Source organism: Rhinatrema bivittatum, chromosome 1, assembly GCF_901001135.1.
Source record: "Rhinatrema bivittatum chromosome 1, aRhiBiv1.1, whole genome shotgun sequence".
NCBI lineage: Eukaryota > Metazoa > Chordata > Amphibia > Gymnophiona > Rhinatrematidae > Rhinatrema > Rhinatrema bivittatum.
The window spans coordinates 144,880,932-145,139,330 of NC_042615.1; the positions used below are offsets into that span (position 1 = coordinate 144,880,932).

At 43.3% G+C, this 258,399-nt stretch overlaps 1 protein-coding gene across 2 annotated transcripts; it reads right to left on the bottom strand.

Annotated features, from left to right (window-relative positions):
* Positions 1-93,511: 93,511 nt before the first annotated feature.
* On the bottom strand, positions 93,512-217,314 carry SLAIN2 (SLAIN motif family member 2). Of its 2 annotated transcripts, XM_029588078.1 has the most exons (9): positions 216,770-217,314; positions 197,379-197,527; positions 166,635-166,802; positions 165,510-165,671; positions 164,191-164,550; positions 144,220-144,357; positions 117,980-118,057; positions 97,265-97,556; positions 93,512-96,751 (listed from the first exon to the last, which is right to left on the bottom strand). In XM_029588078.1, the coding sequence occupies exons 1-9, from the start codon at positions 217,171-217,173 to the stop codon at positions 96,685-96,687; spliced, it is 1,818 nt and encodes a 605-aa protein (XP_029443938.1). In that variant the 5' UTR covers positions 217,174-217,314; the 3' UTR covers positions 93,512-96,684. The 2 variants fall into 2 exon arrangements, with proteins under 2 accessions (XP_029443938.1, XP_029443949.1); XM_029588089.1 differs by lacking the exon at positions 117,980-118,057 and having other exon boundaries at positions 216,770-217,313.
* Positions 217,315-258,399: the final 41,085 nt, after the last annotated feature.

Here is a 258,399-nt window from a genome sequence, read left to right on the forward strand (position 1 = left end):
TAATCACTCAAGGGGAGACAGTGTAATTAAATAAACAGATTCCCCAGATATACTAAGGAGTTGTCTGATGACACAAGATGACACATACTTCTTAATACATCTAGCCCATAGGATTGAAACCCTCTCCTAGATAACACCACAGGGTTTCACAGCCTGGATAACACCACAGGGTTTCACAGACTTTGGGTTGCTTTCTCGGCATCTGAAGGGTGAGGGCTAGGGATTGGGAATATTTTACTAGTCAATAGCCTCCATGGTAAAATATTGGATAGTAATGATGACTCACTTGGACATCTAAGGCAACCAGAAATGCACTGTAATTTGAATTCACATGGTCCAGGTAGGTGTAAGTATGAAGTGTTTCCAGCACACAAAAACAGGACAGGCCAGACTAAAATGAATGTGTTGTCTCTTTTGTGCAAATCATGTGACTTCTGTACCATGCCCCTCATATTTCACAGGTGACAGACTGGCGCCAGACTGTTTGGGGGGTTTTTTTTTCATCAAGTGCATAGAAATTTACAGGACAGTGAAATAAGAGGCATTTTGCAATAATATGATGTGGAATTTGTAGGGGCACCACATACACAAGCAGGCATGATAGACAAGCTCATCCGAAACATAGTTTTTCCAATGTGTCCATAGCCTGTATGAAGGTGATTAAGGCAGAGTCAGGAGAGGTTAACAAGTTCACAGGCCCTTGAAGAGGGTTTTGGAGTCATGCCTCTCACTCTCCAATCCTCAGTGTCCCATCATTATTCTTGCCATAGGTGTATGGCCAGGCATCAGAAGAAAGATTGTCCACTATAAAGGTGCAGACCCTTGACCAAGGGGCATTGAGACATTAAGCGCAGTCTGCCTAGAGCCTATGTATGTCAACTAATGTAAAATAATGATCAGTTTTTTTGCATAGTGCGTTACATTAAGCAAAATATAATGGTAGTACCTCTAATAAACAAATCTTAATGACCTCTCAAGACCATCATACTAGGCACTATCAGTTCTGTCAGTCTTCAACTTGCCTTATATATAATTATATAGTCATAACATAGTCTATTTTCTTTAATCAAGTAATGCAATTAAAAAAATAAAGCACTTATCTCTTCCAGCAGTGTGTGGCAGAATATGGCAGTCCATATTCTGCTTCTTCTCAGTTAGAATTCCCCAGTGTCATTTTGTGCTATTTCTTTCATTCCATTTCACAAATTATGTTGTTTATTTTGTTTTGTCATTTATTTTGTTTCCAATAAAGTCTATGGGGGAAGCAATGCATCTTATTTTGCATTCATAACATTGGGGTATTCCATCCACGTTTTTTTGAAACTTGCAGGTGGGCATCAACAGCAGAGGCAACAGCACCAAAGGCACTGCAAGAGGGGGAAAACAGCACAAAAGTGACTTGCCCATCCCAAGGCAAAACAAAGGGGCAAAACAGCATGAACCATGGCACTGTGAGAGAGACAAAGCAGCATAAACTACTAGAGATGTGAATCGTGTGATCGATCGTCTTAACGATCGATTTTGGCTGGGGGGGGAGGGAATCGGATCGTCGCGGTTTTGTTTTTTTTAAAATCATGTAAATCGGGGGAGGGCGGGAAAACCGGCACACTAAAACAACCCTAAAACCCACCCCGACCCTTTAAAATAAATCCCCCACCCTCCCGAACCCCCCCAAAATGTCTTAAATTACCTGGGGTCCAGTGGGGGGGGGGGGGGGGGGTTCCCGGTGTGATCTTCCACTCTCGGGCCATGGGTGCGTTAATAGAAATGGCGCCGGCGCTACCTTTGCCCTGTCATATTGGACGATATTTTAAATCGTCAAAAAAACGATTCACATCCCTATAAACTACATCATGAACATCCCAAGCATAGATGGTTGGTGGCAGTGAGTTCCATTAGGTTGGGATTGCAGCTCCAAAGGTCCTTTTTCTGGTGCTTATGAGGCATAGTTCCTTGAGTGCTGGGACAGCTAATCAGATCTGTGATAGTGAACGCAAAGAGCAGGAAGGCGTATAAGGGATGAAATGACATCTGAAGTAGAGTGGTGTTGCCAGTGAGGGCTTTGTACAATAGAGTTAGGATTTTAAATGTGATCTGGAATGGGGAATGATGAATGATGGATGAAATGATCAAATTTATAGATGACAAAATTATCTAGAGTAGTTAAATCACAAGTGGATAGTGATAAATTGCAGGAGGACCTTGCGCGACTGGAAGATTGGACATTCAATGGCAGATGAAATTTTATGTGGATATGTGAAACCTCCTTCCTCTATGCCGTCTGCTGTCTGACCTTGGTCTTCCGCATTTTATATATGCAGACAACATTCAGATTCTCATCCCTATCACTGACACTTTGCCTAATGCTATCAAGACCTGGAAATCAGCCCTCCTCGCCATCAACGCTCTGCTCACCGATAACTTCCTTGCCCTTAACACTGCAAAAACCAAGCTACTAGCCATTTCCCCCAATACGATCACCGTCAATCCTCCCTCAATCAATTCCCCTGCTCCCCCCAATACCATTTCCCCCAACGCCACCACCATTAAGCCTTCTACTACCAACCCCCCCCCCCACCCCCACCCCATTACCTTCTCTTCACATGTCCGCAGCCTTGGTGTCATCTTAGACAATCAATTTAATCTAAAAAAATTCATAAACACAACCCTAAAAGATGGCTTTTTCAAACTACATACATTAAAAAAACTCAAACCCCTACTTCACCTCCATGATTTTCGCACTATACTACAAGCCATCATTCTGACTAAAATCGATTACTGCAACGCCATACTCCTTGGTCTCCCAAAAAGCACAATCCAACCCTTACAAATTCTCCAAAATGCGGCTGTCTGTATCCTCACGAATGTACATAAAAATGAACATATCACCCCTGTACTCAAACATTTACACAGGTTACCTATAACATTCCGGATACAATATAAAACTCTCACTTTAATTAATAAATCCCTCCATAACAATGACATGCAATGGTTTAAGGAACACCTCTTCTTCCACGAAACTGGCAGACCCACCAGAAAACAGCATGCAGCAACCTTACTCACCCCCTCTCATAAGTTGACAAAACTGAAATCCACCGCAAACCGTGCCCTCACCACTGCTGGCCCTTCCCTATGGAATAACATGCCTCACACACTGCGACAGGAACCATACTATAAGAAATTTAAACAGAACCTCAAAACATGGCTCTTCAAGCAAGCCTTCACTCGAGCCATCCCTCCCCCCCCCCCCCCCCCCGTTTCCACCCTTCTCCCCCCCTCTAGTTAACCCCTCTCCTCCCTTCGCCGGGCCCTAGACACCTCTTTCCGCCCACCTCGTTTGCCCCCTCCCCGTCACTCTCTCAGCTACGGTCAGCATGTACTTAACTTTTATATATAATTATATCCTTCATCACTGAGAAATTTGCCTTTAGAGAGTTTAATTACTCAGTTACTAAGCTAAATGTATATGTATGTACATATTTTGCCATTTTTGACGCGCTGCTACACATTATACATAATACTTAATCCTCTCATATTAATCACTTTTTCCTTGCTATAGTCTCTATATTATCCCTTTATCTGATGTTATTGTTGTCACTATTGTATCATTTTATTAATCCGCTATATGAAGTTATTGTTTCAAAATGTTATATGTAAAGCCTGTTGCTGAATTTACCGTTTCGCTGTAAACCGATTAGATGTTCCAAACGATGATCGGTAAATAAAAAACCACAAATAAATATGTGTAAGGTGATGTATATAGGGAAAAATGAGCCATGCTGTAGTTACATGATATTAGGTTTCATGTTAGGAAAAAGATCTAGGCATCATAATAGAAAGTACATTGAAATTGTCAGCTCAGTGTGCTGCGGCAGACAAAAAAAGCAAACAGAATGTTAGGAATTATTAGGAAGGGAATGGTGAATAAAACGGAGAGTGTCATAATGCCTCTGTATCCCATCATGGTGAGAACAGGTGAATGTGAATCGGTTGTTTACTCTTTCAGATAATGGAAGGACTAGGGGGCACTCCATTAAGCACAGTTAAAATAAATTCAGAAAAAATGATTTTTAACTCGACTCACAAATAAGCTCTTGAATTTGTTGCCAGAGGATGTAGTTAAGGCAGTTAGCTTAGCTGGGTTTAAAAAAAGGTTCCTGTAGGAGATATCCATAAACTGTTATTAATTGTATTCAGTTACCAGCAGTCAGTCCACAGGCAAAATAAATGAGAGTAAGCAGAAAGAAAAATATCCAAACTTTTAAAGATAAATAGAGTAAACTAAAGGTATATTATTCCCATCCTAGTCATAAACGATCAATTTATTATGGAGGGGCTGATCTTGTTTACCTTGATTCATTTGTAAATATTGTTTGAGAAGGGTGAGAGTACGTTTTTATTACACTAATTGTTCTGAAACTTTCAAAGTTTAAGCTGGCATTAGTAGCAAAGGAGGAGAAATGACGGCTTATCAAAGAGGTGGAGTAAAATGTGGGAGCTGCAGCTCTTATCTCTGAAAGCTGGCTCTGCTGTGCCCATGCCTGCTAACAGAGCGATAGGTAATACTCTACTCATGTGTGAATCTCACTTCCAGGCACTGGTTCTTTTCACATGGAAACAGAGGAGGCAGATGTTACAGACATAGGTGCCAGCTTGAGCCCCCCCCCCCCCAAATAAGTGAGAGGGTCCGAGGGCCTTGGCCTGGAGGTCACACAGCCCAGCTCCACAGTGGTGGCCTGGGCAGAGCTTGAGCTGAGAGAGAACCACAGATGGCACATAAATGTATCCCAGGGTCGCCACCTCATGAAAATACTTTCTTACTGACAGTCTTCCAGATTTTGACTGCCACATAGTTTGCTGCCACTATTTTGTGCATACCTGGACTTAGTATGGGAACGGGAATTTGGATTTTCAGATCGCCCTTTCCAAGTAAGGCTCCTAGCCTTTTAATTCAGGAACAATAATTCCCTTCCCTAAAGAGCTTTCTTAGATTCTCATAGGTACCTGGGCAACAGGAGACAAAGGGGCTGATTCATGAAGCTGCAGTAAGTTTTTAATATGAAAAACCCACATTATTTCATCACATATCATTTTTTTCTTTGATGGGGGCTATTCGCTAATAACACGGGGGGTCTATATTCAACCACTGGCCAATTAGGAAAGTTAGCTGGATACTATGCAGCTGCTCTCCAGCTGTGCTAACGCTATTCAGCTATCTTAGCTGGATAACATTGAAAATTGGGATTATCCGGCTGATTTAGCCAGATAATGACTCTCTACCCTAAAACATCACTGCCCCATCCCTGACATAACTGGATAAGATTTTATCCAGATAACAAGTGAGCTGACTGTGTCAGGTACAATCAGACTGGTGGGATTTTTAAATCCTGGCATTTGTCCATCTGCCGGCCAAATTTAGCCACACGGATGAGCCAAATATGGACCTCATAGGTCTTCTGCATTAAAAACTTACTGCAGCTTTGTCATTCAGCCCCAGAGTGACTTGCCCAAGATCACGAGGAGTGTTAATGGGAGAAGCAGAATTCAAACCCTGGTGTGCAGTCCATTGCTGTAACCACTAGATTACTGCCTTATTAGACGGAGCTTCATTCCTTCATGTACGCAGTCATTATCTTCCATTGCCCGAGTACTACAGCCTCACAGAGCCTGAGACACACCCTCCTGTTATGTCACTGTTGGGGTTTTTTTGTTACTGATTCTCAGCAAATTTACCGATAGTTGGCAACCCTGAGGTGCCGATGCAATAAAGTGCGCCCAGCCCAGCGCACAGGTTTACGCGTGGTTGGACACGCATTTTGCACATGCTAGACTAGCACCCAATGCGCTAAGGAGATTAGCGCGTCCAAAACACGCGCCCAAACAAACGCACAGCCGATGGCACTCATCGCACGTAAACTCCATGTAGATGAGGGGATTAGCTGTTACCTTCCGAAGCAGAAAATCGCTGCGAGCCCAACTCACACTTTTTTGACACGGCAAATATAACTCCAGCCCTGGAGCTGGCATTACGTCAATCCGCGAGTCAAGGGCTCATGACAAATTAAAAAATACGGACCTCTGTGGCTCCTCCTACTTAGTATAGTTGTGATACTTAAATCTACTGCTTGCAGTGTTTAAGAATAAAAGTTGGATGTAAGAAAAAAATTATGGATGCACAATAAATGCTCTGCAGACCGATTTCGCTCCTTCCTATTGTGCGTGTATATTGTGTGTGTGTATATAGTGTGTGTGTGTGTGTGTGTGTGTGTGCATATTGTGTGTGTGTGTGTGTATATAGTGTGTGTGTGTGTATTGGGCGAAATCGACCTGAAGCAGGATAAAACAAACGCTCGTATCGAGCAGCCATTGTATTTTAGTGCGAGGGACACACAATTCTTCCCTAGTGCGAGCTTTTTAATGCAGCAGCTCATTTAAATATTGCGTCGGGTGCCCAGGAGAAGTGCCTGGGCACACGTTAGGAAAACGAGTGCTGGATATGAGCACCCGTTTTAACGCACATCTTATTGCCTAGGGCCTGTGAGTGTATGATTGGAGGAGGTTAGGGCAAATTAGAGCAGGGGGAAGTGGGAGGTTACACAGCACCAACAGTGTCTGGGGCAGCAGACCTCCACGCCCCCCCCCCCCCCCCCCAGTAATAGTAAGTACCAGGTGTGCATTGGTAGCGGTGGTGGGAGGGATAAGTAAGCAAGCGTTTGAAAGCGCTGAGTATGCCCAGTGGGGAGTGGAGTCCTGGGCAGAGCTGTACCGTGAAGCAGTGCTGGTTGTTTCTCCCGGCTCTGGAGGACAGAACATCATGCTTGCTACTGAACTTGATACTACAGCCCCTTTTTCTGGAGCGCAAGGATGTGCAAGAAAGAAAAATCAATCAACAACCCTTGAAATTACCCGAGGACCCAGGAGAAGGCCAGAGAGACATCCCACGCTCCCTTGAGATGCCCAGAGATGGCAAGGGAGCAGAGCTGAGAGAGAGCACCTGCCAGCTCACTTCAGATGGCCCCCAGCCAGGTCTCAGCTCCATTCTCCGGGTAGCAAATTCTTCTTTATAGTGAGGTGAATGCAACCGGAAGACAACAAGGAAATAAAAAAGAGAGGAGCCACGGGCTGGCAAGGGTAAGAAAAGCCCCGGGTTACCTGACGGCTGGGTATCACTTGCTGAAGTTTTACTGCCGTCGGGGTAGCACTAACTCTTTCCTGCTCCCTCTGGAACTCGAAAAGGGGTCTAGACTGTAGGATGGCGGGGTTTCTTCTGAGTTTGGTGACCTCCCTTCCAGTGCTATGGTGCTAATCTGCTGTCTGGAGACAGAATTAGTTAATGAGGGACGGTGCTGTTGAAAGACATAACACAGGGCAGTGGGAGGGTTCTATGGTAGCAAATCGTGTAGGAAGCAGATAACATGGACACAGGCGATCAGCAGAAACGTTTACTTTATAAAACAGTATGGTAGTACAGAAGTATTCTGGCAAAAATATAAGTGTCACAGTCTATACATCAGCATGCACATAAGAAAATAACAGCATAAAACCAAAATTATTGCTAGCAACACACTTATGAACAAAACAATAAAGAGAGAGAGACAGAGACCAAGAGAGAGAGACTATAATACACTTCCCTACACATTCCCACCCCACCTCTCCAATAAACACTGAGAGACCTATTTCAAACCAAAGTTTATTCTTTCAACATAACACAACACAACTATGCCCCCGGAATTACGCCAAGAGCACTGTACCAAAATATAACCCCCCCCCCCTTAAAACATGGCTGTTTAAACAGGCCTACAATTAACTTCTCCCATTCGTCCCTTTCAAGAACCCCCTTCTCCCCTTCCCCCCTTTTATTTTTCGTATTGAACACCTTCCCCCTCCCTCTATTCCAAAAGTCTACCTCTAGTTATAGTTCAAGCTTGTTTCTAATCTCACTACCTAGATCCTCCTAACCCTTTGGCTTCCTCTAATATTCCCAACTTGTTACTTTGACCCCCTGTATAATTTCATTTTCTTATCTTTTTGTTTAACCCTGTTGAGTTGTAAACTGATGTGATATGCATATGAATGTTGGTATATAAAAGTTATTAATAAACAAATAAATAAATAAATAAATGTTAACATTAATCTTTAGAACCATCAGACTGTAGAATATATAGGCCACAGCTTTTATTTAATTTAAATAAACTGGGGACTTCTGGTGATGCAGTGAGCAGAGCAGAGGTGTTCTGCAGGGACTCCGGGTGCCACCTCCCACTTTGAGTCATCAAAACATGAATTTTTCAGTTGCATACGATTGAAAGCCTTAAAATACGGACAAAGGGACTTCACTCAGTCATAGCAATAGACGCCAAGTTATCGGATTTCGCCAAGTGCTTTACTAATATAGAAGTGGGACTGCATGACACAGAAGTTAAAGTGCAAATTCTAGAAAAACAAATGGCAGGCCTTGAATGTGTGGTCCAAGCGGCACAAGTATAAATCAACGATTTAGAAAACCGGAGCCACCAAAATAATTTAAAGGTGTTGGGTATAACGGAAAATATACACGAATCTAAGTTGGACTTATTGTATACCTGGCTGTCGAAGGAACTCAATCTGGAAGGTACTTTCCTGGCAATCTGATTTGAAACGGCACACCGGGTTCGTGCCCGGGGAGATTTGTTCGATAAATCACTCCCTATAATGATGAAGGTGCTGGACTTTGCAGATAAGCAAAAAATTTTAACTTCCTATTGAGCGCTAAAGGAGTTAAAACACAATGGTTCTCGTGTTTTGATCTTTAATGATTATTCTGCAAAAGTGGCAGTGAAAAGGCGCGACATGGCACCATTTTGCAGCTATCTGATCAAGAAGAAAGTGAGTTTTACTTTGTCTTTTCCCGCCATACTGCAGTTTCCCTGGCTAGGCCACCAACAAAAATATAATTCTGCCGACGCCACAAAGAAATTTCTCGATGCAAAAGACACAATGTGGTCTGAAAACTGAAATCGACAAACTCTCAAGGAGAGAGTCCGATATATAATGTGAGGAACAAACAAAGGTTAGAAGCCAAGATCTTTTCCAAAACTTTATTGTAGTGGAGACGTATAAATTCTTACTGCCCGATTCTGGCCGAGTTTCGCCGTTAATAAAATGGCTGCCTCAGGGGCTAAGAATAAATAAAACACAAATAAATATGAACAGACAATAAATAAACATAAATAACATTGATATCAAATAAAAACAATGAGTGAAAATTAAAAACAAACTAAGTAAAAGTTAAAATCAAAGAATGAATAAAACTAAAATATACAACAGGATTCTTACTCTAATGGTGACAATGAACTAAAAAGTTAATAATGAAAACCATATGAGAAATCACAATTCTTTTCTTTTGTAGAAAATCTTACTAAAATTGAAAACAAAATGCATGAATGAAGCAATATTTGGTCACAAATTTCATATTCCAATAATAACAGTGAATTGAAATGTTGAAAATTGGAGAGGTGAAATGCATAAAATGATAATACCCTTCTTTTGTAAAAAATCTCTTTCATAAGAAAATTTACGAAATGTTTACAGTCTGCCCTTCTTTAGAATAAATTAACTAAGAAATTCATTAAAAAAAACTTATAATAAACAACTTCCAAACAAATGAAAAAAGAAAAATGGGAAAATTGAAAAAATAAAAGAAAAAATTAAAAGGGAAAAAGGAAAAGAAGGGAAAAAGGGGGGAAAAAAGAGATTTTTACCTCAATTTAATTAGATGGACCTGGAGTAAAACATTCAAAATCTCGTGTCACACTTTTGTGTGATCCGCTGTATTAATCCTAAAAAGGTGTATGTAGGATCATTACACTTTGTGCTCTCATTATTTAAAAATTAATGTATTAATATATTTATGCAAAATTGTACTAACCTTATTCTTTAAGAAATTCTTAATCTTGTTAGTACAATGTATTCATTGGAATACCAACTCGAACATCGAATTGATTCCTTACTGCAATTATTTGTACTGTGTTGATAAAATAAATACTATAAAAAATTATCCTGTAAAACATGTATGTATTTCTGCTTATATTTAATGTAATAATATTGTTATCACAAAGTGCTAGACGGATATGGACAATATTTGCTGTTTACATCTGCCAGCGATTTCATAATTGTCCCAACATTGTCCTTGAAATGATTGTAACCAGTTGTACTATAATCCCTTTATGTTGTGACACTACCTTCTTCGTACTAACAAGATTAAGAATGCTGGATTAGGTTAGGGTTAGGGGCCACTTTGACATGTCAAAGTGGCCCCTAACCCCCTACACTCTTACCTAATCCCCACCTTTTCCTCTCCCCAATAAGTACCGGGACATCTGTTGTTCCAAATCCAAAGTTTATTCATTCCAATACATTAATTCTAATCTTGAAAAGAAACCAAAAACAGTGGAACATATGGGCCACAGCTTTAAATAAAGCAAAGTATTTCCTAACCAAAAACCTTAACACCAATGCTAATGCAGCACTCACCGCAGAGTAGACTTTTCTTTTGTTATCAATATTTTCTTTCATCATTATTTATTTATTATTTACTGTATATCCACCTCTTTGCCCCTCATCGAGCCGCACCGCGCAAGATGTTCGGGGAATGGGGGAGCTGGGGAGCTGTTCCATTCCCTTTATCATTTTGGTCCGACATCTTTATTTAATAAACAAAATGAACACGACCATGTAATTAATGTGGAAAATATATCTGAAACTAATATTCGTACTGTTTCCCAAAAATCCTGTATCACTTTCCATTCCCAAAATACATGGATCACAGAGGCAGGTTGCTGGTTACATTTCCCACATGTATCAGAGGCGATTAATCCCATTTGATGTGCTCTTTGTGGGGAACATATTACTCTATGGAAAAGTCTACATTGCATTTCCCGCAAGTTCATATTGTTAGTGATTTTAGGGATAGACATGTAACATTCCTTTAACATCTGTGTATCTAAATCCTCATGCACATCCCCGTGCCACTTTGATACCAAACGGTCAAAGATCGTATAACTAGTGACATTTTGACAATATTTATATAGCAAAGACATTGTACTTTGCTTGCCCTGGAATAACTTTAACAATAATAGGTATGGGGGTTTTTCCAGTGGATATGTAGTTCCTTTCAGGAGTCGAGTCACAAATGCTCATAGTTGAGCATATCCCAGAAAATGTATACTTTTTGGACCCCAAGTTCCTTGCAGCTTAGCAAGAGCTTGTAGTCTCCCAGTCTCTGGATCCAAAAAGTCCCCAAGAACTCCCGGAATTAAAGTAGTAGAAAAGCCATGGGAGAAGAGCTCCTGGAATTTTATCTTTGGGTTACTTCTGATTGGGTATTGCATTGACACCTGTGTGGGTAACTGTAAACGATTCCGGATCTCCACCCAGGTACGTCTCAGAACAAAGACTAATTGTGCTTTAATTCCTAAATTAGTTAACTCTTTCTGGGACAAATGCATTTGCGACCTGGGATCAACCAGGTCGCAAATGGCAGTTATCAATGCATAATCAGTATATTTGAGGTACCATATAGCCAATCTCTCAAGAGATGTAGGTTTGCTGCCCAAGTATACCTTCTGAAATCTGGTAAATTTAAGCCACCCCTCTCTTAGGGGCCATCAGGACCACATATGCGATCCTCGCCTTTTTCCCTTTCCAAAGAAAAATCATAATGCTGCGTTGCAGCCGCTTGAGATCCTTACTGAGTAATCCCATGGGGAGCATGGTTAACAAGTAAAGCACTTTATCACCATTTTTATAACTGCTATCCTGCCTTGTAAGGAGAGAGGAAAATTCTTCCAAGCCGCCAACTGGTTTTGAATCTTATCTAATAGAGGATACACATTAATAGAGTACCACATGTGAGTGTCTCTATGGATTTTAACACCGAGATATGTAATCATGTCTCCAGCCCATTTACCCTGGAAGCCCACCCAACTATTTTCTAAACCGCCCCCAATATCCAAGGCTTTGGTCTTATCTAGATTTAGTTTAAATCCCAACACTACCTGGTATGTGGAGAATATCTGGAGCGCTATAGGGAAAAATATTCTAGCCTTGGACAGTAGTAATAATAAATCATCCACGAAGAGGAGGGTTTTATATTTCTGAACCCCGACAGGGATGCCCTCTATCCCAGGGTGTGTCTGTAAGAGGGTAGCCAAGGGTTCCACTGATAGTATAAAGAGTAACGGAGACAGAGGGCACCCCTGCCTAGTCCCTCAGTGTAAGGGGAATTCGTCTGACAGAGTGCCATTTACCAGGATTCTAGCAGTAGGATTAGTATAAAGCGTGGTAATGTAATAATAGATTTTACCCTGCAATCCAAATTTAAAGAGAACTGCCCTCAAGAAGGACCAAGCCACCCTATCAAATGCTTTTTCTGTGTCACATGCGACCAGAAGAGGCTCCCAGACAGATTTGGAATGACAGCACTCTAAAGCACAAAGAACTTTATGCAGGTTTACCGTCGATCTCCTTCCAGCCACGAATCCCACCTGATCTCCTGCTATTATTCCTGGCATGATACCCTTTAACCTATTGGCCAAAATCTTAGCATAAATTTTGATGTCCACGTTTAACAAAGATATGGGCCTGTAAGAGCCAGTAAGAAGGGTATCCCGCCCAGGTTTCGGGAGTACAACAATAGTTGCAGCCTTCAAAGAGACAGGCATTTCCCCGGTGATACACATGGCCTCGTACATCCTGCGTAAGGCATCTGGAACTTCCCTGCTCAGAATTTTATAATAGAGTGAGTCGAACCCATCAGGCCCCAGTGCTTTCATTGCCGGGAGTGTTTGTATGGCCTCTGTGACCTCCTCTATCATTATTCCATTATTGCCTTGTTTAATTTAAGACGTTGCTCATCAGTGATAACAGGGTACTGGACCTGATCTAAAAATTCAGCTATACTCTCCGGGGTCACTTCCTCCGAAGAGTATAATTCTGTATAATATTGTGAAAATACACATGCAATGTCCTCCGATGCTGTTTGAACTATCCCTTTGGAGTCTTTAATGGCCGCTATAAATTTATGAGGCTCCTGGCTTTTAAGAAGCCTGGCCAACATTCGGCCCGATTTATTCGCCTGATGAAACATGCAAAATTTATATTGTTTGAGAGACTGCGCTGCTCTGCTATGGAGTAAATTGTTAAGGGCCATTTGCGTGGCTTTGAATTGTTCTAAAATTGGTTCGGTCGGGCTGCCAGTAAGCTGTCTCTTAAGATCCCTCAAATATTTCTGGAGGTCAACTAGCCTTCTGTTCATTGTCTTCCGTTTATAGCTCAAATAGTTTATTATGTCTCCCCTCAAAACTGCTTTTGCAGTTTCCCAAAACAAGATCGGTTGTTCCACATGTTGCCTATTATGCTGTACATATTCCAACCATTTTTTCTGTAAATAGTCTGGGAAGTCAGGGTCAGAATGAAGAAAGACCTGCAGCCACCATTGCTTCCCCCTTGTCTCTTGTGTGGTCTCCATGTAAGCTAAGACTGGACAATGGTCAGAAATAAGTAAGTCTTTAATGGAAGCTTTCACAAAAGAAGGGAGCAGGTGTTCTGAGATCAACAGATAATCAATCCGTGACCAAGAAGAGTGGGCACAGGCCAAGTGGGTATATTCTCAATTCCCTGGGTTTAATGACCTCCATAAATCTAGCATTGTCAATTGTTTACAGAGAAATGGTGGGCCTTTGTTGTCACTCATGGGTGTCCTCCCTTATAAGGGTGTCTATCAAGTCCCGGGTCCACAATACAATTCATGTCCCGTCCCGTCCCCCGTCCCCCGTCCCCACCCATAATAATCAGGTGTTGGTCCAATAGAGAGATCTGTGTTACCATGTCAACAAAAAGGCATGATCATATTTATTAGGTGCTTCTACTGAGACCAAAATCAGCTCTATCCCCATGAGTTTCCCCAGCAAAATTAGAAAGCATCCTTTTGGGTCAGCTATCTGACTTCGCAGTTAAAAGTCCAAAGACTTATGAATGAGAATAGCAACGCCGCAGCTCTTAGAAGTTCCTGCAGCTATGATCGCACCAGTTCAAGCACTTTTAGGTAAGGCAATTAAGGGGATATCTGTAGAAGATAACAGACTAGCACATCATATTCTAACTGCCACCCGCTGTGAAATAGCAAAAGTGTGGAAGTACTCTAGTGCACCAACACAAGTACTTATACAACAGAGGGTGTAAAATTATATTTATTATCCAAGATAACAGCTTACAAACATAAATGTATACTTAAATTTGAGAAGACATGGCAGGTATATCAAGCATGGAAGACTCAGCAGAATGCTTGTACACAAGTTGCCTAGGACGACCGGTGTGGTCAGCATTAATATGACATGCTCTTTGTAGCATTGGGAAGTGGAATCGGAACACCTCTATCTCCATTGCTTCTTCTTTGCTACTCTTCATATATGAGAACCTTACATGAGTACCTGAGGGGGGAGGGGTTGGGGAGGGATTGGGAGGGGGGGGATGTAAAAGTTTGTTTTCTTAACAGTGAACCCAAATACAAGATAGATATATTTGTTTTTAGGGGAGGCGTTGCTGTCTAAGTTGAACAGGTTTTGATATTACAGTATTTATCTGATGTTTAGACCATTTCCTCCTTGTATAAGGTTCAATGTATATTTTGTTATGTTCAAAAAAATAATAAATTTTAAATTAAAAAAAAAGAAGTTCCTGCAGCAGAAAACACCTGCCCTATTCCCCTCTTCTTAAGCTTAGCGGCTTCCAATTGAGAGAGATGAGTCTCTTGCAAAAAGATCACTTTAGCGTTTAACCGATTCAATCTGGACAATATTTTTTTTCCCCTCTTTATAGGTGTTCCGAGGCCCGATACATTCCAGGTAGTTACGTTCCAAGCCATGATATTAAGATTCCTTTTGTATGTTGGCCAAGCACTACTATTAATGTCCGCCACAACCCAGGCCTCCCCTGTGTTAATGGCCTCAATTTTGGTTTTCACAGATTGAATCGGAATACATTCTGGTAAAATATTGTTAAGACATACGCTCTATCGTATACGATTCCTTTCGTTGACATCGCTTACCCGGTGAATCTACCCCCCTCTCCCCTTCCCCCTACAGTATCTAACTTCCCTGACAAACATAATACCCCCTTAGACACATTAAATGTCCCTGTGAGTCATGTGAGACCGATGTGTTCGGTCGTCTCTCTGCTGAAAAAGAAAGTAAAGAAATAAACACCAGTAAAAATTATTAAACATCCTGCTCCAAAACTTCAATCTTAACATCTCCAAATTCAAGATGAAAGAGAAGAGCACACATAAGAAAGTTCACTCAGGCAGATATCTCCTGGGGACGTAAATGTCTCCTTTACACCCTTGCCAGGTATTCCAAGATAGAATGAATATGCTATATATGAAATCAAGGTTACAAGAACCGAGCAAACCAAAGTGTTCCCGTTACATTTGGTAGTGAAAACGACAACTTGCTTCCAGCTCTACCCACGAGGCTGAACAAACTCATGGCTTCAGCCATTTTGTTCTGGCGTTATTTACGGGATTGTAGATACAAACTCATGAGCTGATGAGACGCCTCAAAGGTTGTCGGAGAGCCTTGATACCATATTTTCAACTTCGCAGGATAAAGTAACAAGAAGCAAATCCTCTTCGTGACCAACTGTGAGCATATTGGAGTAAAGGCTTTGTGTAATCCAGAAACCCGTGCGGAGAAATCCTGGAAAATTAATATTTTCTTGTTGTCGTATTTAAAGTCTCACTTATGGTAGTTCTGAATTATGGCTACTTTATGCGCATAATTCAGCAGTCTAGTGATGACTACCCTCGGTCGTGAGGAATCGCCTTTCCGCAACCTTGGCCCCAGACGGTGAACACGCTCCACCAAGCCTTTGGTCTGGGCCTGTAATTCCGGGATCTGTGTTCCAAGCCATGCTTCCAAAGTGCTCACAGTCAGCCTCCACTATGCTTTTGGGAAAGCCGATGAACCGCAAATTGTTCCTCCTGGCACAGTTTTCCAATTAATCTATTTTGTCTTCCTGGGCTTTTGTTGATTTTTCTAAATCCAGCACTCTTCTTTCCAAGGTTCCTACATCGTCTTCTAGAAGAGTGGTGTGCCCTTCTACTCGATCCACCCGGTTTTCAATTTCGAGCAGGGAGGAATGAACCTCGGCAATCTGTTCCGAACTTTGATGCAGACGGTCATCCAGAGTAATTATGATCGCCTGAGATATTTTGTCTTCCAGGGACTCTTCTCCAGGCTGATCTCCTGTTCCTGGTGATCTTGGCGCCATTTTGGAATCGGGTTGTTTCACCTTCTCCTTTTCCTTTCTTTGTATTTTCTGCCATAATCGTCTTTTGCGTGCAGGTCACTTTCTTAGGAATGTTGGGCAAATCTCCTTTGGTAATTAGTGAGGTTAATGTCCAAAATTAGTTTCGCCCAGTTGCAATTGTAGGAGAGATGACCAGAGCTTGGTCTGTGTGTGTCCAGCCAAGCTCACCACATCACGTGACTCCCCTTCCTTGTGTTTTAAAATGGACCCTCCCTCGTTGGTCTCAGTTTGTACTCCTCCTCTGATCAAATTGGACATGCCTGTCATGGTATTGCCTGTCATGGTATTGCTTCGCATCTTCCTTTCTTTCTATCTGTTTTTGGATCATCACAGCCACACCTCTATCTGGTCTTCCCCCAAATGCTAGCGCTGGGCCATGGGTTTTAAACCTAGTTTCGGGTACCTCACTAACTCTAAATGCCCCAAAGAACATGATTAGGAATGTAGCCCCAAATAGCCCAGCCTCGTAGCTATTTCATGCTACCCCAAGCAGGGCTTCCATCCTTTTCCCCAAGATGCTGGTTATGGGGCCTCCTCCAGTCCTTAGTTATCCCGGAGTGCTTCTTCCACCCTTTCATAATTTCTTTCTTTCTTTTTTATAATGCCTTAATGGGGCATTGTTTTTTTCGTCCCATGCCCTCAATGGCACCACTTTGACCCCCTGATCTTTTACGCATTTTTTGAAAAACACTTAAGACTTGGTTTTTAATCAAGCCTTTACCTAATTTACCTGTTGCATTGAATATCCAGCTTTTGTTAATGTTTTTGTTTTTTTAATATTGCTGTTACTGAAGTCCTTTTTAGTCTTGCACTGTTATAAAACGTTTGCCTGCCTATGTATGGATTTTATCATTGTACTTATTTTATAATGAAGTTATGTATCTTATTGTATTTTAATTATGTATTTTATTGTAAACCACTTTGATTTTGCTTTGAAAAGTGGTATCATAATGTATGAGATTAACTTGAAGTGTCTTAACTGTACTTAGATATGATTGTTCACCACTAGCACATCTCGTTCAGCTAGCGCTGGTCCATGAGCTGTGTTCCTGGTTTCTGGCATTGCCTCACTAACCTTAAATACCCCAAACATCCAGATCACTCCTACCATGATCTGAATAAATGTATTTTATATAATATTTCCCCCATCTCAAGGCTCCCCCCAGGGCCACTTCATCATAACCTGTGTAAACAATTGTTAAAATGTCTCTTCTGATGATAAGGTCAATGGCTATACGGATGCTAGGTCATTGCCACCTATGTCTCTCCTGTGGATCCTGTTGTTTCTGTTTTAAAAGAATAAATGTGAAAGTCAGTAAAGTTATCATCAATGTTCACTGTTTATGGACAGCTGGTTTTAGTCACTTGTAACACCAGCCCCTTATTTCATAATCTGACCATTTGCCAATGCCCCCTCCCCCCACTTGCCAGTAATTCTGTCCAATTTTATTTATTTATTTATTTAATTTATTTTCTTTATTTATTTTTAAGACTGGGTATGAAAAACAATCTGGACCCTTATAGTCTTCCCCCCCCCCCCCAATACCTTTGCTTTCTGCTGTTTCAAAGGGAAAGTATGGACAAGTTATTGAAACTTCTCCCAACTTTTCTGGGATGGGCAACATAGTTCAGTGGCTAACACCATGATCAAAGTAGATTGATCCTCCCTTGGGTGGTATTGCAAACCTATGTGTAGTCAAGTAATTGAATTTTCTCCTAGACCTTCTAGTAGCCCTTCCATAAACTTTCTGCTTTACTGAGTGTTATTACTCCCAGAAATCAGACCCCATTACCATGCTGGGATCCTCATGGCTCACCCCTCTGCCTCAGATGTCAGTAACCTGCAATAAGACAAGTGTTATGCTCAGGCTTGTGGACCCTTGGGCCGATGAGAGGATGGTATACCTTGCGGAGGATCCGTAGGTTCTCTCGTCAGGTGGCAAGGCAGAACAGAAGAGGAGCGCAGTTGACCCTTGGCTCTGGAGGCGGAGACTGCAGGCAGATGAAGAGGCTAGAAGAGGAGCTGTGTCTTCATCCCTGGAAGTCTGTGGTCCCCCCAGGAGGAGCCCGTAGGGACCCAGACCGCTGGGACTTAGGTGGACCCCGAGGAGTCACGGTATCAGTGCAAGGGCTGACTGGAGCTTCACCCTGGAAGTCCGCGGTCCCCCCAGGAGGAGCCTGTAGGGACCCGGACCGCTGGGACTTACGTGGGCCCTTGGAGACGGAGTCCAGGAGGGTCCAAGATCAGGTGCCAGAGAGTCGTTGCTTACCAGTCCGAGGTCACACACCGAGGGATCACCACTTGCCAGTCCGAGGTCACACCAGAGAATCACCGCTTGCCAATCCGAGTCGCACACCAGAGAATCACCGTAAGCCAATCCAAAGTCAGGAACTGAGGAGACCAAGACGAAACAGGAACCGGGATCCGAAGCAGAAGAACTCACCGAGGCAAGCAGACTAGACAGCGCTGGAGGACGTTGGCAAGTCAGGGAATGAGCAGAGGAAGCTTCCTTTATACTTCCCCTGCTCAGGCTGATAAAGGACAGGTGAGGCTTGTTAAAGGGATCAGGTCCCTTTAAATCTCTGAAGGGGGCGCGGCCTCGCGCCTAAGGATGGTGGTGGCCATCTTGAATTTCCTCTGCGGAGGAAAGGCTGCAGGAACGGCGCGGGGACAGAGCAGAGACGGCTCACCACCCGGCGGTCAGGCTGGGGACCCGCGCCGGGGCAACGCGCACCCGGTCATGGGTTTCCCCCGAGGCTGCCGCGGTGGGTTGCCGCTGCTGATGAGGTAGGGGACCGTGGTCATGGCCTGCCACGGCCGCGGGACACAACAACAAGTGGAAATGTCTCAGCACATGACATTTTGCTGTAAGATGCAATTATTCTAAAACATGTCAATCCATGTCTCATAGCAGAAGTAGTAGCATGCTGTAATGCGGGGAAGGACATTTTTATACCTTGGTTTATCTCACAATTAGGATACAGCTTATTATTAAATAAAGTGACAAAAGGCTGTTGACTTGAGTTCAGCAACACTTCTGATTACCTGTGCCAGACTTTCAAAAATGCTGCTTTATTAGCCAATTTGGAGCCAATTTGGAGCCTCCAACTCTGAACATGACTGATTATACCCATGCTGGCTGATTATGGAAACTAAGTAGGAATGCATGGTTTATACACATATGTATGCATTTGCACAGGATGCTCCCACCTCTCTCTTTATGTTTACTTAGTACCAATAGATAAGCTGAAATATATTGTATAAAATATACTATTGTATAAAGAATACTCTTAGCAGTAAAGAGAATAAGAATCGGATGATGGAAAAAAGCTCTTTATTAAAATATTTTAATATTTATTAAAATATTTATTTAATATTTAATAATTATTATTTATTAAAATATTTATTAAAATATTTAATATTTATTAAAATATTTTAATAAAGGGCTTTTTTCCATCATCCGATTCTTATTCTCTTTACTGCTACACAGCCAACTGGATCGGCTTCCGCTTTGCTTCTTAAAGAATACTCTTATCCACTATTGGCAATTCTTCCAGCAATCTTGAGAGGCTTCCTTACCCAAGGAATAAAGGCTCCACATAGTAATATTCTTCCAGCAGAGGAAGGGGGATACCCCCCCCCCCCCCCACACTGCAAATCTGCCTGAACTCCAGTTTTGCATAGTCTTTAACTTTTAACTTTATATTCAGAATGTGTCCCAATTCTTTGCCTGAATAATGATTAACTATCGGGATAACATTATTGCTTGCCTACAATAGGTTAAAAGCAGAATTTAATTAGCTAATCAGAATGGATTGATCTCCCCCAAAAGTTGTAAAATATCAACTGTTGCTTTGCATTAAACTTTACAAGCCAACTGGTTTTTCCCTATTGCATGAAAATTTGTTCCCAAGCTTTTATCATTGTCTCCTCCTGTGTCTCCAGCAAATATTAGCACACCCTCAATAGATTGTTCGCTGGATTGTGGGCCTCCTGGCTCCAGTTTTATTACCTCATGAGTAGTTCAGTGGTTTACAGACACCATTGTCTGACCCCCTAGCCACGATAAACTCAATGGCTTCCTCTTATTTACATGTCCATGACATGTCTTGCTCAAATGATCTTGAATTTCATCTATACCTTTTACCTTGCAACTGTTTTCTGACTTTTGCATTCATACAGCATGTCCCAATGCAATTTCCAAGTTGGTTTTGCAAAATCTAGTAAAGTTGGGAATATTCTGCCCCACAGAATTACTCTGGTCTCATTGTATGACAAAAAGACATTTCCAGTCTCCTGTGTTAGACCTAATGCATATTGTGTGGTTCCCCAACTTTAACATTCCTGCACATCACAAAACTGAGAATTGCTTATTTTCAACCTTTTCTTTTGTCTCATGCACATTCATTGTGGATATCCTGAAAATCTCACTGGCTGGGGGTACCCTAGGAAAGGCTTGGGAACCCCTGAATCTATTATCTCAGAAGTGGCCAACTCCGGTCCTTGCGAGCCACAAACAGTCCAGATTTTCAGGATATCCACAATGTATATCAATGAGAGAGATTTGAATGCTGAAAATCTGGACTGTTTGTGGCTCTCGAGGACCAGAGAACTGGAGTTGGTCATCCCTGTATAATCTCATTGAAAGACTGTTGGTATTATAAATTAAATCAGTCTACTCCAGAACATTTTAGAACTATACACAATTTCTTACATTGCCTTTTAAGTTATAATTTAACCTCAAAGTAAGTAACCTTCTCCACAAATTTAACCAAATTTAATTGAACTATTATTTTCTTGTACTCTATGCTCTTGCCATTTAAGTTAACTCTTACTGAGTCTCCGTAGTATGTAAATTTATCTCATGCATATTCATTGTGGATATCCTGAAAACCCAACTGGCTGTGAGGTCCCCAGGATAGGTCTGGGAATATTTGCCTTGAAGAATACAACATGTAGGCAAGCTTAGTAAAAAATTAAGTATTTATGATTTCATCCTAGCTTTCAAAAAAACAACTCAAAACATGGCTATTCAGAAAAGTCTTCCCGCCAGACAATTAGCCCCCTCCCTGACTTCAACACATACTCTAAAATGAAGCCTTCCCGTGAGATACTCAGCTCCCGCCCCGCTCTCAACACTAACCCCTAATTAAATCTTTCTCCCACCCACCCCCCTACTGGTGCAACCCCTTCCACGCTCACATACCCCTTGATGTAACCCCCCCCCCAGCTTCCCTCTTTTTGTCCCTCCCCACCCCTACCCCCCACCACCCTCCAGAATCCCCCCAGCTAATCCCCGAAGCCCCTACCTAATTCCTCAGCCAATCCTACCTTCCCAAGCAATGTTGTAATTTCATACTAGAAATGCTTCTCTCCAGCCCTAATATAAATTACCTCGTTACAATATAAAAAGTTATAATTTTACAAACTACCTCATTACAATGTGATATCTTATTATATTAATATATTATAAATGTTATTATAAATGTTACCACATTAATATATGATAAATGTTACAATATATATTCATCTCTTTAGATCTTAGACAAGTTACCACGTTACAATGTAAAATAATAGGCAGACCTTGCCCTATTCTCTTAAGTTATATGTAAACCGATGTGATTTCTCGATTGAATGTCGGTATACAAAAGCAAATAAATAAATAAATAAATTCTATATGCAGCATATAATGTTAGCTAGTTATATATGTCTATACACACATACATATACCTACAACCTCTCTCTCCCTTCACCCTCCCCTAACTACAAATCCCAGATTCTTCGAGCAACCCCTTCTAGTGAGTGTGCTACTGGTCAGATCCTTTTGTTACTGCTGGGGAGCCCATCCATTAGCATGCCTATGTATATCTAAAACAGCTTCTTATGCAATGCACTATCACTACTAGCAAAGGCAGATTATCTGCTTTACTGCTCCTGACTGGTTGCCAATGTCCATTCCACATGCTGCCACAGTTCACTACTAATACCTGCACATCTTTACTTCTAAATTAAACAAATTTATATAATTAATTTTGTTCATAACACTTAGCTGTTAATATGGCTCTCTCAGCATTTTTCTCTCACCTTCTCTTCCCAGCCCATGTGTGTGTATATTTGTGTGTGCACACACACCATACTCAAGTTTTCTGTTCCTGCAGTCCATCTGATCTCTGGGCCAATGGGAGCTCTCTACGCTGCCTTATTTATATCACAACACTCCTCACCTGTCTGTATCTCTGTCTAGTCCTTCGCTGCTCTGTGTCTGTCTACATCTCTCTCAAGTCATTCACCGTTCCTCTTTCATCTGCATCTCTTTCTGGTCCCTCGCTGTCCTGAGCCACTCCTTCTGATCTCTCTCTCTCTCTCTCTCCTCCAGTCCCTCGCTGTCCTATGCCACTCCTTCTGATCTCTCTCTCTCTCTCTCCTCCGGTCCCTCGTTGTTCTGTGCCACTCCTTCTGATCTCTCTCTCTCCTCCAGTCCCTCGTTGTCCTATGCCACTCCTTCTGATCTCTCTCTCTCTCTCTCTCTCTCTTCTGGTCCCTCATTGTTCTGTGCCACTCCTTCTGATCTCTCTCTCTCTCTCCTCCAGTCCCTCGCTGTCCTGTGCCACTCCTTCTGATCTCTCTCTCTCTCCTCCAGTCCCTCGCTGTCCTGTGCCACTCAAAATTCTTTTCACTCAACGCACAATAAAGCTCTGGAATTTGTTGCCAGAGGATGTGGTTAATGGAGTTAGTGTAGCTGGGTTCAAAAAAGGTTTGGATAAATTCTTGGTGGAGAAGTCCATTAACTGCTAATAATCAAGTTTACTTAGGGAATAGCCACTGCTAATCATTGCATCAGTAACATGGGATCTTCTTAGTGTTTGGGTAATTGCCAGGTTCTTGTGGCCTGGTTTGGGCACTGTTGGAAACAGGATGCTGGGCTTGATGGACTCTTGGTCTGACCCAGCATGGCAATTTCTTATTTATTTATTTAAAGTCTCTTCTATACCGATGTCCGTTCGCACATCGCATCGGTTCACAAAAAACAAGAACTTTTGGGCAGAGCCCTTACATATAACAGAAAAATACAATTAACTTTGGGTGGAGCCCTTACATTTAACCGAGAGATACACTAAACAGGGGGAGTGTATAAAAACTGACTAGGCAGCGTAATATCAATACATCGATAAATAGGTACAGATTATGTTCTTATTTTCTTAGTATGGAATAAATGCATGTAGAGACCCCCCTGGGATCTCCAGTGGATGGCCCTAGTTAGAGGGGAGTACCGTTGTCTTCACAGCACCCCCCTTTGGGGTTGCTGGAATGGTGAACTCCTATCTGCTTAATGGCAGAGTGGGATATCTGTGTGTATTTTCAGCAGGCAATCTAAGGACAAGAAGTGATTTTTTTTCTTCCCCTATTCCTGGTGTACTGGGTCTCACAGCCTACAGTCCCACAATAGGAAGGAGACAGAATACCTTTTCATTCCATAACCTAGCCAGTGAGAGTGCCTCAGGTGTTCTGTAGAGGATTTTACACATTTATCCAGAGCTCATGCCACTTTTTCTCACATAGATTATTTTCTCATCTCTAGTGATCCCCTCCCCCAAGTGACAGATACTGGCATTGGCAATATTAAAATTTCTGACCATGCACCCATCTGGCTAATGCTGAGTGGTTTAGGGGTAAGGCCATGCGCCTCGACCTGGAAATTTCCATACTATTTGGCCACTGATTCAGCTTTTCAGACTTATCTTCAGCATTGGTGGGCAGAGTATGAAGCTAACAATGGCAAGCACTTTGAATCAGAACCCATTCTTTCTTGGTATAGGGCTAAAGCCATATTAAGGGGAGATATAATTTCCTATCTGACATGGCATAGGAAGTCTATTGATAAGCAGATTTTAACTTTGGAATCTACCTTGGCAAAGTGAAAGAATTCTCTCCTTGCTCACAACTCTGCTGCTAACCAGGAAGCCTTCTATTCCACACAAGCTGCATTAAATACATCAAAGAGCACAGAAAAGCATTCTCTATTATAAATTTAAACTTTATCAACAGTCCTAAATCCCCCTACCTTTAGCTCGCTTGATTCAGGGAGAAAGAGGACCCAAATGAGTAACACATTTAAAATCCCAACGTGGGCTTCAAATACGATCCACCAAAGAAATATTACAAGAATTTGCAGTTTTATGCCCATTTATATTCCTCGGGGACTTCTGACCCAGCTAAATGCCAAGCCTTTTTGTCCAAATTGGGTTTAAAATCTTTTGAAGAGGCTCACAACGGCTAAATGGACCCATTAGCGTGGACGAAATATGGGTAGGAATCCAATCAGCAAAGCCGCTGAAGGCCCCGGGCCTGGATGACTTTACGGCTGAATTTTTCAAGATCTTAGTGGATAAGATCCCTACATTATTGAGCAAAATGTTTGCCACATTAGTGGAGTGTGAGGACTTTCCAGCTAATGAAAATAAGGCTATAATAATGGTACTGTCCAAGCCAGGCAAAGACCCCACCTCAGTTAAATCATACCGCCCAATATCATTGCTTAACTTTGATCAGAAACTGTTAGCTAAGATATTGGCGGATAGGCTGTCATTAATTCTGCCCGCGTATATTGGTCTTGGGCAAATGGGATTTGTCTGAGGGAGGTATGCTATGATTAATGTTCGAAGACTTGTTATCTGCCATTTCTATCTGTCGTAATAAGCAACTGCCATTTATGGTAGTTAGTTTTGACATTGAAAAAACTTTCGACAGAGTGGAATGGCAATATCTTTTTAATGTGTTAAACCATATGAAGCTTGGGGGTTTTTTTCTTAAATGGGATACAATTGTTGTACACCAACCTGGTGGCAGCTATCACAGCAAATGGGGAACTATCGGCCCAGTTTGTGGTTCATAGAAGGACACATCAGGGAAGTCCTCTCTCCCCACTATTATTCTTGCTAACCATAGAGCCCTTATTGGTAGCATTACAGCAGTCGGACGAAATTGAAGGTTTTGCTATAGGTTCTTCTATATTTAAATATGCTGCCTTTGCTGATAACTTATTGATGTTTTTTCGGAATCCCATATTCTCTCTTTCTAATTTATTGCATTTGTTCCAAGTCTTCGGGGAATTTTCTGGTCACAAGTTAAATAAAGACAAGTCTGAAGCTTTGGTATACCCCGATACACTCTGTGATTATTGGGGGGGTACATTCCCACTCCATTGGGCACGGGGATCTTTTCGCTATTTGGGGGTCCTCATATCACTGAATTTAGATTGCCTATATACCCTTAGGGGCAGATTTTACAACCTACGTCCGATTTTATAGCATGCTCGCGCTGCCGCACGCATGTTATAAAATCCAGGGTCAGCATGTGCAAGGGTGTGCACAATTGTGCAACATGAGCGCGCCGAGCCATGCAGCCTGCCTCTGTTCCCTCCGAGGCCACTCTGAAATCGGAGCGGCCTCGGAGGGAACTTTCCTACTGCCTCCCCCCACCTTTCCCTCCCTTCCCCTATCTAACCCACCCCCAGCCTTACCTAAATCCCCCCTACCTTTATTGAGACTTTTCACCTGCCTGTGGGCAGGCGTAACTTGCACGCGCCGGCCAGCTGCCGGCGCGTGGTCCCTCGGCATGGCGGCTGTTTTGGAGTCCTTGGCCCCGCCCCCGGAATGCCCCTGGTCCAGCGCCCCGCCCTTGCCCATGGAACGCCCCTTTTTTGAAGCCCCGGGACATATGAGCGTCCCGGGGCTTGTGCGCGCCGCCAAACCTATGCAAGATAGGCTCAGCGCGTGCAGGGGCAGGTTGGGGCAGCTTTTCAGGGGTTACGTGCATATGTTACGTGAGTAACCCTTTGAAAATCTGCCCCTTAATGTGTCTCCCTTACTCAACACTACGACTGGCTAATTGACTCTTTGGCAAAACTTACTAATATCCTTGGGGCGAGGATAAATCTCTTCAAGATGGTCTTATTCCCTAAATGGTTATATGTTCTCCAAACCTTGCCACTTCTCTTGCTGAGAAAAGATATTTAAACTTTGGTTAAACTGTTTTCCTGGTTTTTATGGAGTAATAAAAAACCCAGAATAGCATTATCTCGAATGAAGAGGCCCGGGGAGCAAGGGGACTGGATCTTCCTGATATAAGAGAATATAAATTGGCATGCCTTCTGCATATTATGGTTGTATGGGGGAATCTTGTTTTACGCATTGAGAAAGTGATGAAGCAGTTATGCAGAATTTGGACCCACGTTATGCCTCTACTTGTAATCTCCCATCTGGCCTGGCTCGTCATCCATTGCTTTCTCCTTTTCGGAGAACATGGAAGATAGTGATGAAGAAATGAATGCTTTCAGCTTCCTGCTCACCCCTAATACCTATTAAAGGGAATTTAGAATTTCCAACTGAATCTACCTCTAAAGGTTTCTTTATATTGGTCCACCCAAGGTATCACTCAACTCCACCATGTCAGGTGGAAGGCACTATCTTGCATTTTTTCCTGTTACAAACATGATTCGGCTTGCATGACTCCGATATTTTTAGCTATATTCAATTGCGTCATTTTTCCGCTTGCTGAATCCCATGGATTTAAACTATAATGTCATGTCTAAACTAGATGAGTTCTTCCAAAGTGAGCACAGGAAGTTGTCTCTTTCACAAATACATAAGACATGGCAGAAATTGGAGATTATGGGTTGGGCTACTGTTCTCTTGGCTAGGTGGAATTCAGACAGAAGGTTACAATTAACAACCCAATCCTTAATTTTTAATTTTATGCAAATAAAACAGGTATTCTCCAACAGTTATCTGAGGGAAATGCAGTTTAAATTTATACATAGAGCATTTTAATCTCAAGAACTTGCTTCCCGGGCACAACTCTCGTCTACTGAGCTCTGCTTAAAGTGTAATTTGGAAAGGGGCTCTCTTTTTCATGTCTTTGGGCCTGCCCTATGGTTCTCCAGTTTTGGCAATGGGTTATTTCATATCTTAACACTCTATTGGACAATTCTATCCCCTTAATGCCTGAACTTGTACTTTTTACTTTAGACCTCTCTACACATATATTAGAAAAAAGGGGGAGGAATTGCTAACTATGAAATTTTTGCTCCAAGGCAAATGCTCCATATTATTGGTGTGGAGAGATCACAGCCCTCCATCTTACTGGCAATAGAGAAATGTGATTCACCATATGTTATGAATGCAATCCCTAGCAGCCAATATGTCTTTTACTCTCAAGGTTAAATTCTTACGGACCTGGGAGACTTCCCTAACCAGCCTTGCTAGCAGAGCTCGGAGTTTAATTTTGAACACTTTACCGTGACCTTACTACTGTGAACATCTCTTTGTCTATGTTGGGGGGTGGAGGTGGGAAGATAGGCTGAGCTCAGTTATTTTGGGTGGCGATCGGGCGTACCAGAAATAGACACCCGGCCTGCAGAATGTTATCCCTTGTTATTTTTGTCTAACTCAGCACTGTGGGGGGGGGGGGGGGGGGGAAGGGTGGCAGCTTGGGGTTTTAAATGTATTCTTTGATAATATGACTTTGTCTGTATTATGCTTGTCTTGTTAATAAAGATATTTAACATAAAATGAATTCTAGAAAGTGTTTTTTTCAGCCAGTGAATAATTAAACAATGGTATTTGCTGCCAGAGAATGTGGCCAAGGCTAGAAATATAGCTGAGTTTAAGAAAGGTTTGGGTAAGTTTCTAGAGGACAGGTCCATTAACCATCATATAGCCAGAGCTTTAGGTGTCTCCACCTTCCACTTCTGGGAGTGAACAGTATGGAATAAGTTTTCCTGTGGGCTCAACAGACAATTGGTCTGAACTAGCAAGGCACCTCTTACGTTCTTAAGGTTCACTGAAGACCGGGTGGATAGCAGCAGTCTTAAAGGCAGAAGAAAAGATGGCTGTAGTGAGAGGAGAATTAATGGTGCACACGATGAAGGTGCTGAAGGAGCTCATGAAAACTGCAGCTGGGAGAAGGCCAAGAGACAGGCCATGGTGAGTTTGAACTGGAGGATACAATCTGAAATTAGGCATCAGAAGAAACAGAGAATGAGACCAACTTTTAAAAATGATTGTGGGGTACTAAACACAAATTAGGCCTCCTGGGTCACTGTGAAAGAGTTTGCTGAATATTAGGGGCGCTTGCGCACCCACAGAACTGGTACCTATAGAGGTGAGAACAGTATTTTAGGTAGAAGGGTTGATTACTGGGAGAGAGGAATCTGCAAACGAAGTGTGATTCATAAAGGAGGCAATACAAGAATGGATATCATTTATTTTTGAATAAAGAAGCTGGCAAATCAGTGTAAAAGAAGGAAGCAGGTTATAATGGAGAAAGGTGGAGCTGAGAATGATGAAGAGGCGGTTGGGGTTATTGGAGGATGAAGAACCATTGACAACTGATAACTTTTTTGATGCATTTTTCTGCAACCTTATAAGGAGAAAAGAAAAAAAGGCAGGGATTTTTATAATGCAATACCTATCAAGCAATGAACACACCCAAAGTCTAACAGATTCTCTTTTTATCATTTTTCATTTTTATGTGGCAGGATATTATAATGCAGGTCCCTGCCCCCATGAGTGTGCATTTGTGTGAGGCTTGGGCAGTGCATGAATAATGAGTGCTAGCACTGAGAGGAGAGGATCACCTTGCTGGTGGCTGAAAAGAATCAGTAAGTACTGCTTGGGGAAATTTTTAGAAATTAAAAGTTTTGGGAGAAGTAAACTTATTGGGGTATATTATTTAGTGTGTTTGTGTGTCTGTATTAAATAGCTAGTCAGAGGGCAGGCAAAAACCAGGATTTTGTGTGTTTGGTTTTCCCTCCATCCCACCCCTCTCCTTTAATTTATAGGCAGGTGACACTTTTACACTAAAAGAAAAATAAAATTAATCAGCCTTTCAACTCATATTCAGAAATTCCCCACACCTTATCAAGAGTTTAATCATTCCCTGAACAAATTTAAGATGATGGTAGCAGTCCAGCAGCAAGAGAGAGGCCTCCCAGTCTTTTGCATCGAGTGTTACATGTATGATTTATTACCCGCCAGTAAGAAGTTGTACGTGTGCACCCGATGCAAAGAGCTCCTGCCTTTCAGAGAATGAGTCCAATCTCTGAAGACTAGAGTGGCAGACCTGGAGGAGCTGAGGTAGACAGAGAGGTATATAGATGAGACCTTCAGGGACATAGTAGCCAAGTCCCAACTCCAGTCTGGTAGCCCTGATGCTACCTTGGAGGAGGAAGGTCTCATGATCGGACAGCATCAACCTGGTGCAGCAGGAAATGATCCTGTAGCAAGGACCTGCTCTCCAGGTGGTACATTATCCTCTTACGCTGAGGATGTGCCTCCCAGGAAGAGAAGGGTTAGGTCGGCAGTCATAGTTGGTGATTCGATTATTAGGAATGTAGACAGCTGGGTTGCTGGTGGGCGTGAGGATCACCTGGTAACATGCTTAACTGGTGCGAAGGTGGCGGACCTCACGCGTCACCTAGAAAGGATTTTAGACAGTGCTGGGGAGTAGATGGCTGTCGTGGTACATGTGGGCACCAAAGATATAGGAAAATGTGGGAAGGAGGTTCTTGAAGCCACATGTAGGCTCCTAGGTAGAAAGCTGAAATCCAGATCTCCAGGGTAGCATTCTCCGAAATGTTTCCTGTTCTACATGCAGGTCCCCAGAGGCAGGCAGAGCTCTGGAGTCTCAATGCATGGATGAGAAGATGGTGCAAGGAAGAGGGATTCAATTTTGTAAGGAACTGGAAAACCTTTTGGGGAAAGGGGAGTCTTTTCTGAAGGGATGGACTCCAACTTCACCAGGGTGGAAACAGGCTGCTGGCGCTAACCTTTAAAAAGGAGATAGAGCAGCTTTTAAACTAGAGCAAAGGGGAAAGCCGACAGTCACTCAGCAGTGCATGGTTCGGAGAGAGGTATCTTCAAAGGATACTAATGATGCATTAGAATTAGGGCATCTCAACAGTGAGGTTCCAATAATAAGAAAAGTAGTCCCAAGTGCCTGTAACTAAAAACTCACCTAAGCTAAAAAATTCTAACTTATCCCTTTCAATTAAAATGCAGAATGTTAATACAAAAAAAACCACACTTTGAAATGTTTGTATGCTAATGCCAGAAGTCTAAGAAGTAAGATGGGAGAATTAGAGTGTAAAGCAGTGAATAATGACATAGAATTAATTGGCATCTCAGAGACATGATGGGATAGTGCTAAACCAGGGTACAAATTATATCGCAATGACAGAGAGGAGCATCTTGGTGGCAGGGTGGCGCTTTATGCCTGGGATGGCATAGAGTCCAACAGGATGAAGATCCTGCATGAGACTAAATGCACAATCAAATCTTTATGGTTAGAAATTCCTTGTGTGTTGGGGATGAGAATAGTGATAGGAGTATACTACCGTCCACCTGGCCAAAATGGTGAGACAGACAGTGAAATACTAAGAGAAATTAGGGAAGTTAACCAAATTGGTAGTGCAGTAATAATGGGAGATTTCAATTATCCCAGTAGTGACTGATTAAATGTAACATCAGGGCATGCTAGAGAAATAAAGTTCCTAGATGGAATAAATGACAGTTTTATGGAGCAATTGGTTCAGGATCTGAAAAGAGAGGGAGCAATTTTAGATCTAATTCTCAGTGGAGCGTAGGATTTCGTGAGAGTGGTAATGGTGGCGGCAATAGCGATCATTATATGAACAAATTTGAATTAATGACTGGAAGAGGGACAGTAAGTAAATCCATGGCTCTAGCATTACATTTTCAAAAGTAAAATTATGATAAAATAAGAAAAATAGTTAAAAAAAAACCCTGAAAGGTGCAGCTACAAAGGTAAAAAGTGTGCAATAGGCGTGGACATTGTTAAAAAATACCATCTTAAAAGCACAGTCCAGATGTATTCCACACATTAAGAAAGCTGGAAGGAAGGCAAAATGATTACCGGCATGGTTAAAAGGGGAGGTGAAAGAAGCTATTTTAGCCAAAAGATCTTCATTTAAAAATTGGTCGAAGGATCCATCAGAAATAAATAGAATAAAGCATAAACATTGGCAAGTTAAATGTAAAACAATGATAAGTCAGTCTAAGAGAGAATTTGAAAAGAAATTGGCCATAGAGGCAAAAACTCATAATAAAAACTTTTTAAAATATATCCGAGAGAGTTGATTGGACCGTTAGATGATCAACAGGCAAAGGAGCTTTAAGGGAAGATAAGGCCATTGCAGAAAGATTAAACATTCTTTGCTTCGGTGTTTACTGAAAAGGATGTTGGGAGATACCCATTCCAGAGATGGTTTTCAAGGGTAATGATTCAGATGAACTGAACTAAAACACAGTGATCCAGATTGACAAACTGAAGAGCAGTAAATCACCTGGACTAGATGGTATACACCCCAGGGTTCTAAAAGAACTAAAAAATGAAATTTCAGACCTATTTCAATTAATTTGTAACCCATCATTAAAATCATCCATTGTACCTGAAGATTGGAAGATGGCCAATGTCACCCCGATATTTAAAAAAGGCTCCAGGGGTGATCTGGGAAACTATAGACTGGTGAGCCTGACTTCAGTGCTGGGAAAAATCGTGGAAACTGCAATAATGAATAAAATCACAAAACATTTAGATAGACATGATTTGATGGGACACAGCCAGCATGGATTTACCCAAGAGAAGTCTTGCCTCACAAATTTCCTACATTTTTTTGAAGGGGTGAATAAATTTGGGGACAAAGGTGAACTTGTAGATGTGGTGTATTTGGATTTTCAGAAGGCGTTCCACAAAGTTCCTCATGAGAGGCTTCTAAGAAAACTAAAAATTTATGGGAGAGGAGGCGATGTCCTTTTGTGGATTGCAAGCTGGTTAAAAGACAGGATACAGAGAATAGGATTAAATGGTCTGTTTTCATAGTGGAAAAAGGTAAACAATGGAGTGCCTCAAGGATCTGTACTTGGACCAGTGCTTGTTAATCTAACTAGATAAACGAAGCTTGACCGACGTGCCGCAAATGCGCAGTAGAGAGCAGCTCTACTGCGCATGTGCGGGCGAGCACGTCAGTCTTAGGCAGCGTCAAAAAAAACAAACCAACATGGCGGCGGTAGCGGCAGCGGGCGGCGGCGGCGGCGGCAGTAGCGGGCGGCGGTAGCGGTAGCGGGCGGCGGTAGCAGCGGCGGCGGCGGCAGTAGCGGCAGCGGGCGGCGGCGGTAGCGGCAGCGGGCGGTAGTGGCAGCGGGCGCGGCGGCAGCGGGCGCGGCGGTAGCGGTAGCGGGCGGCGGCAGTAGCGGGCGCGGCGGTAGCGGTAGCGGGCGGCGGCAGTAGCGGCAGCGGTAGCGGGCGGCGGCAGTAGCGGCAGCGGGCGGTAGCGGGCGGCGGCAGCGGCCAGTAGCGAGGGAGGGACGGACTGAGAGGGAGGGACGGAGAGAGAGAGTGAGTGAGAGGGAGGGACGGAGTGAGAGGGAGGGACGGAGTGGGAGGGAGGGACTGAGTGAGGGACTGGGAGGGAGGGACTGAGTGAGGGGGAGGGACTGAGTGAGGGGGAGGGACTGGGAGGGAGGGACTGAGTGAGAATAAGGGAGAGGTGAGAGTCAGGGATGTGAGTAAGTGGAAGGGGGAGAGGGAGAATGAGGGAGAGGTAAGAGACAGGGCCGCAGCGGCGAAGACGGGCGGCAGCAGTGAGGGAGGAGAGAGAGAGAGGGAGGGACTGAGTGAGAGGGGAGGAGAGAGTGGGAGTGGGAGTGTGAGAGGGGGAGGGAGGGAGGGAGTGGGACTGAGTGGGGGGGACTGGGACTGAGTGGGGGGGGACTGGGACTGAGTGGGGGGGGACTGAGTTGGGGGGGGACTGAGTGAAGGGGAGTGGGAGGGAGTGGGACTGAGAGGGAGGGAGGGAGTGGGACTGAGAGAGAGGGAGGGAGGGAGAGGGATAGAGGAGGGAGGGAGTGAGTGAGACTGAGTGGGAGGGAGGGACTGAGTGGGAGGAGAGGGAGGGTGGGGAGGAGTGGGTGAGTGTGAGGGAGGGAGGTAGGGGGTGGTGAAGAGTGAGGGGAGAGAGAATGAGGGGGAGGTGAGAGACAGAGGGATGTAGCCCGTTTTAACGGGCTTAACGGCTTGTATATTTATAAATGATCTGGAAAGGGATACAATGATTAATGTGATCAAATTTGCAGATGACTCAAAATTATGAAGAGTAGTTAAATCTCAAGCAGATTGTGATAAATTGCAGGAGGACCTTGCGAAACTGGAAGATTGGACTTCCAAATGGCAGATGAAATTTAACGTGGACAAGTGCAAAGTGATGCATATAGGGAAAAATAACCCTTGGTGTAGTTACACAATGTTAGATTCTATTTTAGGAGCTACCACCCAGGAAAGAGAACTAGGCATCATAGTGTATAATACATTGAGATCATCAGCTCAGTCTGCTGTGGCGATCAACAAAGCAAACAGAATGTTAGGAATGGAAGGGAATGGCAAATAAAACGATGGATGCAATAATGCCTCTGTATTGCTCCATGGTGAGACTGCATCTTGAGTTCTGTGTGCAATTCCGGCTGCCGCATCTAAAAAAAAATATAGTTGCACTGGAGAAATCGCAGAGAATAGGTACCAAAATGATAAGGGGCATGGAACAGCTGCCCTATGAGGAAAGGCTAAGGAAGTTAGGGCTGTTCAGCTTGGAGAAGAGATGATTGAAGGGGAATATGATAGAGGTCTACAGAATCATGAAAGGACTTGAACAGATTCATGTAAATCGGTTATTTACTCTTTCAGATAACAGAAGGACTGGGGGCACTCCATGAAGTTAGCAAGTAGCTCATTTAAAACAAATCAAAGAAAATTCATTTTCACTCTGCGCATAGTTAAGCTCTGGAATTCATCGCCAGAGGATGAGGTTACGACAGTTAGTGTAACTGGGTTTAAAAAAGGTTTGGATAAGTTCCTAGAGGAAAAATCCATAAACTGCTATTAATTAATAAGCAATAGCAGCTTGAGATTTATTTAATGTTTGGGTACTTGCCAGGTACTTGTGACTTGGATTGGCCACTGTTGGAAACAGGATGCTGGGCTTGATGAACCCTTGGTCTGACCCAGTATGGCATATCTTATGTTCTTATGTTCTAATTGCCTAATAAAGTGAGGCACTTACAATCTGTTAGCAGTCTACTGCTACAAGAAAAAAAATAATAATAAAGGAAACCAGAAGAAACTGTCTGCAGGTGCTAAAGACTTGATTCACTGCAGCAGTTTTTTAGAACTATGTGCTACAGGTTAAAACCAAGGATGATAACTTTCAAAGGGGCGCGTGGGCGCACATTGTCGCATGTGCACCTGGGGACACAGTGATAATATAATATGTTTGCATATTATAAAATATAATGGGCGTGTGCACATGCTCGCCCAATTTTAAGTGGATGCGCACCTAGCCACATAAATCTCATTTCTACCGTGGACGTCGGGGTATTTTATAATAGGTGGTTGCGACCAAGACAAGAGGATCAGTGAACACCAGGAGTTCTTTATTTTGCACAAAACATCATAAAAAGCCCGACTCAGGCCGAGTTTCGCTCTTTGAGCTGCTTTAGGGGCTATTATGTGTAATGCCAGTGGTTTGTCTCCATGTAGCAGTTCAGCCTCTTTAGAAATGTTTAAGCAATTGCCTTCAGGACAAACAGTGGGGAATACACCACCACTCGAATGCCGGCACAAGCACTTCAGCGGCACATTCCACTTCAGACAGGATCTCAGCCGAATAAACACCAGCTCTTAGACAGTGCTCTAAAACACCTTAGCATCTCCACTCGAATGCCGGCACAAGCACTTCAACAGCAAAATCCGCTTCAGACAGGATCTCGGCCGAATAAACACCAGCTCTTAGACAGTCAGAGCCGGCCTGAGTCGGGCTTTTTATGATGTTTTGTGCAAAATAAAGAACTCCTGGGGTTCACTGATCCTCTTGTCTTGGTTGTAACTGCTATATTTATTGGATCAGTTTCCGGTTTGCTTTTTGGACCTTCCCTTTTATAATAGGTGTGCATCCATGCCATTGTCAGTTTCACCAGTTTGTCTACTAGTTCACCCAGTTTAGAGCTAGGTCCTCCAAATCCCCCTGGTTTAATAGCCTGCATTTCCCCCATTTCCCCCTGACCCTTTAAACCCGTCAGAAATGGTTACTTTTTAAAATTATTTTTAAAGTTACACCTCCTCCATAGCAGAAATAAAGTTACGCGCCACTGGACCAGAGCGTGCACCCAGGTACGTACGTATTTACGTGTATATCTCTTGGCCCTGCCCAGACCATGCTTACGCTCCGTCCCTTTTTGAATCTCATCGAAATGCATGCATCTCAGATCTCTGAAAATACAGTGAGCGCGTGTAAGCCCGACTTGTGTGCACATCCCCTAATTTAGGTGCGCACCAGGCTTTTAAAATGCACCTGCAAGGAACCAGAAGCCTGCCCTCTCCCTTCCTGAGATTGAGCTACCCAGGAGGTCCCATGTCTTGAGTCAGCAAACGGGAGCTCAACAGAGATCCAGGAAGCAGAGCCCAGCCAATGGGGAGTTAGGAAAAAAGGCCCCTTGTGCTTGTTTATCCCCCATGGTTCTGACGTGCTGTTGGCCAGAGACAAGGGCTGCACAGAGGTTGAAGGAAGGAACTGGGGCTCCTGTAAAAGAGGAAATAAAGGAAGGAAGAATCCAGAGAGAGAGAGAAGGTCCTTGTGCTGGGGAAAGGAGTTGAGCTGGCGAGAGGCTCCGCCTTGTTTTTCCTCTCACAGCTGCCAGGAGACAAGAGACTACCAGGGTGTGCACAGAGGAGGAGGAGTTTCCATCCGGGGAGTCTGCGTTCTTTGTTTACAGGACATTGTTTGAGCTAAGAAGTCAATCTCTTCTCTGAAGCAGGGGCTGAGAGCACAGAGGGTTTCCCTTTATGATTTTCCCTGCGCCCCTGCAATGTGATAGGTACACAGCCTTCAGACTTGTTACACTGTGCAACCTTTCTGAACCACCATAGGAGTACTGCTGTGTGTTACAGATGGAGTGGAGTCCACCCCTGGATCTCTAGCATCTGCTATTAGGGCTGTGGTCATCTTGTTTCAATCTCTTCTAAGAAATTGTACAGCGGGTGCATTTTCCCAGGGAGTGCATCATCTATCAGCCCACCGCAGCATTTTGTGGATCGTGTTTCTTCAACTGCCTACTAACTCAAAATCTGGGCACCAACATTGTTTTATTTAATCTTCTTTTCTTTTTTTTTTTTTGGTGTGTCTACCCCGAGAGGACTGGGGACCGTTGTGGAACAGAGTGGAACAAATAGTTAGTGCACCGGTGCTGAAGTTACCTCGGGGTTCTGATAAATCTCAGGTTCTTTATTTCTTATAGCAGTCTAAGCAGGCCATTTGGTGTGTTGGTTTATTCCAAAGTGTTCCTTCCATTTCTAACCTTGTTCTTACTGCTTTACAGAAACTAAGATCTTTATATTGTGTGGCCGGACCCTCCAGTCTGCCATTAAAGTCCCTAGGTTTCAGTTTAGATATTTCAATACTATCAATAAGCCATCCATCCCTTCATCAGTCCCTCCCACCTGGAGGGCTGTGGTTGGATGACTCAGTCCTATATAACCCTGCCATTTTGTCCTCAGGGTGTGGCTTGTGGTGAATTCGGGTCAGACACAGAGTGGTACAGATGTCTGGTTTCTCCCTCCTGGTGAGGCCTCCCTGCCTCAGCAGGCCTTTACTTTTTGAAGAGGGCCTCCACTGTGCACTCCCTGCCAGACAGTCTCATTGTTATGAGTTACAGTAAGAGAGACGTTTTGCCGGAACCCTCTTTGGGACCCCTGTTCCATTCTGAAGACCAGTTCCTGAATGAAGGCAAGCCCTTGTGGCAGGCTTGGCAGCATGAGATGCTTGATGGCATGAAGACATCTATTTTAAGAAGGAGCGGTGTTTAAACCTTGCTCCTTTGGGGAAGGTCATCCTCGCTGGCTGGACACAGAGGACAGGGGCTGAGGGTCAGTGAGCCCATTCATTCCCTGAATGCGGCAAGTACCTGTGACAGTAAAACACCAGTCAAGGAAGATTTTGGATTAAGGAAGTACTTTATCTTTTGTTGTGAGATTTTTAACCCCTTCTCACTGAGATCCAGGCTGGTTTAGCAGGTTCTTGATCCTTAAGACTTTTGTCTACACGACGATTCACTATTTAAAACAACTAAGGAGACAAAGTAAGGCCTGGAGATTCCCATCTGGATCTCCACCTGCATGGGACCAGGTCACAGGGCTGGGTGTTCGGGAATGATCCGGAGACTCAGGTAGGACTGTTTTTCAGTATTCGAAGGGACTCCTCCACTAGGATTCCTGGTAGGCTGCTGGGAGAGCTTTTATGCATTTAAAATACCACCATGGGAAGCACTGCCTATATTGCTGAAGTAAAGGACACCTACCCAGGAGAGACACCCCTATCTGTATTACATTCAGATATAACTGCATATAAAATGGACTTTAATTTGAACCTTTCACAAATCAGTAAACTTATAATTTACCCCCCAGTGCCTTGTCCTGCCTAGTTTCTCCCAGCATCTCTCCCCTTGGGATGCTGCAGCTAGCAACACACAGGAAATTACCCTCCACCGTCCGGCCCATAAACGAGAGTTTCCCCCCATAAAAAGAATCCACCTCTGGGACAGAGAGTGCAAGCCATGGGGGAAGTGCTGGCCGGAGCAGCCCTTGAAGTTAACTAAATAAGTTTGTGTACCCTTGGGACTAAACACCCCGCTAAGGGTTACAATTGTTTAATCCGCATATTTTTGTTCTTTTCCTTATTGGTGTTATATATTTTGCCTTTTCTTTGTTGCATTTATTGCTCTAAGTGCCAGATAGTAGTAAAAATGTTTACATGCTAGAGTGTGGTGATTTGTTCTGTGGCAGCCCGCCCCTGGAAGAGGGTGGAATAGAGGCAGTGGATTTAGGGTCACCGGACTTGTTTCCCCAATGTATCCAAAGAAACTGCACCCCCATCCTGCCTCGCTACACTTGGGCAGCTGGGGGTCTTCTGTCGCCGCCCTACCTCCCTCGATCGGTGGCAGGTGTTCCTCACATCACCTGTGGGTGGCGCTACACACCTGTAAATAAGGTAGATATAAGAAAAATTAAATATTCATTAAAAAAATGGAGCGAAAAGACCCAGTCAGTGCAAAAATTTGTAGCGGTTATAAATGACAACCCACATTTATATAATCACCCTGGGTAAACCAATCTTTTATTCAAAATTTACATTTCTCAAAAAAAATCTAAAGAGACCAAAAAATGAGGAAGCCAGATGAATATGATGTGAACTGCACCCAAAAAAAAGGTCCTTTGTTTCGCCAAGGTGTTTGGCTTTCTCAAGGGTAATAAAGTAAAAAAATGTATCCCTTAATAACTCCACCATGTACCACTGAAGAATCAATATCTGAATGTCTTATAACTTATCTGGCTTAGATGTAGTAATAACTTGAGCATGGCTGCTTATCTTCAAACAATTCATTATGTCCCATTAAAGGTAACTGGTTTAGACAGCTTCATCATCATCCTTAGATGAATACAAAACATATTTTCAGACTTCCTTTAAAATTGAGAAACCCTTAGTTCTTATGAAACCCAATACTTAACAGATATTACGTCAACAATACAGAATTTCAAATTCACAAAGCTCTCAGCAGGGCCATCAAGCAGTTGGGGATAAGCAAAAACGTTTATAAAAAAAAGCAATGCATTAAACTCTACCTCCTTATTAAAAAAAACAACCAATCACAGAGTATATTGACACGTCTATCAGCACACGAGTTCATAGAATAGCTTGCCATTGAAAATCATTGCTCTCCGTGCCACCGCAATACTGAAATATTGCCCCCTCTGGGATGGCGCACACTTTGAAGTACCAAAAAAAAACTTTGTCATTAACAGAATGTTGTGCTTGAGTCCAATGAGCAACCAATGGAGCTTGTTCCTTTTTATTTATACGTTCAATAATACGAATCTGGATCTGTCTCTTAGTACGACTGATTGTAAATAAGTTGACTTGGGCAGACAATAGCATACACCACTTGTGTGGTTAAACAGTCAAAGTATGCAGAAAGACGAAATCCTGAACGTAGATTAGGATAAAAAAAAAATAGATATAGTCATAACATGCTGACAAACAGAACAGGAACTGCATTGAAACTGACCCTTTAAACCCATATTCATACAATCACTCTGAAGTAACAGTAATGAAGCAGTAAGGAGATCCTTAAGATTTTTTCCTTTCTTGTAAGCCATAATTGGTTGATTCTTGAAAATAGAATATGTAGGTAGAGTATGCCATAGTTTTTGGGATTTCTTACATTGTTTCTATTCTACTTTCCTCTGCTTTATGTAAAAGAAAAAAAAGAACATTTTGCATACTATGCTTAAAACCTTAAATGATTTGGCTTTATGGATTATATTCATTTCTGTATTCCTTTGGGTTTTATTTATTGTGCTAAGTTTCTCCCATGTTGCGTATATCAAGTAATGCATTTTAAATAAGACCCTAGTGACTTCTTGTATTGCAGGAGATTCTCACCAGCGAGCTTGATCACAGTATCAGAGAAAATAGAGGAAGCATATTTAAGAATGAGATACAACACAGTAAAAGGAAGTGTGAATAATCTAAAAACCAGTGCCTGGCAGCTGTAAAAAAAATGGTTGAAGAAAAACAAACTGAAATTTAATGTAAAAAAATTATGGAGGTGCTCTGGGTGAGAAAGAGAGTGATTTCTGAGCCAGTAATACACATTATTCTGGATAATGCTGCTCTGCCTTTTAGCCATAAGGTCTGCAGTCTGGAAGAAGTCTGGCTGGATTCCAAGTGATGATGGAGTCCCAGATTGTAGCAGCTTCTATGTCTGTGTGTTTGTTCACTTGTGCTTCATAAGGAGATTATGAACATTTCTTAGCAAACAAGATCTGGCAAATTTAATTCAGGCTCTAGTAATTTTGTGGTTAGGCTATTATAATGCTGTGTTCACTAGCCGGTATAAAATGCTGGCCAGGTCACTAGCCAACTGCAATTACAAAGATAGCATCAGTCCAATATTGAAAGAACTATACTGACTTCCAAATCACTTTAGAGCCTATGTAAAAACATTAATTTTGGCTTTCAAAGTCTTAAGTGGGCTAGGACCTGTTTATTTGAAAGACTGTCTTTGTACAGCCTGAGCTGTACTCTGCCCCTCTCTGTTAGTGGGAACCTGGGAGAGAGCACTTTCTACTGCAGCTCACCTGTGAAATATGACGTCTAGGGAAGCATATTTAACAACTGATCATTCCAGATTTAGAAATATTGTGAAGACATGGTTGTTCCGGCAGGCTTTTCATTTATGATATTAGTTTGATCATTTATACTGTTTTTTAAATCTTATCTTTACTGAATAAAATGATCTTTGATGTTTTAATTATTTTATAGTTTCTTAGTTTATATTTTTGCATAGATTAGAGAAACTGTACAAGATTTTATTTACTATTTCAAGAGCCTATTTGAGTATTGTATGCTTTTATGTTATTTATGTTTAGTTTACATTTTTAATTTATCTTATTTGTTGTTCATTGCTCTGAGCATTTCTAATGCAAGAGTGATATATAAAAGTGAAATAAATAAAACATGAGGCTACATTCATCCAGTTCTGGGATATCATAAAATTTACATCTAAAAAATTATTTTTATAAGTTTGTCAAATAAAATTATTCACATCCTATGTTAGAAAATGAGATTCAGAGATCTTGCATACAGTACCTTGGAAATATCATGTAGACTCATCACAAATTTTTTAGACCACCTCTGCTGTGATTCCTTGAATACATTACTAGCTTCATTATAGTATGTGTGACCCTCATTAGAATGAATTTTCAAAGCGGTTTTGCCCGTAAGGAGAGCATGTATGTGTGTGTATGTTATTTCATGACCTTTGAGAGCACACATGTATTTTCAGTTTCGGGTGTATAATTTTACTGAAGTAAAAAAGGAACGGGTTGGGATGTTCCAGGGAGGAGTTTGGAAGTACTCAGAGTGGGTGCTGCTTGTACATAAGCAAACTTATTTGCACACTATTACACCTGCTAATTTATTTATTTATTTATTTCCAGCTTTTATATACCCTACACACAGCAGCGCACAACCACATATCAAAACATACAAATACAATAATAAAAATTAAAAACAACAGTATTTAAAATCAAACAATAAAAATAAGATCAGCGCATCTAAAAATCTTTTCATAGCTAGCAGGAAAAAACAGAATGCTTCCTCTGTCTCTGAGATTATCACCCCTCTGCTGGAAATAAGCAGTCCTTCACCCTCTTTCTAAAGGTCAAATAATTGCTATCAAGTCTAACATCCAATGGAGCAGAGGTCCACAATTCTGGACCCAAGACTGAAATTACTCTTTTTCTACAACCCACAGTTGTAGAATCGCACAAGTGAAATCATACTTGTCTGTTTTCTGCAAATTTTAGGTAGGAGGTCTGGGTGAAGTGATGGGGGCTCAGGGTGAAGGGCTAAATGGTCTCAGTGAACTGGGGCAGACTGGGTGAACTGATGGATGTATCAGCGTACTGGTGATTCCAAGTACTCATGCAAGTATTTAAAAAACGATATATGCACACCCTTTCTAAAATAGCTGACTACAAGTTTAATTCTGTGTGTTTATTAACACAAATGGTAACTTTGAAACAGCCATGTGGGCGCACATGTATGCACAAATGCCGGCTTGCGCCCAGAGATGCGGCTATTTTATAACATACGTGCGTATGATATAAAATCAACTGTACATGCCTACATGTGCATTAGGGATGTGAATCGTATTTCTGATGATTGAAAATATCGTACGATATTTTCAAAGTCATCAGAAATTGGGGGCTTCCCGAAACCGATAGGAAAACCCCATGAAATTGTTCGTGGGGTTCTCTTATCATTTTGGGGGAGGGCGGGAAAAACGGCACACAAAATCAACCTCTAAACCCACCCGACCCTTTAAAACAGCTCCCTTAGCTTCTCCCACCCTCCCGACCCCCCCAAAGCTTTTTGAAATTACCTGGTGGTCCAGTGGGGGTCCCGGGAGCGATCTCCCGCTCTCGGGCCGTCGGCTGCCACTAATCAAAATGATGCCGATGGCCCTTTGCCCTTACCATGTGACAGGGTATCCGTGCCATTGGCAGGCCCCGTCACATGATAGGAGTAATGGACGGCCGGCACCATCTTTAAAGATGGCGCGGGCCATCCAGTGCTCCTACCATGTGACAGGGGCCGGCCAATGGCACGGATACCCTGTCACATGGTAAGGGCAAAGGGCCATCGGCACCATTTTGATTAGTGGCAGCCGACGGCCCGAGAGCGGGAGAGCGCTCCCGGGACCCCCACTGGACCACCAGGTAATTTCAAAAAGTTTTGGGGAGGGGTCGGGAGGGTGGTGGAAGCTAAGGGAGCTGTTTTAAAGGGTCGGGGTGGGTTTTTTGTTTATCGGCTCGGGCGCAGCCAATTAAAAAAAAAAAAACCCGATCAGGCCGCACGAAAAAAAATTCACGATGTGAATCGGAACCAGAATCAGAACCGATTCCGGTTCCGATTCACATCTCTAATGTGCATACAATTTTATATGGACGCATGCATATGTGTGCAAATGCTGGCTCTATTGCATAAGTGGGAGGATTTTATTAGATAAATGTGCCAATACAATTACCAGCTTCCCCAGGCTGATCCCAGTTTGCCCAGGTAAAAGACAGGACTTCCTGACCCCCCCCTAATTAATATACCTCTCTTTTAGCCTTTTATCCCCAATCCTTGAAACTCCACTAACTAGCATAGTTTTTTTTTGTTTCATCACTTACACGCCATCCATGGTAGGGGACCCCGGTGCATGCTTGTGCACGTAAATACTTACACACACCTTTTCTGCCAGCCTGCAATACTCGCATATCTCCTGGCTTTGGCGCGCGTAGGGCTTTTAAAATTTGCCTTACAGTGTCACAATGATTTTGCATGCAAAAGATACACATGTATGTTTATAAAATGGGTTCTATCATAATCTCCCCCTCTCTCCCCCCCTATACCCCCCAAATGATTGTAACATTGTGGGCCTATCAGCCTGAGGAGCTTCCTGATCTATGGACTCTGGACCCCCTCCTAAAGCTCACCCTCCTATGAGTGCCTCTCCTTTCTTCTGCCACTGGTGGGATCAGATCCACCAGCAGTCATGCAGGCCTTTCTCTGCTTCCTCTAGTGGGCCCCTTCCTCACTTCCACTGCCGCCATCCCCCAGGTGGCCTTCCCTGTGCAATTGCCTGATTTGCACACCCAGTAGCACCAGGCCTGCCTTCAGCAATCCTTAAAGGAGGTGCTGATTTGGAATGTTATGATCCCCTCCTCACTCCCTACCCAAAGCTTGGGCTAGGGACATCTAATGGACACCTATGGGATCTCTACACAAGATTAAACTGGAAAAACATGTTCTAATATTGACAAGGGAGCTTGAAAAAACTGAGACCAAATATGCCCAAAACTGTTAATATAGTTTATGCAAGAAGTACCTCAAGAGGAGATAGAGATAAAAGATGAGATTCCTCAACATCATCCCTTTCCTGGATTTGAGGAGATGGTGAATAATTATTTTGTAGAGGCAGAATTACGGATGACACTGAAAAAAAATAATTTGAAAGAATTATTATGCAAGTATTAAGACCTCCTTACATCAGTCTATGACTGTAGCCTGCTGATTTATATGTCATTCAGATGCCTGCAGAAGTAATTTTTGTTAACTTGAAGAAATATACTCTGTTTGAATATTGATAATCTGGGACTGGTGTCTTTGATTTTTGTACTTGCTTGAGGTTTTTGAGCAAAGCTTTTCATTTTCTGTTTGGAACACATCACCTGGGCTATTTTATTTTGGACAGTGATCCTCTAAGAGCCCTACAAGTTTATCCTCTCCTCCTTCCACAGAATCTGCATCTCCGCCCCTATAATGAATGATCAGCAGGGAAGTGTAGCTTCCTTCCAAAGGGGGACTTCAGAAGAGCAGTTTGAAGGGCCATGTTGGGACTCTTTTTCATGTTTCATCTGTAGAAGTCATACAAATTATTCATTTCTCCCAATGAAAACCATCAGGGAGAACTTGGGCCCATTTGCTTTTAGAGTGGATAATTCATCATTAGCCAAAGGACATCCTCCCTTCAGCATTTGTTCGTTCTTTATTTAAAAAGCCCACCATGGACTCAACTGTCATTACTAATTACTGGTCTATTTCTTCATTTTCTTTTTTGTCAAAAGTCATTTTTTGTCAAAAGTCATTTTTTGTCAAAAGTCAAAACTGTTCTGTCTCAGTTATCTGATTTTCTAGAGGAGCTCTTGGTGTTAGATCAACAACAATTTGGTTTCAGAAAGCATTGTAGCACAGAGATACTGCTGTTGTCAAGTATAGTTACTATTCAAAGAGGCTTTGATGTGTGTACTACCTATGGGGCCGATGCAATATGGTGCGCTGAGCCGAGCGCACTCTTAACGTGCAGTTGGGACGCGGGTAGAATAGGCGCACTAATCAATCCCCTAATGGAATAAGGGGATTAGCACATATTCTACACGCATCCAACGCAGAGTGAATCTAATAGCGCTCATCACATGCAAATGCATGTGAATGAAGCTTATAGGCATTCACTCCCGATGCAAAAAGAAAAATGTGCGTCTCGGACGCACATTTAACTGTCATCTATTAACGCCTGCCAGGAGTAGGCGCTAATAGATGTGCACATCAATAAAAGAAGAAAAATAAAAGAAATAAAAGGAAAAAATTTTTTTTACAGTTGGACCCATCACAAAAACCGACGCCGAGTTTAGCGGTATCAGTTTTCGTTACTGGCGGACAGCCACGAAAACCGACGCCGATAAACCCGGCGTCGGTTTTCATGACCGCTAAAAACCTGTTTGTTTCTAATCTGAATTAATGTCCGGAAGATGACTATAATGCGATTCTCAATCTGAACATTTATTTTTATTTTCATGGACTTTGGTAAACTGGAGTTGGCACGGATTACATTTCACGTGCGAGTCTGTATTTTTTGAGGCAGCGTATGCAATTTTTTAAAGGTAGATCAGTTTTTCATGTGCTGCCGAAGATGAAGGAATCTGAAACAGTAGGGAAGCAATGATTGTGTTGTATAAAGGCTCAGTCACCATAACCCCGGTGTTGATTTTCATGACCACTAAAAACCAATGTCGAGTTTATCAGTGTCAGTTTTCCTTAGCGGCGGACAGCCACGAAAACAGACGCTGATAAACTTGGCGTTGGTTTTCAGTGAACTCACAAAAACCAATGCCGGGTTTATCCACGTCGGTTTCCCTTACTGCCGTATGGCGTCACGAAAACCGGCACCGGGTTTATTGGCATTGGTTTTCGTGACCGGTGTACGGCAGTCACGAAAACCGTTTGGGTTCACGTTAGCAAGGACACGACCCCCCTAATTTAAATATTACATGGTGCCCCCATTTCTACGAAACTTTATTGCATTGGCCCATATGTTATGGCCCTGCTAGACATATCAGTAGCCTTCAGCGCCATCCATCATAAGGTGCAGTTGGAGAGGCTTTTGATAATTGGGATAGTTGGGACTCTTGGTTCAGCTCCTACTTGAAAGACTGTAAGAAGCAGGTTAGGACAAATACTAGTACATCACCTTCATAGATAACAGGCATCTCTCAGGGATTCGTCCTACCCACTGTGCTTTTCAGTATTTATTTGACCCCATTATCAGGCTGATACAGAACGGTGTGCTCGGCCGAGCGCACCGTTTAGCCCCTCTTTGTCCACGTGTTTTTGATGTGCTATTATTACCCCTTATACAGTAAGGGGTAATAACGCGTGGAAAATGCGTGGCCAACTCCCCGAAACTAATAGCGCTCATCACATGCAAATGTATGTTGATGAGCCTATTAGTTACTCACCCGAAATACAGAAAGTAAAATGTGCGGTCAAGCAGGTGTTAATTTCAGACGGCACCAGGCAAGTGTACAGAAAAGCATAAAAAACTGCTTTTCTGTACACCCTCCGACTTAATATCATATCGATATTAAGTTGGAGGCCCCAAAAATAAAAAAAACAAAACTTCTTTAAAAAAAAAAAAAATCTGCCCGCGGCCCTCGGGTTGGAAAACGGACGCTCAATTTTGCCTGCGTCCGTTTTCCAAACCCATGGCTGTCAGCGGGTTCCACAACTGATGCTGGTAAAATTAAGCGTCGGTTGTCAGACCCGCTGACAGCTGCTGCCTCCTTATTAGCGCGGGCCCTAATTTAAATACTGAATCGCGTGCCCAGGAGAGGTGCCTGGGTGCACGTCGGGAGAGCGGGCACTCGCCTTGGAGTGCCGGCTCTTTCGCAGAGCTTATTGAATTGGCCTGTATATAAGTTGCTCTGGTCTTTGTTAATCTACAAACTAGGCGGACAACATGCAGTTATTTTTCAAATACTACCTTCATGTGTAACTAGATTTGATTTTCTACATACCTGCCTCTCAGTTATCAAGCAGTGGTTGTGTCATAACAGATTTGTCCTGAATAAAGATAAAACAGAACTTATGATATTAAGTAGATTCCCTCGTGCTGATGCATCTGAGATTTTTTTAATTTGAAGGTCATAAAATATCGATTACACAAGGATAAGCATGTTAGGGGATATTCTAGACCAACAGTTATCAATGCAATCTCAGGTCAAGTCTGCTGTGACCACCTCCTTTAATAAGTGAAGAATGCTATGGCCATTATTAATTCCTGATGATTTTTGCACTGCGTTGCAGATGCTCATTTTTCCAGCCGTGGATGTTGCAATTTTTTATGCCTAGGCCTCCCAGCAAATACTGTGAGACTGTTGCAAACAGTCCAGAATTTAGCAGCCCTCCTGTTCCCTGGGACCCGAATGTATGAGTGCATCATTGCTGTTTTGTGCTCCTTGCATAGGCCCCTGGCTCAATGGTTGTAAGGTGCCTCTTCTTGTGTATAAACTGGTGAACGAGGTACAGGCACCTTGGGTTAACACAATTCTGTGGATTTATAATCTGTCCAGGCTGCTGAGATCTTCTCAGCAAGAGCTTTTAGAGGTTCCCTGAGTCCGACATGCCCACCTCAGTGAAACAAGAGACTGAGCCTTTTCAGTGGCTACCCTGATTGTGTGGCATGCTCTCCCAGCCACGGTTCAAACAATTTCTGACATGCAGGTATTTAAGAAGGTACTGAAAACATTCTTCTTTAGGGACACATTAATTTTAGCAGAATAAGATATGCAATCGTCATCCGAGATCTCATTGTTGTCTTGTTTTGTTTTTTACTTGCTGATGCTTTTTTGTTTATGTTTGTATCCATGTCATTGTAAATGCATTTTTTAATGAAGGTTTTTATTGTTTCCCACCCCGAACCATAAGAAGCATGCAGGTTCTGAATCATTTTAAATAAATAAGAGTAGCTGTATTATCTATAGCCTGTCTGTAAAGGAGCCTTGAGCCACAGGTATACTATGAAGAAATGAAATGTGCAAAGTATGTCTATAAGAGCAAGCAGCCATTACTTCAATAGGGACTAAGTAGGAGGCATCAAAGACCCAATTGTGTCTTAGTACCATCCTCTTTATCATTTTTGTTGCCCTTCTCTAGTTCCACTATATATTTCTTGATATGGGGCACCAAAGCTGCACATAGTTCTCAAAGTGTAGTCACACTATAGATCTATGCAGATGCCCAGGCAAGCATTTAGGCTTCCAGCAAACTGGCCCACTGAGGTATGCCTGATTGCCTGATAAAGCAATCCCCGCTTGCTAAGTAACATATATCAAATCCAACACGTTATCTAATATTAATTCATGGACTAACATGTCTTTCCCATGTAATGAACTAGCCTTAATCGTTAAAACCATATAACTCAGAAAATGTAAGAACCTGGAGCGTGTTGACACAATTTACTTGAGAACCATTTGTAAGACAGTGTGTAGGTTAAAATTCACAGCTGGATGTAAGGGAACGGCTTAGAATAAAATTGCCCAGGATGATATCTCCCTCTTCCCATTATTATCTGGATTTTAAAGTCCTCTAATAATAGGGGATTAGAGGAAGCAAGCATCATCAGTTATAGATCTGCAAACATTACCAGATGGATCCCCAACACAGTCTGCAAGACCAGAAAAGTAAATGGCTTTGGTACTCTCTTCTTGGTTGGTGAACGAGGCAAGCTGCCTAGTAATGCTGGCAGCAGTTTTCAATGTGATCCAAAGTCAGTGGGCGTGGTTATCAGCCACTGATGACAGAAGGGCGGGGCTAAGCAGCCTAAGTGAAGCAGAAAGACAAAAGGGCTGGGCAGCAAGGAAAGCCCCAGAAAGGCACAGACCAGCCTCTTGCAACAGCAAGCAGATCGGGTAAAGTATCTGGAGCTGGCAGCCACTTCTAATGTCATCCAGTGTCAGTGGATGTGGCTAGTGGCCACTGATATAAAGAAAGCGGAGCTATGTAGCCCAAGGAAGGCAGGATTTTCACACTGCTTAGTATCTCCCACTGAGCTACCCACATCCAAGATCTTATTTTTTGCCTCAGGGCTGAGGTTCTGTCAAACCTTTAGATGGGGCCAAATTTAAAAAGGGCCCCTTTATTTCTAAGCAAAAAATTAAATTTGGAAATTCCTTATGCTAATTTATAAGAACATAAGAAATTGCCATGCTGGGTCAGACCAAGGGTCCATCAAGCCCAGCATCCTGTTTCCAACAGAGGCCAAAACTAGGCCACAAGAATCTGGCAATTACCCAAACACTAAGAAGATCCCATGCTACTGATGTAATTTATAGCAGTGGCTATTCCCTAAGTAAACTTGATTAATAGCCATTAATGAACTTCTCCTCCAAGAACTTATCCAAACCTTTTTTGAACACAGCTACACTAACTGCACTAACCACATCCTCTGGCAACAAATTCCAGAGCTTTATTGTGCATTGAGTGAAAAAGAATTTTCTCCGATTAGTCTTAAATGTGCTACTTGCTAACTTCATGGAATGCCCCCTAGTCCTTCTATTATTCGAAAGTGTAAATAACCGAGTCACATCTACTCGTTCAAGACCTCTCATGATGATCTTAAAGACCTCTAACATATCCCCCCTCAGCCGTCTCTTCTCCAAGCTGAACAGCCCTAACCTCTTCAGCCTTTCCTCATAGGGGAGCTGTTCCATCCCCTTTATCATTTTGGTTGCCCTTCTCTGTACCTTCTCCATTACAACTGTTGAATATTCCTTTTTAATGCCATCATTATGAGGTTTCATATGTTTTATGCACCTCGTTTTCCTTTCCTTTGTGATACTAAGAACATAAGAAGTTGCCATACTGCGTCAGACGAAGGGTCCATCAAGCCCAGCATCCTGTTTCCAACCGTGGCCAATCCAGGCTACAAATTTGGCAAGTACCCAAAGACTAAGTAAATCCCATGCTACTGATGCCAGTATTACCAGTGGCTATTCCCTAAGTCAACTTGATTAATAGCAGATAATGAACTTCGCCTCCAAGAACTTATCCAAACCTATTTTAAACACAGCTACACTAACTGCACTAACCACATCCTCTGGCAACAAATTCCAGAATTTAATTGTGCATTGAGTGAAAAAGAATTTTCTCCGATTAGTTTTAAATATGCTGCTTCCTAACTTCATGGAGTGCCCCCTAGTCCTTCTATTATTCGAAAGTGTAAATAACCGAGTCACATCTACTCGTTCTAGATCTCTCATGATTTTAAAGACCTCTATCATATCCCCCCTCAGCCGTCTCTTCTCCAGCTGAACAGCCCTAACCTTTTTAGCCTTTCCTCATAGGGGAGCTGTTCTATTCCCCTTATCATTTTGGTTGCCCTTCTCTGTTCCTTCTCCAGTGCAACTATATCTTTTTTAAGATGTGGCGACAAGAATTGTACAAATTACTCAAGGAACCATACTAGAGGCATTATGACATTTTCCGTTTTATTCACCATTCTCACAGTTTTACACACAGGCACTGGGGATTTACTCCTTTTTTTGCATACTGATGCCCTCTGTGGTCTGATTGACAGGGATGAATCATGTGACCTTGGTTTTTGACATGGTTGTTATTGACATTTAAATTTACTTGTGAATACTTTCTGTTTCCACGTTAATACCTGTGTAGCAAACCTTTTTCAACTTCAATAAACTCTCTTGAAAGCTTATGCCTTTTAAGTTGGTTAATGTATATTTATTTATATTTGACAGGAATAAATTATGTAATACTTTAGTTATACATAGGGATTTGGGACTTACACCTCTTTTGCCTATTGACGCCCCTGATTGAAAGAATTTATCATGTGACTTGGATTTTGGCGCAGTTGTCACTGACATTTAAACAAGCTCTGCACTCATGATTCTTGCATTTGGCAGTCCACAGATCTGCCTAGCTGAACCACTGCTCTTACCACCAGCCCTGAGCCACGGTTGCCAGTTCCCGATACCGCCCCAGATTCTCCAGGCCATGATGTGGCAGGCTGTCACGCTCGGACAGGCCTTATGCAACATGTGATAGAATGCCGCCAATTCCCCACGTGCTGCTTCTAGACACGCACATGCCCAACTTCCTCTGACTTAACGGGCCCACAGTGGGAAATCCCCTGTGGCGACCATAGATGACATCACAGCCTTTGGCCCATAAAAGGGCCTCTCTCCCTGCAATCCACATCTCTGCATTAGGTCCACTACAGCTGGTAGAGTGAGTTGCTCATTGCTCCTGCTTGTGCTCCTGGTCTTTGTGTCTTCAGTTCCTGGTCTTCATGTCTTCAGTTCCTGGTTTCCTTTGTCTTTGTCTCCAATGGATTACAGGGGTTATCCTGACTCCAGAAACACTCTCCACAGATCGACTGGGCCACCCTGTTCACCCACTGGGATCAACAGTGCCGAGACTCGTGGCTGGAGCACATGGAATTTCCGCTCCACTTATCTATGGCTACTACCCTACTGGGCCTTCCTCCTAAGTATGTGGACTTTGAGGACATCTTCTCCAAGAGAAGGGCCGAGACTCTACTGCCCCATCAGTCATACGACTGTGGTATTGAACTCCTCTCTGACTCCAAGCCTCCATGGGGAAGAATCTATCCCTTGTCTCTCCCCCAAGGCCCAAACTATGTCGGACTACATCCAGAAGAACTTTGAGTAGGCCTTCATCCGACCGTCCTCATCCCTGGCATGGGCTGTATTTTTCACTGTGATCAAAAAGGAGAGCTCACTTCAGCCATGTAATGACTATCACAGTTTAAACGCCAAGAAAGACTGTACCCTCTGCCACTATCTCTGAACTTTTGGACTGACTCCAAGGTGCTAGGATTTTCACCAAATTAGACCTCCGGGGAGCCTACAATTTGATTCGGATTAAACCTGGTGACAAATGGAAGACATTATGAGTATCTAGTGATGCCTTTCGGGCTATATAATACACCCGCAGTCTTCAAAAATATGGTTAATGAAATCTTCCGGGATTTACTACTGCATAGTCATATACCTTGATGACATCCTCATTTTCTCTCGGGACCTCAGCACCCATTGTTGGGACATATGTATCATCCCACAATGGCTGCGAGAGAACAATTTGTTTGTGAAACTGGAAAAGTGCCTGTTTGAAAAAGAGAATTTGCCTTTCCTGGGATACATTGTGTTTAGGGAGGGTTTCCATATGGATCCCAAAAAAGTAAAGGATATCCAGGACTGGTCTCATCCAGTAGGACTTCGAGCCCTGCAGAGGTTTTTAGGATTCGCCAACTATTATCTCCAATTCATCCTGAATTACTCTGCAATAGCAAAGGAGCTAACACGAAGTATTGGGCCCATACAAACCATAGTAGCATTCCAAGAACTGAAGAATGCCTTCTTGAAAAAACCCTGCCTCCATCATCTGGACCCCACATGTGCATTCATTCTGGAGGTGGACGCCTCCACCTAGGGAGTAAGGGCTGTACTAAGTCAGCATTCACCTAAGCGTCTTTCAGCCCTGCTAATTCTTCTCAAGGAAGTTTTCTCCGCAGAGTGCAATTATGGCATCGGTGACAGGGAACTCTTAGCCATCAAACTAGCACTTGAAGAATGTTGCCAATTTCTTGAAGGTGCCCAACACAGTATTACTATATATATATGGATCACAAAAATCTCAAACACCTTCACCATGCCCAACAACTAAATGCAAGACAAGCTTACTGGTTCTTGATCTTCACTCTGATTTTGAATTGAGGCTCCTTCCAGCTCTCAAAAACCTGTGAGCAGATGCCCTTTCTCACTCCTTCCAGACAGAGGATGTCTTGGAACCTCCTAAGCATATTATCGACCCAGTCAGAGTCCTGTTGGCCGCCTCCATGACTGACCCTCCAAAGAAGACGGTCATACTTTCCTGTCTATGTGAAAAGGTTATGAAATGGTCCCATGACTCTCATGTCACAGGTCACCCTGGTCAGGCTCGAAACCTTACACTGCTTCAACAATACTATTGGTGGCCTCAAATAAAGCAAGTTGTCAAGGCATATGTGGATTTATGTCCTTCCTGTGCGCAGCAGAAAACTCTGTCTGGCCAACCCTGGAGGCAGTTACAGCCGTTGCCAGCTCCCAGGTCACCGTGGACCCACTTGTCCATTGATTTCATCGTGAACTTCCCCCTCTTAGATGGCACCACAATAATGTGGGTGGTCATAGATCGTTTCGCAAAAATGGCTTACTTTGTACCACTCCTAGGCCTCCCTTCTGTCCCAGACTTAGCAGTGCTATTCAAACTCCATGTGTTCCCTCTGCATGGCCTGCCCAAGCACATCTTATCAGACCAAGGAGTGCAGTTGACCACTCACTTTGCAAGACGTTTGGCATCACTTTGGGTTTCACAACGGCATACCATCCACAAGGAAATGGCCAAAGAGAACAGACGAACCACACACACAAAACATTTCTTTGCGCTTATGTCAATGAGTGCCAAGATAATTGTGCCACTCTCCTGCTCTGGGTGGAGTTCTCACATAATTCCCACAAGATCTTCGCCATTCCAAATAGTTTGTGGGAAACAACCGTTATCACCTCTGCCACTCCTCATGGCAGTGCCTTCTCTTGCAGCCCAGTTATCCACCCAGGAACTCCAAAACCTTTGGACATGCACACATGCCCTTATCCAAAAGGCTGCGGATAAAGCCAAAAGAACTATGGGTGCCCACAGGAGACCCGCTTCCCAATTTAAGGCTGGTGAGAAGGTATGGCTAAGCACACGCCATATTCATTTGAGAGTGCCCTCCATGTGCCTTGCTCCATGTTACATCAGCTCTTTCCCTATACTTCACCAAATAAGACCCGTGACATACCAGCTAAGATTACCTTAAGAACATAAGAACATAAGAAAATGCCATACTGGGTCAGACCAACGGTCCATGAAGCCCAGCATCCTGTTTCCAACAGTGGCCAATCCAGGCCATAAGAACCTGGCAAGTACCCATAAACTAAGTCTATTCCATGTTACCATTGCTAATGGCAGTGGCTATTCTCTAAGTGAACTTAATAGCAGGTAATGGACTTCTCCTCCAAGAACTTATCCAATCCTTTTTTAAACACAGCTATACTAACTGCACTAACCACATCCTCTGGCAACAAATTCCAGAGTTTAATTGTGCGTTGAGTAAAAAAGAACTTTCTCTGATTAGTTTTAAATGTGCCCCAAGCTAACTTCATGGAGTGCCCCCTAGTCTTTCTACTATCCGAAAGAGTAAATAACCGATTCACATCTACCCGTTCTAGACCTCTCATGATTTTAAACACCTCTATCATATCCCCCCTCAGTCGTCTCTTCTCCAAGCTGAAAAGTCCTATCCTCTTTAGTCTTTCCTCAGAGGGGAGCTATTCCATTCCCCTTATCATTTTGGTAGCCCTTCTCTGTACCTTCTCCATCGCAATTATATCTTTTTTGAGATGCGGCGACCAGAATTGTACACAGTATTCAAGGTGCGGTCTCACCATGGAGCGATACAGAGGCATTATGACATTTTCCGTTTTATTCACCATTCCCTTTCTAATAATTCCCAACATTCTGTTTGCTTTTTTGACTGCCGCAGCACACTGAACCTACGATTTCAATGTGTTATCCACTATGACGCCTAGATCTCTTGGGTTGTAGCACCTAATATGGAACCCAACATTGTGTAATTATAGCATGGGTTATTTTTCCCTATATGCATCACCTTGCACTTATCCACATTAAATTTCATCTGCCATTTGGATGTCCAATTTTCCAGTCTCACAAGGTCTTCCTGCAATTTATCACAATCTGCTTGTGATTTAACTACTCTGAACAATTTTGTGTCATCTGCAAATTTGATTATCTCACTCGTCGTATTTCTTTCCAGATCGTTTATAAATATATTGAAAAGTAAGGGTCCCACTACAGATCCCTGAGGCACTCCACTACCCACTCCCTTCCACTGAGAAAATTGTCCATTTAATCCTACTCTCTGTTTCCTGTCTTTTAGCCAGTTTGCAATCCACAAAAGGACATCACCACCTATCCCATGACTTTTTACTTTTCCTAGAAGCCTCTCATGAGGAACTTTGTCAAACGCCTTCTGAAAATCCAAGTATACTATATCTATTGGTTCACCTTTATCCACATGTTTATTAACTCCTTCAAAAAAGTGAAGCAGATTTGTGAGGCAAGACTTGCCCTGGGTAAAGCCATACTGACTTTGTTCCTTTAAACCATGTCTTTCTATATGTTCTGTGATTTTGATGTTTAGAACACTTTCCACTATTTTTCCTGGCACTGAAGTCAGGCTAACCGGTCTGTAGTTTCCCAGATCGCCCCTGGAGCCCTTTTTAAATATTGGGGTTATATTTGCTATCCTCCAGTCTTCAGGTACAATGGATGATTTTACTGATAGGTTACAAATTTTTACTAATAGGTCTGAAATTTCATTTTTTAGTTCCTTCAGAACTCTGGGATGGGTGTATACCATCCGGTCCAGGTGATTTACTACTCTTCAGTTTGTCAATCAGGCCTACCACATCTTCTAGGTTCACCGTGATTTGATTCAGTCCATCTGAATCATTACCCATGAAAACCTTCTCCATTACGGGTACCTCCCCAACATCCTCTTCAGTAAACACCGAAGCAAAGAAATCATTTAATCTTTCCACGATGGCATGCATAATGTCTTCCACGTATCCTTGTTAAAACCACTGGTACTCATGCATCTGGAACTGCAGGAAGTAAGCAGCCTGGATAATGCCATCTATGAAGTACAGGAGATCCTAGATACTCAATGCAAAGGTAAAAATATAGAAGGGATCTGGCTCAGAGGAGAACTCTTGGGAACCCGCTTCCAACATCCTGGATCCCAAACTACTAAGAGATTTCCAAGCTCATTTTCCCAGAGACCAACACCTTCAGGGAGGGTGTTTAAGAGAGGGGGGGGGGGGTGTACTGTTGATTTTGGCAGTCTGTGGGTCTGCCTTGCGCACCGCTGCTGTTATCTCCAGCCCCCAGTCACAGTTGCTGGTTCCCAAAGCTGGCCCATATTCTCCAGACTGCAACACTGTAGGCCACCATGCTTGGACAGGCCTGACATAACATGCGGCAGGATGCCACTGACTCCCCCAGTGCCGCTGCTAGGCACGCGAGAGCCCGACTTCCCCTGATTTAAAAGGCCCGGATCAGGAAATCCCAGGCAGCACCCACAGATGACATCACAGCCTTTGCCCCATAAAAGAGTCTCTCTCCCTGCAATCCACACCTCGGCAATAAGTCCACTACAGCTAGTAGAGTGAGTTGCCGCAGCATTTCTGTGGTTGCTCCTGGTCTTCGTGTCTTCAGTTCCTGGTTTCTTTTGTAACATACATAGTAACATAGTAACATAGTAATGATGGCAGAAAAAGACCAAAATGGTCCATCTAATCTGCCCTGCAAGCTTCCCAATGTAGTAACTGCCACTCCGTGCAGGTTACCCCCATGTTTCCTTTAAGGGTAGTAACTGCTGCTCCGTGCAGGTTACCCCCATGTTTCTCTTAAGGGTAGTAACTGCCGCTCCATGCAGGTTACCCCCATGTTTCTCTTAAGGGTAGTAACTGCCACTCCATGCAGGTTACCTCCATGTTTCCCTTAAGGATAGTAACTGCCGTTCCGAGGCCGGTTTAGCTTTTTTATTTATTCCCATCCTCTAGCCTTTTAGGGATCTACAGTATTTATCCCATGCCCCTTGTCTTTGTCTCCAGTGGTCTTCGTCTTTGTTATGTGGTCAATCTTCAGTTCTTCAGTGTCTTCTGTCTCTTTGCCTGAACTCCACCTGTCACTGACCACTGCTTAATTCTCGACTATGACTGAACTCTGCCTGATTCAGACCTTAGCCTGTAACTTGACCATCTACATGGATCCTCAGCTCAGCGGATGCACCAGCCTAAGACCTGATGGCCCTGGCATCCGAGGGATCAACCTAAGGGGAATGTGGGCTGGCATAGGTGAATCTTCAGTTGGGCCTCTGCCTCATCTAGATCCACCAGCTGATGGTGGAGACCTGCAGGGCTCCACCTTGCAGATTGTGCCAACTCCACCTTGATCCATGGGTCCACGCCTGCAACAATGCTGATACCTGTGTAGTAAAGCAGGTCAAACTTTGGTAAGCTTTCTTGATAATTTACACCTTCTGAGCAGGTCAATGTATAATTATCTGTTTCTGTAAACCTCTAGCCTCACTAATTTCGGGTGCCATGCTACTATTGTTATTTTTCTCTTGTCCTTATTATATTAATTAGTTATAATATCTGTTTCAGTTTTAGGTCCCTCCCAAAGCAGCACAGCAAAACATAATCCATGTTGGGGGGCCCATCAGTGTTGATACTCTGGCACTGTAATAAGCAATTTTTTGCTTCCTTTGTAATAATAAAAGATATCTTCAAAGAATTTTTCAATTTTGGATAAGATATATTTTGCACCACACCTCCGCTGTTTGTTTCAAACAAAAACGAAAACCAAATTAAAAAAAAAAATTTATGACAAATAATTGCACAAATAAGTTAGAACTCACAGTGTGAATGTCTTAAGAGCTCCCGAGAAACAAACCTTTAACATATTATCTTTTCTTCCCTGATCTTTCTAGGCCTGCAGTTCAGTATGAGGTGAAAGATAACAATCACTGTCAAGAAAGATTTAATTTACTAGCTGAAGAAAACACACACCCAGCCAAGCTGTGCTACATGAGGAATGCAAAGCAGCATATGATGCGATGTCTGCTAAGAAAATGCCAAAGGCTACAACAGAGGAAATGAGAGCAATAATTGTATTTTGAATGTATCAGAATTCAGCTGAGACAACATTTCATACAAATTGGGAGACCAGACTTCCATGCTCTACAGAGAGTGGATTCTACGTCATGAATGGTCTTGGCTTTTCCATCAAGCTTTCCCAGAGAGCTAAAAGCAAGAAGAACAAACATCCAGCCTTGTCTTACAGCAATATTGTAATGTTCATATTGCGTCAGTTATATGTTTCAAGTTGTTTTCTAAGTTGATCTTAGTTGTTTCATAATAGATTGTACTTTGATTATTATCCGTTCATTATATTCGATATGTTCCATGTAAACCGCCTCCCCGGCGATAGTTATCTCTGTTAAATGTGAACCGGAGTGATATGTATTGTATACAGGAACTTCCGGTATATAAAAACCAAAAATAAATAAATAAATAAATGCAACTTAAGCTTCTGTTATGTAACCCTACCTCCAGGGTACATAAAATGGTGAGAAGCACTGACCTGAATTTAGTTAGTAGGTTCTAACTTATGGGTCGTGCAGATGATGAAGTGGATCTAGATAGAAACAGCAGGGGTAGCTCACGTTCCCTTCACTGGTCAGAGAGAACACTGCCTCCTACCCTCCATGAATCCTGTCCCCATAACGTCCCCTCGGTGCTGGCACAAATAAACACCCAAAACAGAGTCAGCTCGCTCTCAGGTAAATCCAAATTGTCAACTTTATTTCTGGTTTTGCAGCAAGGCACAATAATATACAGTGATAGAATAGGGTAAGCATTTTATAAATGAATACTGAGAATGCATGGGATACAGCAGTCAGAGTAAACGTTCCCCATAGTATACTCAATGGTACCCCAAAGAGTGAAAGTACCATTTGCTCAGCTTTCACATGAACAGGAATTAGATCTTTTTTTTAATCTCCAAAAAAAGCATTTGACTGGAATATATGGCTTACATTCCTTACTGTTTTATGCACCTAAGTGTTCCCGTGCTTCAGGTACACATCCGTGGAATTTGTTGCCAGAGGATGTGGTTAGTGCAGTTAGTGTAGCTGGGTTTAATAAAGGTTTGGATAAGTTCTTGGAGGAGAAGTCCATTAACTGCTGTTAATCAATTTGACTTAGGGAATGGCCTCTGCTATTACTGGCATCAGTAGCATGGGATCTTCTTGGTGTTTGGGTACTTGCCAGGTACTTGTAACTTGGGTTGGCCACTGTTGGAAATAGGATGCTGAGCTTAATGGACTACTTATGTTCTTATTGTGAAATGATGATGATTTTAGAAGTGAAAACATATTTTTAGTTTTTCATTCTTGGTGTCATGCAAAAAATTTCAGTTACTTAATCTGTGTATGAATCGAATTTTAACAAGATTTTACTTTTTTGTATACAAATGTATATTGAACATATTACTGTAAATGCAGAAAAATGATGGATCTGGCACAAGTTTGAAAACTTGTCAAGGTTGGGGGTAATTTTCTACCAGGTCATCAACCTGAAACTGAAGACTCCACAATCCCACCCTTTCCAGCAACTGGCCAGCTCAGGGCTGCTAGGTGACATAAACTACCTTTGGTGGACCAGTCCCTCTCTGGCTCTTAACCCAAAACAAAAATAAGTGAATTCAAATAAAGAGGCATTTAAATTCCAGTAGGAATGTTTTCCTGAAATAAAGTATTCCACACTTTTTCTCTTTATAATATCAGTGATCTAAATTATTTCAGGATTTGGTTTCCAGCTCCAACTCAGATCTCTGTACTATAAAGTTATGTCTTTAGTGGGGAGGTGATAAGATGGCGGAACAAGCTTAGCCGTGACTCTATCGCTGGGATCTCAAATTTTTCCACTTACTTGCTGTTTTCTTTGGGTTATAACGCCTTCAAAGAGGAAAAGACGAGTGAGAGTCTTTCCCGCTGTAGGCTCTCCCCTTCCTGACCAGTGGTCCATCGTTGAGTTCACGTCTCCCATGCCCTCAGAGGGATGGGCATTGAGCCCCATTGGTGAAGTTGCGGGAGGAGTAGCACCTTCTCCCGAGGAAACAACATTAAGCCCACCAGACAATCGCACACTGCCACTGCCAACCTCACAGCCCCGAGCACGCGTTGATGATTTCATGGCTCAAACCCGCACGGAGGGGACTGTGGCAGGCAGTGCTGCGATAGATGCCGACTTCCTTTCTACCCTGCGTGGAGGTGATGCCGCGGAGGCCCGAATTGCTTTCCAAGATGAACATCTTGCTTCTGCCGTTGACTCTTCCAGGCTTAATCAAGTCATGGGTGAGTCTCCATTTTTGCAGATACATTTTCCTATTACAAAACCAGAGGTGGTAACACTCAGCGCTTTATGGGATTTGTGGTAACCACATCACAGTCTTTTATTTCTCATTTTCAAAATGTTCAGGCTGTTTTTCAGAGACTGGCTTAGTTGTTCAGGATCATCTGCGTATATTTCAAGAACACCTGGAGAAAATTCAAGTTGTTGAAAAGGATATCCACGATGTGAAAGAAGTTAACTCAACTATTATCCATGAGCGAGCTTTACTAACTAAGGCCTGGATTCACCATTCTATCACAGAATGGTGAATCCAGCGAAAACAGGGGGCGGGCCTGTGAATGTCGGCAACCTTCGCACCACTGCGGTGTTTTCGCTGCCGGCTTTCGTACCCAATAGCGTCACCATGAAAGGTGGTACTATTGGGCGCGCTACTGGCGACTATAAGGTTACTAACCTTATCGCCGCCAGCGAAGACATCGCAGAGTCCGCCCCCTCACTGCCCTGACTGCACCCTGACTCTGCCCCTAGCAAGCTATCGCACGCGAAAAGGGACTTTTCGCATGCAATAGAGGCTTATCGCACTTGATAAGCCTTAGAAAATGACCCCCTAAAAGAGTGGAAAATGTTGAAAATCAGTTCCGGCATTTGAATTTGAGATTGATTAACTTTCCTAGAGTTGTTGGAGTCACCTCTATTAACCTTACGAAAATATCTTATTAATATTCTAGGGATTCCATTTGAGCAAATAGGGTTTATTTTTCTCCCCTTTAAGTTGAGATCTGGTCAGCATGGCACATCTCAAATTCCTCTGAATTCTGGGAATCTTATTACTTTTTTGGACTCCTCTGCATGTGAAATTTTGGAAAGATTTACACTTATGGTTTCCTTTATATATGATTAGGATTTAAGTTTTGTTATGAAAAAATATTTTCAACATATGAATATGAATTTCTTGGGGCACCGGATCAAGACTTATCCAGATCTGGCCAGGGTTATGCAGGAAAGGAGGGGATTTCTTGGAAGGCGTCAAGAAGTCCAGGCCTTAGACGTATCCTTCCTCCTTAGGTATCCATGTAAATGTATAGTGAAGCTGAATGCAGATACTGTGTTTCATTCCAGAGCAGCTTTGGTCTGTTTTAGATGGAAGGATTAGGAATGTATCTCCATCTCTCTAAAATTTTGAATTGTTAGAATTGGGTTTATGTTTGTGTTAATGCCTTGGAGGCGTGCCAGAGAAGGGCGACCAAAATGGATTATGAGGAGAGGTTGAAGGACCTAAATATGTATACACTGGAAGAGAGGAGGAGCAAAGGAGATATGATACAGACCTTCATATACTTGAGAGGTTTTAATGATGCACAATCAACAACAAACCTTTTTGTGCTGGAAAGAATCCAATAGAACTAGGGGTCATGAAATGAAACTCCAGGGAAGAGGACTCAGAATTAATATCAGAAAATATTTCTTCACGGAGAGGGAGGTGGATGCCTGAAATGCCTTGCCAGAGGAGGTGGTGAAGCAAAAACTGTGCAAGATTTCAAAAGGGCATGGGATAAACACTTTGGATCCCTAAAGGCAAGGGGGAGGAGAATGAAGTAAGAGGCTTGGGGGTAACTTACTGGTACGACGGATTCTACTCTTAAATAAGCCTTCATACTGTGATGCAACTTCATCATTGCTCGCTGCTTCAATAGCAGGGGGAAAAGAGGAATGGGATTTGTCAACCAACAAGGGTATTGAACTGTACAGTCTGCATAAACAAGCAAGAGGGTAACTTGCTTGATGCGGTGGTTACTTCCCTTAACTAAAAGACCTAATACTACATTTCTGATGCAACTCCAACATTGCTCTCTGCTTCAACGGCAGGGGGTGGTGGTGGAGGAAATTGGACTCAAACATTAACCAACAAGAACCCTGACCTCGGCGGACTGAGTAACTGATAAGTATGGGAAACTGGTAACTATGCGAGCTTGCTGGGGAGACTGAATGGGCCATAAGGTCCTTTTCTGCCATCATTTCTATGTTCACATCCTAATCCACCCCTAAACTCCCAGAATAGCTAAAGTACTTCCCTCAGAATCCTCTTCCTTTTAAACACACTGACATCCATGTGGACATGAGGATTGCAACATTAGGGTTTACTCACAGCTTGGCCTTTTGAGATGTGGCAACCAGAACTGAACACAATACTCGAGGTGCGATTGCATCATGGATCTGCACAGAGGCATTGTTATTTTTCCCCACTTTGTTTTCTGTTCTTTTCTGAATAATTCCTAACCTTCCATTTGCTTTCTTGACTGCTGTCACACACCGAGCTGAAGACTTCAAGATCCTTTTGCTGAGTGGAAGTTCCTAATGCGTATCCAGCATTGTGTACCTAGAGTTAGGGAGAAACTGGGGGATGAATAGGGTTGCTAACTGTCTGGATTTGGACCGGACAGCCCAGTTTTGTGACTTTTTATACATCATTCGGTAATCTCTGGCTGAGCTGTGCTGAAGCATGCAAAGCACGGCCTCTGATTAGCCCACAGGGCTACTGTGGATCAATTTCTGCACTTTCACTGTTATCGCATCTGCTGGCTGGTCAGCCTGCCTAAAGGAGAGAGCTGCTGCCAGTAAGGAGGGACTGCTCTCAGGGAGTTTGAGGGGAAGTGGGGAGGGATAAGGTGCTTCTCAGATCCGTGCTTCCACCTGGAGTTTTCTCTCCCTGGATATGTCAAGGTTGCCAACTGTCCGGTTTTGGAAGGGGAAGGGAGAGACTGAGAAAACTGTATAGACGGTGGGGAAGAGGAAGGTTGGTGAGGCATCAGGACGATGCTGGGCAAAGTCAGGCAGTAAAGCAAGGAATAGGGGAGTATGAACATTGAATAGGGTGTAAAGTAGGAGAACCAATGGCAGCATTCCCCCCCCCCCCCCCACACACACACGCACACCAGTTCTGGTCCTCAAGTTTGGTGGGGTGCCCATGGAAAAGTTGGCCACCCAGATCTGAGTGAGAGGCCATGGTGCACCCAGAACCCATTTTTTTGGGGTGGGGGAAGAGGGAGTCCAAGGTTAACATGGATGGGTTTCAGAAGCTTGCAAGGTACTTAAAAGATCTGAGGATAAGGCCCCTAGAGATTTTGATAATTAAACTGAAAAATCATGAAAGTCCCTACCTTAACCCCACCTCTCCCTCCCTCCCCCAGAAGAATATTTCTGCAAAAACACAGAAAAGGAGTATAACACATCCTGATGGCCTTATAAAATGCACCAACCATGCAGGCAAACCGGCTGATTCTTACAGGGTCAGTGATGTGCTGCCAGTTTCCTATCAGGAGGAGGCTCTCTGCTTGGTGAAGCTCTCCTGGTTTTCACAAATTATCTAAACCTCCACCATTTTCCCCCATATAATAAGAAATAAAATGAGCATAGAACATTCAATATCTTTAATTCTGAAATTTATATTCCAGTCACAGGATTCTTAGCAGACTGAAACCTCTTACTGGATCAGCATAGGAGTTTTCTAAAAATGCTGTACATGAAGTCTTGAAACCAAACAGGTCACTTCTTCAGATATCACATCAGAGACATTATTCACATTTGAAGAGAGAACTGTTGTGCTGGAGGTGGATCCTTGGCCTGGTGCAGGATTGGTACGGCCCTCTGGTCGGACCCAGAGAGCGCCTGCCACCAGGAGGTGGAGCACAGGAGGAGATAGAGGCTAGCTGGAGCTTCGCCAATAGCAACCTGGGGTTTCTGCAGGTTGAGCCTTTGGGTTCCCGGGCTGCCTGGTCTTAAGTGGCCTCACAGGGTCTCCTAGAGAGGAAGCACAGGGAAGTGCCCACCACAAACAAGGGTGCACGGTCAATGTCCAAACAAGCAGGTTCAGAGGTCACAGGAGGCCAGAATAGAGTGTCCAAATGGATAGCGAGGATCAAGGCCAAAGTATCAGTCCAGAATGGTCAGCCGAAGCAGGGGTCAGTACCAGTAGTCAGTCCGGGCGAAGTCAGATGAAGCAAAGGTCAAGTTCCAGGCAGCAGTCAGACGTGGTCAGTAGACAGGCAGAGGTCAGTTCCAGGCAGCGGTCAGACGTGGTCAAGAGCAAGCAGAGGTCAGTACCATGAGATCAGTCCTAAGGGTACTACCAGGGAATGGAGAGACGAAGGAACAGGAGACACTAGAGCAGGCAAACTACACTGGAATGTATGACTCGATTCCCAAGGCAAGGAAGTGGTGTCTGACCACTTCCTTAAATCTTACTGTCAATCAGGGTGCGCTGTGGAGCTGGGAGCCGCCCTTGACCCTTTAAGAGGACAGGCGGTCCGCACACGCGCCTTAGGGGCAGGGCTGGTGCCACAGAGGACACTGAGCCCCACTGTGAGGTCTGGGGAGCGGTGGAAGTCGCAGTGGACGCCACCGCGGGACGCCATGGACGAGCGGAGCTGGCAGCAGCAGCGGGGGAGGATGGCCTGGGACCCGCTGGAGCAGGGACGAGGTGTGGGCCGAGCGTGGACGGGACGCACAACAGGGACCTCTGCAGACTAGTTAGCTCATGCAATATTTTTGGCTAAAAATGAAATTGATCCAATAAAAGTTATCACAACCTGTAGCGAATCCAGTTTACTCCAGGAACATAGGCTACTAGATCAACGCATTATATATTCCATTCAGTAAACTAAAAATAATTTTTTTTTTTAATTTTTGATGTCTGGATGGACTTTTTTTTTTTCTAAAATTGGTTCCAGTCTCTTTTTTTCTGCTGTTGTATCCCCTCCAGCCCTCCTCTCCTTGTCCTCAGGCAAAAGGTAGCACCTTTGGTGGGAGGGGCAATGACAGGAGCAGGGTGGGCGGGGGCTGGATTAGGGAGCAGAATAGTATTTCTGTGCTCTGTTCTGTGTTAAATTGACTCCAGCTTCCCCCATCCCCAGGTGTTCCCTGGCAGGGGAAGTGCTTGGATTTATTTATTTTTATTTATTTATTTAAAATCTTTTAATATACCGATACTCAAGACAAATATCTTATCATACCGGTTTACAGTAAACAGGGGTAACCAGCAATCTAAGAGAAAGTTACATAGAACAGGGTGATGAATTCAGGACAACTAAAAGAGGAAGAATTAGCTTAACATAGCGCTACTATAGAGTAAATAACAATCAACGTATAAGTGACTAGGCGAAGGACCTAGTGGGTACTCAAACAAACAGTTCTTCAAGGGGTTGTGACATCTGTACAATCAACGTTTGGTAGTGACTAGGTGAAGGACCTAGTAGGTACTCAAACAAACAGTTCTTCAAGGGGTTGTGACATCTGTACAATCAACGTATGGTAGTGACTAGGCGAAGGACCTAGTGGGTACTCAAACAAACAGTTCTTCAAGGGGTTGTGACATCTGTACAATCAACGTATGGTAGTGACTAGACGAAGGACCTAGTGGGTACTCAAACAAACAGTTCTTCAAGGGGTTGTGACATCTGTACAATCAACGTATGGTAGTGACTAGACGAAGGACCTAGTGGGTACTCAAACAAACAGTACTTCAAGGGGTTGTGACATCTGTACAATCAACATATGGTAGTGACTAGGCGAAGGACCTAGTGGGTACTCAAACAAACAGTTCTTCAAGGGGTTGTGACATCTGTACAATCAACGTATGGTAGTGACTAGACGAAGGACCTAGTGGGTACTCAAACAAACAGTACTTCAAGGGGTTGTGACATCTGTACAATCAACGTATGGTAGTGACTAGGCGAAGGACCTAGTGGGTACTCAAACAAACAGTTCTTCAAGGGGTTGTGACATCTGTACAATCAACGTATGGTAGTGACTAGACGAAGGACCTAGTGGGTACTCAAACAAACAGTTCTTCAAGGGGTTGTGACATCTGTACAATCAACGTATGGTAGTGACTAGACGAAGGACCTAGTGGGTACTCAAACAAACAGTACTTCAAGGGGTTGTGACATCTGTACAATCAACGTATGGTAGTGACTAGGCAAAGGACCTAGTGGGTACTCAAACAAACAGTACTTCAAGGGGTTGTGACATCTGTACAATCAACGTATGGTAGTGACTAGACGAAGGACCTAGTGGGTACTCAAACAAACAGTACTTCAAGGGGTTGTGATATCTGTACAGGGTGGAGAAAGAACGGAGAAGGTGGTGAGACTAGGAGGAGGGGGTCAAGAAGGACGTGGCAGGGAAAAGACCGAAAGGAGGGGGGAGGGGGAACAGAGGGCTGAGAAGTTAGCGGGGAGGCTTGTAAAATTACAGGTTAGGAGCAGGAGAGCAGTCAGAGTTATGAGAGTCATTCATGGAACAGTGAAGTTCTGACGGAAGATTATGAAAGAAGATTTATGTACGATCACTTATTTGAGGTGTGGCCAGTCAAGGGAAGGCTTGTTTGAAAAGCCAGGTTTTCAGTTTCTTTCTGAAGGTGAAAGGGCATTGTTCCTGGCGAAGCTCTGTTGGTAATGCATTCCATTGAGAAGGTCCGGCCCATGCAATATAGAGCACTCAGCCTAGCGCACAGGTCAATGCATGGTTGGATGCGCATTTTGGACACGCTATGCTAACACCTGATGCAATAAGGGGATTAGCGCATCCAAAACGCTTGTCCAAACTCATGTGTAGCTAATAGGACTCATCACGTGTAAATGCCATGAAGATGAGGCTACTAGCTATTACCTCGATGCAGAAAAATTGCCGTGCGCTCGATGCACCCTTTTTGACACAGGAAATTTAGCGCCTGCCCCGGAGCTGTCGTAAAGTCATGCCACAAGCAAAGAAGCATGAAAAACAAAAAATACTGCTCTCTTTGATTCCTCCTACTTAGTATCGTTGTGATACTTAAAATCTCCTGCTTGTGACAATGAAAATAAAAGGAAACTTGAATTTCTGGGCGCACATTTCTGGGCGCACAATATACATGCTCCAGGGTGATGCTATTGCGAGTTTATATTATGCTGTAAATCGACTGCAGGGTGAGAAACGGACGCTCATATTGAGCACACAGCCACGGCTCCTGGGCGCCCGATGCTTTTGAGCGTTGGGACGCACAATTTCTCCCTAGCGCGTCCTTTTTAGCGCAGAAGCTCATTTAGCTATTGCGTCAGGTGCCCAGGAGACATGGCCGTGCTCGCGTTAAAAAAAAACGGACGCTTACCCAACTGGTATTACTTGTTTGTTATAGCCTACAGATTATAGCCTGCTCACTAGGAGGCAGTGGAGACGAAGTAATAGGTGGCTGAGCATCCAAAAACTGTTGCAAGTGTTCTATCTGAAAAAACATATGTTTGTTCACCTTTCTTAATTTCACAACGACAAGGGTATCGCAGAAAAAAACGAAAATCCCAAAGAACTAATCCTTTGCCTAAGGGCAAGAAATTCCCTCCTTTTTGTCCTAGTAACCGGCGCCAAGTCCGGATACAATTTAACTGCTTGACCATAAAAGGATATTGGAAATTTTTTTAAAGTACCTTTTCGTTAATTTATGAATATCTTGTGATGATATAAACGATCCAATCAAAGTGTTTCTATCTAAGACATCTAAATTTGAATCTTCCAAAAAATTTGTTAGGTTCGCAGGTATAGAAACTGCTGGAGCAGCAGCTTTTTTTGTTAGGAAAAAAACCATGTGTTTACTGAGGGAATATCCTCATCTGAGTATGCTAATGCTTCTCTGAAAAAATCTCTTTAAGGAGATATGAGAAATTTCACCTGCCACCTTGGGAAAACCTAAGATTCTGAGATTTAGATGTCTTATACGATTTTCAATAGTTTCAAGGCGTCCTGAACTAGATAACTGATCTTTAACTCCTATGGCATGTTGGACTCATGTTTTTGCACGTGCCTTACTGCATCGGCCCGTTTAGCTTTGTCTGCTCCAACCTCCTGTTCCCTGCATGATGGTGGGGGAGGGGTGAAGCAACAGGGGGAAAGGTGCTGGATGTTTGACTTGATTAGATTATAAACTTTATTAAGCAGGAACTGTTTCTTATGTATTGTTTGTACAGCACTACATATATCAAGTAGCACTATAGAACTGTTACGTGGCAGTAGTAGTAGTGGATTAGAAGCAGAGTAGTTCTTCTCTAGCTGTTCTAGCCTCACGGCTTCCCCTCCTGTTAGTAGCAAGTCTGAAAGTGGGTGGGTCTGAGGCATAGGTGGAGGGCCCAGGCCCCATGGTGGCTATGCCACAGGTGCAAGGTGCTTGTTTTGTTTTACCCACGAGGGCGGACGAGGAGGATGAGGAAAGGACTCTCAGCAGGGCTTCCTTCTCCTCCCACCTCTGTTTGTCTTTCCTGCACTGGGAAAATTACTCACGCCCCCTTTTCCATCTGCTCCATGTATCTTGGAGGGGCAGGGCATAGTGCCTCAGTTGCTCCTGTTCTCACTACGTACTGCTACTGCTCCCATCACCGCTGGGAGCAGGAGCAGGAGCCCCAGCAACTTACCCTGTGCTTTGGGATAAATTAAATCTCCCTGGGAGAGAAAGAGGGAGCAAGAGTAAAGTCTGTTATTTTCAAAACTAATAACAAAAGCCTGTCCAAGGCTGGGGAAAATACTGTGACATTTAAGAAGTGCATTACTGAGATGTGTGGTAGTAGAGGGCTTGGTAGATGGTAGAACTGGGATTGGACAATTCAGGGAGAGAAAGATAGGGGCAGAGCTGGAGAATACAGCCAGCAAGAGGGGCGGAGTTGATTTTGTATACTAGTGAATCAGGTACAGGGCAATTTTCCACTTTATTAAAGTTAGATTGTGGGGAATGGAGAGGGAAAGAGGCAGTATGGTTCCCTGGCCACAGCACCACTGTTGCTACATCTTCTTCTTCTTCCCTCCTAATCAGTGTCAAAGGGCATTATATTACACCCACAGAAGACGGGGGCACAGAGCTGTGGGACTCCTGCATCTTTTCATACCAAAATAGAAAATACATCTCACGGAAGCAGCGTGAGTTCTGCAAACCCAACCCCTCTTTCACCTCCTCTTCCTATTGAGCAAATAGCGAGACTCATGGAGAGATTGCCCGAGGTTAGCCGGCTCAAGCCTGGGGAGCTGTGGGAGGCTGGTAGCTCTGGATACTAGTGACTGGGTATTAGTAAGCCACCCTGGAATTGAGGGGAGAGTTAGAATGAGTGCCCAGTGTAAGCCACTTCTCTGCAGATACTATTGACTGCTTGATAAGCAGCAGTGGCTACAGACATTTTTGCTTTGGGGAGGGCAGATAATGAATTTCAGAGTGGGCAAGCTCCATTCCCTTTCCCTCAACCAATATAAGTGGTCCAGCCAGACTGGGTGGGTGGCACAAGCTCCCTGCTTATTTTATTTATGTATTTATTTATTTATTTAAAACTTTTATATACTGTTGTTCCATATTCTATCACAACGGTTTACAGAAAGTGTAATTTAAAAAATATGATACAATAAGATATAAAACAAAGGAACAAACATTACAAAAAACTAAAAGTACAATAAAAACATCAAATTAATAGCAACAAACAATGCCTAATAAAAATTTAAATAAAAACAGAGACATCTATAAAAAGTCTAGTATTATAGTTTCAAGCAGTCTCCCCCCCCCCTCATAAATCCAGTAATACTTTAAACTTGGAATGGGTGAGTGCAACATTCTGGAGTTAGACAATATTCATGTTACATTTAAAAATAAAGATCAACTTTTAATCCTTTTTAGTTTTTAAAAATTTGTTAGGAAAACAGCATTGAAAATGAAAATGCAAATTCTATAATCCAAAACAAAAAGAAAGGCTACATGTTGTTGTGAGGGCTGCTGTAATGGAGATGCCATGGACACCACCTCTAGAGTGATGCAGGACAGCAAGGCAGGAACAGGGTGTGGACAGTCCAGTGAGGCCGAGGCATGGAATGAAGAGCAGGCTGGGCTGGAGCTCAGGAATGGAATGCAAGCTGGAATGGAACTCAGGAACAGACCGAAGTTGCATGGAGGTAAGAGTGAACTCAGGAACACTGGAACAGAGTGTGGGTAAGTGTTGAACTGGATTCAGGTAAGTGTGGAACTGGATGCAGGTAAGCATGGAACTGGAATACTGGAACTGCGTGATGGAAAGGGTGGAACTGGAACACAGGAACTGACTGCAGGTAAGCATGGAACTGGAATAGAGACCAGGGCAAGACAGACAAGGACCTCACAGAACATGGAGCATGAAATGCCTGTAGGCAGCATAGGCAATGAAAGCCCCAAGGGGCAAGGCTGTTATAAATCTGCTGCTCGGAGTTAGCAATCTGCTATCGAGTTCCTCCTGTAGAGGGAGGAGTTGGCAGTCTGTTATGGATCTCCTCCTGAAGAGGGAGGAGTTAACAATCTGTTGTCAATCCCTGCTGCTAGGAGTAGCAATCTATAGAAACTGCTCCCCAGGGGGCGGAGTTAGAATCTGTAATAAATCATCCCACCATGGGGAGGCGTTGGCAATCTGTTATACGCCCGCCAGGGAGTTAGCAATCTGTAATGGATCACCCTGCCAAGGGGAAGAGCTAACAATTGTAATACTTCGTAGGCGAAGTTAATGATCTGTGGTGGGTTGGCTTCCCACAGAGTGGCAGTCGTATAATACCGCTCTAGTAGTGTAAGGAATGAACACTTGAGGTAAACTGGTGAATACCTGGGCCAATGGCAGATGACAGCGCCCTCAAGAGGATGTCCTGAGAAGGAACACCGGCTAGGCTGGAGTATGGAGACAAACACAGATAGTTCTTTATTAGACAGGAAGTAGAACCACCAGAGGTGGCAGTAGTGAGCTGATGTGCCCGGCAGGGCTGAAGTCCCTCTGATACTGGAATTGCGGTCTCTGGGTTGCTGAGCTGTAGAGAGAGACTATAGATAGTGAGTAGCCAGGGTATGCTGGATACATAACCAGTAGTAGATGATGCACTCACAATTGTAGATATCTGTAATGGCTTCTATGCAACAGAGAGTCTTCAGGAACAGGAGCCGTAGGCGAGTGCTGGTTCCTATATGCAGTCTGGAATGAGAACTCACAATATCTGTGTATGAGATGGCTTATGGAATAAAAGAGAGTCTTTGGAGGGTTTTAGGAACATAGGCCCTCGTGGAGCGAGTACCGGTTCCTTTCTGCAATCTATAATAGTAATGAACAGATATAGGTATATGATAGCTTCTGATATAGAAGAGAGTTGAGAAAGGATTTAGGAACATGGACCCTCGTGGAGCGAGTACCAGTTCCTATCTGCAATCTATAATAATGACTCACGATCTCCGTACCTGCGATAACGTCTTAGACAGAAGGGAGTCTTTGGAGATTAGGAACATAGGCCCTCGTGGAGTGAGTACCAGTTCCTATCTGTAATAGAACTCACTGTGTCCACGTCTGCGATCGCTTCCAGGTAGTAAGGAGTCTTCTGAGCATTCAGTGACATAGGCCCTCGAGGAGCGAGTACCAGATCCCGTCTTAGCAATCTGAAATCAAGAAGAGAGAGCGGAGCCCCCGAGGAGCGGGTACCCCTAGGTAAGGTGGTGGAGGCAGAGCAGCGGAGGATGAAGCGGGTCGGAATGATCCCCGCAATCAAACCCCTTGCTAACTCAATTCGTAGTTGCAAGCAAAGACCTTTTAAGGTGGAAGCGGTTGACGTCACTACGGGGGGACGCCCCCGAGGTTCGCACCCTTGCCGGTACAAACTCTGGAGCGCGCCCGCGCGCCCTTACGTCATCAGGAACATGGTGGATCCGCAGCGTCAGGCCAGCCCAGGGATTCCAGGAAGAATGGCGAGGAGAAGCCGTGGCAGCATCTGTCCGTCAGACCCGAAGGGACTCACCTCTAAGGTAGAGAGGGTGGAGCGAGGGCGAGAACAGGCACGAACGCAACACTGAGAGAGACCTAGAAACAAGGAAGAGACCTAGAAGTCTCAGGCTAGGCCAGAGGTCAGGAAACAGAGGCCTAGGGTAGGCCACAAGGGCAAGGCAGGTTCAGAAGGCCTGCAGGCCACAGGGCAAGGCAAAAGGCAGAAACAGAAAGCCCAAAGGCCACAGGAAGAAGCTAGGTAGAACTAGAATCAGAAGGCCTGGAGACCACATGGGAACACAAGGAAAGGCCTTGGAACGCTGCAAAGAGAGAGTGGCTAAAGCAGGAAGCCAAGGAGGACTCTATGCCAAAGCACTGAGGGGAAGAACAGACAGGGTTAAGTAGGGCAGGAGTCTGGGTGTGGTGCAGGCAGGAGAGAAGGGCTTGGCAGCTAGGATTGAGAGCTCATGGAGGTCCTCTGATGGCATGGAAGCTGTAGGACAGGTAGAGGCCAAGGACCAAAGGCGTGCTGGAAGGATGGTTCCGAGCAGGGTTCACTGGGTTCCCCTGGTGAAGGGGGAGGGGGGTGGGGGTGGGGGGGGGTTTGCATAGCAGCCGGAACCATAACACATATCTGGCATTTTTGCTCCTGTTTCTTTGTTTTCAGATTGTCTGGGTTTGAGACTTGTATCTATCTCATTTTATTTCTGGACTGAAAATTATCTAATTTCCTGGCACCCTGCGTCCATCAAGCTAGGGTGAGAGAACATAGTAGAAATTTCATCTTTTTGAGACTTTCCTCACTCCAGACTATGTCAAATGTTCAGCAAGGTGCACTGTGCTGTTCGTACGTCTCACTCTACATGCAAAACTGGCCCCTAAACCCTAAACCCCACCAACACCTCACCTCGACCTATTAGGTGGCCCTCCTATAGAGATATAAATACTTCTCTACCATGACAGCCTTGCAGATACTCAGTCAGCCAGTTGGTCTCTCTCTCTCTCATCACATGGTGTGCTAAACTTAGCATGCTGTGTGATAATACTGATATGAAGTGGTAACTCCAGAATTTCCATATACACACACCCCTTTTCCTCATTGTGGGTGTTTTCAATTTGATGAATGATGGGGTTAGATTGTGAACCCTTTAGGGACAGAGAAATAACTACAGTACCTGAATGTAATCTGCTTTGAAATGCTGAAAAGTAGAATATAAATAAATACAATTTCAGGAGAATAACAACACATAGAAGACTGAAATTTGGTACGTAGAGTTAATATAGTCCTGATAAACACAAAAATAGAACCTGCCCCTTGCCAATGCTCATACCAGGGATGGTAGCTTTCAAACCAGTGCATGGGGGCTTTGGTGTGTGTGTGTGGTGGCGTGCACGCAGATATGTGGCCATTTTTTAACTTGCACGCATATTATAAAATAGTCTGACTGTGCTCACATGAGTGCCCAGTTTTAAGTGGGTGCAAGCCTATGAACATAAATCCCACTTTTACTGCATAAATTGGGGAATTTTAAAAGGGGCACATGTCCATGCCACTGCCAGTTTCACCAGATCATCCACCAATTTGCCCAGTTAACAAATAGGTTCTCTAAACCCCCCTGGTTGAATAGCTTACACCCTACAGTTATCCTATACCCTAGAAACTCCTTAGATATGGTTAGTTTTTTATTATTTTAAAACGTATACCTCTTCCCTAGCAAAAGTAAATGTATGCAGCAGGGGATCTGGCCGCGCACTCAGGCATGTAAGTATTTATGCGCACATCTCTTGGCCATGCCCCAAAACGCCCATGTCCTGTCCAGACCATGCCCACACCCTGCCCATATTTTAAAACTTTTGAGATGTGCATGCAGTGGGAGATACACCTGCATCTGGGCGGCTTTTAAGACTCTGTGGGCATGCGCGAACCCAACTTGTATGCGTATCTCCAAATTTTGGCATGCACTGGGCTTTTAAAATATACCTCATAAGTTGTAGCTCTTCCATACCGTTGGCCAGAACTCTGCAAACAGCCTGACAGCTTTGGAGCTGAATGAACAGCGTTATCGAAACATTCCAAGAAGCAATAAAGATATCTGGGAAAATAAAAGCTGCTCAGACATTGAACAATCTTGTACCAAGTTGTGCTGCTTGTAGCAGTAGGGGAGTCAATCAATTAAAGGACACAGCTAATGACATAGTTGTAAGGTGACCACCAGTTGTTTCCCTTAGTAGTAGGTTTCAGTCTCTACAGACCATGAATGCATGAGATTAGGAGGAGTAGAGAATTTTGTCATTCCCCAGTGGGTGTGGTCATTGTATGTGTTTAACAAAACTCAGGAGTTCTCTTGGCTCTGTGTTGTTGTCAGGCCTCTCTTTCTAAGGGAATGGTCTCTCCAAGGGAGAGGGCTGCCTGTCCTATCTCCTGTCCTGAGAAGATGGTTAGGGCCCAAGGTCAGGGTGCCCAGGATTTGAGAGCTTTTGTCTTGGGGGGGGGGGGGGGGGGTCAAAAGTTGATTCTTGAGATATCTTGAAAATCCAAAGAAAGAGGAGAGTTGGGATTGTGCTCCTGCTCTGTCTGAGAGGGATTTCTTCAGTGTATTGGAGAAAAATGATTAATCTTTGTGGAGAGTCAGAGGGAACACTGTCTTGTAGAAGACCTCTAGACCAGCGGTTCTCAACCTGTGGGTTACGACCCCGGCGGGGGTCGAACGACCAAAACACAGGGGTCGCCTGTGTTTTGGTCGTTCGACCAAAACTGATCTGCGGACCGACCCCAACGGCCCGGTCCGCAGACCAGTACCGGGCCGTTGGGGTTTTTTGCCGGTCCGCGGCGCCGCGGCTGCTGCGGGGAGGCGGGGCGAAGCTGGAGACCTGCCTCCTCCAACCCCAAAAGGGAGCGCGTCGCGGTGCTCCTCCTACTTACTTCCTGCCCGCCCTGCTCCGGAAGACAAATGTTGCCGGAGCCACACGGGCAGGAAGGAGGAGGCGCGTCAGCCGCGTGCAGAAGAGGAGCAGCGGGGCCGGGAAGACTAGGGCCGCTGCAGAGCCCATCCTGTGGTAACCCGTAAAGAAGAGGCCCAGAGGTGAGAGAGAGGTGTGTGCGAGTGTGAGAGTGAATTGAGAGACTGTGTGTGTTTGCAGAGACAGCATGTGAGAGCCTCTGTGTGTGTGAAAGAGACAGCATGTGACAGTGAGAGCCTGTGCTTGAGCAAGGCAGCATGTGGGGGTGTGAGAGAGCCTGTGTGTGAGACTCAGACAGCCTGTGCCAGTGAGAGACTGTGTGTATGAATGATTGCATGACAGAAAGAGCATGTGACAGTGAGATCCTGTGTATGTATGTGTGTTTGAGAGAGAAATGCATGTGAGAATGAGAACCTGACTGTGTGTTTGAGGGAAGAAGACAGGTGGAGAGAAAAGAACCAGAACAAAAGGCAATATAAAAGGAAATGGCAAAAAAATAAAGGGAAGCAGATGTAAAAAAAAATAAATTACTTTTTACTGATTGGTACATGTAATCTTTGGGAATGTGCAAGAGTAGCACTTTCTCTATGGCGGATCTCACAATGTACGAGATCAACATGGAGGAAGTGGAAACCCAGGGGGCCTGCACAGAGGAGGCAGGCCCCCTGGGTTGCTGCTATTGGCACTGAATGGGCTTCAGTGCCAATAGCAGCAATCAGCGCCTCCCCAATAGCCACGTGGCAGCAGTGGCAGTAATTACATGTAAAATACATGTTGCGGTGACCCCTCGCCCCACCCCCACCGATGAGGGGTCACCGCAACATGAGGAACTGTATTACGGGGTCACGGCATTAGAAAGGTTGAGAACCACTGCTCTAGACAATCCCGAAGGACCTTGAAAGCTTTTTTCCATTCCTCCTTTTGCAGAAAGAACCTGGAAGTATGAGAGCTGACATGGCCTGGGAATGATCTACTCCATGTACCTCTGCCACCCAGCAAGAGTTGTGACTTGGGCTACATAGTGTTCACAGAAGCACTAAGCACACAGCACATAGATAAGGAAAAGCACACCATGGGTGATTGTCTCACAGCCATATCAACACCAGTCATGAATTAACATTACTTTATAATTATGCATATATCCAATCAGGGCTGGATTTAAAATGGGGGTGAATATAGGCAATGGGGGGGAGGGGTTTCCCAGGGACTCTTCAATAATTAGAGGGGGAAGGGGGAGAGGAGTTTTAATCCCTCCTTTCCTCCAAAGCCATCAGAAATGTGAAGAGTCCAAACTCTCTACATCGACTCTGCCTAAATCCTCTTTCACAACATTCCTTCCCCGCACACTTCAGCTGCTTGTCCTGTAGAGTTCCGCAAGTACTCCCTCCTCTTGCAGGACCCTCCTGTTTTCACGAAAACCCATGCAAAGAGGGGGGAATGGTGCCACAGGCCCCATGGTAAATGTTCTTCCTGGAGTTTTAGCTGCTGCAGGGCTGGCAATGCTCTTCTCTAGAGTACAAGCCTGGATGGAGGCATGGCAGTGGCATGCTGGCGCCTATGAAAATTTGGAGCCAGAGGTAATTGCCTACATTGCCTGTTCCTAAATCGTTGGACTGTACTTAATCAAAGAGATTGAAGCATCGAGTGGCAGCATCTATAAAGAAGCAGTGGAATATTTTATCAATGCATTCAATCTCGGTCATTTTTCCTGTGGTGTCTGTGATATATGCAACCTTACAATGCAAGATCACCCTACATTACAAAATTGTTCACCCGTATCACACAGATGGCACTTCCCAATATGTAATTTAAGTGATACAGTGTACTTGTTCTTTGATTTATGTGAGATGCACCAAATGTTCAATTCGTACTCACCCGATAGAACATAGGAGCTGTGTTAACAGCAGCAAGATGAAGGCTCCTCTAGTTCAACATTGTTTATTATAGGAACATTCTTTTAATCAGTTAAAGTGGACGGTTATTGATTTTATTCAACCACTTAGGAGGAGAGTCGATCATGAAGCTACAGTGAACAAGTAAGAACAAATATTAGATGTACAGACTTCATAACATCGCTCTCAAGGGTCTACATGAAGTAATAGAATGATAATCTCAATTTTGAACAGTGTTTATTGGTATTAGGAGTTTTAATTCACAAGAAAAAAGATTTTACAAGAAAAATTGTTTATTACATCGATAGTACAATAGATACTATGCAAGGAGGTTACTCCAGAGGAAGCATTTATGCTCAGAAACTTGGGTGATTTATATTTGGAATTTATATCCAATCACCAATGAACTGATTGGATAAAAATTCTTCATTTGGATGGGTTGATTCAAATTCTCTCTCAATATCTATGTAATGGAGATCTCTTCTGGTCTGTGTAGGTAATGCCAATAGAAGCAGCAGTTCATTTATGGAGACCCTGAAGAAGAGCTTGCCTTCAAACACTGCTCTGGTGTTGGATTCATAAGAAGTTTGTTTCAGCAGAAGATAAGTAACAAGTTTCACAAAGGGGGACTTTTTATTGCATGATAAAAACAATTTTTAAAAAAGGATCTTTCTTTATAGTTTGTTCAAAGACCGATGATTGCAATCATGCAGATAGCATAGTCATTTAGGGGTAGATTTTCAAAAGTACGCGTGGGTGTACATGTGCGCTCGCTATCTGGCGTGCACACATGCACGCGCATGTTATAAAATTGGGGGTCGGAGCACGTAAAGGAGTGAACACCGACGCCCGTGGGCTTCCCCCGTTCCCCCCTAGCCCTTCTCTAACCCCCCCGCCCCGGACCGCCCCCTTAGTAAAGCCCTGGGACTTAGACGAGTCCCGGGGCTTTACGCGCATCACCAGGCCTTTATAAAATAGGCCTGCGCGCGTAAGCTGATTTACGCGTGTAGAGCTTTTAAAATCAGGCCCTAAGGGGCAGATTTTAAGAAAGTACTCTTTGGGCTTCTGAGCCAGGAGATGTATAAAAATTAGCTTCACAGTATGTGACTAGCTTAGCTTTAGACAGAAAGAACGCTCTGGCTGGAAAATGCCTGAATCCTGGTTGGTTGGCACCCTCTACTGGAGAACTATGAAGAAAGAAAAAAAAGTGAAGTGTGTGAGCACAGATTCTGTTTGCCAACTATAAATCTGCCTATTCCAGTTTCAGAATTGTCTGTATGCAAAAATTCAAACCATCAGGGCTGCATATTTAGCACATTGAGAACAGAATCACACATTTTAATATTTCCATCAAATTCATTTTTTTGTTCTACAGTATGGGTAGTATTTATTGTGTTAGACAAGTTAAACCGAAAAATTGCATGGGATGCAGTTCACATGTTCTCAAAGGTTCTCAAACCGCCCTCCTGCTCCCAGACAGCCTATGATTTAAATGGGTGGAAATAATGACACACAAGAAACTTCACAGTTTTTCACCTTGGAGCTCCCTTTTTCCATAGATTCACATTTTTTGGGATGTTTCTTCTGAATTGACTGGGACGGTGTTGCACTGTCACATACCTCCAGAAGCAAGTGTTGTAAACAAGACTTCACAGGGCACTCAGCACCAATACTGGGGTCTGGGAGTGGGGGAGGAAGGACAAGGGAATAAAATGAATAATAGTGCAGGTAAAAGCACCTCCTCCAACACGAAACACACGGTCATGGTTCCTTGACCTCTGCTGGTTCTCACCATCCTTCTGTCTCCCCCCCACCTTCCATAGCTGCCCACTGCAAACACAGATGATACCAACCACAAACTGAGTGGATAGAAAGGATTAGTTAAATTCGATGTTTTGATGTCTTCAGATTCCATGTATTCAAAACTGGAATTATTCTCATGCATTTGCAAGACAAAAATAATAACCACCTGTATTTTAAAGAAAAAAAAATCTAAGAATTTCCTGATTTCTTAATAAATAATAATTCCAAAAAAGGTTAAGAAGCCAGTGGGATAAAAAGGATCCTCAAGCAGATCCTAGTTATTAGGTCTTTTTTTCCTCTTGATCCCGCAGTTTATTTTCAGCTCAGTTGAAACCAGTGGTGCCGAGAGTCTTCATTCACAACTGCCTAGAGCTTTCCTCCTTATTTTTTTATCCCCAGACAAACTCACACCAGCCATCAGAGTGAGGTCCTCATCAGAGCCCACACACTACATTGAGCAATGGTTGAGACTCACTCCCTCTCCTGGGAGCTGTGAACAATGCCTCCGCAGTTTCTATCTCTGGTCAGTCTGGGGAGCAGAAGCCTGTCCAGGTCTTCCTTTTTTTTTTTTTTTTAAAGGATATTCACAATGAATATTCATTAGATTTATTTGTATATAACCGATGTAAGAACTAGGTTAATTTTCACAATTTTGTTATCCTGAAAACCAGACCTGGTTGAGAGCTCTGAGGACTGAGTTTGGAAACCCTAAGTTAGATTGCTTATTGAAGCATTGTGCTTTCTTAAACAAATAATTTCTAAATATACCTTTGACTACAATATTGTTAATAATAAATTAAAAGATTCAGCGGGATATAAAACAAAAATCCAATAAATATACGGTAAAGAGGAAAGTTTGGGTTGTTGCTTCAGGCACACCTGGAGCGACTTCCTTGAGACAGCAAACAATTGAAGCTTCCTTAGCTCAGACAGGGTTTGATACATCTGGGAACATGTCTTTGGCTGGCAGTGTTAGAGCTGACCGCCACCCTGACTTGTAAACATCTCTTAAGTTCAGGTGCTGCACTAGTTCCTGCCCCTCTGTTTCCTGGGGGATTCTAGAAGAGGTACATCACCGCCTCTGATGTTGTGAAGGAAGCACCAAGTGGAGAGATGGCTGAAGGGTCGATCTTCTCAATTCAGGTGGCCGCAGTGTTGCAAGATTTTGTGGAGAGATTACTTTGTGGAGAGATTACTTTGGAGGAGCTGCAAGAGAATTTGATGTTTCAAGCAGAATTGGGGCGTGTTGGTGTAATGAGTTCTCCTTCAGGAAGGTTTTTGCTGCCTATGGTTTCTGGTTTTGTGAAGCTATCCCCGTTAGAGAAACCCAGTATTGACACTTTTATTTTAAATGAGTGACAACCCTAATAACTACATATATACATAATAAATTACAGGCCATGAGAGGTCTCTGAATTTATATCAGGAAAAACTTGGTGCCTTAGAAAAGTGTACAGATTCAGTTGCTGCAGTTCAGAATGCACTGGCTCCGTCTAACTTGATGATTCTAAAAAGAGTTGAAAACATGGAAAATGCCTCAAGTTATTTAAATCTACCAAAGATTTCTTTATACCATCAGTGGTGGAAGGAGGGACAGAGCCAGTAGAAGCTCAAGATGTTGAACAAATGGCTACTTTAAATGTTATTTATTTTTTGGAAAGGTCTGCTGAAACTGAAGTGATAACTAGAGGAACATTATTAGTTGTTTTTTCTTTTTCTTAAGATTAAGATTCTGTTTTGAAGCTTTTTTTTTTTTTTTTAAGAATAAGTCTGCCCCTTTTTTTTTTTTTTTTTTTTTAAATAGAAAGTTTGGATATTTCCTGATCTTTCAAAGACCACTCAGGTTCACAGAAAGAAATTACTTGCACTGTGCCAAGAAGCTCTAGCTTTTGGTGCCTTATTTGTGATTGGATTTCCTTGTAAATGTTTTTTGCAGTTAAACAATATTAAGAATATTTTTTTAATTTTTGCAATTGCACCTTTTCTTAGATTCCAAGAAATCTTCACAGGGAACCTAATTGTTTTGCCATACTACCTTACCACCTTTTTTATGGAATTCCTGTCTTTCTTTCCCTTTGTTAGATTTCTTTTTTCTTTTCGTGTTCTAGCTTGGAATCTTAATTGGATCTCCTTTTGTGGGCTCTAATGTTAGATGCTATAATTTGGATTATATTGTTACCCTGTTTTATTTTGTAATTTCCTTAGCACTAACTGATTTCTGTCGCAATTTATACTAGTGTTATCTTGAAAATTTAATAAAAATAAAGTTTTAAAAAACATATACTGTAAACATAGAGCATAAGGACTGACAAGTCCAGGTATAAGGACATACATTCCTTATTGCAGAATCCTAGTAGGCCCAGCCTGGCCTGCATTTGTGCAGGTCTCATAGATTTAGCTAGAAATTGTCTTCATACTGTGAACTGTAGTAACCCATAGATAAGGGAAGTTAGAATTATGTTCAAACTAGCTTTAGCAAGTCGAAACTAGAAATATAAAACCAATAGTAATCAAAATAATACAAATAAAAATACATAATTCAAAACAGCTGAAGAAAAGAATAATGTCCAACAATTAAAAACACGCAAAAATGTTCTGAACACCAATAAAATATTTCAAAACAGCAGACACAAACATCCAATAATTTTAACTAAGGATAAAAAAAATCCCCTACTCTCCTTACCTGGGAACTTTTGATTTTCAGGTGCCATGAGATTGTCGTGGATTAGCAGGCAGAGAGGAAGGAGAGCTGCTGTGCATAAACTTTTTCCTCTCTCATATATATCCACATACACTCTCCCATGCTCAAATTCTTTCATACATATAGGCTCTCTCTCACTCACTCACATGCTCAATCTGACACAGACACATATATGCTGTCTCCTACTCTCACATGTTGTCTCAAGCACACACAGTCTTTCCCACTCACATGCTCAGTCACACACACACACAGACTGTCTCTCTCCTCCTGGAAGCACACGTAGGCAAACAGCCTCAGCCTGTCCTCCTCCAGCCCCCGCGGCCAATGGGTCTCTTCCTCTTTCTTGGTGCCATGGAGACTGATGCTGTTCCTCTTTGAAATCCAGGCCTGCTGCTCCTTCTTCTCAATCAGTCCCGGTGCAGGCCCAGACCCCATGCTGCTCTTCTTTTTCCGCCTTAGCCATGTGGCCTCTCTTTGCAATGCAGGTCCACATCACTTCCTCTTTGGGGCCGCGCTGATGAGGAGAAGCTATATGCATCCCCTCCGCTCCCCACTCGCGGGCTTTATGCTGCCACCTTTCTACCTGGGTTTGAAAATGCTGACAGCCAGGATGAAGGAGATTGATTGATGGATTCTGCAGGAACAAAGGAGAGTGAGGGAAGAACAGCTACAGAAGTAGGGGACTGGGATGCACGGTAATAGGTTGTGACAAAGCAATTTGTGCTTTGCGACACACCAGTTGAGAATCATCTGATAGGATGACAGACTGGTGGGACTTTCCTTACATGGATCTGATAGCAGCTTGCTAGAACTCCAAACTGAGATTATTTGGTTGCTAGAAGGAATTCCAATGGAATGAATATGTTAAATTAGAACAAAGGGGAAAGCCAACGGTCACTCAGCAGCGCATGGTTCGGAGGGAGGTATCTTCAAAGGATACTAATGATACATTAGAATTAGGGCATCCCGACAGTAAGGTTCCAATAATAAGAAAAGTAATCCAAGTGCCTGTAACTAAAAACTCACCTGATTCAAAAAATTCTAACTTATCCCTATCAATTAAAAAGCAGAATGAAAATACAAAACATTTCCATGATGAGATGGTCAAGAGGTAATGTCCTCTTTAAAGGGTTAAAGACTCGTGTTCCTATACTCTTCGCATGCCCCTGAGGAAGCTATTAAGCAAAACACTGGCCATGTTGGGCTGTTTAATGATTACATCTAAAGAGTCTACCTTCTAACATAACATTATCTGAGGATGGAGGACTATTTTTAGAAAAATTATAAAAATTGCAAAAAAATATATTTTTGAAGCATTAAAAAATGATGAAGGTGAATGATTAGAAGACCGGTTGGTGTCTTTATTCGAAGTCACACAACGTCAAGCTTGCTGACACCTTCTTAGGCTAAATTTTAAATAATTTTTGGGTTCCACATTGTTTGTTTTGGTTACTGTGGTTAACTGCTGACTCCTTGTGTGTAAGTTAGATTTCAATTACCCCAATATTGACTGGGTAAATGTATCATCGAGACATGCTAGAGAGATAAAGTTCCTGGATGGAATAAATGGAGCAATTGGTTCAGGAACCAATGAGAGAGGGAGCAATTTTAGATCTAATTCTCAGTGCAGCACAGGTGGTAGGGCAGCTTGGCAATAGTGATCATAATATGATGAAATTTGAATTGACTGGAAGGGGGACAGTAAGCAAATCCACGGCTCTCGTTCTAAACTTTCAAAAGGGAAACTTTGATAAAATAAGAAAAATAGATAGAAAAAAAAAAGGAGCAGCTACAAAGGTAAAAAGTGTGCAAGAGGCATAGTCATTATTAAAAAATACCATCCTAGAAGCACAGTCCAGATGTATTCCACACATTAAGAAAGGTGGAAGGAAGGTAAAACGATTACCGGCAATGTTAAAAGGTGAGGTGAAAGAAGCTATTTTAGCCAAAAGATCTTCATTCACAAATTGGAAGAAGGATCCAACAGAAGAAAATAGGATAATGCATAAGCGTTGGCAAGTTAAATGTAAGACATTGATAAGACAGGCTAAGAGAGAATTTGAAAAGAAATTGGCCGTAGAGGCAAAAACTCACAGTAAAAACTTTTAAAAATATATCCGAAGCAGAAAGCCTGTGAAGGAGTCAGTTGAACCATTAGATGATCAAGGGGTTAAAGGGGCACTTAGAAAAGATAAGGTCATCACAGAAAGATTAAATGATTTCTTTGCTTCGGTGTTTACTGAAGAGGATGTTGGGGAGATACCTGTACCGGAGAAGGTTTTCATGGGTAAAGATTCAGAATCAAATCATGGTGAAATTAGAAGATGTGGTAAGCCTGATTGACAAACTGAAAAGTAGTAAATCACCTGGACTGGATGGTATACACCCCAGTGTTCTGAAGGAACTAAAAAATGAAATTTCAGACCTATTAGTAAAATTTTGTAACCTGTCATTAAAATCATCCATTGTACCTGAAGAATGGAGGGTGGCTAATGTAACCCCAATATTTAAAAAGGGCTCTAGGGGTCATCCGGGAAACTACAGACCAGTTAGCCTGACTTCAGTGCCAGGAAAAATAGTGGAAAGTGTTCTAAATATCAAAATCACAGAACATATAGAAAGACATGGTTTTTATGGAACAAAGTCAGCATGGCTTTACCCAAGGCAAGTCTTGCCTCACAAATCTGCTTCACCTTTTGAAGGAGTTAATAAACATGTAGATAAAGGTGAACCGGTAGATGTAGTGTATTTGTATTTTCAGAAGGCATTTGACAAAGTTCCTCTTGAGAGGCTTCTAGGAAAAGTAAAATGTCATGGGATAGATGGCGATGTCCTTTCGTGGATTACAAATTGGCTAAAAGACAGGAAAACAATGTAGGATTAAATGGACAATTTTCTCAGTGGAAGGGAGTGGGTAGTGGAGTGCCTCAGGAATCTGTATTGGGACTCATACATTTCAAAATATTTATAAATGATCTGGAAAGAAATACAAGTGAGGTAATCAAATTTGCAGATGATACAAAATTATTCAGAGTAGTTAAATCACAAGCAGATTGTGATAAATTGCAGGAAGACCTTGCGAGACTGGAAAATTGGGCATCCAAATGGCAGATGAAATTTAATGTGGATAAGTGCAAGGGAAAAATAACCCATGCTATAGTTACACAATGTTAGGTTCCATATTAGGAGCTACCACTAAGGAAAAAGATCTAGGCATCATAGTGGACAACACATTGAAATCGTCGGTTCAGTGTGCTGCGGTAGTCAAAAAAGCAAACAATGCTGGAATTATTAGAAAGGGAATGGTAAATAAAACGGAAAATGTTATAACACCTCTATATCGCTCCATGGTGAGACCGCACCTTGAATACTGTGTACAATTCTGGACACCGCATCTCAAAAAAGATATAGTTGCAATGGAGAAGGTACAGAGAAGGGCGACCAAAATGATAAAGGGGATGGAACAGCTCCCCTATGAGGAAAGACTAAAGGGGTTAGGACTTTTCAGCTTGGAGAAGAGACGGCTGGGGGGTTATGATAGAGGTGTTTAAAATCATGAGAGATCTAGAACGGGTAAATGTGAATCAGTCATTTACTCTTTCAGATTATAGAAGGACTAGGGGGCACTCCATGAAGTTAGCATGTGGCACATTTAAAACTAATCAGAGAAAGTTCTTCTTCACTCATCGCACAATTAAACTCTGGAATTTGTTGCCAGGGAACGTGGTTAGTGCAGTTAGTGTAGCTGTGTTTAAAAAAGGATTGGATAAGTTCTTGGAGGAGAAGCCCATTACCTGCTATTAATTAAGGTGACTTGGAAAATAGCTACTGCTATTACTAGCAACAGTAACATGGGATAGACAGTTTTTGGGAACTTGCCAGGTTCTTATGGCCTGGATTGGCCGCTGATGGAGACAGGATACTGGGCTTGATGGACCCTTGATCTGACCCAGTTTGGCACGTTCTTATGATCCAGCCATGGCCAAAGGAAAATTGGTTATTACCTGCTAATTTTTGTTCCTGTAATACCACAGATCAGTCCAGACAAGTGGGTTTTATTCATCCCTACCAGCAGATGGAGGTAGAGAACAAAACTTTGGGCACTGCCACATATACAAGAGTGCCACCTGCAGTCCCTCAGTATTACCAATACCCAAGCCAAGATAATCAAAAAACTAGAGGACGAATGAGGCTCCCTAAGATGGATACTCTGACCAACCGAATAACCAATTTTGAAAACACTAAACTGAAAAATGTGCTACTTATGTTAACCAATTATGGAATCCCTGCTTTGTAAGCAAAATACAGAAGCAGAGCAAACAGTCTTTCAGTATAGATCCCCAGGGTAGGCCTCTGGACTGATCTGTGGTATTACAGGAACGAAAATTAGCAAGTAAAAACCAATTTTCCTTTCCTGAACATACCCAGATCAGTCCAGAAAAGTGGGATGTACCAATGCCCTTCTCTACCGGGCAGGAACCCGAAAGACCCGCTCGAAGAACACCCTCCCCGAAGGGAGCCGTCTCCGGGGCCCGTACATCCAAACGGTAATGTTTTGTGAAAGTGTGCAGTGAAGACCACACTGCAGCCCTACATATCTCCTGGGGAGATACCAGCTGACACTCAGCCAAAGAAGCCGTCTGAGCTCGAGTCGAGTGGGCCGTAAGCCACAAAGGAACTGTCCAGCTCTTGGAAACATAAGCAGCGGAGAGAGTCTCTTTTAACCAGCGAGACAAAGACGACAGACGCCTTCTCTTCATTTTTTGCTCCCCCAAAAAGGATGAAAAAATCATCAGAGCGATGGAACGAATTGGTGACTTTCAAGTATCACAACAAAACATGTTGCACATCCAAAAAATGGAGAGCCCTTCCCATTGAGGGATCCTGAGCCCAATCCGGAAACCCAGGCAACTCCACCGTCTGGTTCATATGAAACACAGAAACCACCTTAGGAAGAAGGCACCATCTGAAAAGACACCTTATTGGACGAAATCTGGAGAAACTGATAACGGCAAGAAAGTGCCTGCAATTCCGAAATACTCCTAGCCGAGCAAATAGCTACCAAAAAGACCATCTTCAGGGTAAGGATCTTCAAAGATGTCCGACCCAGTGGCTCAAAAGGTTTCTCGCAAAGGGCCTGCAACACCAGATTGAGATTCCATTCTGGACAATAGTTGCACAGAGGTGGACAAAGATGCTTAACTCCATGAAGAAAATGCACTACATCTGGATGGGAAGCCAGGGCCTTCCCCTGTATGCTCCCCCTGAGACAACCTAAGAGCGAAACCTGGACTCACAGAGAACTATGGGCCAACCCTTTGGATGAGCCCAACTGCAAGGAGGACAAAATATGAGAGACGGAAACCCTAAGAAGCTCCAACCCCTGTTGTCCACACCAGGGCTCAAAAACCTTCCAGACTCTGGAATAGACCAAGGAGGTAGAAGGACTCCACGCCTGAAGAATAGTAGCAATCACCAATTCAGAATACCCCTGCACATGCAATCGCCGCTTCTCAAAAGCCAGGCCGTGAGACAGAAGCGATTCTCTCGATCCGAAAATATGGGACCCTGACGAAGCAAGTCCTGCAAGTGGGTCAGATGTAGCAGTCCATCTACCGCCAGATGCAGATCTGCGAACCATGGATGACTAGGCCACTCTGGGGCCACAAGGACTATTGACCCCGGGTGACTCTCTATTCTTGTGAGAACCCTCGCTATGAGAGGCCACGGAGGGAAGACATACAGGAGGATTCCAGTTGGCCATAGGCACACAAGGGCATCAAGCCCCACCGCCCCTGACTCCCTCCAGCGGCTGAAGAACCTCTCTGTCTTGGCATTGAGACTCGCCGCCATGAAATCCAACTGAGGAATCCTCCACAGATCTCAGAGGAGGCCCCAGGCTTCTGGGGACAGCTCCCACTCCCCCGGATCCAACTGTTGACAGCTGAGATAATCCGCCTGGATGTTTGTCTACTCCTGCGACGTGCGAGGCTGCGATCCCTTCAAGATGAAGCTCTGCCCACGCGAACATCAGCTGAGCCTCCTGTGCTACCGTGGGACTCTTGGTTCCCCCCTGGCGGTTGATGTAAGCCACTGTGGTCGAGCTGTCCGAGAAAACTCGCACCATCCGAGCACGGACTAAGGGCAGGAACGTCACTAGAGCTCTGCGCACCACCCGTGTCGCCAGTCGATTGATGGGCCATGCCTGCTCCAACGTCGACCAAAGGCCCTGAGTGGATTTGCCCAGACAGACCGCCCCCCAGCCCGAAGACTGGCATCCGTAGTGACCACCACCCAATTCGGGACCTCGAGGGGCATTCCTTTCTCTAGATTGCTCAGCGACATCCACCAGGCCAGACTGGATCTTGCAGATTCCGACAGAGGCAGGGTCAGAGAGTATTGCTATGACCGAGGGCTCCAGCAGGATAACAACGCTCTCAACAGAGGCCTCAAATGAGAAAACACTCAAGGCACCAGCTCCAATGTGGACGCCATCGATCCCAGGACCTGTAAATAATTCCAGACCTTTGGCAGCGACAGACGAATCAGACGAGCTATTTGTCCCTGAATCTTGTCCACTCTGTCGTCCGTAAGGAACACTCTGCCCTGAGTGTCGAAGCGGGCTCCCAAGTACTCAAGGGACCGAGAGGGCACCAGATGACTCTTCTGCAACTTGATGACCCAGCCCAGCGATTCCAGGAGCGATCTCACTCCTCCTGTGACTTCGTCCTGATCAGCCAGTCGTCCAAATAAGGGTGTACCAAAATTCCCTCCTGTTACAGGCCGCAGCCACTACCACCATCACCTTCGTGAAAGTCCAAGGGGCGGTGGCCAGACCGAAGGGAAGAGCCTGAAACTGGAAATGCTGCCCCAAACCATGAACTTGAGGAACTTCTGGTGTTCCCGTCAAATGGGAATATGAAGATAAGCCTCGGTGAGATCCAGGGACGCCAAGAATTCTCCTTTTTGGACCACTGCAATCACGGTGCGCATGTTTCCATCTGAAATCGTGGCACCTTCAAACTCTGGTTGACATTCTTCAGGTCTAAGATGGGTCGAAAAGTGTCCTCCTTTTTTGGTACCACGAAATAGATGGAGTATCTGCCTTGTCCCTTTTCGGATAACAGTACCGGCACCACCGCTTCCAGACTTAATAACCACCGAAGTGTCTCCTGGACAGCTGCCTGCTTGATTTGGGAAAGACAGTGTGACTCCAAAAGGGTTGACCTTAGAAGATGAGAAAATTCTAAGGCACCCACTGGTCGTAGGTAATCTTGGTCCACTCCCCCTAAAACTAGGCCAGCCTGCCCCCGATCCCCAGGGACGAGGATTGGACCTGCCGGATCTCATTGTGAGGACTTAATACCACCTGCTCTCTGGGTGGATCCACCTCTAGATGGCCTTCCAGACCCTCAAAAGGACTGCTGTCTATGTGAGGATTGTCGCGGTGCCGAAGACCCTGAGGGCCTAGCAGGACGAAATTGCCTCGACTCCCGAAAACGAGGTCGAGAGGAGAAAGGCTTCCAGGTAGACTTCCTATCCTCTGGAAGTCTATTGCCCTTCGTCTCCCCTAAAGACTTAATAAGCCGGTCGAGGTCCTCACCAAACAACAATTTGCCCTGAAAAGGCAGATTATACAGCTGCGATTTTGATGAAAGATCCGCCGACCAATTATGCAGCCACAAGTGACATCTGGCTGCCACCACCGATACCACACCGCGTGCCATGGTTCTTACTAGATCATATAGGGCATCAGCCCCATAGGCAACTCCCGCTTCCAGACGCACCACCTGGAGTGGAGAAAGAGTCCCGGAGGCCGGCTGCTCCTGTGGCTTCTGGATCCAACAGAAGCAGGCCCGCTGCATCAGACTGGCACAGGCTGCCGCCCACAGGCCGAGACCCAGAATCTCAAAGGCTCACTTGAGGTGCACTTCCAGCTTCCGATCCTGAACGTCCCTCAGAGTGGATGCTCCCACAACCAGGATAATGGTCTTCTTTGTGACCGCCGAAACTGTTGCATCCACCTTCGGAACTTTGAGGACATCTAAATGCTCCTGCAACCGTGGATAAAGCTTTGACATGGCTCTGCCGACTCGCAGCCCAGAGTCTGGGGAGTCCCACTCCCGGTTAATGAGCTTCTGGATCTTCTTCGGAGTGGGTAAGGCGCTGGGGGGATCTCCTAAGGCCATCCAGCACTGGATTCACCCCTTCGGCATCCGAGTCCTCCAGAGTGAGCTTGATCCCCAATTCCTCTAACACCTGGGGGATAAGCGGGGATAAGAGACTGATCACTCGCGGATCATCACCCTCAGCCTCTGTACCCTCAAACCCCCTGGTCCGTCCTAGGGTCTCCTGGGTCCTGGGGGGGGGTCCCGCCGGGTCCTCATCCCGATCGCCCAGCGAAGAATGATCCTCATCCTCCTGGGTACTCATCCAAATCTTCCAAATTGGAATCCAAGTGCGCCGGATGACCTTCCTGGGATAGCTTCCGCGACCTCATGGATCCATGAGGAGTAACCTTCACCCATTCAACCGAACCTGCCGGGCTGTCTCCAAAATAGCACTTGCTGGCCTGCCTAGCCAGGAAGGCCTCGTGTAGCAACAACACAAACTCAAGAGAGAACTCCCCTGGGGCTCCCAGTCTCTTGGGACTGCCAGGACCCGAAATATCTGGATTCGCCTTCCTCGGCAGAGCAATGGGGGAGAGAAGCGGCAGGGATCCCCCTATCCTGCTCAGCCTCTGCTGCCATAGCCACTCCCTCCTGGGCACCAAATGCCACCACCGCGGTGCACAAGGCCCTTCGAGGCTTAGCCTGCTTCACCCACGCTCCCTCACCCCCTCCTACACACTCCGCGCAGAGGAGGTCATTAAGGGCGACCACCTGAAGCCCGCAGGCCCAGCAGGCCTCCCCTAGCTGTCAGACATAGGCCTCAAAATCTGCAAATCCCTCGCAGCCGCGGTAACTCGGTCGGACTCGAGAGGGGGAGGGGCGCACCACGCGGCCACAGCTGAAGACAGAAGAGGTTGCACCGCTGCAAGAAAAATCCCGCCAGAGCGAAACCAGCTCCGGCGTGGCGGAAAACTGCGTGATCAACAGCTGTACAGCCCACGTTAAAGGGCGCACCTTACCCCGAACCGGGGCCATCCTCCTCTGCCACCAGCGCCTTAGGCTCCTCTGCACTGCCTCAGCACTTCGGGGACCTCCCCCGACGATCCTGCCGGGCTGGCTGCCTGATAGGCAGCCCAGACTCTAAGTCCAAGCTGCCACTGCAAACAAAACAGGCACTCCCCCTTGCTGAACTTTTTTTTACTTTTTTAAAGGCCCAACACCCCAAAACAGTAACCCCCAAAGATATTAAGGAGGGATACTTTTCTGAGTTCCTGGGCCGGCGGAGGGGCTTCATGTTCCCCTGAGGGAACCAGACCACTGGCTGTAAGGGTTCCCGGGTTTGAACTGCCCAGGGGTTTGCCTGGCTCAACCTGAGGGATGGCCTGTTACAGGAACCTGGCACCTCGGGAAGCAAATTCCTCAAAAAATCCAATCAGTCAGACTGCAGGTTTAGCACCTCTACCATCTACTGGAGGTAGAAAAATACTGAGGGACTGCAGGTGGCACTCTTGTATATGTGGTAGTGCCCAAAGTTTTGTTCTCTACTTCCATCTGCTGGTAGGGATGAATAAAACTCACTTGTCTGGACTGATCTGGGTATGTTCAGGAAACAGTGATTTTCTCTACGTTATTTCTCCTTGGCTTCTCAGAGAGCCTCTTGGGCTTCATGGAAAGTTATTAGTCTTTGTCTAAGGGGAATACATGAGGATTCTCTGTTTCTACACATGGTTATTTTATTTACCAGTGGGACTCAGAAAGGAAGCTTGCTGGTTGGGTTTTTTTCTTGTTTTAAAGTTTTCATTTGTTTCATAGGGGCTGCCATGAAAAGTTTGTGTTATCTGTCTCCATCTGCTGGCAGTGTGGCATAAATCCACCTCATGATCAGTCTAGTAAGATTAAAGGAAAAAAAATTTTTGACAGGTAAGACTTCATTTCTCCAGTACTTTTCAATATTACTTCTTGAAAACCAATAGGGTGGTCATTTGGTTAGAATACCTTTGATAAAAATTTATGGTTGGTTGGAAACAGTAATGTATCAAGGTTCTATTAATACTCAAAGAAGATATATCAGTTTTTCAATGCTCTGAATCCCTCCAAGCTAAGTAGAAATAGCATAATCTGGTTCAAAGTTGGTTTGAATCACCTTTAGGAATTTAGACAATATGCCTTGTTTTACCCTACCAGTTATAATATATATAGACTCTTAACATCATTCCCAAATGCTTGATTTTGCGATAAATGCCTTCTTTTCAAATCATCACTCTGTTCCCTCTGTCATCCACTGGGATCATGTCATCCTAGTAATAATTCTTAATATAAACAGATGCCACTTCACTATCCATCAACTGAACTTCAGGATTGCAAATTATCAGGCAAAGGCCTCCTTTAAATATTGGACCTCTTGAGATTGTGTTGATTATACCATCCCTGTGCGTTTGCCCTGTTGCACAGTACTGCATACACTAAAATGAATCACATTACATGTCAAAAACATTAGAACTGTTTTACTCTGGATTCCAAAACAAATTATCTCCACAATAACCCCTTCAACTTGGACATTTTTAGAGCTTAATGGCTATTTCATTGTTGAGACTAAATGATAGGTGTCTTCTTCAAAAAGACTGTGTTATGTAATCAGAGAAAGCACTTTTTTTTTTTTTTTTTTAAAAGGCATGTGTTTTTCTTAGCTGATTACCATCAATATATTCATTTTAATTTTTTTATTTTTAACTCTACTTCATTGTTTGAGAATTGTTTTATTATAATTGTAATTTTTCTTGTATTCTGCATTGATCAGAAATGTGGATTATAAGAATGCAAAAAGCAATAAAAGAAAAAGTGGTGATCAAGGTGTAATTTTTCCTTTGGGAGATCAATTTGCTGGGGGACCATAATTGACTGGTGAGCTGTACAAATTTTTTCCTTTCTCTGGATCATTAATCATGAAGCCAAGACAGTGACACTGATGTTCACTAGTTTCAAACTTGACTGTAATACAGCTCAGGTACACTTTTCTGGAGCACACAAATAAACCAACTGTAGATTAAACTGATCCTTATTTTTCAACCAAACTTATGGGCCGATTCAGTAAAGTCCGCGGGAGAGCGGGTGAACACCCCTCTCCCGGCGCACGCACAGGCCATTCGCTTGTGTGCGCGATTCAGTATTTAAATTAGGTCCGGCGGTAGAAACGGGCCAAAAGGAGGCGCTAGGGACGCGCTAGTGTCCCTAGTGCCTCCTTTTGCTCGGAGCGGCGGCTGTCAGCGGGTTTGACAGCCGATGCTCAATTTTGCCAGCGTCTGTTCTCGAGCCTGCTGACAGCCATGGGCTCGGAAACCGGACACCGGCAAAATTGAGTGTCCGGTTTTCGACCCGACAGCCGCCGGCCGACTTCCAAATTTTTTTTTTTACACTTTTTTTTACCCTTCGGGACATCCGACTTTATATCGCCATGATATTAAGTCGGAGGGTGCACAGAAAAGCAGTTTTTACTGCTTTTTTGTGCACTTTCCCGGTGCCCGAAGAAATTAGGGCCTACCTTTGGGTAGGCCCTAATTTCTGAAAGTAAAATATGCGGCTTGGCTGCACATTTTACTTACTGAATCGTGTGCGAATACCTAATAGGGCCATCAACATGCATTTGCATGTTGATGGCCCTATTAGGCATGAATAAGGGGTAAGGGAAAACGCGCGTCCAATGGTAGGTTAACTGTGCGCTCCGTTGGAGTGCACTGTACTGTATCGGCCCGTAAGTAATTTGAATTGCAGCCTATTTTAGAATCAATAAAACAGAATTCAGTGCAGTATTGCATTTTGGAATCTGTGTGAAAGTATTGGGTTCAGAATAACTGTAGCTTAATGTTATGTTGAGCTACTTGTTGGAACTACATTTAACCCTGGGAAAATGTTTCTTCTATAAAAGAATTACAATTTGAATATCACAGTAGGCTATTTATTTCTTGATGAGACCACCACACTACAGGTTTGTATGCATAAGAGGTCTGATGTAAAGGACCATGGATATTGTGAAAAAAACCCTGGTATTTTTCAATAGAAATAAAATGAATACGTGCATGGGGGTTTCAAAATAAGACATTAGTTGACAAAAGAAATATAACATGGGTCTCGATCTATATCCAATGCAACAAGATTGAATTAGAAAAGACCATTAATAGTGCTATGGTTGATAAATTGGCCTCTGATAGTTTCATAAAAGTAATAACCATCCTTAATTTTATATATGGAATTGCAGGTTCTGGAAGTTTAGCAAACTGTGTCGCAAACAAAAAAAAAAAAAAAGAATTGGACAGATCTGATTTCCCTCTCAAATAAATGTTTAATAGAAAAATGACCCAGAAAATCTTAAGTGTTAAGAATAGTTCTGTATTTTTACAATTGCTTTACAGTTTTATTAACACACTTACAAAAAAATAACATTCACACATCGAGAAAATTAAATAACTTTGGACGCAGAACTCTAAACTTTCTGCTTTTACTTACATATAAATGACCGTTTTAGAGTTGGCACAAAAATAATCCACATTCAAAAAATCCCCTTTTCTAATTTATCAAACATAAGTTAAGTAAATCATAGGCACTAGTTTCTTATCAGTATTTCCAGACTTTCACAAAACAATCTCATGAAGCAGAGGTTTTTTTTTTTTCTCATGTAGAAAACGGATGATGCAAAAGGTTTGGGCTGGGAAAAAAACCCACAAACCACCCATGTAGTAAAGTAACATGCAGCAGTTTTTCAAAAGTATATTTCAACTGTTAAATATCTCTGATAGCATACCTGCAAGTAAAAGGAGGCTTATGTAGCTAAAGAACTTAAGCACAATATAACATGGTCTTGAGGATATGTAATAACTAAAAGAAGACAAAAATAAATACAATTCTTTAACTCCCCACTCTTCACTGTTTATATTTTAATATTTTCAAGTAAGCTGAATACATTGTGCACATGAAATTTCTAAAAATGTAACCAAATTCAATTTTTCAAGTATGCATTTACATATGCATATACACATATGTACATACAATACTCTTGAAACTGTATGTACGTGTGTATGTATGTATATATATATATATATATATATATGGATGTATGTCTACATAGATATACACACATACCCTTCTATTTTAATTTTCATTGGAGACCATCATATTTCCACAGTTCATTTATTTGTTTTAACAGATTTTGGGTGCTTAATTTAGTTAAAGGCTTCCAACTCTGTAAGAAAACCACCAGAAAATACATGAATAATGTCCTATGAGAGATCTGCCTTTGTCAGCACACCGATTTAGTAGTGTGCCATGGTTTAATACTGGAAGAGTGCACCAATTCCTGCTGAACAACAGTAATCTGTAAGGACAAGCACACAAGCAACCTCAAGTTCACAACCCAAGTGGAAGATCTGCATTCTGCTGCATATTGTGTGACCTGGAGTCCAAGACTCTTACTGTTTCACTATTCCAGTGCAAATAAATGTGACATAGCTTTTTATCCAGCAGCATACCAACATTAGCTAAAATCAGATGAGGCTGCAAATTCAAAATGCTCTGAATAACAAGGACTAATTAAGCAGGATCTCCTCCATCTTATCAATGCTTTAGCCCCCTTGCGACCAAATCTAGTGCTTGAGAAACGTCAACAAGTCTGGTGTTTTTGGGGGTAACCAAGAAATCACTAGGGCAAACATCTCTCAAATATTTCGCATGGATACCCTGAAAAACAAACCTGTTGGAGGCTTTCCAGGAGTGGATTTACAAACTACCATTCTAGTGCAAAGCCCAAGAGGCTAAAGGTTTACAGCAGATCTTCAAGGATCAACCAGCTAGTCTGGATATTCACAGGAATATTCATGAAACACATCTGCATGACCTCCCCATGCACAATGCTAGTGAATGCAAAAATATTCCATATGTATGCGTTGTGGATATCCTAAAATCCAATTAGTCAGGTTGGGTAAACTCTGTACTAAGTAACAGCAAACGTTTAGTGTTCTTAAAAAGCCAAAGAAATACCCTGGTCACACATGGAGTATCTTTTTTTATATGTATTTTACCAATTAGCGCAGGACATATACATGCACAAGAGCTGTGTGGAAATATTTCACAACACACGTTCCTTATAGGTCCAGCCTGGTTTCATTACAATATCATGGATTTCTCTGGTTTTCCAAGAAAGATTCTCTAGCTAGGACTAAAAAAAAAAAAAAAAAAAAAAAAAGAGCCTGTTTTTCAGCTTAAAACACTCGTTTCGTCAGCAGAGGATAAGATAAAGCAAAATAAATGCAGATACATAATACAACTTTCTGGGAGCTATGAGAGGACTTTTTTTTTTTTAAACATCTGTAAACTTGTGTGGAACATTTCAGAGTGCTATGAACAATGTAAAATATGTAAAGCAAACTACACTGCTGAAACAGTGAAAGGGGCAAACTAGCTCCAGGAAAAATAAAGTAATATTTACAATTTAAATAATCCAATTTAAAATAAATGGGCTTGATTACAAACAGGATACAGAAACCTATTGACCAAACCATGAAATAATACCTAAATGAATGTCATTTGGTATCACAAGTAAAACACCTGCTCCATATTATTTATGACACGTGCATAGTTTTTTCTCCTTTGCTGGAAAAAAATAATTATATTGTTTCTTTTCAAGTCAGAAGTACTGCAGTAAACACACACGCGCACACACACAATACTCATTACCCTTTCCATCCCCAAGAAAGGATTATGTGCCAAGAACTTGGTTATGATATCAAAAGTTGTCCTTCCTGAGCCAGGAATTCATACGTTTAGAAAGATTGTACAACCAATGTAAGCCCTTTGGCAATCGATAGAACAGATAAGCACATACAATTGATATGTCATGGCAACATAAAAAATGCACTCTTACACAATCTGAATTTTCAGCTGTCAGTTGCTTCCAAATCTTTAATTCCATACAGTTAACAGTGCCATTCTGTAAAGAAGTCTCACATCTCCAGAACGAGTAGCATAGTATTTCCCCTCCCCCCCCAAAATGGTACCATGTAAAACGCCATTCCCAACATCATCTGCAATAGCTATGACTGCCTAAAATAATCCAAACATCAATGCTGAATGAGAAAACTTCCATTCCAGAAATGGTTCATTAACTGTGACCTGATCAAAGGTGGTGTTTGGACAGTCTGTGTTTGCCTGATGGTCATGGTTTTTCAAAACTGGTGTTTTTTTTTCTTTGGCATTCATTAAGTTTATTTTACTCAAACACTTGTAACTCTGTCATAAATGTTAAATTGGACTTAATTTCTGCTAAGCAGAAACTCTCCCCAAAGTGACTATGAATCCGTGAAGTGTGACTGTAAATACAAAATTTCTGATGTTGAATGTCATTAAAGTGCTGTTTTATCATCTCTGTCAATTTGTGCTGGGATTCTTCCAGACCCCAAAAATGTTAGGTGAAGAGTCTGCACGGCTTTCTCTTTCGCCCAGGCGAGGGGATGTCCATCAAACAGTGAAGCTCAGTGTGTTTACTGTCTGCAGGTCAGTAGCAGCCATCTTTCCAGCTCTCATCTTTCATGGTACCATGCGTTTTGGGACCCACCAGTGATCTGAAACATAAAATTTGCTTTAGTATAATTTTCATTCAAAGTGATTACCACACTAGAACCAAATGCTTTTTTAACCTCTGCATAACAGAATATACTGTATTGTTGCATGTTGATTAACAAATATATTTTTTTCTATTATTGAAGAAAAGATGATTTGAAAACTAACTAAATATTTTATCGTCACGGTACTGAGTCCATATTTTAGATCCCTAAAAGACAGGCTTTAAAACTGAATGACCCTCAAGGTTCCTGATTACTTATTCCAGGGATCTATTAGGGCCCAGAAATCTAAAGCAGTCACAAGCACTCAGTTTGGTTTTGGCTATCAACATAGGAAATGAATATGAGAAGCAGTGCAGTATGTCTTTCTCAAAGCAATAAAAATCAACATGCTTATATGAACCTGATCGTCATATAAATATTAATACATTCAAGAAAAATCATATAGTTTATTTTCCAAAGTATACTGGATTTTGATTAGATATAGAAAAATGCAGTTCGTTCTAAACATACCTGCGAACAGGCTGTGCAATTTTGCTACGAGGCACTGGTATGCCCCCACCAGAAGGGGCACTTGGTCTTGGTAAACCACTCCTCATTCCTGTCCCTGCGGGTCTATTGGCAGGATTTGGTGAACTTACAGTCTGAGCTGTTGATAGTCCTGAGGAAGGACTGGTTTGAGCTGCCTGTGTTGCTTCTTGACCACCAGCAGAGTTTGAGCCATGATTAGTGAAAGCTTTCACTGGCTGCCGAAGTGCAAGAGGGGATGGTGCTGCAGGAGACCGGAATTTACTTGGAGAAGGTACTAGAAAAAGAAACAAAAAAAAATAGGAATTACTTTAAAGAGCACTAAAACAATATGTTGATGAACAAATATTTTGATGGCGAGATTTTGAGTTGGTCAATGGATTGGCATAAAAGCCAAAAAGCTTTTCATCTCTTCTAGGCTATGGGGGGTCTGAATTCAAAGCAAAGAGGAAACTGATTCAAAACCATCACCTTCTGATAAACATAATATATGACAGAGATAAGGACTGAAGGGCCCATCCAATCTGCTCAGACTACTTCCTGTTTCGTGCCATAGATGCCACTTGATCTCAAGTTTTCCTTTACCTCATTGCAGTTAGGAATTTTCTGCGTTTATCCTATTCTTTCTTAAACCTTGTCACTGTTTTTACCTCCATACCTCCTATGGAAGGCTATTCCATGCATCCACCATACTCCTAAACCTACCTCCATTCACCGTGGAACTTTTGTTCTTGAAATTCCTATTTGCTTATTGTGCATTATTTGTACTTTGAGGTATCTGTTTGTCTATTGTACCAGTTCCCCTCTCTCCCCTTCAGAGTATTCCTAGGTCTTTTAATCTCATCTCCGGGGGTGGTTCTATCTTGGGGCAGGGTGAGGCAGCGGCGGCCTCAGGCAGCAGAATTTGGAAGCGGCAAAAAGTGCCCCTCCAAAACACCTCAACCGCAGCTGCCGCCTCACACCTGCCCCCAGAATCAAACATTGAAGGCGAGACTGGCCCCCGGCGAGCAGCATCCCTTCCTGCAGGGACCGGGAAGGCTCTGCCGCCCAGGCCAGGCTGCCCTGCTCCTCAGCTCAGACGCCTTCCAATTCAGCAGCCTGCAGGCGAGCAGCGCCACAACGGAGAGCAGCAGCAGCAGGACCGTTAGCCAGCGCCCAGGCACCTTTGCGAGTCCTGCCCGCCTCCCTGAGGCTCAGGACCACTGTCGCTGCAGCAGCAGCAGCAGTGAGTTACTCCGCAGGCGACGGGCTTGCTATGCATCGGTGAAGTGCAAGAAACTAAGTTTGTGGCTCTGCGCTCCAGGTTCTCCAGCACTCACGGCAGCCCTGTTTGGGAAAAGAAAAAACAGGGGGGGGGGGGGGGGGGGGCTCCCGGTCGGCACGAGCTTCATGAGATTAAGATGAGGGGGGGGGGGGGGGGAAGTCACTAAACACAGAATGAATTTTCTCCCCCCCAGCAGAGCCGCTTTTCTCCTCTATGTAAATGTTCCTGTCCACCGCGTGGGTGCTTCTCTGCCCACCACCCTGGGGCTGTAACATTTGTATTCCCCCCGCCCTGCCCTCTGCCCAGTTGGTCCCTTTTCCGGGGAGCAGACAGAAGAGGGACGTTGCTCCAAAGAGGAGAGAGGATCAACTGTCTTCACTTTGCACATATGCATTTTCCTGAAGCTCCAGAGGCAGGGGAACAGTACCTCTGGTTAAAACACAAAATTGCTCTGGCTAAAATGCATCTGCTGTGTACAGAGGAGCATGTAAAACCCCTCTTTCAATGTCGAGGTCTCTCTCTTCAACAGTCTTAAAGCAGTGAGCTGCAATAGCCCTTGGTTTATTGACAGGCCGGTGGAAGACAAATGATTTCCTCCCTTTCCTGAAACTGCCTGAGGTGTTAGTGGGCTTTGGTCACCAAGTCTTTGTGTTCCTTGAGCCCTGTGGAATGACAGCAGCTTGACTGCCCTTCCTAACCCCCTGGGCAGCTGAGATAAGCCAGAACGACTCAGATTTCCTTGCTTAGGCTGTTGCAGGGGCGGTTCTATCATGAGGCAGGGTGAGGCAGCGGCCTCAGGTGGCAGAATTTTGAAGCGGCAAAAAGAGTCCCCTCCAAAGCACCTCTACCATAGCCACCGCCTCCGGAGTCAAACATCGGATCGGGCAGGGATAAACCAAACCCCTGCTCGATCCGCTCAGTGGCAACACACGTTCCTAATCTCAGGTTTAACCCATTGTCATCTCTTGCTGCCGGGGGAGCCAGTCTTGCAGCTTTTTCTGCGAGACTGGCCCCTGGCAGCAGGAGATGACATCCGGATAAACACGACTCCTGCTGTCGCCCATCCCAAACTGGTGACCTAAGAGAGGAGGAAGATGCGATGGCTGACAGCAGATCCCATCCTATTGGCAGCTGAAAAAAAGGCCTAGGCCTTATGGGTGCGGGTGGATGACTGCCTGCCTGGGTTAGATGGGTGACTGCTTGTGTGTGTGTTGGGCCGGGGGGGGGAGCCTGAGTGTGTATATGAGAGGGTGTGTGCGTGTGTATGTATATGTGTCTATGAGAGAGAGTGCCTGCACACATGTGTGTACTTGTGTGGGAGTAAGTATATAATGTGTGTGTGAAAGAGGTTAAAGTTGGTGCACCCTCCTCCAATCTACAACAATCTCAGGAGGACTGGAAATCTAAAGTTCCCAGGTATGGATGTGATGTATCTGCTGTTTTGAAATATTTTATTAGTGTTTGGTAATATTTTAAACATTTTTATACGTGTTTTGAATTGACTGAATTTATCAGCAGATTTGACACTTTTTATTGGTATGGTTAATGTTTTTGCATTGCTTTTTGGCTTCTTGTGATTTCCAGTTCAGTTTTTGTCTGCACATTTCAATTTATTTATTCTGTATTTGGTGAGAATCTCTCTGTGTTCTGCTTGTGTGACTGAGGCTTTAGGTATTCTGCTAGCATGTAGTTTCTGTGTAGGGATTTACAACAACCTGGCTTTAATCTGTTTTCTTAATAGAAGGTGTATTGGTGTTTAGGGCCTGATGTAATATTTGCAGTATGGCTTTTTCATAGGTTGAGTGCTGGCAATTATGATATGAAAGGCTTACTATATTGGAATAGGAGTTCAGTTTATTCCTGGTTTTCTGTGGGCCAAGTCCACACCCATTGCACTTTACCATAAGCCTAATACTATATGGGATCCAGTAACCACCTTTATTACTATGAGAAAGGTAGTTTATTAAGTCTATTAAACTATTATTAAAGTGTTTGCAGTATACCTATATAATATATATATGCTGTTGTAAATGGTTTTTTACATCAGAAGATTGTACTTTGACTGTCTAGGGCATTTAATACCATTGTAACAGCCCTAAGAGAGAGTGTGTCACACACACAGACTCTCACCATTCACCAACCTCTCGCACCCCTGCCTCATTAAACATTTCCTAGTGAGGACGCCGAAGACTGAGAGCAAAAAAATAACAGGCCCAAAAACTGAGTGGTTAGAGCAGTGGGCTGGAAACAAGGGAAGCCAGGGTTCAAATCCTACTGCCATTCCTTGTGACCTTGGGCAAGTTACTTCACCCTCCATTGCCTTCCCTGTGCCCTGGCCCTTGGTGATTTACCCTGCACCAGGCCTTGGGGGGGGGGGGGGGGGGGAGCGCATCATTTCATCCTTTGCCTCAAGCAGCAGATTGCTTTGAGAAGCCCCTGCTCATCTTATAGAGCTTTTGGTGCAGATTGCATCATTTTAGTAGCCTCTCTGGAGTGACTCCACTCTATCTTTTGGAGGAAGGGCCTCTATAATGACCTTCAACTGATCTTGCCTCTTCCAATGTACTCTAGCATAATACCGGCTCTAGCTACTCTCTTGTCATATTTTCTCCCTGGGATGAGGTTTTCAGAAATATGACAACCCTAAGCTCTCGCTCCTGAAAGGTGGACAATCATATCAAACCTCCATCATGTACCACTCTTGAATTTCTGCACTCTAAATGCACCGCACTTTTTCACACTGGATCTCATCTGCTAAACACAGGATTATTCAATTGAGTTTTTACATCATGCCCTTTTTTTTGGTCTACTCCCTTCAGGGATATCCACTCTATTGCAGATGTTCATATCATTTGCAAACAGATAAATCTTTCCCTAAACTATTCTGCAATATCGCTCATGAAAATATTGAATTAGGTACTAGGCACATACTTTTACCCACATACAGGGTTGGGCAATTTTCAGACAGGCGATTTACGTATGTGAAGCAAAATTGCTCACTTGTAAAAGGAGTTCTCTATAGAGAGCAGAAAAAAATCAAACACACAAATGGATGATGGAAAAGCTCAGAGCTTAAAAACAAGAAACCCCCCCCCCCCCAAAAAAAAACAGGTTGTTTTTCTGAGTATATGTGGCCCCCTAGAGCTTTGGCGTAGGTGGGATATAAAAATAAAATAAATTCCTGTGCAGCCATCACTGAATGAGTATCCTTGGAACTGACAGCAAGCTAACCTTCAACTGTAAGGGGAAGAGGGGTTGATTTGTCCTGCTGTCTATAGAGGACACATGTGAGCAATTTTACTTTCTCTGTGGACAAGCAGGGCTAAGATCAGTCACACAAGTTGGGGATACCCAAGCTAAGATTTGCATGAAATTATATATTATGCTCTTAAGAGGACCATGCAACCCATAATTATGCCAGAGGCTGGAGAGAAGAGTTGAAGGAATCAAATAAGCTCTTTATCTAGATACCCAAGAGTTCTTTTTGTAACTGAAGAAACTTGTTTGAACTAAGTTGAAGATGACGAACAGCTATGAAGACTTAAGACTATTCTTTCTAAATAGAACAAAGCTCCCAGGCTATAGGAGGATCTTTAATCAGAGGTTTAAGATGATTTAGGCCTTTCATAAATCTGGGTTGATGAACAAAACAGGATCCATGAAATGTTCATGATATGCTGCTATAACACCAAGATAAATCCTGCCAGCGTTTGTCTTCAATTCCAACTGAGAAAGGCTTAGCAGGTACTGAAGTAACAGGGGAACAGGACATACATAAAGGGAACTTCTTAAAAGAGTACAGCACCAGACAGTGAACCTTTTCCATTTGAAGTTCTAAGATTTTCTCACTCAGCATTTTCTAGATGCTAGGAGCACTTTGCCCACTTCAGAAGGTAATTGTAAAGAATAGATTAATTTACTTTCAACATTCATGCAGTCAGAGCCAATGATTGAAGGTTGGGATGTGGGAGATTCCCAGCACTTTGCATGATCAGGGATGGGAATAAGCCAAATTTTATCAGATGTTGAACAGCTAGGCATTGCAGTCATGGAAACCAAACAGTGAGGCCAAAATGGGGCTATTAAGATTATTTGATCCTTTTCCCTTTTTAAACTTCTGAAGTGCTTTGGTTATTAATGGAACTGGGGGGAAAGCATATAGCAGTCCTTGATTCCACAGAACTGAGAAGGTATCTGTTAAGACTCCTCTGCTGGCATGCAGGAGCAATATCTTGCAAGTAGATCTTTGATTGGGGTACTCCAGAGCTGGGACAGTCCCTGAGTTACTCAATCATCCAATGATCACTGGTGTGGCAGCAACTGGAGACAATTTGTCTGCTATCAGATTTTCTGACTCTGGCAGAGAGACAGCTTGAAGAAGAATTCTTGGGGAAACTGCTTATTTCCAAATCTTGCATGCTTCCTGACAAAGGTTGAAATAGCCTGTCTCTCCCTGTTTGATGATATAGAACATGGCCACCTGGCTGTCTGCCTGCATTAAGACTACTCTATTCTGTAACCAGGGACTGACTACTTTGAGAGCACTGAAGACAGCTATTTCTAGGTGGTTTGTGTTCTATCGGTGACCAGATTTCTTGAGAACATAAGTGGTTGAAATGAATTCTCCAGCTGTGATTGGAAGCATCTGTGGTTATTACCTGAAACTGAGATGGTGAAAAAACTGACTTCTGCATAGGTTGGCAAGGATTTAACCACCATGTCAGAAAATTGATGACTACTGGGTATTTGTACCTTGTGAGATAGTGGGTGGAAATGTTGGTTCCGCTGGAATTTTAAGTGCCACTGAGCTGGACTCAGGGCAAGGTGAGCAAAAAGTGACATGAACCATTGTCATGTAATTACATCTGTATAAACTGCCAGGCTGTGACTTGTCTTCATTTGGATGTCATCAGGATTATGCTCATAAAAAGGTTTACTCTTTGTTGAGGGAAAAAAGCTTTCTTGTATTGTATTCAGATAATCTTATCATGTCTGTTGTGAGAGGGTTTCATCTTGGATTTTGATACAAGGATAATGAAACCTATAGATTGAAGAGTTTCCATCGTATGACGTGTGGAGAGCTGGGCTCAGCCTGCTATGAGCCAATCATCTCAGAAAGGATAAACAAATACCTTGTGGAGCCATAGATGAGCACTGCAAGGCATTTTGTGAAGATTCTGGGAGCCGAGAGGCCAAAAGAGAGAACTTGTGATCATTTCCTATGGTAAAACAGAAATTTACCATAATTCTTGTGAACTGAAATGTGTGCCTAAGCATCTTTGAGATTTATAGTACATAACCAGTCATTAATTTCCAATTGAGGGAGGTTCATACTTAAGGAGTTCATCTTGAATTTTTTTCTTGAGATGCTTGCTGAGATTTCTGAGATCAAACAATGGACAAAGACCTCCTGTTTGTTTTGGAATTAAGAAGTACTTGGAGTAGTACCCTATGTTCTTTTCCTGTGATGGAACAGGTTCTACTGCATTGGCTGAGAGGAGAGTTGACAGCTCTTGCTGCAGAAGTGTGCGATTTGATCTGCAGTTAGAGTGCCTCCTGGGAGGACTGTTTGGAAGGAAAGATAAATGGTACCCCTGTATGATCTTTAATACCCAATGATCTGTTGTTATCAGAGACCATGTGGGAATGAAATGTTGGCATTTTCCCCCTACTGGAAGACTGTCCAAGGCTAACCGGAAACTCTGAAGGTGGGGCTTCCTAGACACAGAAAGTTGTTCTGTCGTTGCTGCTGATAATGTAAATAGAGAATTACAATGACTTTTAGTAAGGTTTATTGTTTCTTTCACTTTTCTCCAAAGCGATTATCTGCTGTACAGGGAACATCAGCAATCTTCTTGCTTTAATGGCTATTGGTGACATCCTGGAAGAAGTTTCATATACCTTATTGACTGATCTGATGAGGCACTTACCACATTCTTCAGCTTCACGGAGAGTTGGCACAAAATGTTAAACTCCAATAGAAGTTCTCAGGTCATATCTCAAAAGAGATATGACCTGAGAAGTCATATCTCAAAAGAGATATTCATCCTCAAAAGAATCAGACCACTCTTCCATTCCCGCGACTTCAGAACAATTTTACAATCAATTATATTTTCCAAGCTGGACTATTGTAATTCCATTCTACTAGGCCTTCCAGCTTCTCATACAAAACCTTTACAGATGGTGCAGAACACAGCTGCCAGAATTCTGACCAATTCCAGGAGATTTGACCACATCACCCCGATCCTGAAAGCCCTTCACTGGCTACCTATTCAATACAGAATTATGTATAAGTCCATAACTTCCATCTTCAAAGTCATCCATCATCTCGCACCATTAAATCTACAAATCCCCCTGGAAAAACACACCACAGTCAGACCAACCAGGAATTGCTACAAAGAAGCATTACAGGTTCCACACGCCAAAACATTCAAACACAAATCACTTGAAGACAGAGCACCATCAACAGCAGGACCACGCTTATGGAACTCTATCCCATCCGAGTTGCGCCAGGAAACATGCTTACTAACTTTTAGAAAAAGACTAAAAACCTGGCTTTTTAGAAAGGCATTTCCGATCTTAGATTAACTCATGTTAATATCACCCCTTAATCACTTTTTCCAAGTTCACATCATTTCATAACTCCATTATAAAGACTTAATCATCCACCACCTACTCCAGACCAAGACTGCTCCCAATCAAGGTCTTTAAGTTACATATTTTGTAAAGAACCTTTGTAAATGTATTTTTTTAATTGTTATACTCTCTTCTTTTTCTTCTTCCCACCCCCCCCAGTTGTATAATTCCTTGTTCATTGTAACTGTATTTCCTGCACCAGTTTAGTTGTTTCAGTTCTATGTTTAATGCACAAACTGTTCAATGTAAACCGGTTTGATGCGACCCCTGGTCGTGAAAGCCGGTATAGAAAATAGTCAAATAAATAAATAAATAAAATATCTTGTAGTTTTTGTATACAAGAATACATAGAGGGCGTGCGCATGTTATAAAATTGGGGGTTGGCGCATGCAAGGGGGTGACAATTGTGCACCTTGTGCGCGCCGAGCCAAAACTGCCTTCCCCTGTTCCCTATCCCCCACCCTTTCCCCCTACCTTTTTCTTTTGTTTTAAAACTTACTTCAGCCCTGGAGTTGAAGTAAGCTGTGTGTGCCGGCAGTGGGCCGGTGCGCGATCCCCGGCACAGCAGCAAATGGCCGCTGTGCTGGGAGCCTCTGACCCCGCCCCCTCCCCTTCTTGCAAGCCCCGGGACTTACACACGTCCCGGGGCTTTATGTGCGTCGCCGGGCCTTTTGAAAATAGGCCCGGCGTGCGTAACCTTTTGAAAGTCTGCCCCATATTATATGCCATGTATACCCGATGCTGTTCTGGAATTTAACATAGCTTATTGTAACACCTTTTTTGCTCTGGAATCCTACAAAGCAAACTCCTTGGCTGGAAGTGTATTACAATGAGGTTTTGAGCTTTTTGCCTTTTATAAAGCTGATTCTATGACCAATGATTGGTGAAACAGCTAATATGGCTGATGACCTGGACAAGACTGATCTTTATATTTGTATCTAGTTTTCTCAACACTGGTAGCATTGACAAAGCTGTCAGACAACAGGAGCTTCAAACAGGAATATGGCAGTTCATTCCCCTGCCCCTGCTTTGTATTATGTCTTCACTAGGCTGATAAGGGAGGATTGTAGACTGATTCCAAAATAGGAGGCATCTGTTCCAGTGATGGAGGAGGTGGCATTTCAGTAAAATAAAAATAAAAAAATTAACAGATTCTAAGCACATTTTTCTGACCATGGGATGATGGTCAACTGCAGAAATGACAGTAGAAGGATTGTCTGATTCATGAACCAGAATTGTTATCGGGGATCTTTGGTCCAGTTTTAACACTTCTGTACCTGAATCGGAGTCTCCATGCCGAGAAAGTGTCTGCATAGAAGATAACACTGATTTTAAATGTGGATGGTATAGTTTGTCTTTCTTGAATTGGTCTCTTTATATCTGTGAATGGTTTGATGTAAGCTACTTAGGACCTTAGATGATGCAACCATTTTAAATAAAAAAATAAAAGATAACGTTTCAGCATTGAGGAAGGATTCTGATAAAGGAGACTGTCTCTGTGCTGAGCAAGCACTCGTCTATGTGGAGCGCACATATTTTGCTGCTAAATTTTCCTGTTACTCTCCTTGGAAGCTGAATGGCACCTGTACTGAGACTTTTACATTCATTGTACCAATTGTGCGAGGACTGCACTTTTTCAGATTTAGGTGATCGACTCTGTGCTGAAGAATGATTTACTTTAACTGCAGAGGTAGTAGATGCATTAGTAGAACTCAAACTCTTTCATAAGACATAAGAACATAAGAAATTGCCATGCTGGGTCAGACCAAGGGTCCATCAAGCCCAGCATCCTGTTTCCAACAGAGGCCAAACCAGGCCACAAGAACCTGGCAATTACCCAAACACTAAGAAGATCCCATGCTACTGATGCAGTTAATAGCAGTGACTATTCCCTAAGTAAACTTGATTAATAGCCGTAATGGACTTCTCCTCCAAGAACTTATCCAAACCTTTTTTGAACCCAGCTACTCTAACTACACTAAGCACATCCTCTGGCAACAAATTCCAGAGCTTTATTGTGCGTTGAGTGAAAAAGAATTTTCTCCGATTAGTCTTAAATGTGCTACTTGCTAACTTCATGGAATGCCCCCTAGTCCTTCTATTATTCGAAAGTGTAAATAACCGAGTCACATCTACTCGTTCATGACCTCTCATGATCTTGACTTTCTGGCCCTAAAGCACGGAAGCACTGGCAGCACAATTTGGCACAGCATGGGAAGACACCAGACAGTGGGGAAACCTCTCATGCTGATCTGATAAAAGTCCATTTTAAAGAGCAATGGAGATCTCTCTTGAATCCTGTTTTTTCCTCTGCCATTCTGAAGAAGACCAATGCTAAACAAAACTACTTGGAAGAAAAAATAATATTTTTCAAGAGACAAGATAAAAAATAAAGAAATTAAACAAAGATTTTAAAAAAATTAAACAAAAATTTTAAATGTTCATCAAGGAAAAAAAAAAAGATGAGTGGCTTGAGTTCTGAGACGGCTTTTCTGTCTTGGTGCCATCGGATATCGACACTCACTTGTGCAGCTGACCTCTGTCCTGCCTGTCCAGGCAGAAAATGTTTTTTTAACTATGGAAATCAGTTTGAAAAATTGCCCTCTATATGAAAAGGGTCTGCAGTATGTGAAGTTTCAGTGGACAGACATCTAACAAAATAACTTAGCAGAAATTGGCAAAAAAAGACCAAAATGACCCATCCGGTCTGCCAACTTATTCCTGTCCAATCTGCTAAGGATATGTTCCAGTTGCCAGCCTAGAGCGTGACCACTTGTAAGATGTCACTCCTTATCAGAGACAGTTTTGGTCATCATCTTCCTCCTTTGTAATCTTACCTTCTTGGCTAGAGGGCTTTACAAGATCTATTTAGTTTGTAATCAAAACTCCTCTCTTTCCATGCCTAACTACAAAACTTTGAAATAACCTAAATAGCTATCAATACTAATATGGTTGTTGCCAGAAGATCTGTCCTCTCTGGATGATTGCCACCATCAACCTCCTGCATCAACTCAGCCAATCTATGGGGAGTAATATTCTAATCTAAAAAACTGTAACATGACGTGATATGATATATGATGATACATGATGTTACGAAACTCAACAGAACTCAGTGTAAAAAGCTACTAATTTTATTGTAAAAAGCTACTAACCTCATTGTAAGAAGCTACTAACCTCATTGTAAGAAGCAACTAAGTTCACCATGCAAAGTATAATGATACATAATGTCATAAAGCACAATAAGCTAGCAAAGCTCCGATGCAAATCAGAAGTCTACACTGACAGACCCCTCCGCTACTCTGTAAACCGGTGTGATATGTACGATGAACATCGGTACAGAAAAACAAATAAATAAAATAAATGATGACTGATTGTCTGCATACAGCTGTCAGGAACTCATTCTTATGGTTAGTCTGTCGATTTTACATATTTTAAGGCCAGTTGATTACAACCAGCCTGCCAGACAGTTGGCTGATCTTCCAATTTGCAGCATTCCACACCAACCCGGCTACCACTCCTTTCCTTTTCACCCTCTGTCTTGAACTGTATTCTGGCTATTTATTTATTTTTAAAACAAAGCACTCTCTTTGCTAATCCCATGCCTTCTTGTTACTGCTTTAGGTTCCACCAACTAACAGCCTCAGAAAAATCTTCTATATATTCACATCTGTTTCCACAAAAAATATTTCCTGACATTGCTCAAGACTACCTTCTTGAAGTTTCATATCATGACCCCTTGTTCTAGAACTTTTCTACTGAAAAATGTTTACTTCTTGTGCATTAACACCTTTCACATATTTGTAATGTCTCCCCTCTCTAACTATGGTTAGTTCCTTTAGTATCATCTCACAGGACTTTTGGTGCAGCACTACACCATTTTGGTAGCCCTTTTTCTGGGCTGCCTCTACTCTGTCTAAATCTTTCCAGAGCTATGGCATCTAGAACTGGACATGATATTCCAGGTTTGTTTTCAACGACCTGTGCAATGGCATGATCACTTTTTTTTGCCTACTAGTTTATGCCTCTCCCTCTGTGCCTTAGCATTTCTTTGGCTCTAGTGCTGTTGCATTGTTTTGCTACCCTTAAATAACTGGATATAGTCACCTCAAACTCTGCTTCCTCTTTGTGGACATCTGTATTCCACCTCCTATAGTATACTGCTCTCTTGGGTTTCTTCATCACAATCCTTAACTCAGCATTTTTAGTATTGAACTTTAATTGCCAGCTGTCTGTAAATTTACAGGCAGCCCTTAAAAAGGAGACCTGTCCCTCAGATCTGTAATTTAGGTTAGGCTGGCTGTAAATGCAATGAAAAGCAAGCTCGTGACTGACCACATGTCTTTTCCAGACATCAAGACTCCAAAGTGATGTGTGTGGCCCTCACACTAACTAAAAAGTAACCATCATCAGTGATAGGAGAGGACTCTAGCTTGGAGTGGGACACCCCTCCACCCCTGGCAGGCAAGCGCTCAGGCCTGGAGTGGAGCTCCAGAAAAAGATATAAAGTATCAGAAAAAGACTTATCTTGTCGTCATTATGTGGCAACTCGGACCTGTACACATTTGACTGTGTTCCTCGAAGTTGACAGGCTAAAAAGCCCAGGAACTGTGGCTGCCGAGCTGAATGCCCCAATGTGTCAGGCTAGATGTCTCTAATGCTGGATGCCCCTAATGCCGATGCCTTTATATCTTTTTCTGACATTTAACATCAAACTGCATTATATCGGGCCAGCTGGTCATATAAGCCAGTTTTACATGTTCAATTGGAAAGACAAAAAATTCACAAAAAATTGTTATATTTACATACACAAAAAAAAAGAGGGATAATAAAATTTTTTTAATGTTTTGAATTAGAATAAAAGTTAAAAATGGAGGTTTTTCAAGACCTATGAGTGATCTACCTATTTATATGCTTACATGTTCCTTAGAGAACTTGCATATTAGGTTCTGAGGTCTTTTTCCTCCTTATGTCAAGTATTCTTTAATTCATGTTGACATAATTGAATTTTTTGTTTCAAAACATTAAGTGAAAACTTGATGCGATTTTTTTTACCCTTTGCTACAATGACCAGACTAGTAACAGTGGGAGAGTGGATCCCTTAAAAGAGAATAATCACTGAATAGCAGTGAATGAAGGCTCATGGTGCTAAAATCCAGGCACTGGTTTCAACTGAGCAGAAAGAAAAGGAACTACTGGGCAAAAAATCCACCTCAAACTGGTAATGATTCTATCATACAAAATTTAGTAAACAGTATATGATCACAGAAACATAGAAATGACAGCAGAAAAGGACCAAACGATCCACCCAGTTTGCCCAGCAAGCTTATGCCAGTATCTGCTGCACTGTGCAGGATACCCTCTTGCTTATCAGTTACCAGACCATAAATGTCAGCGCCCTCGGATGCTGTTTGAATCCAATTTCCCTTAACTGTTGCTGTGAAAGCAGAAAGCCAAGTTGGAGTTGTATCAAAAGTATCAGGCTTACAGGCCGATTCAGTAAAAACGCGGGAGAGCGGACGAACGCCCACTCTCCTGGCGCGCACACCGGCCCCTCGCCAGTGCGTGCGATTCAGTATGCAAATGAGGTGATGCGGTAGAATCGGGCAAAAGGAGGCGCTAGAGACACTAGCGCATCCCTAGCGCCTCCTTTTAGCCTGGAGCGGCGGCTGTCAGCGGGTTTGACAGCCGACACTCAATTTTGCTGGCATCGGTTCTCGAGCCTGCTGACAGCCACGGGCTCGGAAACCGGACGCCGGCAAAATTGAGTGTCCGGTTTTCAGCCCGACAGCCGCGGGCCGAATTCAAATTTTTAAATTTTTTTTTTAACTTTTTTTTTCTCTTCGGGACCTCTGACTGCACAGAAAAGCAGTTTTTACTGCTTTTCTGTGCACTTTCCCGGTGCCAGAAGAAATTAGCGCCTACCTTTGGGTTGGCGCTAATTTCTGAAAGTAAAATGTGCGGCTTGGCTGCACATTTTACTTTCTGTATCGCGCGCGCATACCTAATAGGGCCATCAACATGCATTTGCATGTTGAGGGTGCTATTAGGTGCCGCGGGTTGGATGTGCGTTTTCCTCCCCTTTCTGAATAAGGGGTAAGGGAAAATGCGCGTCCAAGAGCAGGGTGACAGTGCGCTCCGGCGCGCACTGTACTGTATCGGCCTGTTAGTGATTAAGGGTAGTAAGCACCACATCAGCTAGTTATCCCTATGATTATTTGTTCCTCAAGCTGTAAAAGTCAGGGCCCATGTTGGTTGCTGTCTGAATCCAATTCCCTTTTTCTCACTGCTGTTGAAGTAGAGAGCAATGATGGAGTTGCATTAATAGCATCAAAGCTTATTTGTTAAGGGTAGCAACTGCCACAGCAGCAAGTTACCCCCACATGCACTCTTTTCTCTATTTCCTACCTCTAGCCTTTAGGGATTTGCAGTGTTTATCCCATGCCCCTTTAAATTCCTCGACTATTTTTGTCTTTACCACCTCTTATGGAAGGGCAATAAAGGGATTCCCCACCCTCTCCATGAAGAAATATTTCCTGAACTGTACAAGGGCATTATCACCTCTTTTCTTACTGGTTATTCCTCTCCCTATGCAGCCCAGCATTCTTCTGGCTTTAGCCCAGTAGTTCCTTCTTGTCACATTGCTTTGCCATCTTCAGATCATCAGACACTATCACCCCAAGGTCCCTCTCCCAGTCCGTGCACATTAGTCTTTCACCACCCATCACATACAGCTCTTTTGATTGCTGCACCCCAAATGCTTGACTGCACTTCTTGGCATTGAATCCCAGCTGCCAAATCTTCAACTACTCTTCAAGTTTTCTTAAATCACTTTTCATTCTCTCTATTCCTTCAGACGTGTCCACTCTGTTGCACATCTTAGTATCATCTGCAAATAAAGTGTGTCTATCTTCTATCCCTTCTGCCAGGTCACTGACAAAGATATTGAACGTAACTGGTTCCAAAACCGATCCCTGTGGCACTCCACTTAACATGGTTCTCTCTTCAGAGTAGCTTCCATTTACCATTACACCTTGGCACCCACTCCCAAGCTTCTCATTTTGTTCATAAGTCTTCTATATGGGACCATATCAAAAGCTTTACTAAAATCCAAGTAAATCACATTGAGTGCTCTTCCCTGATCCAATTCTCTAGCCACCCAATCAAAAAAATCAGATTTGTCTGACAGGACCTTCCACTGGTGAATCCATGCTGCCTTGGGCCGTGCAACCCACCGGATTGTAGATAGTTCACAATCCTTTCCTTCAGTAGATTCTCCATTAATTTTCCCACCACAGAGGTGAGGCTAAGCTTGCCTGTAGTTTCCAGCCTCCTCTCTGCTCCCACTCTTGTGAAGCTGGACCACCACCGCTCTTCTCCAATTTTTCAGTACTACTCCCATTTCCAGTGATCTATTGAACAGGTCCTTCAGTGGTCCTGCCAGCACATCTCTGAGCTCTCTCGGTATCCTGGGATGCCCCTCAAATGTCCCCATGGCCTTGTCCACTTTCAGTTTTCCTAGCTCTTCCCATACATTCTCTTCTGTAAATGGAGTTTCGTCTACTCCACCCCAATCCACAGTCTTGTTAACTAGCGACAGTCCTTCTTCAGGGTCTTCTTTAGTGAATACCAAACTGAAGTATTAGTTTAATATTTCCATCATTTCTTTCTCTCTCTCCACCCATTGATCTTTGTCACCTTTCAATTTCACTATCCCACTTCGAACCTTTCTCTGATACTTCTGAAAAATGTTTTGTCACTTCGCTTTACCTCTTTGGCAGTTCTTTCTTCTGCCTGACTTTTTGCTTTGATTTCTTTGTCTCCCTCTGTTTCACCAGATATTCTTCCCTTTTTTCCTCTTTTTGGGATCCTTTATATTTCTTGAACACTGGGACTTTATCAGGGTTTATTATGACAAGAACAGAAACAGGAGAAAAATCAGTGGAAAAATGTGACTCATTTTTCTGGGTACATATCGGAGTTTATTTTGGTGGATGGAAGCCAGTACATAGCAATAGTAAGCAGATTTACCCATTCAGCAGCATCCCTATCTCTACTCCCATCCCCTAGCATGTCCCTTTCTCTCCCCACACCTCTGAGGATCTCTTCCCCCCCTCCCCCGCAACAAATTTCTCCTTACTAGTGGTGGCTTGAGACTTCTCTCTCTTTTGGCAGCATGATTACTGAGGGTCCCGTGCTCTGCACTTCTGCTTTTGTGTGGGACTAGGGTGACTGCTGGGAAGTGCTCCTGGTAGATATAGCCTGCTTCAAATCCTACTGATGCCAGTAATAGCAGTGGCTATTCTCTAAGACAACTTGATTAATAGCAGTTAATGGACTTCTCCATTAACTTATCCAAACCTTTTTTAAACCCAGCTACACTTACTGCACTAACCACATCCTCTGGCAACAAATTTGAGAGCTTAATTGTGCATTGAGTGAAAAAGAATTTTCTCTGAATATTTTTAAATGTGCTATTTGCTAACTTCATGGAATGCCCTCCTAGTACTTCTAATATCCGAAAGAGTAAATAACTGATTCACATTTACCCGTTCTAGACCTCTCATGATCTTAAAGACCTCTATCATATCCCCCCTCAGCCATCTCTTCTCCAAGCTGAACAGCCCTAACCTCTTCAGCCTTTCCTCATAGGGGACCTGCTCCATACCCTTTATCATTTTGGTCGCCCTTCTCTGTACCTTCTCCATTACAACTATATCTTTTTTGAGATGCGGTGACCAGAATTGTCACAGTACTCAAGGTGTGGTCTCATCATGGAGCGATACAGAGGCATTATGACATTTTCCATTTTATTCACCATTCCCTTCCTAATAATTCCTAACATTGTTTGCTTTTTTGACTAATGCAGCACACTGAACTGACGATTTCAATATATTATCCATTATGATGCTTAAATCTTTTTCCTGGGTGGTAGCTCCTAATGTGGAATCTAACATCATGTAACTACACTATGGGTTATTTTTCTCTATATGCATCACCTTGCACTTGTCCACATTAAATTTCATCTGCCATTTGGATGCCCAATCTTCCAGTCTCGCAATTTATCACAATCTGCTTGTGATTTAACTACTCTGAATAATTTTGTATCATCTGCAAATTTGATTACTTCACTCATCGTATTCCTTTCCAGATCATAAAGAAACATAGAAGTGACAGAAGAAGATGACCAAACGGCCCATCCAGTCTGCCCAGCAAGCTTTCACACCTATTTGTTTTCATACTTATCTGTTACTCTGACCGCTGAGGTCTAAGCCCTTATTGGTAACTTTTTGGTTCCAATTCCCTTCCACCCCCACCATCGATGCAGACAGCAGTGCTAGAGCTGCATCTAAGTGAAGTATCTAGCTAATTGGTTTGGGGTAGTAACCGCTGTAATAAGCAAGCTACTCCCATTTGTTTACCCTGCCTGTGCAATTCAGTCCTTGTTGGTTGTCTGACTATAAATCCTCTTTACTTCATTCCCCCTGTCGTTGAAGCAGTGAGCTGCACTGGATATGTATTCCAAGTGAAGTATCATGCTTAATTGATTTGGTGTAGTAACCACCGTAACAAGCAAGGTACACCCATGCTTATTTGTTTACCCAGACAATGTAATTCATTCCTTGTTGGTTGATGCTGAATATAAATCATCTTTTCTTCATTCTCTCTGCACTGGTCCAAGTACAGATCCCTGAGGCACTCCACTGTTTACCCTTTTCCACTGAGGAAATTGACCATTTAATCCTACTCTCTGATTCCTGTCTTTTAACCAGTTTGCAATCCATGAAAGGACACCGCCTCCTATCCCATGACTTTTTAGTTTCCTTAGAAGCCTCTCATGAGGGACTTCTCAAACACCTTCTGAAAATCCAAATACACTACATCTACTGGCTCACCTTTATCCACATGTTTATTAACCCCTTCAAAAAAAAATAAATAAAAAATGAGGCAGATTTGTGAGACAAGACTTGCCTTGGGTAAATCCATGCTGACTGTGTTCCATTAAACCATGTCTTTCTATATGCTCAGTGATTGTGATCTTTAGAATAGTTTCTACTATTCTTCCTGGCACTGAAGTCAGGCTCACTGGTCTATAGTTTCCTGGGTTGCCCCTGGAGACCTTTTTATATATTGGGGTTACATTGGCCTTAAAGGTACCTGGGCTACTTTAGCCTTTATTGCAACCTCTTTGTCGAGATTCCCTAACTTTCCTGTTTTGTTATTATCCTTCAAAGATACATCATTCTGAACCATGAAGCTGCTCTATCTCCTTTTAAAGGTTTGTGCTAGCAGCCTGGTTCTACTCTGTTAAGGTGGAGCTCATCCCATTGGAAAAGGCTCCCCCCCCCTTTCCCAGAATATTCCAGAGTTCCTAACAAACCTAAAACTCTCTTCCCTGCCCAATCGTCTCATCTACGCATTGACAGTCTGGAGCTCTGCCTGCCTCTGAGGTCTTATGTGTAGAATGGTAAGCTTTTCTGAGAATGCAATCCTAGAGCTTCTGGATTTCAATTTCCTACCTAAGAGCCTACATTTCGTCTCCAAAATTGCCCCTCCTGCATTCTTTGTATGTCATTGGTACCCACATGTACCATAACATCTGCCTCCTGCCTAGCACTTTAAAATCTTATCTGGGGCCCTGAGGTCTACTATCTTCATATCAGAGAGGCAAGTTACCAAGCGATCCTCATGCCCATCAGCCAACTATTTCCCTAATGATCGAATCATCCACTATATTGATGGGCATCTAACCCTTCCCTCCTAGTCACAGATCGCTAGCAAGAGGATAAAGCATTACTTGGAGGGAAGGTCCTAACTACAGGATCCCTTTCTGCCACACTAAAATCTCCTACCAGGTGACCTTGCTCTTCCAAAGCAGCAAAAGGGCTGCTAGACTGGAGGTGGGACCACTATGTCCCTGAAGGTCTTCTTCAAAACTCTTTTTTTCCAGCTCAAATGGAACCAGTGCTGGTATCCTGGTGCCATGAACCTTCATTCATAATGTTCCCCTATTCTAACAGATTTCCCTTCCCATCAACTACACTGATAGCCTTGGGTCACTGCCAGACTTCACTGTAAAAATGGCCCTTTTAGCAAAGTGCTGGGTTTAACACAGAAGTGTCATAACAACATGGGTGATGCCACCACCCTACAGTGCATGTAATTATGGGGGAAAAGGCCTGGAAGCAAAGAAAACTGACCATAAGTTAACAGGGACAGAAAAGGTACAGATTTTGCAGAGTTAAATCACTGAAATTTGTCTCACACCATGAAGGAAAAGGCATTGGTTCTGATAGTGTAAAGACATTTATTTTTGTCAAATAAGAACCAGAAAACCCATATTTTACAATGCCTATATAGTAAAATACAGTTACTTTATCTAACCATATCATGGCTTAAACTTAAATACCGTATGTCACTTAAACGTGTTATTTACAGAACCCAGGATGCAAAGATCCATTTATTTTTTTATATAAATGCAATGTTAAGGGGAGGCAATAATTTTTTTAACAAGGGCAATGCAGAAAGCTGCTCAAGTAAATCCCATGAAAATGTTATTGGAATGTAGCTGTCAATAGCTGTTTAATTACTCTCAGATTGAGAGTCATACACAAACAAGGAGCAAAACACTTTTTTAAGGTTCTGAATGGGTGGGAGGGCTCAAGGACTGAGCCCTGGGGGAAAGGGAGTATGCAGAAGCGGAGGCCTATAGTATGAAAAGGCAAAGAGGAGGCTATCAAGGCAGAGAGGCCTTTGAGATAATAGTAAGGGTGAAATTATCTTCCGTTCCCTCTCTCACTTTGCCACGCCTCCATCACCTTGGCATGTTCCAACTTCACATGCCTGCTCTCCTACCCCTTCACATCCACTGCCTCAACATCCTCTTCTCCTCCCCTTTTCCCAGCTATAATAATCCTCACAAGTGTCTCTTTCGAAGCTCCTATGATAATTTGCAAGTTGAGCGTGGAAGTTGCTGGTCTCAGTTTTGAAATCGACAAGAGAAAACAGCCAAGAGAGACAGTCAGCTCTCGAGCCTATTCAGGACTGACATCTGCCTTTCTGTTTGGCGAGGCAAGGGGCTGTGGGCAGCATAGAGGATGAGAGGCAGGTCATGGTGGAAGAGGTGGTGTTGGAAGCAGCAGTGGTAGGAGTATAACAGAATCAATACCGCTAAAAAGATATGTGGAGGCGATATACACCATGACTTATTTTAGCGATGGTGTATGTAATGATTTACCAAGCATATTATAAGAGTACAGAGCTCAGTATCCACAAAAAAAAACCAAACAAAAAAAAAAAGTTATGCAACCTTAAAATGTATTTTCTTGCTCAATTCTGTAACATTTCTTGACCCTCTAGCATCAAGCTATTACTTATTTACAGGCAGATTTGTTCTCATTTTCAAGTGTAAAAACTTTTAGTTTAAATTATAGGTCTAGATACTTCAAGCACAACGATGCTGCAACTATCAGCTGCCTGCTGGACAATCTGTGTACATGTGCTGGCTGCCATTCTACCAGCTCAGGATTACAAGAGATCGACTTTCAGCAAAACCTACTACTCCCCTCCTGAATTGTTTTATTAACAATTTTGACAACAGGTGGTTTGAAAACATGGTACTCAAACAGTATGTGCTGGATCAAATATAAAAATCTATAGTAATCTGTATCGCAACTCAAATGTTCTCAGCCTGTATCCATAACTTGCCACTGCCCTCCTGAACTAATATATAAAATTAATAAAGTTGTTTTGTAGTAGAATTTTCTGTTTTGTTTGAACTTGGTAAGTGGCTCATTTATTACCTCCTTTAGTGGCTGACGTTGGAAGAAACTGTTTGCTTTTCTGGGAAGACGAGGGCAAATTTATCTGCCTTTTCGAAGCTGTTGAAACATAAGAAGGGTTTATATCTGTCTTGAAGAGGCACGTTGTATTCAGCTTCTGTAACATAAAAATTTCACTAGGGACCACCTTCAGAAATGAATTGGATTGTGAGATTAAGGACACAAACCAGGATAATGGGAAACAGTTTTCAAAAATCAATCATGATCCCAGAAAAAGTGAAAGGAACTAAGTGAAAGCTTATAAAGAGTAAAAAGTGGTAACTGTTGCAATTGAAGGGTCCAGGAGAGAGAGAAAAGTGTAAAATGCATACACCTTTAGTGAAAGCTCCCTGCAGGTCAAGCCCAAGTGACATGCAAGTGAAAACTTGGCACCAGCAAACCATGCTTAGCAAGAGGTCATCAACTACAGGCTACCTATAAATCTACTAACAAAACACAATGGTCATGTCCCTGATTACTTACCCTCCCTTCTCTATAAATACAACAAAGTCATTGAAATTTCCTTCCATGTTTTCTGAACTTAAGGTATTTATAATGGTTCGTCAATACTTTCAGTGTTGAACTGTAGTCACTCAAGACCGATGTGATAGGCATAGCATTTATGTGATTTAATAACCAAAAGTGACCATCTTACTGATTCCCTCTAGTGTAAAAGAATCTTCAATAAAGAAAATGAAACATTTTCATGCTTATTACCACACTGTAAAAGTAACAAAAAGTTTCACACGAGGCCAAGTACTCAAGAAATTGTGTGCTGAAGGAATACTATTCATGGATAAGGATCACAAAACTATTCCAGTAAGTGTCCTGCAATGTGGAAGATCTGGGTTCCATTTCTGAACCTGGCTTCTAATGTCTTTGGGTCAGCTGTGGGGGTGAGTACTGCCACTGTGCAACAACACTTGGAGGCCAGACTTTGGAAGGAACATGCACAGAAAGTTCCAGAATGGTGGTATAAAGGTGAAAAGGTGGAATGGGGAAAGATGGAGAAGAAAATACTTTTCTACAGTATCCACCATTTTATGTGTTGGTGAGAGAAATGTCTGCCATGAAAAAAGTTAATAGACCCGAATCTATTTATAGAACTGAGTGCTCGTATGGAACTAGCAAATCTGAATGTGGGCAAGGCAGTAGAGCAGATGAGATACATCCTAGGACAAGGATAAGCAACCCCCTTAGCAGATGTGCCACTGAAGCATCTTCTGCCCACAGCCGTGCTGTTTCCAGTATGCTGGACTGGAGTGAAATGACTGGGCTAAGCAGTAGGCAGCAACTCCTTTGCACTTATTGTAATCTTCTGCCAGTGGCTGTCTAGTTATGAAAGGTGGAACAGAAATGTAAAATTCAATTAAATGAGTGGGGAACAAATCACAGGCAGCTGCAAATAAAGGCTATTTTTGCATGAGACTGCCATCTGTTTTGAAAACATCTATGGGGCCAGCATACTGGAAACAGCACGGCAGTGGGCAGAAGATGCTTCAGTGGCACATCTGCTAAGGGGGTTGCTTATCCTTGTCCTAGGATGTATCTCATCTGCTCTACTGCCTTGCCCACATTCAGATTTGCTAGTTCTATACAAGCACTCAGTTCTATAAATAGATTCGGGTCTATTAACTTTTTTCATGGCAGACATGTCTCTCACCAACACATAAAATGGTGGATACCGTAGAAAAGTATTTTCTTCTCCATCTTTCCCCATTCCACCTTTTCACCTTTTATACCACCATTCTGGAACTTTCTGTGCATGTGCCATGTTTGTGAAGAAGTTTTCTCGGACTGCGTTCCTGGGGGCAGGCTTGGACAGGGGTTTGCACACATGCACACAATTTTGCATTTCCAGCAGCATGCACATAGAATTTCCTGAAAAAATTCTGCACACAATTTAACTGGTGAAATTCTGTGTATGGGTCATTTCGGTGAATAACTTTTAAAAGGAAAAGTATGTGCATATTTTCCCTTTACAAACTGGTGTTAACTTGTGCACATATTTGCTGTCTAATTTATATGGTTGTTTCAAAATTAGCCCAGATATTTTTGAAACAGAAAATGAAGCTTGAATGGTTAGATGCTGTATTGCTACACCAAAATTTAAAACTTACCTCATATTACACACAGATTATGGGTTACACAGAGGAATTAGAGAGAGCAGAAAATGCTGCTACTCCTTTTAAATTCCCTCTCTCTATTAGCATTAATTTAACTTTTGATCCATTTTGAGTTACAGGAGAAAGAAATGCCATACAGGGTCAGACCAAAGATCCATCAAGCCCAGTATCCTGTCACAGACAGTGGCCAACAGGTCACAAGTACCCGACAGGATCCCAAAGAATAAACAGTGACTTTCTTAAGTCTACATGGCTAATCATGGACTTTTTCTCCACGAATCTGTCTAAACCCAGCTATAACTGCTTTCACCACATCCTCTTGCAATAAATTCCACTATTTAATTGTGCACTGAATGGAAAATAAATACTTTCTATGGTTTAAAATGTACTACATATTAGCTTCATGGCGTGTCCCCTAGTCCCAGTACTATTTGAAAGGATAAATGTTCCTTCCCATTTACGATTTTATAAACCCCTCTTCTTCAGGCTGAAAAGCTAGAGGGAAGCTATTCTATCCCCTTTACCATTTTGGTAGACTTTCTCTGTATCCTTTTCTAGTTCTGTTATAACTTTTTGGAAATGGGACAATACTCAAGGTGCGATTGCACCATGGATACAGCAGCATTATAATATCTTCCATTTTATGTTCCATTCCTTTCCTACTACTATTCAACACTCTATTTGCTTTTTTGACCATCGCTGGGCCAAGGATTTCAAAGTATGGTCCACAATGATTTCAAGTTCCTTTCCTGGTTGATGATGCCTAATATGGAAACCAGCATTGTGTAGCTATAGTTTGGATTATTCCACCCTATACATTACTTTGCAATTATCCACATAAAATTTCATCTGCCATTTAGTTGCCCAATCCTTCCAAAGTCCTCTTGCAATTGCTCACAAATTGCTTGTGATGTACCAACTTTGAATAATTTTGTCTCATCTGTGACTCTGATCACTTTACGCACCACTCCCTTTTCCAGATCATTTATAAATATATTAAATAGCACTGATTCTGTTTACCTTTCTCCAATGAAAGAATCATTCAGTACTACTCTGGTTTCTATCCTTTAGCCAGTTACCAATCCCTCAACAGGACATTGCCTCCTATTCCATGACTTTTTAATTTCCTGATTAAGTCTCCCAAGAGGGACTATAAAACGCCTTCTAAAGATCCAGATACACTATAATCACCTGCTCACCCTTGTCAACATATTTAACACCTTCAAAAACATCTAACAAACTTGTAAGGCGAGACTTGCCTTTGCTAAATCCAGGTTGGCTCTATCTCATTATTCTGTGTCTATTCAGACAAACAGTAATTTTGTTCAGAATAGATTCTGCTATTTTGCCTGGTAACATCAGTCTCGCTGGTCTGCAGTTTCATGGATCAATTTTTAAAAACCTGATCCATGAAACTGCAGGGATCATGCAGTTGGACATAAGAACATACGATTTTCTATACTGGGTCAGACCAAAGATACATCAAGCCCAGTATCCTGTTTCTAACAGTAGCCAATCCAGGTCACAAGTACCTGGGAAGCTCCCAAAAGGTTGGTAGATTCCATGCTGCTTATCCCAGGGATAAGCAGTGCAAATACCTTAGTCCACCTTAATAACGGTTTTATAGAATTTTCTTCTAGGACCTTGTACAAATATTTTTAAACCCAGTTAACGTAATAGCTTTTACCACATCCTCTGGCAATGAATTCCAGAATTTAATTATATGTTGAGTAAAAAAAAAATATTTTCTCCCATTTGTCTTAAATTTATTAGCTAGTAACTTCACCCACTGATCCTCAAGATACTATCCAGATTTGAATGAGAAGTTAGAGATTACTAGCCTGCAATTTCATTTTTTTAGTTCTTTCAGAATTCCGGGTTGTATGCCAACAGATCCCAGAGTGGAATCAAGTTGCAGGCACTAACTTTAAAAAAGGAGATAGAGCTGCTTTTAAACTAGATCAAGGGGGAAAGCCGAACGTGCATGGTTCAGAGGAATGTATCCTTGAAAGATACTAATGAAACAGAAGAGTTAGAGCATCCCAACAGAGAGGTTCCAATAAAAGCAAATGTAGTCCATGTTAATATATGTAAAAAATCACCTGAGCTAAAGATTTCCAAATTATCCCTATCAACTGAAAAGCAGGTTGTTAATACAAAACACACACTTTGAAATGTCTGTATGCCAATGCCAGAAGTCTAAGAAGTAAGATGGGGGAGTTAGAGTGTATAGCAGTAAAGTAGTGACATATTTGGCATCACAGAGACCTGGTGGAAGGAGGATAACCAATGGGACAGTGCTATATCAGGGTACAAATTATATCGCAATGATAGGGAGGATCAACTTGGTGGGGGTGTGGCACTTTATGTCTAGAAGGGTATAGAGTCCAACAGGATAAAGAACATACAAGAGACAATGTTCAGTAGAATCTATATGGGTAGAAATCCCATATGTGTTGGGTAAGAGTATAGTGATAGGAGTATACTACCGTCCACATGGGCAAAATGGTCAGACAGATGATGAAATGCTAAGAGAAATCAGGGATGATAACCAATTTGGCAGTGCAGATTTCAATTACCCCAATATTGACTTGGTAAATTTAACATCAGGACTTGCTAGAGACAAAGTTCCTGGATGTAATAAACAACCGCTTCATAGAGCAACTGGTTCAGGAACCGAGAGAGAGAGAGCTATTTTAGATTTAATTCTTAGAGGAATGCAGGATTTGGTGAGAGGGGTAACTGTGGTGGGGCCACTTGGCAATAGTGATCATAACATGATCAAATTTAAACAAATAACTGGAAGGGGGACAATAAATAAATCTACAGCTCTAACACAAAATTTTTAAAAGGGAAACTTTGATAAAATGAGGAAAATAGAAAAAAACTGAAAGGTGCAGCTGAAAAGGTTAAAAGTGTTCAACAGGCATGGACATTGTTTAAAAATACAATCCTAGCCATGCAATCCAGATGTATTCCATGCATTAAGAAAGGTGGAAGGAAGGCAAAACGATTACCGGCATGGTTAAAAGGTGAGGTGAAAGACTATTTTAGCCAAAAAAATCATCCTTCAAAAATTGGAAGGAGGATCCATCTGAAGAAAACAGGTAAAGCATAAGCATTGTAAAGTTAAGTGTAAATCATTGATAAGACAGGCGAAGAGAGAATTTGAAATGAAGTTGGCCGTAGAGGCAAAAACTTATAATAAAAACTTTTAAAAATATATCCAAAGCAAGAAAACCGGTGAGGGCGTTGGTTGGACTGTTAGATGACCAAGGGGTTAAAGGGGCTCTTAGGAAAGATAAGGCCATTGCAGAAAAACTAAATGAATTCTTTGCTTCTGTGTTTACTAATGAGAATGTTGGGGAGATACCAGTTCTGGAGATGGTTTTCAAGGGTGATGAGTCAGATGAACTGAATCAAATCACTGTGAACCTGGAAGATGTAGTAGGCTAGATTGACAAACTAAAGAGTAGCAAATCACCTGGACTGGATGGTATGCATCCTAGGGTTCTGAAGGAACTAAAAAATTAAATTTCAGATTTATTAGTTAAAAATTGTCACCTATCATTAAATCATCCATTGTACCTGAAGACTGGAGGGTGGCCAATGTAACCTCAATATTTAAAAAGGGCTCCAGGGGTGAACTGGGAAACTATAGACCAGTGAGCCTGACTTCAGTATTGGGAAAAATAGTGGAAACTATTCTAAAGCATATAGAAAGACATGGTTCAATGGAACACAGTCAACATGGATTTACCCAAGGGAAGTCTTGAATCACAAACCTGCTTCATTTTTTTGAAGGGGTTAATAAACATATAGATAAAGTTGAACTGGTAGATGTAGTGTATTTGGATTTTCAGAAGGTGTTTGACAAAGTCCCTCATGAGAGGCTTCTAAGAAAATTAAAAAGCCATGGAATAGGAGGCGATGTCCTTTCGTGGATTACAAACTGGTCAATTTTCTCAGTGGAATAGGATAAACAGTGGAGTGCCTCAGGGATCTGTACTTGGACCGGTGCTTTTCAATATATTTATAAATGATCTGGAAAGGAATATGATGAGTGAGGTTATCAAATTTGCGGATGATACAAAATTATTCATAGTAGTTAAATCACAAGCGGATTGTGATACACTGCAGGAGCACCTTGCAAGACTGGAAGACTGGGCATCCAAATGGCAGATGAAATTCCTATATGCAAGGTGTTGCATATAGGGAAAAATAACCCTTGCTGTAGTTACATGATGTTAGGTTCCATATTAGAAGCTCCCACCCAGGAAAAAGATCAAGGTATCACAGTTGATAATACTTTGAAATCGTCGGCTCAGTGTGCTGCAGCAGTCAAAAAAACAAACAATGTTAGGAATTATTAGGAAGGGAATTAGGAAAATGGAATATGTCATAATGCCTCCGTATCGCTCCACTGTGAGATCGCACCTTGAATATTTGTACAATTCTGGTCGCCACATCTCAAAAAAAGATATAGTTGCGATGGAGAAGGTACAGAGAAGAGCGACCAAAATTATAAAGGGGATAGAACAGCTCCCCTATGAGGAAAGGCTAAATAGGTTAGGGCTGTTCTGTTTGGAGAAGAGCCGGCTGAGGGGGAATATGATAGACATCTTTAAAATCATGAGAGGTCTTGAACAAGTAGATGTGAAGCAGTTATTTACACGTTTGAATAATAGAAGGACTAGGGGGCACTCCATGAAATTAGCAAGTAGCACATTTAAGACTAATCGGAGAAATTCTTTTTCACTCAACGCATAATTAAGCTCTGGAATTTGTTGCCAGAGAATGGTGGTTAGTGCAGTTAGTGTAGCTGGATTTAAAAAAAGGTTTGGATAAGTTCTTGGAGGAGAAGTCCATTGACTGCTTTTAATCAAGTTGACTTAGGGAATTGTCTCTGCTATTACTGGCATCAGTAGCATGGGATCTTCTTAGTGTTTGGGTACTTGCTAGTTTCTTGTGGCCTGGTTTGGCCTCTGTTGGAAACAGGATCCTGGGCTTTGATGGACCCTTGGACTGACCCAGCATGGCAATTTCTTATGTTCTTAAGTTGTTACACTTTAGTTTATCAATTTGCTCTATTATATCTTTTGTGTTCATCGTGATTTGATTCAGTTCCTCCGATTCATCACCCTTAAGAATATTACTGGCATAGATATTCGCCCCAATTCTCTCCTCAGTAAAGACCGAAGCAACATACTCATTTGATTTTTCTGCTATGGTCTTGTCTTCTATGACTGCCCCTTTTTCTCTTTGATCATCTAATGTGCCAATCAAATCCCTTGCAGTTTTCTTGCTTCAAATATGCCAGAAAAATTTTTCATTTTGTGTTTTAACCTTCCTGGAAAGCTTCTTTTCAATTTCTCTTTCAGCCTGCTTTATTAATCCTTTACATCTAACTTGCCAGTGCTTATGCTTTTTCCTATTTTATTCATTTGGATCCACCTTCCAGTTATTGAAAGATGTCCTTTTGGCTTTAATAACCTATTTTACTTCTCCATTTAGCCATGCTGGCAGTTGTTTGGTCTTCTAACTTTTTTTAATGCATGGAATACATTTAGTCTGGGCTTCCAAAAGGCATCCATGCTGCATGCAAATTTTTAACCTTTGCAACCACTTTTAGTTTTTTCTAATTTCCTCATTTTATCTTATTCTCCCTTTTTAAAGTTAAATGCTACTGCAGTTTTCCTTAATGTCTTCCCTGCAGTGATTATGTTAAATCTGATTACATTATAATCATTATTGCTAAGCATCCCCACTACTGTTACCTGTTCCATCAGATCCTGAGCTGTAGCAAGAATAAGATCTAGAGTAAATCCTCCCTCGTTAGTTCCAGGATCAGTTTTTCAATGAAGCAATCATTAATGGCATCTAGAAACTTGACCTCCCTATCGTGTCCCAATGAGACATTTACCCAACCAATATTGGGTTAACTGAAATCTAGCATTATTGTGTTGCCAAATTTGTCACCTTTTCACTGTCTCAACATCTTGGCTAGGTGGACGATAGTATAAACCCCCCCCCCCCCCCAAAACTATATTCTTCCCCATCACACATGGAATTTCTATCCATAGAGAATTCAGAGTATTTTGACTCCTGTAGCTTTTTATCCTGTTTAACTCTATGCCAATCTTAACACATAGCACAACCTTTCCACCAATTTGTCCTGGCCTATCATTTTGATATAATTTGCACACTGGTATCAGTGTGTCCCATTGGTTATTTACCTTCCACAGGTCTCTTGAGATGCCAATTATGTCTACATCTTCATTCAGTGCCATATATTACAACTCTTTAATTTTATTTTAAGACTTCTGGTATTCGAATACAGACAATTCAAAGTATGATTTTTGTTCATTGTATTCACAATCTGCCTATCAGTTGAAATGGGATACTTCTGAAGAACTAACTCATTTATTGCCTTTCCTTTATTTGTATGGGTGAATAAATATTTTATGCTCATTTGTCTTTTTTCCTCCCCTCCTTTCCCTTCTACCTTTTCCCCTCTCATTCCCCCTGAGCCCTACAGCTTCTCTTCTTTTGTGCAGCCAAATAGCAAGGCAGCCCTAGGCCATAGAAACCTCTCTCAACTCTGTGGCGGCTGCATCTCCTCCTGGACATCTGAATTTTAGGCACCCAGGCTGCATCCAGTATTTTACTACCCGTTTCAAGAACATACTTCAGTGATTATTGTTCTCTTAAAAGTCCGACCAGATATAACAGGCTATGAAAAAACCACAGAAATTTGATAAATATGCCACAGCATATCAGAAGGCTGGATAACTCGTGATAGAAGAGGGCATTTCAAAATAGAACAGCTGTTTTCACTCATGTTTAACTGGAATCAGTACATTTATGGAACCTGGCAACACTATTTAAGTTTAATTTTGTAAGCACCAAAAGCAGACTCTGTACTGTACAATATATACAAGCAGAATAAATCCTTGTCCTAAATAATTTACCCTGGGAGGCACAGTGATGGGGTGACTCATGCAGGCATAAGTTGTAACCTTGAGCAAGAGGCAGAATATGCAACATCCTCCTGCCCCCCCAAAAAAACCCAAACTAAATCAAAACCATCAACTACAGAAAAGAAAACTTCCCTGACCCACACAACATGAGTTATTGGCATCATAGCTTCCAGTGAATTGGTGTCCACACCAAACCTCTTACCACAGCTGGCACTCTAGCAAATACTACATCTGAACTAGCATGGAAAGTGAACTACTCTAGTCCAGAAGGGTGTTCTTCCTAAAACTGAGCTGAGTGAGGTACAGTATGAGTTGTGAGGAAGGCTACTGCCTGCTGTGTATATGCTTAGGGGTAGATTTTTTAAAAAAGCGTGATCGCGTACTTTTGTTTGCGCAGCAGGCGCAAACAAAAGTACGCTGGATTTTGGGCAGCCGGTGTGCGCCGAGCAGCCTGTCTCCGTTCTCTCCGAGGCCGCTCCGAAATCGGAGCGGCCTCGGAGGAAGACGTAAATCCACACGAGCCAGCGGGCTGCTGGCGTGCCGAGACTCGACCCGGGGGCGATTCCGGAGGGCGCGGCCACGCCCTGAAACGCCCCGGGCCGAAACCACGCCCCTGAAACGCCGCGTCATCAGGTCCCGCCCCCGACACGCCCCCTTCCAAAAACCCCGGGATGCGCGTAGGTCCCTCTGCGCGCGCCGGCGGCCTATGGAAAATAGGCGCGCAAGGCCCTGCTCGCGTAAATCCGGGCGGATTTACGCGAGCAGGGCTCTTAAAATCCGCCCGACAATGTTTAAATAAAAAAATGTATACATTTTTATAATGCTACTAAGGGTGGCACTTCTCCTTAACACAAAATTCACTAAACACAGAAAAGGAAAATGACCACATATTGACTTAAACTAAGAAGATGCACCTTTAAATGGTATGAATATTACTGTCAAACAGTCCAGTCTAGTTACTCTTTAGAACTATGCCTTGGTTTTATGAGTCTTAGCCAAACAACTGAATTAACACCCATTAATTATTAGTCTACACAATTGTACATCTTGGTGCGTCTGGTAGAGAGTAAAGTACATAAGAACATGCCATACTGGGTCAGACCATGGGTCCATCAAGCCTAGCATCCTGTTTCCAACAGTGGCCAATCCAGGCCATAAGAAACTGGCAAGTACCCAAAAACTAAGTCTATTCCATGTTACCGTTGCTAGTATAGCGGTGGTTATTATCTAAGTCAACTTAATTAATAGCAGGTAATGGACTTCTCCTCCAAGAACTTATCCAATCCTTTTTTAAACACAGCTATACTAACTGCTCTAACCACATCCTCTGGCAAAAATTCCAGAGTTTAATTGTGCGTTTGAGTGAAAAAGAACTTTCCTCCGATTAGTTTTAAATGTGCCACATGCTAACTTCATGGAGTGCCCCCTAGTCTTTCTATTATCCGAAAGAGTAAAAAAACCAATTCACATCTACCCGTTCTAGACCTCTCATGGTTTTAAACACCTCTATCATATCCCCCCTCAGCCGTCTCTTCTCCAAGCTGAAAAGTCCTAACCTCTATCTTTCCTCATAGGGGAGCTGTTCCATTCCCTTTATCATTTTGGTCGCCCTTTCCCCGTACCTTCTCCATCGGCAACTATATCCCTTGCCTTTACCATAGACTGATAAATTTCATTTAAATTGGGTGTTATACCAGATTTCAAGCCCTGACATAATATTAAAAAATACTGATAGAGATTATGGAAAGTTGCTTACCTATAAATAGGTGTTTTCTGTAGACAGCAGGACAAATCAGCCACACAAGTGTGTGACATCATCTGAGTGCAGTGAAATGGAAAAGCTCAAAACTCAGAAGAACTATGAAGTTTATTCTGAGCATGCACTGGAGTTTCTGCTCAGCTACAGCAACACAAACCTTCTCAGTCTTTATAGCTTTGCTAACTTTCAATTCTACAGCGTGGCTGATTTGTTCTGCTGTCTAAGGAAAACACCTGTTACAGTTAAACAACTTTATTTTCTTTGTGGACTCCCAAACTGGGGGTTGCATGAAAGTATTTATTATGTTTATATTTAGCAGCAGTGGAACGCAACACTTTGGAGAGGTTGTGGGAGCATTGAAGCAATTAGTGAACTAAGCTTTTGAGAATTGCTTGGCCAAAACTGCTATGTTAACATGAAGCATTTTTAGGTAATAATGAGCAATGGGAGTATGGATAGAAGACCAGGGTAGCAACTTTGCAGATTTCTTCTATGGAAAGAGAGCGAAGACGAGATAAAGGTGCCTTAGCCCCGACTTGATGGATTTCTACTTTTTTTTTTTTTTTTTTAAGGCTGTTGTCCTGACTGATTATAACAATAATAAATGTAATCAGAAATCCAATGGAAAGAATTTATTTTATAACTGAAAACCCTTGGTTGACTGGGTTGAAGGAAATTAATATTGTCTAAGCAATTTGTTCTCTCCAAATGGAATAACGCTCTTCTGCAGTCCAGGGTATGAAAAGCCTGTTCGTTTTTACCTGCATGTCGTCTCAGGAAAAATGCTGGTAATACAATAGAATGATTCAAGGGAGAATGAGCGATCACATTTGATAGAAATTTGAGATGAGTTTTCAACAGTACTTTATTGTTGAAAACCTGGGTTTACAAAGGAGTATGAGACAACTATTTACAACTTGCTTTTTCTGTGGAACGAAGTTACAGCTATGGTATCAAACAAAACCATCCTAGAAAAAAAACTGTAGCTCTGCTATGGCTAAGAGGGTCAAAAGAATTTCATGAGCTGAGCAAGAACTATATTTACATCCTGAGGAGGATCTGTGACTGGAGGAGGAGGATGATTAGACCTTTCATACTTGTCAACTGTAGGTTACTGAGAAATGTGAATTCTGGTACTATGCTCTTTCAGCACTAAAGTGAACTTTAAATTAGTTAAAAGGTATTCAAGCAGAAGGGGAACAAGATATTTAAAAGGGTGCAAATTGACACATATGTACCAGACAGAAAATCTTTTCCATTTAAAATGATAAGATCTTCTATAGAGCATTTGCTTGATGCTAGAAATCACTTTACTAATTTCCATAAGTAAGAGGCATATAGAAAGACATGATTTAATGGAACACAGCCTGCATGGATTTACCCAAGGGAAAGACTTTGTCACAAATCTGCTTCACTGTTTTGAAGGAGTTAGATAAACAATGTGGATAAAAGGTGAACTGATAGATGTGGTTGTATTTGAATGTTCAGAAGGCGTGCGACAAAGTCCTGCATGAGAGTCTTCTAAGAAAACTAAAAAGTCATGGGGTAGGAGGCAATATCCTTTTGTGGGACTGCAAGCTGGTTACAAGACAGGAAACAGGGTAGGATTAAATGATCAGTTTTCACAGTGGAGAAAGGTAAACATGGAGTGCCACAGGGATCTGTACTTGGACTAGTACATTTTAATATATTTATAAATGATCTGGAAAGGGCTATGACGAGTGAGGTGATCAAATTTGCGGATGACACACAATTATGCAAAGTAGTTAAATCTCAAGATGATTGTGATAAATTGCAGGAGGACCTTGCGAGACAGGAAGATTGGACTTCCAAATGGCAGATGAAATTTAATGTGGACAAGTGCAAAGTGATGCATATAGGGGAAAAATATCCTTGCTGTAGTTAAGCAATGTTAGGTTCTATCTTAGGAGTTACCAACCAAAAAGAAATCTAGGGTGTCTAGTGAATACATTGAAATCGTTGGCTCGATGTGCTGTGGTGATCAAAAAGGCAAACAGAATGTTAGGAATTATTAAGAAGGGAATGACAAATAAAATGATGGATGTCATAATGCCTCTGTAATTGCTCCATGGTGATAGCACATTTTGAATAGTGTGCAATTTCTGCTCGCTACATCTCAAAAAAGATATAGTTTGCACTGAAGAAAAGTGCAGAGAAGGGCGATCAAAATGATATTTATGTATGTTATTAATTTTATATACCAAAGTTTCATGACAACATATCACATCGATTTACATTAGTTTACAAATAATCATTTAAAAATATTTGCATTTCCAAAATTAAATGAAGAGAGTAAATACAAAGTTTCAATAAAAAACTAATATAAAAATAAAACAGTAAAATAATAAATCATAAAATTTAAACAGTTAAAGAGGCAGATCAGTAAGAGCAGGAGTTAATACAATTAACTAAATATTTACATTAAAGGGAGTATATAATCCTTAGGTTAAATCTCTTGGAAGGCTTGTTCGAATAGCCAAGTTTTAATACCCTTTTTAAATATTTTAATGTCTGCTTCCATCCTTAGTTCCTGTGGTAGAGAGTTCCACAGCTGGGGCCCCGGCAATGGCAATAGCCCTCTTTCACACATTACTTAAATGAGCAATTTTAGTAGAGGGTAATGGGTAACATCCCTGTACCTGCTGATCTTGTAATTCTTGATGGGATATGAAAATGTAATGTTGAGGTTAACCATTCTATCTTTTCATTGTAGAGGGTTTTATGAATTATGAGTCCTATATTTAACAGGCAACCAATGAAGGTCCTTAAATATTGGTGTAATATGATCAGATCTTCTAGTTCCTGTCAAAAATCTAGCCGCTGAATTCTGTAATAAGTGGCATGGAATTCTGTGATAAGTGGCATGGAACAGTTGCCCTAAGAGGAACAGCTAACGAAGTTAGGACTGTTCAGTTTTGTGGAAGAGACTGAGGAGGATATGACAGAGGTCTACAAAATCATGAAAGGTCTTGAATTAGGTAATGTAAATCACTTATTTACTCTCTCAGATAATTGAAGGACTAGGGGGCATCTCCATGAAGTTAGGAAGTACTTCATAAACTGTCTGTTTATGGTTGCAATGTAAACCGGAGTGATAATTAACTCTGTTATTTGAACTTCGGTATAGAAAAAGTTATAAATAAATAAATAAATAAACAAGTAGCTCATTTAAAACAAATCAAAGAAAATGCTTTTTCACTCAGTGCATAGTTAAGCTCTGGAATTCATTGCCAGAGGATGTGGTTACAGCAGTTAGTGTAACTGGGTTTAAAAAAAGTTTGGATAACTTCCTAGAGGAAAAATCCATAAACTGCTATTAATTAACAAACAACAGTAGCTTGTGATCTATCTAATGTTTGGGCACTTGCCAGGTACTTGTGACAGATTGGCCACTGTTGGAAAGAGGATACTGGACTTGATGGACCCTTGGTCTGACTCAGTATGGCACATCTTATATTCTTACGTTTTGGTAGATATTCGGGCACAAGATGTGCAGTTAGGGCAGTGGTCGTAAACGAAGGAAGGGGTCATGGAGATCCGCTGAAAAACATCCTGTAGGAAAAATGTGGCACATCTTTTGAAGCCTGGCGTCTTGTTCGCCACTGCAAGAGAGCTGAAGCTAAGTCAAACTGAAGTTTTGACAAATTTAATAGAAAAAAAACCAATTTCTTTTCCCTGAGAATAACAGAAAAACAAAAAGTACCAATCAAATAATTAAAATAAGTAAATATTATGTGAGGAAAATTTTGGGGGTAGATAATGAAAGCCTAGGCAGCTAAGTTACAACGATATTCAGTGGCATGTCTATGCTGCTGAATATCTGATTACAAAGCGTTACTTATCAGGCTAGTCTCAATATTACTACTTAGCCGGATAACTTATCGGGATAAGTAGCCCCATCCCAATCTGCCCAGTATCCACCCACAAGTTAGCCAGCTAGCCGGATAAGCGACTTATCTGGTTATCTAGTGGCTGCAGAATGTAATCTGATATTCAGCGGATGCTAGATAGCCAGATAAGTCCTACTTATCCGGCTATCTGGCATTTGAACATGGGACTCTAAGAACTGACGGAAAGATGCCCATAAAGTGGGTAAGATGGTGCCCTAGCCTGTTGCGCTGATTTGATAAAGACTAAATCCCAGGTAATCTTCCTTATAGCTAGATCCTAAGAACATAAGAAATTGCCATGCTGGGTCAGACCAAGGGTCCATCAAGCCCAGCATCCTGTTTCCAACAGAGGCCAAACCAGGCCAAAAGAATCTGGCAATTACCCAAACACTAAGAAGATCCCATGCTACTGATGCAAGTAATAGCAGTGGCTATTCCCTAAGTAAATTTGATTAATAGCCGTTAATGGACTTCTCCTCCAAGAACTTATCCAAACCTTTTTTGAACCCAGCTACACTTACTGCACTAACCACATCTCCTGGCAACAAATTCCAGAGCTTTATTGTGCGTTGAGTGAAAAATAATTTTCTCCAATTAGTCTTAATGTGCTACTTGCTAACTTAATGGAATGCTTCCTAGTCCTTCTATTATTAGAAAGTGCAAATAACCGATTCACATCTACTCGTTCAAGACCTCTCATGATCTTAAAGACCTCTATCATATCCCCCCTCAGCCGTCTCTTCTCCAAGCTGAACAGCCCTAACTTCTTCAGCCTTTCCTCATAGGGGAGATATTCCATCCCCTTTATCATTTTGGTTGCCCTTTCTCTGTACCTTCTCCATCGCAACTATATATTTTTTAGGATGCGGCAACCAGAATTGCACTCAGTATTCCAGGTGCGGTCTCACCATGGAGCGTTATATAGAGGCATTATGACATTTTCCGTTTTATTAACCATTCCCTTCCTAATAATTCCTAACATTCTGTTTGCTTTTTTAACTGCTGCAGCACACTGAGTCGACGATTTCAAAGTATTATCCACAATGATACCTAGATCTTTTTCCTGGGTGGTAGCTCCTAATATGGAACCTAACATCGTGTAACTACATCAAGGGTTATTTTTCCCTATATGCAACACCTTGCACTTGTCCACATTAAATTTCATCTGCCATTTCGATGCCCAATCTTCCAGACTTTCAAGGTCCTCCTGTAATGTATCACAATCCACTTATGATTTAACTACTCTGAATAATTTTGTATCATCCGCAAATTTGATAACCTCACTCATCATATTCCTTTCCAGATCATTTATATATATATTGAAAAGCACCGGTTCAAATACAGATCCCTGAGGCACTCCAATGTTTACCCCTTTTCCACTGAGAAAATTGACCATTTAATCCTACTGTTTCCTGTTTTTTTAACCGGTTTGTAATCCACGAAAGGACATCGCCTCCTATCGCATGACTTTTTAGTTTTCTTACAAGCCTCTCATGAGGGACTTTGTCAAACGCCTTCTGAAAATCCAAGTACACTACATCTACCGATTCACCTTTATTCACGTTTAATTAACCCCTTCAAAAAAATGAAGCATATTTGTTAGGCAAGACTTCCCTTGGGTAAATCCATGTTGACTGTGTTCCATTAAACCATGTCTTTCTATATGCTCTACGATTTTGTTCTTGAGAATAGTTTCCACTATTTTTCCCGGCACTGAAGTCAGGCTTACTGGTCTATAGTTACCCCGGAGTCGCCCCTGGAGCCTTTTTAATATAGGGGTTACATTGACCACCCTCCAGTCTTCAGGTCAATGGCTGATTTTAATGATAGGTTACAAATTTTAACTAATAGATCAGAAATTTCATTTTTGAGTTCTTTCAGTACCTAGGATGCATACCATCTGGTCCAGGTTGATTTGCTACTCTTTACTTTGTCAATCTGGCCTACTACATCTTCCAGGTTCACAGTGGATTTCGTTCAGTTTGTCTGACTCATCACCCCCTGAAAACCATCTCCGGAATTGGTATCTCCCCAACATCCCTCATTAGTAAACACAGAAGCAAAGAATTCATTTAATCTTTCTGCAATGGTCTTATCGTCCCTAAAAGCCCCTTTAACCCCCTCTGTCATCTAATGGTCGAACCGACTCACTCACAGGTTTCTTGCTTCAGATATATTTTAAAAACTTTTTATTATGAGTTTTTGGCCTCTATGGCCAACTTCAATTCAAATTCTCTCTTCGCTTCGTCTTTTCAATGTTTTACACTTACATTGACAATGGCTTATGTTTTTATCCTATTTTCTTCAAATGGATCCTTCTTTCAATTTTTGAAGGATTTTTTTTGGCTAAAATAGCTTCTTTCCCCTCACCTTTTAACCATGACAGTAATCGTTTTCCCTTCCTTCCACCTTTCTTAATGTGTGGAATACATATGGACAGCGCCTCTAGGATTGTATTTTTAAACAATGTCCATGCCTGTTGAACACTTAACCTTTGCAGCTGCACCTTTCAGTTTTTTTCTACCTATTTTCCTCATTTTATCAGTTTCCCTTTTGAAAGTTTAGTGTTAGAGCTGCAGATTTACTTATTGTCCCCCTTCCAGTTATTAGTTTAAATTTGATCATGTTATGATCACTGTTGCCAAGTGGCCCCACCACAGTTACCTCTCTCACCAAATCCTGTGTTCCACTAAGAATTAAATCTAAAATAGCTCCCTTTCTTGTTGGTTCCTGAACCAATTGCTCCATGAAGCAGTCATTTATTACAGCCAGGAACTTTATGTCTCTAGCAAGTCCTGATGTTACATTTACCCAGTCAATATTGCGGTAATTAAAATCTCCCATTATTATTGCACTGCCAAATTGGTTAGCTTCCCTGATTTCTCTAAGCATTTCATCATCTGTCTGACCATTTTGTCCAGGTGGACGGTAGTATACTCCTATCATTATACTCTTACCCAACACACATGGAATTTCTACCCATATAGATTCTACTGAGCATTTAGTCTCTTGTATGATCTTTATCCTGTTGGACTCTATACCCTCCCGGACATAAAGTGCCACACTCCCACCAAGTTGATCCTCCCTATCATTACGTTATAATTTGTACCCTGATATAGCACTGTCCCATTGGTTATTCTCCTTCCACCAAGTCTCTGTGATGCCAATTATTTCAATCTCATCATTTGATGCTATATACTCTAACTCTCCCATATTATTTCTTAGACTTCTGGCATTGGCATACAGACATTTCAAAGTATGTTTTTTGTTTGTATTAACAACCTGCTTTTCAGTTGCTAGGGATAATTCAGAAATCATTAGCTTTGGTGATTTTTTAACATATAGGCACATGGACTATGTTTGCTTTTAATGGAATCTCTCTGTTGGGATGCCCTAACTCTCCTGTTTCATTAGTATCCTTCAAGGATACATTTCTCCGAACCATGCACTGCTGAGTGACTGTCGGCTTTCCCCCTTGTTCTAGTTTAAAAGCTGCTCTATCTCCTTTTTGAATGTTAGTGCCAGCAGCTTGGTTCCACCCTGGTTAAGGTGGAGCCCATCCTTTTGGAAAAGTCTCCCTTTTCCCCAAAGATTTCCCCAGTTCCTTATAAAGCTGAATCCCTCTTCCCTGCACCATCGTCTCATCCACGCATTGAAACTCTGGAGCTCTGCCTGCCTCTGGGGACCTGCACGTGGAACAGGAAGCATTTCAGAGAATGTCACCCTAGAGGTTCTGGATTTCAGCTTCCTACCTAAAATCCTAAATTTAGCTTCCAGAACCTCTCTCCCACATTTTCCTATGTCGCTGGTGCCCACATGTACCTCGACAGCCAGCTCCTCCCAGCACTGTCTATAATCCTATCTAGGTGACGCATGAGGTCTGCCACCTTCGCACCAGGCAGGCAAGTTACCGCTTAAAATCGACTGCCTAATTAACTGTACCATTAGACTGATATAGAAAGATTTTGGTCACAACCTCATAAACCTCGCGAGAATGAGCAAAGGTCCGATCCTGATCCTGGTAAAACCCCCAAAGTACAATCCAGGAGTAGATTGTGAGATCAGCTGATTGCTTGACCGCCTGAGCATCGGACCGAAGCGATAAGGTATACCCACCAATCGCCCTCCCTCCTGTCCACTAAGGCCTCCTTGCTCTCCGAATTTCCGGCCAGAAAGCGACAGATTGCAAACCTCCCGTTTGCCTGCCCTCCTTCTCATTTGCCACAACCTACCCGCTCTCCAAATTTCTAACTACCTCGGCCTCCTCCTCCCGAAGAACAGCTAACCGCAGCCTTCCCGACCTGCTGCTCTCTCTCACTTCCGGCTGTTGTGGCCTTCCTGCCTGCCAGCTCGACCTCACTCCCGACCGTTACCACCCTCCTGCTCACCTGCCTGTCTGTTGCGGCTTCCTCCTCCTAGGAAGCAGCGTGCTGAAAAAGACCTCGCACTGATGCATCCATCCTCTCGCTCACTCAAACTACCTTGGGCTGCCTACTCAAGGAGATCGGAGCAAGCAGCATTTGATGGATATAAGAGAGAGAAAGAGAAGATTGCATACAGCATGTCCTGATCCTCTGAGGAGGGGGGCAGGAGGTTGGGTACTTCAGCGACTACGATTGCTGCTGCTATTGTGAGGAGAAGGAGAGAGGAGGCGAGAAGAGGAAAGAGAAAAGAGGTAAGAAGGACAAAGAGAAAATAAGCGATAAGAGGGAGGAAAAAATTGAGAAGAAGGAGACGAGACTGAGACTGAGAGGGAGACAGAGAGGAGAAGAGACGAGGAGGCGAGACGAGGAGGCGAGAAGAGAGGAGAAGAGATAAGGAGGAGAGTACAGGTGAGAAGAAAAAGTAGGGTAGAGGTGAGAACACAGAGCAACTAAGCTGCCTTGATGAAGTGTGCAAAGGCAGGAAAGAACTATTGATCTGCTAATGTGAGAAGAGGGAGACGAGAGCTACTACACTTCAAAAGTGAGAAGAGTGAGGAGATAATTGCACTGGTGAGTGAGATAAAAATAGCCTGGAGAGGGCAACTGACCTCCTAAAGAGAAAAGAAAAAAGGAAAGAGCCACCACCCCACAACCCCGATCACTATAGAGGGCTGAGTGGACTGTGGAGATCGGTATATCCCCATCCAGCGAACCCATAATCTCCACCTGAGTTAACACCCTGATTAAACCACCTAATATCACCACTCCACATAAAATCTCAACCTGATAACACCTCCTGATTTAACAGACACCAAACTGAAGTCCCCACCTGAACAAAAGCACCACCAAAAGACACTGCCCAAGAACACCACTACACAAAGACACTACAAAATACTCTACCATTATAAAGCATCTGACATCACCTGCATCATTGGAGGAGAAGTCCATTAATGGCTATTAATCAATTTTACTTAGGGAATAGCCACTACTATTAAGTGCATCAGTAGCATGGGATCTTCTTAGTGTTTGGGTAATTGCCAGGTTCTTGTGGCCTGGTTTTGGCCTCTCTTGGAAACAGGATGCTGGGCTTGATGGACCCTTGGTCTGACCCAGCATGGCAATTTCTTATGTTCTTATGTTCTTTCCGTATCTCCCCCCCTGGTTGACTACCCCAAGGTTACCACCAATGTACTGGGAGACCACCCAAGAATACTACTTTGCTTTTATCTCAGAGTCATCACTATCTGTCATGGATTCAAAAATCAAAATAGATCCAACAGGTAATAGAAAAAATGGTGACCTAATGAATAACAAAAACAATAACAAAAACCTTAATAAGAATAATAAATTTCTACAATGCACAACAATCTTCCCAAAACATCAAAACCTGTTTACTGTTCACCCTACTACTACTGAACGCTCAATCTAAAACAAACAAACAAACAAAAAAAACCCCCCCAAAACTTATCAAGGATATTATAAATGAACACGCGCAAGTTAGGCGCATCGGCTGCCCTGCCTGCCCCGTGCATACCATCAGTCAAGAAGGGAAGATGGCGCAGACGCCCTCATGCGTAAGATGGCGCCCCCGAGGGTCTCCACGTTGGCCTAGCCCACGTTGGCCTAGCCCAACCAGGGCTGCTCAATCCGATCGGTGCTCCCTTTTACCTCGCCGGGAAGTAAATCAAATTGGTACGGCAATCCGAGCCTCAGAGACCGGAGACCTGATTTAAAGTTTGCTGCTTACCTGGTCTTGGCGTTTACTGATCAAGTGCCAGGATGGTCTCCAGCTGCGGGGGGAGAGGGCTTTACCTTCACCGCCGCGCTCTGTTTTGCACCTGCTGCCTTTCAGCCACTCTGGGGACTACGTCCACGCCGGGAACTGACCAAGGCTCACCTCTGAGGGATATCTGAAATCACCTCAGGAATTCTCAACTGGGGGAAGGACCCTTAGGTTTCACCGCAGCAGAGTGGGGCTCGATCTTCTTTAAGGTAAATTTTCTCTCTTTCTTTCTTCTTTGCTAACACTATTCTAGTCTATGGGATATTGTCTGCATCTGCTAGGAGACTGATAGATACTGAAGAGCTGAGGTTACTGCAGGGGTATATCTAGAGTGACGTCTGCTTTGAAATCTGACTCAGTCTCCCATCTGCTAGCAAAAGAGCACATAACCTACTGGTCCTGAGTCCATCTGGCTACACGCTAGGGAACTTACAATTTTCTGCATAACTGAAACCTGGCTAAATGACAAGGACAATGTACTCTTAAACAAATTATCTCATCCTAAATACGATCTATTCCATATTCCACGACAAAAGAGAAAAGGTGGTGGCCTACTAATAATTTGCAATAAAGAAATCAAATTTTGCCCACCATATGAAATTGCCATCTTAAAATCAAAGCAAATTAATATCGGATTAGTATACTGCCCACCTAGCTTACTCCAAAAAGACTGCTCACCCATTATTGAACTCTTCACAAAAGAATTCTGTACTCCAGAAACAAGAATAATCTTAGGATTGTTTAATCTACATGTAAACGCTTCACCAAGATCTCCTGCTTGTGACTTGTTCATTGACGCAATGGAGGCCTTAGGATGGACTCAACACATTTCTGAAGCCACATACAGAGCTGGCAACACTCTTGATTTAATTTTCGCAAATCCTAACTACTACAATATAAGTACTAAACACAAGACAATTCCCTAGTCTGACCACCATCTAATCAAAGCTGAGCTAATATGTAAAAAACTAATAACTACAAACTCTGAGATAAAACACACCATATCATTAAAAAAGAAAACAGAAATAGAAACACTAATGCATTAGAGATCAAAATTAATGATTTAAACCTAAACAGCTGCTACGAATCATTTAATTCATGGGAAAATATGATCAAAAATTGCAGATGAACATAGCCCTATACAAACAGTAACTATAAACAAAAACAAAGTAAATCAGAGAAAACGGAACCCCTGGCATAATGAAAAACTGAGAGAGTCCAAAAAACTACTAAGAAAACTAGAAAAAAGATGGCGAAAAAACCCCTACAGATGAATCATTTAGAAGATACAATTCTCACCTATCCCATTACAGAACACCAAAACAAATCAAAAAAAGATTATGCAAAGCAGATACATGGAATTATCTTTGACTCAAAACTCGTTTGAGACAGTTAAGAGTCTAATTAAAGACCCCTTTTCACATCATACAACAAACATCAATTTTACCAAAATGTCATGTAATGATTATGGCAACAGCACTAACAGAAAAAATTAAGATGCTGAATCAACAAATAACTTATTCCTACACTCCAATAGTAACATAAGATCTATTTCCACAAGACAAATGGTTATTATTTGACAAGTATCGAAACTGGAGATAAGCAAATTTATAACCAAACTTAAAACTGCTACACATCCACACTACTAAAACAAGTAAACCAGACAATAACCCCTACAATCACAATGCTAATCAACCTCACCCTTGAGGAAGGTTATATGCCCCAAGGTCTAAAACAAGCAGTTATAAGACTAATTTTAAAAAATAAATCTGGAAGACCTGATGATTGGAATAACTACTGTCCGATCTCCAACTTAACCTTCATTGCGAAAATCCTTGAAAAAGCAATCCTTACCCAACTCGAAAATCATCTGGAACATAAGATACTTTATCCTAACCAATTTGGATTCCGAAAAAAACATTCAACTGAAACTCTTCAATCCTTATCTAATCCTATTTTACGAGGTTTTGACTTAAACACAAACTGCCTAGTTCTAATTGATCTAACAGCTGCCTTTGACACTGTTGACCATAATATGATATGCCAACAGTTTAAAAACATCAGGATTGATGGAAATGTGCTAAAATGGTTCACCTCTTTCCTCGAAGATAGATCATTCTAAGTAAAACTTGATAAATATTTGTCTGACACCTTCCAAAGCACAACTGGAGTTCCACAAGGAGCTACCCATTTGCAAATTACTAACTGATCTGGGTTTAAACTTTGTTCTGTATGCAGATGATCTTCAATTCTATATCCCTCTAACCAAATCATTTGAAAAAACAACTTTTCTAATTTCTGAATTATATGATTAAAATAAAAGAAAAATTAGCTCAATGGAAATTTTCTATGAATCCCAAAAAAAACCCTGAATTAATTTGGTTAAGCAGCAACCCACAAAAAACTATTCAACCAGGGATAGATCTCAGAAGTTGCCAAGTAACCTCTGCTACCCAAGTGAGAGATCTAGGGGTCCAAATCGATGAAAATTTTACAATGAAAGCCCACATAAGCAAACTGATTAGATCTGGTTTCCACAGACTGCGAATTCTGAGCCAATTAAAACCTCTATTAAGCTCAACAGATTTCAGAATAGTTTTACAATCGCTCATTTTTTCAAACTTTGACTATCGTAATTTATTACTTCTAGGTCTTCCAACAAGTCACAAAACCCTTGCAACTACTACAAAATGCTGCTGCTAGATTATCTGGAGCAAGAAAATTTGACTACATCACCTCAATTCTGATGGCTCTAGACTGGATTCCTGTACAGTCAAGAATACATTATAAAATTCTAACTGTAATATACATCAACCTGAACAACAACAATCTGCTGGGAACATCATTCAAACCTCGCATCCCCCCCTAGAACTCTTGGATCACAGAACAAAGGCCTCCTTGAAATTCTGAATTTAAGAGGCTCTCATCTTACACTAACTAGAGATGGAGTGATCTCAATTGCCGGCTCAAAACTATGGAATTCCTTGCCAGAAGATTAACAGATAAAAAGAAATTAAAAAATGGCTAAAAAACTTGGCTATTCAAAAATGCCTTCTTGACTTTAAACGCCTAGCCCCCCATGACTCAGATAAATAATTCTTGATCAATTTCCCACCAACCCTCACTAATCCTTTTTATCTAGTTCTGTTTCTATGTTAGATGTCTACCTTTGTACTACTGCCTTTTCTAAGAATGTCTATCTACCCTGTAACACTTTATTTATGAATGTTTTACATGTAAACCGTTGTGAACTAGTGATTCTAACATGGAATGATGGTATACAAAACATTTAAATAAATAAAATAGACACCTTAGGAAAGAGAGCAAAATGCATCCTTTCCCACAAGTGGAAGAAAAAAAAAAAAAAAAAGAGTGAAGAGACCCATGCATGCTCAGAAAAATCCTGTCAGTTTTTCTGTCTTGGACAATGTCACCCAGTTGTGTGGCTGATGACTGTCCTGCTTGTCCATGCAGAATGGTTATTATGTATAATTATATACACAGAGTCCCCGCCTCTCCAGTTTCCTGTAGCAGCGTAAGGATAAATTCTTCAGTAAGAGTTAGATAATTGTGCAGATTTGTATTTTAAATATGAATTTCTACTTTAATTTATTAAAAAAATAAGTTTTCACCTTTGTGTGCTTGAATAATTTATTTTGATCTTTTTTGGGGAAAATGGACCTTGGGAAGTAGAGGGAGATGGAGAAGGGGTATCAAAGGGAGGGGAAGAGATGGAGATGAATGGGGAAGGAGAAGAGGAAAGATGTGGGGGAATCAGTAGCAGCAGGAGAGGGAAGGGGGAAAGATACATAGTAGGATCCTGGATCAAGGAGGAAAATTCACTTACTCACACACATCCAAATTCAATCCCCCTTTCTCTGATCCCCTCATACCACCCATTATTCCCCTTCTCCATAACCTCTTTCACCATCAGGGGGAGGGGGACAGGTAGAGCTAGAGGGAAATGCGGAAGAGCAGAGGAAAAGGGAAGGGAGAGGAGGATCCTTGATCAGAAGAGAGAGGGAGACAACTTCATTGGTACAGTTTCCAACAAACAGGCAACAACATTCAATGTAATAACAAATATTTCTGCATCTAAAATAAAACAGCTACAATGTCTTTTAACCCAAATCTGCAGTAACATACTACCAGCTATGAAACCTTATAAACTAACTATTCAACCGTATTTAAAAATTTTTGCTAATTTTTTGCATATCTTACCAGCTTAAAGTCTGTTATATGGCTGTTTTATCCCACAACTTATCTTATTTCTTTTTACTGAGGAGAAATTCTGCTTAGTCATAGCAACTTCAGCTGTGAGTAAAGCAAGTGAGCTAATCAGCCACTAGTTTGTGACCAGGAGAGATTGTAGCGGGTGATACAGCAAAATGGAGTTAATCCCGAAGAAGGAAACCACAGCAATTTTGCAAAGTTAGGTCATGCAGTCCAACAGATAAATGCAAAATCAGCAAAAGCTAGAGCCCTGGGTTTCAATGCTCAAAAGTAAGAACATCATCCATTAGCATTAAGAAGAAACAGACATGAAAGATTCACATACAACGCTTTTGAGAAAACAAGAGGCAGAAGTTCATATAGTAAAACAGTTACACTAAACTTATGACTTTAATAGCAGAAAAATACCTGAATTTATAATTTCACACTGATTTTCTTCTTTTATTTAATTGATGGCACCCTTGGAAACAATTTTATCTTATTTCTAGAGCATGTCTGCTTAGTGGACTTTTCTGCCTTTCTCCGACTCCGTGGCACAGATGTGGCTATATTCAGGCAGAGGCAACACCTCTGGCCAGCAGACTAAGTAAAATGGGTGCTGCCATGCCCTCACTAATGAGATCTTTCATGGGGTTATACAAATAAAAGGTATAATTGTTTCAGAAGGAATTCAAAATATTCTCTTGAACCTGACACCAGATACAAGGACAACAAAGTCAGTTCCATTTAATTTTTCTGGTACAGTTTCCAACTAATGGGCACCAATAACACTCAACCTGAAGAAAACAAATGTTCACGAAAACAAAGTTTGATGACGGGAAAGTAGGTATTCACCCAACCTACACCTATGAAAATGAGTTGGTTTCAAGCTGATGAGGTGAAGGTTTGGGAGTAGAATGAGAAGTGCCTGGCACACGCAGGGAAAGCCTTATACAATTTATGTGTCCATTTCTGGTCTGGGTATCTGTGACACGACCGGCTGCCACAGTACTGTATGGGCACTTACTTGCTGAGACCTGAGGTCGGGACACTCCTCCATTTGGCACTTGTAAGTTTGAGTCGCAACTTCTGCTATTTTTCACAGGCTCAGCAGGCTGGATAGCGGACGTCCTTGACAAGTTTGGAAGACTACGCCTTAGCTTTTCTGCATAAAGAAATAAAGCAAGTTAGAGCACAGACTGTGATGGAGAACATTATTTTGCTGGCATAAGCAAAGTGACTAAATTGACATTATGCTGAATAAATTTACTGCATTTTGACAGTTTAATTAAAGAATGTCAACTGTTTTTCCATGAGTTATACAATTCTAGCTGAGTATATTTGCAAACAGCATTGTACCTCATTAAAAATATACTAACTGACAAGGTGTTCTCATTCTTTCACCTCTCATATCATTCCGATCCCAAAAACATCTTACAAAGGTAGGAAACAGTATAAGTGTTGGAAGGATGATTGACTGATTAGGGTGAAAATCAGATATCGCCTTAGGCATTGTGGCTCTGCCCCGAACATTTGTAGCAAACTTCTGTTTGCAATTGGTAAAGTGCTCGAAGCAGCTGGTTTGCTTCTGTGACAAGGTAAGTAAAACAGATGCAGCTAAATAAAACAAGGAAATCTTCAAGAAAAATATGACCAGAGAACTTTGATAACACGGCTGAAATGGAATAAATGCCTGCAACAACTAAACAAATAAAACGCCGAGCCTGCTAGCAGAATTTTAAAAAGCAACAATTTAAATAATTTCCAGGGGTGATCCAGGAAACTATAAACTGGTGAGCCTGACAGTGCTGGGAAAAATGGTAGAAGTTATCCTTAAAAATAAAATGACTGATCACAAACAGGTATGGTTTAATGGGGGACAGCCTTAACAATTTACTAGATTTTTTATGAAGGTGTAAATAAACAGGCAAATAAAGATGAGTTGGTTGATAAGAATATAAGAAGTTGCCAACCTGGGTCAGACCGAGGGCCATTCAAGCACATCATCCTGTTTCCAACGGCGGCCAATCCAGGATACAAGTACCTGGCAAGTACACTAATATTAAATAGATCCAATGCTACTAATACTGGTAATAAGCAGTGGCTATTTCCTAAGACAACTTGACTAACAGCAGTTTATGGAACTTCTCCTCCAGGAACTTGTCCAGCTGAGACCTATTGACTCAGCTGCAGGAACAATTTCCTCCTGGCTTGGGTTGACCGTGCTACACTGGGGAAATGTTTTGATTTCTTGTCCATGAAAAAAAAACAACATAGCCTTATTTTGAATGTATAGCTTCAGCACCAAGTCCTTAGCCAATTCACTGCCAAAGGACACTAGTAGGCTGCGTGCAGAGAAAACTCTGTGATATAGTGTGCTTGGATTTTCAGAAGGCATTTGACAAAGTCTCTCATGAAAGACTCCTCAGGAAACTGGGAGATCATGGGACAGAAGACAGGTTTCTATCAGGAATTGGTAACGGATTTAAAAAAGTAGGAAAACAGAGGACAGGACTAAATGGTTGATTTCCAAATGGAGAAAGGTTGATAATGGAGTGCCTTAGAGGTCTGTACTTGGGACCTGTGTTATTTAGCATATTCATAAATGATCTAGAAAAGGGAACAGCGAGTAAGGTGACCAGATTTGCAGATATCACAAAATTGTTTTGAGTTGTTAAAAGAGCAGCAGATTGTGAGGAACTGCAGAAGGACCTTCTGACTAGGAGACTGGGCATCTAAATGGTAGATACAATTTAATGTAAACAAGTGCAAAGTAATGCACATAGGGAAAAATAATCCCAACTTAGAGGTACACTATGTTGGGTTCCGTTTCAGGAGTCACGACCCAGAGAAAGGACCTCGGAGTCCTTGTGGACAATCGGTATGTGGCAGTGGTCAAAAAGACAAATAGAATGTTAGGAATTATTTGGAAAGGAATTAAGAACAAAACTGAAAATATCATGCTTTTGTATAAATCCATGGTGCAACTGCACCTTGAGTATCATTGTGCAGCTCTGGTCACCCCATCTCAAAAAAAAGACATAATGAGCATAAAAATACATACAGAAAACAGTGACAAAAATGATGAAGAGAACAGAAAAGCTCCCCTATGGAGAAAGGCTAAACAAGTTAGGGTTCTTTAGCTTGGAGAAGAGAAAACCGAGGGGATGTGATTGAGATTTATAAAATCATGAGTGAAGTGGAATGAGTAAATGGTGAATGATTGCTTACCCTTTTAAACAACAAGATTTAGGGGACACTCCATGAAACTAGCAATCTGCAGTTTTAAAACAAATCATAGGAAGTATTTTTTCACTCAGTGCACAATCAAGCCATGGAATTTGTTGCCAAAGGACGTGGTCAAGACAATTAACACAGTGGAATTTAAAAGGGGTTTGGACAAGTCCATAAACAGTTATTAGCCAGATAGACTCGGGAAAGCCAGTGCATATCTCTGGGAGAGAAACATTAACTATTTTGGGATCTGCTGGGTACTTGTGACCCAGATTGAGACAGGATTCTGGGCTCAATGGTCCTGGGTCTGACCCAGCAGAGCATTTCTTATTTTCCAAAAACCTACCTAAGATACTAAACTGTTGTTTTTTTTTAGGAATTGACTTGAAAAGCAGGGTCGCTGAAGATGACATTTAATATCGGAGGAGGAAAACAAAATGAGGGGAGCAGCTAGCCAAAATAATCTAGGAATCAGGGCAAAAACTGCATCCTTCCTTGTAAACTTTGTGTTCTGTAATTTTGTATTTATTTTTCAATTTTGCTCATCTTTGTCATTTTTTAGCTCATTCTGTCTCCTCCCCTTTTTTCCAACCTTTAGCCTCAATTTCCAAGCTCTCTTCCTCCCCTGCAGCCTGTCATCCATCTCTTCTGTGGGCCAGAGAGCAGCCCACGGCTGCAGTGGCTCCTCCCAACATGAGATTCCACAGCTCTTCTGGTCTGGGCCCACCACATTTTCTGGCCTGTCTTAGCACAGTGGCTTCTCCCGAGTCAGAGAAAGGCACAAGTTGACAATTTTCCAGTATCTGGAAATTTTCTATCCTTGTCTTTAAGAGTGAGAAAATGAGGATAAAGCTAGAAAGAAAAGAGTCTTCAACACTGCAGTAGTAACAGAAAATGGGTAAGCCAGTTGAGCCTTAGAGTTTTTATCTGCCGTTGCGTTCTGTTTTCTATGGTCGAAATGTTAGAAAGATGAGAATTGAGGCATGATTTCTATACTGCTGAATAATTATCAAGTTGTCTGTCTTTATGAGCTGGTTGTAAGGACTAAACAACTTGTATGTAAAAGGCTTGGCCAGTAACAAAAAAATTGAAGCCTTGACCAGTAGGAATTTTTTAAATGAAAATGTATTGGATTAGATCTAGCAGCAAACTCCACCTTCCACTGCTTCCCCAATAGGGAAAAGGAAGCATCTTCAAAATGTTTGTTAGTAGTAGCTACTGTGGTCATCTTCCAAATGTTTTTATATAATGCTATTTAGACAGAAGTAGGATTCAAAAGTCAGATTTAGAGTCCAGCGCAAGATGGTGTCTTACGACGTGCTAAGAGGAGCTCTGCACCATTTAGAGTTTTTCTCTTGTGAATTTTGTTTCTTCGATATGGTTAAGTGGAAGAGAAAACTTCAAGGGGGGTTACCACTATTCACCTGCAGTCTACCCCGATGCGGCAAACGGTAATTCCTGAGCTTTTCCACTTTTCTCAGTCTATGTTGGGACTGGTCTAGTTGGCACTGGATCTGAGGGGGTTCAGCACCTAGAGATAGATGCGAAGTCTCGCAGAGCCCAGACATCAGGATTCCTCCCTCCTTGGCATTCTCCGCTATTGCATCCATCAGCAAGTGCCTCAGACCTGGTGGTTTGTGACCAGGTTGGCAGTACAAGGGGTGTGTGGTGGTATATCAAGGAACATCTATTGGGGTGGCTGACCAAGGAGATTGGAGCCGGTAACATGTTGATTGCGAAAATGTTTCGGATGTTGGTTAACAACGATCTCTCTCCAAGGCAAGTGTCATCCATTTCTCGCCTTTTGCAGCTTCCAACTTGTATCCAGGTTTGTGTCCTCTGATCCCAGCTGTCAGACCCAGTATATGGATAGTTTCCTCATTAGTGGAACTCTCACTGTCCTCTTTGACTGGTACAATTAATGAAATGCACAGCTAGACCCAGCCTCAGGAAGGACTATTGAGGTCCCAATTCTGAGAAAATTGGGGAACTAAAACAAAACACCATGAAATTATCAGCAGTGCAGGCTTCCCTTGTCCAGGACAGGAATGTGATTCATCGCAGGATAGAGAATCTTGAAAATTCCACTAGAAATATGAAGCTTCACATGTTAAACTTTCTGTGATAGTCATGATATCCCCAGCTGAACTTTTTAAATCTTATATGCAGGATGTACTTGGCCTCTCTCGCAGTACCCATGGCTGCCATTGTTAAAGTTTTTTACCTCCCTAGTGGGAGAGGGACGGCAGGTGCTGATAACATCCTCAGGAGGGAGAAGCTTTGGATATTACAGCTATTCAATCCAGTGGGAGCACTGAGAGTAGAGGATCACCTTGCTAGTGGCTGAAAGGAATCAGTAAGTTTTTGCTTGGGAAATTTTCTTTTTATTAAAGTATTGGGGCGAAGTTAACTATTTGGAAATATTATTGAGTGTATTTGTGCTTTTAATAGTCAGTAAGGCAGCGAATAAACAGACGTTAGAGTGTTTGTATATTCAAAACAAAAAAAGGTAGCCAGAAGCTAGAAATAAGCTAAGAGCAGTGTATACCTAAGTAAAAAGGTTGAAAAGTTCAGTTCAGTTACTCACCTTGGAAAAGTGTTGAGTAGTGTGATTTGGTTTGATTAGGTACCAACATTTGTTAATCAAGAGAGCAGTGAGTCACTCTGGCTGACTAACTGAAGTTAGACTGTTTAAACCCCATGAAAAGCATATGAATAGAGCGAAAAAACAGACGGGGCACCAAGTCTCAATCTTTCATAGAGGAAAACGTCACCAAAAGAATGGCCCTATGTGCCTTATCAATCACTGTTGATTCCAGAATAAGAACATGCCATACTGGGTCAGACCAAGGGTCCCATCAAGCCCAGCATCCTGTTTCCAACAGTGGCCAATCCAGGCCATAAGAACCTGGCAAGTACCCAAAAACTAAGTCTATTCCATGTTACCTTTGCTAGTAATAGCAGTAGCTATTTTCTAAGTCAACTTAATTAATAGCAGGTAATGAACTTCTCCTCCAAGATCTTATCCAATCCTTTTTTAAACACAGCTATACTAACTGCACTAACCACATCCTCTGGCAACAAATTCCAGAGCTTAATTGTACATAGAGAAAAAATAATTTTCTCCAATTTATTTTAAATGTGCTACTTGCTAACTTCATGGAGTGCCCCTAGTTGTTCTGTTATCTAAAAGAAAAACAACAGATTCACATTTACCCATTCTAGCCCTCTTATGATTTTATAGACCTCTATCATATCCCCCCCCCCCTCAGCCGTCCCTTCTCCAAGCTGAACAGCCCCTAACCTGTTTAGCCTATCCTCATAGGGAGCTGTCCTATCCCCTTTATCATTTTGGTTGCCCTTCTCTGTATCTTCTCCAGTGCAACTTTTTTGAGATGCAGTGACCACTGTTACTTCCTTGAAGCTATTGTGGGTTTTAAAAAATTCTGCTTATCACATGCTCATCTGATCACATAATTGTTCCATGGCAATGACATGCTGTACTATATGCAGAAGTCAGTCAGTGGTCTAAATTTGATTCACAGTATTGCTATAACAGTTTTTACAGTTAATGAATTCCCAGTACATACCGCTGCCTGTTCTGTGCTAGGTAAACATCTTTACTACATGACAAGATGTAGTCATCCTGAATCTGATGCTGCTCTGATTGAGTAAACACTCATATATGAGTTCCAGCCCTCCGACAAGGCAGACACTGTTGGATTAAGAGTAATTGCCAAAGCTGCACACTGTGGTAATCAAAACTGTACTTCCACTGTGAAAAACACTCTAAAATGTCCTCAATTACAAAGCATGATAGAAATAAATGCTTAGGATGTAATAAGGATAAAATACAGGAAAGTGAATTATAAAGTACAAAATGAAAGTCCCTAATCTGTTACAGGGGTTCTCCATAGACAGTAGGATAAAATCAGACAAAAGGGGGAGGGGGGGTGACATTATCCAATGGTACTGAAGTAAGCAGAGTTGTGCATCTCTAACAGGTGTTCTCCTAGGATAGCAGGACGTTAGTCCTCACACATGGGCAACATCATCAGATGCAGCCCGGCACGGAAAACTTCTATCATAAGAACATAAGAAATTGTCATGCTGGGTCAGACCAAAGGTCCATCGAGCCCAGCATCCTGTTTCCAACAGAGGCCAAACTAGGCCACAAGAACCTGGCAATTACCCAAACACTAAGAAGATCCCATGCTACTGATGCAACCAATAGCAGTGGCTATTCCCTAATTAAACTTGATTAATAGCAGTTAATGAACTTCTCCTCCAAGAACTTATCCAAACCTTTTTTGAACCCAACTACAATAACTGCACATTTGAGCATGGAAGCCCCCAGTTTTCTTTTGAATCAGAAATTACCAGGAGTAGAAACCCCACCCCAACTGTCCTGGGGGGACAGGCTCGACCATCCTGGCTGTTATTAGGGTCTCCTGACATGATGATGGTCCCCAAAAGGGGCTCGGCAGAGAATCTGGCGGGACATCCAGATGGAGAAGGGATGGCTGAGGGATGAATGATAGAGTCTTTAAAATCGCGAGAGGTCTAGAACAGGTAAATGTGAATCAGTTATTTACTCTTTCGGATAATAGGACTAAGGGGCACTCCATGAAGTTAGCAAGTAGCACATTTAAGACTAATTGGAGAAAATTCTTTCACTCAATGCACAATTAAGCTCTGGAATGTGTTGCCAGAAGATGTGGTTAGTGCAGTTAGAGTAGCTGGGTTTAAAAACGGATTGGATAAGTTCTTGGAGGAGAAGTCCATTAACTGCTATTAATCAAGCTGACTTAGGGAATAGCCACTGTTATTACTAACATCAGTAGTATGGGATCTACTTAGTGTCTGGGTACTTAACCAGGTACTTGTAGCCTGAATTGGCCACTGTTGGAAACAGGATGTTGGGCTTGATGGACCCTTGGTCTGACCCAGTATGGCAACTTTTTATGTTCTTATGCACTATGTATAGAACCCACTTGTCTGAGGTGATCCCTGGCCATCGATCCGCAAAGAATTGTAGCCAATCTCCGACCAGCGGGTTTCACGGCATGGGGGCGGGTGGCTGGCTTCTGCTTCCTCCCTACCAGTCAAAGCCCTGTGGCTGGGCTCAGCTGAGGAGCTGGCCGTGGCTTGGGTGCTCGTTGCTGCCTGGAACGGCCCCAAGAGCTCACTCTCTGTGGGCAGCAGCAAGACATAAGCAGGTAATACTTCCTCTGACGATAGAATGATCGCGGCCTTTGGTGCGTTGACCTCCTAGCCAAAGATGGTGGGGTCAGAGGTACCGGCGGAAAGATGTTGAAAAGTCTTATGATGGTCTCGCAACCGAGCCACTGCATCCCTCACCTTATCGCCAAAAACATTTTTACCATTACACGGCAAGTCAGCGGGCCTCTCCTGCACATACGGCTCGAGGTCAGAGACCCGGAGTTAAGCTATCCTGCAGATGCCAATCCCAGCAGCCGCAACTCTTTTTGCCGTTCAAAGACATCGTATGTGGCGCGTACCTCTTGCTTCCCACATTCAAGGCCCTGATGCACGACCACCAATAGAGCGTCCTGCTGCTGCTGGGGCACACGGTTGGCCACCTCCTGAACCTGTTTCCAGAGGTTATGGGAGTACTGAGTTGTATAGAGCTGATAGGAGGCTATTCGGGCTATCAGCATGGTGCCCTGCAAGACCTTTGTATTCAGCGCATCCAGTGCCCTATGTTCCCTCCCTTGGGGAGCCAAGGCATGGGTCCAGGAGTACTTGACCTTTTTCAGCGCAGACTCAACCACTACTGATTGGTGGGGGAGCTGACGCTTTTCAAAACCAGTGGCATGCTGGACCAGGGACACCCCATCCGCCTTTCTATTTACAGGCAGAACCGTGAGGGGGTACTCCCAAATCTTAAGGAAAGAGTATGCCGAGAAGAACAAGGCGCTCCAAAAGCGTCTCCGGCAGGGTGGCCTCAGCCAAGGACAGCAAGAACATGATCCACTGCCAACTGCACCCTGCGCTCCAGCTCCTTCTCAAAGGTCACCAAAGACCTTTGAGAAGGATTCTGGAGACACCAGAATTGTCTGTGCTGGAGGAGGGGTGGCACGATCCTCCTCGGAGCCTCGAGGGAGATTGGTACCCAGCATCAGAGTCGGTGGGGACCACCCCGTAGCCCCGGCATCAATGGAGGGCATAACCTCCTCGCCTTGGGGGGCATCGCAGCAAGAATTGGCGCCATCCCGAGCACTGCTCCGTGTGCTGACGGCGACTGATAGCGATGCTTTCTTGATTTCCCACGGTGCTCGGCCCGGTCTTTCCCCAGCGCCTAGGTGGCAGGTGAAGATCCAGATGTCTTCGACCTAGAAGAATCAGAAGAGGCTCAATCCTCAGCCTCCCGCTCCTCCAGGATCACCAGGGGAGGGTGAGGATCAGTGCCCCCGATCCTTTGGTGTTTAGGACACAGACATCGAAGGCTCAGTCCTCTTAGGGCTGAACAGCTTCTCCATTTTATCGAGGCAGGCCCGCCAGCCCTTGGGGGTCATCTGGTCACAGAGGCGGCACCCCTGAACGTCGTGGGATGGCCCCAGGCAGAGGATGCACACCTTGTGTGGATCTGTAATAGATATAGCCCGAGGGCACTGGGGGCCACAGACGAAAACCTGACGACACCATGACAAAAAAATAAGGCTGGCAAATGGACGATGGCCTGTAGGCCCTGAAGGACTCTGCTATGGGAAACTGACCGTACCGCAAGACTAAGGCCAGGTGGAACAGAGGGGACCTGGTGCAGGAACAAGGCAAAAAATAGCCAAAAAATGGATTCGTTTTCCAGAAAAAGAGCACGAACTCCAAGACTGTGAGACATCAGCTCTGCGGAAAAAAAAAAAAGTGAAGAGGGACCCCGCTTGGACACGTGGCTTAGGGCATGCTGAGCATGCTCAGTGTGCCAGTCAAAGTTCTAGAAACTTTGACAGAAGTTTTCTGTGCCGGGCTCCATCGGATGTCACCCATGTGTGAGGACAACCATCCTACTTGTACTAGGAGGATTAGCATTCTCTCTCTATGATTTTCTGAGCATGTGAAGGAGTTCCCATGCAGTAGCTACCTCACAAGTCTCCTGAGTTTAACACAGAGCTTAGGAGTCAACTTCCCTGGAAAGTGGGTGGGTATTTATGTGGAATTTATCCTGCTCTCTACAGGAAAAACCAGTTATAGGTAAGCAACTTCACTTTCTCCAGCAAGATAAATCAGCCACACAACTTGGGAATCCCAAACTGAGGGTTGCCCTGTTCTGTGTTTAGTGTTCCTTCTGTAGGGCAATGCAAATGAGTCACATTTGGGCGAGGGAGGGGAGCAGACTATTAATTGGAAAGGCACTTTAGAACTGCTTGACCAAATGCACTGTCTAAAACATTGTCAAGACAACAGTGAGATGTGAAGTTGTGAATGGAAGACCGTGTTACAGCTCACCATATTACAGCTCTACACATTTCTTCAATAGAAACTGATGTGAGATGGACAACAGATTTTGCCCCAGCTCTGACTTGATGTGCTTTCATTGAATCGTTTAGCTGCAATCCTAGACTATAGCAATAAGAAATGCAGTCTTCTAGCCAATTTGATGAAGTTCTTTTAGCTAGTGCAGTTCCTAATCTGTTGGGATGAAAGGAAATGAAGACCTGAGTGGATTGATGGTGTGGCTATGTTCTTTTCATATAGTAAGCCAGAACCCTTTTGCAGTCCACAGTGTGCAAGGCCTGCTCAACTTTGTGAGTATATGACCTTGGGAAGTACTACAGATTGATTGATGTGGAAAGCTAATACCACTTTAGATAAACATTTTTGGGTGAGTACAAAGGACTATTGTGGAAGAACTGGAGGTATGAACATAAGATACAAGTGCCTGAAGCTCACTTACTCTTCAGATCAATATGACCAACTAGGAAAATTACTTTCTAGGTCAGATATTTCAGCTCTGTTGATTCTGTGAGCTCCAAAATGTGACTTCATGTCAGGCTAGGGCTTGGCAAGATGTAAGACATGGTTCTAAGTCAAGACTGTCAGGTTCCTATCCACAGGATATGAAACATTAAATTGTCCTGTGACAAAAGTACTGTACACAGCACTGTGTCAAGTTTATTGGGCTCATGCGTAAGTGATCATCTATGAAATTCACATTAATGGAAGTGTTTTTCTTCAGTATTATTTTATTTGCATTTATAACATTTTAAGTTCAAAGAACTTGAGACATATGACTAAAACAGAGTACCGAATAAAAGATCTATGAATTATTCAACATTGATTTATGATGGTCATTTGAATCATGAGGATCTGATGAGTTTTTTCAAACATCTTTGTGGATATTATTTTATCTTCTCATTCAATGCAAGGTTTATTCATAACCTAAAAATAAGTTCCCTTCACCTTCATTAACTTGAACACAACATATAACAGTGTGTTCACAATACTCACAATCCAATCTAGAATAGAATATTCCAGTTCACTTTCACATATATTACAGATACTACCAGAAGCTCAGCAGGATAGCTTCACAGGCACAAGAGGTCAGATGGGGTTACAGATCTTCCTGACCTGGGATTCACAGCATGGCTTGCAGCCCTCAAGTTGCTGGGAACAAGTTGCTACTGATCCCTTATAAAACTCTGAGGCCCAATCTATTCCTTGGGGACAGGTTGAAGGCCTGGGCTGGAAACAAGTATGGTGTGCCAACTGAAAAATGAGATAACAGATGCAGACCTAATAACTGTGATTCAGGTGTTAGGTATAAACTTGATTACTGTTGTGATTTGGGTTTGCCAAAAATGATGATGCAAGTGATGTAGTTGATACAGAATGCAGCTACTAGGTTATTACAGAGGCTAAATATTGTGAGTACATTACTGCAGTTTTTTATGCCTTACATTGGCTGCTTGTGCAGGAAAGAACACAGTTTAAGACGCTGACTTTAATACATAAGGCGGTTAAAGGGGTTGATTAATCCTTATGTAACTATCCATACTCTTCCTTCTACAGATCACATGATGTTAGAAATATATCCATTAAGGATTATAAGCTTCAGAAGATAAGGAATAAGGCATTTTCTGTATTTGCTCCAACTTTATGGAACAAGTTAGAAAGGGATGTGAGGGAAGGCTGATTTATCTACATTTTAGAAAGACTGAAGGCTGAGTTGTTTAGGTAAGTGTATAAAAGACTAATTTTATGAAAGTATGTTTTCTGCAAAAGTCTGCATTTATATTTTTACAATACAAGTATGTTATTTTATGATTGTTTTACTGTAATCCGCAATGAACAGATTTTAAGGAATATGTATAAAACAAGATAAATTAAATATGTAGCCTTCTCTGCTTACTTGGCTGCAAATGTAAAGTTCCACCCTATGACTCATGGGCAGGGCTCCAGCCCTCTGACAGGGCAGACTCCATTTCAGAACTGGGCCTGGCTCTTTTTCCTCTTTATACTTTATGAACTGAGTAAGAGCTACATTGAAATCCCATGGAAGTGGCAGCTATTTGATCGGGTGCCATAATCACTTCACGTTATGATGGCTGCACCGAATGACGGTATATAAAACTAATAAATAAATAAATAAATGACCTTTGACACTAACGGATGGATTGATACAAGATTCCCTTTTATGTGGTGATGATAGGCTACTACCGCACTGAGATGAACCTTTACTGAGGTGGTCTTTAGCCCAGATGATGAAAAGTGGAATAGGTTATTTAAGAGACTTTGTGGAGAGCATGTGAAAAGATCTGGCTTTTCCTGAAGGCGTTAAAGGGATAATTGTTTCCACTAGAAGCCATACAATTTTCTGGTGGATTGCTTCCCGGACACTATCAGGATCTCATGAATAATTTGGAGCGATGCCACTAATGAGCACTCAACATCTATGCGTGAGGGCTAAGGACCAGACGTTGGTGAAGAATTTTCCCTTGGTCCTGAGTTATTAGCACTGGACGTTCCACTAGATGGATTGGCACCTAAGCTGATAGAGATGAGAAAACCATATCTGGTGTGGCCAAGATGGGGCTATGAGGATTATTGTAGCCTTGTCTTGCTTTATTTTCTAATGCACCTTGGAAATTAGAGCAATGGAAAAATAGGCATCTAGCAGTCTTCTTTCCCAGTTTATGTTGATGTGTCTGCTGACACCCTGTATTTATATGGCCTCCTGGAGCAGTACTGATGAACCTTCCTCTGATGCGAAGAGATCAATTTTTGTAATTCTCCAGTCCTGGAAAATATCATTGGCTATCTTCTCGATTATAGACAATTTGGAAGGTTCGAGATAATGACAGGGTGTTTGCCCATACATTCTGCATCCCAGGCAGGTATAATGCCAAAATTATTTTTTCAGATACGACCAGTCCCATATCTTGATTGTTTCCTTGCAGATGGAATAGGATCCCTCATTGCCACCTAATTATCTGTCTGAATTAAGATGGTTTTCCCTGACAGAATGTTGCTGAAAAAGCTTTTGAAGCACTGAAAATTGCCCTTAATTCAAGACAACTGATATGGCAAAACTTCTCTTTTTGTTCATGTTCTCTGAGTGTGCAGCGAGAACATGAGCTCAAAAGCCCAGGACTGATGCATTGGGAAATGCTCTTCGCCTGGAGATGACTTATGTAAGCACTTTAAGGGAGACAGAGACCTCTGGTTGAGAATGATGGTTTTCTAATCTTGAGAGAGCACATGAACCCTCCCCCCTTTGAACTAAAGTGGTGAAAATGCCTGAATTAAGATGGGGCTGGAGTCCATAACACCTCCAAGACAGGACTTGGCTCTTTGAAAGGTGTCAACACCTGAGGCACATTAAAGAAAACATTTTTCGTGAACTGCTGAAAATATCCCCTAAAGCTGCCCACCCTCTGGAGGTCAGATGAACCTACTAGGAAGGACATCCTTTTCAAGCAGAAGTACTGGGGGTGAAACTAACTTCTTTGAAGACATTGTCAGTGCCAAAAGCTACTTTTAGGTTGTCTGCAGGTGATATCAGCACCAACAATATCTGTGGTGTTTATGAACTCGGCACCACATACACATATCACACCGTATTGGCAAGAACAGATGCTGAGCTGGATTTGGGTTCCAAATCCTCCTCGTGGGCCAGCATCGATTTCTGCTGTGCTGATGGCTGTGGCACCATGTCACTTTTCATTTTCTTAGCATTATGATTGTCCCAAGATAGCAAACTATGCCTATGCAATTCTAGTTATGAGAAGGCACCCAGTCTTGGGGAGAATTTACCTCCTGAATCAGGCATTCTGGGGTCAAGGCACCACGACAATGCCTTGTCATGGTGCCTAGGCATGTCTGGATCCTTATGGTATCCATGCTTGTACCCTTCAACCTCCTCAGCAGAAGTCGTCTTATAACTAGCAGAATGCGCCTTGCATCCCAGGTCTCTAACTGAATTGGAGAACATCCAAGGCCCCACCCTTTCTTCCCATATCCTTTACTTTTCATGGAGAGGAGGTGGAATGATTAAAGGAATTCTGAATTTCAAACTCCTCATTTTCCTGGCTTTCAACAACATTCTAACAAAATGTATAATTCTCCACATTGTGGTTAGGTCCAAAGCATCAGTAACACTTGTTGTGAAGACCTGTTATAGACATTGTCAAGTAACACCTCAGCGCTACCCCTAACACAACTCAGGGTTAACCCTGTGACCACTTGAAAGATCCTGCCAAGCACTGCAGAGGCCCGTCTGCACTCGCAACCTCCCATCCACCAACTGGGTTCCTGCCTGCCTCTGGGCAAGATCCTGCCCGAAAGCTATCCCTTGGTAGTTTCTAGGGACACTGGACTACCACACAACCTTAAGGTCACACAATTCCTAGAAAAACTCACAGACCAAATATACACAATACTGCGATTGTTAATCAGTCCAAGACAGGCAGAACTAACAAACTAATTATAACTAATAAGCTAACTAATAACAAAAAGTAAGAACAGTGAACGAAAAAAATATTTAATCTGCAAACAGGAACAAGGGTTAAACAGCAAAAGTTAACTGAACACTTTCCACTATTTATTAGCGCTTGGGGAGACCATGAAGATGGCTGTTCACATAAGCTGAACAGTGATTTGCTCTCTATCTCTCAGCCAAGGCTAGCGAGTTCCAGCAACTTCAGAGCTAGTTCTTTGTCTGCAGGGGCAATCAGGTCACAGAATACTAACAATCACTTACTGGCCAATGGCCTTCTGATTAGTAATAGATTTTTGGCCAATGGCACTACAGGATGTTTCAGTCTTACATTTCCTTGGGGATGCTGGGATGTGTATGCTATTCAAGCTTCCTTCTGAATCAAGGTTGTATGTATCTAAAGCCTTTGTTTGAACTGTAGTGCTGAGGTCAAATGTCACCTGCAGACCAGCACAGAGAACATGAGCTCTCTGGGGAAAAATGTCACAAGGCAGAACAAACCACAAAGTATGCAAAACCCCAGTTTCACCAAAGACACCTTCCAGCCACACAAGGGGCACCATTAGAAAACACTGGGTTTATTTTTGGTCATGGAGATGTGATAGTTGTCACCTGTAATTTGCTCCAGGAACAAATGGCCAAATGCCAGAGGAGTCAAGTCCAGGCCATCACTGATAGAGAGACTTCCACCTAGGACATCCATCTTCTCTTTGGGTTGAGCCCTTCAGTGCTGATGGCCAGCGAAGCATAAAAAGCAAGGTAAGAGAAGGTAAAAGGAAATGAGAGAGGTCTGGAACAGAGTAAGGAGCAGGAATAAATAAGAAATCCTGAAGCCTAGGTAGAACAAAGAAGATAGAAAATGAAGATAATGCAGTCTTCTAGATATTATTTTATTTATTGTAGGAATGGAGCCAAGGTATGAGGACCGAAATATGGTACCAAGCTCTGGCAACCCACTGCTGAGACTGCTTCAGTATAAGTTCAGGGCTATATAGGAAACAAGACGGCAGTTGGGGGGGGGGGGGGGGGGAGTGAGGAGTATGGTGTGGGAAGGACGAGACAAATAATTCAAATGGTTCACAGCGCCACCTGCAGGCCAGAGGAGCACTTGGCCACGGGTCCTTACAGGAGAAGAGTTTGAAAGCCAGGCTAAACTCAATTTTAACAATTTTATTTTAATTTAGGGGTTTTGTTGTTTTGTTTTAAATAGTAAGTTGGAGACCCTGAAGGAAAACTTGAAGATGAGCAAAACCTAAGTTGCACTAAACAGCAAAAGTTTTCAGAGATAGCAACAGGAAAATTATGTGCCTAGGTGAAGCACGGAAAAAAAAGGCTGAGGAAACTTGTGAGGTAACAGTTACGCAGGAATTCCTATGCATGCTCAGAGAAACTTAGGCTTTTCTGAATTATGAGAGCTCTAATCCATATTGATGCCAACTGATGTTACCCCCTCTTGTGTGGCTGATTCATCTTGATTGTTAAAGAAATATGGTAACAGATTAGATGGTGATAGGGACTAATTGGCCCATCCAGTCTGACTGATTATGTCTACACTGCATGCCAGATATCACTCAGAATCCAAATCAGTATAATTCTGGGTAGATGAGCATGCACATTCCCATACATATAGGCCTCCTCTTCTCACTCATCTTTTACCAAGCTTCTTGACCACATCTTTATTAGAACTGACAGCTTCTGTGTAAAGACAGCTTACAAAAATGAAAAACCTGCTCTTCTTCTAAAGACAAGAATTATAAAAATATGAGGTTGATTGCTTCCTAGAAAATGTTTTTGCTGATATAAGGAGATCCCTGTTCTGATAAGAGGATATTTTCTGTGATAGAACGACATTTTCTTCATCCCATAAGGTATTCAAACTATTACATCAATTCAAGAAAGGAAAGGTTCCACATACATGACTATCTGTGAATGAACTAGTATACTTCCTTTGTCCTGATTAGACATGCTCATCACTTGCATCAAGAGAATACTATACACATTCAAGTGTTGACTACTGAGATACAGAAAACTGTTTCTGACCAGACAATGTATGTATCACGTGGGAAGTGTCCCATACAGACTGACCTCCCATTGAAAGAAGGATTTTATAAAATACTTTTTAGTTTCTACTGTCTACCTGTTGGTCGAGCAAGCCATGCGTTCCACATACTCCATTCCCTTTTCACAAGTGATCAGTGGGTGTCCTACTGCTTTTGAGTAGCGACCAAACGAAGATGTTTCAGGGGGCTTAATGCCTACATTGCCTGTCAGCTCTTCATGAGCAGTACTTGCAGGACCTATAGAAGCAGATACAGAGAGTGGCAGAGCAGCTTCCTCAAAAGCAGTAGGTCCAAAGAAACAAACCGGAAATCAATCCAATATTGCAAGTAGCAACCAAACGAAGAAGGAGATTGGTAAACACCAAGGATTTTATTAATATATTCTCTGTTTCTTTGAACCTATTGCTTTTGAGGAAGCTGCTCTGCCACTCTCTGTATCTGCTTCTATAGGTCCTGCAAGTACTGCTCATGAAGAGCTGACAGGCAATGTAGGCATTAAGCCCCCTGAAACATCTTTCTCCCAAGAGTGTCCAGGGGTACTGTAAGAAGATCATTTTAGGTAGCTTAGCTACATCCTCGGAAGACTTTGTGATGGATTAGAACAGGCTCTAATGATTGAAGATTGTGGAACAATTTATTCCATATAAGCTGAGTGCAGGGATTGTATAAAGGCATGACACTATCACAGTCTTTGTTCCTTTCATCCGAGACTTCATAGCACCAATGAGCTGATAAAGTGTTAAGATAAGGAACACCAGATGTCTTTTGAGGTTAACTATTGGGAAGATCAAAGACTAGTATAAATCTTTTGTTAAAGTGCAAGCAGAGTACCTAGGATTTACAGATCTGAAAAATAAGGTATATAATGAATTACATTTGCCCATTTTCTTTGTATATTCCAAAAGGGAGCTAAGAGCGAAACAGCTCGTTCTTTTTCGGGTCCCCGAGCTTGCAGTCTTCCAGACATTTCAAGGACACTGCCTTGTAGAGGAAGACAGTATAATATTTGTCTGTTTCCTATTTCCCTGTATTGATTTACGTATGGCTTACTGTGATACTATATTCGTTTTTGATATTACTTATCTTTGCTGATTTATTATCCATATATTTAATTAGGTTTTGTTTTACTAGATTGTGTAGTGTTCTATGACATAATATAAAATATACCCCCATACGGCCACCACGTACAGGTACTGAAGAATGGGTCCGGTGATTTGGTAATTGCCTCTTTTTGAATCCAGAAGCCTTCTGAGCAAGCTAAACCGCATCTTCCTTCTTGTTCACAGAAACCACAACGAGGAGATTATTACACATTCGTATCTGCATCTCCTGAAGTATTTGGGGGAACTAGGACTGCCACAACTTTTTTTTTGGGGTGGGGGTGGGGGGGCTCCATGAACTGGAGGATGTCCAGCATCTTATTTCTGGTTTTATCCTCCGTTAGCAAAGTAAAGGGAATAGCCTCTGCCATTTATCTAATGAAACCAGTGAAGAGAGACTTCCTTCTTTCAGAGAGATGAGAACGATTGGAGGGAATACCCATTGATCATAATTCATTAATGGCATCACTAAAACTAACACTGTACTCCCAAGTAGGTTCAGAGTCAGATCCTGACTGGTAGGCTTGTGATGAAGACTGACTTGCCCGTCTAGCAGAAAAGGTCTCAGGAGGATGCACTATTCTGCTTGGGTCTGGAACTCCGGCATTTCATAAAAGCTTCCTCCCAATAGGCTGGAGTTCACCATTGGGGCGGCTGCTATAGACATTGGATTCCCTTCCAGGAACTGGCAGCGGTGCAAGGCCATCAGGCAGCCAGAGGGACTCAAGCAGAGGCTCGACTTAGCCTGTGCTGGTCCCAATACAGGCGTACAGAGGTCTCGTAGTGCCTTGTCCAAAGTTTTCTTTATCTTTGTGTCCAGCTCCTCCTCCAAGAGACCTAATGCCAAAACTAATTGGGAGGCAGGAGAAGTGGCCATATCTTTCTGGGAACAGAAAGGTGTATGAGTGGCTGACACCAGGACCCCTGGAGACTGGTGTGGTTCCCAGGCCTTCAGTGAAGATGAGCTCTCCTCTCCATGGGACCACTTCAGGGGTTTCTCAGCCACTGCTGGACCACCCCCAATCCCACCATCATGCAATCATAGAGGCAGATGCCAGTGCTTCTCTGGCATTGCTTGATGCTGGTGTCAAAGGAGCACAAACATATCTTCTTTGAGCATAAAGAGGCAAGCAATGGCTTGCTTTCTGGTCCCTATAGATGTCAGATGACAGGGAAGTGGAATTCACCTTTGACACTGATGCATCACCAGCATCTGATGCAGCTCTCAGTTCTCTCAGTCAATGCCTCCGATGCATTGGTCTTCCAGTACCAGAAGTGTTTCTCCATCAAATTCAGCTGGGACAGTTGTCATTTTGAGATCATGGTCACACACAGCTGGCACCTTCGGACGTCATGCGATGACAGACATAACGCTGACACTCTGAAGACATCATTAGAAGCTACTGGTCTACTTATCCATGGCCGAATGGAAAACAAAGGAAGCAAAAATCTAACTTGATGACCGGAAGTCAATCAATTCCGCTGAGCAAGACTGAAGATAGATCAGAAATTTAGAAAAATGACCAAAAAACAAAAAAAACAAAAAACTTACTGAAGGAACTTACAGGAGACCCCACAACAAATGATGCTGCAAAATTTATCCCCCAAAGAAGCTTACAAGGAAAAGGAGAGAGAAGAACTGTGACCAATGGAGGAGACTGAAAGGACCCTGCGTGATATGGCATGCCCAGTGAGGTACAGTCAAAGTTTTAGAAACCTTGACATAAAAGTTCCAGGCTGGCTCCATCAGATGATGTCACCAACATCTGAGGACTGCCATCCTGTTTGTCCTCAGAGAAACAATTTGCCAGACTACATCAGTAATTCTTTTTTTGGCCAGGCTTCCCACTTTATAACCCAGGTATTTCTGCCTTGCCATCATCTTCCCCAGAGGAGTGTAAAGGCAGGAGGTGCTAGTACAGCTCAACTAGGAGCACAGCAGAGAGTAATCAAATTCAAAAGGCTCTGCAGGGAGCCATCACATCAATAGGAGGTGGGGGTAGTATAACAGCAATATGTCTGGCACCTCAATTAAACTAAAAAGATTCTTCAACATTACTGACTTCAGAGTTTGATGATGTTATCATGCTGGGAAATGAGCTGAATTCTTGGCTACTCAGACCACTGATCAAATAAAGATAAAAAAAGGATTTCCATCATACTTACTGGTATCTTATTTGCTCTATGTATAAACTAGCATCAATTAAATCACTTTACTATAGGTGTGGACAGTTATCTGCTCTTACTGTTACAGAATCTGAGAAGCAAGGAATCCTGGATAAACACTGCCATTGCTCAAACAAGACCACAGGATGCTTGAGAGGCTGGGCATGGGACTGCATAACCAGGGTAAGACTATTATATTAAACAACATGCCCCTATGCTCATGATTAGAATTAACAAACATATACCTATGTACTAGTGAAAGGCTTGTGTATACCGGTACCTCTCCGAGAGAGCCCAGTTCTAACAAAACATAGTTATAGACAAAGGGATTTCTTCTCTGACAAAGTAAACACTATACAACAGTTGTTCTAGATGCTAAACTGTGCCACTACAGATGAGACTGTGGGCTCCCAGTCCACTTATTACAGAGGGGATCTCCTGCCTGAGGGACTTGACATTACAGCAGAAGCACAGCTCCTTACCTTCATTTTTGACTGTGTTCACCTGGAGGTCAGAAGCATGGCTTTGAAGTGAAAGGCGAGGTTGCTGCAGGCGGCCGATCATAGGCTGGGGAGAGGCTCGATTGTACTCTAGGCTCCGGGCAGGGGATCGGGAGCGCGGAGAGTTCCGAGGGGAATGCCTCGGCGAAGGCCGTGGTGACTGCCGTGGTGAGGGTGAGAACCTGTTCACAACTGGGTGTACATTATGATGAAGACTGTCTTCTTCATCCTCTAAACTATTAGCATCGAGTTCCTGATCACTGAAAGTTCCCCGCCTCAGAGAGTTACAAGAGGAACCTGAGCTGCGGCGAGAAGTAGTGGCTGCATATTCCTGCCGGAGACCTAAAAATAAATAAAATAAAACCACAGAAATGGCTAATGTAACTTACATCAAAAATGCTGTTTCATGTTAAAAGTCTACCTTGCTAAAAATAGTACGTCGAAGTCTGACAAAAAACATATACTGCATCTCAAAGCCAATCTCTCTCCCCTAAAAAAATTTTAAGTAACAAGATAAACAGATGTAACTATCACTACAAAGTACATTTCTTACATGTGAGAGGAAACATTGCTTTACTTCTATAGGTCTGGGTGTTTTTCAGGCCTACCATGGCTCCTATGTACTTGAAGCTTTATTATAAATTCAGCTTTGTGCATGAACTCCTCTGCCTCTCTTCTGCATGCCCCTCTCCTCAAATGTTTGCATACACACTGCTCCTCCCCAACCTCTCTTAGCATTCTATAATCTGCTATTCAAAACTCAGGGTTATAAAGGCTCTTATTAACTAAAGTGCAATGAAACCACAGGGCTGAAGTACAAAAAGGAAGCCAACCCACAGCAGACAGCATCTTACTACTGGCACAATGGGACAATGTTTTCCCTTGTCACTTCTGAGCACAACAACAGAGCAGGCAGAACCAAACAAAGCAAAGAAGCTAACATGGCAGGAGATTTCATTCAATAATTTCAAGCATCTAACATGCACGACTCACTGGGGCTGGATCCTTTTACAAGCTGGATAGTGATTATTCCCACTATAAACCTACCATACTGCTTTAGGAAGTCTCTACGAGAAGACCATTATTTTTAAACAGATCAGATTTAATTACTTTTTCTTCGCTGTATCCTTCATGAAATGGGGCTTTTCTGGCTCCCAAGTGGGAATTATGTGCAGAGTAAGAAGGCTGAGTTCTCCCTACCTGTGTTTTCTCTAGAAGAGTTTAAAAGAAACCATTAAAAAACCCAAAAGGTGGCTGCTGAAGAGTAACCTGTGGGTCTAGAAGGTGGATGATATACTCACTCTCTTCTTGCATGCGAGCTAGAATCTGTACATCTGTGACGTCGTTTAACTTGTATCCTGAGCCAATGGAGTCTTCATCCAGCTCTGAAGTGCTTAACTCGCTGTCCACAGAGGACTGAGGGCTAATAGGTGGATTTCTATCCGCTGGACTTTTAAAATACCCTGTTAAAACAAACCCAAAGCAACCATTAAAGTGCTAAGAGTTACTAATGAAGGAAAAATAACTCCACTGTACTGATCTAGGTTTAAAAAAAAAATCAACTATAGGATTTGGCACACAACTTCAGTGTTGCATGACTGGTCAATAAAATGAAACTGAAACACTTCATACCATAATGATTTCACAGCAATGACAAGTTCATTTCTGAAAGTTACTCGGCAGAAATGCCCGTCTGACCCACAGTTACCTGGGTGCATTTCCCATCTCGGATCTTCGGCTTGGCCAGGGCTGGGGATGCTGTGGAGGCAGCCTTCACAGCTGCTGTGGGGGCTGGAGGAGGAGTCAGGGTGAGACCCGATGACCAGCCTTAGGACGTTAGAATGAGCCCTGGCACCCGGCGCCCAGCTGAGGACTGTTACGGCAATGATGAAACTAAGCTGAGAAGGAATATAAAAGGGTGGGGAGGAAACAAGTGCTGGAACCCAGCTCTTGTTCAGAGGAGGAGGAAATTTGCTGAATTAAAAAAAAAAAGAAAGCTTGTCCATTCCCAAGAGCCTTCTGGAAGATACCCAACTGTGCTATTTACTGACCAGCTCTAAGAGTAAGTAAAGCAAGCTCTGACAGAAGCTAAGGCCAGTGTGCAGAGGGTTCTCGCTGCAACAGCAGATAATGGAGGTAGCAGGGGACAGCAAAGGAGAACAAGACCTTGGCTGTTGTGAAGGAAGGTCCACAGTGCCTCAGCTTCAGAACTTCCAGGACATGAGGGGTAATGAGTAAGGGTAACTTAGAATCTGATTAGACTGGAAGCAAGCCAAAACCCACATCAAAAATAAATCAATGTCTAACAAAATGACACAATAAAATTGTGGTGCATCCTCGTCTTTTGTGAAGATAATCACCATCTAAACTCTCAGGTAACATAAGAGCCAGTACAGTGCGTCTTCTGTAGTCACGGCCAGCCTTACCTGTGTTACCAGGAAACACGAGCTGCTTCAGCCCTGCAGTTCTCGCTGGCGTGGAGGACGGGGAGTTGATGCCACTGTTGTAAGGACTACTGCTAGCATTTGGACTGTACGAGCTTGTATAACTGGCCATGCTGTAAGGATTGCTGTAGAAACTCTGCCTCTTGCTGGCTAGAAAGGAGGCAAAAAAGTAATAATTATGGAATCAAAACAATTCTACAAAACACTCAACTGAACATGACACATTTTCCCGTGGCGCTATGGGGGCGAAAGTGTGTGGTCTGGCCGTAATTGCAGGGGGTGAAAATGCACCAACGCGATGCGGCCAGCTGCATACTTCTGCCCCCCATGGGCCATCATTCATTTATAGCGGAATGATGAATCCCAGGGTTTGAAAGATCTTATTGTAAGATCTATATAGTTATTCATAAATTCAATAAAGTCATTAGGTAAGTAAAACATTTAACACATGTATAGAAATAGGAAAAAAAGGGCAACATCTGGAAAGTTATGTACACTAATCCACTTTGTGTGGGAAATAAATGCCAGGATCTTGAGGCAATCATAGAAGTGCAACTCTGGTCACATCTCAAAAAAGATGTAGCAGAATTAGAAAAGGTACAGAGAAGATAAAGGAGATGGAACAATTCCTCATATGAAGAAAGGCTAAAAAGGTTAGGACTCTTCAGCTTGGAGAAGAGCTGGCTGAGGGAAGATATGAAAGAGCACTATACTTGTTCCATTCCCCTCATTTTATACAAAGACCAGAGGACACATAATGAAGTTACTAGGTAATACATTTAAAAAACTAAAAAGAGAAAATGTTTTTTTACTCAACACATAATTAAGCTCTGGAAGTCATTGCCAGAGGATGTGGTGAAAGATATTAGTGCAGCTGTGTTTAAAAATGGTTTGGACAAGTTCATGGAGGAAAAAGTCCATTAATCATTATTAAGGTAGAGTAGCAGAAATTTAGAAACAGGATACTGGGCTTGATGAACCTTTGGTCTGACCCAGTATGGTCTTATGGACTTGGTTGCAAAAAGTCTTCAGTCAGGAAGTCAAAACTCCAAAATTAGAAACTTATTTAAAATATTTTTTACCCACCATCTCCCATTCTGGGCAGGTTACAATAAACACTCAAAAGTGACATAAAACAAACATGACAGAACATTTATAAAATGGAATATCAATTTAATATAATGGACCTAATAAGGAACCTGGCTCAGTAAATCCAACCCTACCTTTTTGTACACTAACAGATAAGACATAGTTGACCAATGCAACAATATTCATAAAGCACCAAAAGCTTGGATAAAGAAAAAAAAGTCTTAAGATTTTTTCTAAACAATGTCATGCATGGCTTTCCCCTTAAATTGGGTGGTAAAGGGTTCCACTTTGTTGGGCCTGCTACCATGAAGGTCCACTCCCACGTATCACAAAGATGGAGGGGGAGGGATGGAATCTCAAGGAGATTCGTCCTAGCTTTAGAGGGGATGCAATACAGAACGAACCAGTATCATACAAAGCCTTGTGTACTAAAGTCAAGATCTTAAATCTCATTCACCATAAAACAGGAAGGCCACCTTCTCTCAACTCCATCCTTCTTGCTGACCCCAGTCTACATAACCAGCTCTCTCCTGCTGCTTAGCTCCGCATTTCCTGACTACCCAATGCTATCACGCCATGTATTGAGTATTGTGTGCAATTCTGGTCTCCGCATCTCAAAAGAGAAATAGCAACATTAGAAAAGGTACAAAGAAAGGTGATCAAAATGATCAAAGAGGATGGAATGATTTCCCTATCAGGAAAAGCCAAAGAGGTTAGGCTCTTCAGCTTGGAGCAGGGAGGACTGAGGAGAGATATGATATAGGTCTATATCGCGGGAGAGCGGGCAAGCGTCCGCTCTCCTGTGCGCGCAATACAGTAAAGTAATTTATTTAAATTAGGGTCCGCGGCAAAAAGAGGCGCTAGAGACACTAGCGCGTCCCTAGCGCCTCTTTTTGGATAGGAGCGGCAGCTGTTAGCAGGTTTGACAGTGTTGGCAAAATTGAGCGTCCGGTTTTCAACCCGTGAGCCGCGGGCCCATTTAAAAAAATTTTTTTTTTTTTTTTACCTTTTGGGGCCTCCGACTTAATATCGCCATGATATTAAGTCGGAGGGTGCACAGAAAAGCAGTTTTTACTGCTTTTCTGTGCACTTCCCTGGTGCCGGCAGAAATTAACGCCTACCTTTAGGTAGGCGCTAATTTCTTAAAGTAAAATGTGCGGCTTGGCTGTACATTTTACTTTCTGTATCGCGCGGGAATACCTAATAGGGCCATCAACATGCATTTGCATATTGCGGGTGCTATTAGGTTCAGAGGGGTTGGACGCGCGTTTTCGACGCGCTATTACCCCTTACTGAATAAGGGGTAAAGCTAGCACGTCGAAAACGCGCGTTCAATCGTGGGTTAACAGTGCACTTCGCCGGAGCGCACTGTACTGTATCGGCCTGATAATGAGTGGAGTGCAACAAGTAAGCACAAATTGGTTTACTTTTTCAAGAAGTATAAAGACTAGGGGACATTCAATGAAATTACTAGGTAAGATATTTAAGATAAATAGGGGAAAATACTTTATTACTCAGTTATACTCTGGAATTCATTGCCAGAGGATATGGTAAAAGCTGTTAGTGTAGCTAAGTTAAAAAAAAAAAAAAAGTTTGGATAAAGTTCCTGAAGGAAAGGTCCATAAACCATTATTAAGGTGGACTTGGGGAAATCCACTGCTTATCCCTGGGATAAGCTACATGGAATCTATTTACCTTTTGGCATCCTGCCAGGTACCTGTGACCTGGATTGGCCACTGCTGGAAATAGGACATTGGGCATGATGGACTTCCATTCTGACCTAATATAGCAAATCTTATATTCTTGCATTTCTTGATCTCCCAATACCCCCTGGCCAGGAGGTGGTGAGCAGCGTTTCACACCTCGCAAGTCTTCTCTATCAGATTAGCTTTGCAATTTGAGATGCACAGTTCTCAGTAGTCTTGCAAGACCTGCCCAAACCATGTATTCAAAACATGGAGACTAAATCTGCCAGTGGCAGAAGCAGGTACGAGCATGAATGCCATTCTCCTGCTCTCTGGGGAGTTTTGTGAGGACGGCAGGGGAAGAATGGACCAGGCCAAGTAAGATGTGCTGGGTACTCAGTATCTAGGGCCCCAGCGCTTTCCATGCCAAACCTGAACATTTAATAGATTCACAGTTTACACACAATGGGTGGCAATGTTCAGAAGATTCAGCTCGAAACCAACCAACCAGCTGTTGAATTAACCAACTGCAAGTGCTTAACACAGTCATTAAAGACACTCCCTGCCTCCAAAGGGGGCTTAATTTTACTAAAATAAGAATGAGAAGACTTAAGCTAAACAAACAAAAAATAAAAGAGTAGCGCCTAACTTTTTTTTCCCCCATAGTTGGGATCTTATCCCACACACTATCACTGGCACATCTGCTCTGCAGTTACAGATTCCAACAGAAGTGATGCAAACCCATTTTCTAAGAGTGAGAAGCCGGCTTTGGAAGCGTGACTTTAATCAAATCAGAAAGCAATCCTCCTGCAAAGGTAGGTCACACATTGCACTTGGATTTGTTTGTTTTCAGATTTATAAACTATATAGTATTTACTATAGGGAGATACTGCAGGGATCTCTTGTTTTTGGTCCCCGTTTAATACTCTGATTAATTTTGTTACTTCTCTGTAGCTCCTTTATACTTTATTTGGGAAGAACACCTTGATTTGCAACTGGAACACCTGCCTAGAATAAACCGCCTTCCCTGCCATACAACACAAAGGCTGCAGTGTAAAGCCAACAGAGCCGGTATACCCACCTAGAATACTATTTATTGAATTTGGCATAATATAAGAATTTTATAACAAAACAGCTTACAGCATTTTGATTTTGTAATATTTATATTAAAAAAGTACAGTTTTATATTGTTTCTATTCTCCAATTTGCAGAATCTGGATATATATCCCTTTTGGAACATTTATTATTCTTATGCAGATCCCTAGCCCACTTTCTGGGCTGGGATGACAAAACTTTTCTCTCTGTCACTCCTCTGGAGGCCACCCATAGCAGGCCTACATTAATTTACAAAATAAACACGGAAACATTTTAATAGAGAACCAGGCCATGTCTTCACAAAGGCCTGTCCTGCCCCCCTTCCTATCCCACTCATGAGTCATTACCCATGTTTGATGGGTGATTATTTCCTTACCATGGTAGCAGAAAAACAACATGAAATCAAACAATTTGCAGCTGTCCATGGATTCTGGCTTCTTCTGCAAGAGCTTTGAAGAAACTGGCTAAAGCCCAGAGACTAAGGTCTGCCCCTCACATAATATGTTAATTGGCGTTTATCAAAAGGTAAAAGCATAAATCAAGTGACTGCTTTGAAATTTGTCTTCCTTGTACATAAAAAACAGGCTGCAGTGTAAAGGCAATAGAGCACACTTGCTTGGGGCAGGTGTAAAGATTGCAGTACATTTATTTACCAGGCTGACAATCAGACTAGTTGTCCTTTTTACTCAGGTGTCTTTTTTTAAAACCAAAAACATGTTTTCCCACTAATAAACAAGCTAACTGAATATACCTAGAGTAGACAAACTTTTGAAGTGGTGTGCCAAGATTTAAATAACTCTGGTCCTCAAGTGCCACAAGGCAGTTGGCACCCTGATCTGCCAAATTCCTTTCACACAACTCTTGAATATTAATTTACATTAATTTTCAGTTAAAATATTCAAGAGTTATGTAAAAATGACTGAAGCTATGTTTTTCCTCAAGTAAAGGACAGAAATGCCTTTCATCCCTTCCCCCTCCTCACCAATACGCTCCCTATTAGGGATACAGAACAGGCCAGGCTGCTATAGCTCCCTACCTAAGAAACTACATGCTAATTAGCAGAATATCTCATCTTCATCACACAAGCAGAACCTCACCAAATACAGAACAAAGGTGACCATAAAATAGTATAAATTAGAAACAAGCAAAATTGGAAACCGCAACAAGCCAAACTCTGTACGCAGTGCTACAATGTAAAAATTGTAGGAAGATTGCTACAAAAAATTTAAACAAAACTTAAAAACCTGGCTATACAAAAAAGCCTACTATGCCTGAACTGGGTCCTTTGCTTTGCGTTCTAGTTTAATCCACAGCACTCATATTCTGATATTTATTTTCGTTATACAAAGTTTTTACATGGATTTGTATTCTTTCAGTTTTTAATGTTATAATGTAAAGCAATATGCTGAATTAATGTTTGAATGTAAACCGAGGTGATGTTACTTACGTGCCCCGGTATATAAAAAACCCGTATTAATAAATAAATAAATAAATAAAATAAAATAGAACCATCATGTCCCATAAAACAAAAAACAATCATTCTAATAAAACCACACCAATAAAAAAGAATAAATATATTTCAAAATAGCTGACAAATAGAACATCCAATAATTAAAATTTATAAACCTCTCCCCACCCCTCTTCTCCACATATCTGGAAACTTCTGATTTCCAGTCACCCTGAGATTGTGAAATTAGTTGGAGTGGAGGAAGATGCACATAAACTCTCTCTTCTCTCTCACACACACATACATGCTCTCTTGCAGGCAATGGGAGCAATCTCTCTCTCTTCTCTCTCAAATGAAAATACCCTGCTTCTTCTCAAGCACACTCCGTCCCTCTCCTGGCCAGTCCTCCTTGATGGGAATCCCGCAGACACCAATGCTGGCTGCAGCTGACCTTTCTCACATGGCACAGACTCCTCAAGCTGCTTGGGCCTGCACAATCCACAGCCTCTTTTCCAATGCTAACCTCTCCCCCCAACAGCAGCGATTGGTACAGTTAGCTTCCCACTATCTGCCTCTGCTTCTCCTTTGGTCCCGCGAGGGCCACCAACAAACAACATGTTAGGCCTGAGGCTAGAGCTGTGGCAGCTGCACCATGCCTGCCGGCTCAGAGTTGCCGTTGCATCGGTGACAAGAGTCTCCTCTCAGGTGCTATTCAGTGACCTGCCACAGGTTGTGACCCCTGGTATATCCAAATATGAACACCATGTGTGCAAGAAAAGCATCAGCCTAATCTTTTGAGATTAGTGTCTTGAAATCTTTCAGGAAAGTATTATTTTCTGATATTACTGCTCAATCTTATCACTTTAAAGGTGTTGCAGAGGTGCATTTAGAGCAATGCAGTTTTACCAGCAGAGCATAAAGCAGGAGTTTTACGCTCACAAAATATGCATTCTAAAATGGGAGTATTATTTAGCACCCTCGCATGCAAATCGCATGCAAATGAGGAAGGAAATAAGCATACTCCCCCAATGCAGAGGTGTGCTGGAAACTGAACTCCTGGATCAGAGATGGAATTAAGTTTCCAGAGCTGCTGTCCATGCGCTTAAAACCCTAATGGAAAAAAAAAATAAAATAAAGAAGACTAGATTTATCGGGCTTACTGCCATCTTACATGGATAACTTTATTCTTATCCAGATAAGTGACAGCGGCAGTTAATGGGATTGCATCAGCCTGTCATAGATGCCCCTTCCCCTTTCTCGGGTTAGACTGAATGCACTTTTTTTAAACTTTCAATGGATTTGCATAGCTTTTGTTTACTGCATCGGAGTTAAAAACACATTTATAATTTGAGCGTTAAAGCTGTACATTGCAATCCAGTGCACAGTTTAACAGATTACTGCATCGGCCAGTTTGTGATGAATGGCACTTCTACCATTCATCAGTTACTAAAGGTAACAGTCTTCTGAACAGAGGGTGGAGGTGCTAGGTTACCACCCGCTCTATTAAGCTGTCAATTTTCCTGTTTTGCTCTCTTCAAGATGTAATTCAACCTTAATGGGTGTGCCCTTTGCACATCCCAAAACATGTCCACCTGGGAGTGTGTTTTCAGTAAAAATAGAACTATACTTGCTTGCATTATGAAGTCTGGCCTATTTTAAAGCCACACTACAATTAGGAGTGGATGCAGGCAAAAATGGTGAGGGAGTTTAAGAAAGCGTGGTAAAGCCCAGACCCTTATTTGCAGTGAACTAAAGGAAAGACCATAGATGACCTGTGGTCTATAGCATTGCACCAGAAAGTGAATTAGGCATACAGATGAGCCTCATAGGTCCTTATCTGCTGACACATTATGGTTTCTGTATGCGTGCATGGGCAGGGAGAGTACTGCAGCGGAAGATTCACAAAATGGGGGCTTCCCAAAACAAACAAAATTTGACAAGTGTTCCCCCAAACATTCCATCTCAGCTCATCCCCTCACATACTTCTACTTCCCTCTATTTGCCCCTCTCCTTCCGTCTCCTCCTCGCCTCCAGAACCTGGCACAACGGTCCTCTTCTAGAACCATGTGGTGTCTGAAGTCCTGCGCTGTTTCTCAGGCTTCTAAGTGTTCAGGCACCGGGTGGCTCCCAGTCAGAGCCACTTGCTGCAGGACGAAGACAGTGCCAGTTCCTCGTCCTGCCTCAGGCTCCCAGCTTGCCGTTCGGGGTAGCTACAGCTACACTGGCTCACAGAGCCAGCTGTTTCCATTGCCATGCTTATGCCTGCCGGCTCTTCAGAAATTCTGTGGGGGATAGGTAAATTCTGTAAGGGGAAGATTCTGAATTGCTTAGTTGTACAGAGTTCTGCCAGGAGTAAGACAGTCGGTCACATTGTAAGGATTCTTCCTACTACGTTACAATTTATAATATGAAAATTACTAACAGGCCGATACAGTAAAAAACGCGGGAGAGCGGGCAAGTGCCCGCTCTCCTGTGCGCGTGATACAGTAAATAAATGTATTTAAATTAGGCCCGGCAGTAAAAAGAGGCGCTAGGGACACTAGCGTGTCCCTAGTGCCTCTTTTCGGACAGGAGCGGCGGCTGTCAGCGGGTTTGACAGCCGACGCTCAATTTTGCCGGCGTCGGTTCTCGAGCCCGCTGACAGCCACGGGTTCGGAAACCGGACGTCGGCAAAATTTAGCGTCCGATTTTCAACCCGTGGGCCTAATTTTTTTTTTTTTTTTAAACTTTCAGGACCTCTGACTTAATATCGCCATGATATTAAGTCAGAGGGTGCACAGAAAAGCTTTTCTGTGCACTTTCCCGGTGCCCGGAGAAATCAGCGCCTACCTTTGGGTAGGCACTAATTTCTGAAAGTAAAATGTGCGGCTTGCCGGCACATTTTACTTACTGAATCGCGTGGGAATACCTAATAGGGCCATCAACATGCATTTGCATGTTGCAGGCGCTATTAGGTTCGGGGGGGGGGGGGGGGGTGAATGTGCGTTTTGGATGCGCTATTACCCCTTATTGAATAAGGGGTAAAGCTAGCGCGTCAAAAACGCGCGTCCAAATGCCGGCTAACAATGCGCTCCGGAGCGCACTGTACTGTATCGGCCTGTAAATTATTAGGGCTTCTGGTTTCCAGAGGTTTTAATTTGGCAATCCACAGAGGCCAAGAGGAGCAGCAGGCAGTACTGCTGACACTGGTTTCAAAAACTACAGACATCACTATGTTGCCAAAAGTATCCGCAGCTTCAAGAAGTCATCGGTGCCTGCTACGTGGAGCTGCTGTGGACTCCATGGCGTGCTGAAGTAAAATCACTAAAAACCAGAAGTCCTGGTGATGGTACACTATTACTGCTCCCCAGAGGGAAGACTGAACCAAAGAACTAAACATTTGGCATTTCTGAGTAAAACTATTCTCATTTTAATTTTAAATGAATTACTACGCAAAAACAATAATTATCTTATATTATTATTTATTAAATACAGCAAGCAGAATTCCTCAGGAGTACTATCTGTACTGATCTATTTGGCAGCTTTCTCACACAGTAAGACCTGTGCAGCCCTCATGGTCACTATGTGCCCAATTAAAATGAAAAAAAACAAAAACAAACAATCAGTGGAGGGTTTGTAGTTTGTGAGCAATTTCCTTTAATTGGTCCTCCCAAAAGTCTTCTCTGTTCCCACAGCCAACCTCAGAATGGGCTCCTAATACTCCCTACAAAGCACATCAGTGTTCATTGATTTTGTGCTTTTCCAAATACAGAGCTCAATGCTTGTTATGGCAGGTCAACATTTACATTCTTAGTATCTCAAGTAAATAAAAAGCGCAGTGGTCATTCCAGGGACATCAAAATAAATCAGAGAAATTATATCAAAGACATACAAGGGGCTAAGACCCTGAGGTAGAGCAATAAAGAAAGGCACCATGAAGTACAATTTAACAAGCACATGGCTATAGTTTTAGTATAAGTAGAAGGAGTGCGGTAAATATAATGCTCCTCTGAAAAAAAATCAATTGTGTAGTTTCAAATCAAGTGCAATTTTTATTCAACATGTACATTAAATGTACATGTAAAAGTGGTTGACCTACAGCCTGTACAATCTCTCCTCACCCAGCCTTTTGGACAAAACATAGTGTCCATGTCAGGGGACACTTATATTTGAACGTGAATATATAAGATTCAGGAGCTGCCTTGTTGAATAAAAATTGCAATCGATTTGAAAATGCACAATTGATTTTTCTAGAGGACAGTTATATTTATTGCACTCCTACTTTTACTTTGAACTGAGTGTGAACTCTCACTCCCATTATCCTTTTGGCTTTGCCCTTACTTTACAAATTTAGTATGCAAGGATGATTCCATATGCATGTTCAACAGGGATGTGCATTCGTGTGTCCATTCGTTTCGCCACTAAGTGCGTATCTAACGAATGGACGATCTTATGCACTTACAGGCCGATACAATACAGTGCGCTCAGCTGAGCGCACTGTTTAATCTGTGGTTGGACGCACTTCCACAACCCCTTATACCATATGGGGTTTAGCGTGTTCAAAACTCGCTTCCAACACCCCCGAAATTAATAGCGCCCATCAAAAGCAAATATATGTCGATGAGGCTATTAACTATTTGCCCCAGACACAAAAAAAAAAATGAGCGCCTGATCTGCACATTTTTACGCTAAAAAATGAATGCCTGGCTGTAAACAGGTTAGGAAAACAGATACTTGTAAAATTCAGCGTCCTTTTCCTAACCCGCTGACAGCCACCTCTCCTGGGTGTCTGCTGCCAAGGAGGCGCTAAGGGTGTGCAACTGTCCCTAGCGCCTCCTTTTCAGCGTGACCCCTCACTTACATATTGTATCATGCCCAGAAGAGGAGGCTGGGCGCATGTTAGGAAAGCAGGCGCTCAACACTGAGTGCCTGTTTAACTCATGTCTTTATTGTATCGGCCTGAATGAATGGTGTAAGCCTATGTGGGTGCCCAATGAACATTACACTCACCATTCATTTTGTGCGCACATTCGTCCATGCATTATATACGTGCTTAGCAATGAAACGAATTGAACAAATGGATGCACAAATGTCAATGAATGCACATCCCTCATGTTCAGCAGTCTCTTAAAGAATCGATCTCCTGCTGTATTTTAATGAACAGTGAGCAAGGCTTGAGTAATAGACCAACTTAGGTGTGGGGCCCAAAAGCTGCCACAAAGAGCCATAGCAACATAGTAATGATGGCAATAAAGGACAAAATGGTCCATCCAGTCTGCCAAGCAAGCTTCTTACGGTAGTATCTGCCGTGCAGGTTACTTCTTATGGGTAGTCCGTGCAGTTACCCCAAGCCTTATGATAAGGGTAGTAATATTTACAGTCAAAACCAAGCAACTGTCAAACTCGTAAAAAATTACTGCTAGCGACATTTTTACTGGTTGAGGAGCCTTCTTGAAAATTCAGACAATGCTGTTTAACTTGTATTGCTTTTAGACTTGGCTGTAACAGCAGTCTTGTGCTTTTTCCCTTATGTTTGTGGATCAGTAACCCAGATCATAAAGATTAGGGCCCATGTTGGGTGTTGTCTGAATCCAATTCTCCTTTCCTCCACCTGACCCCTGCCCCCTCAAGCAGAGAGCGATATTGCAGTTGCATCAAAAGCATAAAGACTTATTGGTAAAGGTAGTTATCCCTATTCATAAGTACATAAGATTTGCCATACTGGGTCAGACCAAAGGTCCATCAAGCCCAGTACCCTGTTTCAAACAGTGACCAATCCAGATTACAAGTACCTGGCAGGATTCCAAGGGATAGATACCATGCTGCTTACTCAGGGATAAGGAGTGGATTACTGCAACTTCACCTTAATAATGGTTTATGGACTTTTCCTCTAGCAACTTGCCCAAACCTTTTTTAAATGCAGCTACACCAATAGCTTTCACCACATTCTCAGACAACAAATTCCAGAGCTTAATTATCCATAGAGTAAAAACAAGTTTCTTATTAGTTTTAAAGGTATCACCTAGAAACTTCCTTGTGTCCCCTAGTCTTGGTACTCTTTGAAAGAGTAAACAACTGATTAACGTTTACTCATTCCACGCCACTCTTTTTTTTTTTTATAAACCTCTACCATATTTCCCCTCAGCCGACTCTTCTATAGGATGAGTGCTAACCTCTACTCTTTCCTCATAGGGGAATCGTTTCCTCCCCTTTATCATTTTGGTTGCCCTTCTCTATATCTTTTCTAATTCTGCTATATCTTTTTTCAGATAAGGTGACCAGAATTACACAGAATACTCAAGATGAGGTTGCACCAAGGAGCAATACAGAGGCCTTATGATATTCTCTGTTTTATTCTCCATTCCGTTCTTAATAATTCCTAACATTCTATTTGATTTCTTGGCTGCTCCTGCACACTGAGCAGAAGATTTCAAATTATCAACATATTATCAACGATGCATTGTCCTCTTACACCAACACCCAGGGCTACTATCCAGGAGGAAAGGGTTAGGCCAGCCATCATTGCTGGTGATTCGATTATTAGAAATATAGATAGCTGGGTGGATGGTGGACGTGAGGACCGCCTGGTAACTTGCCTACCTGATGCGAAGTTTGCAGACTTCATGAGTCACCTATGTTGGATTCTAGACAGTGCTGGAGAGGATCCAGCTATCGTTATACATGTGGGAACCAACATAGGAAAATGTGGGAGGGTGATTCTGGAAGCCAAATTTAGCCTTTGAGGTAGAAAGTTGAAATCCAGAACCTCCATGGTAACATTCTCTGAAATGCTCCCTGTTCCATGTGCAGGTCCCCAGAGGCAGGCAGCGCACCAGAGTCTCATAGATGAGACAATGGTGCAGGGAAGAGGGATTCAGTTTTATAAGAACCTGGGCAGCCTTTTGGGAAAGTGGGGAGTCTTTTCTGACAGGCTGCTGTCGCTAACTTTTAAAAAGGAGATAGAGCAGTTTAGGGAAAAGCAGACAGCCGCTCAGCAGTGCATGGCTCAGAGAGAAGTATCTTCAAAGGAAACTAATGAAATAGGAGAGGTTGGGCATCCCAACAGAGGTTCCAATAAAAGCAAAAGCAGTCCATGTTCCTATAAGTAAAGAATCACCTGAACTAAAGGATTCCAAAATATCCCAATCAACTGAAAAGAGGGTTTTTAATACTAACAAAAAAACCCCCACCCTTTCAAAAGTCTGTATGCCAATGCCAGAAGTCTAAGAAGTAAGATGGGAGAGTTACAGTGTATAGCAGTGAATGATTAGACATAACTGGCATTTCAGAGATCTGGTGGAAGAACAACCACCAATGGGACAGTGCTATAACGGGGTACAAATTATATCGCAATGATAGAGAAGATCAACTTGGTGTGGCGGGAATGTGGGTAGCGCATAGAATCCAACAGGATAACAATCATACAAGAGACTAAATGCACAGTAGAATCTGTGTGTGTAGAACACAAGATTTTGTGAGAGGCCCAACAGTGCTAGGGCCACTTGGCAGCAGATCATAACATGATGAAATCTGAACTAATGACTGGAAGGGGAACGATATGTAAACCTACAGCTATAACACAAAACTTTCAAAAGGGAAACTCTGATAAAATGAGTAAAATAGAAAAAAAACAGAAAGGCACAGCTGCAAAGGTTAAGAGTGTAAAACAGGGGTGAACACTGTTTAAAAAATACCGTCTCAGAAGTGCAATCCAGATGTATTCCACACATTAAAAAAGGTGGAAGGAAGGCCAAACGATGTTAGCTATGGTTAAAAAGGTGAGCTGAAAGACTATTTTAGCTAAAAGTTGTTCCTTCAAAAATTGAAGAAGAGAGGAAAAAAGCATAAGAAATTGGCAAGTTAAATGTAAAACATTGATAAGACTGGCTAGAAAAGAATTTGAAAAGAAGTTGGCCGTAAAGGCAAAAACGCAACACCCCAGGGTTCTGAAAGAATTAAAAAATTAAATTTCAGATCTAAAAGTAAAAGTTTGTAACCTATCATTAAAATCGTCCATTGTACCTGAAGACTAGAATGTAGCCAATATAACCCTGAAATTTAAAAAGGGCTCCAGGGGTGATCCGGGAAACTATAGACTGGCGAGTCCAACTTCAGTGCTTGGGAAAATAGTTGAAACTATTCTAAACAACAAAATCACAGAACATATAGATAGATATGGTTTACTGGAATACAGCAAGCATGGATTACCCAAAGGAAGTCTTACCTCACAAATGTGCTACTTTTTTTTTTTTTAGAAGGGGTTAATAAACATGTGGAGAAAGGTGAACCTGGAGATGTAGTGTATTTGGATTTTCAGACGGCGTTTCACAAAGTCCCTCATGAGAGGCTTCTAAAAAACTAAAAAATCATGGGATAGGAGGCGATGTCCTTTCATGGATTGCAAACTGATTAAAAGACATGAAACAGAGAGTAGGATTAAATGGTCAATTTTCTCAGTGGAAAAGGGTAAACAGTGGAGTGCCTCAGGGATCTGTACTTGGACCGGTGCTCTTCAATATATTTATTAATGTTCTAGAAAAGGATATGATGAAGTTAGGTGATCAAATTTGCAGATGACAATTATTCAGCATAGTTAAATTACATGTGGTTTGGGATAAATTGCAAGAGGACTTTGCGAGACTGGAAGAATGGGCATCCAAATGGCAGATGAAATTTAAAATTATGATTTAACAACTTTGAATAAATTCCAGCAAATGTGATCACCTCACTCATTCCCATTTTCAGGTCATTTATAAATATATTAAAAAGTAGTGGCCCCAGAACAGATTCCGGAGGCACTCCACTATTCACCTTTCTCCATTGGGAAAATGTACCATTTAGCCCTAATCTGTTCAGGTTTTTTTAATCTTTTAACCAGTTCCCAACCCACAGTAGGACACTTCCCCTATACCATGACTTTGTCAAATGATTTCTGGAAATTCAGAAATAGTGTATCACCTGGCTCACCTTTATCCATTTCTTCTGTTAAGGTAAGTAACTGCCGCTCCATGCAGGTTATCCCAATGTTTACCAGGGGCCCTCATTGGTTATTATCTGAATCCAAATCCCCCTCCCCCCACTGTCGACACAACAGTTATGTCAAAAGCATCAAGGCTGATTGGTTAAGGGTAGTAATCGCTGCACAGAGTGGGTTACCCCCATGCACTCTTTTCTGCATTTCCATCCTCTAGCCTTTAGGGATCCACAGTGTTTATCCCATGCCCCTTTGAATTCTTTAACTGCTTTCGTCTTCACCACCTCCTCTGAAAAGGTATTCCAGGCATCCACCCACTCTCTCTCTATGAAGAAATATTTCCTGACGTTGGTTCTGAAACATCCCCCCAGAGTTTCACTTTGAGCCCCCTAATTTTACTGTTTCCTTTCCAGTTGAAAAGGTTTGAAGTTTATGCATCATTAAAATCTTTCAGTTATATGAAGATCTGTATCATATCTTCCTTGCACCTCCTCTCTTCCAGGGTATACATATTTATATAGATCCTTCAGCCTCTCCTCGTAAGTCTTCCAATGGAGACCCCACCCCATTTTGGCCACCCTTCTCTGGACCGCCTCCATCCTGTCTCTATCCTTTTTGAGATATGGTCTCCAGAACTTAACACAGTACTCCAGGTGAGGCCTCACCAAGTACCTGTAACAAAGGCATTATCACCTCCTTTTTCTTACTGGTTATTCCTCTCTCTATGTAGTCCAGCATTTTTCTGGCTTTAGCTACTGCCCTGTCACACTGCTTTGCCATCTTCAGATCACCAGACACTATCACCCCAAGATCCCTCTCTTGGTCTGTACACATCAGTCTTTCAACCCCTCCCCATCACCTACAGCTTGTTTGCATTACCACATCTCAGATGCATGACTCTGCACTTCTTGGCATTGAATCCCAGCTGCCAAACTGACCACTCTTCAAGCTTTCTTAAATCTCTTTTCATTCTCTTTACTCCTTCAGGCATGACTACTCTGTTGCAGAGCTTCATATCATCCACAAATAGACAAACGTTACCTTCCATCCCTTCTGAAATGTCGCTCACAAAAGATATTGAACAGAACCAGTCCCAACAACAATCCATGTGGCACTCCACTTAACATGGTTCTCTCTTCAGAGTAGGTCCATTTACCATTGCACACTGTCTCCTATCAGACAAGCAGTTTGAAATCCACGCCACCACCTTAGCTCTCACCCAAGCTTCTCATTTTATTCAAAAACCTCCTTTGCAGGACTGTATCCAAGGCTTTGCTGAAATCCAATAGATCACGTCAAGCACTCTTCCTTGATCCAATTCTTTAGTCAATCAATCAAAATAAAAAATCAATCATATTTGTCTGATAGGTCCTTCCTCTGGTGAATCCATGTTGCCTCAGGTCCAGCTACCTACCTGGATTGTAGATAGTTCTTTATCCTTTCTTTCAGCAGAGTCTCCATTAATTTTCTCCACCACCTAAGTGAGACAAAACATCCTGTAGTTTCCAGCCTCCTCTCTACTTCCACTCTTGTAAAGCAGGACCATAACCGTTCTTCTCCAATCCTGCAGCACCACTCCTGTTTCCAGGGATCTATTGAACAGGTCTTTCAGCGGATCCGCTAGCACATCTTTGAGCTCCCTCAATATCCTGGGATGTACTTCATCTGGCCCCAATGGCTTTGTCCACTTTTAGTCTTCTTAGCTCTTCCCAAATATTCCCTTCTGTAAATTGAGTTTTGTCCACCCCATCCCCATGTACGGTCTTGTCAACTAGCAACAGTCCTTCTCCAGAGTCTTCTTCAGTTAACACCAAGCTTAAGTATTTGTTTAATTTTTTCACCATTTCTTCATCTCTCTCCATAAATTGCTCTTTGTCGCCTTTCAATTTCACAATACTACTTGGCCTCCCTTCTTTCTCCAATATATCTGAAAAATGTTTTGTCACCTCATTTTACCTCTTTGGAAATCTTTTCTTCCACTAAACCTTTTGCTTTCCTAATTTCTTTCTTCGCCTCCCTCAGTTTCACCAGGTATTCTCTTCCCAGTGTTCCTCTTTTTGGGTTCCTTTACACTTCTTTAATGCTGTTCTTTTTGCCTTTATTTTTTCAGCCACCTCCTTTGAGAAACAGATTGGTTTCTTTTTCCTCTTACGCGTCTACTTTTCTAACATACAGGCCGATACAGTAAAAGTCGCGGGAGAGCGGGGCGAGTGCCCGCTCTCCCGGCACACGCACAGGCCATTCTCCTGTGCGCGCGATTCAGTAAAAAAAAAAAAAAAAAATTCAAATTAAGGCCCGCGGTAAAAAGAGGCGCTAGGGACACTAGCACGTCCCTAGTGCCTCTTTTTTGACAGGAGCGGCGGCTGTCAGTGTGTTTGACAGCCGATGCTCAATTTTGCTGGCGTTGGTTCTCAAACCTGCTGAGAGCCATGGGATTGGAAACCGGACGCCGGCAAAATTGAGCGTCCGGTTTTCAACCCGCGAGCTGATTTAAAATTTATTTATTTTTTTTATTTTTAGTTATTTTTTTACTTTTGGGACCTCCAACTTAATATCGCCATGATATTAAGTCAGAGGGTGTACAGAAAAGCAGTTTTTACTGCTTTTCTGTATACTTTCCCGGTGCCGGCAGAAATTAACGCCTACCTTTGGGTAGGCGCTAATTTCTGAAAGTAAAATGTGTGGCTTGGCTGCACATTTTACTTTCTGAATTGCGCGGGAATAACTAATAGGGTCATCAACATGCATTTGCATGTTGTGGGCACTATTAGTTTCGGGGGGGGGGGGGGGGTGGCCGTGCGTTTTCGACGCGCTATTACCCCTTACCCCTTCAGTAAGGGGTAATAGCGCGTCGAAAACGCGTGGCCAAATGCGGGTTAACAGTGCGCTCCATCGGAGCGCGCTGTACTGAATCGGCCTTTGTAATAGTTCCTTTTAATTTGGCCCACTGATCCACCTCACCCAATTTCTCCCTGTCTTCCATTTTTTCCTCCAGGTTCTTCCCCATTTTGACAAATCAAATTTTGTGAAATTCAAAACGTGGGTCTTCACGTGATTTCTCTGTTTCCTATTCGTGATTATCAAACCATACCATCTGATGATCACTGGTGATCAGGTGAGCCTCTACCCGAACATTAGAGACATTATTCCCATAAGTAAGCACTAGGTAAAGCATCACACCCTCCCCCTCATGGGTTCCATTACAATTTGTTTGAGCAGAACCCTTTGAAGGGCATCCACTATCTCTCTACTTCTAGTAGATTTCGTAGAAGGCATGCTCCAATCCACATCCAGCTGATTAAAATCTCCAGCAAACAACTCTCCTCCCTTCTTTCCTACCTTTTGGATATCTTTGATCAGATCTCTTTCCAGTTCTTCTGTTTGAGTCGGAGGCCTGCAGATCACACCAGTAAAAATAGACGCACCATCTTCTTTTTTTAGGATGGTCCATAATGCTTCTTCTCTACCTCACATCCCTTGCAATTCAGTTGCTTGGATAGTTTTTGGGTTTTTTTTTATAGAAAGAGCTACTCCTCTCCCATTTCTGTCCACTCTGTCCTTCCTTAAGTTATAGTCTGGACTGCCATGTCCCAATCAAGAGAATCAGTGAACCAGGTCTCTGTAACAGCAACAATGTCTAAGTCCACCTCCACCATTAGGGCCGAAGGTCCGGGATTTTATTTCTCAGACTATGAGCATCTGTGGTCATAGTTTTCCAGCTGCTCTTCCCAGTTACCATTTCTGCTTTTTTGAACTGATTGATATTATTACCTTCTCTTCCCACTTTCTGTATTGCTTGGGGGTGACATGCCAATTTCACCGGCCAACTCCTGCCACCCTCACTCCCTAGTTTAAATACCTGAAAACGTACGATCTGAATTTTTCACTTTGCATCCTCTTTCCTGCTACAGACAAATATAGGCCATCCTTTCCATATAAACTTTTATTTTTCCATACATGGCCCCAGCCTCCAATGTATCCAAAACCACTCACTATCCTTATACCAGGTTTTGAGCCAGAATTGAAATTATCTGTATGGCATGGCCTTTTCCCTTTCCATGAACAGGTCTTCAGAAAAAAGCAATAATCTTTGCCACTGTCTAATCTTACCTAGATTTTGGAAATCTTTCTGTAGTTTAGAGACACCATTTCTAGTGAGGTCATTGGTCCCCAGATGGATGATAACATCAATATCAGAGTCCTTATTTTCTTCTATAATTGCTTTGCCCACCTGGTTTGCACGTTTTTAGTAGTTTTCTGGAAACTAGCAGATTAGGGGCTAGTATCACAAGACTGCTCGGAGACATTTTAGCAAAGTCCAGGGGTGAGAAAGGCTACTAAGCAAGGGTCCCAGTATTAGGGCTGGTGTTATGAAGTTGTGAGGCCCAGGATGAATCTGTCACGGTGGGGGCCCCAGAACATAGATGTGTGGCTCTGCCCTCAAGCTGACAGGTGTGGGACGTAAAACAATCACCCCCATTTGATCCCCCCCTCTCCACAGATGCCCCTGCCCAGTACAGTCATAACTCCGCTTTCGTTGGCACTCAATCACAGATATTTGCTATTTAACTGCATTGGAACAAGCTCAAAATGACCACATAGGAAACCAAAGAAGCTTGTGCCAAGTAACTGCTTCTTAAAAGCATATCATGTAGTACACTATGCAAACAAACATAAATTCTGCTTCTGAATGCATTTCTGTCGTCTAGCTTATGTTTACTCTATCGGCGGTCAATCAACAGCTAAGTGCTGCTGAAGGGCTGGAAAGCACAATTGTTCCAACCCGAGAGCATAGCAACCAAACTCTGCCCCAACTATATACCTTTAAATCCTGCTTGCCATAATTAAGCAGTGTGGGGGAGGGAGCCAATCAATATTGTGTTTAGCCCCCATCGTAATTCTTGAAAAAAGCTGGCTCCTCTGAATCCTAGCACTGTATGAATGCAGGGGCTTGCTAGCACCATATGGCTCACATCCGACACTGTGCTAATGGCCATGTGCTCAAAGGATCAGGAACAGAGAAAGCTCAAAAGATGGGGGTGGAAGGAAGAGAGAGGCAAGGGATACAAGTAAAGTTGACGAGGAAGCAGACAGCAATAGTGAGAAAAGCATACATCAGGGAGTCTGCGAGGAAAAAGGCACCGGCTGAGAAGCAAGATTCTCTCGTCATCCATCTCTTAAGGCCAAATGAAGTCCCATCTTTTGGGGTATCCCTCCTGCAGCAGGTAGCCAATCTGCCTTCACTACAAAGGCTGCCCACCTGGCTTGAGTGCCTCACCTCAGCACGGGGCGAGCCCTAATGCAGGTTTTTTCATGTAGACTACAATTTCTCCTTTTTTTTCCCCCCATTAATCCTTCACAGTCGCAATAATGACCATGGGCCAGATATTTATTGCTCACTTGGTGTGGATGAGAAACAATGAACCGGGAATCCCACAAACACACTGGTAAGAATGTCAGCCAAACACAGAAAATTCATGCAGAAGCTATGAAACAGTTTTTCAATGGAAATAATGATCTTTTACCCCAAGGGAATTACAGCACGATGTATCCCAACCAACAATTTCCATGTATAGTCATTATCCCTGGCTCATTCTGCACTGATCTGATGAAGGGGTGTACCTCTTAAAAGCTTGCCACAAACTTAGTAAGTTAGTCTAAGAAACAAGATATCTGCAACTCCTTTGTTGCCCTGCATTTTTATCTTTTTTTTTTTAATTTGACCCAGCAGTTTCTTCTTGCTTCTCTGTTTTCAGCTCAGGAATCAGGGCTGGGATTAGCACCATGAGCCTTCATTCATAACTACCCGTGGATTCGTCCCCCTATTTTCTATTCCTCCCACCCCGCAGAACATTCTTAGTCTGCTTACTGCCAGGGTTTCAGGTCACACGCCAGGCCTCCTTCTGGAACCTTGCAAATCACAGGCCCTGAATGCAGATGCTGGGTATCATCTTTAAACAATGACCAGGAACTGCCTTGATGTAATGAGGGATACTAAAAGTGGTCTGTCAGCCCTGAACACTTATATGAACAAATGAAACAGGAACAGAAGAAATCTCTCTGAAAACATGAACGTGAAATATCTAGAAAAAGGTGCGGCACTGCCAGCTGAAAGTGCATCTGGCTTGACCCAGACACTCTCCCCTGAGGCAGGGCTTTGTCATGGGCAGCTAGCTATGTAAGCCCTTCATGACTGGAAAAGTCTAGTCTTGGAAATATTCTTTTTCTGAGGAGTTTTGAATTGAATGCTGCTCTTTTTAAGCATATTTTGGATCATTTTAAAATTTTCAAAAAAGATTTGTTTTCTTAGAACTAAAAAGTTATGGGTTAGGAGGTGATTTCTTTGGTGGACTGCAAACTGGTTAACAGACAGGAAACAAGAGTAGGATTAAATGGTCAGTTTTCTCAGTGGAGAAAGTTAAACGGTGGACTCCCCTTGTGGCTATTATTTGGTTGTATATCGCCGATTCGAATCAGAGATCTTGGCTCACGTTTGCTCCTGGCGAAGGCTTGTATTGTAGGTAAAAGAATCATCCTCTCCAAATGGAGGGCAACAGATGACCCGTCTTACTGGGCCTGACGGAACGGTTTCCATTCGATGATGATCATGGAGAACATGACGGCTCGGCAATCCCCTATCGCAAGACGGCGAATTCTCTCAGTGTGGCACCTGTACAACCAATCACTTCCACATCGCACTCGGAGTTTGCTTCTAAATGCCTGAACGAGCAACACCTGGATTCCTTTAGTGCACTGTGAGCAATGTGGACTATACAGACTTAATGCCGATTAGACTTCTTGCTGACGTTGTTTCCGAAGACTTTAGGGGGGCAGGGGGGTTGGGGAGGGAGGGGTTTGTCGTTTGTTGCCCTGATTGTATTGTATGCCAGGGGTGGGCTCAGAAACAAACCCACCTCAGGCTTGTTATTTGTTCTTTGATTGAAAACAATAAAAACCGTTAAACCTTAAACGGTGGAGTGTCTCAGGGATCTGTACTTGGACCCGTGCTTTTCAATATATTTATAAATGATTTGGAAAGGGATAAGACGAGTGAGGTGATCAAATTTGCAAATGAAGAGCTTTCCTTTGTTTCCCCTTAATTTCATATCAGTACTTTGTGTTTTCTCACAGTCCTTTGAGGCTATCACATGCGTTTCTGTTCAACCTCTGTGTCCATAAATAGGTTACAAACCACAGAGAGCTCCTAGGAATACTAATTGACTCTTCCTTCGATGTAATTCCTACTGCTAACTATATATTGAATGAACGGCTCAAATGGAGAAATTACTTACCTGATAAATTTCGTTTTCCTTAGTGTAGACAGATGGACTCAGGACCAATGGGTATAGAGTACTCCTGATAGCTGTTGGAGACGGATCAGATTTCAATCTGACGTCAGCCCTAGTACATATACCCCTGCAGGAAGTGCAGCTCTTCAGTATTCTCCTCGAAAAGCATTGTGGATATATGTATGACTGAATAATTTGAATAACTTGATTAACTTTATAACTTGGTTAACTTAATTAATTTGAACCGGTTGAATTGGTTATAGCTGGAGACTGCCAGTGTCCTCAACCGAGAAACGTCGACACCCGGTAGGATGGGTGTCCTAGCTGGAGGAAAGCATGGCTTACCCGGGAATCACTCGCTCCCGGGGATGTCCCCTGAGAATTCCATGAGTAACGGCAGCCGTGGGTGGGATGCTGAGTCCATCTGTCTACACTAAGGAAAACAAAATTATCAGGTAAGTAATTTCTCCATTTCCTAGCATGTAGCAAATTGACTCAGAACCAATGGGATGTATAAAAGCTACTCCCGAACCGGGTGGGAGGCTGCCCGTGACCCACTTAGTACTGCCCTTGCAAATGCTGTATCCTCCCGAGCCTGAACATCCAGGCGGGTAAAACCTGGAGAAGGTGTGGATGGAGGACCATGTCGCCACCCTGCAGATCTTGGCGGGTGACAGCATCTTGGTTTCCGCCCAGGACACTGCCTGGGCTCTAGTAGAATAGGCCTTGACTTGTAAAGGCGGTGGCTTACCTGCTTCTACGTAGGCTGCCTTGATGACTTTTTTGATCCAGCGGGCTATGGTTGCTCGCGAGGCTGCTTCCCCCCGCTTTGAAGGATGAATAGATGGTCCGTCTTTCGTACGGATTCCGACCTTTCTAGGTATCGGACTAGGAGTCTGCAGACGTTGAGATGGCGTAGACTTTGAGCCTCTTCTGAATACTTATGCTTATCTGGCGATGATAGCGAGATGGTTTGGTTGAGATGGAAGTGAGACACCATTTTGGGGAGGAACGACGGAACTGTGTGTAACTGGATGGTTCCCGGGGTGAGTCTGAGGAACGGCTTTCGGCAGGACAGTGCTTGTAGCTTGGATATACAACAGGCCGAACAGACTGCCAGCAGGAAGGCTGTCTTCAATGTTAATAGTCAAAGAGGCAGGCCGCGGAGAGGTCTGAAGGAGGTTCCTGCTAGGAAATCTAGGACCAGGTTGAGGTTCCAAATAGGCACCGGCCACTTTAGGGGTGGTCGGATCTGCTTGACTCCTTTCAGAAAGCGGGAGACATCCGGGTGAGAGGCTATGCTGCCACTCTCGCTCTTGGTTCCGTAGCATGACAATATGGCCACCTGTACCTTGATGGAGTTGAGAGACAATCCCTTCTGTAGTTCGTTCTGCAGGAATTCCAAAATCGCAGGAATTTTGACTGAGTGGTATGTCGTCGCGGTCCTCGCACCAGGCTTCGAATACTCTCCAAATCCTTATGTGTGTTAGGGATATGGAGAACTTGCGTGCTCGGAGTAGGGTGTCAATTACTGCCCCCGAGTATCCGCTCTTCCTCAGACGAGTCTTCTCAACGGCCAGACCATAAGAGAATCGAGCTGGATCCTCATGGAGGATCGGTCCCTGTTAGGGAGCCCCCTTCCGTGACCTGCTCTGTCAGCAGTCTTCGCATGTTTGCGTACCATGGTCTTCTTGGCCAGTCCGGGGCCACTAGAAGTACTGGTCCACTGTGGTGTTCTATCTTGTAGATGATTGCGCCCAATAGGGGACACGGCGGAAAGGCATATAACAGAGTCTCCTGTGGCCAGGTCTGTACCAGGGTATCGATTCCCTGGGACTGGGGTTCCCGCCTGTGGCTGAAGAAACTGGGCACTTGGGCGTTGGACTGGTTTGCCAGAAGGTCCATGGTTGGTGTTCCCCAACGGTTTACTATCAATTGGAATACTGTGGTCGACAGCCTCCATTCTCCTGGGTCTAGACTTTCTCTGCTGAGGTAATCCGCAGCGACGTTGCCTTTCCTGGCGATGTGGATGGCCGAGATCTCAAGATTCGCTTCCTCACATGACATTAGGGGGTCCATATCCAGAGACACCTGTTGGCTTCTGGTTCCTCCCTGATGTAGGCCACTGTTGTGGCATTGTCCGGCATTACTCTGACCGCTTTGTCTCGGAGTCTGTGACCGAACCGTAGACAGGCTAGTCTGACTCTAGGCGATTGATGTACCATCCCGACTCTTCTTTGTTCCATTGCCCTTGGGCAGTTAGCTCCTGGCAGTGTGCTCCCCATCCTCGTAGGCTGGCATCCGTGGTGAGCAGGATCCAGGTTGGTGAGGATAGTCTCGTTCCCTGGCTCAGATGGCCTTCTTGTAGCCACCATCGTAGTTGGGCCCGAACTCTGTCCAGAAGCTGAAGACATACGGTGTAGTTCTGGGACAGTAGATTCCATTGTGATAGAAGTGAGCGTTGTAGGGGTCTCATGTGAGCTTGTGCCCATGGCACTACTTCCAGTGTGGATGCCATGAGGCAGAGGACTTATAGGTAATCCCATGCTGTGGGGCGACATTCGCTCAACAAGGTTCGTAACTGGGTTATCAGTTTTGCTCTCTTTGTTGGTGTCAGGATGACCTTGTCTTGTTTGGTGTCGAACCGGACTCCCAAGGTTTCTAGAGATTGGGAGGGCTGCAGGCAGCTCTTGTTTGTGTTGACTACCCACCCGAGGCTCTCCAGTAGAGTTTTGACTCTGTTGGTTGCCTGGTTGCTTTCCTCTGGGGATTTCGCCCTGATCAGCCAATCGTCTAGATAAGGGTGCACGCGGATTCCTTCCTTCCTCAGTGTTGCTGCCACCACCACTATGATCTTGCTGAACATCCGGGGTGCAGTGGCTAACCCGAATGGTAGTACCCGGAACTGGTAGTGACGGTCCAGGATCGAGAAGCGTAGAAAACGCTGATGCTCTTGATGGATCTGAATGTGTAGGTAGGCTTCAGACAGATCCAGGGATGTAAGGAACTCTCCTGGTTGTATCGCCCTTATTACAGAGTGTAGGGTTTCCATGCGGAAGCGAGGAATCTTCAGGTGACGGTTGACCGCCTTGATGTCCAAGATGGGCCTGAACGTTCCTTCTTTCTTGGGGACGATAAAATAGATGGAATAATGTCCAGTATTTATTTGTTGTAGAGGCACCGGTGTTATAACCTCTAAGGCTAGCAATCTGGTCAGTGTAGCTTCCACTGCCATTCTCTTGAAAGGGTCGTGGCAGGGGGATTCCACAAACTTGTCCAGAGGGAGGTGGCGGAAATCCAGGTAATATCCCTCTCGAATGATGGATAGGACCCACTTGTCCGAAGTTATCTCGACCCATCTTTGGTAGAATAGGGCAAGTCTGCCCCCTATGGCTTCTTCCTTTGGACAGGTCAGCTGGGGCCTGGGCCCGAGCTGGCTCCCCTTTTGTTGTGCTTGTTCCGAAAAGACTGGCTTGGCCTGTGGGGCGGGCCGCTTGATATGTGCTTCTATATGGGTTGAAACGCTGTGATCCTCTGCCCCTGGAGGTTCGGGAGAAGGATCACTGGTTTCTCTTATTCCTGTCCTCTGGTAGCTGCAGCAGTGGGGACTCGCCCCATTTGTTGGCTAGTTTCTCTAGTTCGCTTCCGAACAGGAGTGTTCCCTTGAAAGGCATCCTTGTGAGTCTCTTTTTGGAGCATATGTCGACCAACCAGTTTTGGAGCCAGAGTTGTCTTCTGGCTGCCACGGCGGATGACATTCTGCTAGCTGCGGTGCGCACCAGATCAGAAGCGGCGTCCGCGAGGAATGATACTGCTGGTTCCAGGGCCTCCCCAGGAGTGTTGTTCCTGGTCTGTGATAAGCAAGCGCTTGTCACCACGGCACAGCAGGCTGCAATCTGTAAAGACATAGCGGAAATGTCAAAGGACTGTTTGAGGATAGATTCCAGATGTCTGTCTTGAGCATCCTTGAGGGCTGCTCCTCCCTCCACCGGGATAGTAGTGCGCTTTGAGACCGCACAGACAATGGCATCCACTTTCGGACATGCCAGGAGATCTTTGGCGGCTGGGTCCAGAGGGTACATGGCTGCCAGAACCCGCCCCCCCTTTGAACGTAGTTTCCGGGGCATCCCTAGTTGCTGGATGGCTTGTAATAGTGGGAAATGGCGGGTGGTCTGACGGAGTCCCTCTAGTAGGTGGTTCGTCTTAGGTTCCCCCGAGGCACTTGTGCCCGGGATAGCAAGTTCTTTTAAGATGTGTGTGACCAGGTCTGGAAGCTCGTCCTTGGGAAGAAGCATCTCATGGTTCAGTGGGGCCCTGTCCCCGGAGGGTGTACCCCTTCCTTCAGGGGTTCTGAATCCTCATCCGAGTTGACCGTGTCCCCGAAGATGGGGCTTCTGGGTGGTGGGATCACTTCCCTGGGCACTTCCCTGGGTTCCAGCCTCTCGGCGTACTGCTCAAGAGGCTGGAACCCAGTACCGGCTGGGTAGGGCCATGAGTTGGATCCCCTAGAGCCTCTTCGCACTGTATACACAGGGCCGTGGCCTCCTCATGCTGTGCAGCTCTAATGCGGCATGCTGGGCAAAGGCCCTGAGCCTTGAGTTTCTTTTCTGGTGGTGCCATGGCTTGTGCGCATAAAATACAGTTGTGCGCTCCGTGCGAAGTTGTGCGCGCTCAGGGAGATGTGTGCGCTGTTGTGCGCACAGATCGAAGTTATGCGCCCGTCACAGTAAGCATGTGGCTATGCGCGTCGCTTGTGCGCACTGTACTTGGGCGCGCGACGTTGTGCGCACAAGGTATTTGTGCGCACGGCTCGCCTCTGTGCGCACGGATCGGAACGGCGAACAGATCAAAATGGTGACGGCGACCACGTGGACAATATGGCGACCACCTCGGAGGGTCTGCCCTAGCAAGGCTAGACCCTCAGATGTGACCAGGGTCTAGCCCTGCTAGGGCAATCAACCCAGTAGCACTGGTGCCAGCTGGCGACCTGTGCGACTCCTCAAGCTTCGGAGACCGGAGACTTTTAAATAGATTTCTACCTTACCTTGTCTCGGCGCTTCGCGGTCTCGTTCCGGGTGGTCTCCGGCTGCGGGGGGAGAGGGAAAATACGTTCACCGCCGCGCTCGAAGTTGCACCCGCTGCCTCTCAGCCTCACCCGATGTCGGGGGCTAGGTTCCCGAGGCTTACCTCTGAGGGATCGCGGAAATCACCTCGGGAATTCTCAACTGGGGGAGGGACCCAATGGGTGTCACTGCAGGAGAGCGGGGCTCGTCTGTAGAGGTAAGATTTCTTCTTATTTTGGTTTTCTTTGGTAAAATGACTAACACTGCAAGCATGCATAGAGTCCCTAACTGCTATGGAGACAGAAAATACTGAAGAGCTGCACTTCCTGCAGGGGTATATGTACTAGGGCTGATGTCGGATTGAAATCTGATCCGTCTCCAACTGCTATCAGGAGTACACTATACCCATTGGTCCTGAGTCCATCTGCTACACACTAGGAAATGAAGGAATGACAAGTCTGGGAACCTTTGTCACGGCTACCACACACCATATTAAATGATACAAGTGTCTTTATATAATCAGTCACCCTAAGTCCACTCTTATCCAATGCTTTTTATTTTTTTATTATTTTTGTCTGAATGCAAATAAAATGCCCAATACTTATCTTGGCTTGATTTAACTCTTGGAAAAGTGAATCATGATTCATACAAAACCCATGCTTCTTCTGACGCAGATCTGCCTCTTGAAAGAATTTTCCTCAAAGATGGTTTTCCTCCATTATGGGCTCCAGTACTACTGGATCTATGTCACAACAAGCAAGGGCTTCGTATGAATCGTGATTCACTTTTCCAAGAGTTAAATCAAGCCAAGTTAAGTACTGGGCATTTTATTTGCATTCAAACAAAATTTATATTTAAAAAAAAGAAAAAAAAAAAAGTATTGGACAAGAATGGTCTTAGGATGACCGATGATTATATAAAGGCACTCGTATCACGTTGGATGGCGTGTGGTAGCCTTGGATGAAGTTCCCCAGAATTATTTTTGAATTATAAGGGTCATTTAACCCAGGTGGATAATTTCTTTAGGTCATTACACAGTCATTACACAGTGGCATACACAGTTTGCACAGTGACAGACAGACAAGACACAAAACATTAGAGCAAATCTATACTCCTGCACCCATCACCAAACTTTTCTGGAATTTTCCTAGCCCAGGCTGGCCACACAAGCACCTGCCAGAGCAGAGAACCAAACCCTGTGTATGCGCAGCCCATAAGAGGTCCTTTTATTGTTTCAACATTTGGGCTTTATTTATAGCACCATAACTAAATCATTTCCAGCAGCAGGGTTGGTTTTGTCATATTAAAAATCAAATTGGAAAAGTTTTCCATACTTAGCATTCACCAAATGCCAGTGTATAAAGACAAGATCACATGAATAAGATTCGCAACATGCTCAAGAAGAAAGAGAACAGAACAGAAAACTGTAGCACCTTCCACCTCCAGGCTTACAATCTAAAAGGACCTCACACCGGGAAGCCTTAGTGCGAGAGAAGGCTCTGCTGCGGTGCCACGCCACCTGACCGAATGTTTGTCAAGTAGCGTAGTCCTATTTATAACCCTCCCCCCCCCCCAACAGGCAACTGCTAGGCAGGACAACAGTAAAATCCTGCATGGATGGGCGGAGCCTCTAGGGTCCTCCTAAACAGTGTGCCCATGCGCTGCTTCTCCACTGCATTCTTACTGCTTGACACCCGACGACTGCCTGCTACTTATCGCTCCAGTTAGGCACGGGCCATCCATTGCTCCTACCATGTGACAGGGGCCGACCAATATATTGGGCTTATATACACTGTGTTTGCCCGAAAATAAGCCCTAGCTTGAGTTTTCAAGATTTTTGGAGTGAGCTTGAAATATATATATATGAAATGCAAACAAAAAAATAATATTCATAAAAGGGATAAAAGTCCCAAAATTAAGAATCCAAAGTGGCAAAAAAAAAAAAGCAGGTACTTATGAGAAATCCAGCTAGTGCTGATACATTAAGACAAAAGAAAAACACTAATCATATAGTCTGGGAATGCACAGGTTTAGCATTTTAGAGGTAATAGCTGAAGTACATGAGATCACGAACACTAGTCTGAGCTACTCCAGAGACAAAACTGTTAACATGCCAAACAGGACAGTTCAATTTCTGTAACGCTTCCCCGCGAGGATCGTTCAGTATCTATCCCTGCTTCCGTTCTGCCTGAAATCACAGGAGGCACGGGCAGGCACCAACCTGCTGACTGTTACCAAAAGCTATTCAGCATCACCAAATATTCAGCCGCCATTACTTTAACATCCTCGTTAATACTAAATATCAACTGGAAGGCTCTTTTGAAGGGTATATACCTCACCAACCATTTCTTATCCAATTAACTACCAGTCAACCCAAAGGCTTTTGATGTGAAAAACAAAGTCTCCAACCGAAATGAAGTCCTATAGTTTTTCATACAAATATAAAGGTGGAAACTAACAGACAGATCCATATATTTATCTGTGGTGAACTTCTAGAAGTCCTGGCTGTGACACAAGAAGAGAAGATGTCACTGCAAGAAGGACCACACTAACATTTAAGAGCCTTTGGAATAGTGAACTGCGTTAAACAGGCAACCTCACCAGACTGTTAGAACACAAAGTCACTTTGAACAAATCATTAAAGATGACAACTTATCCCTGCTCTAAGGGCAGAAGGCAAGTGCAGAAAAACGGTCACATTACAAACTGATTGAAATTCCATTGTCTTAAGAGGCCACTTGAGAACCAATGCTGACACTCCTTCAGTTTCCCAGGAACGGCCCAGTTAGATCATCCTGCTGGTCTTGGCGGAGGATCATGTAACAAACAGAACTGAACAGCTTAGAAACAAAAGATAAGTGATTTGGCTGCTGGAAAAACTGCTTTATTTTAACTGTGAAAGATTTGTGGGCCCCACAAGCATTCAGAAGAAACAACACTCCCTGCTTATAGTACTAAACTGCAGAAAAGCTAGGAGCGATGCAAACCGTAATAAGAAAGAGCCAGGATCTCTGAAGGAGAGGAAGACTGTAAAGCTGAGCAGGAGATATGGATGGGCACAATGGATGGACCTTATGCTCTTATCTGTCCTCATGTTCTTTGTTTCTATGTATAAAAGTAGCAGAGGCACTGGGTGGAGCAATAAAGAAATATCTATTTGAACATTCAGACTGTGTGCTGTCGCTGCTTGTCAACCAAACTCAAAATACATGTCATTCAGAATAAAACACCGCTTCTGCTCCCCAGCTTTTCCTGCTGCATTCACCACCCTTGGGAGGAGGGAGTCTCCGCGGACTATCACACAGTAGCAAGACCTAGTGACCAGACTTGGGAGTCCATGGTGGCTGGATCCTAGGAGTAGCAGTAGTTTGTGGCTGCCAGCCAAGGACCATCCCTGTGATGGCTGGGTTGAATTAGAAGAGGGCTATAAATATAGAAGCAAACCCCCAGGTAGTTGTGAATGAAGGCTCATGGGGCCACAGCTCAGTACAGGCTGGCTCGGCCTGAGCTGGGAGCCCAAAATAGCAGGAAGAAAACAAATCCCAAGCCCTCCGAAAAGGGACGAATCACTAATATGGATGAACATGAGAATTCTTGAAAATTGTAAAAAGGTGTGTTCTTAAGACGACTCCTTACCCAATCCCTGAATTTTCAGGATCTTATCACAACCCACAATTCCTATCCTCTAAGCCAGACACATGGAGAAATTCCTGGACTAGAGACAGGTTTCATGGTGGAAGCCATCCCTGTAAATACAAAGCATTTCCCTTCCCCTTGTGACATGCACATCAATAGTCGTAATTGGACTTTCCTCCCAAAAAGACTGGCATCAGATCCCTGGAGTGTTAAGTGAAGGAATGATGTGAAACATTTTTGTATAGATGCTTTAAAGCTTTCTTAAGTTTTGGGTTCAGCTGTAAAACTTCATTTAAAATCAGCTACAAATCCAAGCGATGACAGAGTCTCCCACCAGCATGAGAAAATGTTAAGCCGCACTTGAAGTGATGAGAACTTCCAATGATCTGAATAAGAGTATTAAAAGTATGGTGGCTCCAAAGAAAGATACATATCAATAAGTAATGTATGTGCTAAGGCATTCACCCACCTGACATTGTCTGCTCAAGCCTGTGGATCAAAGACTTTTTAGCGGATTCCATTTCAGGACTTGGGTAATCCAGCACCTGCCTGCACCAAACTAGTGGGCTAATGGATTTCTGCAATGGGCTCAACCTTTTCTTTGGTGATGAATATAACCTGAAAAAACAAAACAAAACAAAACAAAAATATGACATGACCAAGGCATAAGGGATCGTCCATCGTTTAGAAATGTAACTACTCCACTAAATGTGCCCATATCTTCTGAACCCCGTCACTGCCACACGTCTGTACGAAGAGTTCCATCTCAACCCATACCAAAAGGTAAGATGGAGCAAGGCTGGAGACCAGGGGAGAAGTCGTTTATAGAACAGGGCCAGAAAGGGCACTGCATGCCCCCTTGAGCCGTTCCTGAAAGTAGATCACATCAACACACCTCTCTTCCAGAATCCTTCTACTGATGGCGCCTGCTTGCCAGCAAGGTACATACACTAGCACTATCATACACGCCAGAAAATGATGAGCAAATTTCTGACTCCCATAAACCCCCTTTACTAATCTCACACAGGCCAATACAGTAAAAACGCAGGAGAGCGGGCGAATGCCTGCTCTCCCGGCGCGGATACAGTATGGAAATTAGTCCCGGAGGTAAAAACAGGTAAAAGGAGGCGCTAGGGACACTAGCTCGTCCCTAGCGCCTCCTTTTGGACGGGAGCGGCGACTGTCAGCTGGTTTGACAGCCGACGCTCAATTTTGCTGGCGTGCCGACTTCAAATTTTTTTTTTTGTACTTTGGTAACTTTCAGGACCTCCGACTTAATATCGCCATGATATTAAGTCGGAGGGTGCACAGAAAAGCAGTTTTTACTGCTTTTCTGTGCACTTTCCCGGTGCCCGAAGAAATTAGCGCCTACCTTTGGTTAGGTGCTAATTTCTGAAAGTAAAATGTGCGCCTTGGCTGCACATTTTCCTTTCTGAATCGCGCGGGAATACCTAATAGGGCCATCAACATGCATTTGCATGTTGCGGGCGCTATTAGGTTCGGGGGTTTGGACGCGCTTTTTCGGCCCCTTACTGAATAAGGGGTAACACTAGCCCATCGAAAACGCGCGTCCAATTGAGGGTTAACAGTGCACTCCGGAGCACACTGTACTGTATCGACCCGACTGTGAGTAAACCCCAGCAGTTCCTAGGTATGCCCCAGATGCTCCTTACCTCTGCTTTCCCCTCCCCTTTGTCTTGTTTTCTCTCCCCATCCTTTTAGCGCTCCTTCATGCTAGGAAAGATTAAAAGGATGATTATGCCTGAGGGTGAAGGGAGAGAGTTTGGGGAGCGGGAAGGAAAGAAAGTGATATTAGGAGAGAGGAAAGAGAAGGTGATGTCAGAAGGTTAGAGGGAGAGAGAAGAGAAGAGAAGGTGATGACGCCATATGGATGGAGGGAGAAGGAAAGTGGTGGTGGTGATGCCAGAAAAGTGGAGGGATAGGGAGGGTGATGATGCCAGGGTAAAGGAAAAGAAGGTGATGAAACCAGGGGATGTGGAGGGAAAGGAAGAAGGTGATGGTACCAAGGGGTGGAGAAAAGGGAAGATAAAGTGATGTTAATGCTGGGGGGTGAGGGTAGAAGGAAAGGGAGGATAATAATACCAAGAGGGTTGAGAGAGAGGGAAAGTGATGATACCAGAAGTGGGGAAGAGGGAAGAGAAGTTGATGATGGTCATTGTGTGCCACGATGAAGTGAAACCTGTGCCAGGTGTGCCACAACACAAAAAAGGTTGGGAATCACTGACCTATCTAGTCTGCCCAATTATTTCAACGATTCGATACCTGTGAACATCAAATCAACTCTGTCTCTCTACAGAAACCCCAGTTTAATCTGAAAATGAATGCAACTTGATTAGCAGAACTCTGTCCAAGACATTTTATTAAATACTACAGCTCACTCCAGAGGCACCACAAGACATCCAAGTCATAATTCATCACAAACACAGGGAAGTAATGTGACAAGCTCAAAAAGCAGGAAAAGGAAGCATATTTTAAATACTAGGCAACTGAAAGAAAGGAACAAAATTAAACTTTTGATCGAGAAAAACTGATACACCATAACTTACAAAAGAAACACGAGCACAACATTCACACTAAACTAGCATATATGACTAATATTTGAAGTTCAACTACATAGCAGCACTCTAGCTAGATTCTAAAACGTCATCTGCTCTGTATCCTTTTTTAGTCTTATTGCGAAGTCTCCTTTGATTTTTTTCTCATAGTAAATTCTATTTCTTGTCATTTTCTTTTTTTTGTATTAAAAGGAGATCTATTTCACAGTGCACAGCTTTAAAAATCTCTCCTTACTCAAGCCCATGCATTAAGAGTTTGGGCTGCATTCATGTGTACCAGTCCAATACCTGCACAGAGCTGTCATAGATCATTACTGCAGCCCTCCAATACATGAGCTTGGGAGTGAGCAAGGAAAAACTTTCAAAAAAGGTTATACACTCAATTCTTCTTAAAAAAAAAACAAAAAAAAAAAACAAACTTAGAATACAAAAGGGATTCATTCTTTGCTAGCGATGACTTGTCCACGGTTGGCCAAGCAATAAGTATGAGATCAAGCTGGAATCCCAAGCTCTGCTCCTTGGGATGGCCAGGAATGTTGTGGAGGCAGCATTCACAGCTTCTTGGCCATCACACAACCGCAGCCTAGTGGCCGGATTCGGGATGCATGCCATAGCCTGTGGCATTGGCCAAAGACTGGTGCTGTGATGGCTGCACGAGGTGGGAGGGGATTAACCCTGGTTAGTTATGAAGGTTTATGGCACTGCAATGCCAGTCAAGGCTGCTTCCAACTGAGGGAGAAGTCAAGAGAACGAAACGTTTTGGCCAAAAGACATTCATTGGCCAACACAATAATTAGGCAAGGATGATGTACGAGCTTTCAAGATTACATACATCCCTTTTTCAATCATAAAGAAGGAACCTGTCTGGTCTGCACAGTTTTTGTACATGGTCATCTTCGGAGAATTCTTAGATTAATTCAGTAGAAGAAATATCTGCAAAGAATTACGTTTTCTTCACATCCGACAGACCTAATAGTCTGCAGTACTACAAAAACACAAATGAAGAATTTAATTGAGTTTGAGATAGCTATCTACTGAATTAGCCAAACATTTTTACTTAAGCTGATAATTTAAAGATTTACTTTTTTAAAATGTTGCAGCTGGCAATATCTTGGTATTGGTCAATATATATATATATATATATATATATATATATATATATATATATATATATATATAAATCAAACACACCCCCTTTGGAGTGAAATACAAGCACTATTCATATAAATAAATCAATTTCTTTATTGAATTCCTAAACATATATCAAGAAGTGAACAATCCTCTTCAATTAGAGTTTACATAAAACAAACATATAATAAACATTCATATTGATTTATCATCAAAGTGCATCAATAATTATAACACTACAATCAGCCTTCATTCACTCTCAAACATACCCATCACATACATTCATTAACAAGCATAAATAATCTATAAAACCACAAACACTCTAAAACAATCTCCAAATCACAGAATTCACTGTATATATTATGTGGTATTCATTTACACCACTAAAACATTCATCATATCATAGAACCTGCATATAATCTAATACTCCGAACCTGCTACTATAGTCCCTTATTTTGATCCTTATTAATCCCAATCCTTTCTATGAGATCATGTAAACTCTAATTGAAGAGGATTGTTCACTTTTTGATATATGTTTGGGAATTCAATAAAGAAATTGATTTATTTATATGAATAGTGCTTGTATTTCACTCCAAAGGGGGGGGTGTTTGATTTATGTTTAACATTAAACACGTGTTAGGGAAAGTGCAATATTGCCTATCATTTCTCTCTCTCTCTCTATATATATATATATATGAAAAACAGAAAAAGTCATGAAAAGTAAAACGAACATCTTTTTGTGATACCACCTTTACTTAGGAATTAGCCCTCGCAGTGCTACCTTTAGCTTCCCACAACTACAGTCTGACAGCAAGAGCTGAAGGTGGCAGCATCCACTAGAAGCTAAGGGCCAATACCTGGCAGTAGAGCTCAACACCACTGCGACTAGAGGTAATTCCCAATTTTCAGCTTCATGCACCCAAAAGAGGACTTATTTTTAGGATAAACTGAAAATGTTAATTAACCAGACATCTATGAAAAACCCCAAGTCTCTTGTCCTGTAGGTTTGTCTTATTAGATTGTAAGCTCTACTGAGAAGGAACTGTCTTTTTTTGTGTGTTTGTACAGCACTCTGTCATGTAGCGCTATAAAAATGTTAAGTAGTAGTAGTACTACTACATCTATCCAAATGTATGCAAATATAGCTCATGAATATTCTTTGAGGATATTCTGAAACCCAGATCTGCATGGTAAGGATAGAGTAGGGAGAAGAGTTGGGTCTGAGGCTGAGAAAGGAGGAGCACGACCAAATTTGAGAACTACGGGACGATAGTGCTAGAATATGAAGTATTATCATTTGTGCTGCAATTCATTTAGAACATAGTTTCTGTTGCGAGTGTCAGCAGACTCCTATTGTTGAAGGACATTCAATAAATTTCAATGTTGGAATATTTAGGCTACTGCCCAATCCGCCATATTTTCACTGAAAGCTCATGCTCCAGAGATTTCAAAGGGAAATAGTTTAAGGGAACATTCCTTCTATTAACAAATGGATTTAGGGTAGTGATTCTCAACCTGTCATCCACAAGGCCATCACAGGCCACCTGTAGGAAAGAGAATAAGCTCAACTCTTCGTGTAGTCCCAACTCTATGTGGACTGGGAGATCAATGGAGGAGGGAAGAATAGAGAAAGACTGTTGGGGACAGGCTGGGGAGAAGAGGCAAGGCTGGGAGTGATGGGTTCGGGAGGAGAGAGTTTAAGACTGGGCGGATGCAAGAACTTTCGGAAATTTGATAAAGGGCTGCAATCTCAAAAACCTTGGGAACTCCTGATTTAGGGAAGAAATAGAAAAAACAGACAATGCTAAACATACATTTTCATAGTGATCATGTTCCATCATGGGCTGGTATACAGTTTCAAAAAATATCCAATTAAAGGATTATTATAGAACAAACACCAGAAGAATGGCAAGAATACTCTGGAAAAATTCCAGGAAACATTAAAAAAAAAAAAAAAAAAAAAAATCATCACAGAATCCATGACAGCAGTGACAAATACATGGCCCCAAACTCTGCTTGTAAGCATTGACTAGATTAGGGATGGCCAACTCTGGTCCTCAAGAGCCAAAAACAGACCTGGTTTTTGGGACAGCCACAATGAATATGCAAATTTGCATGTACTGCCTTCATTGTATGCAGAGCTCTCTCATGCATAGTTATTATGGCTATCCTGACAATCAGGTTTGTTTGTGGCTCGAGGACCGGAGTTGCCACCCTGGATTAGACCCTAAGTGCCATAGAGCAGGCACTGTATGTACAGCGCTGTGGACACCTTATAGTACTATATAAATGTGTAGTAGTAGCAGCAGCAGCAGCAGTAGTAGTAGTAGTCTGAAGCTCAAGAAACAAATATAACTGCTCAATTCCTTTCACATAAAGAAAAGAGGGGGTGAAACTGTAAAATTAATCTGAATAGGCATTAATTATGTAAGGCAATCTGTCTTCCTGGCACACTCAGGAGGAAGAGCTTATCTTGAGAGACATGTACAGCAAAGCCTGAGCAGCTGACAGATCCTGTCTCAACACAGCACAGCAATGTCCTGGTGTGACCAGAATAATAGCTTTAATTTCATCCCTTGAATAGGAAAAACCACAGAATCAGCAATAAAGCCAAGGCTGGTGATCAAATCACAAGCACTTGTGCAAAGTGGAAGAAATCCAGCTACATAAGGCCATAAGTGGACACCAGGGCACAAGATTAAGCACTGCAAATAAGCGCATTCTGCATTTTACATAACCACAGCTAAACATAAGTGTGAGAGGTGAAAGGAGAATGTTTATTTCTCTGGGGACTATAATCATGCCTGGAGGCCGGAAGTAAAAGAACATAGCAAGCTAGACACATCAAGATGTGATGTTCGACTTCATGCATACTTCAAATGAAAGGGAGCGAGACTTTTTAGTAGTAAGGATATCCACTGGGACACTGAGTGTCTGTGGTTTGACTTGCCTTTGATAAAGAGTATCATGATGGGTCAAGCCCAAGTCCAGCATCTCATCTCTAACAATGGCCAGTCCGGGTCACACTTGGAAGTAACTGGCAGATCCCAACGGAGAGATGCATTCTCTGTCATTCATGACCAGCATTAAGAGGCTGCACTCCTCAAGTTATTAACTGAACTGTCTCCAGAAACTTCTCCCAACCTTATCTGACCTCAGCTAGCCTTGCCCATGACCCCAGCAACAACTTCCGCTCGAATTGTTGCTTGGGCTGAAAAAATACACTCGAATTTGTTTTCAAATCTGTTTTGCACTGTACTCTCTGCATGCCTATTACATTTCACAGGAAATCTCAGGAAGATTTTTCACACTGCATGGAGGATTTCCATTTTAATTTTATACAGCAGAATATAAATCAAATCAAATAAATAGTAGATTCTTAGACAAAGCACCTTCAGTGTCCCCTGATAACAAATCTTTCTGCAGACCCAAAACTCTCAAACTATGCAAGCTACACAGGAGTCAACTCTCAGGTACTCACAGATATTCCAGCTGTAATCTTACTTAAACCCGAACTCATACACGGACTCATTTGCAATTCTAATAATGGCAGAAATGAAAAGCCTAGCATAGTCTTGTAGCCAGGGTCACTGTTGCACCCTGGTATTGTTTTCCGCACACGAGAATCACCGAGTCTCCATTCTGCTTTCTGAAAGATAATTAATCAGGATCCTCAAATGTTTTGGTCTCATCATCCCCACGGACTTTCATCCTTTCTGGCTACAGTGACTTGAACCTTGTTTTGAAATTTCTTAGTTGCTCCGACATGGCCAGGAATTTCATCCTGTTCTGTGCTGATACTTTCTTTAGATTTGCGAGCATCTAGATTTTCTTTCCTTCCCACTGAAGGAATGCCCTTACTGTGACTTTTTTCAGGATTTCCAATAAGGACATAAATAGTGTTTGCAAAAGTATCTGTTAACCATTTCACTGTTAAGGTTCACAATCTACAAACAGTTTTTAAAACTATATTGGGTTTAAATTTCCTGAGGTATAAAATTCCAGTACGAAGTAAGGATTTAGGTTTTCACCAAATGAGCACAAAATTCCTGAACTGGAATGAAAGCCACCAACAGACTTACTGTGACCCAGCATTTCAAACTGCAAGATGTGTAAACCCAGAGCTCTGAGGGAAAGGAATGAGAACAGCTACGTGCATGTTCATTTATTCACTTCACTTCGAAAACAGGGGTCAATCTCCATGCAGCACTTTCTTTGGAAGTGAAATGAATAAATCAATATGAAAGTGGCTGTCCCCACGCTCAAGATACGAATCGCCATTGGTCACAGGTATGTTTTATTGCTGGTGTTGTGGGAAGGCACTCTCGTTCAGCCTCAAAGTCCTTCACAAAATGAATTTCCAGTAGCAACGGCAGAAAGGTCTCCAGACATTTCACTGATCATCTTCTATTCCTTCTGGTATACCCCAAATTCTCAGACTGCTTCTATGACATCTGTTACTGCATTTGCATCATCCCTTTTCAGTTCTGCAAGCATTCTGACTTTGTCTTGTAGCAGCGTCGCAGGATGCTGCAATAAGGAAGTACTTCTCTATTGCAAAATAAAGAATTTTGCCCTGTAAGAAGAGAAGCTACCTCCTTTGTAAATCTCTTTGGCTACACCACAATTCGTACCTTCAGGGATTGCAGCTCCTTCGTGACCAGGGTAAGGGAGATTTCAGTGTCTTTGCCAGTAACCTGTTACGTGTGGAGATGGGGGGTCCTGTTTGGACCTTCGTGTGATATAACTGCTTCCATTCTGCTTGGATTCACCGCTGGCCATGACAGCTCTTTCGGGATAAGTATTTGGATGAAGGCAATTCTGCTTGTAGGGAACTGATTTTTGGCTTCTTCAGAGCATGTCTCTTCTGGCAGCAAGCTCTCTAGTACCCCCTTCAGTTTTCATCCTCCTCTTTACTCTGAACTACAGAAAACACTTCAAAATATTTAGTATTTGAGTATAGAAAGTCTATCTGAAGAAGGAGGGGGGAGTGTGAATGAGTTAGATATTAGAAGAGCTCTGAAGAAAATAAAAAGCAATATTTCAGAGGTGAAACATGCTACTCTTTTTTACTTTAGGCCCAACATCTTCAAGTGAACTTGCTCTGAATTTAAGAGATTGTATTTATTTATTTATTTTTAAATTACAGAATTATGAATTGTGGAGGGAAAAATCTTGTCAAGTGAGCATGTGTGATGAGTTCTGAACTGTATCTAGATGATGAAGGATTTCCGTTCCAAAGGCAGACATAAATCCTTTCTGAATCCAGGGCTCAGTGCTGCTGGGTGGCGGCAAATTCTTGGCACAGGCCAAGCCCTGAACTAGGGAGAACATTATTAAAAGTCTCTCTCTTCTGGGCATCTACAGAACTGTATCAGTTTAGCAGGCTCTTACATCACTTACGTCAAACTCAACTACAAACCCAGCAGCAAAACTAAGTAATTAGCATAAGCAGCTTCACACCAAAAGAAATGTTATAATCCGGATTATGCAGCACCACTTATGGAAGAAAACAGAATCCTGACCATACACACAACAGGCAGGCCTCAGCCTTGGGAGATTAGGAGGCAAATGTGTGGCTAGTTAATATCACTTTAGGGCAAACCAGCAGCAGTGCAGGAAGAACATGTTTTTTTCTATATAAGAGACAGGTTGCTTTGAAACCACACTTAGGACAGGGAAGACTTGCTGTGTATGTTGCAGAGTACTGTTAAGAGTGCTTGGAACAATTATCACGAGATGTTCCATAATACATTTTACCATTTCCTTACCGGTCACAGACTTATTAGCTCAGAGCGGACACATGCTCTCTGATACGATCTAGCAATAGCGTGCAAATATCCATCAATGAATACAAGGGGACAATTTCTCACTTGCTAACCCAAGCCAAAACTGCCCCACCCCCTTAAAAAATGCAATCCTCCAAATATAGCTAGTAAATTAAAGTAGGTTTCCCTGGTTTAAAACTCATTTTGTCAGCTCAAATCTCTTAGACACAGAAATATGACGGCAGAAAAATATCATATGGTCCATCCAATTAATTTAGCATAATTCCCATCACTCTCTAAGAGATCTCTTGTATTCATCCCATGATTTCGTGAATTCAGATACTGTTTTCGTCTCTCCACTGGAAGGGTGATCCATACATTCACCAGTGATCTTGACTTCAGTGCCGGGAACTATAGTGGAAACTATTCTAAAGATCAAAATCACAGAGCATATAGAAAGACAGTTTAATGGAGCACAATCAACATGGATTTACCCAAGGGAAATCTTGCCTCACAAGTCTGCTTCATTTTTTTGATTGGGTTAATAAAAATGTGGATAAAGGTGAACCGGCAGATGTAGTGTATTTGGATTATTAGAAGACATTTGACAAAGTCCCTCTTGACAGGATTCTAAGAAAACAAAAATGTCATAGGATAAGAGGTGATGTCCTTTTGTGGATTACAAACTGGTTAAAAGACAGGAAACAGAGTAGGATTAAATGGGCAATTTTCTCAGTGGAAAAGGGTAAACAGTGGAGTGCCTCAGGGATCTGTATTTGGACCAGTAATTTTCAATATATTTATAAATGATCTGCAAAGGAATACGACGAGTGAGGATATCAAGTTTGCAGATAATATAAAATTATTCAGAATAGTTAAAGGATTGTGATAAATTGCAGGAGGACCTTGCGAGACTGGAAAATTGGGCATCCAAATGGCAGATGAAATGTAATAAACCCATGCAGAAGTTGCATGATATTAGGTTCCATATTAGGAGCTACCAACCAGGAAACAGATCTAGGCATCATAGTGGATAATACACTGAAATTGTCAGCTCAGTGTGCTGCAGCAGTCAAAAAAGAAAACAGAATATTAGAGAATATTAGGAATTATTAGGAAGAGAATGATGAATAAAATGGAAAATGTCATAATGCCTCTATCACTCCATGATGAGACCGCACCTTGAGTACTGTGTACAGTTCTGGTCTCTGCATCTCAAAAAAAAGATATAGTTACACTGGAGAAGGTACAGAGAAAATGATACATGAGGAAAGGCTAAAGAATTTAGGGCTGTTCAGCTTGGATAAGAGACGGCTGAGGGGGGGGGGGATGTGATAAAGGTCTTTACAATCATGAGAGGTCTAGAACAGGTAGATGTAAATTGGTTATTTACACTTTCAGATAATAGAAGGACAAGGGGGCACTCCATGAAGTTAGCAAGTAGCACATTTAAAACTAATCGGAAAAAAATTCTCTCTCACTCAACACACAATTAAGCTCTGGAATTTGTTGCCAGAGGATGTGATTAGTGCAGTTAGTGTAGCTGGGTTTTTAAAAAAAGTCCATTAACTGCTATTAATCAAGTTGACTTATTGAATGGCCTCTGCTACTACTGTCATCAGTAGCATGGGATCTACTTAGTGTCTGGGTACTTGCCAGGTTCTTGTAGCCTTGTTTGGCCACCGTAGGAAACAGGATGCTAGGCAATATGGATCCAGTATGGCAATTTCTTATGTTCTTAAATATTCCTTAAGATTAGGAGTAATCTACCCCCCCTTTCGCCCTCACCCCATGACCCCTCATTCTAGAGCTTCTTTTCTGTTGAAAGAGGCTCACCTCCTGTGCATGGAAACCTATCCTAGGATAGTGCAATTTTTGGAATTCAATGGATTGCAAGATCCAAGACAGCATAGTTTTACCAGAGAGCCGGTCACCCAATCAATTTCTTTGATTGGATAACCAGAGAAATGGATCAAGGGAGAATGCTAGATGTAGAATTCTTGGATTTCAGCAAGGCCCAAGACTTATAAATAAATTGTGCAGACTTGGTATGGATCCTAGAGTGACTGACTGGGTTAGGAACTGGCTGAGTGGAAGGTGATAGAGTGTAGTGGTAAATGAAGTTTAGTCTGAGGAAGGGGGCATTACTAGCGCTGTGTCTCAGGAATCAGTCCTTGGACCGGTTCTTTTCAACATTTTTGTGAGCGGCATCATGGAAGGATTGTTGGGAAAGGTTTGCCTTTTTTGCTGATGATACCAAAATCTGTAACAGGGTAGACAGCCAGAACGGTATGGAAAACATGAGGCGGGATCTAGCAAAACTTGAGGAATGGTTTACTATAGTCTTTGGCATAGAATTTGATTTTCTCACATAGGGCATGATGATGTGATGCCATTTTTCAGGACTAAAGCAATTTTCAACCTTGTCCACAATTAAAACAGTTAACTCAATTTTGCCAGATTCATCACGTGCAGGCCCATGGTTATTTCCCATAAACACAGAATATCAGCCTCCCAGCTCATACTAGTTTACTTAAATATAAAAGCCAGTAAAAGGAAAATGCTTATCCCCAACCTTACTGCACAGCTACTGCTGTCAGCATATAAAATGACAAAGGTCCGAATGAACAAGCAACCTAGTTCAGCAGTTCTGTACTCCCAGCATTGATGGAACATCGGGAACTCTGCTCTTAGAACGCTCACTGGAAAGCAGCGTGAAGCATTGCAGTTTTTGCTATGAACCCAATTAACCATACTGAACATGTAATAAGTTCTTAGCTACACCCATATTACTAAAACTGTAAGCCATGCCTACTTGAGCGCATAGTAAGTCTTGTTATGGCTTCGGATGCTAAGCAGAGAAAGCTACATATTATCCTAACACAACTAGAAGGCTGGAGAGCAGACTTAAGTGAATTCCAGCTCTCGTAGGAGCAGGGAAAATTCTGCAGAGCTGCAGTTTTCCCCAACATGAACAGCATGACATCTGCAGGGAAAAATGTAAAAACATGGCATTTAAGGCGGTTTTCTGCAGTGACGTACTTTTCAACTTGGTCAGAGTTCTTGCGGGGGCCCCAAACAGAAAGCCATTCAGAAACTGACCACTGCTGTCCAAAGAGCTGCAGCGTGAGTTACAAGAAAGCACACATTAACAAGACATGAGGACTGGATGCAAGTACACATTCATGAAGTCTGTGTTAAAATCACCAACACAAAATGATTCAAAATGAATGCCCTAAGGGAGTCTAAACTGACAGGTGAACATCCTTGAGTAAATAAGAATCGCAAAAGTCGGTAAATAGCCACCTGTTCTCTTTACCCGACTATCAGGCCAATTCAGAACAGTGCAATCCAGCGGAGCGCACTGTTAACCCACGATTGCGCGCGTTTGACGCGCTAGCTTTACCCCTTATTCAGTCGATGGCCCTATTAGGTATTCCCGCGCGATTTAGAAAGCAAAATGCGCAGCCAAGCCGCACATTTTACTTTCAGAAATTAGCGCCTACCCAAAGGTAGGCATTAATTTCTCCGGGCACCGGGAAAGTGCACAGAAAAGCAATATTAAGTTGGAGGTCCCGAAAGTTAAAAAAAGTTTTAAAAAAATTTGAAATCGGCCCACAGCTTGAAAACCGGACGCTCAATTTTGCTGGCATCCAATTTGCGAACCAGTGGCTGTCAGCGGGTTTGAGAATAGACGCCGGCAAAATTGAGCGTCGGCTGTCAAACCCACTGACAGCCGCTGCTCCTGTCCAAAAAGAGGTGCTAGGGACGCACTAGTGTCCCTAGCGCCTCTTTTTGTCGCGGGCCCTCATTTGAATACAGAATTGCGCGCACAGGAGAGCGAGCATTTGCCCGCTCTCCCACAACTTTTACTGTATCGGCCCATATGTGTCTTCAGAGTTATGATCTTGGGAGGCGCTTATGTTGCTCAATGAATGACATTCTGCTTCCGATCCCTACGTCTAGGAGGTTAGGCCTCTTGCACTATACCTGCACTTTGGAATTCACTTCCAAACGATGGGAGGAAAATAAAGGATTATTGTCTCTTTAGGAAACTATGCTAGTGTTTCCTCTTCACTTTCATTTTGTATTTATTTGTAGACATTTGATATTCCACCTTTTACCAAGAATGGACTGTAGGCAAACTACAATTACTAAAAAAAAAGGAGAAAATGCAACAGATATTTTACAGTGATGCTCACATTTACAGTTGGAAATTACAGCATGAAACTAAAATGATGCAAAAATGATTATTCTAGATGAAATGTATTCTGGAGCAGTTTTTCATATTTAAAAGGGATCCTAATTAGAGATATATTTGTATTAACTAAAAAAATTTTCCTCTCTTCCCTTGCCTATTCAGGGGTGGATTATATGCTCTGTCAGTGAAATCTGTGGTTTGGATATTTCTAGAAGTCTATTGCTCAGATACTTAAATTGGAATGTGTTTCTAGTTAGTTTAGATCTGTATTTTCATATTCATTTATTTGGTTAACATTTTCAGTGGATATATTAAAGAATTATATACAGTTTATTTTGTTTCCCTGGGTTTGTTATAGTTATTGTATTACTACAGTATTTGTAATATAGTATTGTAAGTGGCCTTGGATAATTTTGTAAGGCAACATAGAAAAACATAAATAAAAATCTCTGCACAGAGCTCAGTGCCATTAAGGATAAAGCAGAATGACAAGTGAGTGGGGCAGGATGGCTGCTGCAGAGAAGGTATGTACAACCCCAGTTCGTCTGTCTTAGATCTGAGCCAGCTTACCATCTGTGCTGGTTAAGAGGAATGGGAGATTCCAGATTCATCTGTCTGAATCTTCTCCGATCCTCCCCACCAGCCTGACAAATTTGTGATTTGGAGGGGGGGTGTTTGTTCAGTTGTCTACTCAGTGGCAACGTATGGGTTTCTTAGAGTCCCCTGTAAATTCTTGATGTTTCAAGAACTAGATGTATATTTTTGGAGAATCCGAGCATTTGAAGACTTTTCTTCAAAGTCAAGCTTCGGTTGTGATAAGCAGTTCCAATTCTTAGGTTGCTGTGTATGTATAAATATGCCACTCTCCTCAGTCATAAAGCAAATGCTACAATTGTCTTTTTCTTAAAGTTCAATTTTCTGTATACTTTTGCCTCCCTGCTATGGGCTAAGAGCCTTGTTAAATTTAATTTAACCTAAACTATGTGGTTATTGTGGTCAATAGTTGTTTTTTGTCATTTCTGTATGTATAAAGTATTACTTATACTTCTCTCTTTTTTGATGGGTGTATTAAAAAAATAGATTTTTTTTAAAGCAGTGTACAAGTATATTTATAATTTATAGCAATTACATTCCAAGAATAGTTCTTGAAGCTTAATGGCAGCAAAACTAAAATTAAACTCCAAAACCATGTCCATAGGTTTGGACTGATTGCTTTATCCTACTTAATAGTTTAGATGTCATTGCTTTGTTTGCTCCATTTAAATAAACTGATGAAACAGCAATGTACCAAGGGAAGAAAGTGCCGGCAAGTTCTGGAACAGAATGTCTGGATGTGAAACGATAGTACACACTTTAGAGTTTTTATTGACGAGTTACCTCACTTGACTATAAAGAAATGTCAATATACAAGCAATCCTGCGCTGTGCTCCCATTGTAAGGAGGGAAAAATAAAGGGAAATCATTAGGACTGGTGTGCATAACCCATGGTGAGGTTTTCTGGGTACCCACAGTGTGCCCAATTTTCAGACCAAAACTTAAGTAAATGTCTCCTGACATCCAGGCCAGTCTTCAGCCTTCTCACACAAGCACTGTGCACTGCTGCATTAAAGACTGCGCAAACCAGCAGACTTCAAATTTTGAGGGCATGAAAAAAAAAAAATACACCTGAAAAATTCTCTACCTCTTCATTTAGCAAAACAATTTGTCTTTGACCCAGCAGTTTCTTCTGGATCTTTCAGTTCAAAGAGAATCGGTCTCATCTGGATTCCTGCGCCATAATCCGTTATTTACAACTACCTACCTATCTTCTCCATCTACAACTCCCGCCACACCTGTCTGGCCCAGCCATGGCAGCGACAGTGCTTGACCTTTGAAATGCAGTAAATGGACAGCCCAGGCCTAATCCTTAGGTGCTGCCATGGTGCAATGGCACAGATTCCTCTCTCCCCAGCTGTGGACGCCGCCCTCAGAGTACCTCTAGCTGCAGCTGGTCTCAGGAGCAGAAGCTGGAATCTAGAACTGAACCATGATCTCCTGCACTGCAACAGGAGCCATCAGGTCAGCTACAAATAGTTTGTAAAGAGTTCAAATACAATCCAAAACCTTATGAACAAGGGGAGTGTATGAGTGCATTTGAGCAATTTTAAAGCTTTAATTATATCATCTTCCTTTCCCATGTTGGGTTCTCCTACAAATTCTGTCATAGTAATTAGTGATCCGTTAGGAACTTTGGGGTTTATTTACTAAACTGTTATCACATCCTCCTGATAGCATGTATTAATGGGCCAATTTTAACACAGCTCTCAACATTACATTAGCGTCCGGTAGGAAATAGGCCCTTCTGCTAAAAGCTTGAATTTTTCAAGGCCCTCTCCTTTCCAGAACTTTTCCTGTTCTTAACTGTAGCCTGGGGATTGTTTGTCAGGCCTGAACAAATCTGGTCCAAATGTAAGAGCCTCTCCAAACTTCAGGCATTAGGATGGATTCTTTCTCTATCATAGGCAGTTAAGACTCCAAAGAAAGCAGTAACTAGTACCCTAAATAAAGAAATCAAGTAGTGAAAAGAGCACATTGGATCCCATACCTCTTAAACTACAGAGAATCATCATATGCACTCAAAACTAATCTACCTACAATAAAGGCTCTTGTTATGAACTGATTAGCTTCTTGAAGATACAGAGAAGTGGGGACAGAATGTGTATTGCAAGTCCTGGTTCTAAGCACAGCTTGCCCCGCCTAATGTACCTAATGCTACTCCACTTCCACATACACACACAATTCTACAGAGAAACTGACTCGCACTAGAAGTGTGCACACATGTGAGACAAACACATTCAACAAAACAAACAAAAACTCAACCACCATATAAAACAAAACTAAATTGACTTTTGCAGGAATTATTTAAAGAAGACAATTCCCAATGTCTTTCAAAAGTAGAGCTGCCACAAATCATTGGTTAAAAGCAGCCGGGTAAAGCCAGCTGTTCCAAGCTGCAAGTTCTGCCTAAGGAAGGGACCCAATTACTGTAAAGTGTTTGCAACTTCAGCCACTAGCTGTAGAAAAATGACAAGAGGCAGGTGGCACCTTATAGACTAACCAATTTATTGAGGCATAAGCTTTTGAGGACAGAGCCCACTCATCAACTGTAGTACTGGAGATGGGTAAAATATATGGAGAAGGGTGGGGAAGGATACAGAAGAAAAAGAAGGCACCTTTATTCTGTATCCTCCCCATCATATATTTTACCCACCTCCTGTACTACAGTTGAGTCTGATGAGTGGACTCTGTCCTCGAAAGCTCATGCCTCAATAAATTGGTTAGTCTATAAGGTGCCACCTGACTCCTGTCATTTTCACTACACTAGCCTAACACGTCTAACCCTCTGAAGATTTTCACCCCATTGAAGGCAGCTAGCTGTATAAAAATGCCCCCTATACCCCAATACTGTTTTGGCTTAATTTTATCATGCTGAGAGACAGAAGAGCAGCACTTTACACATCGGAAGTCCGCTCTTCTGAATCTTGTGATTTTACAACAACGTCGGCTTTTTCCTGCTGCACACGCCTATAAATCTAAACAAAGAGAAAACAGCTTTACACATCTCTGATACTAAAAACTAAGTTAGTTTGATATTTACCTTAAGCTTCCTACCACTGGTCAAAGTAAGTGTTTTGTTACAACTATGGATACATTTGTGTTAACCTCACTTACTTACACTACCAAGGTGACATCCCAACATTCAGAGCAGCTTGCAGAAAGTCAAAACAGTGCCCTGGTAAAAGCCCATTCACTTTACAAACCCCTGCCTGATGAAAGGGGCTTCTCCTGTGAGCTCGTTATAGATGCGTTAAGAGGCAATGTAGTAAGACGCACATTAAAAGGGGAGCTCGTATTGCGCGCCCATTTTCCTAACACACACGCAGCCACATCCCCTGGGCACCCGATGCAGTATGTAAATGAGGGGCTGTGTGAAAAAGGGCACACTGGGGAGAACTGTGCAGCCCTAGAGTTCAAATGCAAGTGCCCACAATTGCAATGGACTCTCAATACGTGTGTCCATTTTCATCCCACTTCTGGACAATTTCGCTGAGGTTGCTGAAGACACTTATAGCTAAGCCCCCCTCACTAATGTGTGTAAATTGTGTGTCCAGAATTTTTTGTTTTGTTTTTTAACCAAGATAATAGACATTTTTCAACACCGCAAGCAGTATATTTAAGCGTCACATCGATACTAAGTAGGAGGAACCATAGAGGATCGTATTTTTTAACTTCTTATGAGCCCTTGACTCGCAGATTGACTTTACTCCACCTATAGGGCTGGAGTTAAATTTGCCACTTTAAAAGGTATGCGTTGGGAGCGTTTTGGGGGAGAGGGGGTAATAGCCTCATCTACATGGAATTTACATATGATGGGCACCACTGGGTACGCATTTGTTTGGGCACGAGTTTTGGACGCGCTAATCTCCTTATTGCATCGGGAGCCTCCAAATGTATGTAAACCTGTGCGCTAGGCTGGGTGACCTTTATCGCATTGGCCCCTCTGTTAGTCCAATAAGAAGAAAAGTAAAGGCATGGTTGCTTGAACAAGTCTTTTAGTAGCATGAATATGGGCCAATACCCGTTGGCTGTTCTGACTGCTTGTTTTTTATAGATGGGTTCCAAGGGAGTTTGTTAGGTTTTTATATTGTATTCTGCATTAAGATGTTTTCAGTGATAACTCACTGAAAAATACAGGGAAAGGTGAAAAATCAAAATAAAATTGTCCCTTAAACCCTCATTTCTACATAAACCCTGCCTACACAGCTAAAGTTTACCACTCAGGTTCCTTTTTAATAATCACCACACAACTGAGCCTACTGCAGTCAAACAAAAGCTTCACTATTTGGATAGATTGCAACTAAAAACAAAACACATTACATAAGCTGTCAATTATGTGGTGCCCTTTTCCAGGATTCTTACCCATGCCACAGTACTGGCCAAAACCTTTAGCATCTATCCAATTGCTTCATATGCCCTCAAGCATAACTGGCAACTTCTAAAAGTGAGAGATTAATTGCATTAGTACGGAGTTCCAATAATACCTTTTAAAAAATATTCCATTAAAAGGATGGTGAAAGAAAGAAGAAACAAATAAGCTCAAATTTGCCAGGATACAGAATCCAAATCACAGATGGCACTGAATGCAATATTTCATAATAGAGCTAAGCTTTCTTAAAATGAGCACTATTACATATTCGAGTAGTTCTGTTGCCAGTTACACATTAGTGACATTTCTGTCTGTTCTTATTTAGACTTGATCCAGTGGGTCATATCGTTTAAAGTTTTAGAAAACTGTTTGTTTAGCCACACCCATCATTATGAATCTAAAATAAGTCCGGGTTCATCTGCGCTGCTCTTTGCAGGCATCACTTTTCTCAAGTCATGCATGAACACACCATGCACAACAGTGGACTTGAGAGAAGACATCAAACAGGGAAGGCAGTCATAATAAGAGAAACATTTTCTGCCCCCTCTAGAAATAACACCAAAACTGGAAGCTATAAACTAAATTTCAATAGCTTTACTTCCTATTTCTGTGCATGTGTCCAATAAACGTGTTGAGATTTTTTTAATTATATTTTTTCTTTATATATGTAGTTTCCGGAGCACCTTATAGTCAGCTAGCTCTCAAAATATAAAGTTCACATCTCTCGTTTAATGCTCTTATGAACAGTTTTTGCCTGTACTATTTAACCATACGTTGAGACTTAACATATATATTTTTTCTTTTCTGCAAAAGTGGGTTAGATAAGACCATAAATAAAAGACAATAAAATGTCCACTTTCCATCACCTTCCGTCTACCTCCCTTCATAAATAAAAGTTTTCAGCCCGAGACATAGAGCATCCCAATTGAAAATCAAGCAGTCTGAAGAGCAGACTATCACAAACTGGAGGATCTGATAACTGAAGAGCTCTCCTAAAACTGGTTATTAATAAAAATCAGCGCTATATATCCGGTGAAGGGAGGCCTGCGGATCTTACTTCATAGTCCGAACCCCACCGCCGTTCAGTTCCCATAGACAGGAACGGGACACGTGGAGACACCGCCGCGATCGGAAACAACGAGGTGACATAAGAGGAAAGACCACCGATCTGCATCCCGCCAAGCATCGGAGCGAGCCAGGCCTCCTCCTCCCCGCACTCACCAGCTCTCGTCCTGTCCCTCGCTTCCGCCGGTCAAACACTCCAGCTCGTCGGCTCTCAGCGGCTCCAAGTCCTCCAGCAAAGAGCCTTCCCCATCTGCGGGCAGCCGCAACCCCGCCGGGTCTCCCTCGCCGCCCTGAGGCGACGGCGGCAGTTTCGGTCCTGCGCTCGTATCCCGGCTCCCAGCCGCCGCCGCCGCGACAACTACCGCCACCGCCTGACAGGTGTCCGAGGGCGGTGGCGGCAGCGAGAGCAAAGGCCTGGGGCTGGCAGGGCCGGATCCCATAGCAGCACCGGTGCCGGAGCGGTTGCGCAGCTGCTCGTTCTGCTTCTCCAGCTTCCGTACCAGCTCCTGTAGTTTCCGCACCTCCTGGTCCGCGCTGATGTTCGAGTTCACGTCCTCCATGGCGGGTCCGCCCCGCCCGCAGCCCTTCCCCTCCCCCGGAGCCGATCACCGCGCGCCACCGGCCCGTAGCAACCTCCACATCGCAACAGCCTACAGCACCGGGACCGCGGCTTCCAGCGCCTGCCCCGCCCTGCCTGACGTCATACCGGCCACGCAGAGAGCCTCTACAGGCCACGCCCATGGGAAAAAGAAGAAGCGGAAAGGGAGGAGAGGGATCGGTATCACGTGATACGGACTGGCGCGCTTGGTGGCCATCTTTGATTTGGGCAGAAAGATTGCCTGTTTCAAGCTGTTGGTGCACCTGCTATTGTAAATTAAGACGGGGAGCGGAGGGTGGAGGAGGAGGAGGAGGAGGAATGGTGTACGAGCTGCATTCCCAGATCATAGTGAGGCAAATATTAAAAGAGCTTTAACCGGATAGTTCACAAGTTATCCAGCTAAACGCTGAGTTTTCAACATTGCCGGTACATAGCGATGCAGAAAGCTTGGCCAGGATCACGGTAGTATACCTCGATGCCAGCAAAAATTAGAGGTTGACAAAGGTACCAGACGGGGTAGGGAGGCAGAGGAGAGATCATTCTTAGCTAAATTGTTTGAACCAAGGAGGGCGGGTGGGGAGTCTTGGCCAAATAGGGTTCATGGTTGTTTACAGCTTGGGGGTGGGCGGCTGTGATTCACTGTGACCAGGCCCATCAGGTACTTTCTTTTTGTTTTAATTCAGCATTGCAGCTTAACTGACTCTATTCTTTTGAATATAGCTGGTTAATGCTAAAATTATCTGGCCATATTAGGCTGGATTACATTAAATCTAACTGGGGATATTCAAAAGATAGCTGGTTAGGCTTAAATTTATCCTGCTGAAGGTAGCCAGATAACTTTAATCGGGTATATTCAACAGGAGGTTTATCCTGCTAAATTCACTTGGATAAATTAGCTGTTCTACATTTTGTAATGAATATTAACCATTTATTGAAAATTTGTCTCTTATTATTTCACTATTTATTTAGGCATTTTATATACTGTCGTTCATAACAGTTTATAAAATCCTCATACATATTCATAGTCAATGGTCATATACTGTGTGTCAGTATCATCATCTAGATTGATACCACCTTGTATACATATTCTAGTTCATAATCATAAATATTCTAGGATATTTCACTAGCTACTATATAATCTAGTTCATGCATTTTCTTGGTTGACCTAACAGTAAATATAGGCTCTAATCCTACTAACAATGCACTTCACAACATTCATTGCTTATTGCTTGTGCCATTCACATTATCTCTAGTACTGATGTAGTTATCAGTGTATTGGTCTTTCATATTAAATTGTATGCTTTTCTAAAGAGCCATGTTTTCTCTCTTCCAGATGACTTAAGACTTGACTCTTCTTTACAAAGTTTTAAAAAATAATTAAAAACTTTTCTCTTTTTAAAAGCTTTTGCAACATGTTAAGAGTTATTTCCTAAATTCAATTTAATTATTTCTTTCTCTATTTTCCTTCTATATCTGTTAATTTTCTCTCTTATCCTGTACAATGTATTTCCTACTATTTATTATATGTTAACTGATGTGATGACTAAATAAATAAATCAGTGTTTATTACAAAAAGAACAAATGTTTTCATTTTAAATTATGTATGTTTTTTAATTGTACCCCACTTTGATCTTCTCGGAAGGTGGGTAATAAATACCTTTTAAATAAATAAAAATGGGAGAAATCTGTGGAAAATGTCATTTTTCCACGTAAAAGTCACTGTTCTTGTTGTAATAAACATTAATCAATTCTGGGGGAAAATAAAAACTGAAAACAAAGGTCCCTAATAATCATTTAGCCTGAACATTTGAGTTTAGTTGTTTTGTTTTTTTTGAGCCATTAAAGTGAAAGCTTTGTTTTTAAGTATTTTAGAATCAACTTAAGAATTTTAGGAAATTTATTTACAAACATAAAAATGATGGCAGAAAAGGATCAAATGATCTGCCCAGCAAGCTTATGCCAGTATCTGCTGCACTGTGCAGGTTACCCTCATGCTTAGTTTCCCAGACCATAAAAGGGCCATCGGATAATGTCTGAATCCAATTTTCCCTGACCCCTGCCATGGAAGCAGAGAGCAATGATTAAGCCGCATCAAAAGTATCAGGCTTAATGATTAAGGGTAGGAAAAACTGCATCAGCAAGCTACCCCCATTTTTATTTGTTTCCCAAACCATAAAAGTTGGGGTCCTCAGTTGCTGTCTGAATCCAGTTCCCCATTTCCCACTGCCGTTGAAGCAGAGAGCAGTAACGGAGTTGCATTAATCCTTGATACTGTTATTTGTTAAGGGTAGCAACTGCCACACAGCAAGTTACCCCCATGCATTCTTTTCTTTAATTCCATCCTCTAGCCTTTAGGGATCCACAGTGTTTATCCCATGGCCCTTTGAATTCCTTCCTTAGACATTAAGATCAGCAGCCATGTTGTAGATGATACCTGTTTATTGGATTCAGGAAATAACATAACAATTTGTTTGTGTTACCAAAGTAATATATAAAACGATTAAGAAATAAAAGAAAAAAGTAATACTGACAACAGTAATGTATTTTCAGAAAAATGTTGCAAAAAAGATGTTTGACTACAAAAATTTTGTGAGTTTCAGCCAGTATGCAAGAAAATTGCAGGTTGGATTACAATATTGGGGTACTGGTTGTAATATTATTAGTAGTAATAATGATTGCAAGAGGTCCCAAATTCACTTTCCCAGGGCAGTGAGTATAGTAAAAGATGGGCAAACTTGTGTATGAGTATGCAAACTTGTTACAAAGGTATATTAAAGAGAGTGCAAAAGAGAGAGAGAAGGGGGAAGGTGTGAGACCTGAGAAAGGGTTGAGAAGGCTTTCTCTGTGTATGTGGATGTCCCTTTTAAAAGTCTGAAATGGTTCTGTGATGTAATCAAGAGACAAATGGGATGAGATAAGAGAGAGGATCTCTTTACCCAAAAGTCAAAAGCCTGTTTCCTTCACTTTAATGTCTGCCTTTTTGTTTAGTGATTGTTCCCGATGGTTTTAACCTTTTAGACAAAGGTTGTAATTAGGTCATTTTGTGTCTCTCTTGTACTGCTTGAGATGATTGGATCAGTCTTCAGATGTTTATTCAATTCCATCAATCTTTAGATGTGTATTGTATGTAGGCCCAAGAGCTTTGCTGAATTACATTTTGGATATAGACAATACTGTCAGTGGTGCGTATATTTGGGTAACACCATTCTTAGCTCATTCTGCATTGACTTGAAGGGACAACAACTCTCAAAGCTAGGCCTTTTATTGTCATTTCTGTACATTGCTTTATTTTTCAATTCTTTCACCAAAATCTTTAACAGAATCAAAACTTCAGGGGAAGATCCCGAATGAGAGGGAAAGGAGGATCAGGATCTCTTCCTCCACGGGAGTTCTATCCCTTGTGCCTCCCCCCCCCACCCCACCAGCCCTCTTTCTGTTCCTTCCAACCCGCATCCCTAGTACCCTTTCAGATACACACCCACAGCCCTGGTGCTGATCCCTTCTCTCTCATGTACACAGTTTTGGGGCCGAAGCAATATTTTATGCACAGAAAATGAGCGCTCAGTGTTGAGTGCCCAGCCACCTCTCCTGGGCGCGTGATGCAATATTTAAATCTCACACTTTAGTCTCCCGGCTGATCCCCTCTCTCACTCCCTCAATGTCTTTTCCTGTTGTCCAGAAGGGCTTTTTGAATGCAGCCAGTTAAGTAGCAAATTATCTGTGTACATGTACTTGGATAACTTTATCACTGCTCAGATTTATCTGGTTAACTTAGCCACATAACACCAAATATCTATGTTGTCTGGCTAAATTAGCCGGATAACAATGCTCCGTCGTGGAACGCCCCCAGCCCACATCTGACTTACTCAGCTAAGTTTTTTAGCAGGATCAGTTGGGGACAGTGAAACCAGCAGGATTTTCAGAACCTGTTGTCTGTCTCAATAAGTCCCCAACTTAGCCGGACAAACGCTTTGAATATGGACCCAAGTGTTTCTTTCCTGTACAGTAAAAGTAAAGCAGAAGAAATAATTAAAGAAAGGAACTTAAATCAGTTTAGAAAGAAACTGGAAATTATTTGGAGTATATTCAATTTTCCCCACACTCACCTATTAATGTAAAAGTGAAAGATTGACATCCCAGCTAGTGTAACCCTTATTATGATTTTCCAACACTTAGAGGTTAATAAAAATGCTAAGTTACCTTTAAGAATTTACTAAAATTTGCAGTATCCTTTGTGGCAGGGCATGCCAAATGGGGTCACACAACCTTCAGCTTGGGTCACAAGGAGCTGCATTCTTCAGATGGCAGAAGTAGTAGCATTAGTGGAAGTCAAGGTGGGGCATGTGAGCCAACACTCACTAACAGGCCCTGCAGCGGCACTGCTGTCGCAGGAATTTCTGTGGTAACAGGAAGCCCTGTGGGAGGAGGGATTGGGGACTGCTGCAGAGCCTGTGAAGTTGCAATAGCTCTCAAGCCCCGTGCTGACTTTCATTACGGTGCTTGCAGATCGCCATCGGGCTTGGGACCAGCAATGAGGGAAAGGAGAAATTCCTACTTATTTGATAATTTCTAGAGATGTGCATTCATTTTTGCCGAATTGGAAAATTTCAAAGAAATTGTCCAGTTTGGCATGGATAGGAGGACCCGAATCCAGAGACGGATTTTCCCTGAACTTTAGGGAAAATTCGTTGTTCGGGTTAGCACGGGGGGGGGGAGGGGGCACCTTTAAAAAAAAAAAAAAAATCAGGAATCCAAGATGGCTGTGTGTGAGGAGTGCTCCTGAGTTCTATTGAATTTCCTCGAAAAAAAAAAATGCCGCACACTAAGAGGAAGGGGAGAATCAGAGTGGAGACCCAGACTACAGCGGCTCCTACCTCCTCACAGCTTTCAGTCGGGAGTTTCTTCTCACCGAGTAGCGTTAGAACCCCCGGAGAAGTGTCTGATGTTGGCACTGATGTGGAGCAAACACTGACGCCGCTGGACCTAAACGCCTCGTTGAGCCCCGGGGCTCCCGTGATGCCTCTGCCGCCTCACCTCGCTCAAACCCCGGATTTGGGTATGAAAGCCCGACCAGAGCAGCCGGATCTTCCAGACCCCATCGAGGGAAATCCTGAGGGAAGAAGGAGCGACACCCAAGGACAGAGGAGATGGTGGAAAGCCTCTGATCTCCACACCGAAGGAGCAGAATGGCCGGGCAGCGGCCTCTATTATGAGGCAGGAACGCCGTTTGCAAGGAACAGTGAGTTTAAATGCTATCTCAAGTGAATCACAAACACCTATAATAACTTTAGAAAATGTATGGGCTGTGTTAATGGACTTAAAAGTATCCATTGAGAGTTTAAACACTACTCTGTTAGATACACAGAGTCGTGTGCTGCAGATAGATCCGATTGTGACCGTACACAATGAGAAATTACTAGGCCTTGAAAATTGGGTTAACAGCGGAGGAGTTACCCTCAATAGCAAAGACCTTTCTGACAGGAAAAGCAGAGAATAAAGATCCTCAAAAAAGAGATTTACAACAGAATGATTTAAATAACATTACTGCTTTTTTGGAACAAACTATGGCTGAACAAGTTGAACATCGAGGAACGTTACGTGTAAGATGTGTACAAGCAGCTGATAGAGATAAAATATTAAAACTGGTTCTTAGACATAGAGATAAGCTGTATCTAGGGCAAAAAACTTGGACCTACCCTGATATAACAAGAGCTACACAAGTACGAAGGAGAAATTTTCTCCAAATGAGCCAAGAGGCTAAAAACCTCGGGGCACATACAATCTATTATCCTAGCAAGTGTGTAGTAAAATTCCAAAATGAAAGGTTTGTGTTTCTAGAACTGCTTGAGTTACGTAAATTTCTTGATGCAAGATTACCTGAAGAAATCACTGAATCCTGATCTAGGGAATTATATATACATATAAGCGCTACACTACCTACCAATCGCATTTATGGTTTTTTTCTTTAAATTGCTCAATTGTATAACATCTTGGATCCCTCAGTTACTTTATAATGGGGGTATTGCCTCAAATATAGGCTGGAAAATTTGGATAATATTACTTGTAAAATTATATTTTTTAGTTAATTATATATGGAACAGCCTTGGTATTATTGATGTTAATGTATAATTTGTACCTATTCTGTGACAAGCTGGTATTGCTGTCTATCAGGCCGATACAGTACAGTGCGCTCCAGCACAGCACACTGTTAACCCGCGATTGGACGCACATTTTGGACGTGGTAGCTTTTCCCCTTATTCAGTAAGAGGTAATAGCGTGTCGAAAACACGCATCCAACCCCCCTGAACCTAATAGCGCCCGCAACATGCAAATGCATGTTGATGGCCCTATTAGGTATTCCCGCGCAATATAGAAAGTAAAATGTGCGGCCAAGCCGCACATTTTACTTTCAGAAATTAGGTGCTAATTTCTCTGGGCACCGGGAAAGTGCACAGAAAAGGAGTAAAAACTGCTTTTCTGTGCACCATCCGACTTAATATCATGGTGATATTAAGTCGGAGGTCCCGAAAGTTAAAAAAAAAAAAAAAAAAAGTAAAAAAATAGAAAAAAAAATTAGAAATAGGCCCGCGGGTCGAAAACCAGACGCGTGTGTGTGTGAGAGAAAGACAGAGACTGGTCAGGGAAGTGACGTGTGTGAGACAGACTGGTCAGGGAGGTGACTGGTGTGTGTGTGTGTGTGTGAGACAGAGACTGGTCAGGGAGGTGACTGGTGTGTGTGTGTAAAGAGTGTGCCTGCCAGTAAAGAGAGTTTGTTTTGCTTTTACTGAGATGTCATCAGAACCAGAATATCTTTTTTTTTTTTTTTTGTATGGTGAGTTGTATGGGTAATGCCCTAGTTCTGCTCTGCACCCACTGTTAGGGGTCGAGGGGGCTTCCTGAGGATGCAGAATGTATATTTACATTTAGCCCTGTAATGGTCACATGTTCAGTGTGCCACGCATGTGAGAACCATCTGTCAGGTGTGTCCCGGCCGAAAAAAGGTTGCGAACCATTGCTGTAGTGGATCTTTTGAGCTGGTTTAGTTTGAGAAGGGAACCTAATTCTTTTTTTGTTGCATAGGCAAACAATATACTTTTGCATTTTGTTGTAAGCTGTTGGATTAATAACATAAGTAGATTTGCCATGTAAAGCGTTTGTGAATAAAGAGAGGAATTTTCTGCTTGTACTGTGGTGGTTAGCTGCATTTAGGGTAAATATTTGGCAAGATCATGTTACTATTATAATTTCAATTATATTTTGGGGGTTCTCAGCATTTTTGCCCATGTGACACTTCCTGTCATGGCTCCATTAAGAATACCCATCAGCCGTGCACGCACGGCTCCTAGGAGCAGAGGAGGAGGAGCCGGATCGCCACGGAGCCACACCACCGATCCCAGCAATGGCGGCGGCCGCCAGAAAGAAGGAAGGGGCTGCCTGCTGCCGCAGGAACCCTCGACACTACCCGGCATCCCGGGTAAGCTATTTCCTGTGCACCCGCCGGCCCGGTATCAGTTGTGGTCCGCCGCGGCCATGACATCCGGTCGCGGCGTGCCATGGCCAGCGGTGCTAGCATTAAGTGGGCGGAAGGGGATGCCTTCTTACCCTGGCCAGCTGGAGGATCATTCCAGACATCCCACTTAATGCAGATGTTACAATTTATACAGAATAGGTATAAAAATAAGGATAAGAGTTTAGCCAGTCATGTACAGATACACAGCTGGTTTATTATGACCCAAACATATTTAGAAAAGCAGAATAAGATGCCTGTGGATGTTAAAATTGAGTCCAATGTGGAACATGAACTTCCACCATGTTATACTAGTAGTTTGCCTTTAGAACCACGGAAGGATATCCTTCAGTCTCAGACCGTTATGGTTTTGCAGTGAGGTTCCAGGTTTCAGTCAGTACCGCCTAATTCTGTAGCTCCTGATCCACCTATTACGGCAGTTGGATACAAATCTTTATATCCAGATGTTCCTCAAGTTGGCAAGGACGGTGTTAAAAGCACTCCTTGTCCTGCTGAGTGCCTTCCCCGACCCTTGGGTGTTTCAGGAGCCTGCATGGAGGGGAGTGTTGAACAGGCGTGGTTTTATATTGCAGGATGAGTGAAATGTAGACCTGTAGAACCAGACTGTGGGTTGGATGAGCAGGTTAAGGGGATGAAAAATTTTAATGTTAATGTAAAGCATAGTCAAGAGAGATCCCGTCGCAGTATTAATATGCCTACTAAAGAAGATTGGGATAAGATAAAGGAAGATCAAATTGTGGCAGAAGGAATTCATTTGAGTAATGCGTTGGAGCTCCAGCAGTTAGAAAATCAGGTAGAATTGCTGGAACTTCGTTTAAAGTCACAGATGAATACCCCTATAATGCAGATGCATATTCCTGCAGCGCCTGTCACCTCTGGTGCTGTACCCAAAATATCCAAGTCTAAGTTATTGAAAACACATTCTATGGAGCTGTGAGATAGGATAGGACCCACCGCAGTTCCTCTTTTGCAGGATTCTGAAAAGGAATTCATAGGAGTTAGGTGTACCCAGAGAGAGCCCCTTCTTCCCCATGATTCCCCATGATTATGTTGCGCTTTTATGTTGTGCCATGGGTTACTCACCTGAATGTGTAGATGTCACAATTGTCCCCCCAAATGTCCATGTACCCCTTAGAAGGTGATCTAACACATGAAGGAATGATTACTGCCCGTAGTGCTATACGGGGAATGCCCAATCCTGGCTGGTCGCATAAGTTGCAATCATATATATGCATAAGGGATTGGCTGTGGGAAAAATATGAGGGTAAATATCTGCCCAATAGTCCTATTGATGTGTCGGAATCTGTTAAAGCTTTACCTATTTTGATAAAACAAACTTCTCCGGTACAGCCACCTATGAATGTATATTCCCCGTGGTCTTTTGCTGATTTGCAGACATTGTTAGCTAAGTTACCCAGTATTTTGCGAGGTGCAGGGCCATGGATAAGTGAATTTGAGAAACATACGGGTGGATATCAATTGGCATTGGGAGATTTAAGGGCAGTTTTGGCACAGACCCCTGGGTTGAATCCCACACTTGTATGGACATCCACTGTGAGGTCGAGAGTTATATATTCTAATCTATATGATGGGGACAGGTTTAACCAGCACTGAGCTGCCCTATGGCAGAGCCTGCGCGCCAGTTATATCCACAGCAGCGTGATTTCGCCTGTTTAATAGCGGTATGCTGGAATCCAAAGTTAAAAACGTTTGATGAGCATTTGCAAGGGTTTCAAACTATTTATCAGCAGGAAATGGGGAGCTGTTCAGCTCTCCTAATCAATTGCCAGTTTTTAGTCATGTTTGTACAATCATTATCAGAGAAAAAGCGGACCCCTCTTTTAAATGTTGTAGGTTTGCAGAATATGGATTGGCTCACTATGAATAGTAGGGATGTGAATCAGTACCAGACTCATTTCCGGTATCGAGTTCGGGTAAAAACCACGGGAAATCTTCGTTCCCGCGATTCTTACCCGTTTTAATCAGCTGTGTTGTGCCGAAACAACCCCCCCACCTTGAATCTTTAAATTTAATTCTTTTGCATCCCCCACCCTCCCGACCCCCCCCCCCCCAAATTTTTTTAAGTACCTGGTGGTCCAGTGGGGGTCCCGGGAGCGATATCCCGCTCTCAGGCCGTCGGCTGCCACTAATCAAAATGGCGCCGATGGCTCTTTGCCCTTAACATGTGACAGGGTATCCGTGCCATTGGCTGGCCCCGGTCACATGGTAGGAGCACTGGATGGCCCGTGCCATGCAATGGCACGGATACCCTGTAGCCTAGAAAAGACACTGAGCTAAACTTCCATCAACCAAAGAGGGAGTCGCCAAAGAGGTAAGGTGGGCGGAGTGGTACGTCGGGCAGCGACGGTCTCAACAGTTTGATTGGAAATGGGGTTTATTATTTATAATATCTTGGTTTGGGTACAGTTCATAGTGAGTGACTGCAGGTGGCACACTGTCTTAAGTACCACTGGTACAGTAAAGCTTTTCTTCTCGTCTCTATCTGCTGGTAGGGGAGAAAAACCCATTTGTCTGGACTGATCTGTGGGTAAGAACCAATTTTCCTTCAAGCTGCATGAGAGTTTCACTCCAGTGTCTAAAATAAAGTCTCAGGAGCCAGTCCTTATCCGGCTGCAATGCCAGGGTCACTATCAGAGTCGCTGGTACAGCTAAAACACTATCAGAAGTCTCAAGTATTGTAGTTAAATCCATATTGCTCTTAGCAGCAACAATGGGAAACAGTTCTTGTTGTTGTCCTCCCAGATTTTTTATTTTAATTTTTTTAAAGGAGGAAGATAATAAATCATAGACATTGGCAGCACACATTGATCAGGCACTTTTAATACTCCCACCAAATATCTTCTAAACTTCTCACAAGGAGAGATTAGTGGCATTTTAGGAAAACTGATACATTTTAAATTCCTATTCTTGACTGTATTTTCAGGGTTCCCCATTCTTGTTGACAAAAAGGAAATTCTTAATCACAGCCTTCTGCACTGAATTTACATACTCTGTCTTACTATATATATCATTAATCTTTTGCTTTAGTTCAGATTAGAGTCTTCTAATGATTGAATCCGCCAGTGCCAGTGGAATGGTGTCATCACGTGATCTCTCTCTCTCAAATTACACATGACAAGTGACCTCAGCTCCTCAAAGAAATACATACTCAAAAATGGAAAACACCCTACGGTTCCATGTCCCGCCCACATCACTTCTCATCTTGTCTGTCCTTTCAAAACTGCTGCCCTTACCTGCTACTCTGCCACTCCGCCCATTTCCAGCACCCTAGGCTACTGCCTGCCCCACCTAATGCTTCCACCGGCCCTGGAATCCGCTCATCAAAATTAGTATTTTTCTCTGCCAAAGATGTTATTTGTGAAATGGTAGTAATTCCCAGACTCTCAATAGCATCCCATATAGATTCCAGAGTAAACTCAGTTGGTCTCACCAGTATGAATCCCCTCTGAACAGACCTTGGAGAAGGAGAAGAAACAGGTTGAGCTTCAGTCTCTCTGTCCACATTAATTGGGACTTTAATCACACCACATTCCCCAGCAGTGTTCTGGCCAATGAACACTACCACAGCACGTCTCTCCATGCTCCTTGATTTCAGAATCATCGCAGAGACAACATCTCTCGGTGACTCACCCTGGTGCAGCACAGACGCATGTCGAACAGCAGAATCCAGTGGAGGTGTTCTAACTGCAGGGCCAATGAGCTTGGGGAAGATGGAAACTCAGCTTCCGCTCCCAAACTCTCCAACAGCTTACTCCCTGATGGTATCAGATCACGTAGAACATACACATCCATTGGCCATGTGAGTGGAGGCACCAGCTTCCTTGTCTTTCTCTTACAACCCATAATGAAGAGGAATAAATAAAGACGAAAACCCCCATTATAGAGCTAAGGAGTCCTTCACACTGTGTGCTGCTTGGAAGCCATCTTGGATCCTTCTTCCCATATAAGGATAAGAAGAAGCAAAATTTTAATGGTCTTGCCAGAAGCTGTGTGAAAACTAACAAGGCATGTCAGGAATTCACACACACAGAGAGCACAAACAATTTTTTAAATAAACTGAATGTAAATTGTTGCTAGGAAATGATGCCAGACAAAACATTTTCTACATGCATACATGAAAATAAGGTACAGATTTACCTGCATAGCCATTAGACACACAACTTCATGTCATCTATGTGTCTAAGTGGACTGCATGCCTCTTCCATGTTTGCTTAGCTGTATGGCTAAAATTATGCATCTCTCTTAGATGGTCACTAAGGACCTGATTTACTAATTTTATTTCCCCCAAAAGCTGTTTTGACCCGCTGCCCGCGGGCCCCCCGTGAGCAGAACTACTCACGCGGGCTGCCCTTCTTCACCTGACACGGCATGGACGCCGACGTCGGGCCTGCTGCCGCGGTTGGAACCGCGACCTTCCTGCTCCTCCCTGCGGGCCGAGTCTGCCCCTGACGTCACCGGAATCTTCGTGGTGTTAAGGCCGCATCCCCGGTTTCGAGCGGCAGCTGGAGCTGCCCCCGGGGCCTCCTGCAGCGGCTGGAGCCGCTGCCGTCGTCGGAGCCTGCGCCCAGGCTCACTCTCCTGCTTCAGCGTCTGACATCAGTGCAGGCTGCTGTCCGCGGTCCTGCACTGTTCTCCTGCTGCTCCTTAGGCGCAAGCCCACGCCTCTCTGCTAGATTTAAAGGGCCAGCCACAGGAAGTGTGGCTGACCCCACCTCTAAGTGGACTTCCTGCTTCAGCCCTATAAAGGGCTGCTCCGTCAGTCTGTTCCTTGCCTTGCATCGGAGTGTCATCCTTCTGGAGGCTCCTGCCTGCCAGAGCTCCAGCCTTCCTGTCTTCTCCATGGAGTTCCTGTTCAGTTCCTGTTCTTTCGTCTTGTCTTCATGCCTGAGGTTCCTGTCCAGATGTTCCGTCCAGATGTCTCGTCCAGGTAACCTGATGTTCCTGTCCTGATCTTCGTCCTGATGTCCTGCCATCATCTTCTATGTTCAGATGTCCTGTCTTCCCGGATGTTCTTCCCTACGTCTTCGTATGTGCTCCTGGCCTTCTGACCTATTGGGCCTAGGAGTGGCCAACAGGGGGGATTCGTCCCTGTGCTCGGAGCTTCTGTTCCCGCCAGCCGTCGGAGCTTCGGATGTCATTGTTCCTGTCATCGGAGTTCCTCTTCGCCTGGATCTTCTCTGCGCATGTCCCGCTCTCCTCGTGGTCCGTGACCAGCCTTCGGGCTCTGTAGGGCGCACAGTGGGACAGGGTGGTCCACGACTCAGCACCGCGGGTGGGCTGAGTAGGGTGCCCTGAGAGACTGTGCAATTGTCCTTCTGTCCAAGTGTCTTCTGTGATGTCTTCATAACCCGAGTCTTGTTACAGTTCCTGCCTGGTTCCAGTACCCTAGCCTTGCTACAGTTCCTGCCTGGTTCCAGTACCATTGTCCTGTCTTCGTGTCAAGGTCCTCGACCGCCCTCTACCTCAGGCCAGGCCTGCTGCTCCATGCTGTTCGCAGCAGGTCCGAAAGGGCTCGGAATGGTCGGAGGACCATTCAACTTCCAACATCCTTGGATGTTGGCCTTGGGAGCTTGCAGGCCTGGCCGAGGGTCAGCCCGCCAGCCATGCTGGAATACGCCGTCAACCCTCGGGTCGGCCCTGTATGCACCTGGGGTCGGGCTGAGGCCCAAGGGCACACTAAACAACGCAAGGCCTCGAGGCCGCAACAGAATGTAAGGCCTTCAAAGTTGCAAAAGTATGCAAGGCTTTTGTGGCCAACCGTGACAGAATGCAAGGCCTTTGAGGCCGACTGTGACAAAAGCAGCATGGGAAAAAAGCTTAGTAAGACGGGCCCAAAGATGGACATATTTATTTATTTATTTTATTTATTTTTAGTTTTTATATACCGAAATTCCTGTATGAAATACAAATCAATCCGGTTTACATGGAACAGCTAATCACCCGGGGTTTATTTAACTGCCCAAGGTTTTTACATAAAACGGTTAAATTTACATATAACGATTAAAACAGTAAGTCTCAGTTAAACAATTAAACAGGAAATTGCCTGGGGCATTAAGTACATGCCTAACGGCTTTACATAAAATTAAACAGTAACTCGTTTCTGGTTAAAATGAAAATGAAGACAATTGAATAGGGTAGAGGAGGGGGAGCAAAAAGGAGAGTAGTAGCTGAAAGCAACGAGGGAATGAATATCAAGAAGAATTCAAAATTGAAAGGGAGGTGTAGAAGAGAGGAGCGAAAGATTGGGAGAGATCTGGATGGATAGTTGAGAAGTAGGACTAACGTGGGAGGGAGGAGATCAGCGTTAGATACTGAGGAGGGAGGAACTTGGGGGGAGAGTAGGAGGACGGCAGGGGGAGAAGTACCGCCTATAAAGTGAATTAGCATAATGAGCTTAAGGAGACAGCACTTAAATTAAGGTATCAGAGCATGCACATAAATTAAGGTATCAAGTCATGTCATCGTAGTAGTATTACGTATCTGTGAAAGCTTGGCTGAAGAGCCAGGTTTTTAGCTTTTTTTTAAACTCCGGTAGACTGGGTTCAAGTCGTAGGTCTGGTGGGAGCGCATTCCATTGGTGAGGACCTGCAGTGGATAGTGCTCTCTTCTTTAGTGAAGTTTTTGCTGGTGGGGCATACAGTGTGCCTTTGTATGCGCTTCTGATGGGTCTAGATGATGTAAGTGGTCGGAGTTGTGTCCTTAACGTAATGGGCAAGATGTTGTGAATCGCTTTGTGAATGATAGTGAGAACTTTGAAAAGGATCCTGTATTTGATGGGTAACCAGTGTAAATTGCGGAGGATGGGGGTGATATGTTCTCTTTTATTGGCATTTGTGAGGATTCTGGCGACGGCATTCTGGACCATCTGTAAGGGTTTGATGGTATAGGCGGGGAGTCCGAGTAGGATAGAGTTACAATAGTCAAGTTTTGTTAGGATGATGGATTGTAAAACTAGACGGAAGTCGTTGAAGTGAAGGAGAGGTTTTAGCTTTTTGAGGACTTGTAATTTGAAAAAGCAGTCCTTGGTCGTGGTGTTTATGAATTTTTTTAAGTTTAGTTGTTTGTCCAGCCATGCTCCTAGATCCCTGACGTTTGGGGCAAAATCGATGTTTAAGCTAGTGGATTGTGCAGAGTTTAATGGGTTGAAAAGAGAGTCATGGGAAATAAGTAACATCTCCGTTTTGTCAGCATTCAGCACTAAGTTGAGGCTGGAAAGTAAGTGTTTGATTGGCTGAAGGCAGTCGTTCCAGTGGGTGATGGTTTTTTGAAGTGACTCTGTAATTGGGATGAGAATCTGTATGTCATCCGCATAGAGGTAATGAGTGAGCTTGAGGTTTGAGAGTAGTTGGCAGAGTGGGAGGAGGTATATATTGAAAAGAGTGGGAGATAGTGAGGAACCTTGAGGGACTCCCTGGTCTGACAGGACAGGCTGAGATTCCTTATTGTTTATCCTAACTTTGTAGAACCTGTTGCACAGGAAAGACTTAAACCAGCTAAGTGCTGAACCTTTGATGCCTATGTTTGCTAGTTGGTCTATGAGTATTGTGTGATTTACCGTGTCAAAGGCTGATGATAGATCTAATAGCACCAGTAGGTAAATTGCCACTTTGGAAAATATGTTACATACATAATTTGGAGAATTGCATGCCTAGGGCCCAAAATTATCCATGTAAGTCCTAGCCAACTCTCTGAAAAGTTAGCCCATATTGTATTAATTGCAAGTGGTCCTTGTGAAAGCTTAACTCAAAAATACAGTGTTTTGCACCTCTGGGAGGAGAGTTATACCTATGGCAATTCCTAGCTATGCCCAGTAGAGGGCTGCTGTGTGCAGCTAAGGAGGAAGGAAACTGCAAAGGCCTAGAAAAATTAACTGACTAGATACTCAAGTTTCCTTCATTAGCTTATTTGGTGCTTTGTATCTCAGTGCCATTGCCATAACATCCTCTGGGGACTTTCAGCCTGGCAGATTTTTGAACGTCATACATCCTCCTAAAGTAGGGAGTTTTCACTGTTCACAGTTCATAAAGCCATAAATCTGGACATTCTGGTTTCAGCAGGTTGTCATTTAGCCATGCCCATCATAATTCATTAACCTATCTTCCCTTTTCTTCCTGCTCCCTTTACCCTTTTCAGCTTATGAAACTGTTGAGATAAGCAACCCCTTGAAGACAGGAAGGGTTATATCATCAGGGACAGGGAATACAGAAAAGCCTCTCCTGAGGGGAAGAAGCATCTTAAGGGAAGCTGCTGTGTACAGCAGAGAGGAATCAGCTTTATGTGAAGGATCGCACACAATGAATCAAGATATAACAAAGAAATGGCAACTGTGAATAAACACCACAAAAAGCACAATTACATAAAACAATAGAGACTGACAGATCTCATAATACATTTTCAAGGTTGTGTAGTACACAAAAGCTGGAGAAATTGGATTGTTAAGAACTGGTGGGGCATCGTGTGCAATGTTGTGTCACCATTTTCTTTTTAAGGGGAGCTGAAACATTCTCTCTGTTCATAAAATAATTTGCAAGGTCTTCCTGGGAGTCTTTTAAAGCACGTCACTGGTTTTCTGTCTTGGAATAAGGCGGCCTGCTGGGCCGTTTAGTTTCATCATGAAGGAGCCCACTGGCTGGGAATACTGGGGAGGGAGGAAGGATGGAGAAGGCCATTTCCCAGCGCACTACAAAAGGCCATGGCAGATTGGTGGGCTGGGGTGCTGTCTCTGGCATCTCGAGGAGACGGTGATGCCCTGACCTGTCCAGTACTGGGGAGAGGGAATGTGGCACTGAGCACAAGGAGGATTCCCTAACACATCAGCTGTGGCTGTGCTGTACATAAGCGGGTATTTGAAGTATGAGTTCTATGGAAGTTCATAGTGCGTTATTAATTTAACAGGCAGAAACACGGGAGTCGATATTCAGAGAGCTGGTGAGTGGGAAAGTTACTCGAGTAACTTTACCTAGACTACTAGATTTGCAATTTTGTATCTTAAGGTTGACACAATGTCATCTGCTGTGAGCAACCATTTGAATGAGAAAGCAAGTTATATAGCAATAATCATAATTTTCAACAAAACTTGGCTGGCTAAATGCCACTGAATATATCCCAATAAGGTTATCAGGCTATGTTTAGGGCAGACTTACCAGGCTATGATTATGTGGCTCGTGCTGAATACTAGCACTAGCTGGATACATTTTAGCCAGGCTTCCAAATGGCCCTCACCCTGCTGGGTAATGATGACTTCTTCAGGTAAAATTGAGCAACAAACCCTTTTTAAATATCAACTTCTGGTGACTTTAGGAGTATTTAAGCTAGGTGGGTTTCAAAGGGGTCATTTCAGACTTTATCATTATTCTCCTTGATCTTACTGCAGCCTTTGACGCTTTAAACCATAACTTACTCCTTTCTAGTTTACAATTTATAGGACTTCGAGATACTTTCCTTCAATGGTTCGATTCCTTCATATTCAATCGTCCTCAACAAATTAACCTAGATTCTCACCACTCAGATTGGTATACCACCACAACTGGGGTCCCTCAAGGCTCTTGCCTTTCTGCAATGCTATTCAATATTTACCTTCTTCCACTATGCCATATACTAACTGGTTTAGGCATAGATATTAGAGATGTGAATCGTGTCCTCGATCGTCTTAACGATCGATTTTGGCTGGGAGGGGGAGGGAATCGTATCGTCGCCGTTTGGGTGTTTAGAGTATCGTTAAAATCGTTAAAATCGTGAACCGGCACACTAAAACCCCCTAAAACCCACCCCCGACCCTTTAAATTAAATCCCCCACCCTCCCCAAATGCCTTAAATTACCTGGGGGTCCAGCAGCACACTAAAACCCACCCCGACCCTTTAAATTAAATCCCCCACCCCAAATGCCTTAAATTACCTGGGGGTCCGTAGCGGCGGTCCGTAGCTTAAATTACCCCCGGGTCCGTAGCTAAATCGGGGGAAGGGGGAGAGCAGGAAATCCGGCACTCTAAATCGTGGTGTCTTCAGCCGGCGCCATTTTGCAAAATGGCCGCCGCAAAATGGCGGCGGCCATAGACCAATACGATTCGACGCAGGAGGTCATTCCGGACCCCCGCTGGACTTTTGGCAAGTCTTGTGGGGGTCAGGAGGCCCCCCCAAGCTGGCCAAAAGTTCCTGGGGGTCCAGCGGGGGCCCTGGAGCGATCTCCTGTCGCGAATCGTTTCCGTACGGAAAATGGCGCCGGCAGGAGATCGACTGCAGGAGGTCGTTCACCCCCGCTGAACGACCTCCTGCAGTCGATCTCCTGCCGGCGCCATTTTCCGTACGGAAACGATTCGCGGCAGGAGATCGCTCCAGGGCCCCCGCTGGACCCCCAGGAACTTTTGGCCAGCTTGGGGGGGCCTCCTGACCCCCACAAGACTTGCCAAAAGTCCAGCGGGGGTCCGGAACGACCTCCTGCGTCGAATCGTATTGGTCTATGGCCGCCGCCATTTTGCGGCGGCCATTTTGCAAAATGGCGCCGGCTGAAGACACCACGATTTAGAGTGCCGGATTTCCTGCTCTCCCCCTTCCCCCGATTTAGCTACGGACCCGGGGGTAATTTAAGCTACGGACCGCCGCTACGGACCCCCAGGTAATTTAAGGCATTTGGGGTGGGGGATTTAATTTAAAGGGTCGGGGTGGGTTTTAGGGGGTTTTAGTGTGCCGGGGGTGGGTTTTAGGGGGTTTTAGTGTGCCGCTGGACCCCCAGGTAATTTAAGGCATTTGGGGGGGGGGTTCGGGAGGGTGGGGGATTTAATTTAAAGGGTCGGGGGTGGGTTTTAGGGGGTTTTAGTGTGCCGGTTTTCCTGCCCTCCCCCTTCCCCCTTCCCCCGATTTACGATTTTTTGACGATAAATCGGGGGAATTGGTATTGTATCGTGGCCCTAACGATTTTTGACGATTTAAAATATATCGGACGATATTTTAAATCGTCAAAAAACGATTCACATCCCTAAGATATCAAGATCTATGCAGACGGCATACAACCACTCATTCCATATACCTCTTCCTGGAGTCATACTTTCTCATTAATCACTCTTTATTTAGATACTATAAAAACCTGGTTGTCTCACAACATGTTAAAACTAAATGCTGCCAAAACTGAAATGATACATCTGTCCACTATTCCTGACTCACCATGCGGCCGCCTGTTGCATCTCACATTTGATAATCACCAAATGCCCATTGTAACCCATGCAAGGAATTTAGGCATTATCGTAGACTCTAAACTATCCATGAAAGACAATATATCTAAACTTGTAAAAACCTCATTTTACAAAGTGAACCTCCTTAAAAGACTCAAACCTCTTCTCTTGCCAGCGGATTTTAAAACTGTGCTTCAAGCTCTCATTCTTTCAGGGCTAGACTACTGTAATTCTTTATATATTGGACTCCCCAAATCAACAATTCGTCCACTTCAACTTATACAAAACTCTGCAGCCCGCCTCCTAACAGATACCAAAATGAAAGAACATATTTCTCCTGCTCTCTTTAACCTCCATTGGCTACCAATTGAGCAATGTATACACTATAAAATTCTAATGTTAATTTTCAACTTGATCCATAATCCATCCTCCATTTGGCTATGTACCTCATTACATCTCTACCAGCCTCGGCTTCACTTAAATATCTCCTCGAGGACCCAAAGATCAAAATTGCCAGGTTAGAAATTTCCAGAAAACATGCCTTTTCAGTGGCGGGTTCTCTGCTCTGGAACTCCATTCCATCCACATTAAGAATCACAACCAATCCAAAAGAATTTAAGAAAAAATTTAAAACATATTTATGCTCTACTGCCTTTCAGTCTAATAATCCAGAATAATGTCTCTATAACCATCCTCCTCATCCATACTGCTACCTACCTAGTTAATTTATAGATTAGTTAATGTTTTTTATTTATTGTTTTATTTGATTGTATTTCTGGTTTTATTTTATATTTCAATTTTATTTGCTACTTCCTATGTTTTAATGTCTTTTTTATTTATTATATTATGTATGCTCATGCCTGTGAACCGCCTAGACCTTTACCCATATATAAGCAGTATACAAAAGTTTTTACATAAATAAATAAATTAGTAAAGCACTGTTTGGCCTGCAGAAGTCCCTTTGAAGATTGTTCTCCCTCTGTGCAACTTTCACTCTGCAACTAAAATTCTTGAGCTGTGCCTGCCAGCATAGTGGCTCCTCATCTGAGCTACTCACATTATTTCTTTAGATCATTTATTTGTTATGAAATTAGACTGGATTGAGTTACAGATCCAGACTGCTAATGAATTATTATATTTATTGATATACTTAAATTTTAGGGATGTATTCTAGATTTTGTATATATTGTATTTATTGATGGACTATAATTATTATGTACTGTATTTGATTATTGTATTTTGTTTTTTGTAACCCTCTTTGGTTCAAACATTTGTTTGAGAAAGTTGGTATATAAGTTCAACATAACAAATATAGTTCAACATATGAAAACAGAATTAAAATTAGCTTTTTGTGAATTCTGTGGCAGTATGATGTCAGGTGTTTGAGTTTGTGGAGGGGTTTTATTAAACAAAACTGTTTAAAAAAAGTAAAAAAAAAAAAAGGGCTGGACGTGAAGCCTCTCTTAGAAAGTGAATCCAAGGTATCTGACTGGTAGGCATGGGGATGACAGGACAGGAGGAGGGAGTGGGTGGCACAACATTAAAAGGGAATACTAACCTAGCCAGTTCACCTCAGTTTAGGATGATAACTAGCTGGTCCCTGGCATCAAAAAAGTTGAAAAACATTGCTTTAGAGGGAGATGTTCAGAGTGAGTGAGTGTAAGTTCAATATGTGTAGCTGAGGCAGCATGTGTTATGTACAATTGGCAGAAAGGAGCTGAGAGTCAGAGATTTCCAGAATCATGACAGTAGCTCCTGGGAGGAATATGCATCTCCATCTTTGAGAGATATCCTAGCTGCAGGAGACAAGGATTCTGGAAAACATGAGACGGCAGCGAGAGTCTCTGTAGTGGAAGTCAGTGCCTGCAGAACGGCATGACTGCGGGCCTCGGATCTCCGTCTGGAGGTACAGGAAAGACTTGCTGACCTGCTGTGCACAGGAGAGAATCTCTTCAGAGATAAGGTGAAGGACTTGGTGGCCCAATTGTGGGATCACCATGAGACCCTCCAATACCTCTCCACCAGCACATCAGACCCTCCCTCCTCAACCAGGAGGGTCAGAGGAAGTCTTTCTACCACCAGAGGAAGTACTATCCTCCGGCCCTTCGCTTCTGTTCACAGAGGGTGAGCTCACAGAGCCGTCCCAGGCAACAGTGAGCTCCCAAGCCCCAGCCAGCTCCCCAGCCAAATCCTGGGACAGGGTTTTGACTGGATCGTAGGGAGTCTAGGCCAGCCACTTGTATCCAAGATGCAGGCAAAGGTTCTTTGTGGATTGTTGGCTCAGTATAACCTCAGACCAGTGGGTCTTGTCCATAGTCTGTCAAGGGTACAAAATTGCCCACCGTTCCTGTTTTGGGGGTCAAATTGTCAATGTGTTGCGTCCGTGCCTATTCTCGTCCTCGCTCCACCCTCTCTACCTTTGTGGCGACTCCCTTCGGCTCTGACGGACAGATGTAGCCGCGGCTTCTCCCTGCCTCTTCATCCCAGAATCCCCGGGCTGGCTTGACGCTACGGATCCGCCATGTTCCTGATGACGTAAGGGCGCGCACGCTCCAGACTTTGTACCGGCAAGGGCGCCAACCTTGGGGGCGTCCCCCCGTAGTGACGTCATCCGTTTTCCATTTAAAAGGTCTTTGTTTGCTAACCTCAAATGAGTTAGCAAGGAACTCCAAAGGGACTTGCTTCGGCAGTCCGTGCTACTTGCAACATTGATCCGAGTCAGCTAAGGGGAAATCTTTCTCCACTGCTTGGCCTATTTAAACTTACCGCTCCTCAGGGGCTCCGCTCCTCAGGGGCTCCGCTCTCTCTTCTGCTGAACGGGATCCGGTACTCGCTCCTCGAGGGCCTACGTCTCGAAGACTCAGAAGACTCCTATTGCCTGGAGGCGATCGCAGACGTGAACACAGTGAGTCCAATTACTGACAGGATCTGGTACTCGCTCCACGAGGGCCCATGTTCCTAATCTCTAGAGACTCCCTTCAGTCAAGACGTTATCGCAGGCACGGAGATCGTGAGTTACCATTGCAGATTGCAGGTAGAAACCGGTACTTGCTCCAAGAGGGCCTATGTTCCTAATACCTTTCTCAAACTCTCTTCTTCCTCAGAAGATATCGCATACCTATATCTTATGGATTACTATTACAGTTTAACAGATAGGAATCGGTACTCACTCCACGAGGGCCTATGTTCCTAAATCTCTCCTAGCCTCTCTTCTATTCCAGAAGCCATCCCATACACAGTTATTGTGAAGTTCTATTTCAGACTACCTATGGGAACCAGTACTTGCCTGCGGCTCCTGTTCCTGAATACTGAAGACTCTCTGTTGCATAAAAAGACATTACAGATATCTACAATTGTGAGTGTATCATCTACCACTGGTTATGCCAAGCATACCCTGTCTACTCACTACCTATAGTCTCTCCTTACAGCTCAGCAACTCAGAGATCGTAGTTCCAGTATCAGAGGGACTTCAGCCCTGCTGGGCACATCAACTCACTACTGCCACCTCTGGTGGTTCTACTTCCAGCCTAATAAAGAACTATCTGTGTTTGTCTCAATACTCCAGCCTAGCCAGTGGTCCCTCTCAGGATCTCCACTTGAGGGCACTGTCATCTGCCATCGGCCCAGGGATTCACTATTTCTTCTAAGTGTTACTCCTTACACTATTAGACGGTATCATCATCTGCCACTCTGTGGGAGCCAACCCACATCAGACCATTTCTCCTCTCTCTGCGGAAGCTGATCAATTCCAGATCGCTCACTCTGCCCTCCTGGCGGGGTGAGCACTAGCAGAATGCTAACTCCTTGGCAGATTCCTAACAGATTGCTAACTCCCTAGCAAGAACCGTAACAGAGCGCTAACTCTTATCTGATGTCTCCGTCCATCCGGCATCAGATCCATAACAGGTTGCTAACTCCTCCCCTCTTGAGGAGCTGAGCCATAACAGATTGCTAACTCCGCCCTTCTGGGGGAGCTGAGTGCTAACAGATTGCTAACTCCTCCCTTCTGGAGGAGTGGAGCATAACACAAGGGTACCAAATTGCCCACCGTGCCTGTTTTGGGGGGCCAATAGTGCATCAGAAGGTACTACTTCAGGAGCTCTCTGCCCTCTTAATGGCCAGAGCGGTCGAGCCTGTCCCACTAGGGCAAAGAGGGCAGTGATTCTACTCCAGGTACTTCCTGATTGCAAAGAGATCAGGAGTATTCCATGCCATTCTAGACCTAAGGGCCTTGAACAGATTTCTCAAAAAAGAAAAGTTCAAGATGGTTTATCTGGGCATTCTGATTCCCCTCCTGCAAAAAGGGGACTGGCTATGCTCCCTCGATTCAAAGGATGTATACACTCACATCGAGATTTTCCTGGGTCACAGGAAGTATCTCAGATTTGTGGTGGGAAAACAGCACTTCCAGTACAGAGTATTGCTGTTCAGGTTAGCGTTAGCCCAATGTGTTTTTACAAAATGTCTGGCATGGTGGGGGTGCACCTCTACAGACTGGGAGTGCATGTTTTCACTTACTTGGACGATTGGCTGGTCAAGAGCACCTTTCAGGCAGGGGCCATTCGGTCCTTGCTCTTGACTATACAGGTGTTGGAGCCACTAGGATTTGTCATCAACTACCCGAAGTTCCATCTCAGCCCATCACCTTGATTAGACTTCATAGGAGCCTTGCAAGACACGGCTCAGGCAAAAGCCTTCCTGACGCGATCCAGGGCGGTCACCTTACAGCAGTGATTCAACAGACCCAGCAGGTTTCAGCTCATCACATGTTGAGGCTGTTGGGCCATACACCGCAACCGTCCATGCTTACACATGTGCAGAGCCCAGTGGACCCTGAGGTCACAGTGATGCCAGGCCATGCAGAAATTCCAGGCTCGCATTCGAATCACTCCGCCTATCCGGGACTCTTTGTCCTGGTGGCAGGCTGTCTCATATTTGGAATGGGGAATATTTTTCCAAAATTCCCCTACCCAAATTGTCCTAACCATGGATGCATCCACCTTAGGGTGAGGAGCTCATGTAAAGCGGCTCTGTAACCAGGGCTTATGGTCTGCCCAGGAAGCACGGTGTCAAATCAACTTCCTGGAGCTCCAGGCAATCCAGTATGTGCTATGGGCTTTCAGAGATAGGCTGTCCAGCAAGATTGACCTGATACAAACAGACAACCAAGTTGCTATGTGGTATATCAACAAGCAAGAAGGCACATGGTCATAAGATATCATCTATCTTCTTTCCAGCTTGTTGCAAGCTTCCAAGTTCTCTTCCCTGTTGATTGTAACTTTGACTCATTCCTACTTACTGTTTATCTTTCGTTTACTTGAATAGTTACCCCAGTTTTTTATTCTTGTTAATTGTAAACCGATCCGATATGGTTATTTACTATGAAGGTCGGTATATAAAACTGTTAAATAAATAAATAAATAAATACCTCCTGTGTCAGGAAGCGGTTCAGATTTAGTCCTAGGCCTTGTTCCACGGTACTTAGGGCCATGCATCTCGTTGGAATAGAGAATGTGATAGTTGACAGGTTGAGTCATCCCTTCAGACCCCAAGAGTGGTCTCTGGACCAGGGGGTAGCGAACTGGATCTTCTGCCTCTGGGGAAGCCCAGAGGTGGACTTGTTTGCATCCCCCTGCAACAGAAAGGTGACTCAGTTCTGCTCCCTGTACAGGTCGGATGGCAAACCAGCCTCAGAAGCTTTTACCTGACATTGGGGCAGGGGTCTTCTGTACGTGTATCCTCCAGTTCCTCTAGTTCCGAAGACTGTCTTGAAACTTTTCGAGGACCGAGGGACTATGATTCTCAGCCCCTCATTGGCCAACACAGATTTGTTTTCCACTCCTTCGGGAGTTGTTCATCCGGAAACCGATCAGTCTGGGGACTTCCCCAGATCTCATCAGGCAAGATCAGGGCAGGCTGTGGCATCCCAACCTCCAGACCCTGTTGCTCACAGCCTGGATGTTGAGAGGTTGATCCTGCAGCTGCTTGATCTTTCTGAAGATGTGTCTCGGGTCCTGGTAGTTTCCAGAAAGCCTCCCACTAGAAAGTCCTATAGACCGAAGAGGGGGAGATTTTCTGTGTGGTGTGAGCAGAAGGCACTAGATCTGTTCTGCTTGACTACCTTCTACATTTATCAGAGGCTGGCTTGAAAACCAACTCCCTTAGTGTTAATCTCAGTGCAACTGGCGAATACCACCAAGGTGTATATAGTACGCCCATTTCTGTACAGCCTATAGTTGTATGTTTCATGCGGGACCTGCTTCAATTGAAGCCTCCCCTAAAGGCTCCTGCTGTGTCTTGGGACCTCAATGTGGTGTTAGCTCAGCTGAGGAAAGCTCCTTTTGAGCCGCTGCACACCTGTGACCTGAAGTACCTGACCTGGAAGATCATATTTTTGGTAGCGGTCACTTCAGTGCGCAGGGTCAGTGAGCTCCAGGCCTTAGTGACTTATCCATTTTACACTAAGTTTTATCATGATAGGGTGGTCTTTTGTTTGCACCCTAAGTTCCTACCTAAGGTGGTGATGAATTTCCATCTTAACCAGTCAATTATCCTGCCAACATTCTTTCCTAAGCCGCATTCGCACCAAAGTGAATGAGCCCTGCACACTTTGGATTGTAAGAGAGCTTTAGCCTTCTATCTGGAGCAGACAGAAGCCTATAGCAGCCACCCAACTTTTTATTTCTTTTGATAGGAATAGGTTGGAAGTTGCTGTTGCCAAACAGATACTATCCAATTGGCTAGCAGACTGCATCTCCTTCTGTTACGCCCAGGTGGGTCTGCATCTTGGGGATCATGACAAGGCTTATTCTGTCAGAGCCATAGCAACATCGGTTGGCAACTTGCGAGCAGTTCCCATGGAGGAGATCTGCAAGGCTGCAATGTGGAGTTCTCCCCACACATTCACATCCCATTACTGTCCTGACAAGTATGTCCAATGTGACAGTAGGTTTGGCCAGTCTGTCCTCAGGAATCTCTTCGAGGTGTAGAACCCAACTCTCCTTGCCTAGGCTCCATTGTTTGGATTCAGGCTGTCTCCCCCTCTGTTTACCAACAGCACTGTGATTGTTATGCCTGTTGGCACCTGGTTGGTGCTTGTTGATCCCCTTTTGTATGGGGAGCAGCCTGTAGCTAGGAATCATTCTGCTTGTCCTAGGAGAAAGCAGAGTTGCTTACCTGTAACAGGTGGTCTTCTAGGACAGCAGGATGTTAGTCCTCACAAAACTCACCCACCACCCCACAGAATTGGGTTTCTCTTATTAATGTTTTTATCATAATTCTATGTTACGAGTCTGAAAAGGGATCCCACGTGGAAACGTGGATTAGGGCAAGTTGGGCATGCTCAGTATGCTCAGTTAAAGTTTCAGAACTTTGATATAAGTTTTCTGTGCCAATCTCCATCTGAAGATGTCACCTATGTGTGAGGATTAACATCCTGTTGCCTAGGAGAACACCTGTTACAGGTAAGCAACTCTGCTTTAGAGCTTGTTAATGGTATTGTCTGTCCATCATGATAGAGATACCAAGCTCCTTGCTGTTGTGGTTATGAGGTGATGGAGTGGATTCTTGGGTACTGCGGTGATGGCCACTCCCATGGGGAGGAGCCCCGTGAGGAACCGCAGTACTAGGCTAGACTCTGTACATGCAGACACAGAGAAGTATTTATTGTACAGCTCGATGGTACTGCCCGGGGAGCGGGCAGCAGTGAAGGTAACCCAGTGAAGTAGTCCAGGGGTCCTCAGCAGAGGAGACCAGTCTCACACTCGAGTAAGTGATAGACAGCGTGGCATAGCAGGGACAGGTCCCGGATGTAGACACAGAGTGCTGAAGCTGAAGGTGAGGCAGATTGAAAGGGTTAGTAGTCACTGAAGCAGAAAGCTGTATAGTAGAAGATCTTGGCAGGCAGAGGTTGTTCAGTGGCAGGTACCAGATTAGGGAGAGCAGGCCCTCAAGGAGTGAGTACCCGGTATCCCAAGATAGGTACCTGAAATAGAGCAGAAGGGCCCCGAGGAGCGGGTACCCAGGTTAGTGAAGAATTACCCTGAAGGGCAGAGAGAGCTTCCTGCGGCAGCTGGGAAGCGGCAGAGCAGCTTAGACCAGAGGCAATCCAATCCTTGCTAACTCAGTTTGTTAGCAAATGAAGGGCAGGCTAAATACCAGGATGTGATGATGTCACTCTGAGGGGACGCCCCCGAGGTTCCCGCCATGACGTGGATAAAGACATGGGTGGCATGCGTGCACACACCCTAGGAGGCCCTCAGGAAAATCATGGCGAACACCATCACCGTTGCCAATCCGGGGACACCGGAGAGAGCGGCATGAAGACGCGGCAGCAGCCATCTTCCCAAGGCTTGAGGAGAGAGAAGGAAGAAAGGTGAGGCACAGATGTCGAAGTCATCTGAGACTAGATGCAACAGTTCCCCCCCCCCCCCTTCAAAAGGCCCCCTCCAGACCCCCTACCTGGTCTAGGTTTTGAGGATGCGATAGATGAAATTGATGAAGCATCTCTTTGTCCATGATGTTAGCCAATGGTTCTCAAGAGTTTCTTTTGGTCCGTATCCCTTCCATGACAGGAGGTATTCCCAAACTCTGCCTCTCTTCCTTACATCAAGGATGGCATCAACCTTATATTCGATGTCGTCTTCTTCTGCATCAGCTGGTGTAGGTTCAGGTGTTTTGGTGGAAAACTCGCTAAGAACAAGCGGTTTCAGCAGCGAAACATGGAATGCATTGTGAATCCTCATAGCTGGAGGGAGTCTCAGACTATAGGTGAGTGAGCCCAACCGTCGGAGAATAGGAAAGGGTCTGACAAAGCGTGGAGCAAATCAAGCAGATGGAAGCTTAAGTCTCAGATGTTTAGTAGAAAGCCAAACTTTATCTCCAGGCTGGAATTCAGGAGCCTTGCTTCGGTGAGCGTCATAGCCTTTCTTTGCTCTTTGTCCTACTTTTTGGAGCATCTCTTTAGTCTTTCTCCAGAGCTGCTGTATATCTTTGGCAGTAGATTGAGCTGCCGGGGACGACACAGAAAGTGGAAATGGTAAAGGTTGTCGTCCGTAGACCACTTCAAATGGAGTAGATCCAGTAAATGACGCTGGATGCGAATTGATGGCAAATTCAGCCCAGGGCAACAGTTCAGTCCAGTCATTCTGTCGTGAACCGACATAGGCGCGGAGGAACTGTTTGAGAGTTCTAATCATTCTCTCAGTTTGGCCATTCGACTGAGGATGATACGCAGAGGTGAAGTCAAGTGTGATGTCGAATTTCTTACACAAGGCTTTCCAGAACTTTGCTGTAAATTGAGCTTCTCTGTCAGAAACAATATGTTTAGGCGAAAGATGTGACTGATGAATAGCTTAGCAAGTTCCATGGCTAATGGCAAGCCAGGGAGAGCCACAAAGTGAGCCATCTTCGAAAATTGATCCACTGTAACTCAAATGGTATTGTTACCTCCGGAAAGTGGCAGGTCCACCACAAAATCTGTTGCAATATGGGTCCAGGGCTCATCTGGTGCTGGCAAGGGTTGAAGCAGGCCCCAAGGACGTCTGGGTGGAGGTTTCTGTCTGGCACAATTGGAACAGGAGGCTACGTAAGCTAGAGCGTCTTCTTTCATGGTGGGCCAGGGTGTCCGGCCAGTTTCGAATCATGAGCCCATCTTAGCAATTTCGTTCTTAGATTGCAGGGTACAATGGTCTTGCCCGGGGGTACCGGATGTGTAGCTGAGAGAACCACTCTCTTCAGGTCAATAATATGCTGGGGTTCAACAGGTATGTCCTCTGAGAAGAAAGAGCAAGATAATGCATCTGTTCTGACATTCTTGTCACCAGGCCGATATTTCAGCAAAAAGTGAAATCTGTTGAGGAACAGGGGCCACCTCGCCTGTCTATGGTTGAAGCGTTGAGCATGACGAGGGTACTCCAGATTTTTGTGATCAATGTAAACAGTAATCTGATGTTGTGTACCCTAAAGCCAGGGGCGCCATTCTTCAAATGCCATTTTTATTGCCAACAGTTCTTTATCCCCAATGCCGTAGTTCTTCTCCGCTGGCGAGAAGCGTCAGGAAAAGAATGAACAGGGGTGTAAGATCTTTGAATCGCCGGTCTGGCTTAGCACAGCCCCTACACCTACATCAGAAGCATCAACTTCCACAATGAAGGGTCGAGTAGGGTCCAGATGGCAGAGACATGGTTTGCTTTGAAAGGCGTCTTTTAACTTCTGGAACGCAGTCACAGCTTCCATAGACCAAGCAGCGTTGGCTCCCTTCTTAGTTATTGCTGTTAATGGAACAGTCAACGAAGAGTAATTTTTAATAAAGGTCCGGTAGTAATTGGTAAATCCCACAAATCGTCTTAGAGCTTTTAGGCCCGTGGGTTGTGGCCATTTTTGAATACTCTCAAGCTTCTGAGGGTCCATTTGGAAACCATTGTTTGAGACAATGTAACCTAAGAAGGGCACGGATTCTTTATGAAATTCACATTTAGACAATTTGGCGTACAAGCGGTTCTCTCAAAGTCTCTGCAGAACTCTTTTGACATCTTCCTGATGGGATTGAAGGTCCTGAGAAAATATCAAGATGTCATCTAAGTAGACAATGACACATTGGTAGAGTAGATCACGCAGAATATTGTTCATCATGTTTTGGAAGACAGCTGGGGCATTGCACAAACCGAAGGACATCACCAGGTATTCAAAGTGTCCAGCCCAGGTATTAAAAGCCGTCTTCCATTCATTGCCAGAGCAGATGCGAACTAAATTATACTCTCCTTTGAGGTCAAGCTTGGAGAATTTCTTGGCTCCCTATAGCCTATCAAATAGCTTCGAGATGAGTGGTAAAGGGTAGCGGTCCTTTATGATGATCTCATTCAGACCTCTGTAGTCAATGCATGGACGTAACGTTCCATCCTTTTTCCCCACGAAGAAAAATCCTGTGCCAGCAGGAGATTTAGAAGGTCCTATGAAGCCTTTCTTGAGATTCTCCTGGATGTACTCCGACATCGCCTTATTCTCCACTACGGAGAGGGGGTAGACCCTTCCTTTGGGTGGTTCCATATTTGGCTTCAAATTAATTGCACAGTCGTATAATCTGTGTGGAGGTAACACATCAGCAGCTTCTTTAGAGAATACATCTTGGTAAGATGCATATTGAGGCGGCAACCCAGGCAACAATGGGGTGGTTGGCATGCATGGTATTGGAGAGACTTCCATTAAGCATTTGCCATGACAGTCTGGACCCCAACATGAAAGCTCCAAAGTGGTCCAGTTGAATTGTGGCATGTGTTTCTGCAGCCACGGTAGCCCAAGTACCAAAGGGTGCATGGCCTTCTCTAGCATAAAGAAGGAAATAGTCTCTGTATGAAGAGCACCGGTACGCAAGCTCACTGGTTCTGTAAGCAGAGTTACTTCACCCGGTAAGGGCTCTCCATGAATAGAGGACAATAGTAATGGAGGTGTCATAGTAGTGGTAGGGATCCGCAAATGTTCCAAAATGAACGTTCCCCCTGCCCCAGAGTCTACTAAGGCAAGGGTCTGAGATTTCAAAGGCCCGCAGATTAAAGATACTGGAAGAGAGAGTGGAGGAGAGGGTGCATTTAGACCTAAGAAGAGTCCCTCCCACAGGACTTAGGTCTGCCAGTTTCCAGGACATATAGGGCATGTTTGTACAGCATGACCAGCTTGTCCACAATACATGCATAGTCCCAAGCTCTTTCGGACTCGTCTCTCTTTAGAAGTCAAATGACTGCGGCCCAATTGCATTGGTTCTTCTTCGCCAGCAGCAGGACCTGGGAATGTAGGCCTGGGTACAGACTTGACACGAATTTCTCCCTGGAGTGGTCTTCTGGGACTCTTGACCTCTTGAACTTTGTCGCGAATTTGGCGATCAATCTTTGCTGCCAACTGCATAAGTTCCACTAAGATCTCGGGCATCTCACGAGTCACCAGTTCATCTTTCAACCAGGAGTTCAGGCCTTCAAAGAATAGGGTTGTGGGAAATATGCGCTTGCCAGCAAGCCATTTCATTGGGGTTTAAACACTAACTTCCCTTCTCCCTGACCTTTGCCTGAATAAAAGCATCACTTGTGCTTAAGCCTCTCTGCCAAGGAGAGGATACCTGACTTCATGTATTTCTCTGGCTTATAATTTATCCTGATAGCCTGAAAGTAGGGCTGGGTGTTCCCTAGTCAGAGGCAGGACAAAGTCAGGAGGTATAGATTTCAGCAGCCAATGAAATGATCCGTGCACACCCCCTGAGCCAAAGCCAATAGTGTAGGGACTCGTCTGTTGCTATGGGAAAGTAGCCAATCATGTAATGACACATCATCTGCCTTTGTATGAATGTACAATAAAAGGAAGAGCCTCGTGAGGGCTCACCCCTTCCCTTCTCTTCCTGCCTGCGATGAAAGCTGCCTCAAGTGTCTTCTTTGCCTCCATACTCTACAAGGGTTTTCAGGCACCTAGGGTCCCACTGTAATTCAGAAGCCAACGTCTTGAATTCAATGGCGAAGTCTGGTAAAGGTTTGTTACCTTGTTTTAGATGAACCAAAGCTGATCCTGCTATCAAGTACCGGGCAGGGTACTGACTTAAACAGTTCAAGAAACACGGCAAGATCATTCAGGATAGGGTCATTGTGCTCCCACAGTGGTGAGGCCCAAGTCAGCGCTCTTCCGTCCAGATACGAAAGGATATAGGTGGTCTTGGCAAACGCTGTAGGGAAATGGTTAGGTTGCAGAGAAAAGTGCATGCAACATTGATTAATAAATCCTCTACACTTCCAAACTTCATCCGCGAATCGTGTAGATTTGACCGGCACTTCTGGTGGTGTAACTTGTTTACCTGCGGCAGCCAGTGCATTCATCTGTGCGTGTATCGGATTAAAGGCAACAGTCAAGTTGTCTAATGAATCCTGTTGTTTGGAGATTCGTGGGGCAGGCCTAGAATGGCCTGCAAAGCGGTGAGCTGAGCCGAATCCATGGAGTTAGCAATCTGTTGTGGTTATGAGATGTTGGAGTGGACTCTTGAGTACTGCAGTGACGGCCACTCCCACGGGGAGGAGCCCCATGAGGAACTGCAGTACTAGGCTAGACTCTATACACGCAGTCACAGAGAAGTTGTATTTATTGTATAGCTCGATGGTACTGCCCGGGGAGCGGGCAGCAGTGAAGGTAACCCAGTGAAGTAGTCCAGGGGTCCTCAGCAGAGGAGACCAATCTCACACTCGAGTAGGTGATAGGCAGTGCGGCATAGCAGGGACAGGTCCCGGATGTAGACACAGAGTGCTGAAGCTGAAGGTGAGGCAGATTGAAAGGGTTAGTAGTCACTGAAGCAGAAAGCTGTATAGTAGAAGATCTTGGCAGGCAGAGGTTGTTCAGTGGCAGGTACCAGATTAGGGAGAGCAGGCCCTCAAGGAGTGAGTACCCAGTATCCCAAGATAGGTACCTGAAATAGAGCAGAAGGGCCCCGAGGAGCGGGTACCCAGGTTAGTGAAGAATTACCCCAAAGGGCAGAGAGAGCTTCCTGCGGCAGCTGGGAAGCGGCAGAGCAGCTTAGACCAGAGGCAATCCAATCCTTGCTAACTCAGTTTGTTAGCAAACGAAGGGCAGTCTAAATACCAGGATGTGATGATGTCACTCGGAGGGGATGCACCCGAGGTTCCAGCCATGACGTGGATAAAGACATGGGTTGTGTGCGCGTGCACCCTAGAAGGCCCTCAGGAAAATCATGGCGAACACTGTCGCCGTTGCCGATCCGGGGACACCGGAGAGAGCAGCATAAAGATGCGGCAGCAGCTATCTTCCCAAGGCTTGAGGAGAGAGAAGGAAGAAAGGTGAGGCACAGAGGTCGAAGCCATCTGAGACCGATGGACGTAACACTTGCTGGATGCTGTTACAAACTTTATAGCTGTTCCTGATGATAGCAACCTATGCCTTGGTTTGTAACTGCTAGGGATGTGCAGAGCAAAATTTTATGTTCATATTTCTTATGTCCGAAAGTGGGTCCCACTTGCGGCCAATATGGACATAAAAAAAATCTAATGAGTTGGGTATATGTACATATGTCGCCCATTAAAGTCAATGGGGGAAGGATTTCCAGCCTATTTTTGGCTGCAGAATTGTGGTTTTCTTATCAATTGGCCCAGGAGAGAGTTCCCTTTCCTTTGTGCAGGGAAGTACTCCCTGGAAAGGGTCCACCCCTAGAGTTGTGTGTACCCGGTGTTTACATTGGCGTCCAGTGAATATCGTTGGCGTCTAGTGAATTCCGTTGGCGTCTAGTGAATTCAGACGGTACTTACGCACTTCAGCAGATGACAAAGGAATTGGAGGATCTCTCAGAAATAAGAATACGTGTGGGAATACAAGGTCTGGATGAACAGGCAGGCACAGCAATGGAGTTAAAACAGCAGTAGGAACACAAGGCCTGGATGAACAGGCACTTCATTCAAGGACAGAGGTCAATCCCAGCTAGGGACACAAGGCCTGCATGAACAGGCACAGGAACTAGGTTAAAACACTGGTAGCTCGCCAGCATCTTTCTGATGCATGCTAGAATATTGGCAGCGGTATGGGCATGGTCCGTCAGGTGGGTGTGCAGTAAAGCCCACCTCCACCCTCATGCTTGTTCAGGGAAGGACTCCCTGGAACGGGTCCACCCCTAGAGTTGTGTGTACCCGGTGTTTACATTGGCGTCCAGTGAATATCGTTGGCGTCTAGTGAATTCCGTTGGCATCTAGTGAATTCAGACTGTACTTACGCACTTCAGCTGATGACAAACGAATTGGAGCCTAGGATCTCTCACAAATAAGAATACGTGTGGGAACACAAGGCCTGGATGAACAGGTACATCATTCGAGGACAGAGGTCAATTCCAGCTAGGGACACAAGGCCTGCATGAACAGGCACAGCAACCAGGTTAAAACACTTGTGGGAACACAAGGCCTGGATGAACAGGCACAGCCACTGAGTTAAAACACCTGTGGGAACACAAGGCCTGGATGAACAGGCACCGCCACTGAGTTAAAACACCTGTGGGAACACAAGGCCGGGATGAAGAGGCGCAGCAGTCGAGCACAGAGGTCGATCCCAGCTAGGGACACAAGGCCTGGATGAAGAGGCACATCATTCGAGGACAGAGTTCAATCACAGCTAGGGACACAAGCCGCGGAGGAAAAGACACTAACCAGGATCCTCCAAGCCCTCATTTTCTCCAAATTAGACTACTGCAACTCTACATTTCTTGGACTCCCTTCCTCATACACAAAACCACTCCAAATGGTTCAAAACGCAGCAGCCCGTCTACTAACAAACACTAGGAAAAGAGACCACATTTCCCCAGTCCTAAAAGACCTCCACTGGTTACCAATTCAGTTCAGAGTCATTTACAAATCCATCACCTTGATATACAAAATCTTTCACCAACACACCATAATCGACCTACAAATTCCTCTCCGTTTATACAAATGCACAAGACCGACCAGGGAAGCCTACAGAGGATGCCTCCTTGTTCCACCCTCCAAAACCACTTATCACAGCACCTTTAGAGATTGAGCCCTTTCCACAGCAGGTCCACCGTTATGGAACTCCATCCCCCCAGATCTCAGAAATGAACCTTGCCTCCTAACCTTTCGGAAAAGACTCAAGACATGGCTTTTCAGGCAAGCCTTCCCGAACTGCACCTAACACACACCATCAATAAATTCTCAGCTCAGAAGCTGTATATATTGGACGCCATATTTGTAATGTACTCTTGTATATTTTTATATTCTACACATGTATATAATTAACCTCCTCTATCCCTCTTTATTTCTTACACTCCCAGTTCATAGCCCCAGTTAATTGTAACTGCATCTCTTCACCACGTGTATTTATGTTATAGGTTGTTTTCTTTGCACCCCTGTTTTCTGTAAAGCGACATCATGTGAACGATTTCATGAATGCCGGTATAAAAAAACCTTAAATAAATAAAATAAATAAGTAAGTACCGCAAGGGAAAGTTGAAAACAACTTTGAAGAGGGAGTTCAAGAGGGCGTGAAATTGTAAAGAGGTAAATGGGTGGGGTCCGTGCAGTCCGCCCGCAGGATTCAACCCGGCGGGTTCGGTCGGACCGGGGTTTCGGCGGATCCCCCACCCCCACCCCTTTCGCGGGGGGTGGGGGAGGGGCGGGGAACGCCTCCCGGACGGCCCCGGCCCCCGCAGGGCGCATTTCCTCTGCGGCGGTGCGCCGCGACCGGCTACGGTTCGGCTGGGAAGGCCCAGGGGGGGCAGGTGGCCCGCTGCTCCAGCGGCGCGTGTTATAGCCCCCCCCCTCCCGGCGTTTCCTCCTTCCCCTTTGGCAACTGTTAACTTGTCTTAACCTCATTCACTACATCTATGCAGACGATGTTCAGATTCTTATTCCCATAACAGAATCTATTAACAAACTTGGCTATTCTTACAAGCCTTCCCTGATCCTTCAAACTTTCACTAGATAAGTAAAGCTACTCAGCTTTCAATATGGAACTTCGCCCCTCCAATATTCTCCTCATTTAGCTACCCTACTTATGCACTTCAGAAAATGACAAAGGAATTGGAAGATCTCTCAGAAATAATAATACGTGTGGGAACACAAGGTCTGGATGAACAGGCAGGCACAGCAATGGACTTAAAACACCAGTAGGAACACTAGGCCTGGATGAAGAGGCACATCATTCTAGGACAGAGGTCAATCCCACCTATGGACACAAGCCGCGGAGGAAAAGAAACTAACCAGGATTCCCTCCGTAACGGCGAGTGAAGAGGGAAGAGCCCAGCGCCGAATCCCCGCTCGTCCGGCGGGCGCGGGAAATGTGGCGTACGGAAGATCGCCTCTCTGGCGCCGCTCGGGGCCCCAAGTCCTTCTCATCAAGCCTCAGCCCGCGGACGGTGTTAGGCCGGTAGCGGCCCCCGGCGCTCCGGGACCGGGTTTTCTCGTAGTCTGTTTGTTTGGGAATGCAGGCCAAAGTGGGTGGTAAACTCCATCTAAGGTTAAATACCATTTCCGGCGCGTGTTATTGCCCCCCCCCCCCCCCCGGCAGCAGCTTCGCCGTTTCCCCCGCCATTTCCTCCTTCCCCTTTGCCAACTGTTAAGTAGTCAACCTCATTCACTACATCTATGCAGACGATGTTCAGATTCTTATTCCCATAACAGAATCTATTAACAAAGCCATCGCACTTTGGAACAACAGCTTACAAGCCATCACTAATCTCCTCAACAGTCAAAGCATGAGATCTTATTAAGAAACTGACATTATCCTCAACAAATTCTTACTCCTAGCAAAACCTATACCAAGTAAGTACACAGGGGTCTGTATTTTCATACCCCATTGCTTGCTGTTTGAATACCGCTCTTGCCGTACCGACCCGCAGGGTCCACCTAGGGACACAAGCTGTGGAGGAAAAGAAACTAACCAGGATTCTCTCAGTAACGGCGAGTGAAGAGGGAAGAGCCCAGCGCCGAATCCCCGCCTGTCCGGCGGGCGCGGGAAATGTGGCATACGGAAGACCGGCTCCCCAGCGCCGCTCGGGGGCCCAAGTCCTTCTGATGGAGGATCAGCCGGCGGACGGTGTTAGGCCGGGTAGTGGCCCCCCCAATAAAACCACCAAAGACTGCTTCTATAAACTGCAAGTTTAAAAAAGGATAAGACCACTCTTCCACGCCAAACACTTCAGAACCATCCTCCAAGCCCTCATTTTCTACTACTGCAACTCTACATTACTTGGACTCCCTTCCTCATACACGAAACCACTCCAAATGGTTGAAAACGCAGCAGCCCGTCTACTAACAAACACTAGGAAAGGAGGCCACATTTCCCCAGTCCTAAAAGACCTCCACTGGTTACCAATTCAGTTCAGAGTCATTTACAAATCCATCACCCTTGATATAAAAAATCATTCACCAACACACCATTATCGACCTACAAATTCCTCTCCGTTTATTCAAATGCACAAGACCGACCAGGGAAGCCTACAGCGGATGCAATGCCGGTATAAATAAATAAAATAAATAAATAAAATCAATAAGTACGTAAGGGAAAGTTGAAAAACAACTTTCAAGAGCGAGTTCAAAAGGGCGGGGAAACCGTTAAGAGTTAAACGGGTGGGGTGCGTGCAGTCCGCCTGGAGGATTGAACCCGGCGGCGGGTTCGGTGGGACCGGGGGTGGTTTCGGCGCATCCCCCACCCCTTCGCGGGGGGGCGGGGAACGCCTCCCGGACGGCCCGGCCCCCGTCCAGGAATAAAAAAATAAAGTAAAGCAATAAAATCAATAAGTACGTAAGGGAAAGTTGAAAACAACTTTCAAGAGCGAGTTCAAAAGGGCGGGAAACCGTTAAGAGTTAAACGGGTGGGGTGCGTGCAGTCCGCCTGGAGGATTGAACCCGGCGGCGGGTTCGGTGGGACCGGGGGTGGTTTCGGCGCATCCCCCACCCCTTTCGCGGGGGGGCGGGGAACGCCTCCCGGACGGCCCCGGCCCCGTCCAGGAATAAAAAAAATTAAGTAAATATATAAAATCAATAAGTACGTAAGGGAAAGTTGAAAACAACTTTCAAGAGCGAGTTCAAAAGGGCGGGAAACCGTTAAGAGTTAAACGGGTGAGGTGCGTGCAGTCCGCGGCCCCAGCCCCGTCCAGGAATAAAAAAATAAAGTAAATATATAAAATCAATAAGTACGTAAGGGAAAGTTGAAAACAACTTTCAAGAGCGAGTTCAAAAGGGCGGGGAAACCGTTAAGAGTTTAAACGGGGGAGGTGCGTGCAGTCCGCGGCCCCGGCCCCGTCCAGGAATAAAAAAATAAAGTAAATATATAAAATCAATAAGTACGTAAGGGAAAGTTGAAAACAACTTTCAAGAGCGAGTTCAAAAGGGCGGGAAACCGTTAAGAGGTAAACGGGTGGGGTGCGTGCAGTCCGCCTGGAGGATTCAACCCGGCGGCGGGTTCGGTGGGACCGGGGGGTGGTTTCGGCGCATCCCCCACCCCTTTCGCGGGGGGGGCGGGGAACGCCTCCCGGACGGCCCCGGCCCCGTCCAGGAATAAAAAAAATTAAGTAAATATATAAAATCAATAAGTACGTAAGGGAAAGTTGAAAACAACTTTCAAGAGCGAGTTCAAAAGGGCGGGAAACCGTTAAGAGTTAAACGGGTGAGGTGCGTGCAGTCCGCGGCCCCGGCCCCGTCCAGGAATAAAAAAATAAAGTAAATATATAAAATCAATAAGTACGTAAGGGAAAGTTGAAAACAACTTTCAAGAGCGAGTTCAAAAGGGCGGGAAACCGTTAAGAGGTAAACGGGTGGGGTGCGTGCAGTCCGCCTGGAGGATTCAACCCGGCGGCGGGTTCGGTGGGACCGGGGGGTGGTTTCGGCGCATCCCCCACCCCTTTCGCGGGGGGGCGGGGAACGCCTCCCGGACGGCCCCGGCCCCGTCCAGGAATAAAAAAATAAAGTAAAGCAGTAAAATCAATAAGTATGCAAGGGAAAGTTGAAAACAACTTTCAAGAGCGAGTTCAAAAGGGCGGGGAAACCGTTAAGAGGTAAACGGGTGGGGTGCGTGCAGTCCGCCTGGAGGATTCAACCCGGCGGCGGGTTCGGTGGGACCGGGGGTGGTTTCGGCGCATCCCCCACCCCTTTCGCGGGGGGGCAGGGAACGCCTCCCGGACGGCCCCGGCCCCGTCCAGGAATAAAAAAAATTAAGTAAATATATAAATCAATAAGTACGTAAGGGAAAGTTGAAAACAACTTTCAAGAGCGAGTTCAAAAGGGCGGGAAACCGTTAAGAGTTAAACGGGTGAGGTGCGTGCAGTCCGCGGCCCCGGCCCCGTCCAGGAATAAAAAAATAAAGTAAATATATAAAATCAATAAGTACGTAAGGGAAAGTTGAAAACAACTTTCAAGAGCGAGTTCAAAAGGGCGGGAAACCGTTAAGAGTTTAAACGGGTGAGGTGCGTGCAGTCCACCTGGAGGATTGAACCCGGCGGGTTCGGTGGGACCGGGGGTGGTTTCGGCGCATCCCCCACCCCTTTCGCGGGGGGGGCGGGGAACGCCTCCCGGACGGCCCCGGCCCCGTCCAGGAATAAAAAAAATAAAGTAAAGCAGTAAAATCAATAAGTACGTAAGGGAAAGTTGAAAACAACTTTCAAGAGCGAGTTCAAAAGGGCGGGGAAACCGTTAAGAGGTAAACGGGTGGGGTGCGTTGCAGTCCGCCTGGAGGATTCAACCCGGCGGCGGGTTCGGTGGGGACCGGGGGTGGTTTCGGCGCATCCCCCACCCCTTTCGCGGGGGGGCGGGGAGGAACGCCTCCCGGACGGCCCCGGCCCCGTCCAGGAATAAAAAAAATAAAGTAAAGCAGTAAAATCAATAAGTACGTAAGGGAAAGTTGAAAACAACTTTCAAGAGCGAGTTCAAAAGGGCGGGAAACCGTTAAGAGTTAAACGGGTGAGGTGCGTGCAGTCCGCGGCCCCGGCCCCGTCCAGGAATAAAAAAATAAAGTAAATATATAAAATCAATAAGTACGTAAGGGAAAGTTGAAAACAACTTTCAAGAGCGAGTTCAAAAGGGCGGGAAACCGTTAAGAGTTAAACGGGTGGGGTGCGTGCAGTCCGCCTGGAGGATTGAACCCGGCGGCGGGTTCGGTGGACCGGGGGTGGTTTCGGCGCATCCCCCACCCCTTTCGCGGGGGGGCGGGGAACGCCTCCCGGACGGCCCCGGCCCCGTCCAGGAATAAAAAAAATTAAGTAAATATATAAAATCAATAAGTACGTAAGGGAAGTTGAAAACAACTTTCAAGAGCGAGTTCAAAAGGGCGGGAAACCGTTAAGAGTTAAACGGGTGAGGTGCGTGCAGTCCGCGGCCCCAGCCCCGTCCAGGAATAAAAAAATAAAGTAAATATATAAAATCAATAAGTACGTAAGGGAAAGTTGAAAACAACTTTCAAGAGCGAGTTCAAAAGGGCGGGAAACCGTTAAGAGTTTAAACGGGTGAGGTGCGTGCAGTCCGCGGCCCCGGCCCCGTCCAGGAATAAAAAAAATAAAGTAAATATATAAAATCAATAAGTACGTAAGGGAAAGTTGAAAACAACTTTCAAGAGCGAGTTCAAAAGGGCGGGAAACCGTTAAGAGGTAAACGGGTGGGGTGCGTGCAGTCCGCCTGGAGGATTCAACCCGGCGGCGGTGGTTCGGTGGGACCGGGGGGTGGTTTCGGCGCATCCCCCACCCCTTTCGCGGGGGGGCGGGGAACGCCTCCCGGACGGCCCCGGCCCCGTCCAGGAATAAAAAAATTAAGTAAATATATAAAATCAATAAGTACGTAAGGGAAAGTTGAAAACAACTTTCAAGAGCGAGTTCAAAAGGGCGGGAAACCGTTAAGAGTTAAACGGGGTGAGGTGCGTGCAGTCCGCGGCCCCGGCCCCGTCCAGGAATAAAAAAATAAAGTAAAATATATAAAATCAATAAGTACGTAAGGGAAAGTTGAAAACAACTTTCAAGAGCGAGTTCAAAAGGGCGGGAAACCGTTAAGAGGTAAACGGGTGGGGTGCGTGCAGTCCGCCTGGAGGATTCAACCCGGCGGCGGGTTCGGTGGGGGGGGGGGTGGTTTCGGCGCATCCCCCACCCCTTTCGCGGGGGGGCGGGGAACGCCTCCCGGACGGCCCCGGCCCCGTCCAGGAATAAAAAAAATAAAGTAAAGCAGTAAAATCAATAAGTATGTAAGGGAAAGTTGAAAACAACTTTCAAGAGCGAGTTCAAAAGGGCGGGAAACCGTTAAGAGGTAAACGGGTGGGGTGCGTGCAGTCCGCCTGGAGGATTCAACCCGGCGGCGGGTTCGGTGGGACCGGGGGTGGTTTCGGCGCATCCCCCACCCCTTTCGCGGGGGGGGCAGGGAACGCCTCCCGGACGGCCCCGGCCCCGTCCAGGAATAAAAAAAATTAAGTAAATATATAAAATCAATAAGTACGTAAGGGAAAGTTGAAAACAACTTTCAAGAGCGAGTTCAAAAGGGCGGGAAACCGTTAAGAGTTAAACGGGTGAGGTGCGTGCAGTCCGCGGCCCCGGCCCCGTCCAGGAATAAAAAAATAAAGTAAATATATAAAATCAATAAGTACGTAAGGGAAAGTTGAAAACAACTTTCAAGAGCGAGTTCAAAAGGGCGGGAAACCGTTAAGAGTTAAACGGGTGAGGTGCGTGCAGTCCACCTGGAGGATTGAACCCGGCGGGTTCGGTGGGACCGGGGGTGGTTTCGGCGCATCCCCCACCCCTTTCGCGGGGGGGCGGGGAAAGCCTCCCGGACGGCCCCGGCCCCGTCCAGGAATAAAAAAAATAAAGTAAAGCAGTAAAATCAATAAGTACGTAAGGGAAAGTTGAAAACAACTTTCAAGAGCGAGTTCAAAAGGGCGGGAAACCGTTTAAGAGGTAAACGGGTGGGGTGCGTGCAGTCCGCCTGGAGGATTCAACCCGGCGGCGGGTTCGGGTGGGACCGGGGGG

What these genes read in the sequence shown, in the direction of transcription:
- SLAIN2 (XM_029588078.1), bottom strand. Translation starts at nt 217,173, where the DNA reads ATGGAGGACGTGAACTCGAACATCAGCGCGGACCAGGAGGTGCGGAAA. An exon ending in CGTGTTTCCTGGTAACACAG is followed by an intron (nt 165,672 to 166,634) that starts GTAAGGCTGGCC and finishes TTGTTTTAACAG; the next exon opens with GGTATTTTAAAAGTCCAGCG. An exon ending in AGCTCGCATGCAAGAAGAGA is followed by an intron (nt 164,551 to 165,509) that starts GTGAGTATATCA and finishes ATTTATTTTTAG; the next exon opens with GTCTCCGGCAGGAATATGCA.